General features: G+C 38.2%; 6 protein-coding genes and 1 pseudogene across 12 annotated transcripts; 3 read left to right on the top strand and 4 right to left on the bottom strand.

Annotated features, from left to right (window-relative positions):
• The first annotated feature begins 33,798 nt into the window (after positions 1-33,798).
• On the top strand, positions 33,799-35,486 carry LOC141553704 (S100P-binding protein-like). The gene has a single exon (XM_074285221.1). The coding sequence runs from the start codon at positions 34,052-34,054 to the stop codon at positions 35,288-35,290; it is 1,239 nt and encodes a 412-aa protein (XP_074141322.1). The 5' UTR covers positions 33,799-34,051; the 3' UTR covers positions 35,291-35,486.
• Positions 35,487-54,256: 18,770 nt separating this feature from the next.
• ANKDD1A (ankyrin repeat and death domain containing 1A) lies at positions 54,257-135,301 on the top strand. Of its 4 annotated transcripts, none has more exons than XM_074294828.1 (15): positions 54,257-54,357; positions 82,905-83,008; positions 83,606-83,704; positions 86,394-86,492; positions 91,432-91,536; positions 109,529-109,627; positions 115,963-116,061; positions 118,014-118,112; positions 119,813-119,911; positions 124,399-124,497; positions 125,276-125,374; positions 127,489-127,584; positions 128,900-129,101; positions 133,215-133,346; positions 134,044-135,301. In XM_074294828.1, exons 2-15 carry the CDS (start codon positions 82,961-82,963, stop codon positions 134,103-134,105), a joined length of 1,437 nt encoding a protein of 478 aa, XP_074150929.1. In that variant the 5' UTR covers positions 54,257-54,357; positions 82,905-82,960; the 3' UTR covers positions 134,106-135,301. The 4 variants fall into 4 exon arrangements, with proteins under 4 accessions (XP_074150929.1, XP_074150927.1, XP_074150926.1 ...); XM_074294827.1 differs by lacking the exon at positions 54,257-54,357 and adding an exon at positions 77,988-78,056; XM_074294826.1 differs by lacking the exon at positions 134,044-135,301 and having other exon boundaries at positions 54,273-54,357; positions 133,215-133,940.
• LOC141556863 (V-type proton ATPase subunit B, brain isoform pseudogene) lies at positions 107,064-108,967 on the bottom strand (annotated as a pseudogene).
• Positions 135,302-135,856: 555 nt separating the features above from the next.
• On the bottom strand, positions 135,857-168,841 carry SPG21 (SPG21 abhydrolase domain containing, maspardin). 2 transcript variants are annotated; one of them, XM_074294831.1, is made up of 10 exons: positions 168,727-168,841; positions 164,215-164,364; positions 156,290-156,376; positions 145,257-145,418; positions 143,352-143,432; positions 142,756-142,901; positions 140,235-140,343; positions 138,953-139,060; positions 136,868-137,008; positions 135,857-136,545 (listed from the first exon to the last, which is right to left on the bottom strand). In XM_074294831.1, exons 3-10 carry the CDS (start codon positions 156,350-156,352, stop codon positions 136,426-136,428), a joined length of 930 nt encoding a protein of 309 aa, XP_074150932.1. In that variant the 5' UTR covers positions 156,353-156,376; positions 164,215-164,364; positions 168,727-168,841; the 3' UTR covers positions 135,857-136,425. The 2 variants fall into 2 exon arrangements, with proteins under 2 accessions (XP_074150932.1, XP_074150931.1); XM_074294830.1 differs by lacking the exons at positions 164,215-164,364; positions 168,727-168,841 and adding an exon at positions 161,137-161,291.
• Positions 168,661-187,491, bottom strand: MTFMT (mitochondrial methionyl-tRNA formyltransferase). Its single transcript, XM_074294829.1, has 9 exons — positions 187,216-187,491; positions 185,575-185,784; positions 184,578-184,700; positions 183,134-183,236; positions 174,131-174,206; positions 173,225-173,316; positions 170,765-170,843; positions 169,928-170,010; positions 168,661-169,108 (listed from the first exon to the last, which is right to left on the bottom strand). The coding sequence occupies exons 1-9, from the start codon at positions 187,458-187,460 to the stop codon at positions 168,905-168,907; spliced, it is 1,215 nt and encodes a 404-aa protein (XP_074150930.1). The 5' UTR covers positions 187,461-187,491; the 3' UTR covers positions 168,661-168,904.
• A 31,615-nt stretch (positions 187,492-219,106) lies between these two features.
• RASL12 (RAS like family 12) lies at positions 219,107-241,727 on the bottom strand. 3 transcript variants are annotated; one of them, XM_074294822.1, is made up of 5 exons: positions 240,953-241,727; positions 237,544-237,600; positions 230,118-230,191; positions 227,941-228,158; positions 219,107-221,041 (listed from the first exon to the last, which is right to left on the bottom strand). In XM_074294822.1, the coding sequence occupies exons 1-5, from the start codon at positions 241,068-241,070 to the stop codon at positions 220,618-220,620; spliced, it is 891 nt and encodes a 296-aa protein (XP_074150923.1). In that variant the 5' UTR covers positions 241,071-241,727; the 3' UTR covers positions 219,107-220,617. The 3 variants fall into 3 exon arrangements, with proteins under 3 accessions (XP_074150923.1, XP_074150924.1, XP_074150925.1); XM_074294823.1 differs by having other exon boundaries at positions 219,107-220,993; positions 227,968-228,158; positions 240,953-241,699; XM_074294824.1 differs by lacking the exon at positions 237,544-237,600 and having other exon boundaries at positions 219,107-220,993; positions 227,968-228,158; positions 240,953-241,706.
• A 6,956-nt stretch (positions 241,728-248,683) lies between these two features.
• Positions 248,684-252,433, top strand: KBTBD13 (kelch repeat and BTB domain containing 13). The gene has a single exon (XM_074285220.1). The coding sequence runs from the start codon at positions 249,446-249,448 to the stop codon at positions 250,841-250,843; it is 1,398 nt and encodes a 465-aa protein (XP_074141321.1). The 5' UTR covers positions 248,684-249,445; the 3' UTR covers positions 250,844-252,433.
• Positions 252,434-272,897: the final 20,464 nt, after the last annotated feature.

The raw sequence follows: 272,897 nt of genomic DNA, 5'->3' as shown, positions 1-272,897 counted from the left end.
AGGAGGTGAGGGGGGAAGCAGGGATGCTCTCTTCCTAGCTCCCTGAAACCATCCCTCGGAGCACCTCGCAGTGCTAAAGCTCTCTAAGTCGCCTGGGCTGGGAGGAGCCAGAGGCCGGCCTCTTCATCTCCACCCCGCCCCCTCCTTTCCTCTGAGGACCCGAGAATCTCCCCTCACCCCAGCCAGCTCTGCAGTTTAGGGCAGCTACAGAGCTGCAAGGCACAGGAGGGAATGTTCCCTTATAAGGATAACTACAATGTCATGATGAAACTGTGACCCTGTCCTGCCCCAGCCCCCTCCGGCCCACCCCAGGCCCTCCTGCACTGAGGGGGAAGGGGAAATGAGTGTGTTACAAGGGCTGCAGCTGACAGATAGCAGGAGCCGAGAGCATCAGCTGAGGCCCCACACACCACAGGAACTCGCACACGAGGCCTGGCCGCCCCTTTCCTCTTCCTGCAGAGAACAGAGGCCCCTGGAGCAGCCCTCCGAGCCCTGGGCCGCCTCGCCAGCTGAGGGGATGGGCTTCCTGGCCTTCCAGAGCCAAGAAAAACAGGGAGGGAGGGCTGAAACCACACGGGGGCTTTCCAGAGGTTCTGGGCCTAAGCAGCCTCCCAGCAGGCTGGGACGCTGGCTTGGGAGGCCAGAGCTCGGAACTGAGGGGACCCAGTTTCTGAATCAGGTCTGATTTGTCTGTCTCTCAGGCTTCAAGTTCACACTTACCACCCCAACTGCCCCAGACTCCTCAAGCTTCAATTTCAGGCTTTCCAATGGTCTAACCTCCCATTCCAAATGCATGCCCCATAATGCTCCTGGAATTGATAAAATTGCAAAGACAAACTGGCCTCTAAAGTCTCTTGACACGATGTCTGGTCCTCTCAGGATAGCATCCCATATGCTGCACATTTCCCGGGCCTCTCCTGACTTGGATTTGAATCTCAGCCAGCCCTTTCCTGCTTCCCTTAGCTCCCCAGGCCCTCCTCTCTTAGCCAGTTAATCTGGTCAGAGATTGAGAGAGTGTTGGGGCTGAAGTTGATTCCCCACTGTAATAGTCAATGGCAAACCTAGGGCTTAAATCCCAGGTATTTTAATTCCTAGGTTCATGAGATCATAGGTTAAAGGCCAGAAGGGCCCTTCACTTTATAGCTGAAGAAACGAAGCCCGGGAAATTCTAGTGATTTACCTAAACTCATACATATAGAGCTGGGATTTGGACCCATGTCATCTGACTTCAAATTCGGCTTTCCACAGCATACCTTCCCCGCCCCTTTGCAGAGTTTCCTCCAGCAAACCATCTGCTCCTTTGTGCCACGGAGTTGATTACTGGTGGATGACAGGTTAATGTGTTATCTGTCCTAGGTGATAAATTAATATTTTAACAGTGGCCTTCAGTGCCTTAAATCAAAGAAGTGATTAATGGGGAAATTCCTGGTACTGTCACAGGATGTTGGGGAAGGAAGTTTGGGGGCAGGCAGTACAAACCTAACATGCCTAAAATCATCTTAGTAGAGAACCACCCACTCTTTCAGCATACCCTCTGGTTTGTTGATATCCAATGGAGCTATCAGAGCCCTTAACTCAATGGAAGTAAAGGAAAGACGATCTCCTCTCCATATACTTTACTGGAAATTTCACTATTTTATGTTAAAATCATTTATTTTGAGTGTCATTCTAGGAGACGGTTTGCTTGGGTGGGGGAGAGAAGCAAAATGTGGGGGGATGATGATTCAGCAAAGAAAAGCTGAACAAATGAGTGGAACTAGTAAAGTAACCTGAGCCTTGAGCAGGGCTTCTTAAACTTCTTCCACTTGTGACCCTTTTTAGCCCATTAAATTTTTATATGACCCTGCATATATAGGTGAAATAAATATATAAATCAAACATTTACTGATATACATCATAATTTCATGACCTCCAAATTCAGGTACATAACTCCTTATAAGTTTTGGAGTATTGGAGTCCTTTCCTTGAAATCAGGACCTGTCAGACATCTCTGCAGATCAAATCATGAACCGGGGGCATCTTTCAGAGAGGAAGAAGGATCTTAGCAAATGACCCAAAAAGAGTGGTTGGGAGATGAGAACAGAGAGGGAGTTGGTGTCATGTTCTAAGAACTGAGGTGGTAGAGCTTGGATCCTAGAAAGATGGCACCAGACAGTGAGACCAGGCAGCCCCTGGATAAAGCTAGACCAAGATGCGGGGTGGTACTGAGAGCAGAGCCGAACCTGTGATGGATGGCCAGAAATCAAGGAGAAGACTTTTAGGGCCTTTTCTTATACTGGAACTAGGAGAGGGCCTCAGAATTGCTAGAGTTTCAGTGAATATACAGTGCAACCTAGGACCAACAACAAGATCTGGGTAGGAAACAGATTTTGGGAGGGACCCAAAGTCACAGAGAAGTGTTGGAAGCGTTACCAATTCCAAACATGAATTTGACTAAACATTTGAGAAGCCTTCTTTAGTATCCAACCTTGGTAAGGTTGAAGGGAGCAAAAGAACCTGGGTGGTTGATTTTGAGCCAACCATTCATTGGATGTTGAAATGAGAATTAGGACCGTTGTAACATTTACTTCCTGACTTTCTTTGATTTCGTGTGTGTGTGGTCCCTTCATTTCCTAGTAAAAATTCCTTCCCACCCCCCAAAATACTTTATTTCATGGTGACATAAAGAAAAAGATAGTTTTTCATGAATGAGTTGGGGCGGGGGGAGGAATCTGTGCTTCCAGTGGCCAGGTAAAGTCCTGACAATAGAAATGGACCTACTTCCAAACCTGAGGGAAAGGGACAGATATCAGGGTGAGAATCCAGAAAGATCTAGAAATGGCCCTGCTATGGACATCCTCTCTTTAGTAGTGGGGATGAGGAAGGACACTTAATAGGGATATAAAGAAGCTTGGGCATGGGTTTAGTGGGAGAAACTGAAACAATAGCATTAAATTGTCCTATAGGCATATAATTGAATTGTATCATCGCTGTGCACTGCTTGGCTTTCAGGACCCTCCATATTCTGGTCCCATTTCATCCATATATCACGGCATACTGCCCAGTCAGGGTCCATAGAGATGTGGTTTGGTTATTGCCTCTTCCAACTGTGTGACTTCTAGGGAAATTAATTAGCCTTTCTGAACCACAGTTTCCTCATCCATAAAATGGGGACAATAATGTTACTGTTTTCTTCACAGGGTTATTATGTAGAAAACATTACAAAGAGCTACAGAAATGTGATTTAGCATCCAGGACAGCCTCTTCATTTGTCCCCCAGATATGATTTTGTGCCTTTGCTCCTGACATTCCCCTACTTTACCTATATAAAAGTTGTTTTTCAAGGGCTAATTCTTCAAGGAAGCCTTTACAAACTACCCTAACCCTCATTGCCCACCAACAAAATTTTCAGCTACTTAAAGTTAAGCCATTATCTTTCTTTTTATTGGCCCACAGCTCCTAGCACAAACTTGAACAAATAGCAAATGATCAATGCAGAAATCAATTAGAGGCAGCTAGATAGCAATAAGTCAGAAAGATCTGAGTTCAAAACTAACCTCAGCTACTCGCTATGTGATTATGATTTCCCTCATCTGTAAAAAGAGGAGGTAATAATAGTATCTACCTCTAGGATTGTTGTGAGAATAAAGTGAAATAATATTTATAAAGTACTTTGCAACTCTTACAGCATTATACAAATATTAATTATTATTATTGATCCCAGAGGGAAAGAACTGAGCCTTTTGGACCTCCAGAATCAGTCTTTGATCAAAGAAAGAAAAAGCAGACTTCACAACAAGCTATATCAGAGGCTAAGAAAGTGACCACCCAAGTGGTAGGGATGGAAAGACTTGCCCCTGGCCCTCTGTTAAAATACCAGTTTTATCTGGAAGGCTGAAGCCATTCATTGGATTAAGGCATTGAACACTGCATACAATTTCAAGGGGTCTGTGGTCTCACTCATGTGGGTACTCTCTCAAGCCACAATCCATACACCCATCTTTTTCCTCTAATGCTATATATATATATATATATTTTTTTTTTTTTTCATAAACCTTCCATAGAGGGCCTACTCTACTCCCTGGAGGCCTTCCAATAAGTTTTTTTGCATTTCTAGGTACCAATTACTGATGGATGCATTCATTGCCCTGAAATATCCAGGCAGGGAAGGACTGTTAAATTAGCATCATCTATGTAATAAAGTGGAAAGATGATGGGCTCTGAAGTCAGATGTTATTCAGTCATTTTTCAGTTGTGTCTGACTCTGTGACCCCATTTGGGGTTTTCTTGGCAAAGATACCAGTGTAGTTTGACATTTCTTCTCCAATCCATTTTTACAGATGAGGAACTGAGGCAAATGGGGTTAAGTGCTCTGACTAGGGTCATAGTTAGCAAGTGTCTGAGGTCAGATTTGAACTCAAATTCCAGGCCTGGCACTCTATGCACTGTGATGTCACCTAGCTGTCCGATGGAGTCAGACAACATGGTTTCAAATCTTGCCTTTGACACTTACTATCTGTAAGAATCATTTAAGCTTCCTGGGACTCAATTTCCTTATCTGTAAAATAAGACAGCTTAAACTAGATAGTCTCTGAGTATCCTTTCAGATTTGGAAAGAATATAAATCTATGATGCTGTGACCTGGGAGGCTAAAGAAGCTATTATTAGCCCTTAACACACTGGCACTAAGTTAATTTATAAGATCAGTAGTGTAATAGAAAGAATGTTGGTTTTGGAGTCTTAGTTTGAGTCCTAGTATTGCTTACTACCTGTGTGGCCCTGAGCAAGTCATTTAAATTCTAATAGCCCCTAAAATAAGACCTCTAAGGTCTCCTTCAGATTGGAGATTCTTAAAGCAAATACTTTTAAAATATTAACTCCTTTTATTCTCACAACACCCCTGGGAGGTAAATGCTGCTAATATTCCCATTTTCTAGATGAGAAAACTGAGGCAGGCAGAGGTCAAATGACTTGCCCAGGATTATGCAGGTTGTAAATGTCTGAGGAAAGAATTGATTGAAATCAATAAAGAAGACCTGAAGGTCTTCATGGCTTCACGTCTTGCCTCTCTATATTGCAAGATCTAGCTATTTATGAGTTAACATATGTAAAGTCCTTCACAAATCTTATAGTGTTATATAAAGGCTAGGTATTATAATAATATTATTACTTGATTAATTACATGTTAATAATATATCTTGATTATTATATAATATATCATATTATCACCAATATTATCACTGCTGTAAAACTATTGATTTAGCAATATCTACTGGATTTGTATCCCAAACAGATCATAAAAAAGGGGAAAGGAGCTACATGTGCAAAAATGTTTGTAGCAGTCCTTTTTGTATCATCAAAGAACTGGAAACTAAATGGAGGTCCATCAGTTGGGGAATGGTTGAACAAGTTATGGTATATGAGTGCTATGGAATATTATTGTTCTATAAGAAATTTTTCAGAAAAGTCTAGAGAGACATACATTGATGCTGAGTGAAGTGAGCAGAACCAAGACATCATTGTACATAGCAACAGCAGGGTTGTGTGATGATCTACCATGATAATTTTGGTTCTTCTCCAGCGGTTCAGTGATCCAAAGCATTCCCAATAAAGTTTGGATGGAAAATATATCCATATCCAGAGAGAGAACTATGGAGGCTGAATGTAGATCAGCAAATACTATTTTCATTTTTTTTCTATTTTTTTCTCTCATGGTATTTCTTTTTTGTTCTGATTTTTCTCTTCCAATAGGATTCATAAGGAAATATGTTTTAAAATATTGTTACTGTTGTTATTATTAATGGATGAGCCTTACCCCCAAAAGATGGGACTGCATTGGGGGCAACTCCAACAGAGCAACTAGGGGTGTAGACAGCAATGAATATGGTGAAGAGGACAGCAGTGATGGATTGAAAGTGTTGCCCAAAGTATGAATGGGAGTTGCACTTCACAATACTCGGAGGTCCCTACTGCCTTACTGAGGTCTTCCTCAGCACTTTTCCTTTTCACAGCCTTTCCTCCCTGTGATGGGTTCCATGGGCAGGAGAAGAAAGCCTCCTCTGATCTTGTGCTTTTGGCTCTGATAACTACCTCATCTCAGCTAGGTTGGAAACCACATGAAATATTTAATCAAAATATCTGTCAGACACAGGGGCACCAGGAGGCAGGGAGGCTTGGTGGTTAAAGCTGGCTGGGGAGAAAGAGAGCTCCCAGGGAGAGGATAGAAAATTACCAAGTACAGAAGAGGCTAATGGAAGGGTATCTAATGGAAGTGTATTTGTATGCCTGTGTGTATCGAGGGCTTGTGAGTGTGTGTATTTATAAATCTATCCACACAGTGTGTATAAATGCATTTGCTTCTCTGTGTAGTTATATTGTGGAGGTTGGGAGGTAGAAGGAGGGTATACACATCCTATGTGAAAGTATATGTTTCTGAAAATGGGATGTGTTGTGACTACTGGCCGGAAACCAGGGAGTCATCTGAAGGCCTGATTAACGAGCTAGGAAAATATGAGTAGCACATGACAACCTCTCTCTCCTCTTGTTGGGCCCCATAATTGCCACTGGTTTCTCTTCCCTACAACCTGAGAAGGCACTTTGAAATACCAGTTTAGAGGCTGAATACCCAAGTAAATGCAAGTCACTAGGCTTCCCATGGGATCTGGTCTCAACCTCTCTGAAGAATTCCCCGGGTTGAAGGACTTATTCATTCATAAAATAACTTGGGATTTGTAGGAACAGCTGGAAAGTGTCTCTCCCATGAACTTATCCACCTGTCAGTTCCTTATTCCCATTCAAGAGACAAAGACACACACACACACACACACACACACACACACACACACACACAGAAGGGGAGAGAGAGAGAAAGAGAGACAGACAGAAAGAGATGGAGGGAGAGATGGGGGAGAGAAAGAGGAGAGAGACAGAAGGAGAGAGAGACAGAGACAGAGGGAGAGGAAGAGAGAAAGAGAAGGAGGGAGAGGTGGAGGAAGGGAAGGAGAAGGAGGAATAGAAGAAGAAAGAGGAGAGAGAGAGAGAAGAGGAGAGGAGAGGTGTGTGGAGAGAGAGAGAGAGAGAGAGAGAGAGAGAGAGAGAGAGAGAGAGAGAGACAGAGAGAGAGAGAGACAGAGAGACAGAGAAAGAGAGAGAGACAGAGACAGAGAGACAGAGAAAGAGACAGAGAGAGAGAGAGAGAGAGAGAGAGAGAGAGAGAGAGAGAGAGAGAGAGAGAGAGAGAATCCTCAGGGCTCCAAGGTTAGGGATGATTCACTAGACCCTCCCTTGGGCCTAGTCCAGGGGTTAATGTCCAGATGTCTGAGGTCTTCTAGAAAAGCTTTGGAGAGCAAAAAACCACTCTTCTAGCACTTAGGTGCTACAGGGTTTCACTTACAGACCTGAAAAGATTTAGGTTCTCTTCCCTTGCTTGTTGGTACTCCCCTGCTTTATTCTTATAAGTATCCCATAAATATGCAATAAATATATCAATATGTTATAAAAATGCATATTGTGGACCCTCAAATTTGTTATAGTCACAATACTAATGGTAGAAAATAATCATAATCATAAATTTTAGAGTTGGAAAAGACCATAATCTAACTTTCTTAATTTATTGTTAAGAAAACTGAGAGCCAAAGAAGGTTAATGATTTGCCCAGTCTCAAAGCTAGTATATGCAAACTCAGGTTTTTTGACTCAATAGCTAGCACTCTTTCCATTGCACCATACTATCCTTAACATCCTATGGAATATAGAATCCAGCTTCCTAGAGACCAATTGTGAAGGTTTTAATCGTCAAACAGAGATGTGTGCATTTGACTGTAGACCACACAGAGAACCACCAGGGCTTCTTAAACAATGGTTTGCTCTTTGTTTTGGGATGTCATTTTGACAGCTATGTGAAGGTTGGATTGGGTATGGGAGAGATCAGAAGACGGGATACCAATTAGAAGTCTATGTAAAGAACTAGAGGAGAGGTCCTGAAAGTAAAGTGGCATTTGTATAGAGAGAAGGGGACAGGCTTGAAAAAGGTTGGAGGGAGAAAATCAATAAGACTTGGCAACTGATGATAATAGGGAAAGAAGAGTGAAGAATTAAAAATGATTCCTTGATTGGAAATCTAGTCTCTTGAGAGAAATAAGGTAATTAGGAGGAGGGTTAGAGTTAGAAGGAAAGATAATGAGTTCTGTTTTAGGGTGTTGAGTTTGGAATGTTTATGGAATATCTAGATAGAGATATATTGCAGACCTTGGTGATGTGAGACTGGAACTCAGGAGGGAGGTTAAGGCTAGTATGTAATTTTAGAAGTCATCTACATAAGACCCCATCTGGAGTCCCATCCAACTCCACCTTACCCTAGCAGAGTAGCTAATAACGATTTTCAGGATTCTAGGGATAACCCCATGGATCACTATCTTTCTATCCCTATAACTTATACGTTCTCACTAGTTTGCTTTCTCTTAATAATTAGCCAGTAAATTAAATTAGTTTTTTTTAAGCAAAAGCATCTACTCAATGGAAAATTAAGAACAGTAGTTGCAAGTCATTTTCCTATACATATCCAGAAAGTATATGGATGGAAGATTGGACTCAAGCTCAAACTTTTAAAAAAATATGGCATAGAGGCATATTTGTGTGAAACACACATAGCCAAAGCAATTCACAACTGTAGAATCTTGATATCCTTTCTCCAGAGAATTATTAAGTTCATTGTAAGGAAGGCTGTTGTAAGGTGCTGTTTGATGGACAAGTTATTTAGTCACTAGTTTGTGTGGGCTCCTTCCTCACAGGACATTTGGTCTTCATTTGTGGACTTGTCCCTATGAGAATCCAGTCTCTTTTCTGGATGAGTCAAGCAGGCTACTTGGCTATTATACTGACTCCTCATTAGATTTGGCTGTGGCTATTCTGAGCTAGACAGGTTATGATCATTGCTGAGCTGCTGCTAGCTGGACTGAGCTGAGCAGGCTACTTAGTCACTGGATGGAGATACAACAACTGGTTGTTCATCTGATTATAATCTTCATTTTAGCTATGACCCTTAGCCAAGGATTGCCAGAAATCTTTCCATTTTTGATTTCCTCAGAACCTACGTCCCAGCATAAGATTCAGGAAGTCTAGCTTATCCTGTTCAATAGTCCTGCCTTGTTCAAAGATGGCTTACTATAGTAGTTAAGCATTTCACCTTTACTTACTATTATTATTTGGTCCAATTTTGGTCCTTTTAGGTCTTAGGACAGAGGATCCTGTTGAAGCATTCTGTGCCTTGGGAGGAAATTAATTTCTTTCTGGCTTCTGTATATGTAACTGAATTGTCAAAACTTTAAGCTCTTTTTAAGGTGTGAAATATTTGCATTTTAAAAATCTTCCTGCTTACATGTAAGATTTTGATTATTTTTCATTTTTAAAAAATTATTTTTTTCAATTAATAAAGAGGATTTTCTTTCTTTTTTACCTTCCTCACCAAAGAGAAAAAAAAAGAGAGAGAGAAAAACCTACTCCTTATAACAAATATGCATAATCAATCAAAACAAATTCCCACATTGGTTTTGCCCCACAATTATACATCTCTTTCTGTATCCTGACTGTCATCTCTGTTGGAAAGTAGATAGCATGTTTTATTCTATTGGTTATCTGATTTCTTGTTTCATCATCTGTTGATCAAGTTTGTTTTTGTTTTTGTTTTTTTGTCTTCAGAGTTATTTTTACAATTTGTTTTTATTAATGTATAAATTGTTCTTCTGGTTTTGCTCACTTTACATCAATTCATACAAATCTTCCCAGGTTTCTCTGAATCTATCTCTTTCAATACTTATCATTGTACTATATATTCTGTTATATTTATATTCTACAAATTGTTCAGCCATTCCCCGATTGATGGACATGCTTTTACTTCTAGTCCTTTGCCACAACAAGAAGAAGTATTATAAATATTTTTGTAAGATCCCAGCTTTTGGGATAAGAACTCACTATTTGACAAAAACTTCTTGGAAAATTAGAAATTAGTAAGGTAGAAACTCGGCATTGACTCATATCTGACATCCTAAACCAAGATAAAGTTGAAATGGATTCCTGATTTAGACATAAAGAGTGATATTATAAGCAAATTAGAAGAACGAATGATAGTATACCTCTCATATTTGTGGAGAAGGAAGGAATTTGTGGCCAAAAAAGAACTGGAGTATATTATTGAATACAAAATAAATAATTTTGATTACATTAAGTTAAAAAGTTTTTGTACAAATAAAATCAATGCAGAAAAGCTTAGAAGGAAAGCAATAAACAGGGAAAAAATTTACATTCAAGGATTCTGATAAAGACCTTATTTCTAAAATATATAGAGAATTGATTCAAATTTATAAGAATTCATTCTCCAATGTTAAAGGGTGAATGTTATGATTCTTATAAGGTACTAAGACAGTGGAATTGATAGAGACAATAATTATCTAAGTTAGCATGGTTCAGTATGATTGATTTGATCTTACAAGGAGATGTTATGGGGTAGAACCTGAAACAAGGTACTAAGTGGAATTGAGGAGACAAAGGTTAAATCTAATTTAGCATTGATTTAATCCTACAACAAATAATGGTTTCCTAATGATGTAATGATTGGAGTATCCTCAGTGTGTAGCATTTTGTTTTCTATTGTTTTCCTTTTTGATCTGATTTTTCTTGTGCGGCATGATAATTGTGGAAATATGTATAGAAGAATTGCACATGTTTAACATATATTGGATTACTTGCCATCTTGGCAAGTCTACAGGAGGGAGGGAGACAAAAGGAGGGAAAAAATTTGGAATACAAGATTTTGCAAGGGTGAATATTGCAAAATATCCATGCATATGTTATAAAAATAAAAAGCAAGAAGCTCTCAGGGCCAAAGGGGACTCTGGGAGATTGAGAAGCCAGGATTCAGTTGGGCAGAACTGAGGAAGACAGAGAAGTGGTGGCAGGCTGTCCTGTGGAGAACACTGAAACCAAGATCTGGAAGGCCTCCAGATAAGCTAGCAGAGCCCCAAGTGAAGGAAAGAGAAAATAAAGGATTTGGACTTTAACTCCTGGCTGAATTTGAGGTGATTATTGAACTGAACTGAAACTAAGGCTGCCTCCAGAAGCTCCCCAAGAAACCTGATCCCAGAGAAAATTACATTTTAGAGAAGAACATTATAGGTGAAAAGATATGAACAGACAGTTTTCAGATAAAGAAATTAAAACCATTTCTATTCTAGATTTATGCTCTAAATCACTATTAGTCAGAGAAATGAAAATTAAGACAACTCTGAAATACTATTACACACCTCTCAGATTAAGATGACAGGAAAAGAAAATGACATATGATGGAGGGAATGTAGGAAAACTGAGACAAATACATTGCTGGTGAAACTGTGAATTGATTCAACCATTCTGGATAGTAATTTGGAACTATGCCCAAAGGGCAATTAAACTGTCCATACTCTTTGATCCAGAGGTTTTTCTACTGGGCTTATGTCCCAAAGAGATCATAAAAGAGGGAAAGAGACCCATATGTGCAAAAAATTTGTGGCAGCCCTTTTTGAAGTGGCAAGAAACTGGAAACTGAATGGATGACCATTAATTGGAGAATGGCTAAATTATGATATATGAATGTTGTGGAATATTGTTGTTTTATAAGAAACAATCAGCTGGATGATTTCAGAGAGGACTGGAGAAACTTACATGGACTGATGCTAAGTGAAATGAGTAGAACAGGAGATCATGGTATCCAGCAAGAGCAAGATTATATGATTAATTCTGATGGACCATGGCTCTTTTCAACAATAAGATGATTCAGGCCAATCTTGTGATGAAGAAAGTCATCTGCACTCAGAGAGAGGATTATGGGAACTGAGTGTGGATCACAACATAGTATTTTTACTCTTTTGTTGTTGTTTACTTGCATTTTGTTTTCTATTGTTTTCCTTTTTGATCTGATTTTTCTTGTGCAGCATGATAATTGTGGAAATATGTATGGAAGAATTGCACATGTTTAACATATATGGATTACTTGCCATCTTGGCAAGTCTACAGGAGGGAGGGAGACAAAAGGAGGGAAAAAATTTGGAATACAAGGTTTTGCAAGGGTAAATGTTGCAAAATATCCATGCATATGTTTTTAAAATAAAAAGCTTTAATATATATAAATAAGTAAATATTTTTGTACATACAAGTCTATAAACTCTTTATTCTGAGTGGTGGTTTTGCTGAGTATGCATTGTTTAGTGACGTTGGAAGTGTGTTTCCATAGTGCTTTCCAGAATGTGTGGACCAATTCACAATTTCACCAACAGTTCATTAATATGGTTCTTATCAAAGAAACTTGCTGCAATGATTTCCCCCCTCCCCCCCAGCGACTTGCTTCCAGGAATGTGCTAGAGCCAAGTCCAATTGGCTCTCAGGAGAGCTGATTGTTAAATTTTCAGTATGGCATTTATTATACCTCAGAAATTGACAAATGTGTAAATCAGGGCTTGTCTTGTTTTGTTTTTTTGTCTAAAGTTAAGAAAGTAATAGAATATTGAATTTCTTGCCATCTAGGTGAGGGAGTGGGGGGGAAAGAGGGAGAAAAAAATTTGGAACATAAGGTTTTGTAAGGGTGAATGTTGAAAATTATGCATATGTTTTGAAAATAAAATGTTTTATAAGAAAGTGATGAGAAAATGTTAATAATTCAGATTAAACTTAAGTATGTGGTATGCACTTTTTTTGAGAGTCAGTTGTTAAATATTTACCAGTACACCCTCACCTCTTGTCTTATGTTTGCTGCACTGGTTTTACTTGGGTCATTTAGTCAGTTGACAAGCACCTATTTTGAGGCTGTCCCTGCTCTCATGTCTATGAATTGTGAGGAGGTTTCCTTGTAATGTTCTTGCAAACAACTATTTCGGGACAACATGCAAACAATTACTTTTATGTAATAAAAATTATCCATTTTATTTTCTATGATTTTCTCTCTTTTTTAGTCATGAATTACTTCTCTATCCTTAGATTTGAAAGTTATAATATGTTTCTAATATGTTTATAATGTCACTCTTTATGTTTATCTGGTATGGAATATTGGTCTATGCTCAGTTTCTGCCATTTTCCCAGTTTTTCCCAGCAATTTTGTTAAGTGGTGAGTTTTTTCCCCTAATACCTGAGTTTGGAGGTTTATTAAATATGACACTATTATGTTCATTTGCTTCTATATGTTGCACACAACATATCTGTTGTGTGGTTGTTTTTGTTTTTGCTGAGGCAATTGGAGTTAAGTGACTTGCCCAGGGTCACACAGCCAGGAAGTGTTGAATGTCTGAGATCAGATTTGAACTCAGGTCTTCCTGCCTTCGGGACTGATGCTCTATCCACTACACCATCCTAATCTATTCCATCTAGTTCATAACTAGTACCACATTGTCCTGATGATTACCTCTTTGTAGTATAATCTGAGATTTATATTGAGATTTTTTTCATTTTCTCCTTTGAGATTCTTTACCTTCTGTTCTTCCAATTTCATTTTTTTTTTCTAGCTCTATTAAGTAATCCTTTGGTAGTTTGATCAGAACAGCAATGAATAACAATTTCTAGTTCCTTCACTGATACTTCTATAGCATGATCTCAAATCTCTTCATCATCTTGGTTCCTATTTATCCTATATTTAGCTTGTTTCTTTGCATGTTTACAATATTTGTTTGCATGTTTCCTCCATTAGATTGTAAGTTCCTTGAGGTCAGGTATTGTATTTTGCCTTTTTTATATCCCCAGAGCTTAGCACAATGTCTGGTGTATGAGAGGCACTTATTGATTGGTTGACTGATTCTGATTACTTTCCTCTATACTCCCCAGTTTATCAATATTATTTTAAAAATATGAACTTGAGCACCAACCCTGAAGTCAGGAGGACCTTAATTCAAATCTGGTCTCAGATCAATTGCCTCAGCAAAAAAAAAAAACAAAAAAACAAAAAAAAAAAAAACTCCCAAAACTGAACACAATACTCTAGGATATGATTTTTCTAGTGCAGAATTTGGGGGTGTTATTAATTGATTCTCTTAAGGCACACTAAAATGCATTAAGGTATTTTTAAATAATAGCTTTTTATTTTCAGAATATATGCAAAGATAGTGTTCAACATTTCCCCTTGCAAAACTTTGTATTTCTTTGGAAGAACAAAAGGTCAAGATTTTTTTTTAATTTTAAATTTTTTAATTTTTAATTTTTAATTTTTTTAATTTTAATTTTAATTTTTTTCCTGAGGCTGGGGTTAAGCCCAGGGTCACACAGCTAGGAAGTGTTAAGTGTCTGAGACCAGATTTGAACTCAAGTCCTCCTGAATTCAAATTCAATTCTAAAACTATATTATAAAGCAGAAATCACCAAAACCATTTGGTATTGGCTAAGAAATAGAGTAGTTGATCAGTAGAATAGGTTAGGTTCACAGGACGAAATAATGAATAAGTATAGCAATCTAATGTTTGACAAACCCAAAGACCCCAGCTTTTGGGATAAGAATTCACTATTTGACAAAAACCCCTGGGACAATTGGAAACTAGTATGGCAGAAACTAGGCATTGACCCACACTTAACACTGTATATCAAGATAAGGTCAAAAATGGGTTCATGATCTAGGCATGAAATTATAAATAAATTAGAAGAACATAGAATAGTTTACCTCTCATTCCTGTGGAGGAGGAAGGAATTTGTGACCAAAGAAGAACTAGAGATCATTATTGATCACAAAATAGAAAAATTCGATTACATTACATTGAAAAGCTTTTGTACAAATAAAGTTAATGCAGACAAGATTAGAAGGAAAGCAATAAATTGGGAAAACATATTTACATTCAAAGATTCTGATAAAGGCCTCATTTCCAAAATGTATAGATAATTGACTCAAATTTATAAGAAATGAAACTTTTCTCCAATTGATAAATGGCCAAGGGATATAAACAGACAATTTTCAGATGAAGGAATTGAAACTATTTGTAGTAATGTGAGGGGGGGGGGCTCCAGATCACTATTGATCAGAGAAATGCAAGGTGAGAAAATCTGAAATGCCACTGCATACCTCTCAGATTGGCTGAGATGACAGGAAAAGATAATGATAGGAGGGAATGTGGGAGGGCTGGGATACTGATACATTGTTGGTGGAACTGTGAATGGATCCAACCATTCTGGAGAGCAATTTGAAACTATGCTCAAAAAGTTATCAAACTGTGCACACCCTATGACCCAGTAGTATTTCTACTGGGATTATATCCCAAAGAGACATTAAGGGACTCACATATGCAAAAATGCTTGTGGCAGCCCTTTTCATAGTGGTTAGAAATCGAAAACTGAGTGGATGCCCATCAATTGGAGAATGGCTGAATAAATTATGGTATATGAATGTTATGGAATATTATTGTTCTGTAAGAAATGACCAACAGGATGATTTCAGAGAGGCCTGGAGAGAATTACATGAACTGATGCTGAGTGAAATGAGCAGGACCAGGAGATCATTGTACACGGTAACAAGATGACTATATGGATGTGGTTCTCTTCAACAATGAGATGATTCAGACCAGTTCCAATTGTTCAGTAATGAAGAGAGCCATGTATACTCAGAGAGAGGACTGTGGTAACTAAGTGTAGATTACAACATAGCATTCTCATTCTTTCTATTGTTGTTTGCTTGCATTTTTGTTTTCATTCTCAGGTTTGTTTGTTTTTTTTCTTTCTAGATCCGATTTTTCTTGTGCAGCAAGATAACTGTATGGATATGTATACATATTTAACATATATTTTAACATATTGGAATACCTGCTTATCTAGGGGAGGAGGTGGAGGAAAGGAGGGGAAAATTTGAAACAGAAAGTTTTGCAAGGGTTACTGTTGAAAAATTATCCATGCATATGTTTTGTAAATATAAAGCTATAATATTAAAAACAAAACAAAACAAAAACACCCAAAACCTTGTGTTTCAAATTTTTCCCTCCCTTCCCCTAAATAGCAAATAATCCAAAATATATTAAACAATGCATTAATATTTTTGAATACTCTATCACTATTGTTATGACAATGTAGTGCCATAAATTGTATACTGGGTTTAGAGGCAGAAAATTCTAGGTTCACATCTACCTTCAGTTCTATAATAGCTGGGAGATCTGGAGATAGTTTTTTCCTTTATAATCACATATATTATATTCCAGGCATTTAAAAGCTAATGTCTGAAAAGTAGTTTATAGAATTCATCAGATTGTCAAAGGGGTCGATGATACAAAGAAGTTAAAAACCTCTGTTCTACAAGGACTCTTCCAGCTTTAGCCTTAGAATCCTATGGGCACAGTAGATTAAAACACGTGGTCTTGGAGTCATCTTCCTGAGTTCAGCTGTGGGATCCTGGACAAGTTACTTAACTCTGTTTGACTCAGTTTCCTCATGTATAAAATGGGCTGGAAAAGGAAATGGCAAACCAGTCTAGTATTTTTGTCAAGAAAAACCCAAGTGGGGTCAGGCATGAATTGAAACACAAGGAACTATGTTAACACAGGGCCAGGCATGGCTCCTTAAGATATTCCTTTGGAAACCTTTTTTTTTTTTTTTTTTTTTTTTTTTTTTTTTGATGGTGGAGATATCAAACTCTCAAAGACTATACTTTGTATCCTGAAATTCAACTAGTCCCAAATCCACCTGTTATTCCTCCATCTCTCCATTTCATCTACCAATTTAGCACGAGAGACCTGGATGCTTTCCTGAAACCTAGTATCTCCCACATTGCTCCAACCTTCAGAAAAGGAAGCAAGCTTGGTCAAGCATGACCTAAGTCTTGTCCTAACCGTGGGTCTTCCCACCCACATCCCGGAAACAAAGTCCAGTTGTTCCATTTTTTGCTGACTATTTTTTAAAAGCCCCAAAACACTGAGCAGCTGTTTCTCTTCTGTTCCATTCAGCTAGTGCTGCATCAGTGACCAGGAAATAGGGCGACAGGAATAGTCCTGCTTTAAGTCCAGCAAGTTCTCTCCTTCCAGCATCGGCTGGACTTCCTTAAATAAAGCTGTGGCAGCTGCTTCAGAATTTGGAGAAATCATTAAAAAAAAAAAAAAAAAAAAGACAACTAAACAAACTCAAATCGGATATGGTCATTTCCTTGAATAAAGGCGACTGTTTAGATTGGGGTCATGTGGTTCTGCTTCTATTAATGATAGTAACTATAGTAAGAGGTTAGAGGAGTGGTTTCCTTTCTCCCTTCTGGCCTTCTTGGCACTGTGACAAAGTTCATATATATCCTCAGTACCACTTCCAGTCACCCATTTCAAAAATGGGCCAACTGAGCCCTGACCTCAGGGTCTGCAAATTGACCGAAGTTCCAGAGCTAAAATCCTGAAGCTCCTGCATCATTTCAGCACAGCTACCTTAAGAAATATAATGGAATATGTGTTACATCTATGGTTGAGTAAGGAAAGGACCATCTAGGGGAACTTGAAAAAAAATTAAGCCTGTTTTTTCATCATAGAAAGAGCTTCCAATGAGAAAACTCTGTTTTCCAATATAGATTAGAAATCATTCTGTAACTTCCAGGATCTCCTATTAGAGACTTGCCCGGGATGCTGAGATAGTAAATGATTTTTCCAGGATCACACAGCTAGTATCTCTTAGATGCTGGACTCAAACTGAGATCTTTCTGATTTAGAGATTTAGTTGTGTCCCATTGCCTCTACTTATAAAAATTCTGCCTTCCATTAAAAATAGATTTTAATGCTGTCTTTTCTATAGCACCTAGATTTCTTCATATAGTCTTTTCTCTTTCCCTCCCAGAAGACCAATAACAAAGAATTTATTTTTCATTTTCATTTAAATTGAAAATTAAATTAAATTAAAAATTTTAATTAAAAATAATTTCAATTTCAAACTCTCCCTTCCTTCCACCTCTTCCCCTATCTGTTGTAATGACAAGAAATGTTATTATACAAAAATATATATGTGATTAGACTTATCTACATATTACATTATACATATTAAGTCATGCAAATATATCTCCACATTAGCTATGGTAGTGGAAAAGGAAAGAATCAAGGAAAATAAGGAGGAAGAAAAATTATGCTTGAGTCTGTACCTAGACTATCAGTTAGTTCTCTGTCTGGAAGTGGATAGTATTTTTTATCACAAAGACAACAAAGAATTTTTTTTTTTTTTGAAGAAAAAAGAAGAGAAAAAATTCAGCAAACTGTAATATATCCCTCCTCTTCTATCCTCAATGGCCTAATGTGCAATGTTCCAAACCTGTAGATCCCAAAGTCAGAGACAGCAGTACTCTGGAGTAGGAAAAAGCCAATGTGAATTTTTATGGTGTTTGGTCATCTTCATTAAGTAACTGAGGGGAAGAGATTTATTCAGAGTCACAAGGTTATCCAGTTGGAGAACCCAGATTCTTGACTCTCACTTTGGTTTTTTTTCTGTCACACTAATGCTCTATTGGGGATCAGCTAGGAGTAGTTAAACCCTTGTTAAGTAGCCTGCAACCACTTTCATACCTAACCCCCCCAATTTCACAGGAAGTTCTTGTGGGCATGTCTGACAGCAGATAGAGGGTGGAGCTGTTTGGATTTTACCTCCAGGCCTAATGCTTCTGGGACCAAAAAGAAAGGAGATGGCGAGGTTCATAATGATAGACTTTAGAGATACTCAGCAGGAGGCAGGAAGAGACCAAATTGCTTTGGCTAGATTCCTTGGTTTTCTTCCCTTTCCAGCTCAGGAATCTCTAGATGGGTTCTGCAAAAGATGGAAAACCAAGTCCTTTTCTTCCATCATCTTTCGTGATCTTGGAGAGAGGATAGAGTAGCAGAGAGTGCCCAGGTTCTGGAGCTGGAGAATATAAGTTTAACTCACATTGCAGAACCAGGTACCCCCAAAGCTGCATTTAAGGAGGGAGTTTAGCTCAAAACATCTCATTTTTCACCTAGCCGTGCTATTCTGGGAAGTCTTTGACTTTGCTGTAACCTCATACCTTCCCCAATTCTAACCTTTGATGTGCTGACTTTCTTATTAGACTATATGCTCCTGGAGGGTGGGGATTTCCCCCCCTCATATTTGTATCCCCCACATACTTAACACAGTGCTTAGAACACAGTAGATGCTTAATAAAAGTTTATGGAAGACTAGTGATAGGAGAGAGGACTATGGAAATTGAATGTGGATCACCTGTATTATTGTTTGCTTGCTTGTTTTTTCTTTCTCATTTTTCCCCTTTTGATCTGATTTTTCTAGTGCAGTATGATAAATCTGGAAATATGTTTAGAAGAATTGCATATGTTTAACCTATATTGGATTATTTGCTATCTAGGAAGCGTGAAAGGGAGGTGGAAAAATTTGGAAAACAAGGTTTTACAAGGGGAGGATATTGAAAATCGTCTTTGCATATATTTTGAAAAATAAAAAGCTATTATTAATTTTTAAAGGTTTATTTATGGCCTACCACTTATCTAACTTTAGATCTATCTAAATTTAGATATTTAGATTGATATCAATCAATCAATAAGCCTTTATGAAGTTCCTTTTATGTGCTAAGTGCTGGGTCAAGTTGAGTCTCTTTTTTCTCAATTTTAAAGTGAGGTGGTTGGACTAGATTATCTCTGAGGTCCTTTCCAGATAAAAATCTATGATCTTATGATGACTTATGATGACTTCTGAAAATTTGTACTCTTTCCCTCCACATCATCAAGGAAGGTATCATTTCTGAGGCTAGATTTGAACTTAAGGCTCCTGGATTTCTGGTCCTATTCACTATACCATCTGGTTGTATTAGAGATGCAACATATTATCATTCCCAGATAGCATTTGCCCTGTCATTTTTACCGAGGATGGGAATACTGGAACTAGGACTAGAATGCCTGTATTCATTGTCTTGGCACTACCACTTATTAGCTGAATGACCTTGATGAACATATAACCCTGTGGAGTTTCATTTAATTTAATCTGTAATTGAAGTTAATGTAGCTATACTAACTACTTTATAGGTTCTTTGTGAGGATGAAAACAGATAATATATATAGTAAGTGATTTGGGAACCAGAAATGCCAATACAAAATAAAATATTCTTAATAAAGTCCTTCTGGAAATAATGCTTTTATAAAGAACGGGGAATAATATGGAAGTAAATTAGGTATACTTTCATGAGAAAAGTACTTCCAAAAGAAAACCCCATAAGGTTTTTACCAGTGTCCCTGAAATTACCCCTAAAGTGATTGTTTACTTTGCCTCCCAAGAGCTCAATTTGGCTTACTGTAGATATTAACTAGCTTGGATAGAGGACATTCCTGTAAGTCTTATGTAGGGGGAGCATTGGCATTCTGTTAAAGGAAATGCCCAGGTTATTAATGCTACTGGAAGAGACCCATTCCTGAGGGTCAAGTGCTCTTTTATTCCTTGACAATTGGGGTTGTTAAGGAACTATTATTGGCTACTTGGGGATGTGTGTGGTATATTTATTTAACATCCAGGGCAACCTAAAAACAATAGGACTGCAAGGTTCCCTTCAGAGATGGCAATATTGACTAGCTGGCCAAGTTCTCTTTCTGTCTGCCACATTTTCCTATGAAATATATTTTTTCTTCCTAGGGACAGTGAAACCAACTTGGGGTGAGAGTCAGGAGATCTGGTTCCTGTTGCTAGCCAACTGTTTGATCCAAGTAAGAATCTTTGCCTTATCTAATCTGATGATGATTCTAAGGGACCCAATAGTATAATGGAAAGAACAAGACTTTGGAATGTAGGAAGTAATGTACCAATGTACTTCTTTTTAAAAAAATTGTTGATAACTTTTGTTTTATTTCATATCACTTTTATTTGTGAATATATTCCCCTTTCTTCCACCCAGAGAGCCATCTTTGTAACTAGAAATAAGAAAAAAAAAAATAAAGAGGCAAAAATCAAATGAAGTAATTCAGCAAAATTAATCAAGTCCAACATTATAGGTAACATTCCATATTCAGAGTCTTCCATATCTTCTTCTGGTCAAACTTTGACATTGTAATCAAAAGCATTCAGCTTCTATTTTTGTAATGGTTCTTCCTTCTTATATTATTGTAATTGATCTCCCTCTGCATCCAGGGCCTTCTTCTGTTGGCCTGATCTATGTCTTACAACTAGATCCAGATGGCTCTGGAGGAGAAAAGCCCTATTTATGGGCCTATGACCAGCAGAGAGATTTCTGGGTCAAAGAGTATAAATATCTTAATCACATTCTGAGCAAAATTACTTTCCAGAGTGGTTGGGCCAATTCACAACTCCACCAACAGGGCATTAATGTGCTTGTCTTTGCTCCAACACTGGTTTGTCCAATGTCTTACTGTAAGAGAAGCCCTTAGAAATATCATTTATTGTTGATCAGGGCTGACCAACCATGAAACCTCCATATTTTCTTGTTTTTCAAAATTTAGTCATTGAATTTGCTATCAAACTCCCCCACTAGCTTCAAGCTTTTGAAGCCTAGAAATGGTTACTAAGACAAAGCAAATGAATCACATGTAAAGAGGAAGCAAGCTTACATCTGCTGAAAGGTAGGAGGAGGATTATTTTAGACCCATTTCCTGGGGCTCTTTCAACATAAGTTTCCAAACTCTCATGCTTTTTGTCAGAGCAACCTTCACAATTAGGCAGAATATATGATTGCTTACATGATGTGACTTGAGGATTCCTGCCCAGGACCCCTGGCTTAAAATATCTCTCTTTTTGTCTTGGTCAGAATCCATTGGGTCAGGCAATGGGAGAGATATTTATATCATGGTTCCATGAATGAAGTCCAATGCATTCTTAAGTCACATTATCTGAAACCTATACCACTTATTCAGAACAAACTTATTGTTTGTTTTATTCATAATTGAAAGAAATGCTAAATTTTAATTAGAAGTTAGTGAGGATAAAAATATAAATTTTTTCCCCATCCAAGTTCATGGAAACTTTGATTTATCTCCAAGGACTTCTATGGGTTAAGAACCTCCTAAACTCGAGCAGGGGACAGCTAGGTGACAAAGTAGGTAGCTCTCCAGGATTGAAGTCAAGAAGGCCTGAGTGTAAATGTGACCTCAGACTACTAGCTGTGTGTGACCCAGGACAAGCCACTTTACTTTTTGCTTCAGTTTCCTCACTTGTAAAATGAATTGGAGAAAGATATGGCAAACCACCCCAATATCTTTGCCAAAACACCCCGAAAAGGGATCACAAAAAGTAGGACAGAACTGATAATGAATCAACAATAACAACAACTAGATCAATCTCCTAAGTTTATGGATAAGAAAAAAGAGTGAATTACTTGTCCATCTTATTTTCTTAAATGTCACAGCTTCCTATTGGACTATAGATTCCTATGGGGAAGCAATTGTTTTATTTTTTCCCTTTTCTGTCTTTAATGGGAGGCAGTTTGATAAGGTAGAGAACCCAAAAGACCTGGTTCTGTCTCAATTTTGCTTTTCTTGACCTCTATGGAACTTTTTATTCTTATCTGTAAAATGAAAAGTTTGAACTAGATAAACTCTGAAGTAACTGGTAACTCTAAATCTATGATCTTATCATTCTCAGCTACTCTAGGCATGTGATACATTTTCTTTGAAATGAATTACTCAGCCATATATCCTAATAAGTATCAAAGTAAGTACTCAAATCCATTTTCTTTTTTTTTTCTTTAAAAAAAATTTATATTAGTCATGTTGTGAAAGAAAAATCAGAACAAAAGGGGGTAACCATGAGGGAAACAAACCACACACACACACACATACACACACAAGCAAAGGTGAAAATAGTATGCTTCAATATGTATTCATATTGAATATATGCTGTCTCTCTCAATGCAGATGGAATTTTTAATCCCAAGTCTGTTGGAATTGTTCTGGGTCACTATATTGTAGAGAAGAGCCAAGTCTATCACAGTTGATCTTCACAAAATCTTATTGTTTGCTGCAATTTGGAACTAACCTCAAAGGGCTATCAAACTGTGAGACTGCTAGATCAAAGGGTACTTAAAAGTGTGTCATGGAAGCAAGTTCCCCCCTCTTCTAGAAAGCTGATAGTTAAGCATTTATTAGCATTAGTGGAGGAGTACCAAAGGTAAACTTTGCCTATGGCTGATACTGGTTTTAGGAAGTTATCTCTTGCATTGGAAGCAGAGGAGTGGGAGTCAGGTGGTTGGAATTTTAATTCAGGCTTTGTTACCTGGATTAGCTAAAATGCTAGTTAAAAGACTTCAGAAAGCTACTTCCCCTAGCTATGCCTTAGTTATAAAAGAAGGAAGTTGTACTCAGTCTCTAAGATTTTTCTCTTAGCTCTGATACAACTAGAATCTAAAATTCTTTGGTTTTGATTCTTTCTCCCCAGATTTTTTTTCTCTGCTCTGTTTTGTTCTGGAATAGGGGTTCTTAATGTGGGATCCATGAACTTATCTTTTAAAAAATGTTTTGATAACTATATTTCAATGTAATTGAAATGGAAAAAATAAGGAAACCTCTGAGATCCTATATATTTTATTTTTTACATTTAAAAACATCATTCTTCCTACTAAAAACGCTTGAGAGTATAGGAATAAATGGACTATTCCTTAGAATAATCAGGAGCATATATTTATGACCATCAGTAAGCATAATATGCAATATAAATAAACTGGAACCTTTCCCAGTAAGATTCAGGAGTGAAACAAGGTTGCCCACTATCACCATTACTATTCAATATAGTACTAGAAACGCTAGCCTCGGCAATAAGAGCCGAGAAAGAGATTCAAGGAATTAGAGTAGGAAATGAGGAAATCAAACTATCACTCTTTGCAGATGACATGATGGTATACTTAGAGAACCCCAAAGACTCTGCTAAAAAGCTACTAGAAATAATTCAGAATTTTACCAAAGTTGCAGGATACAAAATAAATCCACATAAATCCTCAGCATTTTTATACATTACCAACACAATCCAAGAGCAAGAGATACAAAGAGAAATTCCATTCCAAACAAATGTTGAGAGTATAAAATATTTGGGAATCCATCTACCAAAGAAGAGTCAGGAATTATATGAGAAAAATTACAAAACACTTGCCACAAAAATAAAGTCAGATTTAAATAATTGGAAAGACATTGAGTGCTCTTGGACAGGCCGAGGGAATATAATAAAAATGACAATACTCCTCAAACTAATCTATTTATTTAGTGCTATACCAATCAGACTCCCAAGAAACTATTTTAATGACCTAGAAAAAATAACAACAAAATTCATATGGAAGAATAAAAGCTCAAGAATTGCAAGGAAACTAATGAAAAAAAAACTCAGAGGAAGGTGGTTTAAGTGTACCTGATCTAAAGCTATATTATATAGCAGCACTCACCAAAACCATTTGGTATTGGCTTAGAAATAGACCGGTCGATCAGTGGAACAGATTAGATACAAAGGACAAAAAAGGGTACATCTATAGCAATCTAGTCTTTGACAAACCCAAAGATATCAATATTAGGGATAAAAATTTATTATTTGGAAAAAACTGTTGAGAAAACTGGAAATTAGTATGGCAGAAATTAGATATGGATCCACACTTAACACCATATACCAAGATAAGATCAAGATGGGTCCATGATTTAGGCATAAAGAATGAGATCATAAATAGATTAGAGAAACAGAGGATAGTCTACCTCTCAGACTTGTGGAGGAGGAAGGAATTTATGACCAGAGGAGAACTAGAGATCATTATTGACCACAAAAGAGAAGATTTTGATTACATCAAACTAAAAAGTTTCTGTACAAATAATACTAATGCAAACAAGATTAGAAGGGAAGTAACAAATTGGGAAAATATTTTTAAAGTTAAAGGTTCTGATAAAGGTCTCATTTCCAAAATATATAGAAAACTGACCCTAATTTATAAGAAATCAAACCATTCTCCAATTAATAAATGGTCAAAGGATATGAACAAACAATTCTCAGATGATGAAATTGAAATTATATCCACTCATATGAAAGAGTGTTCCAAATCACTACTGATCAGAGAAATGCAAATTAAGACCACTCTGAGATACCACTACACACCTGTCAGATTGGCTAAGATGACAGGAACAAATAATGATGAATGTTGGAGAGGATGTGGGAAAACTGGGACACTGATACATTGTTGGTGGAGTTGTGAAAGAATCCAGCTATTCTGGAGAGCAATTTGGAACTATGCCCCAAAAGTTATCAAACTGTGCATACCCTTTGACCCAGCAGTGCTGTTATTGGGCTTATATCCCAAAGAAATAGTGAGGAGGGGAAAGGGACGTGTATGTGCCAAAATGTTTGTAGTGGCTCTTTTCATAGTGGCCAGAAACTGGAAGATGAATGGATGTCCATCAATTGGAGAATGGCTGGGTAAATTATGGTATATGAATGTTATGGAATATTATTGCTCTGTAAGAAATGACCAGCAGGAGGAATACAGAGAGGCTTGGAGAGACTTACATCAACTGATGCTGAGTGAAATGAATAGAACCAGAAGATCGCTGTACACTTCAATGCTGTATGAAGATATATTCTGATGGAAGTGGATATCTTCAACATAAAGAAGATCCATCTCACTTCCAGTTGATCAATGATGGACAGAAATAACTACACCCAGAGAAGGAACACTGGGAAGTGAATGTAAATTGTTAGCACTACTGTCTATCTACCCAGGTTACTTATACCTTCGGAAGCTAATAATGTGCAACAAGAAAATGGTATTTACACACATATATTGTATCTAGGTTATATTGTAACACATGTAAAATGTATGGGATTGCCTGTCATCAAGGGGAGGGAGTAGAAGGAGGGGAAGGATAATTTGGAAAAATGAATACAAGGGATAATGTTATAAAAAAATTACTCATGCATATATATTGTCAAAAAATTATAAATAAAATTAAAAAAATAATAATAAAAACATCATTCTGAGGAGGAATCCACAAGCTTCACCAAAGGGGACTAGGACCCAAAAAAGGTTAAGAACCCTTGTTAGAAATCTGAAGTTCTATTAATCTTATTTTTTGCTGGACAATAGGACTGCAGTACCCGGCCAGGATCTCTGAAGAAGTCACACGAGAGAGGGACTGAAGACCTTCCAGGGAATTTCCCAATGCAAGCCAGCTTTGATCCCAAATGGATTAGCAGATGACAGCTGTTGGAAGACAGACAAAGGCCTGACAACTCTGCAAATGGAGAATTGAGTTGGGAAGGAAGGAACCTAGGAGAATCAATGAAGAGAATGACTTTTCCAAGTGCTAAGCCCAAAACTGGTTTCTGATCTAACACCACCTACCCCTGCTGGCCCATGGGCTGTTAGAATAGCACTCCAATGAAAGAGATTACCTTGAAAGTAATTTTGTTGGTACAGATTTGAAATAGTGAAGCACAAAAATGCACAAAAAAACTACAAAAATGAAAGAGCTAGCCATAAAAAATGCTATCAACCACCAGAGAGCAAATTGATTAATGTGCTCAAGAATTACTATTCTAGAGACTTCAAGGAGTTTCCTTTTGGGTGAGATTCAGGGCTCTTGGTTGAGCTGAGTTAATTCTCAATTTGAGAGTTCCTTTACTTTGTTTTATCTATTATATATTCTTCTATGTGTACCTTCTCTGATTTCTGTTTTGATATGATTTGGAAAAATGAGTTTCTTTGCTAGGGGGGGCAAGGGAGAGTGTATATTAAAAGATGTTTCTCTCTTTTTCTTTCTGGCTAATGTAGACATTTGTTTTGCATGACTATACATATTTGTAATGGGTTTTATTTTTCTTGCCTTCTCAATGTGGAGGAGAGGGCAGAACAAGGAAGACAATCTGGAATGAAAAATAAAATAAAAGTGAATTTTTAAAATAACCTTAAGAAATATTAATTTCAGTATATTTCCTGTGGTCTAAGCTTGCTACCTTCTCATATGAGGCACCAGCTCTGGATTCATGCAATCTGGATTCATTGCTGGGAGAGCCTGAAGCAAGAGAATAACGATTTTTTCTCACATTTTCTGACTCATTCACCTTCATGGGTAGTTATTCCAGGAAAACTTCCCAATATTGCTGAGATATGGCTCATCTCTAGTTTTCCCTGAAAGGGTTTCCTTTAGAAAGGGTCCTCAGTGTGTTGTTATTGTTTGTCCTTTGTTCTTGAAAAAGACCAATGACATCAGGAAGGTGATGTCTTGACATGCAAGTGAACTGGATTTATGTGAAGCACAACTGTGCAAAAGTCACCAGCTTTAATCTCTTCTCCAGAACCATCTGGGTCCAAGGGCAAGATATAGTCCAGGATGACTGGAGGTAGCCCTAGATCCAATGGGAGACCTGGGCCTTTTTAAGCGTGGTACTCAAGTGTATAAAGTAGTAGACATCAAGAATAAGATTGCTATTAATCTTTCTACCACAAAAGAAATAATAACAAATACTTACAATGTAAACTATATTACAATATAAACAATGTGTGTATATATATGTGTATATAAATATATATAAATAAATAAATATGTGTATATATATATATATATATACATATATATATATATATATATATATATATATATATATATATATATATATATATATATATATATATATGTATATATAACCATCCCACTTATTCTACATTTGCTAAAAACTCCCAGAAGTCTTGTGGGATCACTTAACAGGCATTTCACATTCACCTCAGACTTATATTGTGTGATCAGCAGCCCAAGGTGCTTAGCACAATGCTTTTTATATAGTAAACACTCAATACTGTTTATTTCACTCAAATACAAAACAAGAAAGGTGGACAGAAACTTAGATTCTAGTCTCAGGCTTAGTTAGGTAGCACATGTTCCTATTGCCATGTTCATGGATACCATAGCTATTGCTGGAGAGAGGAAAGGAATCTCCCCTCACTAGACATCCAATAGAGAATTGACATTGACTGTATTTCAACAAAGTGGAGAAAGCCTTCACTATTTCTCCTCTGTGGACAAGTGGACAGCTATTCTTGTCTCAATTGTCAATTTCTTTGACACATCCTCTTCTCCAATTTCCTCCCCTCTCTGGGACCAAGGAATCAACCAGGAGCCTCTGCTTGTGTATTTACCAAGGGGTCAGAGCACACATCTTGCTGGAAGGGACCGGGACATAAGTCCATCCCTATACCAGCTCCATGGAATGATTCCTTTTTATGTAGGTCTAGGTAGACTTGGGTAAGATTTGAGCTGGTAGAGAGAGATAATCATAGAATTGGGATCCTCAGAGCTTGTAGAGGACCACAGATAGTGGAAACCCTGGATGAGGTATAAGACCTTTGAGTCCAGTAAAAGGAACCCTGGTGATGTGTCTAGTTTGGCTCCTCATCTCCCTATAAGGGCTCTTGGCCTTCCTAAGAAGTCAGGGGGCATTGACAACCTGCGTTGTAATTAAAGTGGAATGATACCAATGGCAAAGAGTCATCTACACACAATAGCAAGCTGTTTATATGGTCTCGAATGCACAATGTGCTATAGTTATATAAAGGTATTAGGGTATATCAAGCTGAGAAAAATAGGAATAAACAGACTCCATGTTTGACCATCCACATGAGTTCTGCCTCTTTACTCCTCTTCTAAGATCAAGGCTGGTACTGAGATCCTCTGAAGAGCTAGTCTAGACATTACAAGATTTTGCCTTTGGAAAACTTTGCTTTTGATTCCCTAGGATTGCCATTTTTATCTCCCCTTCTTATTGGGCAACACTTTGCCTTAACCCTTTACAGATATGTAGCATCTGCTTATTCTACCCTCCCCCTGTAAAAAATGACTTTCAGAAAAGTATCTGATAAATGAATTGAAGTTTATGTTCCCAGTATTGAATCTTCACTGGCCAGTTCTCCTTCTACCTTTTCTTCACACTTAGGCATTCTTGACTATGAAGACAACATATGGTATTTCTCAAGATTTTCGCATTTTCATCAAATTTTAAGTTAAATGAATGAATATTTATAGTAAAATCCAAGTTGGGAGAGATCAGTAGGGAGGAAAATATTGTTGGCTTCTACCATGCTAATGATGTAATATTGCTTCTAGGGAAGACAGCAATGATTTTGAGGTCCCCTGACCTTAGAGAGCTTCTGTTCTAATAATAAGTCAGTAATTCTAAATCTTCTGGCTTTGGAATCTGCCTCAGGGAACTCCCACACCCAATCTAAGAATACTATTGTTCTAACAATCTGTCTATTAGCAAACATTACTGTCTATTGGTCAGTGATAACCAAATTCTAGAGACCACTCCTGGGTCCTATCTCTAGACCATAAAATTAGTATATCTATAACATGAAGAACTAGATAAAAGTATTTCTTTGCTTCTGTTTTTTTGCTAAATTCCCTTGGAATTTAGATCACTTGTAATGGCACTACAATTACAATAACCTTTGCTCCTTGACCAGGAAATGGGCTCAAACTTGAAAATTCTTTTGAGACACCTCTCTACACTGGTCTATGATCCCAACCTTTTGGGGTTCTTTCTCAACCTCAACACTATGTTCAATGACAATGACCATCTTTCAAGGTCTACCTTTCAAGCTCTATTTCCTTCTTAGATCACCCAATCTACAGAATCATCTATCTTTTTTGCTTTTCTAATATTTTTCAAACCCATTGGTTAGTTAAGAGAGTTTCTACTTTAAAAATATTCTTATCCCTCAGTAGACATATGAGAATGTTTTGTTCCAAAGGCTATGAAGGAGGCTCTGTGGAACACTTTAAGCTTAGTTAATCACAGAAGATGCCAAAGTCATCGATTGCATCCTGGACCATGACTTTTGCCTTGCCATTGGACTTTGATGAGTCTAGAGGAGAAAGTGAGGCTGACCAGGGTCTTGATAAAACTGGTAAAAGTGATTGCTGGGACACTTCCAAGGATCTTTCAGAGTCTGGGAAAGGACAAAGGTCCTCATTTTCAAAAAAGAGAAGAGAATGAAATCTGGAAACTATAGACAGTGAGATAGACTTCAAGTTTTGGCTAGATTTTAGTAAGAGTTATTAATGGAATGGTTAAGGAATATTTAGAAAGGAAGAATTGATCATAGGAAACTGGGATGGATTCCTCAAGAGCAGGTCATGCCAGACTATACCGATTTACTTTTTTTTAATAGCATCACAAGCTGTGATGGGAGAGGGAGAGGGGGGATTGAGGAAGGAGACAATTTAGTCAGATTTTAGTAAAACTGAATTTAACAAACACCAAAAACCAAGCATTTCATATACAAAGTAGAACAATAACAACAAAAAGATGGAATAAAAAGCATGAATATCTATTCATATTGCTTGTTTAAAAAAAAGTTTATAATAAATTCAACCTGTTACTTTCAAAGCTGTCTTCCTTATCTGTGATTCCTTCTGAACTTCCTTCTGTACTCCTCTGGGGAATATTTAAAATTTTTCAATGGCCTTCTCTTCATTTATACCTACTATACTATGTATCTCACTATATTATACATCATTATGCAATTGTTCTCTCTTTCATTTATACTATATGGTATGTATCCATATATACTATATATAGATATGTATATATATCTACATTGTATACAATTATGTATATGAACAATACACATATATATACACACTATATAAATCTCTTTTATTTATACCCTATGCTGAGTCCATATATAATGTGTATGTGTATATATCTTTTCATTTATATTATATGCTATATGCCCATATATAGACACACACATACATACATACACACACATATCTTTCATTTATATATAGGCCATGTATCCACATAGAATATATACATATATAATCTATATCTATTTCTATATTTCATTTACATTATTTTATGTTATTCTATTCTAATATTGCATATTCTATGGATCCATATATACTCCACACGCATATATATAATCTCATTTGTACTATATATAATATATATTGTATATGTGTATGTGCATGTGTATATAATTTCATTTATAATATATATCTAATATGTGCCTATTTACCTGTTGTCTCTCCCATTAGAATGTAAGCTCCTTCAAAGCTAGAAATGGGCTTTTTGTTTTTGTTTTTTGGCATTTTTTTAACTTAGCATAGTGCCAGGCTCATAGTATAAAGGCTTCATAAATAATTATTGACAGACTGACAATTATTTCTCTGTTGTTTTTGCCTCACTTTAGAGTTCTGCTTGCACATTACACCCATACCCAGACAAGTTTGATCAAAATACTGTTAATAAGTTGGTAGAATTGGGGACACCCTAAATGTTGGCAATTTGTTGACTAGTTTATGAAGAAGCTGGCTTCCAGCCCAGAGGAAGTGGGTAGCTGTGCCATGGTTCATGAAGCTCTATGAAATATTGTTACTGTTTTAAAAATTTTGTTAGGTAAAATCAGCATAGCCATTTAAAAATGTTCCTTTTCCTAGATAAGCTTATAAAGATGTGGAAGGATCATCTATTAGAAGTCATCTACTCCAACTTCTTCACTGAAGAGATGAAGGAACTAATAACTTGGTGAAGATAACTCAGCTAAGTGAAAAATAGAGTCAGATCATGAAGGCTTCAGAAGGTGGGATGCACAGTTAATCTTGAAAATATGGAAGTCCAACTTGAGGCTTACACTAAGAAAGAGAATGTTGCTGTCCCTGCAGCATTTAGGGAGAGGGTCCAGCTGAGCCATATTTTCATTTTTCACCTGGTTTAAAATCCTCTGACCTTTACTATCATGCTTCAGGATACCTTTATCCTGTAAGATTGAACATCAGTACCTTATGCCCTCTGGGAACTCTTCCTCTCATTAGAGGATGGAGAAAGCCTCCAAGAATCTCCATTTAAGGAAAAAGTCCAGGACAGTCACATCTTCATCTCTTACCCAGTTGCATTCCATTCTTGGTCTTTATACTCTGTGGTCAGGTACTTTTTCTTCCCCCATCTCTTTATAGTTTTCTTTATGTTTTTTTCTTCCCTTCTTAGATTGTAAGCTCCTCCTGGGCAGGGACAAATCTTTCTTTTTTTATTTGTATCTCCAGTACTTAGCATAGTGCCTGGCACATAGTAGGTACTTAACTGAGTGGTTGGGTGTCCTTTGTGCTCAAAGAGCATCAAAATGGCATCACTTTGTTGGGGTCAAAATACAGTGTGTCTGGCTGTGGCTAATCAAACCAATATGAGCTCTTGAAGGCTGGTTGGGCACAAATCTCCATATGAGCATTTGGAATGGAGAAGTCTCTAAATTCACACATCTTATATTTCTTTTGGGCTAATTCAATTCTGCTTTGTTCACAGAGATAGCACTTTCTCTGATGCAGGCACACCATGCTGGGCAGTCCTATACCAGTGTCTCCCATAACTCTCAATTGGGTCCAAAGTTCTTCAGAGACCTTGAGAGTGTCTTTGTACTTATTCTTCTGACTTCCATGTAAATGCCTTCCTTGCATGAGTTTTCTATAAAACAGTCTTTTAGGCAAATGCATTGGGGCATTGGAACAACATGGCTAGCTCACTGGAGTTACTCTCTGCAGTAGAGTTTGAATGCTTGGCAATTCAACTTGAGAAATGACCTCAGTGTCTGGTACCTAATTCTGCCAGGTGATCTTTAGAATCTTCCTAAAACAATTCAAATGAGAGCAATTCAGTTTCCTGGCATGGCATTGGCATACTGTCCAGTTTCACAGGCATACAACAATGAAATCAGCACAACAGTTCTGTATTACTTCAGTTGGGTAGATAGTCTAATACTTCTTCTCTCCACATTTTTCTTTGTAGCCTCCTAAACACTGTACTACTCTGACAATGCATGTGTCAATCTTGTTATCTATGTGTAATCCCTGGAAAATCCCTTCAAGATAAGTGAATTTATCTACAGCATTCAAAATTTCTTGATTTGCTGTAACTGATGGTTCCATATATGGATGTTGTGGTACTGACTGGTGGAGAACCTCTGTTCTCTTGGTGAAAATTAGTAGGCCAAAATTAGGCCAGGCAGCAAAGAATCAATTCCTACTGTGTTGCATCTTAGCCTCAGAGGCTGTATTAAATGTTCAATCGTTTATGAACAAAAACTCATGCACCAGTTCTTCCCCATTTTAATCTTGGCTTGCAGCCTTTTCAAGTTAAATAATTTGCTGACAGTGAAGTGCTGATCTTAATATCATTTTTATCCTCATTGAAGGCATCTGACAACATCAAAAAATAACAAAACAAAACATCACGCTAAAAAGTATGGGAGTATGCACTAACCCTACTTCACTTGTGACTGGGAAAATGTGAGAGCATTATCCCGTATCCATTATGCCTTGCAAGCATGTTCATCAAGAAATTGGTGTACCATACTGATGAACCTCTCCAGAAAACCAAATATTACCAGGATCTTTGACAAACCCTCATAACTGAAAATGTCAAAGGCTGTGATCAGATCAACTTGTGTTTAATAAAAGTTTATTGATGACTTTGTCATATTTGGAATCCTTTAAAATCCTTAAAAAATCCTTTAAAAAATAATCCCCTGGCTTATTTTTCAATCTGACCATCCTCACTTTCCTGTATTTTGTCTCACTGATTATGATACCCTACTTGTCTGTATGGAATAAACTTATTTACTCTTTGGCCAAAAAAATTTTCTCCCAAATAGGTCAGTGCTTTTGTACATTGTAATTATATTTCAGTGTATGTCTATATATTTATTTTCTTTTCAAAGAGATCTCATTTTAGGTGTATAACCTCTATATGAACCAAGGTACTTACAAAGATTTCTCCAGAAGCTTAAAATTCTTGTTAATCTTAGGGGGTGGGGATAGGGGGAGGGTCAGGAGGGAAGGTGGGGCAGTCAGCATTGTGACATCATCCATCTGAAAGCTCTCTCCTCTGGCCACTTCAGACCATAAAGCACTCAGCTCAATAGGGGGAGCATTGCTGAGAAGGAGTACAACAAAATGGCACCAGGGGCCAAAGGAGGCCTGTTTCTGTGGCCTTCCTGAGGTCTCTTGGAAGTCACAAACAGGGAAACCTCTTAGGAAAGCTGTCTCTGGGCTCCTGAATTCTATTTCCTGAAATGCTATTTCTTAATAGCCTCAGCTAAAGCAAGAGGACGATTTTACACTTGAATCTGTATCGGAAAGAGGAATTAACTCATCATGTCAAAGGATTTGAGCGGCTGCTTAGAATCCTCTACTGGTTGTGATAGTTCAGGGTCTGGCCAACATCTTCTGCCTGTTCCAGGCACCTCTTGGGCTACATCAGGACAGGATGAAGATGAGTTAGATGACTCCTTACTGGAACTTTCAGATGGAGAAGAGGATGACAGTCCCTTCAGTTACACTGAAGAAGAGATTCAGGAGCTTTTGAAGGATGATGATGTTCTGAACGATCAGTCCTCTTTGGGTGGAGGGCTAAAAAGTGCAGGTGGTCAAATGGAGAAACTGGGGAGGGATAGTTGTGTGTCAATTGACTCTCCCCAAGATATAAATTCACCTTGTAGCTTGGAGCTTGGAGCTGGGCCAGCCAGCAGCATCCTCCAGCTACCACAGGTAAGTACACCAGCTAGTCACAGCCTCATTCCCACCAAACTGTCTAGCAGACCCTCAGCACCAGAAAAGAATCTTTTGAAAGTAACCACTGTCCCACTACTTAAGCCAATCGTTTGGAATGGTATCCTTGGAAAGGATAAGATGGAATCTTCCAAAGGCGCCTGCAGGAATGCAGACCGCTTCGGAAGACCTTCCCACCTGGGGGAAGATGGGAGCAAGGATAGCACTAGTCGTAATAATAGCAAACCTTTGACTGGGCATGAAGAAACCACCTCTACTAGCTCTGTTTGGGAAGGACCTTTGTCTCCTTCCAAAGGTAATCCTCAACACATGGTCTATGGAACCAAAATGCCTTGGCGAGATGTGCCTACCCCCTTAATCTCTCTGACCTTGGAACAGACAGGTAGCCCCTCTGATGGGAAATTATCTCTGGGGAATAGGAGACATAAAATCAGTGGTGTAAGCCGGTCCCCAGCTGTTCCCTCATCATCGGGCAAACGCATCATCCTAGACAAAGATTCTGGGAAAATGATGACACAGGAGACAAGAGTAAGCAAAATCACCCCACTCCTACCAACCAGAGCAAGGAGTAAGTATCCGAGATTTTCACAAGTGGAACTAGAACCGAAGATGTCTGCATCTTCATTCAAGAATGGCGTCACTCGTGTGCCAAAACCTAGGGCTCTGCACCAGGGGCCCTTAGGTGAATTGTATGCCTTGATGGACCAAGTCGCTAGTGTGGAATATCAGATCCAGAATCGCAGGTGGCAGCACCTTTCAGCCCTCACCATGATAAACTACCCCCGATTCAGACAGAAGCCTCTACAGAGGTACAGCCTTATTTAGTGGATGGACAGACCTCACAGAGCCATTGTGGGTCTCAGGGCTTTGGGTCAGTTCTAATCATCTCATCCCCTCAGCTATGAGGGGACTGCCCCTTCTCCCCCTTCAGTGCTCAGAGGAATTTTTATTCCTTTCTGTCTCTGGTGCTTTATAGATTTTGAATTCTTTTATTTTAATAAGATGTTTTTTCAAGATCTTATCACCTTGTATTTTTTTCCTTGACTCCTTTTTTTTTTTTCTCTTGACTCCATTTTGGAAGTGCCCATTGTAAATTCAATCTGCTTTGTAAGAGGTTCTTAAGTTTCTTTAGCAAGATGGTGTGTATTTTTTAATGTAAAGCTCACTTAAAATGGAAGGTAGGTGTCTCCCGGGGGCCAATACCTGGCTTTAAGCAGAGTAATCCTTTTCCACATAGAGAAGTCTACTAGATAAGACATTCAAAACCTTTTCTCTGAGGGACGATACCAGCTAGGAGATGAAAGGGATTTCAGAGCCCATCTTGTCCAAACTTCTCATTTTATAAGTGAGAAAACTGAAGCCCAGGAACATTAAATGAGGGATTAGCATCCTGAGTTTTTAACTCAAAAATTCCTTTTTAAAAACAAAAGAAAACAAAAAATACCTAAAAAACCCCAAAAAACCCCAACAACTGCAACAACAGCCTTCTTGGGCTACATCATTGGTATTGAATGAAAGCAGACAAAATGAAAAAACATAGCAAAACATATAAATTTCCTTTTCATATTCTCCTAGCTGCCACTATCTGATGACTTTTCATTTTTATTAGTTTCATTTTGAGGAGAAAAAAAGAGGCAAAATAAAAAATAAAAAATCTAGCTCTAAAGGCCAAATTTACCACCTTGCTCTAATATTTACTAGCTGTGTGACCATGGATAGATTACTCCATTTTTCTGAACTTCATCTATAATGATAAAACCATTATTATAAATATTAAGTTTTGAAAAACACTTTAGATGCTTATTTAATCAAAATCTCACATCAATCATTTGAGGTAGGTAGTTCAGGGATTTTTTTTTAAAACAGATTTTTGTTACTTTATAGAACTTGGATCTCCCTTTGCATCCCCTTTTACCTCCTACTTGTCCCTTTCAAAGAGTCATCCCTTATAAGAATATTTTAAAAAAAGAAGCCAGCAGAAAAACCAATACATTGAAAAATTAGATATAATATGCAATGTTCACACTTGGGATCCCCCTTTTCAAAGAAGGAAGTGAGGTTGACAAATATCTCCTTTGGAGTCCAAATTATTTTTGTAATTTTGCCACATTCCTTTTTAATTATTTTGTGGTAGTAGTTCTTCCTTTTAACCTTTTTACTAAGGTATTATTATCCTTATCTTACACATGGAGAAACCTGAGGTCAAAAGAAGTGAATCAAATGGTTTCTAGACGCACAGCTAGTTAAGTATCAGAGACTGTATTCAAATCCAAGTCTTTCTGAGATTAGTCGTGTTTGAGACTCTGATTCTCTTTGGGGTTTTCTTGGCAAAGATGCTGGAATGGTCTGCCATTTCCTTCTCCAGCTCATTTTACAGATGAGGAACCTGAGGCAAAAGTGAAGGGTGTCACAGCTAGGAAGTCTAACGTCAGATTAGCACTCAAGATGATGTCTTCCTGACTTCAGCCTTGTCTCTGTCTATCGTATCACCTAGCTGCCTTCACTCTGCCGACTGGAAGACAAGAGAAATGGTCCCCTCATCAGTGATTCCCACCATTTTATTGTTGCTCAAGAATCTTTTAACAATAACAAAAGATGTATTGTGATTTAATATGCTATTCATGTTATTCTATAATTTACTGCTTGATGCATCATTGGAGAATGTTTAGCATGCATCCCTTGTACTGTTGAACTATAATGGGAAGCACCAGATTAGAAGCTTTCTGGGTATAGTTCTAAATTCTTGAGTCTTTGGGAAATCAGTGGTAAATTGTTGAATGAGATAATGGCTGTGAAGATATATCAAAACTATTATGAGAATCAAGGGATTAAAATACTTCTTGAAATCTCAAAGAGTAATGATTAAATGGACCAGAAGTGTGTTTCTCATTGTTTCCCAAATCAAGGAAGTCACTGTCCCCAATTTTTCTTTCCTTGCTGCTTCTCTGGTCACAGAAATTTTGGCTGTCCCACAGAGTGCTGACTTTGAAGTCCTTTGGGAGACACAGAATCTTAGAAGCATAGAATATCAGAGCTGGAAGGGACTTCATTGACCAACTAGTCCAGCCTCTTTCAATTTACATGATTTGGCAGCTATGAGGCGATACTAATAATCATCTCTTTATCCTCCAGTGGCCCTGGGCCTGAGAGGAAATTGGCCTGACTGCCCAGGCCTGGGTGGCAGCCCTCTGTCAGCTTGGAGCTGAGCTCTGTTTAACATGCATCTCACCATAAGTTCTGTCTTGTAGTGTTTCCAGTAAGTGTCTCAGGGAGAAGAGCTGCTCTGTGTGAGCTGCTGGCCATGGTGATAGGGATGAGACTTGGCCCTGAAAACATAGGCTGGCCATAAGAGCTAAACCTTGGGGGATTTCCTAAGCTGGGGTGGGCCAGGATGTGTGGCTTCTCACTTTCCAGTCACTGATATTGCACAACTGTAAAATCATCGGGGAAGTTGGATGGTTCAGTGGGAAGAGTATATTGGGCCTGGAGTCAGGGAGACCTGAATTCAAACCTAATCGCAGACACTTGTATGAATCTGGGCAAGTCACATCTGTTTCAGTATCCTCAATTGTAAAGTGGGGATAATATCTCTCACAAGGTGGTTGTGAGAAATAAGGTAATATTGGATAGTGCCTGGAGAATAGTAGGTGCTTGAGAAATGCCTGATTCCTTTCCTTCTACCACAATTGCAGTTAAAGAAACAAGTTCTAAAAAAACAAGTAAATTACCCAGTGTCATTCAGTTTGATAGACACACAGTAAGTACAATAGGAAGAACATTGAATTTGTAATTAAGACATGGGTTCAAACCTCAGCTTTGCCACTTTAACACCTACCTATGTTATGTTAACCAAGTTACTCCATCATTTTGGCCATCAGTAAAATAAGAGGTTAGACTTGATCAGTTCTCAATTTTTTTCTCAGCAACATTCTACTTTTAAAAATTATGGAGGGTCTGTCCAAAGAGTTTTTATGTTATATTTATATAGATGTGTACCATATTAAAAACTTAATTTTGAGTTTATAGATCTTATAGTTTATAAGAGATTATAGATCTTCTGGATTACACTCTGAGACCCACTGGACTATATAATCTTATGAATTCACAATCTACATAGGTCTCAGTTTCTTCATTAGTAAAGTGGAAAAAAAAAGGGGGAAAGACTATTTGATCTGGAAGGTCTTTTTTCCAGGATAAATCTATAATCATATGACATCTCAACCTCTGGATTTCAATTTTCTTCTGTGAAAAATAAGGTGTAACCTCCAAGGTTTCTGCTACTTAAGATACTTATGACCCCAAGTGTCTGGAGTTCCCCTTCAGAGTTCCCTTTAGGACACCACTGCTTCCTCATTCAAGTTTTTCTTTTCATTTGTTTATCAAATAATTTTTTTTTCTAGGCTAGAAGGGGTGGAGGAGATGGAGAAAAGGACAAGCCCCTTTTTTCCCTTTAAGAGTTTAGGATTTAGCTGGGGGAATTTCATGTACAAAAAGCAATAAATTGGCTCTTGCACCCCAAGATAAAAGTGTGTTGCATTTGCAGGCTTCCTCTACAACAGAAATATCAGCTGTCTTTCTCATCAAGTCCTTGTATCTTTTCTTTGAGATGGGGGAAGATAAGGGAAGACTGCTACTTTGGAGAGGGCCTGGCTCTCTGATGATGACAAAGCCATCTTCTCAGGTGGCCAAGCCCTGGGGATAGGTGTTTTTGTTAGGGAGGATGTGCCTGCGTCAGCATCATCAGGGATAGCAATTTCTCAACCCCAAGGGAAGCCGGGGAGTTTGGCAAGACTGGAATTGGGAAAAGAAAGAAGAATTAAGTTCAGATGGGGCAGGCAGAATTTCATGCTTGTCCAAAGAAGGGGTCACAGACATAGCTCTCTTTATTGCATTCAAAGGTCCTAGATTCTACATCTCAGAATTGGGAGGTATCTTATGAGATTAGTCCTGCCTCTCCTGCATGGTAATATATCCTTATAAGTACCACCACTGATAAAGTATCTTCAGTTGTCCAGAGTAAACATCATTCCATGCATGTAAAGATGGTGATACTATTACTCTGAGTGCTTCATATAAACATCATTCCGTGGGAAGTTGGTGATACTATTACCCCCATTTTAGAGATGAGGAAAATGAGGATCAGAGATATTAAGTCACTAGCTGAAGATCACTGGTGGCAAGAATCTGAACAAAGATTTGAATTCGTTTTCCTAATCTAAAGTCTAGTACTTTTATCATTTCCTGATATATAGATGAAGTAAATAAGCCTCACATTAAATAAGCTGTCCAAGGTCATAAGGTTAGTGGAAGGAATGGAAATTAAACCTGAGCTGTCCTGCCTGCTCCTTTTGGGCTTCTACTATATCACATTCCTGAAACTACTTCCCTATCTCTGTTTCAGGTCAGGTATTGCCAACCTTCTAAAGAAAAAAAACAGTAAATCCAGGGTTTGTTTCTTAATCACAGTAAATGCATGTCTGAAAAAAATAACCTTATTCAGGAAGAGGGATTTCTTAAGTAAAAATAATGCTTAAATGATCGGGTAATGGTATCAAAGACCATATGAAAATAGAAATAAATTTATAATTTGGAGTCAGGGAAGAATAACAGGAGATGGAAATTCCTATAGCAGGAAGGACTTTGAATGGGGAATTGTGAGGTGAGATATGGGGCAGCTAATAGGGTGGTTAATAGAGGAGATGGTTTCCTTAGGAAAACAGGTATCTACAAGAGGAGCAACCTACTGTAATGGGAAAATGCATGGGATTGAGAGTCAGGAGCATCATCTAATCCCAGTTTACTACTTTGAGTTAACATTTCCACCTTAGTCAAATGCTAGATGAAGTTGTATTGATGGTCTTTAAAAAAAATTTCTATACTTTGTGTTATAGGCATAAATTTCTAAAAACTAATATTTCTTATTCTAATCTAACACTTCTGCATAGATAGGTCCAAACTTGACCTGCCCTCAGATATCTCTGGAACATAATACATTTAATTTGTAGGAATGAGTAAAGAGTAGTGACATGGAGAATAGTGCTGGGTCTGCTAAATGTATGATCTTAAGTTACTTAATCCTGTTTGCCTCAGTGTCCTCATCTGTCAAGTGAGCTGGAGAAGGAAATGGTAAACTTCTCCAGGATCTTTGCCAAGCAAATCTCAAATGGGGTCATGAAGAGTCAGACGTGACTGAAATAACTGAACAACAAATCATTTGTATCCCTATCCCTTAGCATAGTGATTAGGAATCAATAAACATTAAACTCCTATTATGTGCTATGACTGTACTAAACTCTGGGGGTACAAAAAGAGGCAAAAGACAATGCACAATTTAAGTGAACAATCTAAGGAGGAAGACAACATGCTAACAAATATATACAAAATGAGCTATTTACTGGATAATTAGAATACAAAAAAATAAAATATAAAAGCATTGGAATTAAGAGGGGTTACAGAAGATGAAATTTTAGTTGAGACTTAAAGGAAGCCAGAGGAGTAATTGAAATGAAGGAGTAGAGGGAGAATTTTCTAGGCATGGTGAAAGTTAGAACAATCAGAGCTGAGAGATGGGGGTGTGTTTATGGAACAGCCAGGAAACTAGTGCCACTGAATGGAAGAATATATGTTGGGGAATAAGATAAAAGAAGACAAAAGATGGAAGTGGAACTAGGCTATGAAGATCTGTGAATGCCAAACATTTTGCATTTGCTCTTGGAGGAAGTTTACTGAATAATAGGGTAAAATGACTGGGCCTTGTGCTTTAAGAAAATTTAGTGATTGAATGAAATAGTGATGGAATGGAAAATGGATTGTAGTGAGGTGACTTGAGGCCGGCAGACCCACTAGTAGGCTATTGAAGTATTAAAATATAGAATGTATGACCCTGGGCAAGTCACTTAATCCCAATTGCCTCAAAAAAAAAAAAAAAAAAAGTAGAGTGATAAGAGCCTACAACGTTAGAGAGAAGAGGATCTACTTAAGAGCTGTTACAAAGATGAAATCTGCAGTCCTTAGAAGCAGATTGGACTTGGGGGGGGGGGGGGGCAAGGGATTGTGAAGAATCCAGGATATCTGAACTTAAATGACTGAACAACAAATCATCATTTATATCCTTATCCCTTAGCATGGTGACTAGGAATCAATGAACCTGTCCTCTACAGCAATAGGGAAAGTAGAAGGGAGAAGAGAGAATAGGGGAAAAGATAATGAGTTCTGTTTTGGGCATACTGATTTTAAGATGTCTAGTTGGATATCTGAAAGGCAATTGGAGATGCAAGATTAGAGGTCGGCAGAGAAATTTTATCAAGAAAGGTAGAAAATTCAGCACAGAAATGGTGATTAAATTTAAGAAAGCTGATGAGAAGTGAAGTAATAGAGAAGAGAAGAATCTCCAGAAAAGAACCTTGAAGGAAATCTATAATTAGAGGGTGTGATCTAGAGGAGGATTTAGTAAAAAAGATAGAGAAGGAGCAGTCAGATAGGTAGGAGAAAAATGAAAAGACAACAGTAACCTGAAAACCTAGAAAGAAGAGAGGATTAAGGAAAAGTGATACTTAGCAGTAGCAGTGTCCTGTCTAAGGCTGCAGAGATGTCAAAGAGAAGAATTAGAAAAAATAACCGAATTTGGAAACTAAGAGATCATTAGTAACTCTGAAGAAAGTAGTTTCATAGGAAGTCAGATTGTAAGAGGTTTAGTTAAAAGAGAGAAAGGAGGCATCTCTTGTAGATAGCCTTTGATTTTTTTTCCCTCCAATCTGTTTAATGACAAAGAGCAGAAGGGATATAGGACAATAGTTAACTAGGTGGAAAGATCGTGAGAGATTTTTTTCCTCTTTCAGGATAAACATGGGCATGTTTGTAAACAGCAGGATATGAGCCAATAGAGAGGGAGAGATTGAAAACAAATAAAAAGAGTGGGATGATAGAGGGCAATCTGTTGGTAGAGATGAGATGGAATGGAATTATTTGAAAAAAATAGAGGGGTTAGCTTTGCTAAGGATTAAGGCCACTTTATCACATGAGACATGAGTGAAAGAGAAAGAGGCAGATGAAGAAAGAAGAGGGAGCTCATGGTGACTGTACTCAATTAATTTTTTTTTCTGTAAAATGAATCAAGGATCTTTGCTGAGAGAGTGAGGGAAGGAGGAACCATGAGAAATTTGAGGTGAGATGAAAAGTTTTGGAAGAGTTATTGTGGAATAATTTATCACTCTCAGTCAATGAGCATTTATTAAGCACTTACATGTGTCAGGTATTGTACTGAGCAATGGGATAGAAAGGCAAAAAAAAATAGTTCTTGGTCTCAAGGAACTCCTAGGCTAATGGGAAAGACAATATGTAAACAACTAAACAAGAAGATATAGACAGAATAAATTGAAGTAAACTTAGAGGGGAGGCACTAATATAAAGGAGGACTGGGAAAAATTTCTTGTGGAAGGTGGAACTTTGGGGAGGAAGGAAAAGAAACATTTATTAAGCATCTACTGCATGCCAAATGCTGTGTTAAGCACTTTACATTCTCACAACAACCCTGGGAAATAGATGGTGCTATTATCCCCATTTGTAATGTTCTTGTCTAAAGATGTAATTTTCTCTGGGAGCAGGTTTCTCGGGAAGCTTCTGGGAGCAGCCTTAGTTTCAGTTCAGTTCAATAATCACCTCAAATTCAGCCAGGAGTTAAAATCCAGATCCTTTATCTCCTCCTTCAAAATAGCCCGGTTAGCTTTCTTAGAGGCCTATCTCTCTCCTTGGTTCCAAGAGCTCCTGCCGCTAGTCCTTTGTCTCTGCCAGCTTCAGCCTCCATCCAGCACAAAGGTGGAAGTTGGAATGAATCTGACTCTGACTCTGAGAGTGAGCTTGTGGGTCAGTGGACTTGTGGGAGCTCCTCCTTATATATGCTCTCTTAAAGGCATGAATCTTGCAGAACTCTAGTAAGTAGTAAGTACATAATTATTGTCTCTATCCATTCCAGTGACCTTGTAAGAATTCTAACATCTCCTGCTTTCTTTTGATTTAGAACATAGGTGATCATGACCTCCTTGACTTTTCAAGGAGGTGAGAACTCCAAAAAAGAAGGTGATCACACCTTCCCCAACTGCTCAAAAAAAGAGTGAAAACACCATAAAAAGGAGGTGATCATTCCCTCCCTGACATTTCAGGAAGGGAGATGAAAACACCAAAGGAAATGGGAAATCAAATCAGATTAACGGGTTTCTGAAGGAACTCACTCTTAAAACAGGTATACATAAATCTATCAATATGGGAGATATTACACATAATTACATAAGCACATAGTAACATAACACAAGCTAGTAGTGATGTAACAAATAACATGAATCAACATGAGGAATTATACATGTCCATAAGTCCTAGAAATAGTCCAAAATGAATGCATTGTCCATTAGTTCATGTGTCAGGAATCCAATAATTCCTGTAAGTTTTGAAGTCCTGCAGTAATCTTATCAACAATTTTTCATCTCAAGGAATCCAATGATTCCTGCTGATTTTCAAGTCCTGCAACAGTCTTATCTTGTGTCAGGGAATCCAATGATTCCTGCAGATTTTGTTCCTAGGTCTTCTCCTTTGTTTCCAGATTTTTTCTTATTTTTCTGTCTCTCTCCAGGTGCTCATTGCCATCCATCTGTTTCCTTCTCCACCTGTTTCCTTCTCCATCTGTAGGAATATAAGTAAACCCTTTCTCCCAAGCAGTTAACCTATCTAATTCCTTTCTATTTACCACTTTTTAGATCTCTCCTCATCACCTGGCAATTACATTGGAGCTGTTTGCATTGGACACTGCCCTGTTGGTTTAAAAAGCCTGTCTTCTCCCCAGTTGTAATCCCTTTCTGCCATGTGATTGCTTTTTGGCTGATAGATCACATCAGACTCCTGACCTTCTTTCTAAAGACTCTCTGGGTGTAAATTTAGCTGCCATCATGCCCCACCTGTCTTTTGTATGATATCTTGGGACTGGGCCTCACCTCTCATTTCCCTGGGTCAATCTACATTCTGAGGCCCAGTGGAAGCCCTTATGGCATTTTGGACATAGGGTTTTGGGCTTTATTCTCTCATCCTGTCTTCTCATTGTATCTCTATATCTATACTGAGCTCTAAGATGTCCTATTTTTCCACACTGAAAACATCAATGATTTTCTCTAGAAGTCCTTTGCCAAGAGGAACCTTGTCTTCCCATGTTCATCATAGTCTGGGTACAATAAGCACTTGTGCCCATTGTGGCTTAGTGTCTTATGATCTCCTTTAAAGGAGCTTCTTTGTGTAGTCCCCATATAATTCTTCTGCAAACCTCATTAGCATTTTCCTTGTCTGGTCATTATTTCTGTAGCTGTATTTTCTCCAATAGTTCTTGTGACAGCTGTTTGCAAATGCCCCACAAAATCAGCAAAAGGTTCATTGGGACCTTGCTCTATTTTTGTGAAGGCTTCCCCTTGATCTTTTTGTCCAGGGAGGGAAACCCAAGCTTTTGTTGCAGTAGTGGCAATTTGCTCATAAGCTGTTGTGAGGTAATTAATCTGTTCTGAATTCTCTCCATACTGACCTTCACCTGCTAGTTGGTCATAAGTGATTTGTACATTATCTCCTGTTTGCCTATTGTATCTGGCTTGAATCCTACATAATTCATGATACTCCAAAAGCCACAAGAAGTTTTGTCCAGGCTCTAAACATGTCCTTGCTATGGATTTCCAGTCACTGGGAGGTTAGGATTTCATAAGCCAAATTATCTAGTAACATCTTTTTTTTTTCTTTTTTTTCCTTTTTTATTAATTTTTATAATTATAACATTTTTTGATAGTACATATGCATAGGTAAAATTTTTTTTTACAACATTATCCCTTGTACTCCTTTCTGTTCCGAGTTTTTCCCCTCCTTCCCTCCACCTCCTCCCCTAGATGGCAGGCATTCCCATACATATTAAATATCTTAAGTATATCCTAGGTACAATATATATGTGCAGAACCAAATTTTGTTGTTGTTGCTGTTGCAAAGGAAGGATTGTATTTGGAAGGTAAAAATAATCTGGGAAGAGAAACAAAACAAAACAAAACAAAAAACAATGCTCACAGTTTACACTCATTTCCCAGTGTTCCTTTTCTGGATGTACCTGATTCTGTCCATCATTGATCAATTGGAATTGGATTAGCTCTTCTCTATGTTGAAGATATCCACTTCCATCAGAATACATCCTCATACAGTATCATTGTTGAAGTGTATAATGATCCCCTAGTTCTGCTCGTTTCACTCAGCATCAGTTGATGTAAGTCTCTCCAAGCCTCTCTGTATTTCTCCTGTTGGTCATTTCTTACAGAACAATAATATTCCATAACATTCATATATCATAATTTATCCAACCATTCTCCAATTGATGGACATGCATTCATTTTCCAGTTTCTAGCCACTATGAAAAGGGCTGCCACAAACATTTTGGCACATATAGGTCCCTTTCCCTTTTTTAGTATTTCCTTGGGATATAAGCCCAGTAGTAGTACGGCTGGGTCAAAGGATATGCACATTTTGATAACTTTTTGGGCATAATTCCAGATTGCTCTCCATAATGGTTGAATTCTTTCACAACTCCACCAACAATGCATCAGTGTCCCAGTTTTTCCACAGCCCCTCCAACATTCATCGCTATTTGTCCCTGTCATCTTAGCCAATCTGACAGATGTGTAATGATATCTCAGAGTTGTCTTAATTTGCATTTCTCTGATCAATAGTGATTTGGAACACTCTTTCATATGAATGGAAATAGTTTTAATTTCATCATCTGAAAATTGTCTGTTCATATCCTTTGACCATTTATCAATTGGAGAATGGGTTGATTTCTTGTAAATTAGAATCAGTTCTCTGTATATTTTGAAGATGAGGCCTTTATCAGAACCTTTAACTGTAAAAATGTTTTCCCAATTTGTTGCTTCCCTTCTAATCTTGTTTGCATTAGTTTTGTTTGCACAGAAACTTTTTAATTTGGTGTAATCAAAATTTTCTATTTTGTGATCAATAATGGTCTCTAGTTCTCCCTTGGACACAAACTCCTTCCTCCTCCACAAGTCTGAGAGGTAAACCATCCCATGTTCCTCCAATTTATTTATTATTTCATTCTTTATGCCTAAATCTTGGACCCATTTTGAACTTATCTTAGTATGTGGTGTTAAATGTGGGTCCATGCCTAGTTTCTGCCATACTAATTTCCAGTTTTCCCAGCAGTTTTTGTCAAATAATGAATTCTTATCCCAAAAGTTGGGATCTTTGGGCTTGTCAAACACTATCTAGTAACATCTTAACATAAAATTATGTAGCCTCATAAAGAGTGCAACTCTTTTTTAAATCCTTAATTTTTTCCAGATCAAAAGGAGTGTATCTTCTCCTTTTTTGATCTGAAGAGTCAAGCTCTTCAATCACAGGGTATGCATTTATTTTTAAATCAGATATATTCTTTCCTTCTCTTTTAGCCTTGACCAATGTCTTTTGTAATCTTTTCATAGGCTGCTTAATAGGTGGTTCTGTTTGTGTCTCTGCCTCTCCCCCTCCTCCTTCTCCCTCCATCCATGAAGGGTTAACCGAAGAAAGTAGGTTAGGGAATGGGGAATGCCCTGATAGCTACTGTTGTAAAGTGCCACACTCAGAATTGTACTTAATTCCATTCTTAACGGATTCTTCATCTTTTTCACTTAGTTTATTTGGCACCTCCCCCTCCTGTTCTTTCTTCTTTTTCCTTATTCTGTAACTCATATAATTTCCAAAAGCCAGTTGTAATAAATCATATGTATTAAGTGTATCTTTGGAAATTGAGTCAGGTTCATTTTTATGGTAGAATTGACATAATTGCTCTCCTACTCATTTCCACTCCTCTAGATTCAATTCTTATTCCTTAGAAAACCAAGGAGATGTGTACTGTACAGTTTCTAAAAGTTCAGTAATCTGCTCCCAAATTATAATCAAACCTTGGCTTTTCATAACCCTGACAATGCTCTCTACACATTTTCCTTGAAGAGGAAAAGAAAGCTGTTTTCTAAACATCTGTTCCATTTCAACTGAAATTCTATTTTTAGTCCTTTAACAAAGTTTCCTTCTTGTACTCACCCTAATTTCTGGATCGAGGAGATTTTCCCACTGAAATCAGGATTGTGTCTGTCCCACGTTCGGGTGCCAAAATGTAATCTTTTCTCTAAAGATGTAATTTTCTCTGGGAGCAGGTTTCTCGGGAGCTTCTGGAAGCAGCCTTAGTTTCAGTTCAGTTCAATAATCACCTCAAATTCAGCCAGGAGTTAAAATCCAGATCCTTTATCTCCTCCTTCAAAATAGCCCGGTTAGCTTTCTTAGAGGCCTATCTCTCTCCTTGGTTCCAAGAGCTCCTGCTGCTGGTTCTTTGTCTCTGCCAGCTTCAGCCTCCATCCAGCACAAAGGTGGAAGTTGGAATGAATCTGACTCTGACTCTGAGAGTGAGCTTGTGGGTCAGTGAGCTTGTGGGAGCTCCTCCTTATATATGCTCTCTTAAAGGCATGAATCTTGCAGAACTCTAGTAAGTATTAAGTACATAATTATTGTCTCTATCAATTCCACTGTCTTAGCATCTTGTAAGAATTCTAACATCCATTTTACATTTTGTGGAAACTGAGGCAGACAGAGCTGAAATTATTTTCCAAGGGGCCACACAACTAGAAAGTATTTGTGGGCCTGATTTGAATCCAGGCTTTTCTAATTCCAAGCTCATAATTATATTTATTGAGCCACTTGGCTATCTATAGCTGAGGCAGAGATGGAGAATTACAAGTTTGGGAGGTAGTCATTGAAAATGCTTAAAGCTGAAATGAATCTTGTTTGAGGAATTTAGAATATGTGGAAGAGATAAAGGATAAAGTGTAAGAAATCTGGAAATATAATGAATCAGGTTACATAGTTGTTCTTCAATTGCTTTCTGTCATGCTCAAGACTGCATGACCCTGTTTGGGGTTTTCTTGGCAAAGATTCTGGAGTAGTTACTTCAAAGATACTGAAGATGTTACTCTAAAGTTACTCCAGTATCCAAAGATACTGTAGCTTCTTCAGCTCATTTTCTAGATGCAGAAACTGAGGCAAACAGGGCTAAGTGACTTGCCCAGAGTCACACAGCTAGTCATTGTCATAGCTGTCCCACTGAAGAGGTGAAATAGGCATCAGGAGTGGTTTTGGGAGAGCAATAGATATGGGAGAGCATAATTGAAAAAGAATATTATATAAAAGTTTGAGACATGGAGCAACCATGATAAGACATCCATCACAGGTTACTAAGATTTTGCTATTTTATTATGTAAATATAACACACAGGACTTAACAAGGAAAGGGGCATTAACAATTAACAAGGGGGAAAGACAAGTTCCCTAGTGGAACTCACAATTAATCAGGAGGAAGAAGCCATTAAAGAGAAGATGGCAGGAAATGGAAGTATGCCATTGATTGGTGGGCTAATCCAAAAGATATTTAGTACTCTAAAAGAGTTAACTATTTTAACTAAATAGCTAAAAAGCCCCAAACTATTTGGGCTTTAGTTTCCATAGTTCTGTGGTTAGGCTATAGAGGGAAGCCATAAATTAGAATAAGAACCATAAAATAAGTGTACACAAAACCCAAATAAGGTGAACTCTGAAGGAAGATGTAATTAGGGGTCAAGCTCTTCAATCACAGGGTATGCATTTATTTTTAAATCAGATATATTAGGGGTATATTAGGGGTAGAGGCTCAAGTGGAGTAATTAGGCTCCCCGGATCAATGGGGAATGAGGAGAAAGACTTGCTCTTTGGGGACAGTGTATAAAAAGGCACCCTCAGATGATTCAGTTTTTGGACACCCAGTTTTGCAAGGTCATGAATAAAAATCCTTCCCTGACTTCTTTGGGTTTGTAGAGTTCTTGGTAAGATGCTTGTCTCTTACAACTATAACAAGGAAAAAGAGACCATGAGTTACCTATAGCTAGCTCACAATTAACAAGAAGGAAGAAGCCATTAAAGGGAAGTTGCTATGAGGTGGGAGAGAGTACCTCATAGTCCTGAGTAGTTAACAGAGATCTACACCATAAGCAGATCCTCTTTTATATTATCCTATAATTTCTGGGATTTCTGATTAGTTAAGTAAAGGTGGGGTTTCTAGAGAAGAGGTTTCCCCTTCTCCCCCAACTTATCTCAGGGAGTATTATAATCCTATCATGCTTCAGGCTTTCTCTGCTAACACCCAGCTTGATATTCGGTATCTCATCATCACATGAGGAAGAATTTGGAGGTAATAGGGAGCCACTGAAACTTATTGAATGGGGGTATGAGTGAGTGATATGGTCAGATTTACATTTTAGGAAGATTCATTAGGGGGAAAAACAAATAAAACTTCATGGCAATCTTGAATAAAGCAATTTTAATAATAATAATATATAATATAATAATAATATCATTACATAGTTTAGAGTTAACATTCTTCTTTAATAAAACAAGAATCAATTCATCTTGCAGATAAATTATCCACCACCCAATTCCTTTTCAATCTCTTTCTTCTAGGCATTTCCTCAAACTGGTGGAAAGTGACCTGAAGTAATCCAAGTTTCCCAATTCTCTTCCAGGCCTGGGGGAAGAGGGGAGAGGGTATGCTTGCCTTAAGGTGTTTGAGAACAATACTGTAATCCCTTCTGGAGCTGTGAGAAAGTGATAACTTTCTAAATTTGTTTAATCAATGTCCTGGGGTTATAGCTTTTGTTCTTGACCACTTTCCTAAGAGAAAGGGGTAGGAGAATTTTAGTGGGGGTCTTTGTTTCCTGAGAGGTTTGATTAAATACTGAGGAAATTACCTTCCTTCTGGTAAATCTGAAAAGAACTTCAGATTGGAGAATTAGTTCTTAATTTCAGTTAAACTGAAAGATTTTAAAATATGCTTCCACATATCTACAATACTTTCCAGTGCTAAATTCAATAGTCAAAGAGACATAGAAATTAGGACCTGGATCAATTCTCTCCAAGATCTCTTTCTTCCCTATTTTATCTAAGATAGGGCTGAGATAAGGATGAGCATCTCATTCAGTTCAATTCAGTGACTATTTAAATTACTGATATTTCCCCGGTACTGGGCTCGGCTTTGGGGACACAGAATATAAAGACTGAATTCCCAATCTCCTAAGAGTTTGCATTCAGTTTGAGGCAGGTTGGGGGGTGGGATGGGGGAGGAGAGAGAAAGGGAAAGAATAACAAGATCTTTTTGGTCCATTTGGCAACCACCAGGGAAAACTCTAGAGGATGTGGAATTGTGTGTGTGTAGATCTAAGTAGGACAGGAAAGGGTACCAGATTAGGGCATGAGACACTGCCCAGGTGGGCCATCCTGGTGGTAGGATATCATGGGATATCCTAGACAGATCAAGAATAGCACAGAGGCACTGGCACTCACTGGGGAAAGTGCTTCACAGGAAGATAAGATTTATAAAGACCACTCCTCCAATTTTCATAGAATTATAGATTATTTCAATCAATCAACATTTATTAAACACCTACTATATTCCAGAAAATTACATTAGGTGTTAAGGATTAAAAAAAAAAAAAAAGAAACTTTCAGCATTCTCAGATATTCTATTGGGGAAGATAATGCATATATATAAAAGTGTAAAGTGTATGCCATACGTTTTGGTAATATAGATCTAGAGGCCTGAGGCCTATATTGTTGCATGGAGAATAGAGGACTTGACATGGAGTCAAAGCAGACTTGGATACACGATAGTTACTAGCTGTATAGTACCAGGGCAAGTCACTTAATTGCTATCTGCCTCAGTTTCCTTAACTGTAAAATGGGGATAATAATAACATCCCTTGGAGGGGTGTGAGGATCAAAGCACTTGTAAAAAACACAGCACAGTGCCTGGTATGTGGTGGGCAGGATACAAAGGCTTATTTCCTTGCCTTTACCTCCCAATTCCCTCGTTTCTGTCTATGTCATCCAGCCTGGCCATCTTGCCATTTTCCTTGCTTTTCCCTTATTTCCAGAGGCCAGACCACTCCCCATCGCACTTAATTTTTGCTTTGGGAACGGTCATATTACCGCTAACATTTATACAATTGTAATATAAATATGTCCAATATAGATTGTCTAAAATAATACAGATGGGGCTTGCCAGTGGTGTGGTTAGATATGATCTTTTTCAATCTTGTCCTGCTCTTTGTGACCCTATTTGGGGTTTTCTTGGCAAAAATACTGGGTGGGCTTGCCATTTCCTTCTCCAGTTCATTCTATGCCCTGAGGCAGACAGAGTTAAGTGGCTTGCCTGGGAACACACAGCTAGGAAAAGTCTGAGGTTGTGCTTTATCCACTGTACTATCTAGCTAACCACATATATATGACCTGCTCATATCTGTGAAGATGAGAAGGAGGAAGAGAGCAAGGAGCAGGTCCCTTACTTACAAATGAGATTATGTATGTAAAGTGCCTTGAAAACTTGGCTTTCAAATAAACCTGGGGAGTTTTTCTTGTTGGTGTAATAACTGGAGGTGAGATAGGGGGGACCCAGGAGTGCTGAGAAGAGGCTGGGTGCTTTTTGATCTGGTTCTCCAATTTCTGAGAAGGGTCCTGAGCTGGGATTTTATCAATCTCTGCCTTTCCTCAGATAGATCTGATCTGGAGATGTTTAGTCTCCAAAGAAAAGTTGCTAGTATTGCTTTTAAGGGGGAAGGGAAAGTCTTCGATTTCACTTAACTTTTTTATCTCCTTCCCACCAAATACTAGTGATACAAATGTCCATCACAGATAGGGAATAGCTAGCAAACCTATTGTTTTTGTTTTTCGAAGGGCAATTGGGTTTGAGTGACTTGCCTGAGATCACACAGCTAGCAAACTCTAAGTGTCTGAGGCTGTATTTGAACTCAGGTCCTCCTGACTCTGGGGTTGGTGCTGTGTCCACTGTGCTATCTAGCTGTCCCTGGTAAACTTTTTTATACAAATAAAGAGGAAATAGACATTTGAGCAGTTATGCAGATTGCAATATACCAGAAGGAATAAGCTATTTGACTGAGGGAGATAAGATAACCCAAACTAGGAGAATAACATTTTCACCTGGAAGAGGAGAATTCTATCAATCTCTGGAATTTCAAGCAGATCCAGAGATGTGATGGAGCCAGATTCCCAAATATGGCTGTCATTTTCAGTCTGTCTCTCCTATGTCCCTGAAGTGGACACATATCCTGTTCAACAGCATTTTCTTTTTTGTTATTATTGTTCATTTATTTTTCCTCTGTGGAATGTTCTTTCTTTTTTTAATTAAAGCCTTTTATTTTCAAAACATATGCACAGATAACTTTCAACATTCCCCCTTGCAAAACCTTATGTTCCAAATTTTTTCTCCTTCCCTTTCCCCAATCCCCTTACTAGATGGAAAGTAATCCAATATAGATAAAACATGTGCAATTCTTCTATACAATTATCATGCTGCACAAGAAAAATCAGATCAAAAAGAAGCAAAATTCAAGCAAATAACAACCAAAAAGTGAAAATACCATGGTGTGCTCCCCACTCAGTCTCCATAGTCCTCTCTCTGGGTGCATATGGCTCTCTTCATCACAAGATCGTTAGAACTGACCTGAATCACCTCGCTATTGAAAAGAGCCATAGCCATTAGAATTGATCATCACATAATCTTGCTCAATAGCATTTTCTCCATCAGTCCAGAGTCATATTTCCTTTTCCATACACAGCGATAAGAAAAACTCCTCAGGCTTGCTTAGAAGCCAGTTATATCTCATTCTAAGGTTTGCAAAGCACTTTACATATATGTATGTGTATAGACATATGCATGTATATATGTACCTACATACACACAAACATATATATGTGTGTGTATATATATATGTGCATATTCATACATATATGTATATATATACACACACATCCTACTCTCACACACACAATTTTTATTTGATTTACCAAACTAAAACACATTTTCCTGGCTTCTTACTTACTTGAACAAGCCAAGTGTGAGATCTGCAATCCTTTTTTTCTGCTACCTCAAACACAGAGCAAGCTAGAAGTTGGGCTTTTCATTCCCTGGCTCCCTCCTGCATCAAACACTGACAAGCAGCCCTATGTGGTCAGGATGCCCTTTGCCAGCTTTCTACTTGTGTGGAGGGCTGTTTTACTTTGGGGGCACAGCAGCTCACTGTCTCAGGGGGACAGGCCAACAGCTCTGAGTGGGAATATAGCATAAATAGGAAAAGTACTGGAACTGAAATCAGAGATCTCAAGATTCAAATCCAATGTGGACCAATTAATACCTATGGACTAGATGAGATGTAGTCTCAACTCTAAATCTCTTCTACTTTGTGGGGAGAGGGAAAAGAAGGGACAGAGATGGTGTTATGATGCTTGGGGAAAGGAAAACTATACCTATTAGTGGTAGAAAGTGGTTTTGAGTGGCCAAGTAGGGCTTTGGTAAGACAATAGGTCCCATTTTACACAAGTCTTAAAGCTTACAAAGTATTTTACATGCATAATGAATGAATGAAAAAAGAAGAAAAGCATCTATTAAGTGTTTATTACCAAATACTGTCCTACATGCTGGATATACAAATACAAAGACCTTCCAGATTTCATTGTAAAATGGTGGGGAGGCAATACCTATAGAGGAGAAGGGACCAGGGAAGGACACTTTGGTCCAAGAAGTTACAGAAGGGCTGAGAGGATCATCATACCTTATGCAGGAGCAATGACAGAGTTATCTGTTTGATTGTGGTTCCAGAACTGGAAAGCATGTGTTTGTTGGGGGAGGGGGAGGAAGTGAGGTTGGAGTCTGGACTGTGCCCTCCACAACAACACAGCCAGTGACTGGGGACTAGAGAGCTAAGTGAAGAATGACTGAGGCTGCCTGAAATCATGGGTCAGGTAAGGCAAACACATATTGGGACAGCAGGGGCCCAAGGTGGGAGTTGGCAAAGGAGAGGGTTAAAACTTTCAGGTCATGATCTTAAGTCTGGCCATCAAGGCAGATGGTTTGAAATAAAGTTATTTCATTGGTTCTCATAACCATCACCCTATGATGTTTCTCTTCTTTCTCTTCCTCCATTTTCTTTTCCTCTTCAATCTTCTCTTTTTCTTTCTTCTCCTCCTCCTCTTCCTCTTCCTTTTCTTGTTTTCCTCCTCTTTTTCTCTCCTTTTTTTTCCTCCCTCTTCTTCCTCTTCTCTTCTCTCCTCCTCCTTTCCTCTTCCTCCTTCCTCCTCTCCTCTCCTCTTCCTCTTCTTCTTTCTTATCTTCTTCCTCTTCTTTTTCCTCATCTTCCCCCTTCTCTTTCTCCTTTTCCTTTTTATCTCATTCCCCCTCCTTTTTTTTTTTTTTAAATCCAGATTTGTGATTTTATCCATGTGGAGAACTCTCCACCTTAGAAAAGTTCTGTCATGCAAATAGACACATTTTATGGTTGGGCTCCTAGGGTCAGAAAAGTTAAATAAGTGACCCAGAGTCATATAATGAATAAGTGTCAAAGGTAGGATCAAATTCGGGTCTTCCTGACTTCAAGTCAGTCACTCTATCCACCGCCAGGCCCATGTTGTCTCTCAGGCCTTGGCTTTGGGCAGCTGCTAGAATGGTGCCCAGAAGCAGACCACTCCCCTCATTCGATTGGCAGAAACCCCAAGTTGGTTCTCCTTGAGTATTTGGCTTCAAAGCAACCCTTCCCCTTTGTTTCCTCATCCTCATTCTTCCCTGTCCTCCCAGCCAAGTTCCACTTGTCCTTTAACTATAGCTCCTTTCTCCTGCTATAGACTACTTCAACTCAATCAATCTTCAATCCATCAGCATTTACTCAGTCATCAAGCTGGGATTTGAGGCTCTAAAGACAAATATGAAACAACTATTGTTTTTAAGGACTTAACATTTTATATAGAGGAGACAGTATGTGGATCTCACATACTCCTTGATTGTTGGAATCTGGGTCTTCAAGCTTCAAACAGTGGTTCTGGCTTGCTCAGTGGAAAGATCATGAACTGGCTAAGGAATTCTCCATGACTGTGGTCTTACCACCACTCCTTGGCTGGATTAAAGGTCTAACTTGGTCATAAGTCTTTCTCTTGTAGTTGGCAATACTAGGGTCTTTACTTGAGTTCCTGATCTCTATTACCTTCCTACAAATTGTGAACCTCCCAATTCCTGACTTTGGCTTCTGAATTAGACAGCCTGCCAGATTCCTTAGACATAGCTGTCCTCTGACCCACACCTTTTCCTGATCTCATTGTTTGCCAACTTCCAAGGTCCCACTTTGTCTTGTGTTCAGTGTCAAAATGTTGCCCATGATTTGAGTAGCAAGCCCTAGATTGAGTACCTGGAAGATGCTATGTCTTTTGCTATAACGGAGCTTCTTTGGGTGAAAAGTGAGGACTTAGGACAACATCTGCCAGGAAAGGCCTTCTGGAAATTTAGGGTGTGTGTGTGTGTGTGTGTGTGTGTGTGTGTGTGTGTGTGTATGAATTTATCTATCTCCTACCCCTTCTTGGATCCCCATTCCCCTATACCTTAATGTTATTGCTTAGTGATTCCTGACATTGCAGCCACATTTCACCCAGAGATCATAATGGACCTAAAGATCTAAAAGCAAATGTTAGTTCTTAAGGAAAAAAACCATTTTTTTGGGGGGGGAGAGAAAGTGCAGGGAGAAAAATGATTAATGGTTTAGGTTAATATTGAGTAGTGCTATCAAACTCAACTAAGAGGCAGGGTACTAAACCGTTCATAAATATCCCTGTGGGTACATAGTGAGTTAGAAAACCACATATTAGCATCATCTATGTTTTATTGTATTTTTTTTGTTAGATATTTCCAATTACATTTTTATTCTGATTCCTATTGCATTACCTGAAGCCAATCCATTTTTGTTTACCTTAATTTACTCAAATGTAAAATATAAAATAGGAATTACCTCTCAGGGTTGTTGTGAGGATAAAATATTTGCAAGGCATACTTAGCATAGTACCTAACACATATTAGCTGCTATTTAAATGCTAGCTATTATTATGTATATTTTTTATGGCTACTTTTAGTAGTCTGGTAAAGCTTATAGCTTCTTCAGAAGCATGTTTCTATTCCCTACCCCAACTTAGTATTTTATTTTTTTCTATTACATGTAAAGATAGTTTTCAACATTCATTTTTGTAAGATTTTAAGTTCCAAATTTTTTCTCTCCCTGCCATGGGGCAATCTGATTTAGATTATATCTGTATAATTATGTTAAACATATTTCCATATTAGTTATGTTGTAAAAGAAGAATCAGAACAAAAGGGGAAAACTGTGAGAAAGCAAAAACAAATGACAAAAAAAAAAAAAAAAAAAAAAAAGAAAATAGTAAACTTTGATCTGTATTTAGTCTCCATAGTTCTCTATCTGGATGTGGATGGCATTTTCCATTCTGAGCCTATTGGAATTGTCTTGGAGCAATGTATTGTTAAGAAGAGCTAAATCTATTGTAGTTGATCATTATACAATGAAGAACTATGTGTTATGCTGAAATAAAAGTTATTAAAACATTTGAATGGGACGGATTGGATGAAGTTTTCTCAAGTTTGAGACTAGTTTATGAGACTGGGCCTAAGTCATATGATCCCTATTCCCAGGCCTTGAACCCTGAGATACAGGAAGTTAGTGAAGTTACAGGAAGAACTGTGACCCATAGGAAGCAGACAACACCAGTGACCATTGATCAAGGATGGTTATATCCTTTTGGTCTATCCAATGAAAAGGCTTGGGTCTTTTTCTATTTAACCCGCTCTTCTACTTTGGGCTAATCAGGGTTCCAGGAGCACATGGCAGGAGTTGGAATGGCTCCCAGGTATATGTCTGGGTCTTTCTTTGCAGGGACTAAATAAATGTTTTCTCTTTGTACCTGAAGATGTCTCGGATTAGTTAATTTGGGTAAGGGGGTCTAGCACCTGTCCCACACACATTTAAAAAAACTCCTATAAATTAAGAACCTCTGACCAAGAGCTAGCTAGTGAAATAAATAAACATACTTTCTACCTCACACCTCCACCTGATTAGGCTCAGTTGGGAGCTGCCATAGTCTTTACGAAGCCCTAGATGTCTGTGAGCCTCGAGTTTACAGGTGGCAGAGTTTACCTGGTCTTTCACTTTCAGAACATGTGGGCAACTTGGGAACCAGCCTTCTACTTAGAAAAAAAAAAACCACCCCAAAAGTCCCACTCAGCCCACAGGGAGGGTCACCGGGCCAATCATCCATTTCTGCTTCATCCCACAGGAAGTTGACAAAGGCGTTTTGGGGAAGCTCTGTGGGGACAGGAAGGGGACTGTAAGAGGGCTTGGGAGGAAGAAGAACGATAGTGGCTTACCCAAAGAGTAGCCAAGGACAGTCCCATGGATAAGGTTTGGAGGAATTTTCAGTAATCCAGTGTTGATTAGTACCTGGGGAAAGAAGGGAAGGCCCAACTCTTACTTCAATTCATCTGTATTTATTAAGTTCCTACTATATGCACTGTGCAAGGAGTTTAGAAATATTATCTCATTTTATCCTCACAACAACTGGGGGAGGTAAGTGCTAATAATATTCCCATTTTACAGATGAGGACATTGAGATAAACAGGCAGCTATTAACAGAATGAGACTAGAGATAGGCTGGGATGCTATCTATCTATCCTTGATCTACAGTGAGCCTCCATGGAGGAGGCTGTATCTATGTGTGTGTGTGTATGCTCTTAGCCCCTGTGGTTTAGACAGCTCACAGCTGACTTCCTGTGTGGAATCAATTAGGGCCCTTCGGATATTGCACAATTATCTTCTCACTTAGTGTTTCCTCAGAGGTGGGGTGGAGCCTTGGCAGAGGGACAGTGATCTGGCCAGTCCCCAAATCTGAGTCAAGGTTGGGAGGGTTTTTTCTGTTCTGGCCAGGGTATGGGCAAAGGTGATGAATTTCTCCAACTTTAGCCAGATAGATATTACATACAGAGCATTGGATTTCAAAGACTGGAGTTCAAGTTCTGGCTTTGCCACGTGTGATCTTGGGCTTATCATATAAGCTCTGTAGGGCTCAGTTTTCTCATCTGTGTAATGGGAGTTGGATTAGATGACCCCAAGGTTCTTTCCAGTTCTAAATCTAGGGTACTAGCATCCTGCCTAGAGTTATCCCATTGATGGGAGCTGGAGACCATACCAGATGTATGCTTGAAGCCTTCAAAGTCTGTAAGACTTGCCTGATGTATGTAGCCTTAGAGACCCCACCCCACAGCTAGGAGCCACATCAGGATACAGTTTAACAAAGGTCATATAATGTAAATAACATTTCTCTTTTGAAGACTGGAAATAATACTATTATCCAATCAACAATACTCTCACCACATGCCTCTCAGGTAACACTCTGGATCCCAATGTTGGTTCATGATGATGTTATTTTCCCTTGTTCATTTAAGACTGTAAAGTTAACTGTTTTTGGAGTTGGAGGTCTTGGGCTCAAATCCTGGCTTTTAATTCTTGTGTGACCTGGAGAAAATCATTTAAGCTCCCTTGGTTTCTATTTCTTCCTACACAAATTGAGTAGGATTGTCCTAGATGGCCTCCAAGGTCTCTTTTATGGTACCAAGTCCAAGAAGCGTAAGAACCATAGTAACATTTTGTTGTTTATGGTTCAGTCATATCTGATTCTTCATGACCCCATTTGGGGTTTTCTTGGCAAAGATAATTGGAGTGGTTTGCCATTTCCTGTTATAGCTCATCTGACATATAAGGAAACCGAGGCAAACAGAGTGCCCAGAATCATATAACTAGTAAGTATCTGAGATCAGATTGGAATTCTTGTGTTCCTGACTTCAAACCCAGTGCTCTATCCACTGCACCATTCAAATCTGAACTCAGGAAGATGAGTCTTCCTGACTGGGCCAGGGGCCTTCCTCACCGTGCAACCTAGCTGCCCTTTGCATGTGCACTATGCTAAAAGGTCATCTACTTGAAAGACCTAATTCAGGATCAAACTTGATCTCTTCCAAAGGATGCATTGGGTGCTCCTGATCCTGAAAGCCTATAGTCACCCTGGAATATCATTGTTTACTTGTTTACTGGCAATTATATTTACTTTTTTTCACATTAAATTTTTTAAGGCTTTTTATTTTCAAAACATATGCATAGATAATTTTTCAACACTGACCCCTACAAAACCTTGTGTTTCAAATTTTCCCCATCTTCCCCCCAACCCCTTCCCCTGGATGGCAAGCAATCCAATACATATTAAATATGTTAAAATACATGTTAAATCCAATATATGTAAACATATTTATACAATTATCTTGCTGCACAAGAAAAATCAGATCAAAAAGGAAAGAAAGAAAACAAAATGCAAGCAAACAACAAGAAAAAGAGAATGTTATATTGTGGTCCACACTCATTTCCCACAGTCCTCTCTCTGGGTGTGGATGGCTCTCGTCATCACAAAATCATTGGAACTGGCATCAATCATCTCATTGTTGGAAAGAGTTACGTTCATCAGAATTGATCATCATATAATCTTGTTGCTGTTTCACATTAAATTTAAAGATTTTATTATTCATTTCTATTTTTTTTAATTTAATTTAATTTTTATATTCTGTATTCATTTCTATTAATGAGCATTTATTTTCATTCTTTCTCACTTCCTTCTCCCTTGATGTTTGCATGTTTACAATTTATGGCCTACTGAATATATTCCTTGTTAGACTTTCCTTTGAACAAGGACAATTAAAGAAAAACTAATTTATATGGCATTCATAGAGAATGATTCTGTTTGTGCCTGAGGGAGAGATGGAGATGTCAGAGTTTTTTATTTGTTTGTTCCTTTGTTTTGAGGGGCAAAAGATCCTTCATTCATTGAGAGATATACAGGGGATTCCAGATACCTTTTGGGGAAGAGATATTTGGAGAAAGAAGAAGAAAAAAAAAACTTTGGGAAATGGCAGGTAAATAGCGGAGTGGTTATTTCTATATGTCTTTGATTTCAGTTTGTCTCCCTAAAGACTGGGGAATTTCCCTTTGGATAAGATGAGGAACTCTCTCTTGGTTGAAATAAAGATATTTTCCCCCAGTATCAGAACTTAATTATTATGCATATTTTCTGCTATATTCGAATTTATACAATGTCTCCAATTCTGTTTGTCATCTGTTTTGATAAAGGGTTTTACTCAATAGTTATTATTTGTGATTTTTTGTTGTAACTAGCTTTTGGTGGGAAGGAGTCAAGAGTCTTCAGGAGGAAGCTTTTAAGAAATAGTAATCAGGAAAGTTACTTGAAGATAAAAAAATCATGAAGTGATATTAGGGGAGCAGATATAATACTAGCCTGGTGGTCCCCCTTTTCTGGTTTCCTTCTTTGTAGGAATCAAAGCCTCTCATAAAGAAGGGAGGAAAAGATCCCACATTGGCAATCAGCAATAGTTTTCTTGGTGGATTCTCTTCCCTAATAATTGGTGATGATGGTGATAATGATGTTGATGATGGAAGGGAAGGGAATAAGCATTCATATACTATCTACTACATGCCAAGCATGGTGCTAAGCACTATTTTTTTAAAAAAATCTCATTTGATCCTCAAAACAACCTCTGCAAAGTAGGTGCTATTATTATCCTCATTTTACAATTGAGGAAACTGAGGCAAATAGAAGTTGAGTGATTTGCTCAGAGTCATATGAACCTAATTCACCATGCCACTTATCTGATATTATTATTATGATTCAGACAGACAACTCATAGTGGATAAAGAGCTGATCTTGTAATTGGAAAGATCTGGATTCAAATGCTGTGACATATACTGGTTATATGATCTTGGGCAAGTCACCATTTCATATTCCAAGCATCTCTAAAACTAAAATAGAGAGGAGGTGCCAATTTTATTGGTAAAGGGAATTCATCAAAAGAAGTTCCCTAAGTTAATAAAATCACAGTTCAGGCTAAAAAAAAAAGAAAAAGAAAAAGATGAAAATGATGATCATTATAAGCTTGTGGGATTGAAGATCTTTAAATGCTGAGTGTTGAGCCCTGTCCTCCTAACTCTGTGAGCAGGGGACAGGATTTCTGGAGCAGCTTCCAGGGTGTGAGTGGGGAGGGCCTCAGATCTCAAAGTAACTGGGGCCACAGAGGTGGCCAAGACCGCCTGCAGTTACCCTTGCTTTATCCTATTAGGAGAAAACACAGAAACCTCTGTTCTCTTTGAAACCGAGTTCCCCACCCTTGGCCATTTTCTGTGTGGGACTTTTTTTCTCTTTTGGTTTCAGCTGCTGGGTTCAGGTTTAATTTTCTACTCTCTGCCCAGTTTTGGGGACTTAGTCTTCCTCTCAAGCCAGCTTTTGCAGCATTGCCTTTATACTATTCAGAACAGTTTATCAGAAGCATCAGGATCCATCAGCTCCAGCTGTCCCCAGGAAGCCAGGTCATCATAATGAGGCAGAGTGTCCAGAGACCCAGGGAAAGGCCTACCAGGACAGGATTCCCTTGTAAGTCCCAAGCTAGTCTGGGCTAACTTCTGAAACTTTCACTGACCCCTTACTCCTGAAGCCCTCTCTTTCTCTCTCTGAGAGCACATTGTCCTACTGGGCCTCTACAAAACATGGTAGCTAATGTAAAAGTGCTGATCCTCATGTCAAGAAGCTCTGAGTTCAAATCCACTGTCAGATACTCACTAGCTCTATGATCCTGACTTTACCTTTCTTTACCCTTTACCCTTCTTTTTGTCTTAATCTCCTAGATTGTAAAGTGGGGATCTACCTCCCAGGATTGTTGTAAGAAATGAGATATTTGCAAAATGTCTGGTATATAATAAGAGCTTAATAAATGTATGTTTCCATCTTTTTTACATTCCTTTCTCTCACTCCATTAAAATCTACTTTCTTTCCAATTCTAAATTCTGCCTCTTTCCTTCCCATTTCCTACCATTCCAAAAAGGATCCTTTGTCTTCTTCCATTAGAACTCATTCTCTGGGTGCTCTTCTAAAGAAAGATAGGCACAAATTCACATTAAGGTATGGATGATTTAAGAGAACTTCACTCTGGTTATCCCCTCAGGACTCTTTCCCTTTTAAAAGGGAGAGCCAACATAAGCACCTTTTATTTTCCTTTTCTTTCTTTCTTTCTTTTTTTTTTTTTTAATTAAATCTTTTCCCTAGAGGGCAAATAATCCAATATATGTTAAACATGGTAAAATATATATATATTAAATCCAATATATGCATACATACTTATGCAATTATCTTGCTGTACAAGAAAATAAAATCAAAAAGAAAAAAATGAGAAAGAAAATAAAAATGCAAGCAAACAACAACAAAAAGAGTGAAAATGCTATGTTGTGATCCACACTCAACTCCCATAATCCTTTCTCTGAGTGTAGATGGCTTTCTTCATCACACTGATAACACCTTATTTTGTAGCTTTCTATTGCCCTTACCATGTATATTCTATTTATAGGTATTAATGTCTTATCCACCAACTAGAATGGAAGCTGTTGGGGACAGAGAGCTTGTATTATTTACATTTTTTCTTCTCTCTCCTCCCATCTTCCCAAGTATCTAAACACTATTAGGTGCTTAATAAATGTTTGGGATATAATAACCTAAAGAAATGTGTCTGTAATGGTGGAATTTCAGGTGTCGTTATTAATACAGAAGATATTTTAGGCAGGATGACTCTACCCACAGAATTATACCATAAATAAATGATCTTTAACTGAGTATAGTCTCCATTGATCTCTGAGAGGAGATAATTGAGACCTAGTATAAAGGAGATTCATTTTACCAAAAAGACAAAAAGGTAAGCAGTTAAATTAATGGGCTCAGTGAGGGTTTGGAGTGGGTGTCAGTGGCAATGTCCAGGTTCAGAGTACCAGTTTGGTAGATTCCCCTAATTATCAAAGGGTGGCCTCATGATGTAGGGTCCCAAAGTGAAGGGAGGGGATGACTGTTTAATATGGATATTCACCTTGATACCCTAAAAAGGGAGCATTTGTCAGTCACCAGAGAGTACCTGGGTTTCTTTGCAATAGGGCTGAAGAAGGCTTGAGTTTTTCCTAACATCACGCTTCCAGCCTCCCATCTCCTTCTGAGTCAGAATCCTATTCTCAGAGCTGAATGGTTCCCGGATGATTACTCAACCTCTGAGTTTTCCTGACTTCTTCCTATTGTTCTTTATATCACAACTCTCTGCTGGGACAGAAAAATACATTTCCTAAGCACCCTTATAGTGGTAGAAGTGGAGTACAGTGAGCAATTTGGAACAACTAAGCCCTTTTGTCCCTCAAGTCTAATACTCCTGTGGAAGAGAGGCAAGCTTCCTCCCTTCCACAGAAGAAGCTGTGATTACTTCGTAAGAGACAATCTCACTCTGGGCTTCTGGGTGAGGAGGAAAAGGAGGGCAAAGGGAAAGGGGAAGGAGAAATGGGAAGTGGGAAAAGACAGGGAAAGAAAGGAGAGAATATAGAATGGTAGAAAGGTAATGGCTATACCAGATGATCCCTGAGGTCCCTTCTACCTCTGAGATTCTGTGATTCTGAGGAGGAAAGGGGGGAGGGGGAGGAGTGGAAAAAAAAGGAATCAATAAAGAGGGAAAGAGAAGGGAAAAGGAAGGAATTGGTGGAAGAAGATGGGGAAGATGAAAGGCAAAGGGGGAAGGAAAAATGGGAGAAAATATGGGGAGGAGGAAGGGAAGAGATAGAGATAAAGAATGATGAGAGAGGGAGGAGGTTTGGGAATAAAAGAAAAGAAGAATGGAGAGGAGGGAGGGGAAGAAAGAAGAGAATGGAGGGAAAAGATAGGGAGGATTTATCTAAGGGAGGAAGGAAAAGAAAAGGAAAGAGGTTAAAGGGTGGAGGGAAAATGGGGCCGAAATAATTTAGCTTTTCATAAAAATGAAACCAAAAGTACTCTAGGTAATAATCTGAAAGAAAGATCTATTGCTGAGCTCCTACACCAGCAAATTGAAAACAAGGTCAATAGTGATCACTAAAGGGCGAATCTATCCCTAGAAATACCCCAAAGTTCCCTGTGTTCTTCATAGAACAATAACAGACATTTATTGAGGGCTTCAAAGTTTGCAAATCTCCTTATAGATATTACCACACCTAATCCTCACAACAACTCTGTGAATAAGTACTACAGAGAAATGTGGAAAACAAATTTCCCTTCCAGATCTTGCAGCCTAGGGTCATCACTTCCAGCATCAGTAGAGAGGAAATAACAGTGATGGGAGATTTCCAGTTGTCAGTGATTTTCGAACAGACTGGAATTAAATCTCTGTAAAGCTGATAGAAGGTGCAGTGGATAGAGTGCTGGAACTAGAGTCAAGAAGATTGATCTTCCTGAGGTCAAATCTTGCCTCACATTCTTATTAGCTATACGACTTTGAACAAGTCACTTAACCCCATTTGCCTTAGTTTCCTCACCTGTAAAATAAGCTGGAGAAGGAAATGACAAATTCCTCCTGTATTTCTGCCAAGAAAACCTCAGATGGGGTCACAAAGAGTTAGACATGATTGAAAAATGGTTGAATAACAGGAAAATTATCCTAGCAATTAGAGCAGCTCCAAAGTAGAGGGGTACTTGGAAGGAGATGGTGGGGGGTACCCCTCCATGAAGGTCTTTAAAGATTGGATAACCTTAAATATATGGTATCTTATAATGGGGATTCCTTCCATGTACGGGTTGCTATAGAGGTAGCTACAGAGCTCCCTTCCAACTCCTAAGTTCTGTGATTCTATGTAAAAGCTGGATTGGAGGGGAGAGAGAGAATGGAAAAAGAGATGCCAGTTAAGAGGCTATTGTCATGGTCTAGGCAAAAGGTGATATGAGGTAGAGGTTATTGAAGTGGACAGAAGGGAACAGGATATGAGAAAGGATATGAAGGTAGAATCGACGAGAATGTCAGAATGCTGCATGTGAGGGAGAGGTTATGAATTGGGGTGACTGGAAGAATGGTGGTTTTCTTAACAGAAACGGGGAAGTTTGGAAGAGAGATGAATTTTGAGAAATATAAAACAAGAGAGCCAGTAGCCAGGAGAAATTGATTGACAATATCAACATTTGCAGAGAGGTTAAGGAATCTAGAAATCTATCCTCTTTCAGAGAAGAGGCCCCTCCTTTCTCTGAAGCACTTTGTGCTTTTTGCAACAGATAGCACATTCTACTTTGTTCTGTAATGGTTTGCTTACATGTGTCAGTCCCTCTTGAGTGGGAGCTGCAGGATAGAAGAGGCTGGGCCTCTAACCTCTTTGCTTCTCCCACAAGGCTCTGTAAACAGGAGGTACTCTATAAACATTGAACATTCACACAGAGTAAACCAACTCTATCTCACTAATATTTGACTTCAGAAATGCTTTGGGGTTTTTGTTGGCAAAAACAGCACCTCGCCCAGGTCTCCTGAACAAGGCGTTCCTCTGTGAAATCTGCATTGGTGAGTCTGGGACCAAAATTCCTGGGCCTCTGCTTTGGGCTTCAAAGGAAGGTTTTATCCATGGTGATCTCTGTGCATTGATGAACCAGGGGGAGATTCTGGCCTCTTAGACTATGTTGGGGATCTGTCTTTAGAGTTCCTGTAAAATAGGGAGAGCTCGTCTTTAGTAACTTCCTATTTTCCTCCTTGAGTTAGAGCTAAATTCGTGTTTCATTACAACTCTGACTTTTGGGAAAGTTCCTCTTTCTTGACAAATATTAGAAATCCAGGGAGTTTATGAAGGCTTCCAAATCAATGCAGAAGATTGTTTATGATTTCTCTGCCAACTGCATTGGTTCCCCCATGTGGAGGGAATAAGTACTGCAGACTGATAATTAGCTGTATCTCCAAGCAAACGGGGGATCCTAAAGGAATGAATCATTCAACAAGTTCTTACTGTGTGCCAAGCACTGTGCTAGACAATGAAAGAAAGTGACCTCCTTCTGATAGTTTTCTTTTCTTTTTTATTACATTTAATCAAAAATTTTAATCATACCCTTTTGCTTATCATGGTTTTCTACATAGCAGGAGGTTTTTTTTTTTTGTTTGTTTGTTTTTTTAATAAATATATTGTTCATTTATTTCTAACATTCATTTAAAAAATTGAGTTCCAAATTTCCTCCTTCTCTCTAGTCCTAACACTAACTCATTGAGAAGGCAAACAATATGATATCAATTATACATATGAAATCATCCAAATTATTTCCACATTAGCCATGTTACCAGAAAACAAAAACAAAACAAGAAGGAAAATTAACAAAATTCTACTTTAATATGTAGACTTTGTCAGTTCTTTTTTCGGAGGATGGGGAGTATTTTTTCATCATGAGTTCTTCAGAACTGTTTTGGATCATTGTATTGTTAAGAGTAGCCAAGTCTTTCACACAATTATCCTTATAATACTGCTGTAACTATATACAATGTTCTTTTGGTTCTGCTCACTTCACTCTGCATCCATTCATGTAAGTCTTCCCAGGTTTTTCTGAAACCATCCTGCTCATCATTCTTATAGCACAATAGTATTTTGTCATAATCATAAACTTGTTCAATTTTCTTTCAACCATTGGTCCAATTGTTTTCGATAGTTTTCTAAAGACACTATCTAATTTCTCATCTTGTAATATTTTTCTGAGACTGTTCACAGAGAGGCAGCAAGCTGAAGGGGATTCTGGGTGGAAAGTCTGGTATTCAAATCCTGGCTCTTACTATTTATGTGATTTGGAGAAATTGTTTCACTCATTTCCTCAGAGAAATGACTAGATATTAGTTAATGTTGGGTTAAGATATGCAGAGATTAGATGGTTAACCCGTTAAGTCAACCCAACATAGAAGCAGATCTAAATCTATAGATTTAGAGGTTAAAAAGGCCCCCAAAGGTCATCTTGTCCAATTGCTTAATTGTAGATGAAGAAGCTGAGGCTCACAGATGTCAAGAAACTTACTTAAGATCATATATAAGTAAATGGCAATTGAGATTTGAACTCAGATACCAAGATTTCAAGTTTAGTCCTCTTTCCTATGTACATGTATTGCTATTTTTGAGTCATTTTCAGTCATGCCCAACTCTGTGATTCCACTTAGGGTTTTCTTGGCAAAGATACTGGGTTGATTTGCCATTTCTTTTTCTGGCTCATTTTATAGAAGAGGAAACTGAGGCAAACAGGGTTAAGTGAGTTGCCCAGAGTCACCCAACCAGTAAGTATCTGAGGCCAGATTTTAACTCAACCAGATGAATCTTTCTGACTCCAAGTTCAGCGCTCTCTCCAGGAATACCTATGTTTAAGTCCTCTTTTAACTTCTCAGTGTCCTCAGACAATTTTCTAAATAACTATGTATTACAGATGAGCTATCCATAGTTGTATCCACAGAGGGAGTTGTTTCTACTAATGAAATGACAAGTCCAGACCAAAATAAAAAAATGGAATTGTTCATCTAAATTGTTTCATTAAATAAGTATAAATTATTTATAGCATCTGCTGATTTCCAAGGCAGAAATACCATATCTAAAATGTAAGAATTCAGCTCTAGCATAACATTGCTTCTAACTGAAGAAATCCATGAATCCCATGAATCAAATCATTTATGTTTGAGTAGTCGCTGTGCGTCCATTGCTTTCCTGGGTACTCCTGTAGAAATCCTGTACTCTGCAATTGTGGGACTTGTGGTCTGTTTCAGGATAGAAGATGACTTTGTATCAAACAATGAGTCAATGATACAAGTTGCTTTGAAATAAAGTGCCAGCTTTTGTAATATATTATGGTATATTCACAGACACAAGCAAATGCCTTATAATCTCCTTTGAACCTTGCCACAACCTCTGGAAACCTGTAGCAGTATGGCCTGTGTTAGCTTCATTTTGCAGATAAGAAAACAGATACTTAATCAATAAACAAGAGCAGTAAAGGGCACAATGTATAGAGCATCAGATTCATCTTGGCTGTGTGACTTTGGGCAAGTCACTTGACCCTGTTTGCATTGTCTCCTCATCTGTAAAATGAATTAGAGAAGAAACTGCAAGCCATTCATGTATCCTTGCCAAGAAAACTCCAAATATGGCCATGAAAAGTTGTATGTGACTGAAATGCCTCAATCAACAACAGTCAGTAAATAAGCATTTATTAATCACCTATTATGAGCCATGAAATGTGTTGAACACTGGGAGTACACAGTCCTTGCTTTTAAGGACCTCACAGTATAATGACAGAGACATATATGTAGGTACAGGGCAGCTACCTGGCACAGTGCACTAGGCCTGGAGTCAAGAAGAATCATCCCGAGTTAAAATATGGCCTTAGACAAAGAAAACATCAAATATGGTCACAAAGAGTCAAATAGATTCAACTGAAATAAATCAACAACAACAACAAAACGTAAACAAGAGATATACAGGATATACAGGAAAGAGAATCAAGCAATGGAAGGCACTAAGATTATGGAGGATTGGGAAGAGCTTTGTGCAGAAAGTCAGATTTTAGCTGAGACTTGAAGGAAGCTGGAAGGCAGAGATGAAAAGAAAAAAATACTCAAAGGCATGAGGGATAGCTAGTGAAATATTTGGAGTTGGATGATGGAGTGTCTTATTCAAGAAAGAGCAAAGAGGCCAGTACCACTGGATCTCAGAATTACCTGGGGGTGGAAAGAGGTAGAAAGTGTAAGAAGCTTGAAAAGATAGAATGGGCCATGTTAAGAAGAGTTCAAAAAATCAAAAGAGAACTTTATATTTGATCCCAGAATTAACAGGGAAACAATGGAGTTGATTAAATTTGGGATGAGGAGGGTGAAATGGCCAGACTTTTGTTTAAGAATAATCAATTTGATAGATGAAGGAAGGCTAGAGTGGAATGGGAAGACTAACTTGAAAGCTATCTCAGTGATCCAGGGGGGCCTGCACTAAGATGGTTGCAGTGTCAGAGGAGAGAAGGCGTCATATTTAAGAAATGTTATTAATGTAGAATCATTAGCAACAGAGTAGACATAGGAGGTGAGAAGATGAAGAAGACCTAGGTTACAAGCCTGGATGACTGGGAAGATAAGTGGTTCCCTTGACAGATTTGGGACAGTTGAGACCTGTTGAGCTTAATTTATCTATGTGGTACTAAGTTCAATATGTCCAAGAGGCAGCTGGAGATTCAATATGGAGAACAGGAGAGAAGCTAGGGCTAGACACATAGATCCTAGAATTAAGTGCATAGAAATGATAGTAGAATACAGAGTTTATATGACTTATTTATGTTTGTATAGCTGGGACTTAAACAGTGTCTTTCATTTAAAGTCTCACGATCATTTTTAGGTTGAACTAGTCAGGGATATCATGGTAGGGGTAGAGTTGAATTGAGTTTTAAAAATTTTTTTTAATTAATTTTTTCAACAAACAAGAATCAATGTTTTCTTCTTCCAATAATAAAACATAATTATAACTCTAATCCCCATTGGAAAAAAAGAAGAACAAAACCCTGGTGATGTAGTCAAGTAAAAGAAATTCCAACCTTGCTATGTTAACGACCTAAGCTCTGAAAGGTGGCAAGAGGATCAGGACAATCCAAATGGAATTTTGATTGCAATCAGTTTGGAGGGAAAGGAAGAAAAAGAATAAACATTAGCAAGTATTTCAAATTTTATTTCATTTGATCCTAACAACCCTAATATGTAGATGCTATTCTTCCCATTTCACAGCTGAGGAGAATAAGACAGAGTCAACCTCAGAATTGGCCAGGGTCACATAGCTAATAATTGTCTGAAGTCAAATTTGAACTCAGGCTTTCCAAAATGCAGGCTCAGTGCCACTTACCTGATAGAGATCCATTGATAGAGAGAGCCAGTCAATGACTTGAGTTAATAAAGCAATTGAATAAAATATTGGACTTGGAATCAGACTTGGATTTGTATCAGAAAGATCTGGATTTGAATTCCACTGTAGAGAAATTTATGGAGGGCAGGTAGGTGACGCAGTGGATAGAGCACCAGCCTTGAATTCAAGAGGATCAGCGTTCAAATGTGATCTCAGACACTTAACACTTCCTAGCTGTATGACCCTAGGCAAGTCACTTAACCCAGCCTGGGGGGGAGGGGGGAAGACAAATTTATGGTGTAATTCTGGAGAAGTCATTTAACTTGCCTCCGTCTCCTTTTCTTCAAGAGTAAAATGAAAAAAGAAATCTGTAATACTTATCTTACTAGGGTTGTTATGAGGATTAAATTAAAAAGTTAGGGATCTAGACCTGGATAGGGTCTTAGAGACCTATTAGTCCAAAGCTTTCAATTTACAGATGAGGAAACATGTAGTAAGCATCAAGTTGTATATAAAATACCATCACCATTACCATCACCACCAATGTCTACTGCTAACCTTAAAGCTCTAACTTAACAAGATATCCCTCCCAAATATAAGGTTTTAAGCTACTAATATTAGTTGTTGTTTTTGTTGTTGTTGCCACTGATGCCTCTCCAGTATAAACCATATTTTCCCTGATCTGTGATGTTTGGAGGCTGACTTGAGGTCCTGCACTGTCTCCCTGATGAAGATAAATTACCGGAAGGGCAACAGCCATCAGCACCACTTGGTTGCTGGCTGTGTGTCTTGAGCTCTGAGCTCTAGGTCATTGCTAGTCCTTTGAGACTTAAATGTTTCCTTGTAGCTCAGACAACAGGCTCTTTTGGGACTGCCCCACAGCAGAAAAGACCAAAGGGCAGGACCCTAACTAATCACTGCTAGTAGTTGGAAGAGATTTCTTGCCAAAAGTCACCCTGATTTAATTTCCTCTCTCTCTCTCTCTCTCTCTCTGTCTCTCTCTCTCTCTCTCTCTCTCTCTCTCTCTCTCTCTCTCTCTCTCTCTCTCTCTCTCTCTCTCTCTCTTTCTCTCTCTCTCTCTCTCCCCTCCACTTTCTCACACACACACACACACACACACACACACACACACACACACACACGATGGGGAGAGAGAGAGGGTAAGAGAGAGAAGGGGAAAGAGAAAGAGAGGGGAGGGGAAGAGAGAGAAGGAGGGAGAGAGAAAGAGGGGAGGGGGAAGAGAGAGAAGGAGGGAGAGAAGAGAATGGAGAGGGGAAGAGAGAGGGGGAGAAAAAGGGGGGAAGAAAGAGGGGAGAAAAGGGGGGACAGAGGGGAGAAGAGAGAGGGGTAGAAAGAGGGGAGAAGAAAGGAGGAGAGAGAAGAAGGAGGAGGAGGAAGAGAAAGAAAAAAGAAAGAAGGAGGAGGAGAAAGAAAGAAGAAAGGAGAAGGAGAAAAAGGAAGAAGAGAAAGAAAGAAGAAAAATGAGAAGAAGGAAAGGAAAAGAAGGAGAAGAAGAAAGGAGGGGAAGAAAAAAGAAGGTCAGGGGAAGGAGATGTTTTCTATTATTGTTCACTCACTCACACTCATCTCATTTCCAAGGTCAATCTGGACTGATGCTGAGAAGTTAGAAAATGAGAGGGGGGAGGAAATATCTTTCTTCAATTGGCACCTTCTATTCCAAAAAACCCAAGGGAAATTGAACAGAAAAAAAGTGAAAATCAAAGATTAAGGTTTGGACTCAAAGTAAATTAAGAGGGAGATTTAAAAATCACACTTGTGGGAAGATGTAAATAGTCTACACTTTTGTCCAATGTGGGCTAAACAGTATGTAGTTGGCTCAGAGGGATCTTTATTCAGACTCTTGCTGGACTCCTCCCCAAATATGCCAGTATCTGGTGAAATAGGGAATTCCAGAATCCTAGGATCTTTGAGTTGGAAGAGCCTCAGCACCTGCTTAGTCCTGAATAAGAATTCTCTCAGTAATATAATCAACAAAAGTGCTTGTAGGCTTTCAGTGAGAAGGAGTCTCTTGTCTCCCAACATAATCCATGCTTCCTTTTTGATATTTTGAAATTTTTCTTGACAATGAGATTAAATTTTACTTTTTCCATACTATTACCCATTGCTCCTTCTTCTGTATTTTGGGGCCAAACAGAACAAGTGTAATTGTTTTTCTATCTGACATTTAAAAACATTTTTTAAATCAACAAGAATTTATTTTCTCCTCTTCCCTCATCAAATTGGGAAAATAAAATAAAAGCCCTTGCAATAAATTTACTTTGTCAAAACACATTGCCTGAATGGTCTGTGTCCAAAAATATATTTTTTATTTTTGATCTTGAGCCCAATACTTTATTAGAAGTTGGGAGGCATGCTTTATCATTTGTCCTCTGGAATCATCTGACAGTTTTTAAAATAGAGATCTGGTTTAAAATCCGCCCTCTCCTCCTTCTTCCTCTCCTTCCTCTCCCTTTTCCTCTCTTTCATTCTCTCCCTCTTCCTCTTTTTCTCCCTCTTTCTCTGTCTCTTTTACACAAACACACACCTCAGGCAAGTCTCTTAACTACTCTGTGCTCTAGTTTTTTAGCAGTTGAATTTGATGGCAGCTAAAGTCTATTCTAGTCCTGAATCTATTATACTAAAAGTAGTCCTAAATTTTATTATTTTAAAAGTAGTAAAAGACAGGTATCATATCCCTTCTGAATCTTCTTCCTTTTTTCCCCTAGGAGAACCATTCTTGGTTCCTTCTCTTGATCCCCGTGTGGCTTGTACTCTATTCATGACTCTGCTTACCTTTGATTAGATCTTTTCCAGCATTACATTTATCTATCTCTCTATCTCTCTATCTCTCTATCTCTCTATCTATCTATCTATCTATCTATCTATCTATCTATCTATCTATCTATCTACTTATTTATTTACTTATTTATTTGTTTGTCTGTCTGTCTGTCTATCTATCTATCTATCTATCTATCTATCTATCTATCTATCTATTGCTGAGGCGATTGGGGTTAAGTGACTTGCCCAGGGTCACACAGCTAGGAAGTGTTAAGTGTCTGAGGGCAGATTTAAACTCAGGTACTCCTGACTTCAGGGCTGGTGCTCTATCCATTGAGCCACCTAGCTGTCCCTTCCAGCATTGATTTTTTTTTATTATAGCTTTTTATTTACAAGATATATGCATGGGTAATTTTCTCAACACTGACAACTACAAAACCGTTTGTTCCAACTTTTCCCCTCCTTCCCCCCACCCAATCCCCCAGATGGCAGGTAGACCAATACATGTTAAATATGTTAAAGTATATGTTAAATGCAATATATGTATATGTATCCATAGACTTATCTTACTGCACAAGAAGAATTGGACTTGGAAATAGTGTACAATTAGCCTGTGAAGGAAATAAAAAATACAGGCAGACAAAAATAGAGGGATTGGGAATGTATGTAGTAGTTCACACTCATTTTCCAGAATTCTTTTGCTGGGCATAGGTATATTTGTGTCAAATCACAGCCCACAATTGGGGGGGGGGGTAGAGAGGGAGAGAGATAGTTCAGAACTTAAAATGTAACAAAATTTAAATTTAATAGAAAAGTAATGATATTCTCTTTTGTTTTTTGGCAAGGCAATTGGGGTTAAATTATTTGCTCAAAGTTACATAGCTATTAAGTATTAAGTTTCTGAGGCTGTATTTGAACTCCAGTCCTCTTGACTTCAGAGCTAGTCCATCTACTCCATCTAGTTGCCCCCAAAGTAATCATATTTTAAAGAAGAGACAATATCCATCATCCTATAAAATTTTGTTTCTAGGTTTGTGTCATCTGCAAATTCAATAAAGATGCCTCTATGCCTTTATCTTTCTATTGTCAGTCTCCCTTCTCTATTCCATTCCTTACACAGATGTCATATAATCTCTCCCCTGCCCAGCCTTGAGCTCATCATTCCCCTGCTAAAACAACAACAATAGCCACCATCACCACCACCACAACAAAATAACCTTCAGCCCTTTCTAAAGCCACCCTGGCTCTAAGGAAGACTCTGGCAAGAATCTTCCCAGTAATGACTAAGAGAAAGGACCTCTCCCCACATCACCTAATATTGTGATTGTCACAGGACAGATTATTTCCCTTTCCTTTATAGAGATAAACAATGGAGGCATCCTTGAACTCCTAGGAAATAACCCCTTTTTTGCCATTTAACCCAGAAAATTTCTGTCACCTTCTGTATGAAAAGTGAACCTATTGCCTTGTAAATTTCTGCTGCACTAGAACCAGCACCAAGCACTTTGCCACACAAAAGGATTCTAATAACATTCAAAACTTCTTCAGTTGGAAATTTGGCTAGAGAAGGATTGACTTCAACTTGAGGTATTTAGTCAATGGCTTCCACATTGGTTGATGATAGTCTTCTGAAAACACTGTGGAGTGTTCAGCCCATCTCTGCAGGATCATGCCTTTATCATTAATTAATGTGGCTCCAACAGCACAGAGAAATTGAGCTACCCTTGATCTTTGGCCCAGTGGCACTTCTGGACATCATAAAAGTGCTTTGGATTGTTAACTACCATGGTAAAATTTAATCTCATCTACCTTTTTATTGAGCCAAGAATCCTGCATCTCTCTAAATTTTGCTTGTACTTTACTTTTGATGGAGTTAAATTCTGCTGCCTTAAAGATGGAGGAACTATCTCACTGGCAAATCCTGTGGCGTTCTCATTTTTCATTTAGCAGTTTCTGAATTTCCCGGTCTTGATTTTTATGAGTGTTTTGGCCCAGATGAGTAAATGCAGCACTGGACACCAAATCTCTGAAAGCTGCCCACTCCTTTTCTCCTCTACTGTTGTCAATTTTGTGTTGACTCTGCTTTGCCTCCAATTAGTAACTACAACCATTCATACCCAGAGAAATACCTTTAATCTGTTGACATTAAGTGTTCTGGTAGTCATCTTGCCTTGGGGCCATTACTTTTGTTGAATGCAAATATTTATATTAAAGAGGATAAGTCTATGGTCAGTCCAGCACTCAGAACTACACATCCCCTTTGTCACTCTCACATCCTGTCTGACTCTTCTTCTTACAGTGACATAGTCTATTAAATGTCAAAATTTCCTGCAAAATTTTATTGCATTTATATAAATGAAAGACAATGTTGGTGATGAGGAGGTCATGAGGCACACAAGTCTTCAATAACAAGTGACCATTTCAGTTGTTTCCAATTCCAATTCTCCCAAGGATTCCTTGTCATATCTGATAATCTCTGCCTTCTCTGGTATTAAATTCACTGGGATTATAAACTTGGGCACATTGATGATGAGGGTCTCCATGAAATTTTTCTTTGACCTCATGAGGGTTCATCATGGTAGAAGCACATACACTAATGATGGTGGCATGGTGCCTCCCTAAAAGTGGCCATCACAGTCTTGAGCCTATATTTTACTCTTTTTGGTAGGCATATAAGCTTGTTGATTAGATTAATTTTGATTGCAAACCTATGCCAGCTTCATGGTGGTACTCTTCATTTTGGCCACTCCAGAAAAACACATATCCAGCTCCAACTTTAGCAAGTTGGTCTTTATTTGTCGTGACTGTTATTTGGATTTGATACCTGTTATTCAATGAGCGAGTGTGTGTGTATGCATGTTGACTACAAGGTAGGACCCTCCCACTGACAAGGCAAACAGGACACCTTTTCTAGCCCCTTCATCACACCAGGAAGTGACCAACATAGTTCTTTAAAAATTGCTCAGACACACAGGGGGTGCTGAATCCCATTGCTTGCTTTAGTCCAGTTAAAGATGAAACTCTGGCCTGAGCTGCCTCGGGACAGAGTTGTGACTTCAGTTTCCAATGTATCTAAATCTGCTGCATTGTCACTTGTCTGTTGCCATAGAACTTTGAAGTAAGAAAGAAAGGTAAAATGGTAGGAGTGATGTCTTTTGACTTATGCATAAATTGTATTTAACTGAGGCAGAGTTGTGCAAAATCATCAGCCTCACTCTCTCTTCCAAAGTCATGTGTTCAGTAAAAAGACAATGGTACTGACTTGAGACAAAGAACATACATCTTCAGTGTCTAACCAAATTCTAGAAGCTCCACAGCACCTGCTTGAGCTGCCAAATTGTTCTCATTTGCCCATTTGCTGGGAAAGATTGCATTTGTATATTAAGAGCTAGAAGAGCATTCAATATCTCTGTGGTTTTTGCTTTTTTTAAAATAGAAAGCCAGCATAACCACTTTGAAAATGACTTGGGTTCAAGTCTGTCCCCAGCAGAGACAGTGTGACCTTTAGCACATTACTTAGCCTTCCAATGTTCTAGGTAATACTCCAAGACCAGAAGTTGCAGAGAAGGTGCAGATCTTCATCAGAGGAAAGAGATTCTTTACCAGGGAGTTTACTATACCAGTAAAATCACAGATCCAACTTTTTATTCCTATTCTTTGGTGTTCTCTTTCTGAGATATCTTGTCAAATATGATTCAATACTTTCAAAATTGTGTGGCCTTCAGAAGGAATTTCCTCTATGTGTGGTCTGTTTTGGTACAGTAGCTCTTCCCCACATCTAAAGTGCTATTTTGCTTTTCTGTGGGATTAGAAGTATTACTATATTCAGCACACTATACTAGGTTTGGGGGAAGATGATGATAATATTGTAACTGACATTTCTACACTGTAGCAATTTAACATTTGCCAAGAGTTTTCAATAGATTATCTCTTTTGAGTCCCATAAAAAAGAGCTAATTTGTTGTTCAGTTATGTTAAACTTGTGGTTTTCTTGGCAAAGATACTGGAGTAGTTTGCAATTTCCTTTTCCAGCTCATCTTACAGATGAGGAAACTGAGGCAAGCGTGCTTAAGTGACTTGCAAGCATCACATAGCTAGTAAGTGTCCAAGACCACATTTGAGGTGATGAATCTTCCTAACTCCAGACCTAGGTCTCTGTGTATTATGGTATCATCTACCCCACTAATGAGAGAGATACCATAGGCATAGGTCTTTCACCTATGAATGAGGAAACTGAATCTCAGTTTATGTGACTTATCTATGGCCTCACAGTAAGTAACAAAGGCAGGATTTGAATCCAGATCTTCATGGCTCCAGAAGGATTGCAGTATTTATTTGACAGTCCTTCCCCTCCTTGGGCTTCTAGTCTACGAAGGGGATAAAACACAAACATAGACAATCATAGAAGACAACCTGATATGTCACAAAATAAAATGCAATGAGAGGTCTAAAAGAGAAGGGCTATTTTCTGGCCTAGGAGATCAAAAAAGCCTGCCTAGGTAAAGCAGCATTTGATTTAGGGCTACTGAAGGATGCCTAAGAATTCAACAGGTAAGGAGAGCTTGGAAACCTATCATTTATGAGACAGGAAACAAACGAAATGCCCATCTCGAGGAGAGCAGGAGAGTCTCCTAGGGTCAATTTTATACACCCTTATTGAAGTCCTGTTATATGTAAACTCAATGCCTGGTGACGGACTGACAGACTCTCCTGGGATCCGGAGGTCTGAGCCGTTGCTTAGCCGCCGTTGCCCTATCATCGCTCCCTTTCCCATTCCCACCTCCAATCACCTGCCTTCCCTTCTTCCCAGCCACCCCGAAAGCTGGAGAGGCGCCCCCGCCCCTCTCCCTACGCAGCACTGGCGAAGCTTCACCTCCTGCGTTCCCGACAGGAGTGCGCCGTTGTCCGTGGCCCGGGGCTCGGTCCGGCTGCTTCTGGGCGCCTTCGGCCCATGGGCTTCTCTCCCACCGCTGGCGAGGCCAGGGAACTGAGCACTGGGGGGCTGCAGCGGGGGCGGTGGAGGCAGGCGTGGCAGCGTCATCAGGGGCATGGAGAAGCAGCTAGCCTTGGAGAATGACTGCCGTGAGTCCGTGCGTCTGGGGCGCGTGGTCCTCCGGGGGTGCTGCCTTCTTCCTGACCTCAGGGGAGGAAGCGTCTGGGGAGGCTGGGGGCTCTGCGCTAGGGGGAGGCTCCTTCTCGTTGCCGCGCTACGCAGAGCGCGTGTGGGGCTTCTTTCGGCCGGCTCCAAGCCGGACTGCAAGCATCCCCAGCGGTGCTGGGCCACTGCGCGCTTTGGGGCGCGGGCTTCAGAGGTTCCGCTGCTCCTAGATTGGCAGATAGGTGGACTGAAAGTGGTTGGCGAGCTTCCTTAAGTATATGCTCCCTGTGGGTTTGTGGATTTGGGGGCAGTGGCGGGAAGGGGGGAGGGAGGCTTCCGTTGCCTTTTGATTTATAATTCCGATTTAGGCATTCGCAGCCATCCCAAAATGCTAGACGACAGTTCCCTGCTCATTCCAAGTCATTTATGCAAACTGACGGTGTTAGATGCATGGTGGCATAGGGTGCCAAGTCCCGCAGCCCTGAGCTGATCTGGGAACGATTCCCCACACAAGTGAATGGAAAGAGTGAGAAGGGAATCTTATTTGGAAACCTCAAAGGAATCCTATTTGGTCTCTGAGGTCTTTTAGTTTCGAAGTCACAGAATCTCCAAAATTCGAATTGTCAAGATCTGATCGGCAGAAGCTTTTTATTTTACAGATGAAGAAACAGGCCAAGAGAGGGCGAACAACTTGCAAATGCATTTATTGATCAGAAGCACCCTAAGTTGTATGAAGGAAGGTTGATTCCTGAAACCCATCTTCATTGGCTCACATGCAGAGCCCTAGATTATTGCAGAGCAAGATCTTAGTCTGATTTGGCTTGTTTCACATCATTGCAGTTCTGCCAGTTTGTTGTCTAGGGTTCTTTTGAGAGTATTTAATCCTTATTGCACCTGACTGGCTGAGACAGCTGATCCGAAAGAAAAAAAAAAAATGGCTAGTTGTAATGTTCTTCTTTAGATTATAATGTTCTCCAGGAGCAGATTTCTTGGGGAACTTCTGGAGGCAGACAGTTTCAGTTCAGAATAACCAATCACTCCAAATGCAGCCAGGGATTAAAGTCCAAATGCTTTATTTTTTTCCTTCAAAGTCTTGAATCTTTTCCTGGGGCCCAGTTAGCCTTTTTAGAGGCCTATCTCTCTCCTTGGTTCCCAAGAGCTCTTGCAGACAGTCCTTTGTCTCTGCCAGCTTCAGCCTCTCATCCTTCCAATGTCTCCAGCCAGCACAAAGGTGGAAGTTGGAATGAATCTGATTCCGCCTCCAAGAGTGGGCTTCTGAGTTCCTGACTTGTGACTCTACCAGAAGTCCAAGGGTGGGCTTGTCCTTTAGTGGGTTTGTTAACTCCTCCTTATATATGCTCTCTAAAGGTGTGAATGTATGAACTAATATGTGAACTCCTTTAAAGGTATGAACTAAGTACATAAGCATTAGCACCTTGTTTCAAGTTCTGGCCCATAGCAGCAAGTTCTAGTATGCCTCATTTGAGGTGTACAGTACTGCTGGGCAAAAAAATAAATAAATAAATAAATAAATAAATGAATGAATGAATGAATGAATGAATGAATGAATAAATAAATAAATAAATAAATAAATAAATAAATAAATAGATAGATAGATAGATAGATAGATAGATAGATAGATAGATAAATAAATAGATAAATGGATGGATGCATGAATAAATAAATAAATAAATGAATAAATAAATAAATAAATGGATAAATAAATAAATAAATAAATGGATGAATAAATGAATGAATAAATAAATAAATAAAGAAGCAAACAAATAAATAAATAGATAGATAGATAAATAGATAAATAGATAAATAAATAAATAAATGAATAAATAAATAAATGAATAAAGCATTGGCTGAAATGAACCATAACTCTTTGGTAATATAAAGAGTATGGTTGAGCTAGGAAATGAAAGGGGAGAATTAGATGGCCTCAAAGATACCTGGCACTTCTGGATCCATGATCTATGATTCATGGGTAGGTTGACTAGGAATACTCACAACATCATGGCAAGATTTTCCCTGACCATATATCTATCATTCTCCTATCATTGTAAATCTTCTCTCTTGGTTTGGGGACAGGGTTCACTCAGGCAGAATGATGAAGAAGGAAAAATTTGCTATGTGGGCTAGTCCCTTCCCCCTTTTTGTGCCTCTTTCCTTCCTGGTACCTTCAGAAGCCAGTGTCTTTATGTTGTCTGCTAGCTATACAAAGCTTTCCCTAGTAATGCTGTATCTCGATCTCTCCCAGGTGCTTTAGGTTCAAAAATGACCTATGTAGACTGAGAGAGCAGCCCTTTCTCTTCACCACCTTATCCCTCAGATAAGCTTAAATTCTGGAGAGCAGTTGAGGCACGATGGCATAGTAGGAGATAGGTAATTGGACTTGGAAGCAGAAAGATATGGGTTCAAATTCCACATCAAATACAAGCCATATGACGCTGGGCAAGTCAGGGTACCTCAGTTTACTCACTTGTAAAATTATAGGGTTGGACTTTATGGCTTCTAAGTTTTCTTCTAGCTCTAAATCTATGATCTCCTATTCTAAATTAATTCTTATTTTGGGTAGGCCATTCCAGATGACTTCTCAAGGTCCATTTCTCACCTGAGATTTCTGAAAATTCATACTGATGTGGATAAATTTTCAAGTCAACAAGCCTTTACAGAACATATGAAAGGCAAAGTACACATTCTAGGGAAAAATGGTTTAGTAGGTAGGTCTGTTGCCTAGCACATTTTCCATCTATATCTGAGGTGTATCAGCTACCTGTCCATGAATACATAGTGGAGTCCAGGACCTTGCACCACAGACAAGGGTCACAATTTGGCAGATGGCTTGGTAATAATAAAACGTTAACATTATAGAGACCCAGTCACTATACACCTCTCAGGTGACTAAGATAACAGGAAAAGATAATGATAAATGTTGGAAGGGATGTAGGAAAACTGGGACACTAATGCATCATTGGTGGATTCAACCATTCTGGAGAGCAATTTGGAACTATACCCAAAAGGCTATCAAACTGCATATCCTTTGACACAGCAGTGATTTTATTGGGCATGTATCCCAAAGAAATCATAAAGGAGAGAAAGGGACCCACATGTGCAAAAATGTTTGTGGTAGTTCTTTTTTAATGGCAAGAAACTGGAAACTGAGTAGATACCTATCAGTTAGAGAATAGTATTCTTTTTTCACACCATCAGAATTTCTCTCATTATTTCTCTTCTATCTCAGAGAACCACCCCATATAAACCTCCCAAAAAACCTAAGGAAAAAAGAAATGAGGCAAAAACAATACATCAAAAAAGTCTGAAAATGTCTGCTTTGTATATTATATCCAGGCACCTCCCATCTCTGTGAAGAGTGGGGATAGAGGTATCTTCTTATAGCTCTTTCTTGGGCCCATGCTTATAAGTTTGCAACATTAGCTTTTGATGTGTGTGTGTGTGTGTGTGTGTGTAAGTGTGATTATTTTTTACATTTATATTATTGAAGTCATTGTGTATAACTCTATTCTTTTTAGTAGTTTTAGATTCATTTCAGCATAGTTGCCTGTCAAAATCTTTTTTCTGGATCCCAGCTCTGGCATCCTCTGTATTAACTCTCATGATAACTAGTCAGTTTTACTGCTTTCATTCCTTCCCCTCTCTCCTTCCCCTCCCCCTCTCTCCCACGACCCTTCCCCTTTTCCCTCTCTCACAATCTTCCCCACCCTCATTAATAATCTTCTTTAATAGCCTAGGGGGAAAAGCTGGAGGGGAGAGGGAGTGTAGTTTCAGAACTGTATCAGCTGTTAGCTCTCCTCCCCCAATACCCATCTGTCCACTCTTTGAAATCTATCAATGTGATGGGTTTCAGATTTTATCCTAAAAGCAATTTGATGGAATGGTGGGGAGGAGAGGAGAGAGAAAGGGGTATTATTGAGAGTAATGGGGGTCAGGGAAGACCAGAGAGGTCTGCATTGCTGAAGACAAATTATGTTGCTTGTATAATTTGCTGAGGGTCAACCCGGCATTCATAATGGATCATTAAAGAAGAAAAAAAAATTTTGGAATGTAAATACCAATTGTTTCTGTTTTGGTCAGAAATCCTGAGAGTTTTCTCCTCTCGGGTCGAGGTTTTTTTCTTTTTTTCTTTTCTTTTTTTTTTTTTAAATTAGATAAAAGAGGCCATTTTCTGCCTCATTTGTTACCTACCTTAATTACTGATTGGGCATTATTTCAGTCAAAATTATTCCTTTTAAAGATCTCAGCTTCAAAAGGTCCAGATCTCCCACTGCATGCAGGACCATCTCCTCGTCTATATCTGGCCACTGGATCTGGATGGCTCTGGAGGAGAAAGTAAGGCTGGTGACTTTACACAAGCCTCATTCATTTAAATCATTCATTAAATCCCTAAAAAATTTGATCCCTGATGTCATGGTCCTCTTCAAAAACAAAAACCAAACAAGAAGAAGAAAAACTAGGGTTTTTGATACATTAATCTTTTGAAATTGATGTTACAAAGTAATGGTCATGAACTCCCAGAAGACTTTCATCCATCTTCTCTCCTGGTCAAGTGGAGATTGGATTCCAGACTCAGTAGATCATGGGTATAAACCAGAGTGGATTTACTTAGGCTCTCAGATTCAAAGTTTGCTTTTTGGTGACTTGACCTGAATTGATCACTTGAGGGATAAAAAATCACAGCTCCTTTGGTCCTTTGGCCCTTCATTATGATGCCTACCAGTTACATACTCAGTTTCTTTTCTTTCTTTCCCTTTTTTTTTTTTAAATCCATTGCTGCCCTCTATTCCACCTTTCTTTCCTTTTCTCTTTAGTGCTTCCTTTGGAAAGACAATTCCACGAGGCAGCCAGACAGAACAATGTTGGGAAGATGAAAGAACTGATTGGAATGGGGGTCAATATCAGAGCTAAAAACAATGTAAGTCATTTTTCTCTCTAGAACCCCTTAACTTTTATGGGATCTGGGGGGGAGAGGTGCATGGATAGATTTCAGGAGACCTGTGGAACTTAAATGGGGGGAGATGATATCTTTATTTTCATTAACTGCTAATTAAAACTTAACATTTCCTTCAATCATGAATGTTGGCAGCAAAACATTCTTCTGATAAGGTGGGTTCCAAGACTAATTATACATCATTTTGATCCTTGGAGAGAGTTCCATCATACCAATGGCTCTCATTTATTCTTCCTTCCTCTCCTTTCTGACCTTTGGGTCACTTTTTTCCCCTCTTGCCTACTCCTTTTTTCTGTTTTGTTCACGGATAAATCCTCTGCATTTTATATTTTTGAAATACTATTATATCAATTCGAATGTGAAATTCAATTTAAAAAAATTTTAAAAATCAAAAGCAAGAAGAGAAGGGAATTAGGAAGCTAGAATATAGCAGGAATCTACTGAGAGAAGAATAAAGGAGAGAAAATAGGGTGTGATTTCTTGTGGGTAGTTTGTGGATAACAGCAAAGAAAAGAGCAACCCAAGTTTGAGGTTGATGGATTCTCTGTTCTTCTGGAACAGGCGGGCAGGTTGGCACTACACTGGGCTTCTGGAGCTGGGCATGAGCAAGCTGTGAGACTACTCCTGGAGTATGAAGTGTCTGTGGATGACAAGGACATGGTAAGCAGATGATGTTGGGCCATTGTCTCTTACTTTGTATTTCTGGGCAAAAAAAAGATCTCTTTGTGTCTTAATTTGTAAATTTGGGATTTTCACTCTGAATGTGATCCACCAACCTTCATGATTTAATTTACACCTTCCAAATGAAAAAGAATACAATAGTGCCTTAATAATGTTATATAGACACATGGATTGACACCAAAATAAAGAAACCCAGACAGGTCCATGGATAAACAGAGCATGTTTCACTTGGAAAAGGCAATATTTACTGACCTCAGACACTCAACACTTATTAGCTGTGTGACCCTGGGCAAGTCACGTAACCCCAATTGCCTCATCAAAAACAAAAATAAAAACAAACAAACAAACAAAAAAAAAAAAACAGAAACAAAACAACAACAAAAAAAGGGCAACATTTAGTGGGCATTTGATGTCTGGCATTTGAAGACCCGCTACTGGGTAGAAGAAGAAAGAGACTTGTTCCATTTGGTTCTAGAGGATAGAACTAGGAAAAATGAGCATAGTCATGGCTAGGTTTCGGGGAAGGAAAAACTTCCTAACAATCATAGCTATCCACAGATGGTATGGGCTACCTCTTGAGGTAGATTCCCTTCATTACAAGTCTTTGGGTAAAAAACTGGATGACCATTTGTCAGATATATTATAGAAAGATTTATTATTCAGGCTTGAGTTAGACTAGATGGCCTTGTGGTATTTTGTGCAAGTTAAGAATGTGAATGGGGCTGGCTGATAAGAATTACTGAATGTTAAAGCTACAAAGTATCTCAGGGCCAGGGCTTACATACACACACACACACACACACACACACACACACACACACACACACACAAACACACACACCACACTTTAAATTAGTGGTCTCAAAATTCAGTGAGTTTCCTATAAATGGAAGCATTCATAGAACATGGAAAGACTGTGTATAAAATTTGCAGGTTACACAAAGCTGGAAGGACAGGAAAGAACCAAGGGCAGATCTTCACTATTTTGTATTAATAACATAAGAAGAAATAGGATTTAGGTTTTTACCAAAAATTTCCAGGTCTCATAAAATTGGAAGAAATTCCTTATATGATAATAGAGTACTTTGTAAATTTCAAGTATTATATTCCTTTGAATAGTTAAAAATTAGAATAATCTTTACAGGCTGAAATAATGGATTGGAGCCATTTAGATGAAATGTAAGAGACATATAAAGGTCAGATTTTTTAAAGGATGCAAATATGGGATGGGGTATATGTGGAATTTGCTTGATAGTTCTATGATTTGAAATTTTAAGATGACCACAGTGTCATATAGCTATTAAAAAACATTAAAAGCTAATGCAATCTTGGATTTCTTTAATAGAAATGTTATAACGTATGAGGAGAAATAATGATTCTATGATCAGTCTTATCAATCATTACTATAGCAATCTACTCTAGCCATCCAGAGTATTGTCTTCAATTCTAGGCATCATACTTTTGACCAACTAAGCACAAACAAATATGTGTGCATATTTATATTATATACATATATTACTCTACTAAATATACACACTATAAAACTTATAAAAATTAATATTTTTAAAAGGATGAAGAAAAGAAAAAATAATATTTGATCCTAGAATCAACAGGACATCTTTGGAGGTTTTAACTAGGTTATGATAAGATTGACCAGGGAATATCAAGGTTATACTCTTAAATTTGAGGAAAATCAATTTGGCAGCTTGGTAAAGGATGGACTGGAGAATAATTCACTAGGAAGTAAAGAAAAGATGGACACTCATGAATATAATTTCTTCTTCTTATATATATACATATATATATACACACTTTCTTGAATTGATACTTTGTTTATATTTTGAATCTTTCTTATCTTCTGCTGAACACATGACAATGTTCTCTTGTCTTTTATTTTGTTTTGTATTCCTTTTGCTTTCCTTTTTTCTTATTTTGCTTTTTAAATAAAATATATGTTTAAGAAAGAAAATATGCAAAGTTACCAAAAAAAAAAAAAAAAAGGATGAATTGGAGCAGAGAGAGGCATAAAACAAGAAGATCAAGTAGGAGACGTATTACAAGTCCAGAAAAGAAGTGATAAAGATCTGAGCTAGAGTGCTGGTTGAAAGGAAGTGAATATGAGAAATCCAGAGTTTGGAGACCCCTGATCTAGAGTTTAAGCAATAAGACCATTGTGTTAGTTATATGGAATAAAATTTTGCCTTAACTTAAAGGGTTTTTCAGTGGAATAGGTTGTCCTGAGAAATGAGGGTTAGACAACCATCCCTGAGATAGGTTGTCTTTAGGCAGTGAGTTAATGGAAATTTATTTTGTGCCTGTTATGTGCCAGGCACTGCCAAGCAGCTTCCTTGGGAGAGGAAATGCTTACATTAGATGGAAGATTGAACCATATGACTTCAAAATTCTCTCCTGATCCTAAAATTCTGAGACTACAAGTCACAATTAGAAAATTCTCTGAAATTTAGGTTCATAGATTTGCAGCTAGAAGATCATGCAAACACATAGGTATGAATGGATGCAGATGCCTCAGCACATGGACATGCAGGGATGTTTGGGGATGTGATATTACTACATAAAGAAATAAACACACTCTATGAAGCAGGAAGAAACAGCTACAGGAAGAATGAAGACAAAAACAGCCTGCATTTTTCTTCCTCTCTCCCTCTAGTTTGGGATGAATGCACTGCTTCTCTCTGCCTGGTTTGGTCACCTAAGGATCCTACAGCTGCTAGTCAATTCAGGAGCCAAGATCAACTGTGAGGACAAGGTGAGATCACTGCTTAAATCTGGGGGCAGATGAGTAGGGACTACAGAGCCCACCTGCCCCTAGCTGGGAGTGGGTTTGATGAGTGAACTACTGAGAAGCCTAGGAATGTGAGCAAGCAAGGTAATAAAGCAGGATCTCCGCCCTTTACTCCCAATGCTATTTCTCCAACTAGCTTCTGGTTTATAGCCTATAAGGCATAAGCAGGACTATCCTGGGGTTCTGAGATTCAAACAGGGCTACAACCTTGGGAAAAAGTGTGGCAAGTACATTCTTTATGTGTATGGGGCAGGTGGGGAGGGGAGAGGAGATGGGAATCCAAGTAAAATGGTTCTGTTACCCTTCCCTCTCCTACCTTCTGCTGTTCCTTCTCCCTGCCTCCCCCTTCTCCCTGTCTCCCCCTTCTCCCTGTCTCCCCCTCTCCCTGTTCCCCCTCTTCTCTCCCTGTCTCCCCTCTCCTTTCCCTGTCTCTCCTTCCTCTTTCCTTCTCCCCCTTCTTGTTTCCCCTCTCCTCCCTCTGTCTCCTCTCCCAACCCCTTTTTTCCTCCCCCCTTCCCTTTCTCCTCTTTTCTTCCCCTTTATAGCCAAGGATTTACAGACCAAACCATTGAAACTTTTGTTCCCTCCCTGATAGCAATAGGGATGACCAGGATATTTATTCCTTCTCTCCCCTATATATAGGCCTCCTTACCTATGATCCATTCTATTTATCTGTCAAAAACTCCCTTAGTCCTTTTCCCACTCCTTTCTGTTGCCTGAATTTTGGGCATTCCATTCCTCATTGATAGCTGGTATAGAAATAAAGGGGAGAGGCATGTATATTTTTTAAGCTTTTTATTTTCAAAATACATGCATAGTTTTCAACATTCACCCTTCCAAATTTTGTGTTCAAAATTTTCTCCCTCCCTTCCCCCACCCTCTCCCCTGGACAGCAAGTAATCCAATATATGTTAAACATGCAATTCTTCTATACATATTTCCACAATTATCTTGCTGTACAGGAAAAATCAGATCAAAAAGGAAAAAAATGAGAAAGAAAACACAAAGCAAGCAAACAACAACTAAAGAGGTGAAAGAACTATGTTGTGACACACATTCAGCAGTGAGGCCTTTATCAGAGCCCTTGGATGTAAATTTTTCCCCCAGTTTTCTGCGTCTCTTCTGATCTTGGTTTTGTTTGTACAAAAACTTTTTAACTTAATAAAATCAAAATTATTCATTTTGCATTACATAATGTATTCTAGTTCTTCTTTGACCACAAATTTCTTCCTCCTCCATAGCTCTGAAAGGTAGATTATTCTTTGTTCTTCTAATTTGCTTATAATATCATTCTTTGTCTAAATCATGAACCCATTTTGACCCTATCTTGGTATGCGGTGTTAGGTGTGGGTCTATGTCTAGTTTCTGCCATACTAGTTTCCAATTTTCCCAGCAATTTTTGTCAAATAATGAGTTCTTATCTCAGAATTTGGCATCTTTGGGTTTATCAAACATTAGATTACTATAGTTATTGACTATTGTGTCTTGTGAACCTAACCTATTTCATTGATTGACAACTCTATTTCTTATCCAGTATCAAATGGTTTGAGGATTGCTGCTTTATAATATAGTTCTAAGTGTGGTATAGCTAGGCTACCTTTGTATTTTTTTCATCAATTCCCTTGAAATTCTTGACCTTTTGTTCTTTCAGATGAATTTTGTTATTATTTTTTCTAGTTCTCTGAAGAAAGATGTTTTTAAGGAATAGTTTGAGTCTATTCAGCATTACTGGCAGAATAGCTATGGATATTCAGTGGATCTTTTGTGAGCTAACCTAGAATTATAGAAGTAGACTAAGGCCCCTCTCAGCTCTCCCTCTTTCAGAAATTTTTTAAGAAGTACTGAAAAAGAAGGGAATTAATTTTAAAAAAATGAAGATCTCAAATTATAAAACAGTTACAACTGCTTTATAATTAAATACTATGAAATATAAATATATATTATATAATTATAATAACATTTAATATATATATATAATACTACAAAAGTTAAAAAGGTAAAACTATTTGTATTGAAATAGTCATGCATCGATGGAATAGATTAGGTAATAGATTAGCAATCTAGTGTCTGATAAACCCAAAGACCTCAGATTTTGGGACAAGAATTTGCTATTTGACAAAAACTGCTGAGAAAACTGAAAACATTATGGCAGAAACTAGGTATGGACTCACATCTTACACCATATACCAATATAAGATCAAAATGACTTAGACAAAAAGCAAATTAAGAGAGGGAAGAATAGTTTACCTATCAGAACTATGGAAAAGAGAAAAATTTATGACCAAGGAAAAGAGAGAAAGCAACAAATACAACTGTTAGGATTCTTGCAGGTGTTATGGGCCAGAATTTGAGACAAGATAATGTGCTTAGTTCACACCTTTAAAGGAGTTAACACCTTTAAAGGAACTGGCTCATTGGCTCTGTAAGGAGTTCCCACAAGCCCATTCTTTGGGAGGATATAAGGAGTAGGGGAGTCAGTCTGGAGTGTGTCAAGAAGAAGACTTCCTTGGAAAACTTTGGGGAAGCTCAAGGAGATTCAGAGCTAGGATTCAGAGAATTTGCAAGTCCAATAGATTCACAAGTCTAAAGGAAAAGCCTGCTCATGGACTTCCAGGAGATTCACATCTAGGATTGAATTCTGGGAAACCCACAATCCCACACTCTTGGAGACAGTCTCATTCATTCCCACATCTACTTTCATGCTGAATGGAGGCTTTGGATTCAGAAGGAGCTAGAGACTGAAGCTGGCTGGAGACATTCTGACAGGAAAAGATTCAAGACTTTGAAGGACACAATATAGGATCTGGACTTTAACTCCTGGCTGCATTTTGGGATTATTGAACTGAAACTAAAACTAAGGCTGCCTCCAGAAGCTCCCCAAGAGATCTGCCCCCAGAGAACGATCGCAATCAAGAGAAACAGAACATCTACATTTTGGCGCCCAACATGGGGCAAAGACTTTTGCTTATCCTGACTCTGGCTGATTCTGAGCCCTTCAGGGAGCTAGCCCCGACTTTACATACAACCAATATTAAAAGGAAAGCAAAAAGCTGGGAAACAATTTTTATAGCAGGTATCCTTGATAAGACCTTATTTTTCAGTTTTTGTACAAACAAAACTAATGCAGACAAGATTAGAAGGAAAGCAATAAACTGGGAAAACATTTTTATATTCAAAGGTTCTGATAAAGACTTCATTTCTAAAATATATAGAGAATTGACTCAAATTTATAAGAATTCAAACCATTCTCCAATTGATAAATGGTCAAAGGATATGAATAGACAACTTTCAGATGAAGAAATTGAAACTATTTCTAGTCATATGAAAAGGTGTTCCAAATCACTATTGATCAGAGAAATGTAAATTAATACAACTCTGAGATACTACTCCACACTTCTCAGATTGGCTAAGATGACAGGAAAAGATAATAACCAGTGTTGGAAGGGATGTGGGAAAACTGGGACACTGATACATTGTTGGTGGAACTGTGAACTAATCTAACCATTCTGGAGAACATTTCAGAACTATGCCCAAAGACCAAATTGCGTATACCCTTTTATTCATTACTAGGCTTGTATCTTAAAGACTTTTTTTAAGAGAGGGAAAAGAACTACATATACAAAAATATTTATAGCAACTCCTTCTGTAGTGGCAAAGGAAATTTTGGAAATTGAGGGGATGTCTATCACGTAGGGAGGGGCTGAAAAAGTTATGGTTTATGAATGTAAGGAGATACTATTGTGCTATAAGAACTGGTGAGCAGATGTATTTCAGAAAAACCTGGAAAGACATATGAACTGATACTGAATAAAGTGAGTAGAACCAGGAGAACATTGTATACAGCAGTAGAAATATTGTACAATGACACAGCAACAAGAAGATTATATAATGATCAATTCTGATGGACATGGCTCTTTCTAACAATGAGATGATTCATACCACTTCGAATAATCTTGTGATGAAGAGAGCCATATACATCCAGAGAGAGGACTGTCAGAATTGACTGTGGATCACAACATAGCATTTTCACTCTTTCTGTTGTTGTTTGTTTGCATTTTGTTTTCTTTCTCAGTTTTTTCCTTCTTGATCCAATTTTTCTTGTGTAGCAAGATAATTATATAAATATGTATGCATATATTGAATTTAACATATATTTTAACATATTTAACATGTATTAGATTACCAGCAATTTAAGGGAGAGGGTGGGGGGAAAGGATGGGAAAATTTGGAATACAAGGTTTTGCAAGGGTCAATGTTGGAAAAACTACCTATGCATATGTTTTGTAAATAAAAAGCTTTAATAAAAAAGAAAAAAAAAGAAATATTGTACAATGATCAACTATGAATGACTTAGCTATTCTCAGCAATACAATGATCCAAGATTATTCCAAAGGACTCGTGATGGAAAATGCTGTTCATATCTAGAAAAAGGACTGATGGAGTATGACTGCAGATGGAAGCACACTATTTTCACTTTATTTTTTGTGTGTACTTTTTCTTTTGTCTAGTTTTGTCTTTTACAATATGACTAATATGGAAATGTATTTTACATGATTGCACATATAGAACCTACATTATTTCTTGCAGGCTCATGCCTAAAATAAAGGAAACAAAATTTTCTTCTGTGGAACTTAGCCATGTTTTATAACATTACTTCGTGGAGAAATGTACTTTGATCTCCCAATAGCCATATTATTTCTGAGACCCAAACCATTTCAGACATTAAATAACACAGGGAATTTAGAAGGGGAAATGAGGGGCTTAGAAAAGGCATCGCTAATACATTTGCCTTAGAAGAGAATGTGAATGACCAAGACAGTGAATGGTGACATGGGTATGGGGGCAGTGTTGGCAGGGGATGAAGGCAAAGGATATTAAAGAACATCCCTTTTTTCTTTTGCAGAACGGTCTGAACATACTGCACTGCGCAGCCCAAAGAGGCCATGTCCATGTGCTGGAGTTTATAATGGAAGATTTAGAGGATGTGCCCCTTGATCGAATTGATAAGGTAAAAGCTATTATGAACCTAGTGACAACATTTTTCACTTTAGGATAATAATGATGAAGTTTGAATCTGGAAGGCTGGGTAGGGGCAGAGTCTTCTTGGAGTAGAGTTCCAACGTCCTTTCATCCTTTTTCAAATGTCAGGTAAAACATTTATTGAGAAGAAGGGAGGGAACATAATTAAATATCTACTCTATGCCAAGCACTGTTGAGCCTCACAGCAAATCTGGGAGATAGGTGTTATTATCATACTTATTATCATAAGGGTCTTAAATGTTAACTATTATTATTATGGGGCAACTAGGTGGTACAGTGGATAGAACACCTGACCTGGAATCAGGAAGATGTGAGTTTGAGTCTGGTCTCAGACACTTAATAATTGTGTGATTCGGAGCAAGTCATTTAATCTCTGCCACAGTTTCTTCATCTGTAAAATAAGCTAGAGAAGGAAATGGCAAACCACTGTAATATTCTTTCCAAGAAAGTCCCAGATGGGGTCATGAAGAATCAGACACACTTAATAACTAAAAAATAACCAACAAGTGATTGACTGGAGCATAGAGTATGTGAAGGGGAACAAAGTAAAGAGGAGAAGAGTTGTTTTTGATGAGGTGCAAATGATGAAATGCAAGAATAGAGAAAGAGATTCCCTAATAGCAATGGGATCCTCTGGGTCTGTGGCAGGCTTTGCGAAAGAATTTGCAAACCTTAATAAATGCAGGCACGAGGTTTGTGGCAGAGAATGGGATTTAATTACACTAAGAAGCCAGCTTACTGGAAAGGCAGCCTTCTTAGTGGGCAAGAAATATAACAAAGGTGGGTTACACTGAAAAGAAAATATCTTCAGCAGTGGGCAAGGTCCTATTAGGATGTCTGCAAAGATAGGTTTGACCAACCATCCTAATAGGACTTTGCCCACTGCTGAACCTTGGTTATATCGGGTACACCTTGGGCTTGGGGCCGGGGAGCAGTTTGAGCCACTCAATAGAGGACTGTTGACTATGAGATCTACAATTGAATAAGATCACATAACTGAGTGTTTGAACCACTGGCTCAATTCAATAGAGGGTGGTGATTATGTCCCTGGCCAAGATCTCCAATTGAATGAGATTACTCTGGGTGTTTCCCTTATAGAGAGAATTTGCAACCCCAAATCACCCTTCTTTCATAGGTTAAAGGGGACACAGTTTCAGGGTCCCCCTCCAAAGGTTAAAGGGGATACAATTTACATCATTTTGGACTGGGCTTAAACTGAAATACAAGTTATTCAACAATTAAGCAAAGATGTATCTAGCTATAGCAGAAGGTGAATATTTGACAACAATTTGTCAGAAGAACTTCCAGAATTGCTTCTAAAACAAAAAGTATTCTTGCCTGGATAGTTTTTTGTGGTTTGCTAGCCAAGTACCTGACTATACAGGAAGTTCCTCATGGCTGATTTATGTCAAGAAAGTGAACTTAACAAACTCAGCCTTTATTTTCCTGAGTCAATCATGTTTCAAGGATAATTTTGATACCATTTAAAGACAAATTAATCTAACTCACAGAGGGGGAAGGGTTAGGATGCTGCTTCCATTTCAAAATGAATTAGGATCAGAGCAACTCATACATTGTCAGTCAATAAACATTTATTAAGTGCCAATTATGGTCCACATTTAAGGCAGGTAGGTACAAACCTAGGGTACAAACTCCAAGATATCTTGTGAGGTCTCAGCAGTCAAAATTTATATTTACTTTGAGCAAACCACCTGCAGGTAAGGGCATGATATCCTATGTGGACAGAGGGAAAGGAAAAGAAAGAAGAAAGAAAAGAAATCACTTTGGCTCTCATTGATTGACTCACTTGGGTCATTGTTTGGGTCCTGATTGCCCCAGAGTGAATATAAGCAATAATTGTTTCTGTTTTGGCCATGATTCCTAGGCATCTTCCCCTTCCAGATTGAGATACTTTTAATATGTATATGCATATATATGGCACATGTATGTATATATGCACATGTATGTATATATGTATATGTATGTATATATATATATGTGTGTGTGTGTGTATTTTTGACTAGATGAAAAATCATTTTCTGCCTCATTTCTTACAGCCTTAATCACTGTTTGGGTATTGCCTCAATCAAACTGAGACCTGTTAAAGAACTTACCTTAAAAAGGCCACAGTCTCCCATTGCCTCCAGATTGATCTCCTGTTATCCTGACCTATATCTAGCCACCAGACCAGACTCTGGGGAAGAAAGTGAGGCTGGTGATTTTGCTCAGTCTTGCTTCACTTAACTCCAACTCACTTGCATATATTAATTTGCTTTTCTGGATATTTCTCATGTCATGCTAAGTCACATAGATTATATTTTCCATTCCCTAATATTATAGTCCTTTTTGAGAATGAAGGACAAACAACAATATGAAAGAGCCTCTATGCTTAGTGCTAAAGGTACAAACAAAGGTAAAAGAAAGTTTCTTACTTCAGGGAACATTCAGTCTAAATAGAGAAGACAATACATAAAGATCTGAAAAGAGGGCAGTGCAGAAAAGTGTGGTCAAATGAGAAATGAGTCAATTGCCCTGGGTGTCGTCCATCAGTGGAAGATGTAAGAGGAACTCTCTAAAGTCCAGTCCCCCATTGTCCAATCAGAGGGAAGGAGGGAACCCAGGAGTATGGAATCCTGATGAGGGATGAATCTTAGGATGGTTGTGATCTTGCTGGATGATGAGTTTCTGAAGACCATGATGAAATCCAGATACAACTTTGAGGGATCATAGAGAGTCTTGAATGCCAATCTGGGAATTTTTATTTCTTTTGGACAATAGGGGAACCAAGAGTTCTCTCATCTGCAGAATGAAGGGGCTGGACTACTTGATTTCTGAGGGCTTTTCCAGCTCTGAGATTCCATGATTCCAAGACATCAGATTAAGTTGGTGCTCAAGAAAGATTAACTCAGAAAGTGGTCTTTGGAGCTGGGAAAGACTAAAAATAGATTAGTGAAAAAACTGTTCTAATTGTCCTCTTTTGTGAGAAAAGGCTCATTTTCTCCAAAGCCATGAGAAAAGAATGGTGATAATGATAATGGTTCCTATTCAGATAGGTTTGCAAAGCACTTTACATGTATTATTGTATTTGATCATTGGGGAGGAGGAGAAATACAGATGGTAGATTTCCCCCTTTGTGAGAAGGCTGGAGAGGGAGGATATCTACCAGCTGCTCCTTCCTTTCCATTGGAAAACTATGGGAGGAAGCCATGGCAGAAACAGGGCATGGCAATTAGCTTGTAGATCCAGCAGCTCCTAAAATCTCTTCACACTACCAATGTCTTCTCATAGGGAATCTATACATAAAAGCCTGGAAATTTATCAGCACGTGCTTAATCATTGAAATGAACTCTGCTAGAACAAATTGCTGCTGGTGATGGCAAGAGCTCTTTGTGGAGTTGAAACAGTAGCTGCCCATTGGAATGTGTGCTCACTTGAGAAACTGTGGTCAAGCTGACTCTAGAATTCTAGGAAAGGAGTCTTTGTAATGACTCAGACTAAATGGAGCTTTGGCTCTCTTATCTTCCTTTGCATCTCATGTCCCTCCCTTTAATTTGCTTTTTGGGCATTTCTCATGTCATATTAAATCATAAAGATTATGGCTCATTCCCTCGGCCGTGGGACTCTGGATTATTTAAACCTCTTATTTCCAAAACAGTCCAATTGTCTTTATTTAATAACAGGATTGGGGAATATGACCCTAATAACTTATTGTATAATAAGATGCAGCTGAGAAGTAAGCAAAAGGCCACCAAAAAAACTGACCTAGAGGCCTTGGAATAGCAGCCCTAGAGTTTATACATTTCATTCACAAGAAAGTCTTTTCACTCAGATTTTAGATGTAGTTTAGCCATCTTGTTTATCTGGCTGCTAAGCTTCCAGTGCATCAAAAAGAAGAGAAAAACTATTGGAGTAAATGCCCCAACCATGAGAGAGTCCTGAATGTGGAGTTTAAGGACCTGGGGGGGGGGGGTGATAAGGGCATAGATTTGGATCTGGGCAGTGAGGTGGTGCAGTGGATAGAGTGTCAGGACTGGAGTCAGGAAGAGTCATCTTCCTGCCTTAGACACTAGCTGTGTGACCCTGTGCAAGACACTTAATCCTCTTTAACTACTTCATTTTACAAATAAAAGAACTCGGGACCGCAAAGGGATATTCAAGTTACTTGTTCAAAGTCACATAGGAAATAAATAATCCACAGTTGTGAAGACTGAGTTAGCAACCTGTATACCTTAGAATCAGCCGGAGTCAGGATAAGCAAAAGTCCTTGGGTAGAAGTGAGGGGAATGGATGCGCAGGATCTCCGAGACCTCTCCTCTTCATCTCCCACCCAAAAGTGACTCTGGCTAGTCTTACTCCACCCCCTAGTCCCTCCTACAATTCTCTGTATACACCAAACAATTGGGCCAGCACAGAATAGGGAGAAGGGCCATTTTCCAAGTTTATTCTCATAGAGTATTGTCCAATTGGTAATTAGCCTTAATGGCTTGGTTGTCCAACGTCAGTGCATTGACTCAAGAGTTTCAGCCCTTTACATCTCTTGCTTTCTTTTGTTTTAGAACACAGATGGTCATACCATCCCATTTCAGGGAGGTGAGAACCCCAAAAAGGAGGTGATCACCCCCTCCCTGACTTCTCAGGAAAGGAGATGAAAACACCAAAAAGGAGGTGATCATGCCCCCCTGACTTCTCAGGAAAGGAGATGAGAAGCACCAAAGGGAAGTGGGGATTGCTAGTATGTTTCTGGGCTGAAAGGTCTTATTAGAAACAGGTATGCACAAACCCATCAGCATGGGAGGTATTACACAAGCACATAGCAATAACGCACAGACTATTAGTGATGACTCTCCCCACAGCCAGTGCTGGATCAATGTGGTGTAACAAACATGAATTGTACATGCAAGTAGTGATATAACAAACAATATAAATCAACATGGTCTTGTAAAAGATTTCCAGAAATCCTAGAAGGATGGTATATAAACAACACTCATACATACACCTCCTTCAGCAGCCAAGAGATAGTCCAAAACCAATCTATTGTCCATTGCTTCATGTGTCAGGGAATCCAATGATCCCTGCAAGTTTTTGAAGTCCTGCCAGTCTTATCATTTCTCAGAAAATCCAATGATTCCTGAGGGTTTTCAAGTCCTATCACAGTCTTATCATGTCTCAGAGAATCCAATGATTCCTGAGGGTTTTCAAGTCCTACAACAATCTTTTCATGTCTCAAAGATTCTAATGATTCCTGAGGCTTTTGAAGTCCTACAACAATCTTATCATATCTCAGAGAATCCAATGATTCCTGAGGGTTTTCAAGTCTTACAACAGTCTTATCACATCTCAGAGAATCTAATGATTCCTGAAGGTTTTCAAGTCCTATAACAGTCTTATCACGTCTCAAAGAATCCAATGATTCCTGAGGGTTTTCAAGTCCAACAATTTTTGATGTCCATGAGTCAAATGCCATAACTGCCAGGTTCTTTCAGTGGTGGGCACAGTCAGCAATGGAACCACCCAATGTTTCTTGGGTCTTCTCCTTTGTTTCAAGGGTCTGCTCCATCTCTCTCCAATGGATGAGGCAAATACAGCTCGTTGGCACCCATCTGATTCTTTCTACATCTGTGGAGATACAAGCAAACCTTCTCCCCCAAGCAGTTAACCTATCTGGTCCCTTCCATTCACCACTTTCTGGGTCTCTCCCCAACACCTGGAGATTATCTAAAGATAACAGACCTGCTCACACTGGACACTGCCCTTCCAGTGGGTTATAAAACCTGTCTGCTGGAGCCAGTGCATCTTTGTCAAAAATCAAGAAGTTAATAGTATAAAGGGCTAGATTTAGAAGTTCTCTATGGTTACCTGTGGCTCCCCCTTTCTTTTGTTTTTGGAGGAGTATCTTAATGTCTCTGTTTCTCCTCTCTACTATTGCCTGTCCTTGAGGATTAAAGGGTATGCTAGTGGTGTGTAAAATCTTATACTGTGCACAAAAGTGTGCAAAATGTTTAGAAGTATATGCAGGTCCATTGTCTGTTTTTATTGCTTGTGGCATACCCATAATTGCAAATGCTTGTATAAGGAATTCAGTGACCACTCGGGCTGTTCTTTTGCTGCTGGTATTTTTCAGGAAAAAACGTCTACCACAATATGGATATGACAGATGACCAAAAGATTTATAATGGGTTACATCCATTTGCCAAATTTCATTGGGTCTCAAACCACAAGGGTTCTTCCCTGGAGGGAGTGTTAGGAGTGTGGAAAGGAATACAAACTGTGCAGGCTTTTACTATTCTCCTAGCTTCCTCTCTTGTTGTCTCAAATTGTAAATGTAAAGCTCAAGCAGCCTGATTATATTTAAAATGAGATTCTTGAGCTTCCTGAAATAAAGGAGTATTAGCCAAAATAATCAGAAGGCTATCTATCTTTGAATTACCATAAAAATAGGACCTGGAAGTCCACTATGAGAGTGGACATGCAAAATATAAATCTTACCTGGGTGTTTTCTCATTTGCTCTTGAAGTTCCTTAAAGAGCTGATATATATTAGAGACTACAACTTTTATTTGGGCTGTAGCAATTCTTTGTACCACATCTACTGAATAGGCCAAATCATACACATATATATATATTTAATTTTACTTTTTTTATTTTATAATTATAACTTTTTTTTGACAGTACATATGCATAGGTAATTTTTTGCAACATTATCCCTGCCACTCACTTCTGTTCCGATTTTTCCCTTCCTTCCATCCACCCCTTCTCATAGATGGCAGGCAGTCTTATACATGTTAAATATGTTATAGTATATCCTAGATACAATATATGTGTGCAGAACCGAATTTCTTGTTGCACAGGAAGAATTGGATTTAGAAGGCAAAAATAACCTGGGGAAAAAAACAAAAATGCAAACAGTTTATACTCATTTCCCAGTGTTTCTTCTCTGGGTGTAGCTGATTCTGTCCATCATTGATCAATTGGAACTGAATTAGATCTTCTCTTTGTTGAAGATATCCACTTCCATCAGAATACATCCTCATACAATATTGTTGTTGAAGTGTATAATGATCTCCTGGTTCTGCTCATTTCACTCAGCATCAGTTCTTGTAAGTCTCTCCAAGCCTCTTTGTATTCATCCTGCTGGTCATTTCTTAGAGAACAATAATATTCCATAACATTCATATACCACAATCTAACCAACCATTCTCCAGTTGATAGGCATCCATTCATTTTCCAGTTTCTAGCCACTACAAAGAGGGCTGCCATAAACATTTTGGCACATACAGGTCCCTTTCCCTTCTTTAGTATTTCTTTGGGATATAAGCCCAGTAATATCACTGCTGGATCAAAGGGTATGCACAGTTTGATAATTTTTTGGGCATAATTCCAGATTGCTCTCCAGAATGTTTGGATTTGTTCACAACTCCACCAACAACGCATCAATGTCCCAGTTTTCCCATATCCCCTCCAACATTCATCGTTATTTATCCCTGTCATCTTAGCCAATCTGACAGGTGTGTAATGATATCTCAGAGTTGTCTTAATTTGCATTTCTCTAATCAATAGTGATTTGGAACACTCTTTCATATGAGTGGAAATAGTTTCAATTTCATCATCTGAAAATTGTTCACATCCTTTGACTATTTATCAATTGGAGAATGGGTTGATTTCTTATAAATTAGAATCAGTTCTCTATATATTTTGGAAATGAGGCCTTTATCAGAACCTTTAATTGTAAAAATGTTTTCCCAGTTTGTTGCTTCCCTTCTAATCTTGTTTGCATTAGTTTTGTTTGTATAATGGCTTTTTAATTTGATGTAATCAAAATTTTATATTTTGTGATCAATAATGATCACTAGTTCTTCTTTGGTCACAAATTCCTTCCTCCTCCACAAGTCTGAGAAGGAAACTATCCTATGTTCCTCTAATTTATTTATGATCTAGTTATTTATGCCTAAATCATGGACCCATTTTGATCTTATCTTGGTATATGGTGTTAAGTGTGGGTCCATGCCTAATTTCTGCCATACTAATTTCCAGTTTTCCCAGCAGTTTTTGTCAAATAATGAATTCTTATCCCAAAAGTTGGACAGGTATTGTATTTATATCTCCTGGATAATAAGTAAGAGCCAGAATGAGTGCATACAATTCATTCTGCTGAGTGGACTGAAAAGAAGTTCTGACTATTTTCTTTATACTTAAGTCATGAGAGTATACAGGGCAAATATCATGTTTGGATGAATCTGAAAAGATAGTTGATCCTTTAAAAAGAACTTTAGAAACTTTTTCTTCAAGAATCCATCGCCAATTATATAATAGTCTGGTTATCTTTAATGGAGACCTGTGTGTAAAATTTGGAGGCATGGCTAATAAAATTTGCCACTCTGGGATGGTTTCATAGCATACATTAATTTGTGCATTAGTATAAAAGGTGTATATCTTGTCAGGTCTTATCCCAGATAATTGTACTGCTTGCTTAATGGCCTTTAATAAAATTTTAGTCACAAACACTGGGTAAGGAGTAAGGCTTTGTTTTGGTTGTTGTGGGAGGTTCACCCACTCTATCACACTGTCTCTTTGATGAAGGACTGCTGAAGGTGCCTCTTTTGTAGCAAAAACTGATATTTCCAAGGGTTTTTGAGTGACTCTTTCAACAGCATTGGATAAAGCTAGTTCAACTTCTCTCAAAGCCTCTTGAGCTTCTTTTATAAGCTGGCTTGGTAAGTTTAAAGCACTGTCTCCCATTAAAATGTCATATAATGGTTACAATTGATAGGTAGTCAAGCCTAACACTGGACATAACCATTGGAGATCTGCTATCAATTTCTGAAAGTCATTTAAGGTGTTTAGCTTCTCTGTTCTTAAGGAAAGTTTTTTGTCCTGTAAGCACCTTAGGGTATACTTCATATCCTAAATATTGAAAAGGAGCACGCCTTTGAATTTTTTTCTGGAGCTATGTGCAATTTGTAGTTCCTTAGTGTTTCCATGGTCTTTTGTAGACATGCTTCTAACATTTGCTCCTCAGGTGCACATCCCAATATATCACCCAGGTAATGTAATAACATTACTTTTGGAAATGCTTTTCTTACTGGAATGAGAGAAGCAGCAACATACATTTGACACATAGTAGGGCTATTTTTCATTTCCTGTGGCAAAACTGTCCATTCATATTTTTTATAAGACTCAGCTAAGTTAACGCTAGGCACTGAAAAGGCAAATCTTTTCATATCCTCCTTATCTAGAGGGATAGAATAGAAACAATCCTTAATGTCTATAACCGAAAGAGACCATTCTCTAGGAAATTGAGTAGGAGATGGAAGTCCATGTTGAAGAGTTCCCATAGTTTCCATCTATTCATTTACCTTTCTTAAATCAGTGAACATCCTCCATTTTCCAGATTTCTTTCTTACAAGAAATACCGGGCAATTCCAAGGACTTAGAGAAGGTTGTAAGTGTCCTTGGTCAAGTTGCTCCTGTACTATATCTAATAAGGCCTGAATTTTATCACTACCTAAGGGACACTGTTCTATCCACACTGGTGTATCAGTTTTCCATTGGCTAGGAACAGGTGAAAGTGTTGGCAGGCCTTCAACAGCAGCCCTGCCTTAAAAACCAAAGTACTCATTTTAAATCCTAATTGTTGTAAAATGTCTCTTCCCCACAGATTGATGGGAATTTTTTCAACTATAAAAGGAGTAAAACTCCTGTTTCACCTTCAAATATCCATCTCAAAGGGGTAGCACTAACTTCAGCTGCTACTGATCCTCCTACACCAAACATGTATGTATCTGCCTTAATCTTTGGCCAGTGACTGGGCCATTTGGCACCTCTAATGACTGTACGATCTATACTCGTGTCTACCAATCCTTCTAATGGTGTGCCATTTATATAGATAGTGAGCATAGGTTGGTCAACTGTCACAGCTGCTGTCAAGTATATTCCTGGATTTTGTTGCTTGGAGTTGGAATCTGGGCAACTATCACCAGATTGCTTATTAGGAGTCTGTATCAGTAAACCTGATGCTACTACTTCTCCTGGTTGATAAGTCACACATTGTCTACCTGTATTAGTGACTGGGATATTATCTACACATTCCTCAGTTTCCCACATAAGTGTATGGATGGACACTGTTTTGTGAGTACTCTCAGGAGATAAAATGGTCAAGCCTACTGTGTCTGGAGGCAAGGGATCATGCTGGAGAGGAACAGATTTCACCTCTCCTTTCACTTGTCCCAGCTGCATAGAACTCTATTCTTCCCAATTGTAATCCCTTTCTCCCATCAGGTTGCTTCCTGGCTGATTGGTCATGTCTGGGTACTGAACTTGTAGGCACTCTCTGGGTGTAGCATCGGCTGCCATCATGCCCCAAGTATTTTTTGCCTTTGGCCCTGGGGCTTAGCCCCTCATCCTGTTTCCCTGAATCAGTCTACATTCTGATGCCCAATGGAAGCCTCTGTTGCATTTTGGACATGGGGTATTGGGTCTTGTTCTCCCACCCTGTTTTCTCACTTTATCTCTATGCCAACACTGAGCTTTCAGATACCCTACTTTAGCATGTAGAAAGCATTGATGAGTCTCTCTGGAAGTCCCTTGCCAAAAGGGACCCTGTCTTCCCATCTTTGGATCTTGGGAAGTCTTCATCATAGCCTGGCTGTAAAAGGTATTTGTGCCCACTGTGGCACAGCGTTTTATGATCTCCTCTAAAGGAGCATCCTTGTGTAGTCCTAATATAATCCTTCTGCAAACATCATTATTTTCTTTAGCAAGTTGCCTTATCATAATGTCTGTTAACTGCATTTTCACCATTAGTTCATATGATAGCTGTCTGCAAATGTTCCACAAAATCAGCAAAAGGTTCATTTGGCCCTTGTGCAATATTTGTGAAGGCCTCACCCTTGTCCTGTTTACCAGGGAGAAAAGCCCATGCTTTGATAGCAGCAGCAGCAATTTGCTCATATGCTTCTATGGGGTAATTAATCTGTACTGAAATTTCTGCATAAGAATCTACACCTGTTTGAACAAACAAAACTAATGCAGATAAGATTAAAAGGGAAACAATAAACTGGGAAAACATTTTTACAGTCAAAGGTTCTGATAAAGGCCTCATTTCCAAAATATATAGAGAATTGACTCTAATTTACAAGAAATCAAGCCATTCTCCAATTGATAAATGGTCAAAGGATATAAACAGACAATTCTCAGATGAAGAAATTGAAACTATTTCTAGCCATATGAAAAGATGCTCTGAGTTATTATTAATCAGAGAAATGCAAATTAAGACAAATCTGAGATACCACTACACACCTGTCAGATTAGCTAGAATGACAGGGAAAGATAAGGTGCAATGTTGGAGGGGATGTGGAAAAACAGGGACACTGATACATTGTTGGTGGAATTGTGAATACATCCAGCCATTTTGGAGAGCAATTTGGAATTATGCTCAAAAAGTTATCAAACTGTGCATACCCTTTGACCTAGCAGTGTTTCTACTGGGTTATATCCCAAAGCGATCTTAAAGAAGGGAAAGGGACCTGTATGTGCAAGAATGTTTGTGGCAGCCCTCTTTGTAGTGGTCAGAAACTAGAAACTAAATGAATGCCCATCAATTGGAAAATGGCTGAATAAATTGTGGTATATGAATATTATGGAATATTGTTGTAATTTCTGTAAGAAATGACCAGCAGGATGATTTTAGAAAGGCCTGGAGAGACTTACATGAACTAATGCTGAGTGAAATGAGCAGGACCAAGAGATCATTATACACTTCGGCAACAATACTATATGAAGATCAGTTCTGATGACATGGCCCTCTTCACAATGACATGAACCAAGTCAGTTCCAATAGAGAAGTAATGAACTGAACCAGCTACACCCAGTGAAAGAACTCTGGGAGATGACTATGAACTACTACATAGAATTCCCAATCCCTCTATTTTTGTCCACCTGCATTTTTTATTTCCTTCAAAGGCTAATTATACACTATTTAAAAGTCTGATTCTTTTTGTACAGCAAAACAACTGTTTGGACATGTATACATATATTGTATTTAATTTATTCTTTAACATATTTAACATGTATTGGTCAACCTGCCACCTGGAGAGGGGGGAAGGAGGGGAAAAATTAGAACAAAAGGTTTGGCAATTGTCAATGCTGTAAAATTATCCATACATATATCTGGTAAATAAAAACTATTAAAAAAAACCCTATACCTGTTAGTTGGTCATAGGTGATTTTTTGGGGCTTGTATCCTACAGAGCTCACTGTATTCAGAAAGCCACAAGAAGTTTTGTCCAGGTTCTAAGCATGTCCTTGCTATAGATTTCCAGTCCCTAGGGGTTAAGACTTCATAAGCCAAATTCTGTAATAACATCTTTACATAAGCTGATGTAGCCCCATAAAGAGAGTAAGCCTTTTCCAGGTCTTTGAGAATTTCTATATCAAAAGGAGTGTATCTTCTACTTTCTTGACCTGAAGAATTTAACTGTTGAATCACAGGATACATTCTTATTTTCAAATCAGGTAAATCCTGCCCCTCTTCTGTGGCTTTGGGAATGTGTCAAGATCCAATTCTGGTTTAGATGGGGTTAAAGCTGCCTGGTGAGAGGAATGCCCTCCCATGCCCTTCATCCTCATTTAACTCCACATGCCCTCTGGTGTATTACTATTAATCTGTTCTTTGTCTTCCTCTTTTTCCTCACAGTTCCTCATCTGGCTGTTCTTAAAACTTTTCTTTTTTCTATAACTTGCAGGATTCTTTAAGGCCAATTGTATTATGTTGTATATCTAGAATATTTCCTTAGAAATTGAATCAGAACCTTTATCATTATAGTATTCACATAATTGGTCTCCTACTAGTTTCCAATTACCTGCCCCTATATCTTCTTCCTTTAAGAACAAGGGGAAGTGTGTTCTAATGTACCCAAGAGTTTTACACACATATATTGTCATCTAGGGGAGGGAGTAGAGGGAGGGAGGGGAAAATTTGGAAAAATGAATACAAGGGATAATGTTATTTAAAAAAATTACTCACACATATATACTGTCAAAAAAATTTATAATTATAAAAGAAAAAAAAAAAAGAAAAGTGGCAGCTTACCACCTGACTTTGAAGTCATAGACAGAAAACCAAGAAATAGCTGACAGGGATTTGGATATTTGAGCAGTCTGGAGGACAGTTTCATAAACCTCAGTGCAACTCTGAAGGGCTCACTGTTACAGCACACAAGACCCCATCTTGCTATTGTGACCTTTTTCTAGGAACACTAATACTATTTTGTGAAATTAATTTTTTTTCAGTGAACAGAAATCTATTTTCTCTCCCTTCTCCCCATTGGGAAAAAACTCCCCTCTGAACCTTTATAATATGCAGAATCAAGCAAAATAATTTATGTTACCCATGTTCAGATAAAAAGCATAAAATTTTGTTTTGTACCACTCTAATATGCTTGATCTAGCTATAAATATTGTGTTATAGTTATATCTTATTCACTGTATAAAATATATTTCAAAAAGATTTTAAAAAGGGAAAAGAAGCTATTTTTACAAAAATATTTATAGCAGTTCTTTTTGTGGTGGCTAAGAATCAGAAATTGAGAGGATGTCCATTAACTGGAGAATGGTTAACTAAATTATGATATATGATTATGTTAGAATATTATTGTGCTTATCCCCTTTCTCGATATAAAATTGCTAGGACAAGGATCATGCCTTTTCCAAACTTTCTGTCTCCCATATTCTGAAAACAGGCTCGTACTTAATAAATGTTTTTTGGGTTAAACTGAATTATGATAATTGAGAAGGAAATGGCAAACCACTCCAGGATTTTTGCCAAGAAAATACCATGGACAGTATTGGTGTGCCATGGACCAAGAGATCACAAAGATCAGAGGAATTTGGATACTGTACAACAAATTATGATAGCCAATATTTTTTTAATAGATCCTGAGTCATTAAAAGAAGGTTTAAATCACACTTGAAAATTCTATCTAAGAAGGCAGGGAAGTATATCTTATGGTATACTTTTGGGAGAATTCTGTTCCCAGATTGCTCTTTTAGAATATTTTGTTATTAATCCCCTATTATGGTCTTATTCTGATGCCTTATTGTGTAGCAGAGATAGTCCTGAATTCTTTTTTCCTCCCATTTACTTAACATTTATTTTTCATATTATATTCATATTTCATTTCATATTCAGATGTCACACTTTCTACATTGGTATTTTCATGTTTCCAACCCCCTCTGATCCCAAGAAAAATAAAGGATTTTATACAACTTTAGGATGGAATGTCCCAGAAATGAAACTGCAATTACACTCAAGTTACAAAGAACATAAAGAGACAAAGAAGGGGAAAGCTGCAAAGAATACAGCTGCAGGGAGAATATCAGAAAGAAGAATCTTAGTGTTAGTATTTGTGTCATAGGGTAAGCCCTAGAGAGGTCAGCATGGTCAGAAAGCAGGACCCAATAAAGAATTTCAACAGGACGTTCTATATATGAGTTCAAAATATCCATTTATAAGTATGTTGTTCTTTCCCCTGTCTGTTAAGATAGTAAATATTTTTGAGATTTAAACAGTAACAATATGTCAGAATACTAATATGCTTTAATTTATCAAGCTGAAATGATGTGTTCTTCCAAAGCTAATAGATTTTTGTAGCACAGACAAGAATAACTGGACCTCCCAAGTTCTCTGCATTGGAGGCTTAATAAAAACCACCATGATAAAGCAGGAAACTCACTGCCACCAGATAAATACCAGTTGTTCAAAAGTTATACATTTTGATATCTGTCTTAGAAGGAGTAGCAGCAAAACCCAAAAATGCATCCTCCTTCCAGAGTCAGAATTGAAGCCAATGGTTGCCTCTGCTCTGGGATTAATATAGTTCACCATCAGACAGTAAAAGTAAGAGAAAAGGCTTTCTTTGCTAGTCTGCCCGTGAACAAGCAAGAGCAAGTACAATCTGTTCTGGGCAGGAGCATGGGAGCAGTGGTATTTAGGACAAAAGGAGATGTTCTTAATTAAGAGGAATTAAATATATGCCTCTTGGCTCTCCTAAAGGATTTGTACAAATTTAGGTTTGCTCTTTATTTGGAGGCTAAAAAAGATAGTAGAGCTTCATATAGCCACACTCCTGAAGAGGTTTAAAGGAATAAGGTCCAGGAGATCCAAATGATTAGGGTGTAATTAGATGATTAACAACACCATTAAATACAAACACATACATCAATAAAAGACAACTTCAATTTAGTAGACACTTTAACAAAGCATGGAAAATACTGGCTTTTTGAATAGAGGATATTTTTAAGTCTGTTATCAATATAAAATATAAGGAACACTGGTATTATATGACACCTATTCTTTGTTTTAATTACGGGGTAACATGTAAACTTCAACTCAGGGGGAGTGGGAAGGAGAAGGGAAGAATAAAACCAATATTTCACAGAGATGAAATTGAAACTAGTTCTTTAATGAAGAGTCTCAAGGGTAAAATTTGCTCCGAGTGTTTTAAGGAATTCTCTTCAACATTTCTTTGGGCAAGATTTGGAGGAGCTGCCAACCCAGTGTCCAAAGTTTCAAAGACAGTACATTTTTCTAAGTGCCCTGAGCAATAAAGTTCCTTTCAAACTTTTACAAAAATTCCAGATAAAGGAGAGCATTTGAAATGAGGGCTTCTTCTCAACAATTACTTTCATGGCTTGTACATCCTTACCAAGAGCATAAAATGCATCCAGCTGGTTAGATACAGCTGTATGATCTTTTCCAGTCATAACCTATCCAACAGCAGACTTCATTAACTGGAACATGGAGAGCAACACATTAATAGATGGATAAATGTGTCTTATGCAGCTGCCTGTCCATTTAGAGTTGTCTTTTAGTACTGTTTCCAGTCAAATCACGGATGGAATGAATGATATCATCATTGGGCATGGTGAGAATAGAGATTGAGTAATTTTGCCAGTTATGCCTTTCACGAGCTGCTCATTCATACATTATGACTAAGTCTGTATACATTTAACCAGTAATGGTTATACAATGACCAGACGACTTCTTGGGCTGCTGAAACCTCTTGAAGAGCTTCAGCATAGAACTCTTTTATCTGTTAGAATGATCAATTTCTGCTATTAGAGCTAGATGAGGGGTAATAGCATCTCAATGGTTGGGTCAATGACTGAGTTAGAAGAGACAGACATTATCCATTGAACCATTTTTATCTGAATTCTGATTTGAAGAATTGAGCAGTTTCCATGTTTACACCCATAGCAGCAAATGCAATCACAAAATTGTCTTCACTGAGTCCACAGCATCTTTGGATTTCTCCACCAAGCCAGTCTGACATCAGATCTGAGCAGTGACCTCATTATGGGGTAAGGCAGCAGCAGAGAAAATAGGAATTTTCTGCCCCCTAGCCATGATGTGCAGCCATCTATTGCTGAAATGCCTGTTTGAATCATTTCCTCAGGGTATGATTGACATTGAGGGCTGAGTGGACATTCCATAATGTCAGGAAAGTGGGACGACTGGACTTCTGTCAATAGGTTTCCCAGAGCCATTAAAAAACCTGACCAAACATATCTTCAAACACAGTTATTTAAAGACTATCTCCTGTAAACTCACAGGCTGACTTCTCAGGCTCTATGCTGGAGGTTCCTTCAAAAACTTGAATTATCACTGCTTCTCTGTCACTAACCTGACCCTCCGTGTCATCAGGGAAGGTCAAGAGGATGATCTCAGTATACTTGGGAAACTTAACTTGATGTAAGATTACCAAAGGACTGTGACTCCTAATACTGTTTTGGAGTGAGATGCAGTTGAGAGAACTGGCATCTGCTCCCAGATCCTTGGTGATCCATGCTGAATCTGGGTGACTGGGACAGGTTGGGCACAGACCCCAAGCCACTCACACTACCTTCTTGTCTCCTCTGTCCCCTCAGGCCCTCCCTGCTTCTGGATTCTTGAAGCCTATTTCAGCAAAGAGCAAACTCCAGGCAGTCCTACCAAGCTGGATAGGACTTAAAGATTGTTCATTCATTTTTTCAGTTGTGTCCAATTCTTTATGACTCTTGGATTTTTCTTGGCAAAAATACTGGAGAGGCTTGCCATTTCCTTCTCCAAATAATTTTTTTCCCCTTAGCTGAGGCAATTGGGGTTAAGTGACTTGCCCAGAGTCACACAGCCAAGAAGTGTTAAGTGTCTGAGATCAAATTTGAACTCAGGTTCTCCTGACTTCAGGGCTGGGACTCTATCCACTTCACCACCTAGCTGCCCCCTCCAAATCATTTTTACAGATGAGGAAACGAGGCAAACAGGGTCAAGTGTCTTGTCCAGGGTCACACAGCTATAAATGTCTGAGGCTGAATTTGAAATCCGATTTTTCTGTCTACAGACCTGGTACCTATTTACTGAGCCATCTAACTGCCTTAGGATTAAAATGTGGATTGGCAAATGTACAAGCCATGTATTGTCTATTGTCTGGGGATCAGTCTAACTAAGTTTGTCATCAGAAGAGTATTAATTTTTTTGGCCACAGCAATACAGAAGTACTAATTTACTTAGACACATGGCACATGAGGATTCACAATATGTTTGTTACTAGAGATTGGGGGGGGGAAGCTCCTACATTGATTAAAATCATGGATTCCTGATGTAATAAAGCATTAATACTTAAAGGGATGAATTTCAGTCAACTGAACACTAGTGTGTAGTTAGATGCTGGATGACTGAGGCACTTTTGTATTAAGGAGTTGTCAATATCAGTCCTTCAGTACATCAGAGGATTTATCTGTCCCTGTTTTGTGGATCTCTGGGGGTGACTCAAGACCTCTAGGATTGCTTCTGGGGTCCTTCTGTAGGGTCTATCCCCAAGGAAATGTGAGACAGAACTGACAGGGTGATGGAAGCTGGGGAGGAAGGTGACAACTACTTCGTTGGGTTGCACTGAAAATAACTATATTTTTCCTCTGAAATCAAAGTTGGATCGAACAGCTTTCCATTTGGCGGCTGAGAATGGACAGCTTGATGCTCTGGATTTCTTGATTGGTTCCGGCTGCAACCACAGCATCAAAGACAAGGTACTGAGAGCTAAGTCTAGGATGGGACAGGGGAGGCTGGAGAATTTCTAGTTTTTAAAGGGAGAGCCCTTAAAGTGGGGGCTGGGGTCCCCAAGACTCTTTCAGCAAATCTTCAAAGTCAAAATTATCATCATAAAATATTTTAATTTCTAATACAATATCAACAGGTATAGCCCACTCAAACAAAAACTCTTTGAGGGGTCCTCAATGATTCTTAAGCATAAAAACAGAAAAATGGAAAAATTTGAGAATGGATGCTCTAGAATCAATCAATCAATTTAAGGGTCTAGTCAAGCATGTGCTAGTGTTACAACACTGCCTTGGAGGAGCCTCCATTCTCTGGGATATATTAAAAACACTCACCTCCCTCTCTCTTCCTCCTCTTCCTCCTCCTCCTCCTCCTCCTGCTCCTCTTCCTTTTCCTCCTCTTTCTTCTTCTTCTTCTTCTTCTTCTTCTTCTTCTTCTTCTTCTTCTTCTTCTTCTTCTTCTTCTTCTTCTTCTTCTTCTTCTTCTTCTTCTTCTTCTTCTTCTTCTTCTTCTTCTTCTTCTTCTTCTTCTTCTCTCTCTTTCTCTCACTCTCTCTCTCTCTCTCTCTCTCTCTGTATATATATATATATATGTGTGTGTGTGTGTGTGTGTATCCACACACACATATATATCCACACATACATACATACACATATGTAGATACAAATTTATTTTTGCAGAGAATGTGCGCAAGTAGAGAGGAAGATAAGGAAAAATTTCAGAAGGAAACACAAAAGCAGGACAGCTTTGACAGTTTCATGCTGACTTTATTATCTACTTCAAGGAGAAGGAAACTATACATAACAGAAATTTATGATTTCATGTACAATCCTTCTCTACCCCATCCCCATTTTACTTTGTGTATAGAAATAGTTATTTTATTTGGTATTTAAATTCAGAAAAATAAATTTTAGGGAAAAGTCCCATATGAAAGATTGATTTTGTGTTGTGCTCTGAAGGAAACTGAGGATTCCAAGGGACAGTGGTGAGAGAGGAGGATAAACATTCCAGAAGCCAGGGACAGCTAGTTCCTGCTGGAAGATGGAGCATCAAATACAAGTAACAGTACCAAGACCAGTTTGACTGATGAGGATACCACCTGCACCACCTACAAGCCCTTTGAAAATTAATTAATTGCAGTGAATAGAGCAGTGGGCTTGGAATCAACAAGACTCATCTTAAGGAGTTCAAGTCCATCCTCAGGGGACAACTAAGTGGCACAGTGGATATAGCACCAGCCCTGAAATCAGGAAGACCTGGGTTTCAAATTTTTACCTCAGACATTTAACACCTCCTAGCTGTTAACTCCAATTGCCTCAGCAAACAAATAAATAAATGAAAAAGAAAAAAAGAAAACAAATCCATCCTCAGACCTTTACTACTGGTGTGTGTCCCCTGGACAAGTTATTTAATCCTGTTTGCTTCAGTTTCCTCCTCAGTTAAAAAGAGCTGAAGAAGAAAATGGCAAACCACTACAATATATTTGCCAAGAAACCCCACCTGGGGTTATAAAGGGTCAGACATAATTGAAAACAATTGAGCTGCAATAACAATAGTTTTAGGTGCTTATTCAACAAGGGGATACATTTGAGTAGAATGTGATGGAGATAAAATTCTGCACATGAACTTCACTGTACTTCAGTTTCTTTAGCTTTTTTTTAAAATTTTCTGCAAGGCAACTGGGGTTAGGTGACTTGCCCATGGCCACCTTGTGTTAACCGTCTGAGGCTAGATTTGAACTCAGGGTCTCCTGATTTTAGGGTTGGTGCTCTATCCACTGTGCTGTCTTCAGTTTCCTTATCTTTAAAATGAGAATGATAACTTGAAATGTATTTACCTCAGTGGTTGATAGACTCAAATGAAAGAATATATGCAAAGTGCTTTGCAAACATCAGAATATGCTATAAATGCTAATGATTACTATTATTGTTCTTAGAGTAACAGCAGCAGTAGTATGAAATAATCAATGGGGGATAAAGATTCAATATTGTGTTCAAACTGATCACTTGACTTGATTATAGACATCCATATATTATATATATATATAATATATATTATAGGAATCAACTTGAATTTTCATCATTAGATGTAGAATCTAACTGTAGAACAGTCACAATTTTGAAAGCTGGCAAGGACATTAAGTTCATTAAATCTAATCAGCTTATTTTTTAGAGGTGAAGAAATCCATTCAAGCACTCACAGCTCGTTCATGGATGAAATGAAACTAAAATCTCACTTCCTAAAGTTGTTCAATCATTAATTTTTAATCATGTCCGATTCTTCATGACCCCATTTGAGTTTTTCTTTTCTTTTTTTTTTCTCCCATTTGAGGTTTTCTTGGCAAAGATACTGGAGTGGTTTGTTATTTCCTTCTTTAGCTCATTTTTCAGATAAGGAAACTGAGGCAAACAGGGGTAGGTGACAGCCTGTCCAAGCTCATACACCTCAGAAGTGTCGAGGCTGGATTTGAACTCAGAAAGATGAATCTTCCTGATTCTAGGCTTGGTACACTCCCAGGCCTGTCTTCCATAGTACGCCTCCTAAAAATTTTTATGGCAATCACCTCCTCTACCCAGAGAGCCATCACTAATATCAAATAAAAGAAAGGAATAAAAAGGTGGTTCAGCAAAACTGATGAGCATATCAACCAAAGCTGACATTATACATAATATTTCAAATCTATGATCTACCACCTCTGTAAAGAAGTGGGAAAAGTACATTCTCCTATTTCTTTTTTGGGGGCCAAGCTAGTTCATTATAATTAATGAATTGTACTCAATAATGAAGTACAGTATTCAGGCTCATTTTGCTTTTGTTCTTATTGTTCTTTCCATTTACTTTGTTGTTGTCATTGGGTATATTGCTTGTATAGTGTTCTCCTGGTTCTGCTCACTTTTCTTTGTATCAGTTCATAAGTCTTCCCAGGTTTTTCTGAAACTATCCTATTAATCATTGCTTATAGCATAATAGTATTTCATCACAATCATACACAACTTATCCATTCATTTCCTAATGGATGGATATCCTTTCAATTTTCAGTTCTTTGACACTACACAAAGATATCCTATAAATACATTTTTAATATATGTCCTTTTCCTTTTAAAAAATTTCTTTGGGATTATGATATAGAAGCACTATAGCTAAGTCAAAGGGTATGCAGTTTTATAGCCCTTTGGGTTTAGTTCCAAATTGTTCTCCAGGATAGTCAGACCAGTTCACAACACAACCAACAATGTGTTAGTGTCCCTACTTTTTCTCTTCAACGTTTGTAATTTTTCTTTCTTGTCATGTTAGCCAATCTGAAAGTGAGGTAGTATCTCAAAGTTGTTTTAATTTGCATTTCTATAATTATTGTTTTAGAGTATTTTTATATAACTATTAATAGTTATGATGGCCTGGTTATATCCTTTGTTCACTTATCAATTGAGGTTTGGCTTTTATTTTGATAAATTTGGTTCAGTTCCTATATTTTAAAAAAAAAAATGAAACAAATATGAAAGTTATGGAATATTATTGCTCAGTAAGAAATGACCAGCAGGAGGAATACAGAGGGTTGGAGAGACTTAAATCAACTGATGCTGAGTGAAATGAGCAGAACCAGAAGATCACTGTATACTTCAACAACGATGCTGTATGAGGATGTATTCTGATGGAAGTGGAAATCTTCAACATAAAGAAGATCCAACTCACTTCCAGTTGATCAATGATGGACAGAGGTAGATACACCCAGAGAAGAAACACTGGGAGGGGAATGTAAATTGTTAGCACTAATATCTGTCTGCCCAGGTTGCATGTACCTTCGGATTCTAATGTTTATTGTGCAACAAGAAAATGATATTCACACACATGTATTGTACTTAGACTATATTGTAACACATGTAAAATGTATGGTATTGCCTGTCGTCGGGGGGAGGGAATAAGGGAGGGGGGGTAATTTGGAAAAATGAATACAAGGGATAATATTATAAAATATATATATATATATAATAAAAAAAATTAAAAAAAAAAAAAAAAAAAAAAGAAATTTACTACCAATCTCCCTCCTCCTCAGTTTATTGTTTTCCTTCTAATTTTGGCTGCATTGCTTTTGTTTGTGCAAAACCCTTTTAATTTAATGTAACCCAAATTATCCATTCTCTCCTCTCTCCCTGCATCAGGGAGCTGATGAAGTACTTGCTGTGTGACAGGCATTGCGCTAGGAATAAAAAGACAAAAATGAAGCATTCTTTGTTTTCCTAGGTAGCTATATAGCATGGTGGATAGAGCACTGGGCCTGCAGGCAGGGAAGTTATGAGTTCAAATTTGACCTCAGATGCTTATTAGCTTTTGTGACTCTGGTCAACGGGTTTGCCTCAGTTCCTCAACTGTAAAATAAAGATAATAATAGTGCTTATCTCCTAGAATTTTTATGAATTCCAAATATGATCATATTTAATTTTTTATTAAAGCTTTTTATTTTCAAAACATATGCACAGATAATTTTTCAACACTGACCCTTGCAAAACCTTGTGTTCCAAATTTTCCCCTCTTTCCTCCCACTCACTCCTAGATGGCAAGTAATCCAATATATGTTGATGTTAAAATATGTTAAATCCAATATGTGTAAACATATTTATACAATTCTCTTGCTGCACAAGAAAAATCAGATCAAAAAGAAAAATGAGAAAAAATAAAATGCAAGCAAAAAACAACAAAAAGAGGAGAGCGCTGTGTTGTGATCCCCGCTCCGGCCCCCCAGTCCTCTCTCTGGGTGCAGCCGGCTCTCTTCATCACGAGACCATTGGAAGGGCCTCCACCATGAGATCATATTGGCGAGGCGGTTTTTTTGCGCTGTTGTTTATACCGGATCACAGCCGAGGCAGCTGAGCACTTCGGGCTTGGAGTCCCCCTGCTCCGAGGATGAGGAGGATAGGAGTTTATATTAAGAAATCCAAACGGCCTCTACCTTCAGAGCACAAAGCACCGATATTTATAAACGGCAGCAAAGGAACAAACCAAGCCGGTCTCTGAGCCCCTCTCTGGGAGCGGGTGCGGGACAGCCCGGGCCCGGTCCGCTTCCTCTGAGTCTGACATGAAAAGGCCGTGGCTTGGAGCCGCCCCCCGTGGTGTGTGTGTGAGAGCTTGCAGGAGGCGGCTCCGGAGCCGGTGAATAAAGCCGCCTCTTCTGTTCCCGAGTATTTTTAGCCTCCGCGATTCTCACGCACGGTTTCAGACAGGATTATTTACATCAGCTTGTCTAAAAGCGGGACTCGGGCCCTTCCGCCTCGGAGGAGGGACGGCATCCTCCGGCTCGGCCGGAGCTTAATTTAGAAAAGGCGGCGGCGTTGGCCCAGATGGGACGGCCGGGCTGCACCTTTCCCAGGGAGCGGAGCTCTCCAAAGCCCGGTTTATTTATGGGCCGGGAAGCCCCGCTCGCCGTCTCCCCGGCACCACCTGCTGGCCGAGGCTCTAACCGGCCGGTGCACGGACAAGCGTCAGGCCGCGAGCTCGGCCTGGGCAATGCGGAGAGAAACTTGTCTGGGATCCTTGTTTTCCGGGCTTTCGTCCGTGGGGGGAGCGACAGAGAAGCCCCGGGTTCGACCCCTCGAGCGCCGAGGCACAGGACGAGCTTCGGGAGAAGGACGCCTGGGTGGGTCAGCGTCCGAGCCTCCGTTGCCTGGCGGGAGCGGGCTGTGTTTGGCGTGGACCGTCTCTTTGGGCTTTCGCCTCAAACACCCTGAAAAGGAAGCAACAGCGCCTATGCCTCGAACGCATTTTTGTGGGTCCCATGCACCCCTTTGGCAGCTATATAGGCTTATAGTATATGGATTTTTTAGAATAATATTTTTAAAACATGTTGTTCTTTCCCTTTTATTCTTATTTCCCCAATATGATTCATAAAGAAACGTGTATTTAAAAAACTTAATATAAATGTATAAACAGAAAAATTAAAACAATCTTTTAAAATGTGGAATTTGTGGCCCCATTTAGGATTTGTGTGGCAGAGATACTGGAGTAGCTTGCCATTTCCTTCTCTAGCTTATTTTACAGATGAGGAAACTGAGGCAGATTGGGTTACATGACTTACCCAGAAGCCCAGAGATATTAAGTGTCTGAGGCCAGACTTGAACTGGGCCTGTCTTATTCCAAGCCCAGCACTCCATCCTCACACCGCCCAGCTGCTCTCATGTCTCTTGTGTTACCGCCTTGTGAGATGGGTGGGTGGGTGGACCCAGGTCTAAGTAAGTCCCCGTGCCTGAAGTGGCTTTGGTTAGTATGCACAATCACTCACCTGCCCATTTCCCACCTGACCAGTATCTCTTTGCAGGAGGGAAACACGGCCCTTCATTTGGCAGCCAAGAACGGCCACTCTTCGGTGCTCCAGAGGATCGTTGAGATTGGACTGGACCTAGAGGAGAAGAATGCAGTAAGTCCCACTTGCCATGAGCCCCGCAGGCTCCCCTGGCTCTGGGGTCGGTCTGAAGCCTCGTTTCTCAGCTTCCCCTTTCAGCTTTCAACAGCTCTCCCAAGCATCCCTCTCTGTCTTAGTCCTGCTCTCCATGCTCATTGACTGAGGTTTATTTATTCCTTTTGTTGAATACTTCACCTTTTAATGTTACTTATAGAATATTAATGTTTTCTCTAATGCAGGGGCAGATTTGCTTCAATAATTATAATTACAAAATAATTAATTTTGCATATATACATATACAATGATCATATTAACATCAGAAACAACATTTATGTAACACTATGTGCCTTATAATTATTATCTCATTTGATCTTCACAACAACCCTGAGACGTAGATGCTATTATTATCTCCACTTTACAGATGACAAACAGGTTACATGACTTACGTAGGGTCACACAGCTAGTAAGTATCTGAGGTTTGATTTGAACTCATCTTTCTTCCTGACTCCAGGTCCAGCATTCTATCCACTGAACCAACCTAACTGCTTCCTTCCCCCCCTGACAATCCCTTCTTTTTCCCCCATTTCCAACACTTAATTGAGGTATTTGAAGTGTCTAGCAGAGTACCTGGAACTTTGTAAACATCTAAAAAACGTTTGGTTAATTTGATGTTCAGTTGTTTTCAGTCATGTCCAGTTCTTTGAGGCTCTTTTTAGGGTTTTCTTGGTATTTCTTTTCCAGCTCATTTGACAGGTGAAGAAATTGAGCTTGGCCCAGGGTCTCTCAGCTAGGAAGTATCTGAGATCAGATTTGAACTCCTGGCTCCAGGCCTGTTACTCTATTCACTGGTGCCATATTTCTGTATTTGTGTTTGATTAGCGTTTAATTAATACTTCTGTTCAAAGGGTAATCCTTGAGATTTGGGGAATACTCTCCATGTAAGGGAGAATGGGACATGTTTTCTAGTTCCGTCTTACTCCTCTCCAAGTGGCTGGAATCTTGTTATTGTTTACATATGCATTAATACAATAAAAAAATTGTTGAGCACCTATTGATATATAGATATTGGCTATATATGTAATTCATAGCATATGTGTATATATGTAATAAAGCTAATAGGTTTAGAGCTGCAAAGGTCCTTATTGGGCAACAAGTCTTCATTTTCCAGATAAAGAAAATAAAGTACAAAGAAATTATATTGACCCAGAATCACAAAAGCAGCAATTACCTGAAGTGGGAGGACAGTGAAATCGTGTAATAAGTTCCTTACCCTCAAGGAGCTTATACTCCAGTTAGGAAAATCATGCATGTGCATATGAAAAGTTAAATTGCAGTATTAATGCTAGGGATGTCAGAAGGCACGACTTGTGGCTAGAAGAGTGGAACAACCAATCAACAAGTGTTAATTAAGCACCTACTTGTGTCTTACCCAGTGGAAACAGACAGAATTAGTCCCTGCCTTCAAAGAGCTTACATTCTAATAGGAAAATAAATGTCAGAGGACCCTGAGATCCCTGTGGCTGAAGGGGTCAGGAAATGCATTTTAGATAAAGTGGGACTTTAGCTGTTCCATAAAAGCAAAGTTTTGGAAGAAAAAAGAAGAGAAGGGAAGACATCCCAGGTACTGGGAATGTCATGAACAAAAGTACAGAGGCAAAACTGACCATAGCATGTGTATAGGACAGTGAGTAATTCAGCCTAATCAAAGTAAATTGTGTGAAATGATGACTATTCTAATTAAGGATAAGGACTGAGATTTATGTTTTCATTAATAAAGGAAACTCCATCTATAAATAAAGATCATCACTTTCTCTGAAATTTAAAGAGCATTCAAGAGTTAGGTTTCTGGTCCAGAGTCACACAATCAGGGTGTATCAGAGTCTGGAAATAAAACTAGGTCTTTCTGATTTTGAGGTTGGATATCTATTCTCGGTGACATGCTGCCACCATCTCTAATTTTGTTTCAGGAAGGCTTGACTGCACTGCATGTGGCAACTGAGGAAGGCCACTTGGACTGTGTCCAGCTCCTGATTCAGGCTGGCAGCAAGGTCAACGCCCAGACCCAGGTGAGCCAGCCCAGCCTGTTTGGCTGCTGAGGAATGTGCCTTGTTGAATTTGCCTGATCCTGCTTCATTCTCTGTCACTTGGACAAATAATACATAGTTAAGGGTCTTCAAAACAAATGGCCAGATAAAGAAGTGGATGCCTGATGTGAAAAACTGCATAACACAAGATTTTAGATTTGTATCTTGAATGGATCTCAGAGAACATCTTACCTAGCCCCTTCATTTTTACAGATGAGGAAACTGAGACCCAAAAAGGATTGGGATTTGCCCAATGTCACAGAGGTACTGACAGTGTTTAGCACAGTGCCTGGCACTTAATAAATGTTCATTAATTGACAAATGCAAGTTGGGAACCAAGGTCCTGTCACTCCAAAGGTGTTATTCTTTTTTTACTACTTTATTAATGCACATTAATTCACATGAGAAGTAACAAGAAAACTGCAGCAAATAAAAGCAGATGGTGTAGGTCCAGACCCAGGCACCTGAACTGCTTTTGGAGCTTTGAGGTTTGGAGATGAGTGGGTCCATAGGCAAGGATTAGGGCTGCTGTTCATGGCTGTCCCAGGCTGTGGTGTGGAACACTGCCAGGATTACCACCTGGAGTCTCTAGGCTGAGGCTTCTGGGGCTAATTATCCTTGGACAAGGATGGTAACTCACTCAAGGTAGGGAAAGTGACTTTGGGAGTAATAGATCCTGGAGCTAAATGAATGATATGTAAGCTAAACCTCTAGTATGTATAATGGCTGAGAGGACTAGAATTCAAATCCTGGAAGCTGTTGTTAATAGCTTAGCTTCCTAATGTGTAAAATTAAGGGATTGAACTAGATGGACCCATTGGTACAGTGGAAAGAACACCAGAGAACTTTGTTTCAAATCATAGAACCAGAGATTTAGGGCTAGAAGAGACGTTAGAGATTGTCAAGTTCAACCCTCTTCATTTTACAGATATGGAAGCTGAGACATGTTTGGTGACTTGCCCAGAGTCACAGATCTAAAAAGTGTCTGAGGTAGGATTTGAATTCAGATCTTTGCACCCACAAGGTCCCTCACTCTATCCTCCCTGAACAAATCCCTTAAAACACCCTTGTCACATCTACAAATAAGGAGACTGAATTAGATAATTATATCCATGATTTGATACCCCTAAGATCTCTGTTTGAAGGAGATGCACAGACTACAGAAGACACAAGATAGGAGGGGGAATGAGGACTCAGAGATGGAGACTAGAAGGTGTAGTTTTGCCTGAGCTCAACAGGCCAGGAGACTTAAGGACAAAACAGTTGATTCACAAGCATCCTGATGCTCCTCTGGCAGGCAGAGATTTCTAGTAAAAGGTGACATCTGGCCCCTGGAAACTGGGCACTTACAGGCTTCCCTAATATAAAACCAAAGCAGAGGGCATTCTAAGGCACTGATTTAGAGACAGGTAAACATGCGATGCTCCTGAGGCAGGCAGAAAGGGTACAGTGACTTTAGCACCATAAATAATACTAATGAGAGCTAACACCATTTTTATAGTGCCTACTATGTGCCAGGCATCGTGCTAAGCTCTCTACAAATAGCAGATGGGCCCCTGATCTCAGAGGGAACACATAGCAACTGCATGGATGGGGAAAGGCTTCCTGCAGTAGCAAATGCATCAATGGTGGCTGCAAATGTGAGGGCAGGAATCATGCTGCATTTCTGATATTTCCATTAGAAACAAATGAATTGCCTTCATTATGCTGCTCTTCACGGCTTTGATGATATTGCTCATGCTCTCATTGATGCTGGAATTAGCAAAGATGCTGCAAATCAGGTAAGTTGGATTTTTTAGAGTTAAAAATCTTATATATCTTGGTATTGAATATGTCAATAGTGGAAAGATGGCTCAAGTTGCTATAATGCATGAAATCATATGTGAAACGTGCTTTCCACAGGGGTTTTAGACCTTAGGAAACCTATCTAGCTTAATTCCATTTTATAAAAAGAGGAAATACTTATTTATAAAGTGTTTTAAAATTAGCAAAGCTTTCATATACATTTAAACCTCACAATAACCCTGTTGGTTGGGAACTAAAGGTATTAGCTTCATTTTATACTTGAAGAGATTGAAAAGATAAATGGATGGCCTAAGGAACACACTACTAATAAGCATCAGGGTTGAAATTTGAACCAGGTCTTTGTATATATGAGTGTGTGTGTGTGTGTATGTATGTAAAGGTATAGTGTACATATAAATGAATGTGCTTATAAATATAAAACGTGTGCATATCTAAATGAATGTGTACCTAACTATGTATATATCAAATGTGTATATCTGTGTCTGCATATATAAACATCTATGAGTGTATTTAGGTATATGTGAATATCTATCTATATATAGTGTGTGTGGTAAATAAATGTGTATATATAATTATGTATGTATAAAATGTATGTGTAAGTCTATACATGTATGTATGTTTGTATATAAATATATCTGTATGTGAATATATATAATGTGTATATGTCTATACACACATATAAAACGTGTATATCTGTATATTTGCTACATAAACATGCATGTATATATATGTATATGTGTATATATAAGCATGTATATGTGTATAAAAGAGAGGGGGAGAGAGAGAGAGAGAGAGAGACACACACACACACAGAAAGAGAGAGAGAGTTTCCAAGTCCAAGTCTTATTTCATTTTTGCATCTTCAGTAGGACAGCTATATAGCTCATGGATACAGTGCCTAGCCTGGAGTCAGGAGGACCTGAGTGTAAATTTGGTCTCAGGCACTAGCTATATGACCCAGCAAGTTACTTAATAGAGTTTGTCTCAACTTCCTCATCTGTAAAATGAGCTGGAGAAGGAAATGGCAAACCACTTCAGGATTCTAGTCAAGAAAATCCCAAATGGGGTCACAAAGAGTCAGACACAAGACTGAACAACAATCTTCAATACTTGCACACGTAGTAGGCACTTAGGAACCACTTATAGAATTAAAATGACCTAAAGGAAAACCAAATGAAATGAAAAAGGTGCTGTATTAGGAGTCTGATGATCCGGTTTTCATTTTCGTGGGCAAATCCTTTAATAGTTTGTCAAATGCCTCATTAATAAACAAGAGGGTCAATCGAAACCTTTCAGCTTTGCGGTTCTGATTGTTTGACAGGATCACTAATTTAAAGTTTGTTTTTAAAGAGGAAATCTTGCCTTATGGAGTACTATACTGTACTATACTAAGAATGAGTTAGAGCAGGGAAGATAAGTTAGACTCCCCCCCCCCCCAAAATAGGAATAAGCATTAATGCTACTTATTAATTTATTTATAACATCAGAATAAACATTTATTTAGTAAAAACCTACTATGCACTAGGCACTGGGGATACAAAGGCAGACATGAAACTGCTTCTGCTTTCAAGGAGCTTACATTCTTTTGGGAGAATCAACATATACAAGAATATAAAAAATAGATTATATAAATCCAAGATAATTGGAGAGAGGGAAGGTGCTAGTACTAGTATCTGGCGACTTTAGCTTTTGAAGAGGACCATGACATCAGAGAGGTAATGCTGTGACATGAGAGTGAATTGGATTTAAGTGAGGGAGGCTAGGCAAGGTCACCTGCCTCACTTTCCCCTCCAAAGGCCTTGGATGCAGTGGGAGACCTTGGCCTTTTTAAATTAAGGTCTTAAATAGGTTTCAGTTTGACTGAGGCAACAGTCTTTGTGATTAAGGCTACATAAGAAGAGAATGGTCTCTTTTACCTATTCAAAATATGTCTATGTCTATACCTGTATATCTACTTAAATAAACATATTGTGGCAGCCCTCTTTGTAGTGGAAAGAAACTGGAAAATGAGTGGATGCCCATCAATTGGAGAATGGCTGAATAAATTGTGGTATATGAAGGTTATGGAATATTATTGTTCTGTAAAAAATGACCAGCAGGAAGAATACAGAGAGGCTTGGAGATACTTACATCAACTGATGCTGAGTGAAATGAGCAGATCCAGGAAGTCATTCTACACTTCAACAGCAAGATTATTCGATGATTAATTCTGATGGACGTGGCTCTCTTCAACAATGAGGTGATGATTCATGACAGTTCCAGTGGTCTTGTGATGGAGAGAGCCATTTACACCCAGAGAGATGACTGTGGGAACTGAGTGTGGACCACAACATAGCATTTTTACCATTTTTATTGTTTGCTTGCATTTTTGTTAATTTATTTTTTTTCTTTTTGATCTGATTTTTCTTGTGCAGCATAATTGTGGAAATATATATAGAAGAATTGCAATGTTTAACATATTTGGATTACTTGAGGTCTGGGAGAAGGGGGTGGAGGGAGGGAAAAAACTTGGAACACAAGGTTTTGCAAGGGTGAAAATTGAAAATTATCTATGCATATGATTTAAAAATAAGTTTTGAAAAAAATAAAGATCAAAACAAAACAAATATACATATATACATGTATGTGTGTATATGTATGTATGTATGTATGTATGCATGTGTGTACAGAATCTAAGTCAGACATCTATACAATGATGCTGCTAAAGCCCAATCCACTAGCACCATTGTAAAGGGTTATTTATAGAAAGGACACATATAGAGGGTGGCAGATAAGCTGAGTTTTGAGGAGCTTTAAAGATTGAAAAACTTTTTAATATCTGAGTGACCAAACACAGAAAAGGTAAAATGGAGTCCACCTTCCCCCTAGAAATTTTCCAAAAGAGACCCTATGCAGATAGTTTAGGAATCAAAGAAACAAAATGCAACTAAGTTAGATGAAGTCCCTGCCTAGCTTAAGTATTTTATGGACTTTTGGGGAGATCAGAAAAGGGTGAATGAATCTCAGTAATAGTAGCAGGCAGCAGCAGTGGTAGTAGTAGTAGAGGTAGTACTGGTATACTAGGTCTTACCTAGTTACCATCATTACCATCATCTTAACCGACAAATGTGGAATCTGCCATGGTGCTAAAAGTGTAAGGGACTAATTGGTCACATAGGGCATACATATAAAAAGAAAGTATATGTACTTTATATTGTAAAAGGTCTTAAATAATCACTTTTGCCTTAAATATTAATCTCAATGACTATGATCTCTCCAAGACATGATTCCTTTCTTATCTGTATAATGAGGTAGTTGGACTACATGCCTTTTAAGGTTTTTGTCCTTTCCAGTTTTAGATGCTATAAACCTATGATTTTAATTCTCCAAGTCTTGGAACTTAGGTGAGCAGCTGGGCATAGTGGCACACAACTGTAACCCTGATTAGGGTAGGTTGAGGCCAGGGAATGGCTTGAGAACTGGGGGTTCTTAACATCAGTGGTGCTAATGCAATTAATTAGAAGTTCAGTATGTGCTGCACTAAGCCCCTGAGAGGAAGGGGCCATCAGGCTGTCTAAGGAGGGGCAACAGACAGATCAAAGCTAAAGATTCTGTGTTGACCAGCAGTGGAATTGGGCCCATGAATCCAAAAACCAAACAATCCAAACTCAAAATTATAGTTAGGAAAATGGGAGGAGAAGAGGACACAAGCATTTATGAAGTGCATTTGAAGGCTAGTCACTCTGCTTAGAATCTTATAATTATCTCATTTGATCCTCAAAATTTTAGGAAATAGGTGCTATTTTTATTCCCATCTTATTTATTTTCCCCTGAGCCTGGGGTTAAGTGACTTGCCCAGGGTCACACAGCTAAGAAATGTTAATGTCTGAGTCAAATTTGAACTTGGGGCCTCCTGAATTCAAGGCTGGTGCTCTATCCACTGCGCCACCTAGCTGCCCCATTCCCATTTTATAGGGGGAAAAACTCAAGCAGAGGGTGGTGAGTCTAGCATCACACAGTTATGATGTATCTGAGGCTGGATTTGAACTTGGGATTCCCTGATTCCAAGCCCTGTATTATATTCACTGTGCAATCTAGTGGCTTATTACATGGTAATTTCTTTCCTTATGTCTCTGAAATCAGTTTGTACTTCTTTATCTGTATTCACATTAGTTTTCCTCCAGTACAATATTAAGCTACTTGAAGCCTCCTATCTGCAGTGCCTAACACAGCACCTGGCAAGTAGTAGGAGCTTAACAAATGCAAACAGAATTGAATTTTGTCTGCATTAGATAAGATTTTCTTGTGATGAAGCAGTCTGAAGTGAGGAAGGCAAGCCCCAGACTTGGGCTCGGGGCTTTACATTTCAATGTTGTTAATGCTTTAGTCATCTAGGTCAGTATTGTCACAAGCCCTACACAAAAGCCAGTTCTGAGCTTCTCTGGGGAGTGTTCTTGGGCTCACTGATGCAATTTCTTCACAGCAAAATGCATCTCCCATCCACATCGCGGTGCTGCACAATTTTCCTTCCATAGTCAGACTCCTCATTGAGGCAGAAATCAACTTGGATGTCACTGACAACGTAAGCTTTTCTAAGGGCCATCCTTGGCAGATGTTAAGTGACCAATGATCATTTTGCTGTTTTTGGACTTTGGCAGGTTTGTTGCTTGATGGTGTAGTTTTGTCTTGGGAGTAAATTCTTTCATTTGGGGGGAGGGAGATAAATTTTATTTCCATTAATTAAAAATATTTCCCCCTCTGATATCATTCTTCCCCATTCCCATTTGAGAAATCTCACCCAAAATATTATTTGTAGTAGTTTTAGGAGGAAAATCAACCAACTTATTATTAACATGGTTGCTCAGTTGTAAATATGGTTGATTTATCTTTTACTGTTATAGGTCATTAAGCATGCTGTGTCTGTAATTTGAAAGTGGAACTGTTGTTCCATTTGGTTGTGGATTATTTGCTTTATTTCAGGGCAGATGCTTGAGGTCCTTTTTCTGTCAGTGGGAAGCCAAAGACCACATTCCAATCCAGGGAATTAAATCTTGCAATGAGAGAATATATTGTGGCCAAAGGCTCTCTTTGTATGAGGGCTTCTGATAAAAATTTTCTCATTTTGTCCAGTTATCTTTTTTTGTTCAATTTGCAAATTTCTTTATACTAACCTACAGCAAAGGGTTTTGTTTTTTGCTTTTTAAAAACCTCAAGGCATAATTAGTGTCAATGGCCATTTCAAAGCTCGACTTCCTTACTTCAGAGCCCCACTGCTACGTGGGCCATATCACTTGTTACCTCCCAAGTTTAAAGGCTTTTGCTCTGAAATTCATTTCCTTTTTATCATGTTATTTTCTCAGAGGCAACAGACACCCCTCCACATTGCTGCTGAGAACTCGAGACAAGACATAGCAGAAATGATCCTCCTCGAAGGAGTGAACTTAAATTTGACAGATAAGGTAGATTCCCTATTCACCCTCCAATTGTTAAGGCATTGCCTCTTTGCCTAGTATCAGGAGCTAGGTCTCATGGAGGTATACCATAAACTATACCCCCTAGCAAGGGATTATTTAGGCTCAACTCTCCCACACAGGGAGCTATGAAAGCCTTATCCATGACCTCTTGTGATACTGCTGAAATATATGTACCATCAAGTACAGCCCTGCAGAGGGATAAAGGGGTGGGGGCGATGGGTGAAATGACAGGCAACAATCTATGTGGAAACAGGGAGGGTCAAGATAGGCCAGGTCTTTTTCATCTTTTGTGTATCCTGGATTCCCTCCTAAAAGATGTTTTAAACAAATAAAGCAAAGCACAGCTGCGTGATACAGTGAATACAGTGCTATCTTAGTCAGAAAGACTCATCTTTGTGATTTGAAACCTGGCTGCAGATGTGTGTGCTGAGCATCACTTAGCCCCATTTGTCTTAGTTTCCTCATCTGTAATGGCAAAAACTCCAGTGTCTCTGCCAAGGAAATCCCCCAAAGGAGTACCAAAGTCAGACATGAGAGTGAAAAACAACAAAATACACAGGATGACAGAAGAAGCCAATTATATTGAAATAGTTATCAAATTGTTTAAGAAAGCAAGTTCACCGATGAGAATCCCTTTAAGAGCTAAAACTTAAAGTCATTTTTTTCCCTTAATATTAACTATTCATCCACCCCAATGAGTTATTTCCAGGAGCCTCTAGAATCACAACCCAAATTTTCTGTACCCAGGGGGTGACTGTCTTTCAACATGAATACAGGTCATTCTTCACAACAGCAGAAAAGCGTTTACTATGGGTGTTTTGTATACACTATTACACAGAAGTTCTTTTCCTGGCTTGGAGGAATTTGTTATTTAGCTGAGAAATATGTCAGGATCATAGACTTAGAGCTGGAAAGTACTTAGTAGGCTGTTGACTCTAGCCTAAGAAAATCAAGGCTAAGTTAAGTGGCTTGCCCAGGGTCATTCATACATTAAAAAACAATATATGGCAGTATACAATGAAATAAGCCCTAAATTGGGTAATAAAGGTCATACAAGGATTTAAGGGACAGGGTTTTATTTCCCCCTTTTGGCCTGATTTTTCTTGTACATGACAAATGTGGAAATGTTTAAAAGAATTGCACATTTTAAAAAAAGAATTTAATGGAGGGATGGATCATTATTACTTGTGGTAGTTAAAGTCATGGAAAATTACATACTAGGAGGACTTAAAAGGATAGTGGAACAGATAGGAGAGAACAGTAAAAAGATGACTAGCAAAACATCATGCACCTTCTTAAGAGTGGTGCAAGCCAGTTTATCATGGCTGTCCCCAGGAAGCTGGAAGCAAAGTCCCGGATGTCGTGTTTGCAGGGGAGAGATGAGGAGCAATACAAAGGACTGAAGTGTTCCAGCACTCATGACTTGTTCAATTTACTCAAGGGCAACCTTTTGACAGCTAGGTGGTGCAATGGGCTGAAGTTAATAAAACCTAAATATGGTGGATCAGAGATACTGGCTGTGATCTTGAGCAAGTCACTTCACCTATTTCTGCCCTACCTTCCTCAACTGTAAAATGGGGATACCATCTACCTTTTAGGGATTGTTGAGAGGGTCAACTAGTTAGCACCTAACACCATGTCTAGTATATTGTAGGCCCTACATAAATGCTATTATTATTATTTCAAAATAGCAAAATAATCTGGATTTTTGTAGAGACACTATTTACATCACACTAATTAGTTGTGTGACTTTAGGGAAGTTATTTTAGATGCCTCATCCTTTTTTTCTTCGATTAAAAAAGTGATAACTCATATTGTGATATTTATAGCAAAGAAGGTTGTAAGGAAAATACTTTATAAATCTAAATGGTATAACTATATATAAATGATTCTTATGAATGTGAATATTCTCATTATGGAAAAAATTTTAATATTAAACATTTAATATCATACCTAAAGAAACCTCTCATTTTCCCCTCTCTAATATATAGGAAATGTTATCCTTTCAGTATATAGGGCACACTAGAAAAAAAAATCTCATTTTCATTTTATATAAATAAATGTAGTAATGCTATTTGTTCTTTCTTCTTTAATTCTAGCAAGGAAAAACATCATTGGATGTCGCTGCTCGTGGCAATCACATCTGCTTGGTAGATATGATCATAAAAGCAGATCGCTTTTACAAATGGGAGCAGGTAGGAAGGTACCCCGCTGTTGGTGGGTAGAGAATGATATGAATCAGTTTTCAGGGTAATTTGGCCACAGTCAGCTCCAAGTAGCAAGTATTGCCTCCAGGTGATGGTGAAAGATGTCTGTGGAGACCAGGGAGAGGAAAAAGAGAAAATAGCAGGTTACCCACTGCATTCATGCCTTCCATTTTGACAAACTATCTCAAATGAATGAAATGTGCTTATGGGATGGATGTCACTGAGGCTGGACAGGGATGTCTTTTCTCCCCATCCTGTCTTCAGGGCAAATTACATCCATTAAAGTGCTAGTTTGAAAATCAAGGCAGCTGAGGTAGAAGAGTAGGAACTGGCATTGTGGTCAATTAGCCAACAAGATATAGGTAGAGTTTAGAAAGCACGGATCAGAAATAAGGACTGCAGGTATTATCCCCATTTATAGATAAGGTTCCAGGACTTCAAAGATAAGATTTGCCTAAGTTGCCCACATCACAGGATAGTAAAAACACAGATTCAGTGACAAGCATCTTGAAAATAAGCCAATTCCTAGTTCACAAAGCCTTTTTTTGGGGGGGGGGAGGGGGATTGAAGCCAGCCCCAGGATTTGGTTAACCCAAGACTTTCATGAAGGAGTGGATGAAATCCAGGTTAGAGAAATGGTAAAAGTGTGGGAGTGAGGAGCTGGGAACTTCTGACTACTATTACAGGAAATCTCAACTTCTGTATCCTTATCTGAAAACACCTGTAGATCTTTATTTCACAAAGACTTTGTAAACATCAAAACCCCATACAAATATCAGGATGTTTATTCATTTTGGCAAAAAAAAAAAAAAAAAAAAAAGTCATAAGACTAAATTTACACCTCATTTCTTTCAATGTTTTATTGAGGCATTTTTACATTATTTCATTTCCCAATGGCTCCCCTCTCCCCAAGAACTTTCAATTTGTTTCCCTTAAAGCCTCTTTCATTTAAAAGGTCAGAGAATATATATGATCAGATGAGATGTAGAAAATTCTGTATTACTGGGGTATTCAAGCACAAACTAAATGGCCACTTGCAGAGAGCACAGAAGGATGTCTTCCAGGGCCTCTACAAGGCATCCCCTGGAGGCAGGGAGGTGGAAGATGCTGTAGTAGATGAAGCGGGGAGCCAATAGTGACTGGTCCCATGACCAGCATCACCCTCCCCAAAGCAGAAAGCTGGGGCACTCAGCAGACTGTTTCTAAACAGTTCTTTTTTGGCCAGGCTGACTGTGTCCCATGATTTCCTCCTGACAGGCTATTTGCACTTTTCACACTATCAGCTTCTATTTTGCCGCTGCAGGACAACCTCAGAACTGGGTCTGACTCTTGGGCTGTGAAACCCTTAACCTTTAAACAGGACCATGGGGTGGAAACCCAGCATATTCGCTCAGTACTGTGGCACTTGGCCACCAAATACCTCAAGCACAACGACTGGAAGAAACTGGCGCATCACTGGAAGTTTACTGATGCACACATTCGTGCTATTGAACAGCAATGGGCAGGTACTTATTACACACAAACTCCTATTTCTGGGGGAAATCTTTTTTATCCTATGATGCACTAGAAAGAACAGTGAAAGTCACGTTCTAGCTTCCTCTCTGTACCTGTTTTGGCTGGCTGACCTTGAGCATGGAAATCATTTCTCATAGCACCTTGTAATTAACTGACATAATGTACTTGCCACATGTTATGCTCTATTACAGGGATGTGTGGATAGGTCTTATTTTCTCTCAGTAACCCCATGTTGGATGAATACAGCTGTGACCTGACAGCAGAGTCTAAAACATCTGTTCAGTGATATGATTTGCCTTAGAACCAAGATTCTTCTGGGCAGTAAGACTGAAAGAGCCTAGCCCATGACTCCAGTATATTTCTAACCTTTGGAACATGTAGTTATGAAGAAATTATCTTGGTAAAAGTATTTCCTTTCTCCCACTAGCAGTTAAAGATTCTTAAAAAGCCACAAGCAGAAGAAATTTGACCCAAAATCCACATTTCTGTTTCATGTAGCTTAGCAAAAAGAGAATATATAATAGCTGCTTTATATGTAAGTGAATTGTTACAAAAATCTATATTGATCCTACAGTTAAAATAAAGGCTGAACAGATACACACACACACACAAACCAGTATGGAGATCATGATCATCAATATCTGTATATATAAATTATATATATAATGTATATATATATATATATATATATATATATATATATATATATATATATATGTATTTAAAAATATGAAAATAATATATTTGTATGTGTATGTTTTCAATACATATACATAAACCCCATATTGCCAATCTCTCACTGGCTATAGGCTAAATGAATGAGAGTTGAAAAGTGCCTGTATAGGCAATGATATTATTAAAGACTAAATAAATACAGTAGTTCTCTTCAAAATGCTTTCCTAGACATTGTTTGATATGAGCTTTTATAACAACCCTGTGCTTCAGGAAAGGCTGTTCTTAACTTTAACCCATGATATAAATGAAGAAACCAATGCTGAGAAAGCATAATCTATGGCAAGTATATGTCAGGTGCAAGGTACTTGTTTCCAGTCAGAAAGCTCAGGAGCAGCATAGCAGGGAGCAACCCCAGATCTCCAAGGGTCGTCTTCCCTCCACTCTATTTCTCTATTACAGACTGAGAACATGACAATAACTAGCCTTTGAAACAAAATGTTTGTACATCTACCAATAAGATGGTTGTGAACCCAATATAAACTAATGAACAATTGCCTCTCAGTAACAGTACTCTCTATTTTACTTCCTCTTCCAAGCTTCCTTACTTCTGCTAGAGCAACTACCCTGTTCCAGTCACCATCTGGAGCCATCTCTGATGCTTACCACTCCTTGTCCCACACACAATTATTATTATTTAAATTAAATCTATTTTTTTCTACAATAAAATTCTATTCCCCCCCTAGTCTTTATCCCAATAAACAATATCCCAATAATCCTTGCAATAAATATGCATAGTCTAGCAAAACAAATTCTTGCTCTGGCCATGCTCCCACACCTGATGCTCTCACTTATCAGAAATCGGGTATCAAAATCATCAATCCTGCTGATTCTACCTCCACAACATTAGATCTGCTACCACTCATTCAAGCTTTTACCATTCCTTGACTGAATTATTGTAATCACTTCCTAATTGATTCCCTCATCTTGGCTTTGTCCCCACCCTTCACAGAGCTACCAAAATGATCTTTCTAAAGCACAAGTTCTGACCAGCGACTCCCCTACTCAAAAAGTGTCAGTGTATCCCAGGTGCCTCTAGAATAAAATACAAATTCCTTAAACAGGAAATAAAGGCCCTCTTCTCCAGGGTTACAAGAGAACAAGACAAGTCATCCCCAAATCTGATATGCCATGTCCCACCTCTGCCTATGCACACAAGCCATCCTGCAGGGCTGGACTATGCTCCCTCTTCGTTTCTACCTTTTAGATTTCTTCTCTAGGATTAGTTCAGGTAACATCATGATGTCTTCCTTAATCTCCACAAATTGTTGCTGCTTTCTCCCTCAAATAGCCCCCCAACATTTTTGTCTCTCCTTTGTCCCCTTTACTACCATTCAGCTTCTGTATGTGTAGTATATCTTCTCAGTAGAATGTAAATTTGAAAGCACAAGTTATTTCATTTTTGAATTCTCAGTACTGACTGTCGTTTCTTCAACATATGTAGGCCTTCAAATCAAAGTGAACTTTGTCTATGGGGTTCCTGTATATAATTTGAAGGACAAGTAGGATAGAGAACATGTACAAAGCATATCAAATGAAGAGAAATCCTGGGAAGCCATGCTGCTGTGATGGCTCTGTGGGTTTAGCCAAAAAATTCAATGACCAGTGTGGTTTGTCTGTAATGTCCTGTGAAACAGATCCTTCTATTTAGGAAACATGACTCCTAGACAGCCAAAGCACCAAACTTAATGAATGTGCACCCTGTTGTCCTTTTTCCAACAAGTGCTGCTGTTTTTTAAGTACCTGCCATTTGTTCCCCATGGCTGGGTCCTACAGGGTTTATAGAGGTCTAAGTCAGGGATCCTTGTCCTAGAGGCACTTAATTGTGTATACAGGAAGACAAGCCCCCTGAAAAGTTGAACTAGAATTAAATAATTTTAAGATTCTGTGTACAAAATACTAAATAAATGGTACCAATTATAAAGCCTATAAAAGCTCAGAAATCAAAAGATATGAACAAATGATAAACATGGAAAAAACCCTCTGACCTCACCTATAATCAACTAAAATGAAAACAAATGAAGCGTATCCAGAACTTACTGAACTGGTAACAATAAATGAAGAGGACAACATGAGGGTGGAACTGTAGGGAAACATAACCGAGGCATGCCTGGTAATACCAATAGTTTAGACAATACCCAACATAAATAATAATATCGACATGAAATTATCTCCATTATCCCAGTTTTGGAAATGTGCACCAAAAATTTACTGAAAAAGGAAAAAAATAGAGTGATACACAAATGATCCTGATAGTGGCATTTTAAGCCAGAAACAGAAAAAAATCCTGTCAAAGACTTACGTCTCATCATTGAATAAAGGCTAAGTATCTGCTAGTAAGAATGACAAATAATAGGGATTATTTTTTAAAAATATGATAAAACTGAACAGTACAGTGACTACAATAACTTTCTTATTTCTAAAAGTAAATCCTAACACAGGTGCCAAACACATAGCCCTCATGGCCCAATTTATTTCCAAGGTGAGCCAAAATGGATTAAAATGTAATTAGGAAATATTTAACAAAATAAATTAAAATTCAAAACAACATAATGTCAATGTGTGGTTTTTCCAAGTCCAGGTGTGGCCTTATTTCTATAACCCTATACAGATTAATGGTCCCCATTTACAGTTAAGGGCGTTTAGGTGGTACAGTGAATGGCACAGAGGCCAAACTGCCAGGAAGACTCATCTTCCTGAATTCAAATCTGACCTCAGACACCCTTACTAGCTGTGTGATCCTGGGCAAGTCACTTAACCCTGTTTGTCTCAGTTTCCTCATCTGTAAAATGAGCTGGAGAAGGAAATGGCAAAGCATTCTAGTATATTTCCCAAGAAAACCCCAAATAGGGTGAGGAAGTAATTCACAATTGAAATGATCAAACAATATCAAAATTTATATTTGAGTTTGATACTCCTGCTCTAACACAGATATTATCAGATGGGAAAGGGATTTAGCTAGAGCTGCCAAGAAGTTGATATTGCTACTGTGTTTAAGTATGCTTTTGTTATAGTTAGGGAGTTAATGCTTAAGTTTTAATGGAAAGTGAAGTAAACTCAATAAAAATTATTGTAAAAAAAAAAAAAGTTCAGGGGAAGAGATTACTGGGATAAAGTAATTTTAGAGATACTTGGAATTAAGGTTCATGGAGGATCTTGACCTTCACGGAGGAACTCACTTTCCTTGAGTGAATCATCACCCTCATCTCTGTATAAACCACCTAGGGAAAGGAGCTTCATAAGGGCCATTTTACTGTTTTCCTTTAAGGAACTGTTGAGCATTAGCTAAAACAGACAGACTCTGAGATAGCTGCTGGTGGCTCTGAGTTATTGCTGAGTTGTTTTTCCCTCCTATTCTCCATTGTCATCAGGCACTAAGAGCTATCGGGAACATGGCCACAGAATGTTGCTTATTTGGCTCCATGGTGTAATCATGGCAGCTGAAAACCCAAACAAAGGACTATATGAAGGGCTCGTGGGAATCGGCAGAAGAGATCTCGCTGGTAAAATACGTCCTCAGCACATTCAGCTAAGTAGAGCAGTGGTATCCCTTGGGGAAGCTGATCATTCAATTGTTTTTCTACACAGCTCCATGGGTAGTATGGTTTTGGCAAGAGCCACTTTCATCTGGAACACCACATTTGGTGCATTTACAAAGGGAGTCTGATAGACACCACCTGGGCAGCCAGCAGGGAGAGGGTTAGATGTGAGGTTTAAGTCTTGACTATGATTCATCCTAGAGTGACCTTGGGCACATTCTCCAAGCTGTTTACAGAGAAAACTCACTGGATTCTGGGCAAGATGTATAAATGAGGTTATTTTTCTTGAGGTGGGTCAGGGCATACATTTTTTACAACATGGTTTTGTAGAAGGTAAATGCTATGCTGTGGGCATGCTGAGCTATTTTTCACCTCTGTTGCTTTTCTTGTGGGCTTTCCCACTTGCTCTCCACCCCTCACATTCCTGACAGCAATATTTTCCTCTTATTCAGAAACACAACTATAATATTCCTTCTCAGACAAGTCAGATTATATACACAAGAGTTTAATCTGCTCTTGGGTGTAGAAAGCATAATAAAGAAAGGATAATAGGTTGCATGCAGGTCATGAATAGTTTCTCATTAAAATAAAATCAGTTCTGCAACGTAGATCAGAGTTTTCCATCAACAGAAAGAAATAAATTCCTTGTTTTCTTTTACAGAAAGCATCAGAAAGAAAGCGAATGCAGATTCCAGTTCTTCCAAGAAGTGTACAACAATGTGACTTGAGCTAGAGGAGCCAGGTGGAGCAGCCCTCCAGAAAGTGATTCCCCTTTTATGGCTCTGACACATTTCTCATTGACCCCAGAACCTCAAGATCAGCACCACAGAAGTCCCATGCTAGTTACCCTTTCCCTAAAGGGCTGTGCAGGGATTTGTTCTGCATCTCCTCTAGAATAGGAAATTAGTCACTGTAAATGGCTGCATGAACAACTTATGGGACACTCTGGGCTTTGGAATCACACAAAATTGATCCCTTTGGTTTTATTACTGCAGCCTGCTTACCCCTACAACTGTTAATATTTACAAGCTGGTTTGTCTACTTTATAAAATTTGAAAGAACACACTCCTTGCTAATTGCAACTCAAGAATACTGTTTTCCTGAGTTTTGCTAAGAGGATTGGCCAGGACAGGTTGTTATGAGTTCTCAAAGTGTTACTGATAAGTAGAAAAAATTACAATGGCCATTTTGAATCTCCTAGGTCCAACATTTTGTGAAAATCACAGCTGCAGAGATGAGTAAGAATTTTAAAATGTGGTCTGAAAATTACACATGACCAAATTTTGCTTTATTGCATAACAACTCCAGAGACAGATTAAGGGGATTACTTCTTAGAAAAATAAATACATTGGCAACTAATTAAACCTTTTTCATTTGGCAAAAGCTGCCCATTAGAGGAAAGGTCCAGAGAAGGGAAAGAGACTCAAGAGTTTAGGGCTTTAAAGAATTGTCAAGGTTCTTCAAAGTTGTCAAATCCTCCATCTTTTTAATAAACATGTGAAGAAACTGATCCCATGGCTAATTAGCAAAACTGGGACTAAGATTTAGGTCTGCTGAATCCTCCAAGTCACGTGTAGTTCTGAGGAATGTGTATTCCCTTAAATGCAGTTTTTCTGCCTTACCTTGCAAATTGTAAAAAAATCCCTGGGACAAAAAGAGGAGGGCTAACGCCAAGCTGTGATTTTTCCTTGAGTGCTGGCTACTTAATCACATGTAGACATTGAGTTCTCTGGGCAATATATGTCATCAGACAGAACCTAGATCATGGGGTAAGATTTAGATGGTCTAGTAAGATGAGTTTTACAAATGAAGTTTTCTAATTTTTTTTAAGAGGAAAAAGTTATTACATTGATTGTGGATTCTATAATAAAACTTTTGAGTTGGACCAAGTGAGTATTAAACACAATGGCATCTCTAAACTTTTTCTTAATTCTATTGACAAGTATTTATTAGTAGTATTTATCTGGGGAGAAAAGATGACTCTCATGTAAACAATGCTGACAGTACAATGTTCTAATAAGGGGGAGAAGAAACCCAACCTAAACTTTTCTTTCTTTATGAGTAGCCTAGTTCCTAGAGTATGTCCATTAAAGTAGAAGTAAGTTGAAAGTCAAGTGTACTCATCATGGCTATAATCAACTTCTTGGGCTTAGATGCCTTCAGTAGTACCTGGCAGATCTGACTCTTTAGGTTTGAATCAACCTAGCTCTACCATTAAGAATTGGCAGGCAGGAACACTTTTTCTCTTTCACAAAGAAAATAAGTGACAGAAAAAGCAAATTAAGTCATTTGAAAGTTTTCTCAACACTAACACCACACATTTCCCCCCCTTTTAAAGACAATATCAATGATCATACTGGACTTCCTACATATTACAAAGATCATCTGATAAACAAACAGCAAGAAATCAACTTTAAGGAAAGCCCTGTATCTAAAATGGCAGCAGCAACAATTATGATAAAGAAAGCCACTTCTTGAAACTGAAGTTTTATTCAAAATGACTATAGCAGCTGGCAAGATGACAGCTAAAAAAGCCCAAACAATTTGTTTTGATTAGAAATAAAGCAAAGAGGTGGATGGTAGCCTTGGCACCTTAACAAGTTTTAACCAAAAATAGATAAAAAATAATCAATAAGCTTCTAGTACACAATCTGGATTTGCAGTATTTACAGCTAAAGCATTAAAAAACACTCCCAAACTCCACAAACTAATGTTCTCTTAAATCTAGAGATGAAGACTTTTGGTAGCAAAAATTTTCACAATTCTTAAAATAGGAGGTTTCAAAGATATTCCTTTAAATTCAAAAGCTAAAAGTCAAACCAAAAAAAAAAAAAAAAATGCAGTTACAATGGCTTGGGGAGCTCATTGTCACCAGTAATGAATTTTATAGAATGGGTTCTATTTCAGAAACCCAGTGATGACTGGCTGATTTAAAAAAAAAAAAAAAATCATCCACACTCCAAAACAACGAGGCAGATTGAAAGTCCTGATTGTACCGGAAGGCTGGTCGATTGATTCATAGTCAAGCTGCAAACAGCCCAACTTATGGCTCTTCTTGACCACTGATATTAAGGTTTCCTTTTTGTACTTCAAGTTCTTCAGCACTGACCATAGAGGGATCAATGGCTGCATATTTTGTTCCATGAAACTGCAATAAATGGATCTATGAAAATAGAGAAAAGCTATTTAAATGGCTATTTTTAGGAATTATTTTTCATTCTTTTTTTAAAAGACACTATTTACTCATCATTACATTTGATTCTACAAAAAAAGTTATCCCAGAATCCTTGATTTATTCTTTACAATTAAAGTCTTCAATTCATAGCAATCTCGGGGTAAAAGGTGGTTTTCCAAATATCAGAAAATATAATAATTTCCTCAATATAATCCAATGTTTCCAATTGCTGACTTCCACTTTTATATTAGGGAAGCATTAAAATGAGAAAAATAATCTAATGTTTCAGAAGTCCCAAGTTGGGACTTACCTGTACATAAAGGTTCACCTCAGCACTTCTGCAAAGGTAAGGAAAATTGCCTCCAGTTTTAAGATGTGCTCTCCTAGCATTAGGGTATAATTTGTACATTTCTTCTTTAGCTTCAGTTGAAAGAGCACTCTGGTCAAATACCTTTGAGGAAAAAAATGAGAAAAACTAAAAATACAGTTGTATTTAATGAAGCCTCTTCAAATGATGAAAATTATCACAAAATACAACAACAGTTTTCTTTCTGAAGTGTTCTATATTTCCATTAAAGTGGCCTACAAACTACATGTACATTTCCCATACAAGACATTCCATTTCCTATCTTTGTGTAGGATCTCTTCTATGTCTGAAATTCTCTCCCTCATTACCTTATTTGGAATCATAACTTTCTTCAAGGCACAACAACCTACTCTAAGAATTCTTTCCTGATTTCCCCAGTTATTAGTTATTACATCTATGTACATGCTATTTTCTACCACTAGAATGAAAGCTCTGTCTGTCCCCAAACAGGAACTAGTTTACATCTTTATGTCTCCAGTGCCTAGCATGGTTTTTAAAAAAATTTGAGGCTTGTTGTTTTATAGACACTTGCTGAATGCTTTATTGAACTGTAAAGAGATCAGGTTGAATCACTTCTTTACTGCTTTAGCTTTCCCCCAACTAGTATCAACTTTCAAGTGTGCTCATAAAAATAAGCATAGACTACAAATTTGGTGATTATTGTGTGGGCAGTAAGGCCAGAACTAGAGAATCTACCATAAGAAGTCATCAACTCGAATTTTTTGATGATTAATCCCTTTTACATTATCCTTGATAAGAAGCTATCTATCTGTTCTTTAAAGACTTCCACTGACAGGGAATTCATGGGTAAATCTCTCCTTTTCAGACAGTTCTAAATGGTACCAAGTTTTTTTCTTATACAGATTCTGCCTCCCTCCACTAATCTCATTTCTCAGTAGAGGAATTAAAAAGAACTAAATTCACCTCAAATATTTATTAAGAAGTGTATCCCCGACTCAGAAATTTCACTGCTATCCATATACCACAAGGAAGTCAATGAGAAAAACAGTCCCAAATGCACAATCTAGATATAGTGGCACTTTAGGGGGAATAGCAAAGAAGCAAAAACATAGTAGATAATGGCTGTCAAATTGTGATACATGAATGCAATGGAATATTATTATGCTATAAGAAATTCAGAAAGAATATATATGTAGTTTTGAGGTAGAGAGAGAACAGCAGGTGCCTTTCAGATGGCTTCCATTTTATCAGAGGGGAATGGGATGGTCCAGGGTATTGAGTTAGGAAGGAAAATGTTTTGAACAGCCACTGAGGGACTGTGACAGAAAGTTAATCAGGGAAGAATAAAAGGCCTGCTGTGCAGCAGAGAAGGATCAGTAAGATTAGACAGCCTAAATATGTAGTGCAGCCAGTCAGAAGAGTTGTATGACTTCCTCAAGTCCTGTTCAGTAGCACTTGAGTAAGAGCAAAGAATATGGGCAGAGGATGTAATCCACAGTTGGAGTTTGGCATGAGTATTAATAGGATAAGGGCAAAAAGACTGCAAGGGTGGAAGACAACACAGCCTGGGAGAAAAGTGAGGGTGCCGGTAATGGAAGTCATAATGAGGAAAAAGAATGGGTGCAAAAAGACTGAAGGGTATGATGGAAGCAAGAAGGTTAGAAATCAGAGAAGGGAAGTATAAGGTTTAGAATCATGTAAAGTACATAGATTGGGGCTGTGATAAGATGCCTGAGGTTGGCTATGTAAAGTGAAGATATAGGTAAAGACAGTTGAGGATATGTTGAAAAAATGAACAGTTTGATCCCTTTCTAATATGATAGCAGAGATTCGGTAGAGAAATCAAATTGATAATAGGGCTATTTCCAGAATAAACCTAGGATAAATAACCAACAAATAAGCTACTTCTGATTTTAAGGTTCACAAAAAAAACAACAACAACAACAACAACAACAACAACAAAGTTAGGATTCTGGAAGGCAAGGAAAATTTTGAATTAAAAAGATACAAAGGTTCTACCTTTATGTAAATGAAGGTTCTACTTTAATATGAAAAAAGAAAACTTACGTCCATAATAGTTACAGGAATGTCCCGAATTTTATGAGGTTCCACATAAGAATTCTGACAGTTCAAAGTAAGTCTAGAAGCCAACTCACTTTGACCCAAACTTTCTAGCTGTAGGAGAAAACAAAGGTAAAGATTTATTTTTTTTTTTAGTTAAAATTAAAATCAACAGATACAGTGCTTCCACTGGTATATTACCCAAAGGGTGTTCCAACAAATATCACTGATGATGAAACATACTCAACATGATAGAAAATAGACTTGGCCTCTCTTAGTCACCTACACTAAGTCACCAAGCCTTATTTTTCTCTATACAATTGTAACATCTCATTCCCCATTCCAATGATGGTTTTAAAAATAGATAAACTGCAATAGGCATTTGAATTTTCAACTTCAATTTATCCCTCAAATGCGAGGTTGTAAATGACAACCCTAATTCATGATATATGCATAATGTCAGCAGATAATTCTTCAAGGTTTCAGTTTCCATAAGACTATCTATTTGGTAAGTGTTTAATAAAGCAGATGAACACAAAATGGTAGGAGTATGAACTCCTGTTGGAGTTCATATGTAGGAGTATACAAAAAAAAAAAAAGAATTGAGAACTAAGCAAAATATTACATAGTAGTTATAAAAGTAAACTACTTAGTACCTACAAGTACTTGAGTGCAAGACCAGACATCATTCAGGATGAAAGCCCATGACAGTAATGATACCTACAATGGCTTACAATGGGGCACAATTAGAAATCCCCCATAGAGACTATTCTGAATATCTGACTCATGGCTGCCTTCCTCACACTCTACTAAATAGAACCCTTTCTTTCTACTAAGCACAAAACTATAATTATGAATAAAAACCAAAAACATTCAGTGGACTTAACTGCATCCAAAGGAAGCAATACACAGAGAACATTAATGAACCCTTAAGAGTTATTCAAGGACCTAAAATTCTTTAATTTAAATGCAAAATAATGATATTTCTTGAAATTCACCACTGGCCAGATAAGTTGATAATGACAAAAAGTGATAGTTAACCCTTAAATAATAAGAAACTACAAAGTATACAATGAAAGACAGATTCCATAAATAAGAAATCTTGGGTAATTATGTAATATCTATTCAGATGTATGAAAAAGTTAATACTCAGAAATCACCTCATGTATATTAAAACAAACAAACAAAAAAACCCCAACCTGTGACATGTAGCTTTAAGAATGCAGGGTCATAGGTAGAGAGGAATAGTCTACATATGAAAGAACATATATAATGAGACATCCCTTACCCTGTCAACCATGAAATCAATGGCATCTGCCATGACAGGATCCACAGGACCAGATGAAAAGTTTCCAAGTACTATTTTCTTGAGCATAAATGCTGGCATTAACCAAAAGCTGCAAAGCACAGAACTAAGCTAAGAATTTTGAATATCCAAGTATATACAACAATCCTATATATTCAATCAATCAACAAGCATGTATTAGTTATATACAATGTGCTAAGTACCATACTAATCATTGGGGATGGAAAGATAAAAATGAAACAGTTCCTGCCCTCCACAAATTTACAATCCATTAGGAAGCCAACCTTCACTTCAATATCTCTATGCAAGATAAATACAAAGTGATTTGTTAAAGGGAGGTTCCGAAAGCCGGAACAATCAGGAGAAGCCTTATGGAGAAGAAAGTGGAGTTTGCCTCCAGTATTCTGCTGCCTATCCCTACTAGGCCCCTCTCACTATTTCCCATTTACACTAGGATTTTACTATGTCAGGAGGGATTCTCAATTGTTTTCTAAGCTCTCTTTTGTCTTTTCAAAACTTCTAAACTCTGGTTCTCAACATAAGTTCTAGGAAGTTATTGTTTCTATGGCTCCTTTTCCTCTGCAGTTATAATTAAGTTCAACTTTGCAGAATACATTATCTTGTTTGTTATTAAACTATTATGTAAATATTTCAAAGAATTATGGGTAATAATTCAAAACACTTTAAAGAGATAGGAAAGTTGATGATTTTATTTGGATACTACTTTATAAACTACTAGTTTACAAGTTCAGCCTAACTCTGTTAAACAATCTGTAAGTGAATCAGTTGTTCCCTTTGAAAATACAGGTTGCTCTGCTTTCAGGTTGCCAGATCCCTGTTTGTGAAACTGCTGCTTTAAAGAAAAGGTATCTTCTGGCAATATGAAAAAATATATTTCCCAAACTAAGTAATCTGTAAATATGAACATTTAAGATCATCAAGCATTCATTTTATAGTTTTAAAATAATTCTTTTTCACTTTAGCTGAGAATCATTTACAATAGGTATAAAATAGGTTTTGGTTCATGCTGAAATTGAGAAAGCCTAGGGAGAGAGTAATGACCACTTATATTTAAATACTGTTTTTAGACTAAATGGTTTCTTTTCTACAATCCTATGTGACAGGACTTTCAAAATGGTCATTCCCATTTTATAGTTGAGCACTGAGGCCCAAGGAAGTGAACTGACTTGCTCTTGGGTTATGCAACTAGTAAGTAGCAATGCCCAGTCTCAAAACCAGGTCCCTCTGGCTCCAAGACTCTTTCTGTTGCATCACTCTGCGCCAGAGCCAATGTTATCCCCTCCAATAACCACCAGGTTCTTTCTTTCTTCTTTAGTATTTTAAAGATGATATTGATCAGGTACTGAAAATAAAGAGTGATAATTCTGGGATAGCATAGAAGGATATTTCAAAACATAACAGTGTAATTCTATCTAGAGTGTGAAAACCATGCCAGAAATGTTTTCCTTATGAGGACACCCAAAACTAGACCAATCCCCAACATATATTTAAGTCCTTGATATTTTAAAAAACGTATTAGCATTGCTTCACCAGCAAAAATGCCACAGACCTGTTAAAATTGAAGAAATAGATGCAAATAACAAAATCTCATACTACTCCGGATGTGGTTGCCCACATCTACAGTAGGTAGCGTTTAAACTAGTTCACACCTCAAAAAGAGCAGTAAGACAATGCGTGCCAGGAAAAGCAAAACTACATTTTCTAACCTTATTTACTCTTCCATTATGAGAAATATGCCCCAAGGAAGTAACACAAAAGAAATATCAACAACATAAAACAAAATATGTATAAGGATTCTCACAGAGGCATAATTTATAACTTTGAAAACCTGACAATAATCTTTGGACCCCCAAAATGGATATTATCTATTAGAAATGACATGGTGAATTACACATGGAAATGTATATATAAAAATGGTCTAACATGAGGGGAAAAAAGTAGAATCCACGAGTCTATAAAAGCTGGTTTTAAGTTATGTGTTATCAAAGTTTGGAAGAGAATCTAAATGTTCATCAGGCTCTTTTTTCCCCTAAAAAGTTAGGTTTTCTTAAGTTTTTCTTTCTTTCTTTCTTTCTTTCTTTCTTTTTTTTTTTAAAGAGGGCAATGACATGACCATAGGCAGCTAGGTGGCACAATGGATAGAGTATTGGGACCCAGAGTCAGGAAGACTCATCTTCTTGAGTTCAAATCCAGCCTCAGACACTTACTAGCTGTGTGACTTTGAATAAGTCACTTAATCCTTTTTGCCTCAGTTTCCTCATCTGTAAAATGAGTTGGAGAAGGAAATGGCAAACCACTTCGGTATCTTTGCCAAGAAAACCCCAAATGGGGTCACGAAGAGTTGGACACGACTGAAACGACTGAACAACAAAAAAGCAACATGACTGTGAGATACAATTATTTTTCTTTCTCCCTCACTCCCCAAAAACTGTCTAGCATTTTAATATTAAGCAAAATATCAGTTTAAGTTTAATTTTCTTACCTGTTTGCAGTCCAGGTCTGGTTAAAGATGGAGGTATCACTGAAGGAATTACAGAGGATAAGGGAATGAACTCTGGGAGATTTGTGAGTGTATTCAGCAAACTTCTGCGCCAAAAAGCCTCCCAAAGAAGCCCCAAAAAGATGAACCTTAATTTGAATCAAATATAAATTACCAAAAATTGCAGTAAAATGCCTGGAAATTCCATCCGAAATTTAATTTTAAAATAAAACTAAATACAATTTATCAGCTTTGGCTATTCTCTGCCATTTGACATATCTAAACAGATAGAAAATATAAAGATGTTTTTTGTTTACATTTAAGTGTAACTTTAAAAACAAATATCTCAGCAAGAAATATAATGTAACTAAATTATAATCAAGTTTAAAAAAAACTACATGAAACCCACACGTCTAGGCTTGTAATTTCACTGATGTGGGAAGTTGCATGTTAAGAAACACTCTCAACCAATTTATATTATCAACTGTTAGGCAACCTATAATAGTTACCTGAGATACTAGGAGGTAAGTGATTTGCCCATACTCTCTTAATATAAGATAAATTTAAATTATGTAATTTAAAAATTTGGGTGTACTAACTTTATCAAGTTGTAGATGGTCTAATAGTTTTCTGAATCCATCACAAAACTCAAGATGGTCCCAATAAACAGGATACTGCAGCTGTAATAAGAATTTTTAATAATAATGTATTAAAACAATGAAACCTAATCCATATACATCTGAAAAGTATCTCAATATACAATAGCATTTATATAACAAAATTTCAGTTTTTAGTTGAATGTCATATTTCATTTAAAAAATTCATTCTGTTGTTTAATAAAAATTAGAGCTAACATTATCCTAGATATAAAAACAAAAGACAGCAATAATTTTTTTTAAATTAGAGGTGACAATGTAGTTGGAACAAAAAAAAAGGATTAAGTTGGTGTTAAAGAATAGATAAATATGAATTTCCTAATACTATAAGAATGCCGATTTTAATGCAGATTAATTTTGATCCCAAACACTCAAAAAATTTCAGGGATGATGAGAAAACATAATCTTTCTTTGAAAAATCTTGATTTTGTTTAGATCAAACTTCCTTCTAAGTTGAGTCAACAGAATTGAAAATAAAATCTACAATTAAGCAAAAGTTTGAAAATAAATGGGGGTTGTAGTTACTTTATATAGCTTCCACTGTTTTTTCTTGCCACAATGTATCTTTATCAAGCTTTTAAACAAAATCTTCTCTCTTTTCTTTTTGGTATTGAGTCATACTGTATAATTTTATACTAGTCTTTTTATCTGTGAACATGACCATGGCATCATGAACCTAGAAAATTCTCAATTAGATAATGAAGAAAAGAAAGTTATTAACCACAGATTATTGGGAGTGAGTAGGTCATCTCCAAATCCTACTATATTTAAACCCCCTGTCTGTATTGCTTGGATGTTCTAAATTAATAATATTCATCTTGTCTTTTAATTGACATCAGGTTAGGCTAAATCAATGACAATGTATGGCTTTTATGTAATAAACAATACTTTTATTAAATTTCACAAAGCATTCATGAAGAGGAGAAAAAGATTTGAATAGCAGAGGAATTAAAGAAATTTTTATTAGTGATGAATGTTGTTTTGAAGTAAAACAAAAATAAAAACAAAAAACTTTTGCCAACTTCCTCTCTGAGCAATGAAAAAGAAAAGATCTGAGCAGTATAGAGAATTCTGACCAAATAAATAGTGAAACTCCATCTAGCTAATAGGATTGAAGAAGTTAATAGCTAAAACCCAAAGAAACTAAAATATTTCTACATAGCTAACATATACCTAATATTATCTATAGCTAATAAGAGTTACTTTTCACTTAGGCAAAAGAAAAGAAGAAAAATCCAACACAAGTGGACATTTCGTAAAGATGAGAAAAGTAACTGATTTGAGAGACATAAACTTATGGTCAATTTTCAATTATCAGAAGAGGAAGCTGGCTTTGATTTCAATTCTCTACTTGACATTGAAATTTTCTATACTTAATTTCACTGGTTAGCATATAAGACAGCTTTCCAGAAGGAACTGGAAGAAGAAAGGAGGCCCCAAATGCACAGCTGGACTATACCTTCAAAAAAGATCATTTAATACCCAACACTGAATTTTTTTTTTTTTCTCTTTCCATTACCAAAAAAAGTTTGAACCAAAGAGTCACAAAATTTAGAGAGACAAATAAGTTTGTGGTGGTGCTATCACATTCCTATATGTAACCATGTCTTTTGGGTTATGATAATATGACCTACAGTCATATATATATATATATATATATATATATATATATATATATATATATATATAATACATCTGAGTATATATGCTACTTCTCTTCAAATATCTTGATAATTTTTTAAAGCATCTCAAAACAATCTTTCTTACTGAAAAAATAAGGCTTTCATAACTGGCCTTAAAAATTAGCAGAAAAAGAAAAACCCAATCCCTTGATCCCTCAATACTCACTGCTATAACTCTGTAACCCCATCCAGTCAATGCCAAAATCTGCCGGAAAAACACATCTGCAGTTCCACTTACAGGGGGAAGAAATATGAGGGGGCATCTGATACTTCTGGGGCCTGCATCATAGAGTGACCACACTTTACTATCATCATCATCTACTATAATCTGAAAGAAAAAGTTAAGAAAAAATATGAAGATTCCTGTAATGAATTTAGTTTTTAGATAGTTCTTATTTTATATAAGTAGAATATCAATGATAATATTAATATTACTGACCTATTAAAAGATAAAACTAGGGCATCCAAACCTTAATGTCAAATTCCCATTTGTAAGAGCTAAATTGATATCTTTTATTTTCTTCAGTGTTAATGTCGATAACCAAACTACAGAAGATAGCTTTGTATTCTTCCAAAGAATAATATTATCCTTTATTAGTGTTAATATTATACAAATTCCATTTCCATAAAGATAATGTGAAGAAATATAATTAGTAAAAGTGACTATGATAGCCAACTCACTCCCAGTTGATCAATGATGGACAGAGATAGCTACACCCAGAGAAGAAACACTGGGAAGTGAATGTAAATTGTTAGCACTAATAATCTGTCTGCCCAGGTTACATGTACCTTCGGAATCTAATACTTATTGTGCAACAAGAAAATGGTATTTGCACACGTGTATTGTATCTAGGTTATATTGTAACACGTGTAAAATGTATGGGATTGCCTGTCATCGGGGGGAGGGAGTAGAGGGAGGGAGGGGATAATTTGGAAAAATGAATACAAGGGATAATATTATTAAAAAAAAAAAAAAAGTGACTATGATATTTACTCTGTAGCAAGTTAAATCTGAGTGACCTTTTGTATATATGTGTTTGCTGGGAATGGGGGAAGTGATGGAGTAGAGAGGAGGGAAGGCAGGAATTGCAGAATTGTTCAATGATTTCAGCTCCTGGGAAATCTCAAGGAGAAGCCAGCTAATAGCAATGAACCACAGAAGATGGATATTTCACATGGGAGGGAGAAGGAATCAACTTTTGTGACCCTGGGGCTTTTTCTCACAGAGGACCAATAGAAAACATTAGCTTGGAATTACAAACAGTCATTTACAAATGTATAATCAGTTGGGAGTAGGTTGTTGAAGGAGGTACAATTCTGCTTGCTTGATTCCCTTTTTGTCAATTTTATATTTTGATCTTGTTATCTTAGAAAAAGGACTCAAATGGTTTTCATGGGGCTCAGGCTATGTCTGACCAGGAATTCCCTCAACAATATCCCTGACAAATGGTCCTTCAATTTATTTGAAAAACTCCTTTGTTTTTGGAAATAAAATTTTACTTCATTTTATAATTCTAATTCAGCTTGTGCCTCCCAATCACAGAAAAAGCCCATGGCAAGAAGTCACAGCAGCTTTCCTGGGCTTTGACACTGGCCAGAAAGGATGACCACTGTGCTGACAAGAGTTATAGCTACCACACTAGTGCTTCCACTCACTTGGGTCACATAATTCCCCAGCCTCAAGCACATTTTCCAAAGTAAACTCCTGCAAAAATGAAGGCTATTCAACATATCTCACAGAATATACTAATATGATCTTGGAAGCATATGTTCTAAATCTAAATCTAAATTGTCAAGGACACAAATTTAGGGGAAACAAAATAAGGTGGTATGTATTAATGATGGGGGTGAACCCTGAAACGGTTTCAAGCTTTCCCCTGGGAAAAACATACCTTTCCCAGACAATACCCTCTCCAAGTTAAGTGGTCTCATTCAGTTGGAGATCTTGGCCTGATAGTCCTATTGAGTGGCTCAGAAACTCCAAGATAAATAATCTCTTTTCAATTGGAAATCTAGGCCTAAGGCATTGATAACATTGAGTGAAATCTCATTCAATTTTGAATGGAAGCCCAAGCTTCAGACAGCTAATAAAAGACAACTCTGAGCCCTGAATCTTTGCAGAAGTCCTAAACAGGATTATGGTTGCCAAGGAAGCTACCTTGGCAAAGCTGCCTGCCAGGACTTTTGTCCATGGGATATTCTCTTCTCAATGTTAACCTTTGTTTTCTTCCTGACAGGACCTTGCCACTGAGAAGTCTGGCTTCCTAGCAAAACTCCTAATTACCAAACTCCTAATGAGGAGTTTTGTCCACTAAGAAAGCTTCCTTCTTAGTGAACAATAAAATTCCTTTTTTTGCCAAACAGATTTCAGATTTTCAAATTATTTCGCATTGGATCTGCAGGGGCCAAAGGGGCCTCCAATTCTTGCTACCTTGCAATTCTTCACTACCACTAACCTCATCATCTGCATCTCATCATTTTGGTTCCCTGATCAGGAATCTGGATGAAGTAAAGCCTTTTCTTGTTGTCAACAACAGGATAGCCAGGACAATCCAAATTTTCCCGGGAATTCCCGGGAAAATTTGGATTGTGGGAGCTCAACGCTTCCTGTGCCTTGACAAAACGTCCCCTTAATCAGGGAAAGTTTTTGTCATATGCATCTCTCTCTAAGGATGCCTAAAGAGAATGAGGAGCTATAGAATTGAAAAATCTGGGGTTTGTGGCAAAATGGGACAAAACACCTCTGTTTCTAAGGATCCTTCCTTAGGAAGAAACAAATTCAGCTTGAAAACTAAAAAGCTTAAATTAAAACAGCAATGCAGGATGCTGCTTAAACTTAATGGAAGGAAAAGACATTTACTTCTTCCAGCTCCTCTAGGGACAAGGGAACCCTCCCCTCTGCACCCCTAAGCAGTCCCTATCAGGAGGATTCTGAATCCTTTCCAGAATAGGACCTTATGTCCGGCAACATCTCTTTAACTCTATCTCTCTCACCTGAACCAGACCCTGAGACTCCCAGCCTTTTTTCTCCTTCTCAGGATATTGATTTTACCCTCTGCCCCTGGAAGCAGCAGACTCTCAGGGAGAGACACTCAGAGCAAAGATGCCTTTTTCAATGTCAAACCTCTCCCAGACTAAGGAAAAACCTGAGGACTCCATCCAGCCTTTGAAGGGGTCCAAGGCCAATGTCCTTCTTGATTTTTCCTGGGAAAGAAGCCAGATTTGGTCCCTCAAATTTCTCCCTTAGAAACAGCTGTGGGAGTTGTTAATGATAGGGATCACACTGCAGCCAAGGAGAGAGGCCCCAGAATTAAAGCACAATTTGGAGAACAGTCCCTATTCTTGGCTGTTGACATTTCCAGGAACCACAAAGGTTCATCTTTAGGTGTTATGGAATCTGTCCAAGTAGACTCCCCAGTCCTTGCCCTGACTTCGAGCAGGAGGGGCACTGCAAAAGGGACTATTCTTCCTTCCAGCAGGAGTTTGGGGCTTGGTCAAGCCCCCCCTCATTCCACCATGACAACTCAACACCTGGTGGACTGTTTCTTTTTACTATGACAATTGAAATTTTTTTACCATGGGAGGGGCTTCTCCTTCACTCTCACTCTAGCACTCTGGTCTCTTACTCCTCCCCCCATTGAATGGGGATTGCAGGGGAACTCAAGAGCTGCCTTGAGATCTCTCCTCTGCCTTGCCAACTTGGTGACCTGCCATTTAAACGCTCCTTTGTTATTATTCCCTCCTACCCTGCTCCCTTATTAGGGCATGATTTAATGGTGAAATTGGGGACTCAATTTTCTCTTCTCACACCTCCAGATAGTCTTTTTGTACTGCACCCAAAGCTCTCCAAGATAGAGAGATTTCTTAAGCACAAACTTTTGGCTACAGGGTTAAGAGATATGGAGCTGCTTAATTGAAGGCTTATCTTGATCTGCAGTCTTGAAAGGCAGGGTCACACCGTTGGCAACCCCAGAACCCAGTTCTCAAAGAAACTGGACTCCACTTCCCTAGGATGGCCCTCCTGCCTTATATTGGTGGCCTTTTAATTGAAGAGGCCTCAAAACTAACCTTGGGATAGCCATTAGAGGTTTTGACCCTGCACCGAGTTCAGAGCATTTTAGAAGCCAAAGGACTTCCAGGGAAGAAGATGGACATTTAACGAAATAAATGAATTCCATCTATTTTTGATGAAAAAACCAGACCTACATAAGAGGTTTGATCTTCAAATACAGAACTCAAGAGACTTCTAAAAAAGGTAAAAAGAAATCTTGAGAACTATACTTCTGTCAAAAAAATATGTAAAGAACATATGTACAATTTGTCTTAGAAAATAGAGGTGGAAAGGAGATTATATCATAAAAAAAGTACAAAGTGGTGGTACTACATCTCATGAAGAGGCAAAGGTAACCTATTATATCTGAGAGAAAGAAAGGAGGGAGATGAACATAGCGTGTATCAATAGACATATTCGATTTATGGTGAAACTTCTTCCACTTCATTGAAAAGTGAAAGGGAAGGAGTAAGCTAAGGGGAAGGGAATACAGTAATTTCGAGGAAAAGGGGTAAAATAAGGGGAGGATCTTTAAGGTGGGGGAGGGATCCTAAAAAGGGAGGGCTGTGAAAAGCAAGTGGTGTTTACCAGTTTAATACTGGATAGGAGGGTAAAAGGGAAGGAAAGGGGAAAAGCATAAGCAGGGGTTAATAGGATGGCAAGCAATATAGAATTAGTCCTTCTAACCATAAATGTGAATGGGGCAAACTGCCTCATAAAGAGGAAGCAGTTAGCAGACTGGATTAAAAGTCAGAATCCTACTATATGTTGTTTACAGGAAACACACCTGAAACAGGATGAGACATTCAAACTAAAAGTAAAAGGGTGGAGCAGAATCTATTATGCTTCAGGCAAAACCAAAAAAGCAGGAGTAGCCATCCTCATCTCAGATCAAGTAAAAACAAAAATTGATCTAATTAAAAGAGATAAGGAAGGGCATTATATCCTGCTAAAGGGAAGCATCAATAGTGAAGCAGTATCAATATTAAACATGTATGCACCAAGTGGTGCAGCATCTAAATTCTTAAAAGAGAAATTAAGAGAGCTGCAAGAGGAAATAGATAGCAAAACTATAATAGCGGGAGATCTCAACCTTGCACTCTCAGAATTAGATAAATCAAACCACAAAATAAATAAGAAAGAAGTCAAAGAGGTAAATAGAATACTAGAAAAGTTTGATATGATAGATCTTTGGCGAAAGCTAAATGGAGACAGAAAGGAATATACTTTCTTCTCAGCAGTTCATGGAACCTATACAAAAATTGATCATATACTAGGGCATAAAAACCTCAAAATCAAATGCAGTAAGGCAGAAATAGTAAATGCATCCTTTTCAGACCATAATGCAATCAAAATAACATTTAATAAAAAGCCAGGGGAAAATAGACCAAAAAATAATTGGAAACTAAATAATCTTATACTAAAGAATGATTGGGTAAAACAGCAAATCATAGACATAATTAATAACTTCACCCAAGAAAATGACAATAATGAGACATCATACCAAAATGTGTGGGATACAGCCAAAGCAGTAATTAGGGGAAGTTTTATATCTCTACAGGCCTACCTGCATAAAATAGAGAAAGAGAGGGCCAACGAATTGGGTTTACAACTAAAATTGCTAGAAAAGGAACAAATTAAAAACCCCCAGACAAACACAAAACTTGAAATTCAAAAAATAAAAGGTGAGATTAATAAAATTGAAAGTAAAAAAACTATTGAATTAATTAATAAAACTAAGAGTTGGTTTTATGAAAAAACCAACAAAATAGACAAACCCTTAGTAAACCTGATTAAAAAAAGGAAAGAGAAAAAGCAAATTGATAGTCTTGAAAATGAAAAGGGTGAACTCACCACTAATGAAGAGGAAATTAGAACAATAGTTAGGAGCTACTTTGCTCAACTTTATGCCGATAAATTCGATAACTTAAATGAAATGGAAGAATACCTTCAAAAATATAGCTTGCCCAGATTAACAGAGGAAGAAGTAAGTAGTTTAAATAGTCCCATCTCAGAAAGAGAAATAGACCAAGCTATTAACCAACTTCCTAAGAAAAAGTCCCCAGGACCAGATGGATTTACAGGTGAATTCTACCAAACATTTAAAGAACAACTAACTCCAATGCTATGTAAACTATTTGAAAAAATAGGGATTGAAGGAGTCCTACCAAATTCCTTCTATGACACAGACATGGTACTGATACCTAAACCAGGTAGATCGAAAACTGAGAAAGAAAACTATAGACCAATTTCCTTAATGAATATTGATGCTAAAATCTTAAATAAGATATTAGCAAATAGACTTCAGAAAATCATCCCCAGGATAATACACTATGACCAAGTGGGATTTATACCAGGAATGCAGGGCTGGTTTAATATTAGGAAAACTATTAGTATAATTGACCATATTAATAATCAAATTAATAAAAACCATATGATCATCTCAATAGATGCAGAAAAGGCATTTGATAAAATCCAACATCCATTCCTACTAAAAACGCTTGAGAGTATAGGAATAAATGGACTATTCCTTAAAATAATAAGGAGCATATATTTAAAACCTTCAGTAAACATCATATGTAATGGTGATAAACTAGAACCTTTCCCTGTAAGATCAGGAGTGAAACAAGGTTGCCCACTATCACCATTACTATTCAATATAGTACTAGAAACTCTAGCCTTGGCAATAAGAGCCGAGAAAGAGATCCAAGGAATTAGAGTAGGAAATGAAGAAATCAAATTGTCACTTTTCGCAGATGACATGATGGTATACTTAGAGAACCCCAAAGACTCTGCTAAAAAGCTATTAGAAATAATTCAGAATTTTAGCAAAGTCGCAGGATACAAAATAAATCCACATAAATCCTCAGGATTTTTATACATTACCAACACAATCCAACAGCAAGAGATACAAAGAGAAATTCCATTCAAAATAACAGTCGATAGTATCAAATATTTGGGAATATATCTACCAAAGGAGAGTCAGGAATTATATGAGCAAAATTACAAAACACTTGCCACAAAAATAAAGTCAGATTTAAATAATTGGAAAGACATTCAGTGTTCTTGGATAGGCCGAGCGAATATAATAAAGATGACAATACTCCCCAAACTAATCTATTTATTTAGTGCTATACCAATCAGACTCCCAAGAAACTATTTTAATGACCTAGAAAAAATAACAACAAAATTCATATGGAAGAATAAAAGGTCGAGAATTGCAAGGGAACTAATGAAAAAAAAGTCAGAGGAAGGTGGTCTAAGTGTACCTGATTTAAAGCTATATTATAAAGCAACAGTCACCAAAACCATTTGGTATTGGCTAAGAAATAGACTAGTTGATCAGTGGCATAGGTTAGGTTCACAGGACAAGATAGTGAATAAAAATAGCAATCTAATCTTTGACAAACCCAAAGATCCCAAATTTTGGGATAAGAATTCATTATTTAACAAAAACTGCTGGGAAAACTGGAAATTAGTATGGCAGAAACTAGGCATGGACCCACATTTAACACCACATACTAAGATTAGATCAAAATGGGTCCAAGATTTAGGCATAAAGAACGAAATCATAAATAAATTGGAGGAACATGGGATGGTTTACCTCTCAGACTTGTGGAGGAGGAAGGAGTTTGTGTCCAAGGGAGAACTAGAGACCATTATTGATCACAAAATAGAACATTTTGATTACACCAAATTAAAAAGTTTCTGCACAAACAAAACTAATGCAAACAAGATTAGAAGGGAAGTAACAAATTGGGAAAAAATTTTTACAGTTAAAGGTTCTGATAAAGGCCTCATCTCCAAAATATACAGAGAATTGACTTTAATTTATAAGAAATCAAGCCATTCTCCAATTGATAAATGGTCAAAGGATATGAACAGACAATTTTCAGATGATGAAATTAAAACTATTTCCACTCATATGAAAGAGTGTTCCAAATCACTATTGATCAGAGAAATGCAAATTAAGACAACTCTGAGATATCATTACACACCTGTCAGATTGGCTAAGATGACAGGAACAAATAACGATGAATGTTGGAGGGGCTGTGGGAAAACTGGGACACTGATGCATTGTTGGTGGAGTTGTGAAAGAATCCAACCATTCTGGAGAGCAATCTGGAATTATGCCCAAAAAGTTATCAAAATGTGCATACCCTTTGACCCAGCCATACTACTACTGGGCTTATACCCCAAGGAACTACTAGAGAAGGGAAAGGGTCCTGTATGTGCCAAAATGTTTGTGGCAGCCCTTTTCATAGTGGCTAGAAGCTGGAAGATGAATGGATGTCCATCAATTGGAGAATGGTTGGGTAAACTATGGTATATGAATGTTATGGAATATTACTGTTCTATAAGAAATGACCAACAGGAGAAATACAGAGAGGCTTGGAGAGACTTACATCAACTGATGCTGAGTGAAACGAGCAGAACCAGAAGATCATTATACACTTCAACAATGATACTGTACGAGGATGTATGCTGATGGAAGTGGATTTCTTCAACATAGAGAAGAGCTAATCCAATTCCAATTGATTAATGATGGACAGAACCAGCTACATCCAGAAAAGGACTGGGAAATGAATGTAAACTGTTATTTTTACCTTCTGAATCCAATTCTTCCTGTGCAACAAAAAATTCGGTTCTACACACATATATTGTATCTAAATTATACTGTAATATATTTAACATATATAAGACTGCTTGCCATCAGAGGGAGGGGGTTGGGGGAGGAAGGGAAAAAATCTGAATAGAAGTAAATGCAAGGGATAATGTTGTAAAAAATTACCCATGCATATGTACTGTCAAAAAAAATGTTATAATTATAAAATAAAATAAAAAATTTAAAAAAAAAAAAAAAAAAAAGAAGCCAAAGGACATCAGTGGCTGAATAGGGAGGCTTAATAGGTATCAGGCTCTCCTACCTGACTTGACTCTCCAGGTGTGCCATACCCTAAATCCTGCCACCCTAGTCCCTGACAGCACCCAGTTGGGAGACATCATTCATAGCTTTCTTCAAAATGGGGAAAGAAAGGCGGGTTATTCTGTGGTGACTTTCAATGACACCCTACAAGCTAAGCCACTGCCTCCTGCAACTTCTGCCTAGAAGGCTGAACTCAGTGCCCTAACCAGAGCTTTGAAACTGGGAAAGGGAATGAGAGTGAACATCTATACTGACTCCAAATATTCTTTTCATACTTTGCATGGTCTTTCAAATAACCCATACTGATCTATAACTATTTAAACATTTACTTTCACTTCACCTTTTTAGGAGATCCTTTCTAAGGAAACAACAGAAAAAAAAAGTTAGAGAAAAAGAGAACTGGAAGTGTTTATCTACTGACTTAAAAGTCTATCCAAATGCTTAAGCAAACTTGTCATGAACTATATTATACTAAGTGTTCTGGTAATTAGAGATAATTATACAATTAGATGTAATGTGCTGCACAGTGATTATTTAACAAATATTTATTGAATTGATGAATTGTATGGAATTCCTAAAATTCAATTCAACAGACTAGTGTTTAAGTACCTACTATGTGCAAGGTCCTAAGTGAAGTGAATATAAAAATGAAAAATCTCTTTTTCAGAGGGAAAGCTCACTTTGAATTGAGAAGATGAAAGAAATGGTCTCTGAGCTAAGCCAAGAAAAAAGAAAAGCATGTTAAAAGGCAGAGATGGGGAATAGGTGGAGATGTTTCAAGCAAAGGGAATGGTTTGCATAAATATACTGAAACAAGAGAGTCAAGGACCAGATGAAGAAACAGTTTATAGTCCAGGATGGTTAGCAAAATACAATACACGAAAAGGTATAGGCACTAAAATAAACCTGAAAAGGTATACTGGAGCCAGATTATCAAAAGTCTTAAATATTAGGCTGAAGAGGTTGTTCCTTATGAGCAACAGGAAGTCGATAAAGGAAGCACTAGTTGTTTCAAATTATATCCTCTACTTTTACATATACTTAGAGAAAGGACTACTGACTTTTGAAAAGTTGTTCTATAGTCCTATGTAGGTATGGTCTTTTAGGGAGCCTGAGTGAGGTTGGGTGGGAAAGAAATGATGCACATATTGCTCTCCAAAGAGGGAAGGGTTGGAAACCAGAAACTTAAATACAATAAGGGACAGAGTGCTTTCTAAAGTGATTTGCCCTAAACCAAAGAAACTTGTAGGATGATGAATTAGAGAAATATGCCTCTGCTTTCCAATATGAAAAATTATTTTGTAATTACTCTGTATCATCTTCATTGCTTCTTGATGTGTCAAAAACCATAATTTTGTGAATATTTTTGCTAAATAAAGGCATATGTTACATATGCACAATAAAAAATCTTAAGTACATAGCATATTGATACCTCTGTGAAAGTATCAATTTTGATGATATTTGTAACTAAAGAGTCCCTTTTCTCCAATATTATTGCTGAACTATTTTTTAAAATTATTTTGGGAACCCCAAATCAACACAACAATTTTTTTAAAGAGTTTGAGTTTTTTAAATCATCACAGCCAAAAGTCTTCTAAAAGATGAATACATTGATCTGGGAGCACCAAATATTACACCCATTTTGCTGGCATACTTTTTATTGAGAAAATGCACCATTTATCAATATATAAAAAAATAGGAGGCAATTTTGATCCAAAATACTATGAACCAATCTGGGAAATAGACAGTACTTTATAATAGATTTTTACCATACTTTATGGAATTCTGATGATGATCCACTTCTTTCAAATTAAAACAGTGAGCAATGCATAAGCAACTATATAAAGTTACCAAATTCTATTTGCAGGGACATATAATCTGATTAGAGAAGTATAGAGGGGTTTACTACCAAAAAACATGTTTAGGAAATAAAGAGTGTAGTCATCTGCACCTTCAATCTTGAATTAACCTAAAAATATAATCGTACTTCACAGATTATGTAACCTTTCTGTTGAACAATAAAACCACAGTGCTTGGCAAGAGTGGAAATGAGTTAGGTTACACTAGCATTGGTCTCAACCACAAAAAAAACCAAACCAGGACTTTGTAAAAAGTTCAATTCCGTAGATAATTATTAAATACCTACAATATGGAGAGCATCAGTCTAGAAAGTAGGAAGAAAGGAAAAAATACAAAAGAGATATAGCAAAATCACACATACCTTTTTAAGGGGAACTGTACTCCTGAACCAGTTATAATCAGGAGAGACTTTAATCTCTCCCATGATTTGCTGAAACAGCTGTTAACCCTGAAATAAAAACATGTGATGTTTTATACCAAGAATTCATGTTTATACAAAAACTAAACACAAAAGCTGTTCCTATGAACAAATAATGCTTAAGGCAAGAGAATGAGAGCTATTTTATGCTATCAATAAACTTTTTTTCTTTTTTGCTCTAAAGAACATGCTAGCTAAATCTAGTGTATCAAAACAATGTTAGAAGTAAAAAATATCTTAGAAATCATCTGGTCAAAAGATTTCCAACTAGATGGAATCTTAAAAGAATAATTCTTCTAATTTTTCATTTTTTGAGATAAAGAAACCAAGGCTCCAAGAGGCTCAGTGATTTTTGTTCAAAGTCATACAATTCATTAATAGCACTACCAGGGCTAGAAGCCACTCTCCTTTTCCTTCTAATTTTAATGTTACAGTATAAGTAACCGTTTGACAAGAGTATTTTAAAACTAACTTTAATAAACATGTAACTGTGGAATTGTCTTTATCAGCTGCCATAAAACTTTTTAACAGAGTACCCAGATCAGAGGTGCCCAAATAGTGGCCTACATAGTCACATATGATCTTCCAGAATTTCATGTTACTTGAAACACATTATAGAGTCACAATCAGAGATTGAAGAGGATACACCACAGTGGTTACCTAGATGAACCCCTGTATTTTAAAAATGAGGAAATTGTGGCCCACACAAGGTAAGTGACTTAAAAAGGTCATACATACAGTAAAAACGTCAAAGGCAGGATTTAAACTTCGCACCTAACTGAATCTATTGTATTTTCTTATATTAACTCCTACATACATGGGAAGAGAGCTATTATATAAACCATGGTCCCATCTTCTTCAAGAAGTCTTTTTTAATCCTTCACCTTAGTGCCAGCCCTCTGAGATTATCCCCAATTTATTTCATATGTAACTTGTTTGTATACAGTTGTTGCATACTGTCTCCCCCCTTAGACTGTCAGCTACTGGGGGCAAGGCCTGTTTTCTGCCTTACTTTGTATCTGACAAGACTTAACAAAATATCAGACACATGGTAAGCAATAAATGCTAGTCAACTAAATGTCTAATGTTAGGATTAAAAGTTGAACAATGCCTTCTAAGAGGCCAAATATAGCATCATAACAGATTTATGAGTCTACTACCAAACTAGCAAAAGAGAAACATTATTTAAAATGTCCTTTTTTTCCCCCCAACCAAAAATGTCCTACTGTGGTACTAACCATTTAATGATGAACATTTTTGGCCACAAAAATTCACCAAAACCATCTTTACTAAAACATGAAATGGCTGTAATCTGTGGTAATAAAGGGAATAATCATACCTAATAAACTGCAGACCCTATGAAGTACTGAAATAAGCCTGTACCAATGAGATTGGTGAATACAGTTATGTAAGGGAATGTTAACTTCATCCCTCTGGGGGCTAGTTTTCTCATTTGTAATGTAAGATTAGATCACATGATTTCTAAGGTCCCTTAGATATTTACTCAGCCTTGATATCAGCCTTGATATAAGACAATATTTTTTTTCACTGATTCACAATGAAACCTGAAAATAGCTACTGGTTTTATATTCTAATAATTTAGTTAGCAAAAACATTCATCATGTTCATACAGCAACATCAGTGTTGTATCTGAAGTTTCAGATACAATCAAAGGAAGCATTCTAATTAACTTCACTATTAACACCTGCACAACTATGTAACCCAATACTCAAGAGAGTTTGCAAATAATTATTTTCCGCAACTAAGTTCTTCAAACTCATAAATCAACTAAAAACCTGGGAAGATGAATCTTATAACCTGTGGGAACTTTGGACTGTGGCGATTCTAGGTCTGGGCAATGTTGCTACATTTCAAACATAAGTGGAAATTAATCTTCCCAAATCAAAATCTGTAACCAAAGCATGGCCTGGAACTGAACTACCTTCAAGAAAAACAGCTGGGGGCAGCTAGGTGGTGCAGTGCATACAGCACCAGCCCTGAATTCAGGAGGACCTGAGTTCAAATCGGATCTCAGACACTTAACACTTCCTAGCTGTGTGACCCTGGGCAAGTCACTTAACCCCAGCCTCAGGGAAAAAAAAAGAAAAACAGCTGTTTGTTTCCACAAATTATGTGCTGTCAGATAACCCTTAAGTATTACTTCAGAGTTCTATCAACAAACTGCCTGCTACTCAAAAGTTATTTAAAGCTTGACATTCCTACATTAACATTTCAATCTCAATCCATATATTTTATAACTATCTCAATTTGATCCCAAGGGGTACTTTTAAAACAAATCAATTTAGGTCAGGAATGATTTTGCAAAAACAAAAAACCAAAGGTTATCTCAAACATAAATATGGCCAATAAAAAAAAATGTACTAAGCAAAAGGGGAGGGATTTATTTTCTGAGGAATGAATGTTTAGGGACAGTAAGATGACGGTTTGATAGAGCATTGGCCCTGAAGTCAGGAGGACCTGAGTTCAAATTTGCCCTCAGACACTTAACACTTCCTAGCTGTATGATCCACCCCCATGCTTAATTCCCAAGTACAATCTTTGGGCTAGTTATTTCATCAAATTTAAGGCATCTGGCATACTAATTAGGAATATATTTATTTGGATGATCTTAAACAACTGTCATTTTTAAAAAAATCTACTTAGGTAATGATGAATTTAACATTCAATTGCTAAATTGGATTACAAGAAATAAATTGTCTTCTGAGAAACCAACATCCTAATCTTGCTTAGTAAGGGAAAATGACTTATTATACTTATAAAACCAATATTAGATAATAAGGCCAAAAATAAGTGAGCTTTACAAATCACCAAACTGAAAGCAAAAAGAACTTTTAATTTTGGAACTTCAAAGTACAATCAAGAGACAAAAGGCAGAAATGCACTTCCCCTCCCTCCCCCACATTTATTATACTCATTCTTAACTTCCTATATAATAAACAAAAGAGATTTCTTACCAATATTTCTTTGCAATACAGAAGAAAATCACTTCACTTTCTAACTTTAGATTCTCTAAATTTAAGAATTCATTGGACTGGAACTAAACTGCCGCTCAAGACAAGAGATGTTTAACACTTGTGCTGGTCTGAAAGTATATGAAAAGTAAGAGAGATACCAAGTGTTGACTGAGCAACTGATTGTTTAGTCAGCTGGGAGAGAAACAGCTGGGCACCGAGAGTGTGGAAAAAGGAAAGTTTGTCCATGTAGATCCTTTTCATCCCTTTAGAGTGGGCTTAAAATGTCCAAGTCACATGAGGGATAAACTGTGGGGCAAAGAAACCTAACAGTCTGACCAAGCTGGTTGGATTTAATCAGAAAGAGCACAAGTCATAACATGGTTAAATTTAAGATAAGTGGGATGAGAAGGAAGCTCTTTTACATTCTGAACTGTAATTTTGGCCCTGACCCTACTTAGAATATCTTCTATGTAAATGTAAACATCAAAGTGTAGGCTGAACCCTAGATTCCTCCTACCAGCCCCTTAACAATGCTTGGTGCTGATGAGAGAGTTCAGGGTGATAAATAACAGTCATCTTATGCAGTAAAATGCCACTTTCTTCATTGGCAGAAAACCCCTTATCCTTATTATAATCTAAGACTACATATGATGAATGAAAACTACACGAGGAATTAACAATAACAGCAATAATCAGAAGAGTCTCCTAGCTTTAGAGGCTGCTGGCAAGACTGCACCTCTAACAGGACCAATGCAAACGGTTCAGCTACTCTGTCCTGAGTCACGGCTGGGAACATGTCTACCCGCTTTTCAGTAAACTCATGTTAACAGCTGCCAAAACTGCCAGAAACGGACTACCTTAGATCTTCCCTGCAGCGATTTAAGGCCATTTCCTCTGGATCAGTTGGAGGCAGAACAGATGGTGTAATAACCTCAGAGACTTTGGAAACGGCTATTAAGTTACCTCTCAGTCCATTAGGATTACTAGAATTATGTGTCTATAGGAGTGAGAAGTATCCAAATAGCGATAAACTAGCAACGTAAAGTGCATCCTATGGATGCTAAACAAACAAATAAACAAACAAAAAAAAAAAACCCCAAAAACTTTCTGGAAAAAAAATGCATGAAAAACTAGAGGTGATTTTTAATTATTTCTGCAGCATCTGTCAGACCCATTAGGCACAAGCCCAGTCCTACCAAACTGGGGAGGCATTGCTACCAGAATGAGGGACTGCTGATGGAGGCGGGCGCTTGCCGTGCACGCGGGGCTGGAAGCGAGCACCAGAATGAGGTGAGATTCCCCGGACTCAAGCACCCCCGGGGAGACAGCCGCAGACTCCCCCGGGAGGTCGCGTCTGCACGCAGCGGACCTCCCCATACCATCATCCCGGGAGCAAGTTTTTGTTTGTGTCGGGTCAGGACGTGGGCCGTCCCTTCTACGGATGCAATCCAACCACTCGGGATCTTAGAGATGCATGGACGCAAAGGTGAAGGACTCGTTCGGACTATCAGTGGGTGTCAAGAGGCGGGACTCGAACCCAGCTCCCCTAGACTCCAAGGCCGGTTCTCTCGCACTAAAGACGTGGGCCCGACTGCCCGCCCCAGGATCCCCCCAGCCAGAGGATCCGAAGGCACCTGCTGGGCTCAGGATCTGGATGCGCCCAGCACAGACACTCCCGTGCCGGCTACCCTAGCCACACAGCCCCGGAGCACGAGGCCCCTCACTTGCCGCGGGCCGGCCCCCACTTCCCTGCCCAGCCCTAGCTTCTCGTAGCAAGCCCCGGGCCCAAGGCCGCGGATCTGTCGGCGTTCGTACCTGAGGCCGAGCGGCCGGGCGGAGCGGGAGGAGCAGGGGGCTGCCTCCGGGGGCGGAGCGCGCAGCCGTGCAGGCCCGGGCCGCACTCCGCTGGGTCCCCAACAGTCCCGGGCCGCCGGGCCGCGCCGCTTCCGGGGGTGGTGGTAAAGGGGCGGGGCCACTCTGGACGGTGACATCACGTGAGGCGGAAGTCGGGCCAGGCACCCGCCGTTTCCATAACTACGGAGACAGCGGCTGCATACTCCAATTTCTCTAGGCAGTTCTGGCCTTGTCTTGAGCGCGGGGCAAGAGACGGGCGAGTTCGAGAATCCCCGGCCACGTGGGGGCATCAGGGTGCTCCCGACCCCTCAGCCGGACTCTGGTCTCAGGCTGGGGCTGGCCACAGCTCTCAATCAATCTAATTTAGGGCCAGGCCCGGGAAGGCCAGCGTCCGGGGCCTCCCCGAAGTCGGCGCCGTGCATGTCTGCCAGTGTGCCCCCAAACACCCATGCGCCCTATGCTTGACCGTGTTTGAAAGATGCCGTGTAGAAGGATAAAAGGCACCGAGGGGCTCGGACCGTCCACGGCCTCATTATGCTGACGACAAAACCGGATTCTACCAGGCCAAGGACCAATCCGAGATCAAGCGCGAACAGCAGAAGCCAGATGTGAAGCCCTCAGCGCCTCATGCTGTCTCGACTCTGTCCTTTTCGCTGTATCCCCTTTCTAACATAGTAGCCAAGAAGTGGTCAGGGCCTGAAATCAGGCTTCCCAACTACCCGTGCAAAAGTCCGGAAGAATTGAAGTGATGAGCCAATAAAGAGGCAACAATACTTTGTAAAACCAGACACCGTTACCTGAAGAACTGCTGAACCAGCTCTGGAAGTGGGACTTCAGACAACACATCCAACTAAAACTGCTCTCCCCAAACTACTAACCCCTCCCCTGACGGTCTGTCTCACAGCTCCAACTCCCTATTAAGATTTCTAACGTGAGATCTCCTAAACATTTAAATTCCAGATCCAAACTTTTCTCCCAAACTCCTCTTCACCTTCCATACCTCCCCATTACTCACTGTGAGGGGTACCACCCTTCTCCCAGTCTCCCAACTTCAGTGTTACTCCTGTCTCTCACATCCAATCAGCTGCCCAGTTTGGCCATTTTGACATTGGTAACACTTCTTATATAATTCTCCCTCTCCTCCTGATACTGCCACCACCTCGGTATAAGGCTCTTATCTCCTGCCTGCACTGCTGCAGGAGCCTATTGTTCTGCCTGACTAAATCTTCTCCCTCTACTCCCATCCATCCCCCTAGTCTCTCAAATTGCTAAAGCATATATCTGACTATATCACCCCCCCCTTTCAATAAATACCATATAACTTCCATATGATTCCCTAAAGCTTCCAGTATCAAATGTAAACGCCTTTGCATTCAAAGCCCTTCATAATCTTACTCTTGCTTTTTCAGTTTTCTTATGCCTTATTCTCTATCACATACGTTTCCATCAAGTGATACTAGCCTCTCTGCTGCTCTGCTTGCATTCTTGCTTCTGACTGCATTTTTACTAGCTGAATCCCCATATCTGGTACTCTTTTATCTCCACTTTCTGGTTTCCATGACTTCTTTCTAGTAGTTTTAGTTTAAGTTTCATCTTCTGCAAGAAGTCCTCCACATTCTTAGTATCTCGTGACTATCCCCAATATAGCTTGTATGTAACTTGTTTGTATGCAATTATTTGCACATTGTCTTCCCTATTAAGACTGTGGGCTCCCTGAGAACAGTCATGGTCTGTAGAACCTAAGTCTCCAGTGCTACCCACCCCTTCTGCCAGCAACAACTATGTCATCATGACACAAACTACTGATATATTCATACCTGCTAGATCTTATCTATACAAATTTTTCTTTGTGTTTTATCTTTGTAATACAAAAGCTATCATTTGGATCAAATACATAATGAATAGTTGTATCTTCTTGAAATGTATAACAAATATATGCTGACATTTGTATTTTCAAATTATGCAACCACAAATGGTAGACATATTCTCTAATTCTTTACAAGAATAAGAGCATTATCTGTATGTTCCAGCTGCCTCTAATTCACAACTGTTTCTAACATACTTTTCAATTCAGAAACCCACTTAAGCACAAGGAGACTGCATGGCTGGGATACAAAAAAAAAAAAAAAATCACTCACTGTTGATTTAAGAGTTAGCAAGAGGGGCTGGCAGCTGTTGTGGGTACAGGCCACCAGATGGCTCTCACAATACTGTCATCTGTTAGATACTCAGTTGAAAACCAGAATATCCATGAGATATGCTTTTAACAAATAACCAAAGCAATAAATCTTACTGCCCATCTCACATACAATAAAAACTTCATGAATAGACATGTGAAAGACAAACAGGAACAGAAAAACCTTTTTTTTTAAAGGAGTAATCTTAATTTAAAGCTATCACTATTTCAAAGATTCCCTGAAAGACAAACAACTGCAGTACAGTGAAACTATATTATGTTAAGAGACCCAGGGCAGAATACTAATGCCCATTCCTCATTGCCAAAATCAAATCTTCCCTGCACATTTTTTTTAGGGGGAAAAAGTGTTATTGCTGTCTTATTCTTAAAGGATTAATTTTTTTAATATAACTTCTCACATCTTCCTCTCTCCCATCCCCATTATACTGATATCTTGTAACAAAGGGTTAAACAAATTAATAAATCAGTGATTGCATCTGAGAACATATGTATATGTATATACATATATATAAAAGTTCTGTTCTTAGTTCCGTGTCTATCAAAAGGAGGGGAAAATATGTTACTTTATCAGTAACATTTTCAGTTACTCAGTTTTCATTTTCATTGGAGTAGTTTTATATATATAATAAGCCGAAACAAAAATGTGTGTGTGTGTATATATATATATATATATAAATTAAAAAAAAATATATATATATATATATATATATATATATATATATATATACACATACACATTTCTGTTTCTGCTTATTTTACTCTGCATCAGTTCACAAAATCTCCCCTTGTTTCTCTGGATTCCTTATATTACTACAAAGAAACATTCCATTATTTTCACATACCAGTTCCTCCGGCGGCGCTTCCTCAGTTGATGGGCACCCACTTTGTTTCCCATTCCTTGCTACTAGAATGATTATTGTGAATATTTTGGTATAGGAGTCTTCTTTCTGGGTTCTTATCTCTTTGGGGATATGTGCCCAATAGTAGGATTGCTGAGTCAAGGAAATAGGAAATGTTTAGTCACTTTTCTCACATAATTCCAAAATGTCTTCCAGACCAATTCACAACTTCAAACATTGCCTTTATTAGTGTGCCTGTCTTTTCATAATCCCTGCAATGCTCGTGACTTCCCCCTTTATCCACTTTGCCAACTTGTATCACATGAGGTAAAATTGCAAAGCTGTTTTCAACTGCACACACCAATGCTGCATTGTGCTATCGATCAGGGACAAAGTTCAGAAGTTGTAAAGCTAAAAAAAAAGGAATTGGAAAGCAATTCTAGTCTGCCACTAGTGCTATGTAACAGGAATTTCTACAAACATACAACAAAGCATCATCTAAGGTACAATATACAGTTAATTACCATGTTTTACAAGCTAATTATAATTAAAAAACAGATGTTCCGAAACTGGGGTGTGAGCTTATCAAAAGGAGCACAGGAAATATTTAATTAAAAATGATATTTTCCAATTGAAATAAATCTTTTGTTTCTTACATGCACAATCTTGAGAATTTAATCTCACACTGAATAGAGGGTATAGAGAAAACTCCTGAAAGCCAAGGGGCAGACTAGAAAACCCTGGTGCAATGTTTAGAGAATTGGCTGTATTCAAGTAGAATCTCTAACATACTGGCTGTGTAACCCTGGATAAGTCATTTTTCAGTGCACTAGGCAACTCTCTAATACTTTGTTATGGAAGAGGTGTTGATGTGCATAAATAGAGGAAACTCCTCACCAGAAACTATGTATTTGAAATAGTAGGTCCTATAGTCATTCCTAATTATATATATATATATATATATATATATATATATATATATATATATATATATATATATATATATATATATATATATATATATATATATGATATATACACATACATACACACAGAGGAAAGGATGATTTTTGTGCTATAAAAATTGTAATAAATTCATTGTTTAATTGAATAAAATACAAATCAGGTAAATTATATTCATATGTTTTATGAAAATTGTATGGGGACATAATTTTGTTTTTAAAATAGATAATTATTACACAAAATTCAAAGTCTCTTCTATAATGTGTTACCATGACAACCAAGACAGCTGTAGTTTCAGATAAGGAGGCAATCAGCTTAGAACTTAAAAGAGTTGATGGCTCACTGCATAGAGCACTGGGCTTGGAATCAGGGAGATCTGAGTTCAAATACAGCTTCAAACACTTCTGCCTTGGCATGTTAGCACAATGGTCCAAATAGAGAAAGATAAAATTTAACAGGGATAAATGTCAACCCTTACCCTTGGGTTAAAAAAATCCACTTGACAGGTACAAGATGGAAAGTACAGTAAGACAGCAGTTTGTTTGAAAAAAAAAAAAAAAAAACTACTGATGTAAGTGAACTTCAAGCTGACATGGTAGCTGATAGGAGAATCTGAAGCCTGCTTTGACAGGTGCCCTGGTCATAGCACATCTAGTATATCACTAAGTTTGGGCGTAGGGGAAATACATTTTAGAAAAGCACAGGGAACAAGGAGCCCAGGCTGATCTGGAACGCAAAGATCACCTTGTTCCCTGTCTTTGGACTCCAGATCATGTGTTCCCTGTCTTTGGACTCTAGATCACCCCTCCTATGTTCTAGATCACTTGAGTTCTAGATCACCCAACTCTGTACCACCTGTCTTCACTCTCTAGACTACCCATTTCCCCTGCCTTTGTGTTCTAGAGCACTTGTTAAGTTCTAGATCCCCAGGCTCTCCACCCTTTTTTTCCTAGATCACCTGTTTCCCCTGTCTTTGTGTTCTAGATCAAATTCTAGACCACTCAGTGGTCCTGACAGCTTGCTTTCCATCTTCATATTCTGTTTTCCCTATCTTCACATTCTAGATCATTCAACAGCCTAGACCACTATTTTTCCCTGTCTTTGCATTCTAGATCACTTAAAAGGACCAGATGACCTGCTTTCCAGAACACCTGTTTTCCCTGTCTTCACATTCTAGACCACACCTTTCCCCATCTTCAGTTCTAGATCTTTCCCATCCTTGTGTTCTAGATCACCAGTCCCCATTTTGTCTAGATCACTCAAGTTCTAGATTTCCCAGCACTGTGCCTCCTATCATCATGTTTTCTGTCTTGCATTCTAGATCACCTGTTTTCATGGCTTTATGGTCTAGACTATGTTCCCCTGCCTTTGCACTCTACATTACCTGTTTCCATCTTTGACTTCTAGATACCCAGCTGAGCCACCTGTCTTTTCTATCTGGATCACCCATTTCCCAGATTTGCATTCTAGATCACTATGGCTCTGTGTTCCATTTTTGTTCTAGATTGCCTATTTGTCTTTGCATTCTAAATCACATTTTAGAAGTCACGCAAAAATTGGAGAATGGATAGAGGGCCAACCATAATGGTGAAGGCCCTTAAAATGATGCTATATGTGAATAGGCTGATGGAATTAAGGATGTTTAGCCTAGAGAAATAAAATTGAAAATTGATTTTAACTCTATCTTGTTAAGACATAAGCTACATAATATTCTCCTTCACTGTATGTGCCCAAATCCCAAATTTACCCAGGTCACCTGGGTAAAAATTCTACTCTTGTGACTTGTAACCCCACCCTTATAATTTCACCACACTTTCCATAGTTTAAAAACTATTGTACCAACTCTCATTGTCTGCAGCCTATTCCTATCACTCAAGAATTGATCTCAAGTCTCTATTATTTAATAGGGAGCTAAGACAGCATTCATCTTATTTCTTCATTAAAATATCTAGTTAACCAGACACACGTGTTGTTTGAGATTTTGCTCAGTCATCTTGTTAATCACTAAAAAAGATTGTATCATCCCTAAATTGTGCCTTTGGTCATTGAAAGGCCACTGGTTAATTGTCCCAGTTTATTGGCAAATGCTAGCCATACTAATAAATGGGTGATTGGAACTTTATCTTTCAGAATAACTCTCAGGACAGAGCTATTAAAGCTTCCTTCAGTTATTAAAGGACTTTTATGAAAGATGCTGAACTTGTTAAGCATCAGAAAAACTACATTTAGTAGAATGCACTGATCTCTCCCATAACATCTCAATTTTGCTTGATACCAGTGATCTCAAGTGATACTTAGACTGCATAAAGTCAATATGTAGAGTGAAACTCCTCCCCTATTCCTTCTCTGCCAATCTGTTTTTAGAATTCAAACCTGAGTTTTGAGTCTAGTAATTTGATATTTAACTTAATCATTTACCTTTTTGTTCTTCCTTTTCTCCCATCCACAATATGGTTCAGTACATGCTACAATCTTTTAATATTTTTTGAAAAGCATTCGCTTGTATAGCCCTAAATAGCATTTATTCAATTTCTTTTTAGATTTAAGGTCACTCACTTATGGGCAGAGAATTTACTTACTACTTTTTGAAAGTGATGTCTCACTTCAGAAAAAACAGAAATTGTGATTATAATTTGTTTTATTATAACATTATATTTTGTTATAATTTACAAATTATAATTTGTTTTATTTTATGGGAAAAATCAATTGCTGACAGAAAGAATACTGAGTTGGAGTCAGAATATCTGGGTTAAAATTCCAGTTCAGCTACCAGCTGTGTGGCCTTGGATAAAGGACTTCACCTCAACATCTCTTACAATGGAAACATTTTGCAAAGATTTCCCAAGAAATTGCCAGCCTGGAAATTTAACCCTCAAAGGCACCTAATCTGCCATTCCCTCTTCATTTGGGAATATAAGAAAATAGATACAAAGTGAGAATTCTGTATCAGGAGAACTTCATATTGAGAGATCAAACATATATGATGGGAATTCAGCAGGGGAAATTGTCACCAAACAGAAATTCAAAAATTGACCAAAGCTCCTTCCACTCTATTCTTGGAGGCAAAAAGATAAGGAATAGATACTCAAAATTTTAATTCATCAAAGTAATTATCAGGAGTTATTCATATCACAGAAGGATTTTTCTGCTTTGTAAGAGGATTCACAAAGAAACAAAATCTCTTAGTGAATGAGCTTTCCTCATGTTTACTTATATGTTAATTACCTGAAAGGAAGCTGAAGATGAAGAAGAGAGAAACTTAAAGTTCACTGCTAACTAAATTTACTGAGAAAAGGAATTAAAACACTGCCTCTGAAAAAGTACAAAAAAAAAAAAAAACTGAAAGGGGAAATAATTCAATTTTCAAAAAATTCAATATACAAAAACCATTTAAACAACACATCATGTGGATAAGGTATGGCACACTTATGTCCATAAACATATCTACAGACCATGATATGCTCTTAAGACAGATAATTTTATCCATTTTGCAATCATATAAAGTTTTATTTACTTCCAAATAAAACAAATATGTGTTTATTAATAATTTACCTTAGCCATTAAAGCAGACAAGATTATTTTGTAAAAAGGAAGCTGTTGACCGGTTTAAAATCTGATGTAGCAAATAATCTCTTCCCAAAATAGTGCTGCTTTTAGCAAATGAAGTAGTAATTCCTAATAAAGGAGATTTCTTAAATTAAAAGATAGTAGATTTTTGTCCAACTTTTCCCTAAATACTCAATGCACTGTTGCATAGCAACAATTTAGATTGTTTCCCATGCTTCTTTTTGGTAAAGTTAAGAGTTCGAAATCTGCACTCCTTTAGCTGGGCTTGGGAATTCTGTTGGAACCAAAGATGCAAATAACCATTGTAGAAATCAGTAGCTGTAAGTTTTTTCTTGAATATAACTGACTGTACACCAATCCAGCCATTCTGTAGAGAGGATAAAATACATGGCAGTAAGACCAGGCAGTTATAACAGAAAAGCAAAGCTTAGTTTGATAGATACTTCTTAAAACAATTATTTCCTTAATGCCTAATCATAGAAAGTATGGTTGTAAATCCTGCTAGACAATTATATAAATACAATCCCATCCTATGTGAGCTCATTATTTAAGACAGGAAAGACAAATACAAAACCAGAATGCATACACATAATATATAGATAATAGAATAAACATTAAATCAAAACATGAATTAACAATATAATCATATATATATCAATATAATCAAGAAAAAGTCTATTTTAATTGAGGGGAATGGAGAGCCTGAAGTAGAGTAGTAGCTATATCTTCCCCTGAAGCCAGCATAGTCATTACATAAAAGGCATTTAGTGAATGTTTATTAAATTTGTTATTGTTGTATATCCTTTCAGATTTTCAATTAGCAATGAGTGCTCAACTAAACCTCATAGGTTAATATCATTTAACAAATAATGCTTTAGATTAAATGGCTCAGAAGAGAATTGAAGATAATTTGTTTATTGTTTAAAACTATTTGATATAGGAGCAGGTAGTTGGTATATCCATAGTTGGATAGAGCACCAGCCCTGAAATTAGGAGAACCTGAGTTCAAATCTGGCCTCAGACACTTTACACTTCCTGGCTGTGTGACCCTGGGCAAGTCACTTAACCCCAATTGCCTCAGCAAAACAAACAAAAACTATTCGATATAAACAAAGTAGATATGCATACAGGCTCAAGATGATTCAGACAAGCGAATGAAATATTACAACAACAAAGAAAACTATACCTTGCAACAAACCAAGAGTGTTTGTGACTGTTTGTGGTATATTATTGTTCCTGGAAGAACAGACTGTCCAGTTAATTTTTGATCTAAAAAAGGAAAGGAGAAAAAGAGCAACTTTTGGACTAATAGATAAATAATATCTATTATTATTGGAAAAGGTTTTTTTTTTTTTTTAAGTAATTTTAGAATAGCCCCCAAACTGGGTAGAATTGATAAATTTTTGAAAAGCTCTCAGTGTTGCACACTGCGTTGCACCATTTTATATGCTAATATCTGAAAATCTGGACCCAGTGTGATTCATTAACATAACTAGAAATTTTCTAATACAGAGGACAAAATGAGTCTCTTGTTAAAAATATTATTAATGATAGGTTAAGAAGTTAAGCTCAAGATGTTAAATGATCATTTTTTGATATGACTACTAACTTGTGAAAGGGAGATTAAAGGGTTTGGAACCTAGATGAAATCCTAAATTTCAAATGAGACACACATACTAGACTTAAATACTGGAAAGATCCTGATAGGTCTGGAACTAGCCTAAGGTTTAGTTTGAGGAGTGTAGGATTTTATAATCTGTGGCTGAAGAATCTTCCACCATTAAAAATATTCAACAAATTGCCCATGGATATTTATTTATGGATTACCCTTGGATGAAATTTATTAGACTATTTGTACACTTCAAGGAAAATGTTAACTGCCAACTCTGCTAATTATTGAACTTGAGTTTCCTATAAGAATTACATTTCAGGCAAGCTGACCTGACATAAATTACATTTTCAGTTATGAAGTAAAAGCATTAAAAAAAAAATATATATATATATATATATATTTAAAGGTTACCAGCAAGGACTGAACTACTAGCTTCCACCAAATCCAGAAGCTTAATGATGCTACCCATCCAGAGTGTCTGCAGTGGAATCTGAAAATGAATGCAAAATAGGGATGAAGAAGGAATACATTGTTCCAAAATTTCTTCTCAAGAATCATTAGATGTTTTTCCAGTTCTACTTAGTGAAGGAGCAATCTAAATGTTGCCTAGGCCTTTCTGGATAGGTTATATTGCTAATCCTTCTTTAATACAAGGATTTGGGTTATAGGATATATAAGACACCATTCAGTAAAAATTAATTATCTATAAGCATTTGTTCAACACCTATTATGGACAGTATACATCGATGAGTGTTATGGGCACCATACTAATTGTTTTGATTTACTTCTAGGATTTAAAAGAACAAATGAGAAAGACTATCTCTCAAATATACTGAATCAGAACAGGTGGCTGAAGAATCTAAATCTGTTTTATGCCATGGAGCAGGTGGTAATAAGTGCATGAGGAGAAACACATGCCACGAAACTGCTTTAAGTCATTCAGCCACCTGTTCTGATTTAGTGTGTTGGAAAGACAAATTCTTTGTTCTATTTTTAAAAAATTCTTAAAATAAAAAATACACAGATTTTTTCTAAGGCAATAAACATTTTTTTTTTAAGAATACAATGAATTCATTTCCACACACTGTGGAGCTAAGAGTTTTTAAAAATTAAAAAAACAGTTCTTTTGGTTTCTTGTATGTAAGAGAAGAAAGAGTTCATTAAGGTTTTAGAAAACTTATGTTTCTGAAAACATTGAAATAAACCAAAGATATCTGAAAAGCCAAATACTGATTTCTTTTCCCTCTGATCTTCTCCCCTTGTCACTATGAGTATAACACTGATTTCTATAACATACTTTCACACACTAAGAATTGTTCATCTTTGACCTATAATAATAATAACCAAGCTAGGTGGTGTGGACAAGATCAGTAAAGCAGCTCAACCCAGATTAAAATGTAACTAAGAAATACTTAACAAAAATACAATAAAATATAGATAATGCTAGTATGTGGTTCATAGTAACAGACACATAAGTCAGAAAAATCCAAGTCCCAATACTGTTTCAGATCTTACTGTGTGAATCTGGATAAATTATTTAGCCTCTCAGTCTTAGTTTCCTCATTTATAAAAGAGGGGTAAAAATAACATTCACCTCACAAGGTTATTGTGAAAGTCAAATGATGACATATGGATAGTATTCTGAAATCCTTAAAATGTTACTTAAATATTAACTATTGTTATTAGTTTTTCTCCATCCAATCATTGAAAAAAACTAGTGTGTCCCAGAAGTCTTACATATTTATTATTGCATTAAGAATTATGGGACACGCTGTATAATTTATTCTCTATTTCATATCTTCATCTAGAAAACTCATATCTTTTTGGAGCTTCCAAAATGTTTCTGAAACATTATTACTGATTAAAATTTAAATTTACTAAGAACCCTAAATGCCTTAGGCACTGTTGAGTATATTTAGAATATACAGAAACTACTTTATAGAAATTAACATTTTAGGCTATCATTAATCATTCATTCATTGACCTCCCTGCGCCTTCTAACATCTCTGCCTGATGAAACTTTGGATTTTTACTTGGCATCTGTTTAATTATCCAAATCTTAACAGGGTTATTCCTAGCTATACACTACACTTCCAATACCCTAACCACCTTCTCTTCAGTCACTCACATCTGCCGCGACATCAATTATGGTTGACTCATTTGTAATCTTCATGCCAATGGCGCCTCTATATTCTTTATATGCCTATTCTTACATGTCGGTCGAGGAATTTATTATGGATCATACCTTTACAAAGAAACTTGAAACATTGGAGTAATCCTCCTACTGACTGTTATAGCCACTGCATTCGTAGGCTACGTACTACCCTGAGGCCAGATATCATTCTGAGGTGCTACCTTCTATCAGCCATCCCCTACATTGGAACTACACTTGCAGAATGAATTTGAGGGGGCTTTTCAGTTGATAAAGCCACTCACCCAATTTTTTGCATTCCACTTTTCTTACCCTTCATTATCATAGCACTAGTTATTGTTCACCTCTTATTCCTTCACGAAACAGGCTCTAACAATCCCTCAGGAATCAACCCCGACTCAGATAAAATCCCATTCCACCCCTACTATACTATCAAAGATGCCCTTGGTGTCTTTAGAACATCTCTGATAGGAAGTCCAGTATAGAACCAGCAAAAAATGGGTAACTGAATCCAAGTATCTGAATATACTAAAATATATTACAACTTCAGTACACTTACAGTAACATGTGAGATTTAAGAATTTGACATCATGAAAACAAGTCAATCTTTTGTTTATATTTAATATATTCCTGAATTTAGTCATGTACAATCAATCCTGATGCAAATATCCAAAAAGTGATTTCCAGATAAAACTATTAGATTGAAAAAGATGCCTTACCATGCTGCCAATGGCACGTTGAAGTCGTAATATTTCCTCTGGAGTCTGTTCCTCCCATTTTATACAACTCATAGCAATAGAGATCTTAGGAGCTATAAAATATATTATATTATACTATATATTATTATTTATTATTTTATTATATTACAAATAAATATTATATATTATAAAATAATGTCAATAATTAAAATTAACATTTTCATACTTGCTAGACTATAACATCTATAAAAGCATAGACTACGTCTAATCTAAACTTTGGATCCTGCCCTGATCCAGTTTAGTTCTCTGCCACTATAGGCACTTAAAACAATTTATTGAACTGTTGAATTTCATGTTTATAGTGAAATGAGTACAACTGTATCAATTTATATTCCAGTTCTCTCAAAACTCTCTAGTTCTCAAGGATAACAATCAGCATGACATACACATCAAATAATAAATAAAAATGGAGAGAAAATAAATAGGGATACAAATTCTGTGGATAATGTGCCAGTTTGATTCAATTTTCAATAGTGCAGTTTGGGACATGGGATTCTTAATTAAATTTTAGTTGTAATTTCATTGGATAAATCATTTAAAAGTTAACTTTTCTATCTACAAAACAAAAATATACCTTCAAACCTCTGTATTTCAAAGAAGTGTGAATTTTTAAAAGGACAGCTGGACAAGAATAAAATATTTTAAGCCGTAGTTCATCCCACAATACCATGTTTTGTCTCTTGACTGAGTCTGTTTATGGTAGGGTTTGATAGAAGGAGGGTTTGATAGGGGGCCTCAGTTTGTTAGCAGCCCAGGTAAAATGTTACTGTAGGTAAGCAAATTTTTTCTTTTGATACGAGAGAGACAAGCAAGAGAGCCAATGGACCTGTTTAGTCCAAGGTGGAGTTTTCTGCAATTAGCACTTACCATATGTTACTCCTTCAGCTGGTTGCTGCCTTTCATTTTTTAAGTTTTCAGGTAAGTTTCTCAAAACTGAAATAAGCTACAAAAAAGAATATTTAGAAAACTAATATTATATAATAAGTACACCAAATTCTGATATGGCATAATTTCTTTTTACTTCAAAAGAATGGAAAGGGAGAGAGCCAAGTCAGCTACTATACTGGCTTTTTACTGAGATACTATGTCAATAATTTCTAATAACTACTCTTTTTTTCTAGTGGAGCTGTACTGTGTCAATCAGCCCAGGCTCCTGGATTGGGGAACTAACAGCATTCTCAAAGTCAATGGTCCTGATGAGGAGTGTAGTCTGTAGTTAAGACATTTTCTTTTATAAGCTAATTGGTCCACATGGGAAATATTCATTCAATTACTTGAAATGAATTAATATGTATTTATCATATGAAATATAAAGTCATAAACCTGTTGACCATATAGCAGTATATCCTCAATTTGGTTAAGTGGGCTTTAAAGAATCCTAAATGCTAAAGCCTAAATGCATATTTACTAACTTATTCAATAATACAAATTTCAAGAAGACCTTACACGGGTTAAGAACAAAGTTTCTTTAGCTCTCTCAGTATGACTTTATATAAATAAATATTAATAAATGTTAATTAATTCAGATGATTCCCAAATCCATCCTCTTTCTTCACTATATCAAGATGCTTTCTCACACTTAACATATACACAACAGAACTTCTCTGCCCTTCAAAGCCCACTCTTATTATGAACTTTGTTATTTCTGTGTGTGGTCCTATCACATTCACAAGTCTTCCTCTGCTCACAACTTTAGAGAAGTGGTTAGCTCTCCTGTACTGTCAATCCCCAGGCTGTGCTGGCTATAACTGCCATGTTTCTAAATTTTGCACATTTTTTCCTCTTTAATCTCAATAAGACCACCTTAGGACATTCCTTGACTACTGTCCACCTGAACCACTGCAAAAGTCTTTCTGCCTCCACTTTCTTCTCCTAAGAGACTAAGAATTGTCTCAAAAGTGAAGACGCTTGAGCTGAGCTTGGGTGAAGGGGAGGGAGATGCAACTTCACACCTGGAGGACAGTCTATGCGAAAGTACAGAGTAGGAAAAAGGAAAGCATGTAAAGAAAAGTGAGACGACCAGTTTGGGAAGCATAGGGATTATGTCAAGGGAATTAATGGCTGATAAAACTGAAAGATAGGCGAGAGCCAGCTTATAAAGGCCCTCACATAGAGGGACAGGGAATGCTTTAGCAATCACTTTAACAGTTATGTAGAAAATGGATTGAAATGGGGAGAGAATGAGGCAAGGAAACCAATTCAATGGCTATTTTGAATTCCAGATGAGAAGTAAGGAGGGCCTAAACCAGAATATAGCCAAGTAATCAGAGAGAAGGGACTGGGTAAGAGATGCTGTGGTAACAAGATAAGTGAGATGAGAGAAAAAGTGATGATTTGAGGATGATTCCAAGGTTGTGTACATGATTGACTGGAAAAGCTGTGGGGTCCTCATAAAAAGGGAATTTCAAAGATGGGATGGGGTAAGGTCTGAGTAAGAAACATTGAGTTCTGTTTTGGAAATATTAAATGATGAGATGTCTATGATAAGTTCAGTTCAAAAAGTCTTTTCAGTGATTCAGGAAAGAGACTAAGGTAGGACATATAGACCTGAGAATCACCTGTACAGAGATAATTAAACAATAACAGGAACTGATGAAGTTACCAAGAGATAGCTCTGTTAAAGTAGTATCTATTCTTTAAGGAACGGTTCAAATGCCAATTCTCTTCTATTTCCCCCTCAGGTCAGGAATAATTTTCCCCTCTCTGAAGCAATGAATTTATCATTGATTATTTTATGTGACAGATATCTGTGTATATGTTTTATTCTCCACTAGACTGCAAAACTTATGAGGAAAAAGACAATGTCTTATTTAAGCCTAAAGTTTTAGGCTTGAACCTTAGACTTTATTGTTACCAAAAAAAAAAAAAAAAAAAAGTTAACCAAAAGAATATTATTAACTTTAGATTCATGACTATTTTCCAATTCTCCCAAATCTTTACAGGAAAAATCTACACATATACAGAAGGCATCACTAATAAGGATTTACAGTTAGCTTTTTACAAACAATTTCTTTAGTGGTTTAGATATAAAGAAAATGACTGTATTTGCTTCTACTGAATTTGCTCTACTGATTCAGTCTATCAAAATACTCCCAATGAGAAGTATTGCATGCATATGTCAATATTACATAGGATTCCTTGAAAATGAAAAGTCTTTTTCAGTGGTCTTGTGATTAAAAATATTAAGCAAGAATCAAATGGGAAGACATGAATTTGTCAAGGTTTTTTTTTTTTTTTTTTTTTTGCCACTATCAGTGGCATCATCAGAGACTGTTCAGCACAGACCAAATAGAAGATGTATTTCCTACAAATGGTGAGGTCCTCCAGCTTGTGGATGACGTTAAGCTGATTTCATCAAGCCCAACAATACTGTAGAACTTTCTACATGAAATTTATAATCATTCCAAAGAGTCTGGTCTACCCCATATACAAAAATGTTCATAGCAGCTCTTTTTGTGATGGCAAAGAATTAGAAATTGAATGGATACTCATCAGTTGAGCAATTGCTGAATAAATTACGGTACATGAATATAATGGAATATTATTGTTCATAAAAAATGATGAGTAGGCCGATTTCAGAAAATCCTGCAAAGACCTTCATGAACTGATGGTAAGTGAAATGAGCAGTACACAGTGACAGCAAGACTGTGTAATGATTAATGACAGACTTTGCTCTTTTCAGCAATACAGTGATTGAAGACAATTCTAATAGATTTTGCATGGAAAATGCCATATGTGTCCAGAGAAAGAACTATGGAGATTGAATGTGGATTGAAGCATACATTTTCACTTTTTTTTTCTTTTTTGTGGTTTTTCCCTTTTGTTCTAATTCTTCTTTCGCAACATGGAAATATGTACATGTATAATCTATCAGATTGTCTGATGTCTTGCAGGAAGGTGGAGGTAAGAGAGGGAGGGAGAAAAAATATGTTAGAATTCAAAACCTTAACAAAAATCAATGTTAAAAATCCTTTTTACATGGGATTGAAAAAATAATATATTGTTAAAAATAAAATTCAAAAAACACAAACAGATAATGGAGGGGGGAAAGTCTGGTCTAATTATTGGTACCGAAAGAAATAAAGAATGCCTATGGTCTAGAGTCTGCTATATGGTTCACTGAAAAGCCCACAAAGCTGGTCCTTCAGTGTATATAACTTGGATATACTAGGAAAATGGACATAATCTAGAGTAAAAACGCAACAGCAGGAGAATGGACTGAGTTGATTTTAGGAAAATGGATAGTGTTTTTATTATCCCAAGCTTTTCTCAGAAACAAAGAATTATTTTTTAAAACAACAATATTCTATTGTTGTTCTATAAGAAATGATGAGCAGCCTGATTTCAGAAAGGCCTGGAAAGATCTACATAAACTGATGCTGAATGAAGTGAGTAGAACCAAAAGAACATTATACATAATAACAAGAAAATGATATGATAATCAACTATGATGGACATGGCTCTTTTCAACAATAAGGTGATTCAAGGCAATTCTAATAGACTTGTAATGCAAAGTGCAATTCACATCCAAAGAGAGAATTATGGAGACTGAATGTGGATCAAATCATAGTATTTTCACTTTTTTGTTGCTGTTGTTTGCTTGTTTTTTCCCCTTTCTTGTATTTTTCCCCCCTTTGATCTGATTTTTTTTTTTTTGGTACAATATGAAAAATAGAAAGTAGGTTTAAAAGAATTGCACATGTTTAATCTATACTGGATTGCTTGCTGTCTCAAGGAGAGGGGAAAGAGGAAGAGAGGGAGAAAAATTTGGGATACAAGGTTTTGCAAAGGTGAATGTTGAAATCTATCTTTGCATGTATTTGGAAAAATAAAAACTATTAAAAACAACAATAACGATACTTTTGGATGCTATCTGATCCTGAGTCATGGAAGAGCATATTTCAAAAACTAAAACTGAGGGGACATTAATTAAGACATTAAATTAACAGTTCCTCATGCTCATCAAGAGATTTGGGGGAAGGTTTCAGTACAATGGGTAAATGTGCTACAGATTCAGTATAGGAAGAGAAGTATAAGTTATACAAGATCAGAAGGTGAAGATGGCTAAAACTACATCCCTGGAGGGACTATTACATAATTGAGATCATAGATCTATCTTTCTCAGAGTCTAACCCAGAGCTCTGGATAAAGTAAGAATTTAAAAATTTGTTGAAAGTAAATGTTCAGAGTTGTACTCTTGGTGATTCATTTGTATAAAGAACTTAAACCAGGCATTTTTCATTGTCAGCTTTAGTAATACAAGGAAAAGTGGCTCTCAATCCTGAAAATGGGACGCTTCAGTAATATGTGTATGAATGAATGAATGAATGAATGAATATATTTCATTTGGCATGCAGAACATCACAAACTTGTTCATAATAAGGTAAACTTCAAAATATTATGTTTTAAACATATGTATTATAATAGAAAAAATACTTTAAATTTATATAGCACTAACAGGAATTCCTAATCACTCGTTTTCTATTATGTTATATGGTTCAGATTCTTAAATATTTTCTGTAAAATCATTCCTTTTGGTATGTGTTTAAACTTTACTGGCATTATTTTTTTTCCTCAATATTGTACAATAAGTAGTTGTTTGTTATGATATTGTTTTTCCTGGCTCCTACTCTTATTCTTTCCCTTGCAAAAATCTGTGAATCTATTCCTTTTTTCTATTTTTTTTTTTTTAATTAAGGCCTTTTATTTTCAAAGCATATGTATGAATAATTTTTTGACATTGACCCTTACAAAACCCTAAGTTCCAAACTTTCCCCCCTTTTCCCCCACCTCCTCCCCTAGATGTCAAGTAATCCAATATATCTTAAACATGCTCAATTCTTCTATATGTATTATTATGCTGCACACACACAAAAAAATCAGATCAAAAAGAAAAAAAATGAGTAAGAAAACAAAATGCAAGCAAACAACAAAAAAAGTAAAAAATCTATATTGTGAGTCACAACTCAGTTCCCACAGTCCTCTCTGGGTGTAGATGGCTCTCTTCATCACAAGATAATTTGAACTGGCCTCAGTCATCTCATGGTTGAACAGAGCTATGTCCATGTGATTCTATTCTTTAAAAATATTTCTATCCATTTTCTTTTCCAATAAAAAGTGGGTTTCATTCCACAAAAAGCAAAATCAGATTTTCAATTCAACAGACATTTACTAAGTGTATGCAGAACACTCAAGTAGTAGAGAAATACAAAATTTAGGTAAGAGGTGGTTCTTGCCCTTTGAAACTTCAAATTTTATAAGTATATTGTCAACTAAAAGGGGTGATGAATGAGTACATGGCTGAGGATCAAAATGAAGAACTTTAGAAGGATTAAGGGGGAAAGGTGGTTATAGCTGAAAAAAAAAGTAAAAAAGACTTATGGGAGAGTTGATATTTTCTGTGAGCTCTAAAGGAGGGATAAAACTTTAATACATAAAAAAGGGGAGGAAGATCATTCAGGCACAGACACATTATCAGAGATATCAATGTGGAAAAGTGGAAAGCAATAATATTTAAATAATGACCATTTCTTTTATTATGGGTAAATAACTGAGAGGTAGAATGTCAGATGCAATCATTAACAACCACTTCTTTTGCTGTTTTGTGAATTGTTTCTGGAGCCTTAGGGCATCCCCTGGCCCCACTTCTGTTCTATAAATGCTATGATTAATTTTCTGGGTAGTTTAGGGGGGTTTGTCTATTATAGGGGGTTTTGTCTATTATTTTTGCTTATTATCATGTTTGTACTGTCTCTCTGGTTCTGATTCCTATATATGAACATCTATATATGGTAACGGGGTGGTAAGGAAGGAGAAGCTAAGTGATACAGTAGAGTGCCCGGTCAGAAATCAGGAAGATGCATCTTCCTGAGGTAAAATCTGGTTTCAGGATTGTTGTTGGGTTTTTTTCCCCTATAATAATAGCTTTTTATTTTTCAAAATACATACAAAGATAGCTTTCAACTAAGCAAAACCCTGTGCTCCAAATTTCTTTCCCTCCCTCACTTCCTCCCCTCCCCTAGACAGCAAGCAATTCAATTAATATAGGTTAAGATGTGTACAATTCTTCTAAACATATTTCCTTATTTATCATGCTTCACAAGAAAAATCAGATCAAAAGGGAAAAAAATTAGACAGAAAAAAAAAAACAAGTAAGCAAACAACAACAAAGGTGAAAATACTATGTTATGATCCACATTCTGTCCCCATAGTCCTCTCTCTGGATGTGGATTGTTTTAAAAAATATTTTGATAATGATATTGATATAATTAGTCTCCTTTGCAGTCTTATTTTACCTTATGCATTTAAAATATTCTGAATATTAAAAACTATGTATGTGTTTTGATCTCCTTTTGTGATAGGAATTCTAGAACAATAGATCAGGGTAAAACTGGCTATAATTTGCTTAGATTTTACAACTCCTTTGACAAAGTAACTTGTGCTACTCTTATGCACAAGACGTAGATATGTGAGCTAGACAAATAAAACAGTTAAGTAATTTTGAAGTTGCTAAATTTCCGCACACAAAGTGCAGTTAACTATGGTTCCATATCAACTTTAGCTCTTTAGTGAATTAACTCAGAGATCATTGTCATTGAACACATGATGAATAAATGTAGCTAAGCAAAACAAACCAATAAAACATGCTCCTTCCTATCTTTCTAGTCTTCTTGTACATCATTCTTCTCCAAACATTCTACAATCTAACCCAGAGATGCAATTTTTATTCACTATTCTTAAATAAGCCCTTTTCCTAATCTTTTTTCTTTAACAAACAAACAAAAAACTCCAATTTTTTTGATGCTTCATTATATTGTTGTCACTTCCCAATAACTCCCTTTGATTTCATCAATAATTTTTTTTTTTTTTTACAAAAAGAAAAGGGTTAAGCAACACACAATAACACATGTCTCACCTATAATCCACTATTTCTAGGCTGAAATGGAAGCATGATTTTCTATCACTCCTATGAAGTTATGAATAGTGACCTATTAATTAGCAGATCACTGCATAATCAGTTCCTTCAATTTTTAAGTCTCATCACCATCCTAATCATTAGTGCTCTTCCCTTCAGATTATCAATTTATTTCTAACATAGTTAAAATGAACATAATGCTCTAGACATGATCTAAGAGAATACAAAGGAATTAGAAACTCCCTTTGTTTCTATTAATGCAGTTGAAGATTACATTTTCTTTCTTGACTGCTTTGACATGTTATTGATTCACAATGAATTCAGAGTCAATTAAACCCCTATGTTTTTCAAATGAACTGTTGTCTTCCCTAATCAGTTCATGTGTAGTTGGTTTTTTAAGCCTAATCGTAAGATTCTAAAATTAAATCTATCAAATTTTGTTAGATTTATCCCAATGAGATTTTTGTATCCTCATTCTGTCACCGAGCACGTTGGCTTTCCTTTGTAGATTTGTCATTGTCACATGTGCCCACATCACTAATAGAAATCACTAGACAGAAGACCAAAAAGAACCAAAATCAATCCTATTGCACTCTGCTAGAGATCTACTCTCAAACCAAAATCAATCCAATAATTATAATGATTTTTTTAACCACTCATTTAACTAGATATAAAGTCACTTAACTGTTCTATCATCCAGACGACATCACTACATCTTATCCAAATAATGGAATACCTGTCAAGTGCCATACCAAAACCCAGGTAAATCCCTAACAAATCCTCTATGTTAACTACTCTAGTATGTGAGACATTTCTAATTTCATTAGCATGGGACACTCCCAGCCAAGCAAACTGGAACCCATTTATAATTTAGTACATTAGTCCAAGGGGGTTCAGTGAGGTACACAAAAGTTAAAAGATCTGACCAGAGTCATGCAAATAATAAGTATCGGAGGCAAGATTATAATCAATATCTTCCTCACTTCAAGCAGAGCACTCCACTCACCACACCGGACTGCTTCTATGACTCAAATAACATCACCTAAAAAGGAAATTAACTTAGCCTCACTTAACTTATTCTTGCCTTACCTGCTTTTAGCAAATTTCCCATTCTAAGGACTTACAAGATATTCCTTTAATGACATAAGTCTCACTTATAAAGTGCTTTTTCCTATAGGAGCCTTGTGAGGTAGATAATGCAAGTGTTACCTACTTTTTAAAGAGGAGGTAACTGAATCTTGAAGAGGTTTAAGTGGCTTGCTTTTTATAGCTAATAAGTAGTGGAGTTGGAATTTGAACCCAGGTCTTCAAAATCCAAGTACAGGATTCTTTACATGTCATTTCATACCTTTCCAACAAAAGGATACAAATGAGTAAGTACAAGGCACATAGGAAGCCCTGATTACCCTGTCTAAATGAATAAGCTAAATATTGAATGAATGATGCTAAAGAAGTTTTAGGAAGAAGAGATCACAGAAGGCTGGGATGGTCAGGGAGTACTTCAGAGTGGGGCTGCAGCTGTAAGTCTTGGAGAAGAAATGAGAAAGTAGGGATTTAAGGGAATGCAAATAGCATATGCCTTAAAGGGGGTGAGGCAGCAGAGCTCTGGATATGTTTGAAGAATGGTAAATATGCTCAAATAGGCCAAAATATGGGTGTGGGGGGGAGAGGGAATGAGAGAGATAAAGTGAGAAAGGTAGAGGACTATGAATGCCAGCCTAATATTTAAATAATAAAAAATTCAATCACCTTTTACCTTCCTCAAAGAATTAGTTTAAATACCTCAACATTCAATTCAGGAAGTATATTCAGGAAGTATTTATTAAAAGCCAACATGAAAATAGTCTTTGCCTTCAAAGAGCTAATCTTCTACACAATAAACTGTTCCTTATATTGGGACCTTAAAGGAAACCTTTATTTGGTGTACTGAAAAAAACTGAAGTGGGAAAACTTACCATGTTGGCACCCAGTCTTGATAATACTGTTTCCAATTCCTTTGCTGTACACTGAGGTGGTACAGGAATTGTTTCTTGTTTAATAATCGGACCTACATCGAACCTAACAGAAAAATTAAAAGGAAAGCTACTCTTACTGACAATATTTACAAAGAACAATATATCACACTCACATTTCTGCTCTCTTGGACTTTTGGTAAAAACACAGAACATTAGCTACACAGGTAGGGGTCTTGCATAGACCCCTGTTTACAAATTTAATTTGCTTTAAAATTTAAAATTTTCTTTTCTAAAAAAGGAAAAAAGCATGATGTGTATACACACATCAAAAAAATATACAAAAGTAAAATTATTTTTAGCCAGATGTCAAGGGGAAGATTTTTTTTTACTACAAACATATTTATCTTTCTTTACTAAAAATACAGATTAAGAGGTCTACCATCCTTGGAAATAAGATTAGAATAAGCATTGATTCTTTTTATATTTCTTTCTCCAAAGATTACACTTTGTTTACTTAAAAGTTCTGTTTATTAAGTCATCAGGACTACCAATAAGTAACTCGTAAATTTTCACATGTGTTTCATTTTATATCAGGGAGCAAGGTTCTCATCTCTCTCTATATATGCATGTGTACATACACACACATACGTCTGTAGCTGTGGGTATATGTATGTGTATATGTTTGTATATATGTTACACACATATATGGCTTCATATCCCTTCACATATGCTGATATCAAGCACAGGTTTTATGACCTAGCTACAAGAATAAAAATTTAAACAGAATGACAATTTGCAAATTTTTAAGTCGTTCTTTTCGGCTATCAACGTTAACTGACAGAACATATATAAGATTGCTATACTTAGCTTTTACTTTTGTAGTATGTATTATGGAAAATCTGTAACTAGCATTTAAAAGCATATTCATCAAAATTTATAGCAATATTACACAATCATGCATTATTCGTTTTTCTTCCTGTGGTAAATAACAAATGGCTATTACAAACAAGAATATAAATCCTGAAAAAAATTACTCATGCATATGTACTGTCAAGAAGGATTGTAATTATAAAATTAATAAAAAAGAAAAAAAAAATGAATATAAATCCTGGTCTTTGATGGGCAGAGTTAAATCCATATCATCTGATAGAATTACCCAAAAAAGAGCACTTGATTGGAATTTAATTTCTAACAATCTAAATTCAAAAGTTTACAAACCACACAAGGACTTTATGAAGGATATGTATACTCCAAAAAAATAAAGAATTTATAACTTAAGGTTTGGAGTTTATGATAAAAAAAAAACTCAGCGTACACTAACTTCCATTTTTATGGAGTTAAAATATAAACTCAGAAATTGGAGAGAATGGTTAATAATTAGTACCATTAGAAAAGCATACTAAGGATACTGACATTTTTTTAAAAAAAAGGAAATTTGCTGTACCTTTTAGGTTTGATTTGCATAATTGTTACCCCAGTAACTGTGTCTCCATGAAGCACTGTATGGACTACAGGGGCAGGACCTCGCCATCTTGGGAGATAACTGGGATGGACATTCAATATTCCACTGGATTAGAAAATTGGGGAATTAATATATATGTGGGTTTATAACTTACTCTTAGGTAAACTGTTATATGATTTTAAACAATGCTTACTTTTTCTAATTTACAGAAAATTGCTTTTTACATAAAACCATATCAGTTTATTATTCCAAAAGTGTTCCATAATAATTCATTAGGAACTTAATAAATAATAATTTTTTTTTAAAAAAAATATTTACCACAAAATGAAGGAAAAAATCCTAAGACCCAGTATGCATTTTATTCCCACTAAAATCTTGTAAAATATATTAATACTCTATTCAGACACTGGCTGCCCTCACTTCATCCAAACAACCCAAATCAACGTTTCTCTAGCTCTACTGTCAGTACTTGTATCTCGGTATCTCTACCACGTTATCTATTCACTTCCATATACCTATCCTTCACATAAATGTTTGATTGCTCTTTGTTTATACAGCATATGCCTAGGACAGTCTGTATATTTGTCTCTGTAAACTCCTAAAGTGCCTAGGCACTATTGGGTAGTACAGTGCCACCCAAAATCAAACAAACATCTCCAGCTTTTTGGTGGTAATTAAGTCCTTTTATCTTGTTATTTTTAGCAGATTCTGAGATTAAAGGAAACAAAACTAAAGTTCAAATAGAAACTATTACACCTTAACACCAAGTTCAGCTATGACTACTGATATCTAAATTCCTTTTCTTTTTTCCTGAGGCTGGGGTTAAGTGACTTGCCCGGGGTCACATGGCCAGGAAGTGGAATTCAGGAATTCAGGAATTCCTCCTGAATTCAGGGCTGGTGCTCTATCCACTGCGCCACCTAGCTGCCCCTAAATTTCTTTATTTAAAAAAAAAAAAAAAAAAAAAAAGAGAACTTACTATGGAAATTTAAGAATGAGTTCTTCACTCAAAAGACGACCAAATGAAGCCACTACTCCAACATCGAACTCCCCGGGCCCCACGTCAGGCCATTCGTATAACGGCAGCTGGGACTGGAGGGCAAAGCTCTTCACTGGCAGCACTTTTGGGGAAGGGGTCGGCACTGTGACCACTTCTAAGTGTTCCACTAGCTGGTCCTCTTTATTTGCCCTTAAGATGGTAAGACAGGAAGGAAAACGCCACGCTTAGTGAGTGATTTTCTAAGATATCTACTACAGCTGAATGAGAATACCGAACTTTGTTACATACAGGGAGGACGTCTTTTTGATTGAACTGGTAAAAGATTCAATGTTCGATACCTAAACCAAAAGATTTAAGTGAAAAATTTGTAAAAATGTTGGAATAGTTTAATAATTTTATTTACTTTCAACCATAACACACAATAGGTCAATCTATAAGTTGTTATTGCAATAATAAGTAAGATGGCATAGATTCATGAAAAATTTAGGGTCACAAAATCAGTCGGGATATTTTATAAAACATTAAATAATCACAAATGATCTATTAGGTTCTGAATATTTTATTCAATAACTATGGCAGTCATGTCAAACTCCCAACCTTCGCAGAGGAGTTACCAGATTAAAGCGTAACTGGGAAATGTTTAACAAAATAAATAATATGTAAAGGGACATAAATAATGCTAATCTGTCACGTGCTTACTATGCTCAGGCCCCTGAACCGCGGTTACATGAGAGGACTGGGGGGGCAGAACGATGCAGTAGGAAATATGCTTATTTTGGAGTCTCCAAGGCCTGTTTACTTGCTATTTAAGGAATTTTAAACTCTTCAGGCCTAGATTTTTTCCTTTTCTAAAAATGAGGCTAAAACATGGTAACTTTCTCTCAGAGAGACTGAAATAAGCATGCAGCAATACTTCCCAAATGGAAGGTATGACGCCAGTGATTGTGTGCAGAGGTATCTTAGAAGGAATATAAAACAAGTGGGGAAGGTTTGTACTGGGGTTTAAAGCATGACTCCAGTCAGCAACTTTTCGTGCATCACGGAGTCAGCCCCTTGGCGGGTTAGTGAAGTGCAAGGACCCTCTCAGAACACTTTCAAACGCAGATTATTAACAACAAACTAATATGTATATAGCGCTTATAAACACCTCATCTGATCCTCCCCACACCCCTGGGAGCCGAGGCTTCCGGTATTCCCATTTTACAGGCAGAGAAACAGAGGGGAGACGTTATGAGCAGGCTCACAGAGCTAGTGTCTGGGCACCCTGACTCCAAGTCCGGCTCTATCTGTGCCAAAGGTTACCAACGTATCAGCAGTCTTTTTTTTTTTTTTTTTTTTTTTTTTTTTTTTTGCTGAGGCAGTTGGGGGTAAGTGACTTGCCCAGGGTCCCACTGCCAGGAAGTGTTCCGGTAGGCTGGATTAGAACTCAGGTCCTCCTGACTCCGGGGCGGGCTCTGTAACCAGGCGGATGCCCTCCCTCGTGTCTGTCACTGTCTCTCTCTCTCTCTCTCTCTCTCTCTCTCTCTCTCACGCACACACACACACACACACACACACACACACACACACACACACGGACTGACGCGACCTCCACACGGAGCTGGCTGCGGCCCCAGGTACCTGGCTGCGCTCAGCGCCCGCAGGGCCTCCCGGGCAAAGTCGTCCGTGCCGAAGAAGAGCACCCGCCAGGGGGGCCGTTCCCGGGCTCTAGGCCGGGCCGCCGGGCCGCCCTCTAGGCCGGGGCTGGAGGCCCGTCCCCGCCACGGCTGCGCCGGCCTCCTCCGGGAGGCGCAGCACAAACTGCAGGGTAGCGTCGGAGCCCGAGCGGGAACCGGCAAACGCCAAGTCGGAAGGAACAACCGCATCGCGCCCACGCCGGCCCGTGGCCCCTACTCCGCATGCGCAATAGCGTAGGGGCGGGACCTCGCGGAGGGGACGGGGCCTCCGGGGCGGGGCGGAGGTAGGGGAGCCTTGGAGAATGGACGGGGAGCGCCCTCTCGTGGCATCCCTAATCCTCCAGCAAAAAATATTTTAGGCGCGGAGCATGGCAAAAAGCCCCCGCCACTGAGCAGCTAGCCTTTACCGTGTGAACGCCTAGGTCCGCCCATTTCGGTAAGTGGGCACGAGTAACCTGCCCTCGTAGGAGATGGAAGCGCGTTTGAGAGGCCTCAGCGCTTGGTCCGAGGGCCGGGACCTCTCCAAGGCGGGACAACGTTCAGAGACCAAATGGGACTCAAAGGAAAAGACCGGGACGCTGTCCCCCCCTTCACTGAGGTGGTCCGCCGTGGCCCGGGGCCGCGGTTTTGGATTTTTTCCCCTCTCTCTTTCTTTAACAAAAAATACTATTTGTTATAGGGATGGGGGGAAAACTATGAGGTACAAAAACAAACAAAAAACCCGTCTCCAAAAGATATCAACAAAGAATTGTTGTAAAAAGCAGTCTAAGCCTGGTGTTGGTGAGTCTTTGCGGTGAGACATCAGGCCTGGGGAGATGTCCAGTTTCTGGATGCGCTGTCCCAGGCCCCCAGTCGGGAGAAAGGGGACTCCAAGGTCCTAGGCGGACACATGTTCCCGCTGCAGCTATTTGTTTTTTTAAAGATCACTAAACCTCCTCTGACATATGTAACATGAATTGGTCAACCTGCCATGGGGTGGGGGGAAGGAGGGGGAAAATTAGAACAAAAGCTTTGGCAATTGTCAAAGTTGCAAAATTACCCATGCATATATCTAGTAAATAAAAACTATAAAAAAAATGTTAAATTGAAAAAAATATATATCAATAAACCATAAGTGTGCTTGCTCTGTGAACTGAGATTCTTTCCATAAAATGACTCATTACATCTTTTATTTGCTTCAACCCTCAATCTTTATCTTAGTTTATAGCTCTAGGCCTGACCTCTCAAATGCTCTCCAGGCCTTTATCTTTTGCCTCCTCAAGATGCTCAGAACTATATCATCGCCTCTGAAAAACTGGTGGAGGAGGAGGACCAGGCTCGCTTTGAAACCTATTAGTTGTGTCATCTTGGACCAGTCACTCTCTCAATGGGCTTGTTTCCTCATTTATATGTGTCGTCATTTTGCATCATGTCTGACGCCATTTCCTTTTTCAGCTCATTTTATAGAGGAAATGGAGGCCAAAAGGGTTAAGTGACTTACCCAGGATCGTACTAGCTATAATTTCTGAGGTCAGATTTGAAAGGTGACCCTTCCGGACTCCTTGCCAGGCACGTGTCCACTGTATCATGCAGCCTCCTCTTCCTCATTCATAAAATGGAGGAAATAGCCTAAATGATGTTTAAGGTACCTTCTTTTCAGCTCTGTCTATGGGTTACCATTTTGTCACCTAGATTTAGAATCTTATCTTTCTTCATCCGAGTTTCCAATTGTCAAATCTTGTGGACTCTTTCTTCAAAATGTCTCTTAATTTTCTCCTTTTTCCACTATTCTTGTCACCTCCTAGTTCTAATAAAGGCTTTCATTATCTCACATATGAGTTACTGTAATGGATGGACTTTCTGCTTTCTGTCTTTTTCTTTCTCTTCACCCCCAACAAAAAAAAACAAAAACAAAAAAAAAAAACAAAAAAAAAAAACAAAAAACTTAAATTCTACCATTAAATCAAGCTTCCTAACATGGCAATTTCATCATTTGACCCCCTTGATATTTCATAATAGAATAGAATAAATAATAAATAGAATTTTATAATAAAATGTTTAGCCAGGCTACTGAAATGAAAAGTGCTATGCTTTCTGTCAGAAGACCTGACCCCCAAAACTTACTTCCTATAGTAAATGATGGATTAAGTCCAGGCCTCTGCCTCCAGGAGTAGTTGCATGCCTCCTAAATTTTTTTCCATACTAGAATCCTGTGATATTAAACAGTTTTTGAAAGAAGAAATATAAACATGAAAAGTTGCTCAAATTCCCTAGTAATTGGAGAAATTCAGACCAAGCCCATAGGAAGATATAACTCCACTAGAATGGCAAAAGTAGCAACAACAAAAAGATGAAACTGTATGATGGACTTGGCAGTTAGGTGGTGCAGTAGCTATTGCTTTGGAATAGAATGAGGAAGACCTAAATTCAAATCCAGCTTCAGACATTTACTGACTGGATGTCCTTAGCCAAATACTTTAATCTTTGTTTTTCTCGAATTGTCTCAACTGTGAAGTGAGGATAATATGGTCTACCTTGAAGAAATTGTTGTAAGGATTAAATGAGACAGTATTTGTAAAACTTTAGCATAGTTCCTGGCACACCTTAAGTGCTTAATAAGTCCTTCTCTCTTTTCTTCCTTTCCTCCCTCCCTCCTTCTCTCCTTACCTTTCTCCCTCCTTTCTTTCTTTTCTTCCCTCCTTTTTTTCTTTCTTTCTTTCTTTCTTCTTTCTTTCTTTCTTTCTTTTTTCTTTCTTTCTTTCTTCCCTCCTTTCTTTCTTTCTTTCTTCTTTTCTCCCTCCTTTCTTTCTTTCTTCCCTCCTTTCTTTCTTTCTCCTTCCTTTCTTCTTTCTTTCTTTCTTTCTTTCTTTCTTTCTTTCTTTCTTTCTTTCTTTCTTTCTTTTCTTTCTTTCTTTCTTTTCTTTCTTTCTTTCTTTCTTTCTTTCTTCCTTCCTTCCTTTCTTTCTTCCCTCCTTTCTTCCTTCCTTCCTTCCTTCCTTTCTTTCTTTCTTCCTTCCTTCCTTCCTTTCTTTCTTCCCTCCTTTCTTCCTTCCTTCCTTCCTTTCTTTCTTTCTTCCTTCCTTCCTTTCTTTCTTCCTTTCTTTCTTTCTTCCTTCCTTCCTCCTTCTTCCTTCCTTCTTTCTTCTTTCTTTCTTCTTTCTTTCTTTCTTTCTTTCTTTCTTTCTTTCTTTCTTTCTTTCTTTCTTTCTTTCTTTCTTTCTTTCTTTCTTTCTTTCTTTCTTTTTCTTTCTTTCTTTCTTTCCTTCTTCTTCCTTTCTTTCTTCCTTTCTTTCTTCCTTCTTTTTTCTTTCTTTCTTTCCTTCCTTCTTTCTTTCTTTCCTTCTTTCCTTCCTTTCCTTCCTTCCTTTCTCCTTTCTTCCTTCCTTCCTTCCTTCCTTCCTTCCTTCCTTCCTTCCTTCCTTCCTTCCTTCCTTCCTTCCTTCCTTCCTTCCTTCCTTCCTTCCTTCCTTCCTTCCTTCCTTCCTTCCTTCCTTCCTTCCTTCCTTCCTTCCTTCCTTCCTTCCTTCCTTCCTTCCTTCCTTCCTTTCTTTTCTTTCTTTCTTTCTTTCTTTCTTTCTTTCTTTCTTTCTTTCTTTCTTTCTTTCTTTCTTTCTTTCTTTCTTTCTTTCTTTCTTTCTTTCTTTCTTTCTTTCTTTCTTTCTTTCTTTCTTTCCCTTAGCTTGATGGATCTGCAGACGGGTTCAAAATTTTGAGAACATTATATTAATATACTATGAGTCACAAAACTGATCATACCCTTTAACCCAACAATTTCATTGTTAGGACTTTATCCTAAAAAGATCATAAAGAAGAAAAAAAAGGACCAAGTCTTTATACTAAGAACCTATTCATAGTTGCTTTATTTGTAATGGCCACAAACTGGCAGAATAGCAGAATAAATGATGGTATATTCATGTAATAAAAATGTTATGGTGTCATAAAAAAATGATAAATACAAAGCCTGATAAACCTCTACAGAGTCATGAAGAGCAAGATCAGCAGAAACAGAACCGATTGTCAATTAACATTTGACTACAACTAATTTTTTTTTTTAAAGCTGAAGTTATTCCAAAAAGCTTTAAAAAAAGATATAAAGCAAATGAAATTTTGTTTGCTATACATTTGGTTCTGCTTTGTTAAATATTAATGGATTTATGTGAGATTTATTCTTTTTATATATTTATTTGATAGGTTGTCTGATAGTTATTAAATTTGTAATTTAAAAATAAAATAAACTTGTGTGCTTATTTCTTTTGCATATGATTCCTCCTCCCTGGAATTTTCTTCCCATTCATTTGTTTAGCTCATATTCGCCTTGTTACAAGAAATCTTCCCTGTTTAATTTTTTAATCAATTTTACTTTTTAATACTGAATTATGTGCAGTCTTTCACTCTCACTTAACTATTTCATGTATTTATCTGACCTCAACTAACTCCTGGAAACCAGATACAATATTTAAAGTGACTTTTGTATTTATCTTAGCTCCCAGCTCAGTAAAAAAAATTACTGAATAAATTAATGATCACTTGCTTGGAGAGCAAAGATTGAGTCTTCAGATTTTAAATTTTATTTGAAGTAAATTGATTTTAATTTGTCCTGCTTATTTAAAAGAAGGAATTTTATGAAGGGTTATTTGTTTTTTGAACTGTTTATGAGTTGATGTTGCATGAAATGAGCAAAACTATAATTTATATAAGAACAATAATAAAAAAAAAGATAATGAAGTTTTCAAAAACCTTAAAAGAATTCAGATCAATTTAATAAACAAACATGCTTCTACAGAACTCATAAAGAAGCATGTTCCCTACCTCCTCACAGAGAGATGTGACAAGATATAGAAAGATACATACATTTTTGAACATGGCCATTATGTGAATTAATTTCATTTCTTTCAAGGGTTTTTTTTTGGTTGTTATTTTAAACTGTTGTTTGTCCAGTTTTTGGAAGGAGATAGGGAGGATTGGCTATACTCATGACCAAAAAAAAAAAAAAAAGGTTGGCCATTGAAACATTTTTTTAAATGCACAGAAGGAAACAGAAGCAAACACAGACAAACAGGACAGTTCTGAAAATAATGTATGAAATTCTTATATACTTAAAGATAAATTAAAATACATATTTAAATTATTTCAAATTATTTAATTATTTGCATTATTTATTTAGTAAAATATTTAAAATTAAATTTAAATTTAAAAACTAAAAATAATAATTTTTAAAAATACTTAAAAATAGAACTTGAAATGAAGATTCATGTTTTCACATACAATTCTCTTTTTGATGTGTATAAAGAAATGCTCTTTTTTGATGCTTAAATGGAAAAAAACCCATACAATTAAAAATGACTATGAAAAATGAACAATAAGGATTTATTTGTAACACCATGTCAATGACCATGGTATTTTTAACAACATTTTTACTGATTTTAAGCAATGAAATATTAATAGATTTTATTTCATTTTGCATCAGTTCAAGTAAATAAAATGCTGCCTAACAACAAGGTGTCTCCCATTCATAAATCAAGGTAACTCAACATTTCTAGGAAGGTGTAAAAACAGATATAATTTTTTTTCAGTGACCTCTGATAAGTAATATCCGGTGAGGCATAAAATGGGAGATAAATGCTTGCCAGAAATAATTGCCCTTATGATAGAGATCTAGTAGAAAGTCAGGTTTAATAGAGATCTCCAGTGGATGGCAGGAAATTCCAAGTGTTCTATGTGGAAGATATTTGCTAACTGCATCAAGCCCTGGGATATTGATGAGTCTCTTGGGGAAAAATAATCTGAAAATCATACAAAGGAGTTTGACCTGTGCAACCATAAAATGAAGAAAAAATGAATGAAGAATGTCTATTGCTTAGATTTTAATGTGTATCTGAATGCATGCCCTATAGAACTTGTCCAACAATGTGTATGTGGGACAGAAGATACAGATGGACAATGAACTGTTCCTGTAGTTGAATAGGAGGAAGAAATCAGATTTGATTGGTTTTAGGAAAATACAAAATCCTTTTATTAATGATCCAAGCTTCTTATGAAAACAAAGGCCCATCTTTTCAAGACATTTTCCTGTTGCTGGGCAGCTGATAACTTGTCATGGAACATGGTAGACAGGAGTTTTTATTGTTGCTGTTCCGATTTTAATTGGATTAGGCTGCCTCTGAGGTCCTTTCATCTTAGATTTCTTGTACTAGGTCTGGGTTTCACAGATGGAGGCCTTAGAGTTGTACTTTGATGAAAGAGAGACATAAATGGAAACAGTAACAACTAGAAGAAACTTCTTTATAATAAAAGTTTTTTTAAATCAGTGATAATAGCAGTTAGATAGAATTTTAAATTTACAACATGCTTTATATATCTGTAATAATTAATGCCTTTACAATGTTCCTGCTACTATATGAAGGCCAGGTGTGTTACACTTCACCCCTCACCCAGGGTTCTCCAATATCCTTACATGGTCTCTTGCTTTTCCCACTGACTCCTACTCACAAACTGTGTTTTCCAAATTTCAGGGACCAAGAACTCCAGTTCCTTTTAACCACTTAAAGATCACATCAGTTATTTTACTAAGAAATATTAACTTCAGGTGAATAGTAAGAATATTAAGTGTGCAAATATTTTCCTTCAACATCTGAGTGACATAATTCCTTTATTCCACCTCCAACTCTAGAGATATCCCCAGTTTAACTCAGTTCCTGAATAACATTAGTCTCATCAAATATAAAATCCAAAGCTCTCCTGGGAAGTTTGCTTCTCAGTGCTTCCCTGTAGGGCTGATGGAAATATCTGACTTGGAATCCTGGGCTCTAAGGCACCCCATCCCCCAACCTCCTGCCCTATGGCTTGATCTCCTCCACTGACCATATATAGAACAGATTCTTGGTATTTCTCATGTGTGTGCCTCCATTTTAGGTGATAAGGACATAGGCTATTATCATCCCTGTTTTTCAGATGAGGCTGAGATAAATCAACTGACTTGCTCAATATCACACAGCTAGTGAGTATATGAGGAAGAATTTGAACTCATATTCCTGACTCCACATCCAACACGCTATCTGCTGAGCCACCTAGCTGCCTAATAGACTAAGATATGAACAGAGAGCAAATTCACTGTTGTAAGAGCTCCTTTAAAAAGTCCCCATATAGGGGTAACAAGGTAGCACAGTGGATAGAGCACCAGCCCTGGAGTTGGGAATACCTGAGTTCAAAATCAGCCTCAGATATTTACCATGTGGCCCTGGGTAAAACATTTAATCCTGATTGCCCAAAAAAGGCCCTACTTGTACTCATTTAATGTAGAAGGATTAATTAATGGAAAAATTAAAACACATTTTTTTATGTTTGCAATTTCTTTCCCCTAAATATTTTCAGTACTAAGTTGTTACTGACAGAATCTGTTGTACAATTCATTTTCAAAAATTGTTTGAAGAGGTTTGAAGAAGTGTCCCATTTTATTATGATGAAGTGAAAGTTTTGTAGACTTTGGATTTTTACTGCTCTTGGACTCTGATTTATTCAAGACTGAAGATGTTTTGTTATTATATGACTAGGAACAGGGAAGGCTGAAGACAAGGAAGGAATTAAGAAACATAGGTAGGGGCCAATGACACTGATCTGATATTGTAGATAAGATAAGATAGATTAAGATGACAGGCTTAGATGATCCATTCTTCACAGAAATTATTAAAGATCTATATTTTGTAATTGTCAATAGAAAAGCTCCATATTTGTACAAAAATTCCTAAAAGGACTTCAGCAGAAATAGCATTTTAGATGATTAGCTAGTTCAAAGGATTATGAACCAAAGGAGACCTTAGAAATCATTTAGTCCAATCCCCTCATTTAATATATGTGGGCTCTGAAGTCTAGAGCTGCTAAACAATTTGGCCAATAGTTAAAGCCAAAAATGGCAGTACTGGAATCTGAATCCCAGAGTCTCCACTTCATGTTCTTTCTAATGACTTGAAACCTTAAAAACTATTAACTATCTTATTTTATGGATGAAGAAACTGAGGCACACAGATAGCTTTGGTGATGACTTTGACCCAATAGACCAGCACATATGCTAATTTTTTTTTTTTTTAAACTTCTATAATCACAAATTTGACTTCCTGAAAGCATTTCCATTTTCCAGGATGTAGATGTGAATCTGACTGAAAAAAAAAATTAAAGAATTAATAGATATTTTATTGAGTATCTTTCATGTGTCCTGCACTATGCAGAAATAGAACAATTTATAAGAAGTTGCTTCTATTCTTCCCCCTTCCCACTTAATAGTATTTTATTTTTTCCAATTACATGTAAAGATAATTTTCAACATTCATTTTTGTAAGATTTTGAGTTACAAATTTTTCTTTCTCCCTCTCCTCTTCTCAAAATAGCAAGCAATCTAATATAGGCTATCCATGTATAATCATGTTAAACATTTTTCCATATTAATCAAATTATGAAAGAAAAATCAGAATAAAAGAGAAAACCATGTTAGACCAAAAAAAAAAAAAAAAACAGATTTAAAAAGTAGAAATAGCATGATTTGTGCCTTCCGACTCCATAGTGCTTTCTTTGTAAATGAATGACATTTTTCATCATAAGTCTTTGGGAATTGTCTTGGATCACTGTGTTGCTAAGAGCTAAGTCTATCACTATTGTTTTGTTGTTGTTGTTTGTCCTTCATTCTTGAAGAGAAGAACAAGAGAAGAATAAACTTGCTTGGTTTGGTAACAGAAAGGATAATTTTAGAGGGAGAGAGAAAGAAGAGATTCAAACTCAGATCTTCCTGATGGCAAGTGCAGCTCTCTTTCTCCAGGGCTGTTGTGTAGATTAAATGAGATAATACAAGTAAAGTGCTTTCAAAACCTCAAAGTGCTATATAAATACTATCTCATTATTACTATTATTATTATTAAATTTGCCTCTTTTCAACTTCTACCCATTGTTCCTTAAAAATATCATCTACAATATTCTCCATACCTGGAGTGGATTTTCCTCAGCCTGTCTCTTACTTGCTTCTCTTCAGAGTCCAACTCAGGAAGAGAAAAATATAGATGAACTGTCCCCTCCAGTACTTAAAGCAGGAGTCCTTTTTGCATTTTGTAGTCAGAGAAATCCCTAGCTGTGCTGATTCATTCCTACTCCATCCTTGACTGAGTGTTTGATTTGTTTCTCCTTTAAAGTTCTAATTAATCCTCCTTAATACATAAAAACAATTTTAGCTGGCCAACTTTGATTGTGTGATCATTTGAGAAATGTTGAAAGTGTGTGTGTGTGTGTGTGTGTGTGTGTGTGTGTGTGTGTGTGTGTGTGTGTGTGTGTAATAAATCTGGTCTGGAATAAACATAATAGTTTACTCAGTATTTGGTTTGAGAGACAGACCTGGGGTTAATTTAGCTGGGAAAGTATTGATCTGTCTCCAAGAAATAGATTCTCCTGCAGCACCTGTAACCACTTCATTTTAAGATGGCCTAAAATAATAAATGGGAGATGTAAATAAGGACCAGGGAGAATTAACCTGAATTCACCTGTAAACAGAACATGAGCCTAATATTGTAAGTCCAGTAATGAGAACAGAATACAGAAGAGAGATTGAATGAGATTTCCTAGGTTTCTTCTTTCCCCTGGCAACTGACTTTTAAAGTGATCCATTAAAGCCTCATATCACGTGCTTCATTACATAAATAGATGTTTTTCAGTGGCTTCAGGTCTGTCTAACTCTTCATGATCCCCTGTAGAGTTTTTTTTTGGCAAAGGTACTGGAGTGCTTTGCCATTTCCTTCTCCAGCTCATTTTATAGAAGAAACTGAAGCAGAGTTAAATGACTTGCTCAGGGTCACAAAGTTAATAAGTATCTGAGTCTAAATTTGAACTCAGGTACTCCTGACTCCAGGTCTGGTGCTCTATCCAATAAATCTCCTAGCTATCCAAATCATTCATTCTTTTATCCAACTGTTATCTTATATAGAGATATTTATTCTAGAAAAAACTTAGTTGCCTTATCTTCAAAATAGAATTGGACTTGAATAACAGTTTTATAAAATATGTCCTTGATCGATTCAATTTTTTTGTTGGAAATAGCATGTTGATAGTTTTACATAATGTGGAAATCACCAGATAGGTATGTGTCAATATGCTATCATACATGTTCAAAAAGTCTTGGTTAGTTAAACAGATCTGGGTAATGGTGATTATTCCTTCAAAGATACAAATCACAACCTATCTCTCCACCTTCCTACCCCAATCCATAGATATTTGACCTATACAACATTTCTTGTAGCTAGGAAGTAATGCACTGAATGCTGGAAAATAGTTTCACCTCAGAAGGATTTCTGTAGGTAGAAATATAGAAAAAGTTGATTCCAGGCATGAAGGATGCCCACATAAATCCAGGGAGGTCTGAGAAGGCAGAACAAGATTAGGAAATGAAATCTTTACATTCATCAAATAGTTTTCTAATTTAAATACAAACTATTGAATAGGCTTCCCTACTGGGAAATGAATTTGCTGATCATCTTAGCAGCAATGGTTCTTAGCACAAATTATAAAACCCCTAAATTGACTTTTTAATATAAATCAATTTTCACTAAGAGTAGATAGCCTCAGCTAGTTTTCCAAAGGCCTTGGCTCATCTTTATTTAATTATATTAGCTTTGGATTTGATTCATCTACAAATGAAGGGGTTGAAAAGATAGTAGAGAAAGCGAGTATCCTCCCAAGCTTGTTTCTGTATTTTTTTCCTGCTCATTCATTTGTTATTTTTTTTATGTTAAAGTATATGTTAAATACAATATATGTATACATGTCCATACAGTTATTTTGCTCCACAAGAAGAATCAGATTTTGGAATGATATACAATTAACCTGTGAAGGAAATAAAAAATGCAAGAGGACAAAAACAGAGGGAATGGAAATGCTATGTAGTGGTTTACACTCATTTCCCAGAGTTGTTTCACTGGGTGTAGCTGGTTCTATTCATTACTGCTCTATTGGAACTGATTTGGTTCATCTCATTGTTGAAGAGAGCCATGTCCATCAGAACTGATCATCATATAGTATTGTTGTGGAAGTATATAATGATATCCTGGTTCTGCTCATTTCACTCAACGTCAGTTCATGTAAATCTCTCCAGGCCTTTCTGAAATTCTCCTGCTGGTCATTTCTTACAGAACAATAATATTCCATAACACTTCATATACCACAATTTATTCAGCCATTCTCCAATTGATGGGCATCCACTCAGTTTCCAGTTTCTGGCCACTACAAAAAGGGCTGCCAGAAACATTCTTGCACATATAGGTCCCTTTCCCTTCTTTAAGATCTCTTTGGGATACAAATCCAGTAGCAATACTGCTGGGTCAAAGGGTATGCATAGTTTGATAACTTTTTGAGCATAGTTCCAAATCATTCTTCAGAATGGCTGGATGTATTCACAATTCCACCAACTATATATCAGTGTTCCAGTTTTCCCACATCCCCTCCAACATTCACCATTATCTTTTCCTGTCATCTTAGCCACTCTGAGAGAGATGTATAGTAGTATCTCAGAGTTGTCTTACTTTGCGTTTCTCTGATCAATAATGATTTAGAGCATCTTTTTATATGATTAGAAATAGTTTCAATTTCTTCATCTGAAAATTGTCTGTTCACATCCTTTGACCATTTAAAAATTGGAGAATAGCTTGATTTCTTATAAATTAGTCAGTTCTCTATATATTTATAAATGAGGCCTTTGTCAGAACCTTTGACTGTAAAAATGTTTTCCCAGTTTATTGTTTCCCTTCTAATCTTGTCTTCATTAATTTTGTTTGTACAAAAGCTTTGCAATTTGTAATCGAAATTTTCTATTTTGTGATGAATAATGATTTCTAGTTCTCCTTTGGTCACAAATTCCTTCATCCTTCACAGATCTGAGAGGTAAACTATCTAATTTATTTATAATCTCATTCTTTATGCCTAGATCATGAACCCATTTTGACCTTATCTTGGTGGATGGTGTTAAGGGTGAGTCAATGCCTAGTTTCTACCATACTAATTTCCAATTTTCCCAGCAGTTTTTGTCAAACAGTGAATTCTTATCCCAAACTGCTCATTCATTTGTAAAGGATGAATAAGGAGAGACTGAGGAACCCCAATATCACATCCCCAACTATTTAATAATAATTAGACAAATAATCATTACGTGTTTTATAGCCTAGATTGAAGAGAGGAAAAATTGGAAAATATATGCTAAACAGTTGCCATAAATTAGAGTGAAGTCTCTGACCTGGGACACCAAGCCCCAAATTAGGATGACTCATGGAAAGAAAAAATCAAGCCTAAAGGCATTATTTAGTTTGGACAATCCCTCTATTTATTCTAAAAATCTTGGCATCTGGAACAGAGAATTTTTTGCCAGGAGATGGGAGACCTTAAATCCCAGATTCTGAGGACAAAACAAACAAACAAACAAACAAACAAAAAACCCAAAACAAAACAAAATGAGAATCAAGCATCTGCTTTTTTAAAAAAAAAGATATAGGTAAAATAATACAACAATTCCTTAATTGGGGATTTTAGTCAAAACATGCTGCATGTGGCTGACTCCAGAGGAACGATGCCAGGCAACAATTAATAAAGCAGTACTCCACAACAACCTACAATAAGATCAATGGGGAACAGGTTATTCAGCATAGACTACAAAGGCCCAACAAGATCCCAAATGATGTTTTTAAATATTATCTTATTTTTCCAAATACATGCAAAGATAGTTTTCAACATTCATCTTTGCACAAGCTTGTGTTTCAAATTTTTCCCCTCTCCTCCTCCCTCCTTCCCAAGACAGCAAGCAATCTGATATAGATTAAACACATGCAATTCTTCTAAATATATTTCCATATTTGTCATGCTATGTGAGAAAAATCTGATTAAAAGGGGAAAAAAACATGAGAAAGGAAAAAGAAAACAAACCAACCAACAAACAACAAAAAGATGAAGATTATATGCTTCGATCCACATTCAGACTCCATAGTTCTCTGGATACAGATGGCATTTTCCATCCAAGTCTATTGGAATTGCTTTGAATTGCTGTATTCAACAAACTTTTATTAAGCACCTACTATATTCTAGGGACTGTGCTAAAAACTGAGTATACATAGAAAAACAAAAGATAGTCCCTGATCTCTAGGAGTTCCCAAGCAAGGGGAGACAATAAGCAAACAACCGTTCAAAGAAACTATATGTGGGATAAAGAAAGGAAATATCAACAGAGGTTCAGTACTGGAATTATTTATTTGTTTGTTTGTTTGGCAATGGGGTTAAGTGATTTGCCCAGAATCACAGATAATAAGTTTCTGAGGCTGGAGTGGAACTCAGGTCTTTCTGCCTCCAGGGCCAGACTTTGGTACCACCTGAGCATTAAAGTTAAAGAAAGTTTGGGAAAGGCTTCCTATAGAAGATGAGATTTAAGCTAGGTTTTGAAGGAAGCCAAAGAAGCCAGGAGGAGAGGTAAGTAGGAAAAAGTATTATAAACATGGGGAAAGATAGAATGTCTTGATATATAAAAAAAAAAAAAAAAAAAAAAAAAAAAAAAACAGCAAGGAACCTTGTGAACTTGGTATACATGAATACATGGGAAAGTGTAAAATATAAGAAGACTGTAAAGATGGAGAAGAAAGGGGATATGTGTGATTATTGTTAATGTCATAAGGACTTTTAAAAGCCTGAGGATTTCACATTTGATTCTGAAGTTAATAGGGAGTCATTGAAATTTATTGAGTTGTGGGTGGGGTGGAGGTGGCTCAGTGAGATGTGATCAGAATTTTTTAAAATAGTATTTCCCTTCCCAATACATGCAAATATGGTTCAATATTCATTTTTATAAGATTTTGAGTTCCAAATTTTTCTCTGTCCTTTTCCTCCCTACTCCCAAGACAGCAAGCAATCTGTTACAGGTCATAAATGGGCAATCATGTTAAACATATTTCTGTATTAGTCAGCATGGTCACAACTTCATGTTAGGAAAATTTCTTTGGCAGCTGAGTGGAGGCTGGACTGGAATGGGAGAGACTTGTGGCAAGAAGACCAACCTGTAGGCTATTGCAATAGTTCAGAGTAAGGAGAAAAAAAAGCCTATAAGTAAGTTAATCTCCACAAACCTCAGTTTCCTTAAATGTAAGATGAGATGACTGGCCTGGATGGCTTCCAGTTCTAAATCTGTGGTCCTATTATAGATGGGCAATGGTATCTAAGATGACTTTAGAAGGTAGCTAAGGGTTCCAAGAGGAGGAAATGACGAGGGGCTACATGAATACAACCTGAAATGGGACACAGAATGCTTAATTCAGGAAATAGCAAAAAAAAGGTCAGTTTTCCTGAACTGTGGTCAATGTAAAATGAGGAGATGAATGTAAAATAATTATGGAAAAATAGACTGGTTCCAGATCAGGAAAAGCTTTAAAATGCCAAGAGTTTGCACTGTCTTTCTCCCACAATTCATAACCATTGCATTCCCTCCTTTTCCCAGATTCCTTTGCATAAGAACTACTACTTATACTTTATTGCTCTAGTTAGAGGCACTTAGAGAGTGTAATGAATAGAGTACCAGACAGAGTCAGGAAGGACTGAGTTCAAATCCAGCCTCTGACACTTATAAAGCTAAGGCTTTGTGACACTAGGAAAGTTATTCAACCCTATTTGCCTCAGTTTCCTCACTTATAAAGTAAGCTGAAAAAAGAAAAACCCAAATGGAATCACAAAATATTGGACTTGACTGAAAAACAACAATATTCTTCTTGTAGAAGACAAGTTACTTGACGGCAGATACATATGTTTTTGTCTCATAATCTGTAGTACCTAATCTGGTGTCTGGGAACACAGCAAACCCTTAGTAAATGCTTGCTGAATTAAAATATATTCCTCTCCAACAGATTTCAGTCATTTTCCTGCTTTGAAGGAGAAACATAGATGAGGGAATAAAGTATTTGTGATCTTAACCCTAATGACAAATCAGAAGTTTTAATAAAGCAATCTCCTTGATTAAATATTGTTAATATTAAATATTTTTAAACGGTCAAACATTGTTAAATATTGATAATGTGAAAGTAATTATGATTTTCATGTAAATTGATGTATGTGTAATGAATATATTACTTTAAAATTTTCAGAACTACAATTTCCCTGACAGATTCTGACTTGGAATTCTGAGTCTCACAACAGCTTGAAATGTTCAATTAATTCTTTTTTTTTTTTTTTTTTTTTTTGAGGCTGGGGTTAAGTGACTTGCCCAGGGTCACACAGCTAGGAAGTGTTAAGTGTCTGAGATCACATTTGAACTCAGGTCTTCCTGAATTCAGGGCTGGTGCTCTATCCACTGCGCCACCTAGCTGCCCCTATGTTCAATTAGTTCTTGACAATATTCTCCTGTGTATGTTAAATGAAGTGAATAAAAAATTGCAGAACCTATTCCCATTACAGAACTCTGGTCCTGTCCCTCACCAAATAATGACCCCCCCCCCAGGATTTGAAATAATCATTTAAGAACTGTTTGAATAAAACTGAGAATACCCATATTGTCTTGCACTCCTGAGTTTGTCTTGGGAAAGCCACTCAGGCCCTGAAAATGATTGTATTGTAATATGCCTTCCCCCTGTCTTCCCACTTAGGATTTGTGTATAAAATCTCTGTTTTTCCTGCAACAAGGAAAGTCTCCTTTCCAGGAAACCTTCTGATTTGCAAATCACATTCCTCACTCTGAAATCAATTGATTAAACTGCTATTTGATTTCTAAAAACCTATCTGTAGGCCTGCTTCATGTGGCTCCCGTTATTCACAGTTTAGACACAAATACAGTAAAATTTTGTTAATAATAGTACTTGGAGAGAGTAGATCTTAGGTTGCAAGGCTAAATGAAGTCAAACTGGGTTCATTCACTACTAGAATGTCTCACCTCTCTCTATATATGTCTCTCTATGTCTCTGTCTCTCTTTCTCTGTCTCTGTCTCTCTTTTTCTCTATCTCTCCCTCTCTCCCTTTCCCTCTTCTTCTTCTTTCCTCCTTCTCCTATGCCTCTATTTCTCCCTCCCTCTCTTCTTCTTCTTCTAATTCTTCTTCTTCTTCTTCTACTAATTCTTCTTCTTCTTCTAATTCTTCTTCTTCTTCTTCTTCTTCTTCTTCTTCTTCTTCTTCTTCTTCTTCTTCTTCTTCTTCTTCTTCTTCTTCTTCTTCTTCTTCTTCTTCTTCTTCTTCTTCTTCTTCTTCTCTCTCCCTTCTTTCCCTCTCTTTCTCCCTTCCTCCTTCCCTCCTCTCCTTCTTCCTTCCTCCCTCTCTCTCTCCTTCCTTCTCTCCCTCCTTCCTTCCTCTCCTTCTCCTTCCTTCCCTCTTTCTCCTTCCTTCCCTCCCTCTCTCTCCTTCACTCCCTCCCTTTCATTCCCTCCTTTTCTCTCTCCCTCCCTCTCTCTCTCCCTCTCTTCTTTTCTCTCTCTTCCTTCTTAACTTCCTCCTTCTTTCCTTCTCTTCTGTTTGTCTGTCTCTGGGTCTCTGTCTTTATCTCTCTGCTTTTGACTGTCTCTTTTTGTGTATCTCTCTTTCTGTATTCCTCTGTTTCTCTTTCTCCATCTCTCTGTTTAAAAAAAAAAAAAAAAAAAAAAAAAACTTACCAGGTTATGGGGTCAAACTTTTTTTCATTTATTCTTAGTTGGAAATAAATGAAACAGGTGCCCTTTGGGATTGCGTAACTATATCTGGTGACAGGAATTTACCTTAAAGAGATTTCAGAGGTCAGCTTATTACAGAGTTCAATCACCTCTAAGTTATACAAGGGAAACTTTAGAAGTGGGTGTGTTACTGTTAAGAGAGCTACCCTTGTGGCCTGGGGCTTTAAAAGACTCTGTAGTCATCACTCTCAGTTAAAAGGTACACCTCCCTCCCTTAGGGACTGCTCAGCATAAGTGGTTGGAGGGTGATTAGTAGAAAGTGAAGAAAGAGAAGAATTATGCTGTTTCAAAAAATCAGTAGTTTGTCCTAGGATCAGGGCATTCCAGGTGAGTTCCTTGTTAATTTTATACTTCCTGGGAGTTCAGGGATGTCAAGAGAGACAGTGGGAATAGTAACTAGAAGTTTGAACTTGGAGTCAGAAGCCCTGGATTCAAACCATAACTTCTGCCAGTTATTTGTATTATCTTAGACAAGTTCCTTCAACTTAGGCCTTGTTTTTTTTCCATTTTTATAATAACCTCGAAAATAGTTTAGCAGTGTTCTCAGTTCTCTGAATTTATCATTCTGTGAGCGCATGACATCTTTCTGTGGGTATCATAGTTATTAAATATATATATATATATATATACATAGAGAGAGAGAATATATCATTATTATATATATATATAGTATGCATAGCTATATATATTGTTATTTATTGTATTTATATAATTATAAATATATATGTTTATTCTTAAAATACTTTTAAAATCCAGGTATAGTAATATTATCTTCTGCTCTAAAAACTCTTCTCTAGTATCACACTCTGAAAGTGGATCTGCTTTCCTTATAGTCCTTACATTGCTAAAAACAACAACAACAGCAACAACAACAACAACAACAACAACAACAACAACAACAACAACAAACCTAGCTTTGACTATACAGACTTTCTGCTAGGTGGTGCAATGAATAGAATATCAGGCTTAGAGTCAGGAAGATTCATCTTTCTGAGCTCAAATGTTGTCTCAAGCTGTGGGATCCTGGACAAATCCCTTAATCCCCTATTTGCCTCAGTTTCCTCATTTGTAAGATGAGCTGGAGAAGGAAATGGCGATATCTTTGCCAAGAGAACCCCAATGGGGTCATGAAGAGTCAGACAAGACTGAACAACAGCAACTACTACTCAGAAGGAGCATTTAAATGGATTGTGTGACACATTTTACTTTTCAGGGACCTCCAGCCATGTGAGAGTCAGCAGGGGTAGCAAACTCAACTAGAAATAGGGCCACTAAACAATATATAAAGATTCCTGAGGGCCATATATTGACTGATAAAATCACAAGTGAACATTACTTAGGTTTTATTGCATTTTTGTTTATTGCTCACTATTTCCCAATTACATTTTAATCTGGCTTGGCCAGATTCCTGGAGGTAAAGAGTTTCCGGACTCCTGTTTGACACTTTTGGTAGAATATAGTGCTGAATTTGTCATTACAAAGACTGAAATTAAAATCCTGACTCTGATACTGACTAACTGTGGGACTCTGAAGAAGTTTCATAATTCCTCTCAGACTCAGACTTCTCTATTACCCAGAAAATCACAAATCCTTAATGTCTAGTGAGGTAGCACTGCTCAGCTAGAAGGGAGGAGAAATTTTGCATACTGGTCTGCTTCACTAAGAAAGCAGTGACGGAAGTAAAGAAGATAGAAGGGCCTGTCTAAGATGTGGGCAACTGGACAAATTGCAGTTACTCCTTCCTTTCTCCCACTTCATTGGACGTGCAGCAAGCTGCTTCTCATCTTTTATTGTATAGGTCCCTGTAGGGCTAAGTTGAAAAGGAGTAGGTATTCTTTGGACCATTGATGTTTTCTTCCTGAGTCCATACTCTAAAATTTTAGGAATGCTTAACCATATTATCAATCTAGTGTATGTTTTATTTTGTTGTTATTCAGTCATGTCCAACTCTTTGTGACCCTGTGGACCAAAGCCCAGCAAGTCCCTCTGTCCTCCACTCTCTTCTGAAGTCTATCCAAACTTGTGTTCATTGCTTCCATGAATAGTCTCTTTTCTTCCCATCATCTACCATCTTCATCTTTATTCACCTTCAATCTTTCTCAACATCAATATCTTTTCCAGTAAATCCTGTCTTCTCATTATGTATCCAAAGAATTTGTTTCAATTTTAGCATTTAATCTTCTAGTGAATAACTTGAATTAATTTCTTTAAGTATGAATTGATTAGATCTCCTTGCTATCCGTGGGATTCTAAAATGTTTTCTCCAGCATCACCGTTTGAAAGTGGCTGGCCTTTTCTTATAGTCCACCTTTCATAGCCTTACATTACTACTGGAAAAAACACAGTTTTGACTATATATAAAGACCTTGATCAACAAGATTATGTCTCTGTTTTTAAATAGGTTGTTTAGATCTGCTATTTCTAACCATAAATATGACAAATATCACACAGATTGAAGTGAGATAGATATGCTGGTATTTTTTTGAGATAAATATTTTAAAATGTCATACTTTATCATGCTCTTCTTTATCTTTAATATACTACATTTTCCATCATGACATGAAAGGATTTGACTTCTACTTTTCTTACTTGTGCTAAAGCAGAGGGCTAAATGATTGAAAGAGGAGCAGACCATTGATTCCAATCAAATCACAATTGCAGCCATGTTCAATAGATGCAATTTTCTTAGGATTTCTTTTTTTTTCCTTCCCTAAATTTCCTTAACTTTACAAATAGTATGATATTTTTGCTTTATGGATAAAACTTATTTTTTAAAAAATTTGTAAAAAAAAGTTATGGTCCTCTATATAAACTTCAAGATGTTGCATACTCACAAGGAGAGTGTTCATAATTAGAGATTATAAGTAAGAATGAAGCATTATGAATGAAATGGCCTGACACAAGAAAGACAGCTCGGACCAGATTATTCAATTTAAAGCATCATTTATTAGCTGGCCAGAGACTAACCCCACTAGACATTTACACATTGATAGCACATGCACAATTTTCAGGCAGAAAAAAACTGACCAATAGCATCTTCTTAGCAAAAATAATTAAAATGGGTAGCCACCAGATTCGCCCCCATCTGTGAGTTACTATAGTTACTGATTTTTCTTCCCACCCAATTGTATTCATCTTAATTATTTCTTGTACTATTTCCATATTATGAATTACAAATCAGATCTGAGAGAGTGTTTTGTTTTGTCTCTTTCCCCAGGTACCAAAATTGTTAGATATGGCTTTTGTTGATTGGTTGCTTCAGAAAAAGACATGGTCAGTTTAGTCAATCAGTAGATTTGACTTCTGTTTCCTCTCACTAGTGTGTTTGATGGATAGATTTGGATTTTTGTGTTTGATGGGTTGGATTTTTTAGTGTGTGTGTGTGTGTGTGTGTGTGTGTGTGTGTGTGAAATGGGAATAAAATTGGCAAAATTAGATTTAGAGTATACTGTGGACCTCAGAGTCAGAGTGACTATCTCAATCCAGCTTAGTTAGATGGATTGTTTGCCTATTATGGCCAAGAGAAGAAACTGCTCTGCTTGGTGGGAAGAAAAAAGAAATCCCAGTTCTCTAATCCCCACTCTTTTTCCCTTTCCCTTTCCCCAAAGAGAGAATGAATCACTAGTTTCATTCAGGTCATTCATCCTTACAGCTGAATTGTTCTAGTTCAGGCTTTGGTAATCGATCAATATTACTAAATTTGGCTGTCTGTCAGCTGTGTTTGTAAGTGGAAATGTATAAGAAGTGAGATGAAATACTATCAGGCTTTAAATAGATTGTTTATGTCACAAGGGTTCAAACTGTCTATCCTGTGACTGAGTCCAGAGTCCAAGTCCTAGCTAAGGATTTGGAAAATGTAGACCAATATCTCAAACAGAAAGCATAGACTATCCAGAAAGCATTAAATCATTTGATTTGAACTAGACTGGTTTGGGGTTCTGCTGGCTAGAGAAATTGGAGTGTCTGTGACAAATGGGGGAATGGCTGTGACAGTTGAGTTGCTGGAGATAAAGGACATTTTGAATAGAGACTATGATAAATTTTGGCTCAAAATTTCACTTAGTGAATGGGAACCCCACCAAGGAATGATGGGACTGGTTTTCCCTTGGAAACCCAAGCAACTGGTAAATCATCTCCTTTTTCTCCCTCCTTCTCTAAGAAATGGAGGCAGTTTTAAATACTAAATCTCTATTTCTCTTGGTAACCTGTTTCTCCCTGATTCATTTGTACTTTAAAGTTGGCTTTCCTTTAAAATATACAATCATTTTTTATTATCTTTATTTAAATACAGAGAGAGGGCAGCTAGGAGGCACAGTGGATAGTGTGCCAGATCTGGAGTCAGGAAGTCTCATCTTCCTAAATTCAAATCTAGCTTCAGACACTTCTTAGCTGTGTGACTCTGAGCAAATCACTTAACCCTGTTTGCTTTAGTTTCCTCATCTGTAAAATGAGCTGGAGAAGGAAATGGCAAACCATTCCAATATCTCTACCAAGAAATCTACAAATGGGATCACAAAGAGTTGTACACAACTAAAAAAGACTGAACAACAAATGCACAAGGGAGAATGTAAATGGGGGGGGGGGGAGAGAGAAGGTGGCAATAAATATTTGAAGCCACAAGTTAAGTAGAACAATGGAAAAGTCCTCAGTTCAATCAGGGGGACATTTCATTTGGCTTAGGGGTTCAGGAACTATAATTACACATATTTAGAAATTGTATAAACTTCTCTAAAGGCAGAGTTTAAACTTAGATAGTAGCAGAGTTCTTGGGCTAAGGTGATGAAATGTGTCTAAGAATGTGGGTATCTGAGACAAGAATTTCCATTCAACAGCACTGGAGGAGAGAAAGGAAGTAGGAGAAGGGGTTATTAGAAAAGCTGAAGGCTTGAGTGGAGATAAGCAAGGTCAGGGAGATTCAGTCCCACTACTTTAGATTGGGAAAAGGGAAAGTCTTCTTTAGCCAAACTCTGCCCTTCATAGAAACATTTGTTGGTTACACTTTGACTCTGCAGATATGTTTTAAAATATCTCTGGGCAATGAGTTCATCTCTTCTGCTTCTGGGCTCTATGGGAAAGGGCAACTTGAAAAAGGCCTATGAAGATAAGCTAAACATAAATTCCAATAATGGGATCATAGAATCCTAAATTTTTTAAGTTGAAAAGGACCTTAAACATTTAGTTGTTTTTCCATTTTACAGATGAGGTTGCTGAGACTCAGAGAGATAAAGGATTTAAAACCTTAGATGCCCTGATTCACAGACTATCAATCATTCTATTTAGAGGATTACTAGAAATGGCTTTTAAAGATTGCACAATTTAAAAAATGTGTTAATTTGTATGTTGACAGCATGAGTAAGCTTTTAGGTGTTATTTTCACTCATGTGTAAACTCTTCAAGACTCCAATTGGCATTTTCTTGGCAAAGATACTGGAGTGGATTTGCCATTTCCTTCTCCAGCTCATTTTATAATCAAGACAACTGAGGCAAACAGGGTTAAGTGACTTGCCCAGGGTCACACAGCTATGAAGTCAAATTTCATCTCAAGTCTTTCTGACTCCAAGCCCAGAACTCTATCCACAGAGCCACCTTCCACTATGGAGAAACAATTTAACCTACTAGCATTCATTTAGCAAAAATAAATTGTTAAAAAGAGGAGACTATCAGATAGTTATCCGGAAAACATCTTTCTCTAAGCTACTATATTAACTCTCTTCCCACTAACCTCAGTGTCTTAGTTACTTTTTGTATTATTTGTATTTTTTTCTGACCCAAGAAGACTCACATTAGGCCCCACCTTTGACACTTACTGAGTATGTGGTACGTGGTGTCTTTCTCTTTCAATGCCCCAAGACAGCTCTGAGATTAGAAGGTACAAGGAACTGGTTATCAGTATAAGAAAAGGGACTTTCTTCTCAGAAAGTTCCAGTAAAAAGTCAGGTCCAACCAGTCATAGCCACCATGAATTATTTTGCCTTCAGGGTTCAGATCTGGAATCACCTCCATGAAATTTTCCCATACCTTTTATTTTCCTTGCTGTTAGAGCATTTTCATTCTTTTATGTAACTTATTTTATATTTATACTCATACATATTTAAAAAAACTCTATCATTATCTCATTTGACACTTAACACAAACCTGTAACACATTAATATCTCCATTTTATAGATAGAGAAACTGAGATTAATAGGTTAGATGACTTGCCCATGGTCATATAGTTAGTAAGTATCTGTGGCAGGATTTGAATTCAGATCTTTCCGACTCCATATTCACCATTTACTCCATTTAACTAAATGAATTGAATAGTTTCCTTTGTATAGGAAACAGATATCAGTTAAGCTTATCCCCAAATTGAATGTTTACTTTTTCTGATCACATAGTCCATTCCAGGGCCAGGCTTGCTTTAGAATTAAGAGCAGTTTAGATTAAAACTGGTTTCTGTAGAGCTCTGCAAAGAAGCAAGAACTAGAAAAGGAAGCAGGATCAAAGCAAGTAAGAGTTTTAATTGTCAGGATAAGACCTACCTCTTTGTTATCCTTGTTGCTTCCTCTCCAGTTTCTAGATCCAGAAAACCAGATGCCTCATCCTCTGACATTTAGATGAAGAGTAAAAAATTTCAGGAACCAACTTGCAAAGCAATCTTCTCTCTTTAGCAGCCTCCAAGTCTTCCAGGCAAACCTTCCAGGCTTTAGTCTCAGCCCTGAATGATTCACTGGGCAACAGGAAGGCCAGAGGGATTGTAAAGGAATCCACATCAGAAACATAGCAACATGGATGGTAGTGATGTGCACGTTGAGGCCCTGCCCGGGCCAGGCTGGTCGGAAGAAGAGCTGGAGGAACTTTTGTGGCTTTACCGGACTGATGACTGTAAGTTCTTGGCTTGTTATTTGTCCTTCATTCTTGAAGAAGACCATGACATAGGAGGTGATGCTACAACTTGCAAGTGGATTCAATTTAAATAAGGGAGGGTCATGATGCAAGGTCACCTGCCTCACTTTCCCCTCCAGAGCCATCAGGGTCCAGTGGCCAGTTATAGATCAGGATGACTGAAGATGGCCCTGGATACAATGGGAGAACTTGGCTTTTTAAAGTTAAAGTCTTCAAAAAGTCTGACTGAGGATACACTCATTCAATGATTAAAGCTTATGCTCAGAAAGGAAGAAGATTTCTGGGGCTAATTAGGTCAAATTTCCACAATAATCAGGGGGAAAAGGCAGAGGAAAAGCCTAACTTTATTTTTCTTTGGGCCCAGCTGGTAATTAATGAAGGAACATTTAGTTAACTGACATTGTCTCTCTTTAAGAGTTCCCATTTTATGGATTACTTTTGACTCGATTCTTTTAGATCCAAGATGGCTACTCCTGATGAGGTCCTGGGTCATTCAGTGGGGTTAGTAGACAAACCCTGAAACACTAATAAGATTACTCCCTGATGCAAGCAAGGAAGGATACTTTACTGTGTTCAATCAAAAAGTCAAGTTATGTCAACCCTCCAAGGTTAAATTTGCCCCATAAATCTGTCTTTGGCCCCCATCATCTTTGCTGAATCCCTTTTGGGTTATAGCCTGCCATGGCACTCTGCCTTATGGTGATTTTTCTCCTTCCCCATGCCTTGTGGTGTCTGTCATCTCATCCCCCCCCCCCCACCATGCCTCATGGTGTCTTTCTCCTTCTTATAGCTAAATCTTTTAGGGTGCTAAACTCTATGGATTTAGTCTGTGGGCTAAGAGCACACTCCCACCTCATGGAGTATTTTGTTTCTCCTGGTTAATTGTGAGTTCCACCAGGAAAGTTGTCTTTTCCATTATTATTTGTTAAAATCCCTTTCCTTACCTAGTATATGCTTTCCCAAATCTATTTCATATTTACCATTTCTGGTTTCTATTGTACCTCTTCATTTTGTGTGTACCCTCTTCTCATAAATAATTCTCTTTTGCCAAAGAGAATGCCCATTGTGAATTCTTCACAAGACTGAATCCCAACATTTGGTGCCAGTTGCTTTCCTAAATCTTATCATTTGGTGCTTGAGCATCAATCTCAACATTTGGTGCCTGAAATTTGCTGGCATTCTTATCAAAAGGCAAGAAGTCCCCATGTTTTAGTTCTATTCTTCCATGTATCAAGAGCATTTGATGAAAATCCAGTTGTTGTTTTTTTTTCTTTCTCCTAGGCGCATTTATCACTTAGCATAACTGGGTGCTATCTTATTGAATTAGTCAGGGGAAATCTTGAATCAAGTTGCTTTGCCATTCTGATGTAGACCCCTCTTTTCTGGAATGTTCGAATGGTGGGAGTCAATTATGAGGATGGGACAGGGACCTTTTGTCCACTACTATGTGGCAGATTGAGGTAGCTAGGTGATGTTAGCCAGGTAGATAGAGCACTAGGTTTGAAGTCAGGAAGATCTCGGCCCTAGGCATGAACTAGCTATGTGGCTCTGGGAAAATCACTTAATCCCTATTTGCCTCAGTTCCTCATCTGTAAAATGGGGACACACTAAAAAAAAAAAAAAAAAAAAAAAAAAAAAAAAAAAATAGCAAATCACTCTATAATCTTTGCCAAGAAAACTCCAAAGAGGGTCCCAAAAAGTTGACATGACAGAATGACTCATCAGCAAACCCAAAATGTGCTAGCTGGATTAAAAAAAAATTACCAAACACAGTTCCTTCCCTCAAAGAGCTTACAATGGAATAGGGAGAAAATACATGCAAACAAATATATTCAAAGCTAGCTATATGTAGGATAAATAAGAAATAACTATCAGAGGGAAGAGATAATAGAATTATGAGGGCTTGAAGGAGGCTTCCTATAGAAGGTAGGATTTTAGTTGGGATTTAAAGGAAGTCAGAAAGGTCTATAGTCAGAGCCTAGGAGAGCATTCCAGGGCTGGAAGATAACAGAGAAAATGCCCAGAACAATTCTTGGTCTCTCTATTCTGCCCCTCTTCCTAACTTCTGCACAGTAAATACCCACCTCTCACTCATTATCTTTATGTTCTTTCCCCTAAACCAATAAGAAATTGACATATATACTATGGATTTTAAAAAAATGGTTCTCAAGCAAACATTGTGCATATGCAATATTGTACAATGACCAACTGTGAATAAATTAGCTATTCTCAGCAATTCAAGGATCAAAGAAAATTCCAAAGGACTCAAAATGAAAAAATGCTATACATCTCCAGAGAAAGAAAAGGAAAGGAAATAAGACTCATTATTACTAATGAATTAATTAATGTTGTTAACTAAAGTATCATACCTACTTGGGCAATTGGCATTTTACTAGAAATCAAAGCTTTAAGATAAGGTAGTCAATATTTATCATAGATAAAGGAAAAAAGAGTTCCCTAGATCAGTAGTTCCTAACCTGATATCTAGTGAACTTGTTTTTTTAAAAAATATTTTGATGACTATATCTCAAAATAATTGGTTGTCTTTGTAATTCTATTTATCTTATACAATTAGAGCCAGTATTCTGAGGAGGCCAACCATAAGCTTCAGCAGGCTGTGAATATCCATGGCAGAAAAGGTTAAGAATCACTACTAGAGATATACTTTCAGTGAATCATCCTGTAAGGATTTATTGAGGCAATGGAAGAATTAAAGTATGCCTTCTCACTTCCCTCTTAGTATCAGAATTATTTTTTTAAATAGTCTTTTATTTTCTCCCCAATTATATTTAAAGACTATTTTTTAACATTTAAAATTTTTTTTGATATTTTTTCCTTCCCTCTCTTACCTCCTTCCTCTTTAAGGCAGTAAACAATTTAATATAGGTTTTATATAGCAATCATGTAAAATGTGTTTTTCATATTAGTCATGTTGTAAAAGAAACAGACAAAAAGAAAAAAATACAAAGTGAAAAATAGTATTCTTCAGTTTGCACTCAGATTCTTTAGTTGTTTCTCTGGAAGTACATAACATATTTCACCTTGAGTTCTTTGGAATTTTCTTTGATCATTGTATTGCTAAGAATAGCTAATTTATTCACAGTTGGTCATTGTATAATATTTGCCTGAGAATCATTTTTTTAAAAATTCATAGTAAATATGTCAATTTCTTAAATGCCCAATGGTATTGGTAGGGACTTCCCACACCCATTGATGAAAATTAATAGATAGGTCCATGTCAAAACAAAGTAAAGCAGGAAGCCTGTCTTATTGGGGATATACATATGAGGAATTGCAAACTACCTAGGGTCAAATAGATTCTAATGTAGAAGATGGAAAAAAAAATAGGGAGAAAATGTTCATGAGAAGAGAAAAAAGGTTCCAAGGTGAAGGCAGTCTGGTGCCAGACAGAGAGGAACCCCACTAGGATAAGCTCAGCTTTTTAAACTTTACCAGTGAGATCTTCCTGATATTGTGAAAGATCTTGCCCCATATAACTGGAAAACCACAAGCTATCATGCTCAGAGAATAATACTTAAAAGCTGTTACCTTCAACTTATGATGAAACAGAGAAATTGTAGATTCAGATACAAATTGAAGTATGTGAGTAAAAGCAACCAGTGTGTGGGGGAAATGCCAAGAAATTTGTTTCCAGGTGAAAACTAGATTTTAATGAGCACTTGGATATGGAAGGAATATCAAGGAAAAGGAGGAGGAAGTATAGCTTCCTTCCCTTACTCCATCCCATCAATGTCATCACATAGACAAAGCCCTAGCTGCTTATGCTAGTTTAAATTCTGGACAGGGTTTTGTGTCTCCCATCTGACTAGGAGCTCCCTGAGATTGAAGATAAATAGTTCTTTTCTTCCTCAGTATCCCTGCCCAGTGCCCTGTAGTGAGGATAAGAGTGAGGCTACCTGACTGACAAACATGAAGCACTATTGTGTTGGATCACAACCACCAGATCCTACTAAAAGATTGAGTAGCAATTGTTTGTATCTTTTCTTTCTACAGCAACACCATGGAATATTGCTGTCCTCGTCCTCTCATGTGCAGTACTAGTCCTGAATGTCTTCCTTCTAGGGAGAAGTATCATGGCAAACAGGTTAGAAAGTTATTTATTTAAGCTCTCTGGTCATCTTTGAATAAAGTGGTTCTAATTTTGTTCTAAGAGAAATAAGATATTTTTCTCTCCCAACATGATTCATAAAGCAATATGTATTAAAATAAATACATGTTAAAAAAAAAAAAAAAAAAAAAAAAGAGGAATAAGGTGACTTTTCCTGGGAAAATTTTATTCTGGACCCTGGTTGACTTCTCTTGGCTTTTACCCATAATTTAGAACTGGGAATATGTTACCCTCAAGGACCTCTCAAAGTTCAGCCTAAGATAAATGAAATGCTGCCACCCAAATTCCCCTTGTTACAATCCCTGTAAGATAAGGAAGGGAGAGAGGAAAAGACTAAAGAGAAAAACTAGAATGTTTCCGAGATTATACTATTACTTATTCAAAATAGAATTTAATGACAACTCGTGGAAAATTTTAAAAATCGTAGCACTCCATAGCTTCATTAATAACTACTAGAATCCAGTGACAAGTGATGTCATGGTAAGCTTATATAGTATCCAACTCATTCATTCAAAAGATATTTTTTGAGAACTGATTATGTGAAAAGAACTTTGCTCCGTGTTGAAGGTAGAGGGGGCAAAATGAAAAGATGGGATGAATCAATCTGTCCTTTTCCCTAATTAAAATGATCATATGTTATAAGTTCTTCAGTAGATAGTGTTTAGAACTAATGTGATATGTTAAAAAGAATCCTAGATAAAAAATAACCAAAACAAACACCCCACAAGAAAGCTGGATTCCAAATCTCACTTTGGGAATTCAATAGCTATAAAACTGTAGGCAAATTCTAGATGTATAAAATGAGGCTAAAACCAGAGGTATTTACCAAACAGGGTTGACATGAGGATGGCATATTAATATAATCAGATGCTTTGGGAAACATCAAGGACTACTTAAATGTCAATTATTATTAATTAATATTATTAATAATCATTAATATTATTTGCCACAAAGTCATCAATCAATGATCATCCAAACCCACAAGCATTTAGTAAACATTTACTTAGGAATGAGACATGGTTTACTAACATCTGCTATCTTTGATGGTTAATCATTATAATCCTGCTACATTATTATTACACCAATATTGCTTTTGAACCTCTATAAAACTTTGAGTTTCTCTTACTATTTTTTCACTTTTTACTTTGTTTCATTGTTATTTGTATAGTGTCTAACTTTTTATTCTACATTTCTATATTTAATATAAAATGTATTCCTTACAACACCTTACATGCAATAGAAATATTTGTTGAATAAATGTTAGGCTCCACCTACCAGGGTGAGGCTATCTATCAAATGCTCGCCCCATTTTACACCACCTAACAACCCCAATGGACATTCTAGGATATTAGCAACATTTCCAAGGTCCTGTCTCAGGCTCTGTGGCTGCTGCTGGAACTTGAACCTTTGGCTCTGTGCCTTGGGGTTGTAGCCCAGATTCTTGGTGAATGATCCATTAATTGGTTTCTAGGGTTCTTATAGATTGCTCAATCAGATCAAGACTTGAACAGTGTTCTTTTCCAGTAAAATTAACAACAATAACAATAGCTGGTATTTATATAGCATTATGAAGTTTGCAAAGTGCTTTACAAATACTATCTTGTTTTATCCTCATCCACAACCTTGAGAGATTATCATCCCCATTTTATAGTTGAAGAAACATGCAGTCAGAGGTTAAGACCAGTGGCTCCAATCATATGATGAATGTATTCTCAGCTGGGCAATGCTACATGATCCTGTGATAGTTTCTAGGCACAATTAGAAACTGCTGGACATTACTTCCTGCTTCAAGGCTTCTTCTCTTCAAGGTCATTCATTTGCCATCTTAATTCTAATCCATCAGGATATGATGCCAAGAACTTCTCCCTGATAAGGACTGATTGAAGATTTTTTTACTTATAGCCACACCCAACTAATAAAATCTAATTGTAGTCCTTTTTTCTTCTTTCTCTTTCTTCCTTTCCTTCCTCCCTCCTTTTCTCTGTTCCTTTTTCTTCTCTTCTCTCTCCTCTTTCTTCCTTCCTTCCCTCTTTCCTTTCTCCTTTCTTCTCTTCTTCCTTCCCTCTTTCCTTTTCTCCTTCCCTCTCTTCTCTTCCTCCCTCTCTTCCTTCCCTTCTTTCCTCTCTTCATTTTTTTTCCCTCCCTCCCTTTTCCCCTCCCTTCTTTGCTTCCTCCATTCTTCCTTTCTTCTCTCTCTCCTTCCCTCCCTTCTTTTTTCCTACTTTTCTTCCCTCCATCCTTCCCTTCCTCCTTTCCCTCCCTCCTTCCCTGTTTCCTTCCTTCCTTCTTTCGCTCTTTTCTTCCTTCTCTTTCTTTGTGTTAGTTATTTTATTTTATTTTAGTTCCAAATTTTCTTCTGTCATTTCCTTCCCTACTCACTGTCATTCATGTGAAGTCATAAATACCATTTCCATATTGATCATGTTGCAAAAGAAAGAAAATTAGGTTAAGTAGTTAAGTCTTAATATAAACTCTTTTCTTTTCAAACTCCATGTCTGGGAGAAGATTATAGACTTCTGATCCAGACATCTAATTTGGAGCCAGACATTCTCCAAATCCTCTTTGGTCTAGTAGGAAAACGAAATTAAGTCAAAGCAAAAGATAAGCTAAGGAGGCAAGATTATTATTTTCTAATCACCTGGACTACATTACTACCTATATTATACAGATCTATCCTCAGCAAACTCAATAAGGGAATAAGCAAGGCCATAAGCATTTATAAGCACTTACTATGTGCTAAAGTAACAGTTAAGTGGCTCTGAAGAAGCAAAGCCCAGAAGCAGGAAGCAATGCCCAGCAGCTTCTAGCTGAGTCTAGAACTGTGCTAAGTTTTTAATAACTAACTATTATCTCATTTGGTCTTTACAACAGGTCTGGGAAGTAAGAGCTATTTTTTTCATTTTACAGTTGAAGAAACTGAGGCAGATAAAGGATAAGTGGCCCAAGGTCAAACAGCTCAGAGTCTGAGATAGGATTTCAATTCAAGTCTTCTTCCCTCCAGGCCCAGAGCTATATCCATTGTGCCAATCAGATGTATCTTCTAACTAACAGAAACATCTTGCTATCTTCCTAAGCTATATTGAGGAATACTTAGTAAGCTAGTCTATAGTATACTATTTTTATTGAAACTAATAACAGATGACTAGAGAAGAGGGCTAGCTCCAGATTGTGACAAGAAGAACGCCATTCTATGGACACGAGGAGTAGAGGTTAAGTCTCTAAGGGAGGATTTGAATTCTGGTCTTTTTGAACAGTCCAGTATCCAACTACCACACTGCCTCATTGCCCCTGTGAACAATGGAGAACCACTGAAGGTTTTTGAATTGGGAACCAATGTGGATAAAATGAGATTAGAAAGTTTAACTTGGCTATATATAGGAGGGAGGACAGACTCCAGTAATTGTAACAATTTGGACAAGTAATGAGGTTCTGGTCTACAGTATTTGTATTAGTAATTTAAGCGAAGTAGTTGGTATGAGAAACCCTTCAAAGGAAGAATCTCTTGTTCTATCACTGATGGTTCCCTACACACCATCTGTCATTTTCTTTGCTGGAATACAAAACATTTAGTTTATACTTAAGGCCATTTATTTGACACAGCCAATCTGGAACCTCTGCACATATCAGACACCTAGCCTTATGAACTGAAAACTTGAACATTGCCTACCCTCAGGGTCTGAAATCAGGGGATGAGTATTCAATCTCAGCTACTTGTTTCTTTTTTTCCCCTCTTCTTAGAAAACGGAAGATGAATTCCCAGGTTAAACAAGAAATGAAAACCAAATCCTCTTTTGAGACTGTAAACAATAAGGAGGACCCTTTGTCACCGAAGGATGGAAGCAGCTTGAATGTTTTAAAGGAAACATTGCTCTCTCAAAACCAAAACCCAGAACAGACAACAGTTGAATTGAAAGAAAAAGCTCATCTAGTCATTGTTCCAGAGTCATCAGAGTCTGGAGTCTAGTGAGATTATGGGGAGCTGAAAAATGAAAACCAGGGAAGTATTTTCAACACCAGGTGCCTGCGTGGTGGGTTAAATTAAAACCACCAAAGTTCTGCCAAATACATCATAGTGGCCAAAGACATAAACAGTATCTGTGGGCCAAATGTTTTGTACTTCAGGAAAACTAAAGGATAAATCACAATTTAAAATACTGTTATTTTTCTCTAAGAAGTCTTTATTAAAATGTTTCCAGAAGTGTTCAACAAAACTTGCATATGTATTCAAATGGTTAAATGTACACAGATGTGACCAAAACTGTAAAGAACTGTATATACAGAGAGGCCTGACCCTGAGGATGTGCATTCCTGATGAGTCTCTTTCATATTATCCTTAAGCTATAGAGGTGGGGTCAAATAACTTATGGAAAAATAATAGTTTCATTGACCAAAAGAAGTGTTTTAGGGATCAGAGTTCTGCCTAAGCACAGCCATGATTGGGCTTAATGCATTTCTAAATCCAAACCACTTTAGGGAATGGTACTTTGTATGTTGTTTGCTCTCTGGATCATCCACACATTGTTTTTAGCTCTGTTTACTCCCTTAAGATTTTTGGTTTTCTTTTGCTAGCATGACTTCAGTAGAAGACCCTATCCTGAGTAAGGCTATTGGAAGATCCCCTTTGGGGGCTATAGAGTTACTCAAACTGGAAAAGAATGAGGTGACTAATGGATGTTGAGGGAAAAAAGACCAGAGTTTCCTGCATCCCCATACAATCAGCAGGCAAGCCTTCCCACTTCCATCTAAGCAAAAGTGAAGGCATTTACTCTTCAGATTTTTTCTTTTTGATTTCTTTATGAGCTTGTTTTTTCTTCAAGTCATCCTTTGCAGGTCTATTTTAACCCAAATGGAAGGGTACATGCTGTCTTTCAATCAAGCACCCACTGGTGTGATGCCAGGCACCATAATGGTTGAGCTGTGGACCTTCGTGGGAATGGGATGTGCTGGGAAGTCACTGTCCCACAGACCCAGGCTTTCCTTATGGCTGGTCATACCCAATAGCTACTATTCCCTTTGCTGCCACTAGGGGTCTCTGTGCTCTCAGGGACAGTCTGCAAAATTCCGTTTCCCCCATAATCCCAATCTTTTACTTTGTAGCAAGCAATTTAGCTCCTGGTTGTATTTGAGGAACCACATCTGGCCACTGTAACTCCTGAAGTTAGGGAGGGAGGCAGGAGGAAGAGGTACAGAGCCTTTGGACTCGGCTTCAAAGGCAAGATTTCTTAAGTTTCGCTTGGTGGAGTATTTGTGAGACCCAGTGCCTTTGCCTTCCACCCACCCACAGCTGTTATCCTCCAAGGTCACAGCTGTTTACGTCGCCTTGGAAACTGGAACTTCACGGTTTGCAGGAACAAAATCTCACATACATGTGCACAGTCTGCCCTCCTGACAAGGGGCTCTGAACTGCTTTGTGGGGAGCTGCCCGGGGCAAGCTCAACTAACTCAGTGCCAATAACCCTGGAACTCTGATTCCAGAAGTAAGCTGGGGGGATGGGCTGGGCTGAGAGCAGGACCAGTCAGTCGGGGGGAGCCTGCCCCAAAAGACTCAGTACTTTTTCCTGACAGTCCGGATTGATGGACCCAATTCTATTCGATGCCCCTAGGACTGCTCCTGCCCCGTTCTTCCTCTCACACAGTCGTCCCCTGGAGTGGGGGATAAATGGCAAGGGCCTCAGAAGATCTTGAAGCCTTTTAGTAGTGTCAAGGTGGGGGCCTTGCGTTTGCTCTGGGCCCGGGAGGATTTGACTGTGACTAGCTTGGCCTGGGCCACAGTGGGCATCTCCTTGTAGTTGACAGTTGAGAGGGTGTTGAAGGTGCAGCTTGGCAAGCCGTGCTTGGCAGTGAGGGGGGCCTGATGAAAAATGGACCTTTCTTCAGAAATGAAGAGGGGCCGTGTGGGTGCATGTCTCTCCTGCTCCCTCCGGACCTCCCGGATGGCTTCGTGGAACACATGCTGGACAGCTTCGAAATCTAGGCAGGCAGAGACCTCATAGAACAGACACCCAAACTTGCCCGCCAGAGTCATGCCCTCTGACTTGGTGACCTGCCTGGGGAGCAGAACAGAAGGGAGTGAGAATGAGCAGGAGCAAATAACTCTTCCTCAATGGAGAAAAACCTGGACCCACCCAGGGAACCTACAGCCAGGGGATCCATCCAGGCACTACTTCAAGTGAGAGCTCTAAAGCTGAACTTTACCTGTGGCCTGGAAAAGGCCTTCTTTAGCTATAAGCCCCTGGGGTGAGGGCACACTGGAATCCTGGAGGCAGTAATGCTGAAGGGAAAAGTGCTGGAATTGGAGGCAGAGGACTTGGTTCTACTGCTCGGTACCTGTGTGACCTCAAGCAAATCATTTAATCTACCTGGGCCACAGTTCTCCTCTGTAAAAAGATGACCTAAGGTCCTTCTGGTTCTAAATCTATGATCCTATAGTCTATTGAAGAAGTGGGATAAAAGAGATAACTTGTGATCATAGATGGAGGTTACCTTGTGTTCTACCTGGGGTAGCTGGTATTTTTACATAGGATATCTGACCATCAATCTAATGCCTTCTCCATTATACACACTATCCACATAGTTCTTAGAATTTAAAGAAGATGAACCACTAATATATATAGGTGATGAAGGATGGGAATGAAATGGAGGGTGTTGGGAGAGGAAAGAATTCATAGATCCATGGAAAGCCTCAATGAACTGATTCAGAGTGAAGTAAGCTGAATCAGGAAGACAATACACACAATGACTATAATAATTTTAATGAAAAAGAACAATAAAGATACAGTCCTCACAACCCTGAGTCTGGAAAAGATCTCTAGGAATAATATAGGAATGATACAGATCACAAATATGTGGAATCATGACCGAGCTAGTCCCCAAAGAAGAGATGAGAAAATGCATCTTCCTCCCTTTAATGAAGAAATGTGGGGCTATGAGATGTAGAATACTGCAAAGACTGTTAAGACCCAGCTGATGGATTGGTTAGTTTTGCTAAATTCCCTCTTTTTATTTCTTCTATATCTTCTTTTTTAATTGTTGTTATAAGAGATGGTTCTTTGGCTAGGGAAAAGAGGATAATATATTCAGAAATAAAGATATTAAAAAATAAGAGATATCCATAATATAAAATAAAAATAGAATAGGGAGGCAGAGAGAACAACAGTCTCTATGAATTGTTTTGTTTAGTTATTTTTAAGGTGTGTCAGCTTTGTGACTATATTTAGGGTTTTCTTGGCAAAGATACTGAAATGGTTTGCCATTTCCTTCTCCAGCTCATTTTACCAATGAGGAAACTGAGGCAAACAGGGTGAAGTGATTTGTTGGGGTGACACCGTTAGTGTCTGAAGTGAAATTTGAACTCAGGAAGGTGAATCTTCTCAAGTCTAGGTTCGGCACTCTATCCATTGCACCATTCTGTCTCTCCCAACGTTTCCCTCATTTATCCCTCTACTGTATCTGATTCCTGGGGATAGAGCAAAAGGGAAAGGGGAGAATGGGAATGATTGATTACAGATAATGAAGTAATGACAAAAATAAATAAATTCAGACTGAACAATGAATCTGACCTGAATCCTCACAATCAGCAAGTAGGGAGGATGAAAGAACAGGAGGAGATTATGAAGAAACAGTACATGGCTCTCATTTACTCCTAATAAGCAGGATAAAACATCTCCAGGGGTCTGGTCTCCTTCCAAAGAACAGGAAATGGTTCTGCTCCTTCTAAAATATATTGTCCTGATCTCAAACTTTCCTGTTTTTTCCATGGAAGCAAAGCCATGAGAGGCATGGGAATAGGGTGGGAAGATGGAATGAGAAATGAGAGAGAAGTGAGCATAGAGAAAACATTAAGAGACTGGTCCCAAAGTTCTTTTGGCCAAGTTTCCAAGGTTAAAATTCCTCTGCATGAGGATTTCCTTATGCTCATCCTACACAGCCCCTAAATCCTGGCCTGGGAAATGGGCCTAAACACAACATTAGGAACAACAGTAGAATAATATAAACCTGATTGTGGAGAAGAGAAGGGATAAGAAAGAACAACTCAAACCTCTTATGTCATCTATCACCCGACATCAAATTTAGCCAGTTCTGGGTGCAGAAGGGATTGTAAGCTGGTTGTCAAGCTGGTTGACCCACTAGACCTTGTTCAGCAACAAGGTCTACGGTTGGAAGGGGGGAGAGAGATCAACTGAATGAGGTCCTGCTGTTAGACTGTAGAAATCTCTGCCAAGAATGTGCCCTTATACTAGAAATTCCCTCCTTCATTCAATGAGCATTTGACATGTCTGGAGCAAAAGAAATCAGACAGAGAGGAAGAGATCAATAGAATGACCAGCTCTGAGTGAAATGATCTCTGTGTATCCATTACTGAGAGAGGGGCCAATAAACTGAATGTAGATATCTATGTGTCTCACATAGGCAAAGCAAAGTTGACTCTTGTTATATGTGAGAGCACAATGGCCCTTGAGCTCAGCTGGCCAAATAGTGAGGTTCCCTCTCTACAAGAGCACACTCCCACACTGCCAACTCCCACCCCACACATATATGGATAATAAAACAGTTACAACTTAGAGTCAGGAACTGGTTAAAAGAGATTCAGACAATCCTAGAACTCTAGATTAGGAAGGAACTTTAGAAATCAAGCCCAAGATTCTCACCCAGTATAGGAATTAATCCTCTTTATAATGTCCCAGAACAGCAGCTATGTAACCTAACCTTTTCAAAAATATCTCCAGAGATGGGAAGTTTACATTATGAGGCAGACCATCCTCTTTTAGGAAAATTCTAGTTGCTATAAAATTCTATCATTTTTCCTTCCTTCCTTCCTTTCCCCTCCTTCCCTCCTTTCCTTCCTTCCTTCCTTCCTTTCCCCTCCTCCCCTTCTTCCTTTTTTCCATCTTTCCTTATCTCCTTTCTTATACCTTGTTTCTCTTTTTCTCCATTTTCTTAACTTTCTTGTTTTCTTTTCCTTAATTTTCTTCCCTATTTTCTACCCCCCTCCTTCACTACTTCTTTAAAAAAAAATCTTTGTTTTATTTTGTTTTTAAAAGGTTTTAAAAACCTTTGTTTTATTGAAGGAAAATACACATACAAACACACACACACACACACACACACACACACACACACACACCGAATTCCTACCCGTCAGTTCTAATTCTGGCTTCCCCAAACAATAAAAGTTTATTTTGGATTAATAACTGTCATTTACATGGTGCTTTTAAGCTTTTCAAAATAGTTAACAATGTCTCCTTTTCAGATCTTCACAACACTATAAAGCATGTGCTGGAATGAGGAAACAAAGACTTATCCTGGGTCATTAGTTTTAAAAATGTTTGAGACAGGATTTGAATCCACCAACATTCTATTTGTTTCTGTTACCCCATTCTGCCTTTCCTAAAGCTGTTTTCTATATGAGATAGTCCTCCTTTCCTTAGCCTTCATTTGTCCAGACTAAACATCCCTAGTTCCAACAACCATTTTTCACGGAACATAATTTTTAGATCTTTTCCCACTCTTCTCTGGTTGCTGGCTTACTTTTTAATGTCCTTGCTAAAAAGATGGAATCCAGCCCTAAACACAATACTTAAGATGTAATTTGATCAAAGAATAGTGCCAAAGGACTAATATATCATATTCTGTGAGGTGGCAAAAAGGATAAAGCACAGGGTCTATAGTAAGGAAGTTTTAAACTCAGTTCTGGCCTCAGATACTTACTCAGATGCTGAGTGAGCCTGGGCATAAAACAGGAATAATAACAGCACTTATTTTGTAAGATTGTTGTGAGAATCAAACAAGATAATTTGTAAAGTACTTAGCATAGTGCTTGGCACATAGTATGTGCTTATATAAATGCTATTATCATCTTTATTGCTGTTATTATCATCTATGATCAGAACACACTGCCTCTGGCAATGGAGGCTACAACTTAGGTTTTTGGTGTTTGTTTTTTTCTTTTTGATGACTGCATCCTAATGTTGGTTATGTTAAGTTTGAAATTAACTAAAACCTCTAAACCTTTTTCATATTCAACCAATTCTAGGAAGATCAGGTTGGCTGACCCACTAATCCTTGCTTAGTAACAAGGCTTGGAATGGGAGGCAGGATATGGAATAAATGAATAGCAGCAAGCCAGTCTCCCTTTCTCAAATTTGGGTGATTGACTTTTTGGCTCTAAATTCAACATTTTACATTTCCTCCAATGGACTTTGTATTATTGGTTTTGTTCAAAAACATCAGTCTATCAATCATGATTCCAACATTCATTCTATTAGCAGTCCTTCACAGCTCCGTGCTTTCTGAAAGAAAATTTGTTTTCATCTGAAGATTTGATGGGCATGCTTTCCCTTCTTGGCAGAAATAGGGAAACATTGTACATATTGGCACACTTGATTGATATTTTAATTTTGCTGAACTGCTTTAAAAAATGTCTTTGTGTCCGATTCTTTTTGTACAGAAATGGACATGTATACATATATTGAACTTAACTTATATTTTAACATATTTAACATGTATTGGTCAACCTGCCATCTGGGGGAAGGGGTGGGGGGAAAGAGGGGAACAATTGGAACAAGAGGTTTTGAAATTGTTAATGCTGAAAAATTACCCATGCATATATCTTGTAAATAAAACGCTGTAATAAAAAAATAAAATAAAATTTCTTTGTTACAAGATTCACTGATAGGAAGAAGGAAGGATATATTTAGAAATAAAGTCAATGTAAAATAAAAATCAATAAAATGCTTAATTTGATGGGTATGCCTTCTATATTCTCATTTAAGTCAGTGATAAAATTGTTGAACAGGAAAAGATCAAGATAGGAGAAGTTTTGCCACTTGCTACTTGTGTGACCATGGGCAAATTACATACTCTATCTGGATTCAGTTTCTTAATCTGTAAAGTAAGTGGCTTAGATTAGATAACTTCTATATTTTCAGCTCTAAATTTAAATATATTCAGAAAAGAGTTTCGTGGCATTCTGCTGTTGACCTTTTTTCAGGTTAGGGAGCAATATGCTCTGTTTCTGGAAGAGTTTTTAAAGATTGTCTAATTCAAAGATTGGGACACTATGTAGGGCCTAGGCCAAATCCTGCTTGCCATCTGATTTGGTACAGCTAAGTATGTAAGCTAAGAATGGTTTTGACATCTAAAAATGCAATTGTTGTTCATTGTGGGGCAGTTAGGTGACTCAATGGATAGAGCACCAGCCCTGAAATCAGGAGGACCTGAGTTCAAACACTTAACACTTCCTAACTGTGTGACCCTGGGCAAGTCACTTAACCCCAACTGCCTCAGCAAAAATACAAAACAAAACAAAATTGTGGTTCATTGTTCAGTTCAATTCTTTATAACTCCGCTGGGGATTTCCTTGGTAAAGATACTGCAGTGGTTTGCCATTTCCTTCTCTAGATCTTTCTCTAGATGAAGAAGCTGGGGCAAACAGGGTCTCACAGCTTGATACTGGATTTAAACTTAGAAAGATGAGTTTTCCTGACTCCAGCTCTGGTACTCTATTCACTTTGCCACTTAACTGCTCTTAAAATACAATAAAAAATTTAATAAAAACTATCCTTAGTTCACCAGCTGTACAAAATCAGAGGGCAAGATAGATTTGGCCTTAAGACCAGAATTTGCCAATCTTTGGTACAACTCAACCTCCTTTGGTTACATATGTGAAATAGGCCCAGAAAAAACTGGCTTGCCCAAGTAGCAGGCCTGGAATTTAAAACTCCAATTACTGACTCCAAATTCAGTATTTGTGCCAATACATTGGAGCTGTCTTTCCACAGAAAGAGAAATGGCAAATCTAATAGTACTATCTAGGTAACATCCAGGAGAATAACATGACAGACTTTGTGCTGTGCTTGATTAAAGTCAAATTACATGGTATCTGTGGCATTCTCCATTTACTAGGATCTTTACCTAAAAGGAAAAGAAATTAATCAATGAATTGAATCAATGAATCAATCAATTGACATCTAGTGTATATTACATTATATTCTAAATATCTGAAAGGTTTATAAATATAAATATAATTTTTAAATTGTTGGACAGAATTTTCAAGCTTCCCAGTTTCTAGTGTCCCTTTTTGCAGAATGGAACAGTATTTACCCTTCCAGCATATTCCCCCATTTGCCACGATTTCTTTTTCCTTTACTTTAGTCTGATTACACTAAGCAATATAATGAAAAAATTTCAGGCTAAGATAGATATGGAGGTAGGAGATGAGAGCCCCACCTTAAATGAGCTCAATTTCTCTGGGCCAAGATGAATTATGTCCCAAGTTGCTTCAAGAGTTTGAAAATATGTTCCCAGAGCCACTGTGGGTAATCTTTAAGAAATCATTCCATAAATTATATTGCTTAGTGTATCTTCTTTAAGTCCAAAGGGCTCCTTCTTATCTGACAGTTGAGTTTCAGAGGCTCAAATACCTCTAGTAACTAGCAGGCAATGAGGAGGTAGGAGGAAGTGTAAAATGAATGAATGAATGACTATTAACTCTCTGAAGGCATAAACATCCCCTTTCCCCTCCCTCCTTCTGTCCCTCTCCCTCATCAGCAAATTGGACACCAGGATAGGATTTTGCCTACCAGTTTCTTGACAAAGAAAGGTGTTATGGTGCATGAGCACTCACACACATACTAGATTTTATGCCCTGGGATTTTTTTGGCTGTCCACTAGGCATGGTGAAGACAGGATACCTCAACTGTAATCTTGGATCTCCCTGTCCCCTTCCCCCACACCATCCCTATCTCATATGGACTCCATATTAAATGCTGAGTTTTATGTCCTGCATTAAATGTCTGTTCCTCAGATGGTAGATAGACACTGCTACATAGCTACCCCACTGATCTCCCACATTCAATGGCTCTGCTGACCTGGTATGGACTCTTTCTGACTCAGAGCACCACAACCAAAGTGTCCTGCTCTTTGCCCATCTCCCAGGTGGTAAAACTCTGTCTGCAGCCCCTCAGATCTGCCACCCAGTCCTCCCGCTGGCTGCTGAAGAGAGACAAGTATGGCTTGGTACCGGTACTGGGCCATGTCCAGCTTGTTCCCCAGGAGCAGCACAGGGTAGTCATGTTGGGTATCTTTTGCGTGGTGGGCAATGATCTCCAGGTATTGGCTGCAACCCTCAAAGTTTCGCCTGTCATCGATGCTGTAGACAACCAGGAAGGCTTGGGCCCAGTTTAGGTAGCGCTTGCAGTTTCTGGGAACATCCTGGTGATAAGAAATAAGCAGGTGAGACATAGAGGGGTCTCAGGCCTCAGTCTGAGACTGGAACAGGCCAAGTCCCCGGCCCTCACCTGAGTTGCCCTGTTCTATCTTTCCTTTCTCTGGGCCTTTGTACATTGTTTCTCAACTGAGCCCATTCAAAGGGACATCTGAATCTGGATTTGGCTTGGTATGAAAGGGACCATTGTCCCTTCTCCTGCCTGAGAAGAGCAGACACCAGATCCTGAGGGCCAGCAGCCAAAGGCTCCAATGTTACCAATCCTGAGACCTGACCATCCATGGGCGGCCCTGGGTGGCCCATTTGTATGTAACTTTGCTTTCTTGGAAATTTTCTTTGGGACAGACAATTTGCAACTTTGGCTTTGTTTTTAAGGGGTGATTTTAAGATTCCTAATTGTTCACAAGTTCCCTTTGAAAGGCACAGAAAGAAGTATGTCTGTAGAATCACAGAAACTTGGAGCAGGGAGGGATCTCAGAGAACAATTAGTCCAACCCATATGTGACCAAGAATTCTCTGCTACTTCCAAAGCACTCCATTCTACTTTTGCATAGCTCTAATGGTCAGGAATTTTTCCTTTAAGTTAAACTTTAATTTGTCTCTTGACAGTTTCTATCCATTCCTTCTAGTTCTGCCTTCTGAGGTCAAACAGAATATGTCTATTTTATTATAAGATAACTAGCATTTATAAAGTGCTTTAAGATTTACAACACACTTATAAATATTTTTATTTTATCTTTAAAACAACCCTGGGAGGTGGGTGATATTATTATCCTCATTTTACAGATGAGGAAACTGAGGTACAGAGAGGGTGACTTAATCCACATCACCCAACTCATTAAGTGTCTTAGGAAAGACTTGCATTCAGATCTTCATGACTCCAAGTCCCCTATTCTATTTATTGAACAACCTAGCCACTACATGGCCGCTCTTCAAATACTTTAAGAAAGCTAGTATTTTCCCTTTGAGTCTTCTCCTCTTCAGGTTAATTTTCCCCTTCAGGGAGACCCAATAACCTTTGCTAGCAGGAGTAATTGTTGAACATGTATACATCTATCAGTGTATATATGTTTATCCTTGTGTGGCCATTATCACAAGTATGTGGGTGCAGGAATGTGTGTGAGATTTAAGAAAAACTGAAATATCCATGTATACCTAACTCATCACCTAGTGAAGTCACCATCACTGTCCCGGTAATTACTACCATTGGGATCTCTAATTATTAAGCCGATATTCCATTTAAAATGGCATAAAATTTTAGAAAAGAAAGGACCTTTGAATATTGCCTAGTAGAGATGGGAAGGCACTGAGACTATAGAATGTTAGCACTCAGAACATTAGATCTCAGAGGGCCAGAATATTCAAACACAGAATGTCAGAGCTGAAATAGGTTCTTAGCGAGCATGTAGTCTAGCCTGTCTCATTTTACAAAGGTGAAAACTGAAGCCCATAAATGATGTCAACCCAGCATCCCCAAGAGACAAAGAAGGAGAGGGAAATGATCTGTTCCCATTTTATGGAAGGCAACTGAGGTTCAGGGAGGGTCAATATTTTGTTCAGGATCACCCGTGTGGAGGCTAAAAAGGACTAGTGCTCTGATCACCACTATCATTAATTCAAGAAATCCTTATGTTGGGTGTGAATTTAGTAATCCTCCTCTCTCCCATTCCTCATCCAGGGCCAAGTGGGATCACATCCTGGTTCTGTCATTTATTACTTGTGTGAGTTGGGGAAAGTCACCCCACCGCCTTGAGAGATAGGGAGGGTCCCTTTCACTAATGATAGTCCAGAAAGGCTTAATGATTGCCCTGGGCTTAGATTCTTCACCTGTAAGATGATAGGTAGGGCTCAGTTAAATCAACTCCAAGGTTCTTTCCAGAACTGAATTATGTCCTAGGCTTTTAGTCACACTCAGGACAAGCTTACAGGAGGGTCCTCAGCATTACCTGATCTGCTGTGTCCATCACCCTCAGCAGGATTGGTTGTTGGTCCACAGTCTCCTCTGAGGTATAGGTATCTTCTGAAATAAGAAGGATCAGGGCATATCAGTGTGGGTGGGAGTGGGAAGGATTGTAAAAGGTAGAAAATGACTTTTTTTGCTTTCTATCAAAATATATATATATATTGCTGAGGCAATTGGGGTTAAGTGACTTGCCCAGGGTCACATAGCCAGAAAGTGTTAAGTGTCTGAGGCAAGATTTGAACTCAGGCCCTCCTGACTTCAGGGCTGGGGCTCTAACTAGCTGCCCCTTCTATTATATGTTGAGCTGATATTTATGGGTTGGTTTGGGGTGCCATCCAGGACACTGACCCTAAGTCATCAGGCCTATGTAGCTGGGGCCTGGATGCTGTCTGCTGTTGTGATGATCACTGCTTTGCAGTCATAAACAGGTGTTTTGCCTTACTTACAGCTCTTCAGAAAGGCCCTTACAGCTGCACCAGTTAGAAAGGGAATTTCCGGACCAAGCATTCCCTTCAACAATAAAATGATAGGCCCCTGTCCAGGAGAGCAGCCCTGAAAGAATCTCTCTAAGGTTCATGTTGCATCCAGCCTCCATTGTCTGATGTGACATTGGACTCATCATCACCGAGCAAAGTCCTTCCTGGGAGCGATTCCATCCATGTGAGTGAAGGGCAGGATGTTCATGATTCCACCCCCTCTGTCTGCCCCCGAGACTCCAAGCAAAGTGTCCTTCAGCCCACTGTTTGGACTCGCATGACGAGGCCCTGAGTCAGGCCCTGGAAAACATACAAGCTTTGCTAGTATCCAGCATAAATCATTAACAATCCTCATCTGTGGCCTGCTTTGGGGGCTTATATAAATAGCTGTGATTATTTGACAAGAAATTCAATGGAAAAAATGCCCCCAAATACTTCACTATATTTGGTCCAAGAACAGCTGTCCCTAGATTTTCACATCTCATTCAGTTTGTTTCATTTCCCTGCCAAAATGGTCCAACGAGCTCTTCTGGGACCTCCCCAGCAGGCAAGGTGCCCCAGCAGTCTCAGCAAAGATACTAAGCCAAACGTGCTCAGATACTTACTCCTCCATCCCTCCTACCATGCTCCGAGACACAGAGAAAGACAAAGACAAAGATAGAGAAGGAAAGACAATCAGAGAGACAGAAAAAGAGAGAGAAAGGGAGAGACAGAGACATAGATAGATACACAGAGACAGCCAAAGAAAGAGGCAGAGACAGAGATAGAGACAGAAAGACAAAGTCAGAGAAAGAGACATAGATACAGACATAAAGACAGAAACAGAGACAAAAAGACAGACAGAAAGACAGATAGACAGATAGACATGCACACAAAGAGATAAAGAAACAAAGACTGAGACAGAGACATACACACAGAGAGAAAGAGACAGAAAGAGAGAAATAGAGACAGAAACAGAGAGAGACAGAAAGACAAAGATAGAGACAGACATTCACACAGAGAGAAAGAGACAGAGAAACAGAAAGACAAAGACAGAAAGAGACAGAGCCACAAATCCATGGATGAACTTAGACCTGGCATCCAGCATCTGACCATAGATCTAAAAATGGAAGATATCTTATAGATCATCTAGTCCATCCCCAATTCCTTTTACAAATCAGGAAACTTGAGCACAGAGAGGCTAATGGAGTAGCCTAACATCACACAGTTAAGATGCATCTAAATTGGTATATATGAACCCAGATCACCCAGTCCAGCATGCTTCCTATCTCATTACTTCTTTTCAGAAGATTCCAATCCCACTTATCCAGTGTGATCTGAGTGACAATATTCTCCCTCAAATATTTCTGTTTTTCAGTTACTATGTCATATTTTTGTTATTATTGTTCAGTTGTGTCTGACTCTTCATGACTCCAGTTAGGGTTTTCTTGGCAAAGATATTGGAGTGGTTTGCCATTTTACAGAAGGGGAAACTGAGGCAAATGGGGTTAAGTAATTTGTCCAGAGTCCCAAAGTTAGTAAGTGTCTGAGGCCAGCTTTGAACTCAGGTCCTTATGCTCTTGATGACTACATCACTTAGCTGACCCAAAATGTGATTGATAACACTTACTAGCTGTGTGACTCTGGGCAGGTTATTTAACCCTAATTACCTCCAAAAAGAAAAAAAGATCATATACTAGCAAAATTTCTTAAAATAACATAAACACTGCTTCTCAAACTTTCATGATCTTTTTCCTGCAGAGAACTCCCTCAAGTTTTTGAAAACAGAAGGCAGATAGTTATCCAAAAGAATTTTCAGAGATGACTCAGTTAAAAAAGACCAGACTTTTATTCTGACTAAGATTTGAGGCAAGTCACTTTGTCTTTCTCATATCATCAGTTTCCTTAGCTGGAAAATGGGCAGAAAAATATCTCTCTTCCTTCCCTTACAGGGGACCCAATGAAATAGTTGTAAATTCTCTTCAAGTATATAGAATCAGAGGTGTCATGCAACTATGTATCCAAAGCACAATACCAGAATAGGCCTGAACCAGATTAAAATATAACTGAGAAACACTTGACAAAATAATAAAAAAATACAATAAAACAAATAATTCCACATTTTAAAATTAAACCAATCTTTGGCCCAGAGGGATTCTTATGTAGGCAAGTCTTTAAGTCTATAAAATTTACAAAATTATTCATTTATGAGTTTATAAAATTAAAAAAAAAGATTATAAAACAGGAGTGATCTCCACAGAAAGAGTTTTCACATGGGAAATCCCTTTACAGATGACTTTATAGGTCCAAACCAAAAAGAAAAAAAAAGTTATTAATCACTTAGGCCAGATGCTCGTATTGTTCCTCTTAAGGCCAAAGACTCTCCTGCCCAGGAGTAAGAAGCAGAGACCCTGGAGCAGCTCCCTGCCTCCTTCTGCTCTGGTGGGCAGCAAAGGAAGGCGAGACTGTCCAAGGCCCTTCTGGGTGCTGGCATGCCAGACAGAAGCACCGTGGTATGGTGCTGAGCTCATGGGGGTCACAGGAGCACATGGCCAGGCTGAGCAAGTCCCAGAGTCAGGGGGCCAAAGATCAAGGTCAATGCTCCCTCCCACATTGGAATGACTCACTCCCTCCATTCAGAATTCCAGACTTAATTGTGAAGCTCAAACCCCCAAGTACAAGCAAGACCAATTGGAACTCAGAGCTGTAATTAGTCTGGGACAGGGAGACTTTTGCTTGAGGAGGATAATGGAGACACTCTTCCAAGGGTATAGTGTCCTGGCACCCTTCCTCCCTTGCCTGGCTCTGTCCCTTCCCACTCCCCCTCTGGTCTCATTTACCAGCACCTTTGGGTCCACTCCTGGCAACAATAGCAATAGAAAATTCAGTGTCCCAGGGCGCACTTCTTCCTGCCCTACTCCGCATCAAAGTCACACTCTCCTTGTCTTACTTAACCCTGTTGAAAAGTAACTCTGAGACTGAGCTCCTTCTGGCATCCTAGATATGATGAGCAGAAAGGAAAATATTCTCTGTGACTGGCCCTCTGAGGTATTCCTGACATAGTGAGTTTGGGGTAAAACTATAAAGAAGGCAGAGTGTGCTTTCTGGAGTCCTTCCTTCCTTTTCAGCATCCTCCCCACTCCTCACATTTCTCTCTGTTCTCTCTTTCACTTCCCAGAAGTCCACTCTAGTCTGCCCTCTCCAAGCAACAACCCACATTTGGATCTTTTCCTTCTCCCCCATTGAGCTGACACTGGCTTCTCCCATGCCCCATTCCTCTAGGACCCACTCTCTTGATTAATCTTGAGCAATCACTTAGCATCTTTGGGCCTCAGTTTCCCTCCCTCATCAAATAAGAGAGTTAGGAGATGATCGCTAAATTATCTCTCATTGCTAAATATTTTATTATTTTCTAGGTTACCATTAATAATGATTAATAATTAAACACAAATTTTCTGGTAGGATCACTTGAACATCACAATGAGATTAGCACTACAGCTAAAATCCCACTGATAAGCTCCTTCTCAGGTAATTGAGTCACATGTTAAATACATCAAGAAGTGGATAGAGTGAGTGCTTGGATTTGGAGGCAGGAAGCCCCGTGTTCATATCCTATCTCTAATACCAACTAGCTGATGGGCAAGCCACTTCATCTCTACAAGCCTCTCAGCATCCCTTAGGTCTTATCTACTAAGTTATAATCCTCAAAGATTGGTTTATATTGCCACTGCTGGATGGGATCTTCACTCAAACAGGACTAATATTTCCTGTGTTGTATTAATTTATAAACAATTTCTTAGTAAATTGAAGGGAGAACTGGTGGACAGAATCTTCATCCAAACAGGACTGACCAAACCATTTTTCCTTTGCTATATTCATTTGTCAACAATGTCTTAACTCTAAAGAGGGACTTTATGATGGGAATTTCAGGGCCAATTAAAATAGTCATACATGGTATGACTATTAAGTCAAGTGACTGATTTCCTTGTGTGGCTTGTAAACTAGTTTGGAAGGAAATTTCACAGGAGGAGCAAAAAATGTTAATAATGATGATAGCACAATTAAGATAATAAATGGAAAGAGCATGGGAGTAGTCAGAGATCCTGGATTTAAATCTTTGTTCTACCATTTATTACCAGAAATTTCCATCAAGTTTCTGGGTCTCAATTTTTTCATCTCTAAAACAGCATCTACTAATCCACACACAAGAATCTCAGAAGGGCACATGAGAGAAGATGAACTCTAAGTCTTTGTTCTTATAACTTATAAATTATGACTACAAAGAGCTTTAATCGCCACCATTTCCTTAGATCTTAATAATATCTAAGATATATTGATATATTTCTATATTTATGGGATATTACGAGTTGCAAAAGAACTTTGGGAAGAGCCAGTCTAACATTCTCACTTTACAGTTGAGGAAATTGAGATTCAGATGTTGAATAACTGGCTTAAGCTAGTAAATAGTTGGGCACATGCACTTCAACAAACCCATTATTTGTGAGGCTCTGTGGTAGTCTTGAGTCCAAAATGACAAAAAGTCCCTATCTTCAAGAGTTTACATTCTAGGGGGATGGTAACCCATACAACAAATAAATAAATAAATTAAAATAAGTAATAAAAAGGAAGGAAAGAACTAACAATTAGGAGGGTCAAAAAAAATTTGGAGAAGGAAATGGCAAGCCATTCCAGTTTCTTTGACAAGAAAACCCCAAAGTGAGTCGTGAACAGTTGGACAAGGAGGAGGAAGAGGAAAAAGAGGAGAAGGAGAAACAGAAGGGGTAGGAGGAGGAAGAGGAAGAGGAGAGGGAGAAGAGAATTCAGTAGGAAGTATCATCTGACCCTTGAAGGAAACTAAGGATTCTAAGAATGAGTGTTATGAAGGGGATACCTGAAGGAAGCTAATGCAAAGACATTTAGTGAGGAGTTTATAAGTCAGTCACTTTGTCTATAAGACAGAGCAGATGACTGTGAAATAAATCTGGAAAAGTAGACTGGAATCAGATTATAAAGGGTTTTAAAAGCCAAGCTGAATTTGCATTTTATCCTCAAGGCAATGGAAAGCCACAGAAGATTCCTGGGCAGGGCAGTGATGCTATCAAATCAGATAAATGCTTTAGGAAGATTATTTTAGCAGCTGTGTGAAGAATGGATCCAAGAGAGGAAAGCTGGTGGAAGCAGAGAAAGAAGCTAGGCTGTTGAAATAGTCCAAGTGAGAAGTGATGAGAGCTTGAAGTAGAGTCGACCTTCTGAGTAGTGGGGATAAGCTAAGAAAAAACTAGTTGAGATTGAATTGACTAGATTTGGAGACTGATTAGATATGATAGGAAAGCTAAGGCTGATTTAGAGATTGTAAATCTGGATGACAGGAAGTGTTCTCAGCAGAAAAGGAGCATTTGAAGGAGAGGTAGATTTAGGGAAGAGGAAGGAAATAATAAGTTCTGCTTTGACCCTGTTGAATTTGAGATGCTATCTAGTAAAGATATCCAGCAGGGAGTTGGCACTGTAGAACTGGAATTGAAGAGAAAGATTAGGGCTGGACATGTAGGTTTGGTGGCCATCTGTTATCTTTAGATAATTAAATCCATGAGAGCTGGGAAGGTGACCAAAAAAGGGAGAAGTAGAGAGAGAAAAGGTTCCAGGAAACACCAGAGAGGAGGATGCCCATAGTTGAGACAAAACATGGAAGATGATCCAGCAGAAGGAGACTGAGAAGGAGCAGAGAAGTGTCATAGGAATTAAGGGAGGAGATCATATGCTAGAGAAAGAGTTAGTCAACATCATCACAAGCTCAAGGAAGGTGAAGAAGAATGAAGATGGAGGTGGGAGAAGGTCAACAGATTTAATAATTAAAATAATGTAAATAGTTTCTTTGGAGTTTTGGCAGGAAGTCAGATTGTGAAGAGTTTAGAAGCAAATGGCAGGTGAGGACATAGAAGGTAGGGATCTCCAGATACACCTTTCTCTAGGAGTTTGTGAAAGCAAACCGGGAAATAACGGGATAGCTGGAATTTCTGACATCAATTTTTTATCTGCAAAACGAAAGGATCTTGACAAGATAACCTCTAAAGGTCCTTCCAACCCTTAACCTATGGTTTTGAATCAAATTTAGTGGTCTTTAAACCACCTCATTCAGCCTCTCCAAAACTACACTCATTTAGTTGTATAGCTCTGATATAGTAGTTAAAAAAAAAAAACAAAAAAAAACCCCAGCAACTTCTTACTGTATAAATTGTCTTGATTTTGAAGCAGTTTTTCAATCTTTAAAGCAGGTCAGACCCAGCCAAGGAAGAAGCAACATAGGTAGGTGTCAACACTGTCAGTGAGGAAGTGTATTCTTTCCTCTAAAAATTTAATTTTAGTGAATTAATCTGTTGATAGATTTTATATCAGGAAATAACATCTCTTCAATTCCTTCATATTACAGATGAGAAAATTGTAATTCACTTGAGTAGTGAAATGACTTGCTCCAAATCAAATAAATTGTTAGTATCAGAGCCAGAGCCTGAGCCTATATCACAGGGTCTTAGATTTTGACCTAGAAGGGAATTTTAAAATTATATAGTCCAGTTCTCTCAAGGCAAAGGCAAGACAACTGAGGATGACAGTGGACATGTGGCTTCCTTGCTTGTAAAATCCTTAAGCACAAGCATTGCTTCATGTTTTGTTTTTGTGTCTACCACACCTAGCCCAGTGCCTGGCACATAGCAGTCCATTAAATACTGTTGATAGATTGATCTCCCAAGGCCTTATAAGCAGGAGAGCCAAGTTTGAATGGATGTTCTTTGATCCCTGAACTGGTATTCTTTCCACTACACCCACTTTATCTTGACAATTTTCCCTTTCACACTCCCTCCCCCATCATAGCTTTAGGGATAGTCCTGTATGGACTCAAGGATGGAGCCACAGTCAAGAGTAACAAAGGGAGAGAGAGGTGATTAATGAGCATCTTACCCAAATTGGGATCATATTCACTGATAAACCTCTTGGTCAGAAACTTCACGGTCAAAGCTGCAAGAGGCAAAAAAATTTATAAACAAATAAATAACAATTTCCCCCCCAAGTTCCTGCTGCCATTTTAGGCTCTTTTCACTGAAAACTGGCACATGAATGTTTTAGAGAAACCATGGACCATTTTGATTTTTGAGTCACTCTTCACCCCCTTGCCCCATTGATGAAGAGTCCAGTTCTCCAGGAAGAAAAAAAGAGAAACCACTAAAGAGAATTTGGTACCATTAAGGTACTCAATACACACCAGAAGAATCTGCCAACAAGGAAACCCCATGTCCTTCTAGTAATATTTGGGGATTAAAAAAAAAAAAAACAGGGATTAAAACACCAAGGGCAAATGATGGATATAGAGGGAGTTATGTAAAAATTAGACAAGCCAAAAATCTTTGCTTAGAAAAACATAATAACAAAGAAAGAGCTTAATATCCATAGAGGAACTCACACAAATGGGGATTTGGCTCAAATTTGCAAAGGGACTAACAAGAAAAGATATAAAGGTAGAGATACATAAAGTCCCTCAGGAGAGTTATAAAACCTCTATTTTCCTGAGATAAAACCCAGCCAGAGATCTAGATAGACAGGTTTTAAAATTCCAGTCCATGCTCCTTCCCAGGTCCAAGTCTACTGGGATAGAAATACCAGACTATCAAAAATCCCAGTAGGAGTGTTTTCATTGAATATAAAATTTTTGGAACATAAAATTTTGGAATGAATTTTTCAACATGTGAAGTGTATTTATCAGTTAGCAAAGTCAACAGAGGTTCGTTCTGGGTACTGAAATTAATCATGCAAGGTCAGATGTTAAGCTGGTCTCTAAAAAGAAGCAGTACATTTTTTTTAACTAAAAGTGCTTTTCTAAGTGCTTCTTAAAACTCTTTCCCAAGATTCCAAGGCTCCATGATTTTTGTAAATTACTGTCTAGGGAATTCACATTTGAAAATTTGAATTCTTTAATTTATATAACTGTTGGCAAAATAAATGAAATCATCAAGTTTAGTTAACTTTAGTTAATAATTTGACTTTCAATGCTAAGATAATCTCTTCCTATTTTTTTTTTTAATGTATATGTTCTGCCTTGACATAATAGACAGTTCTACAAAAATACAGAAAGGACATTCTCTTAGTTAGGGGAAGCTTTCAGTGAGAGGGAGAAAAATTCTTTGCTACAGGAAAAAGATAATGATTTGACCCATAATTTCATTCTAGTAGGAAACATTCAGATAGAAATTCCCATAATCAACTTAGGTAGCACTTTTTCTACTACTTAGTTTTAGAGAGTTGTCTAGAGACCTGGGAAATTAAATAACTTGTCCAGAGTCACATAGTCAGAAGGTAACAGAAGAAAGATTTGATCCAGTTGATCCAGTGGATAGAGTGCCATGCCTGAAGTCATAAAGTCCTGAATGTAAATGTGACCTCAAGTACTTACTAGTTGAATGATTTGGGGCAAGTCATTTAATCTTGGTCTGCTATGCTTTTGTTATCTGTAAAATGGGTATAAAAGAGCACTTACATCCTTTGCTGTGATGATAAAATGAGATCATAATTGTAAAGCAGGGTTTGGAACATAGTGAGTGCTCTATAAATGTTAGTTATTATCATTATTATCTGTACCAAGGCCAACTTTCCATACACTATATCTCACTACTTTTCTATCTACTTTTCAAGTTTCAGGAAAACCAGATGCCAATTTTATTCTATACCTGGGCACTGGGGAATAAATGGAATCAATTGGGCCTGAATAAAAATCATCAACTAATCATTTGGAACATTAAAAATGGTGGGTGACTATACAGAAACCTCAAAGAAAGACCCCAGCCAAGAGGTAAGAGAAAAACAGAATGAAGTCCTAAAGCCAAGTCTTTATTTTCAATTGTCATAGCTGCTTAATTTCATTTCCCATTTCAAGGTACATTTATTAAATGTCAATATCTCGAGGGCAAAGACTGTGATTTTGCTTTTCTTTGTATTCCCAGAAATTAGCACATAGTGCCTGGCACATATTCATCACTTAATAAATGCTTGTTGATTGATTGACAACTTGGGTAGATAAAAAGTTTAAATAAGATAGGATGCTTGCCTTCCAAAGATTTATAATCCTGTAAGGAAATAAGATAAATCTAGATAACTAAGATACTCAGTAAAAATATATGATAAATACGAATTTTAAAAAATTTGTTTGCTAAGGCAATTGAGGTTAAGTGACTTTTGTTTGCTGAGGCAATTGAGGTTAAGTGACTTGCCCAGGGTCAAACGGTGTTAAATGATGTCTGAGACCGGATTTGAACTGAGGTCCTCCTAACTTCAGGGCATCAGTTCTATCTACTGCACCACCTAGCTGCTGGGCTAAATACATTTTAAAGAAAGCAAAACAAAGTGTTAGTTCAGAAAGTCCTTTGGAAGAAAGAGAGTACTTCTGCAAGTTTGAGGGATTTGGATTTCTCAAAATCCAGGCATTTTACTCTCATGACTTCCCTTCCTCTCTCAACATCCCTCCCTATCCCCTCAAATCATCAATTAACCAACTTTATTAAGTTATCATATTTCAGACACTGTGCTAGGTCATAATGATACAAAGACAAAAATAAAACTGTCCATACCATCTTTGTCAGTCCTGCCATAGAAGTCAGGCTGTATCTCCCAAAGAGTTGGGGGAGTTACTGGACCTATGATTTCCTTGTTGTAGGAAACTCCCAGATAAGGTCAATCCTGGGCAGCAGTTTGTCTGTAATTCTGAGATTTGCCCAGTGCAAAGCTTTTAAAACTGTGGGTTGCATCTGATGTGGGGATTGTGAAATTATGTTTGATTTGTACACCTATGCCAGGGGTGGATTAAAATTTTCTCAGTGAAAAGGGGTTGTGAGGAGGAAAAGTTGAAGAAGTCCTGGCTTAGAACCCTGAAAGGCTAAGTAATGTGTTCAGAGTCACATGGTCTGATGAATCAGAGATAAGACTTGAACCCAGTTCTTTCTAACTTAGAGGGCAGCTCTATATATGGGCTGACTCCAAAACGCCTCTCCAGATGACTCGCCTTTTCCCGTTGTCCAAACACCCTCCACCAAAAGTCTCACCCAACCCTATTCCCATCCTGTCACTGAATCTGTGCCTCTTGGAGGTCTAGCCTTGGCTCCCCCTCCCTAGGTGTCACCACCAGGTATCATTCTTCAAACCTTAGGGGGAGGGAAGAAGAGAAGGAAAGAGAAAAGCCATCATTTTCCCCCTGGGATAAAGGTGTGAAAGCAGGGCGCCAGCGGGCTGCCTAAGAAGGACACACTTGAATCTACAGCTGCTTGAGGGAGCCCTGGAGAGGTCAGCGTTCCCTAGTCTTGCTCTCTTCCCCCGGCCCACTCACCAGACTTCCCGGCTCCTCTGCAGCCCAGGATGGCCACGTTAACCTCTGGGATCGAACTGTGTGCCAGGCGCTCAGGAACAAGGTTCCCAGACCGGGGTTTGCCAAACACGGACGACATGACAAGTCCAGCTGGGCCAGGACCCCTAAGGGGTGGAGTGTCGCCTCGAGAAGAATAATAGAGGTTCCCTAGGAATGGATGGACGGCGGGCGGCAAGCTCACCTGGAGGAGGTGGGGAGGGAGGGAGGCGGACAACCAGGGGATGCCCTTAACCACGAGTTCCTTGGGGCAACAAACCTTAGTCTGCCGACAGTCCCTGGAGCAGGCAGGTAAAGGCAACCTCCCTAGGCGCTCTTTCCCCCTCTGCGGCTCTTGCTCAAGTCCCCAGTTTGTTTAACCGGGCAGCTATCGGGACAAGAAACAGAACCCCGAGCGCCTGGGGCACGTCCGCTGTGGGTGGCCGCCCGTCCCGAGAAGGAGAGTTGGAGAAGGGGGTCCGCGCTAGGACCTCGGGTGCTGAGATTCACTCTCGCATTCCGGCAGGAGAAGACCTCCTCATCTTCTTCACCGCCACCCCCCACCTTGCTTCCACCGTGGCACCGGGCTTAGCCGCCCGGGCTTGGGGCTCCGGGCTCCGAGTCCAGCTCCTGCTTAATGCTGCCTGCCCCGTCTCTCTCCAGCCTTGCTGGGGCCCTCGGGGGAAAGAGGAGGAGGACTGGGCAGGCGGAGCCATCCTCTGAGCTGTGGCCAAACTCCTTGTAAGGACTGCAGACTCCCCCCACCGAGGGGGACGCATCTCCCGGAGAAAGCGTGTAGGGTGTTAGGGAGGGAGGAGATCACGGTGGGTTGCCTGGTTTGGTAAACCTTAAAGAAAGTTATTGTTCCCATTTCACAGATGAGGAAACTGAGGCCCAGAGATAGGACATGACTTGTCCAAAATTAGATTAGAATTTCTCCTGACGCCCCATCCCAGGGTTCGTTCCATCACATTAGCCTGACTGCGTTGTTCCAAGTTGGGGTGGTTGGAGTGAGAGACTGATGGAATAGGAATGGGAAGGTGTGAGAGGAAAGCTAGAAAAAAAGAGATAAAAATCAGAGTTGCCTCACTGCAGACACCCTTTCCCATCAAATGGAAAATAGAATAACTAATGGCTCCTTCTCATGTTAGAACTGGAAGAGATCTTAGAGAATCGTCCAGTCTAAGTCTCCCATTTCACTCGGGAGGAAACTAACCTTGGGAACACAGGGAAAGGAATTAGAAGGGGTGGATAGTTGGGGTCTGTGTCTGAGTTTCCTGTAAAGATTTTTTTTTTATCCAAAAAAACAAAAAAAAAAAACAAAAAAACATTTTCGACAGAGCTACATGAATATTTATAGAACCTGTGTCTCTGGGAGATCATTGCAAATTATCTCTGTTATTAAGACTATAAGGTGCTGGGAGGAATGTGTTTATATTTCACTGTCTAGCCGGGTTTGCTTAAAAAGCTAATAGCCAGGGTTTTTCCCTTTGAGTTGAAGGAGGAGGGGCCTTTCAACCAATTCTCCATGGGCAGGGATGCCAGTCCAGAGGCAACATGGTGCATTGATTTGAAATATTGGTGATCTGGCCTGGAGTCCTGCTTCTGTTATTCATTACCTGCCTGATTCCAGTACTTAAGCAACTAGTGGCCTAATAGATTGTGTGCTGGACGAAGACCTCCGATTAAATTCAACTTCATATACTTATTAGTTGAGTGGCCTTGGGCAAGTAATTTAAACTCTCAGTCTGTTTCTTCTTTTGTAAAATGAAGAAGGTTTGAAAGCAGGTCCCCAGAGGGCTGCCTATGTAAAATGAAGCTAATAATAGCACCTTCGGGGGCAGCTAGGTGGTGCAGTGGATGGAGCACCAGCCCTGAAGTCAGGAGGACCTGAGTTCAAATCTGAACTGAAACACTTAACACTTCCTAGCTGTGTGTCCCTGGACAAGTCACTTAATCCCAGCTCCAGAAAAAAAAAAATTATTAATAATAGCACCTTTCTCCCAGGGTTGTTGGGAGCCTCAAATAAGATAGCATATGTAAAGCACTCAAAGGGTATATAAATGTGTATTACCTGCGTATTCTTTGAATCAGTTGTTGAGAACTGGACTAGGAGATCTTTAAAAGTTGATCCAGTTCTAAAAGCTAGCTACATGGGAAGGAAGCTAACCTTTGGATACAGCAAATTGGGAAAATTACCAGGGGCTCTCTCTGTCTCTGTCTCTGTCTCTGTCTCTTTTCTCTTTGTGTGTGTGTGTGTGTGTGTGTGTGTGTGTGTGTGTGTGTGTGTGTGTGTGTGTGTAAGGGAGGAGACAGTGCTGAGAAGTAGACCCAGGATGCTTAAGCTGCCCAGTGATTTTATCCTTAGGGTTCTCTGACTCATTGAGAATAGCTGCTAAAATTCTATTTCCCAATCAAAAACCTCTTCAAAAGCCAGGAATGTGAACTAGTAGTCACCAAGCATACCCAATTTTCTCCATTCCCAAGGTCCAGTGCTTGCTCATTCCCAAATCTGGAGAGTGGAGAGTCTGGGGCAAATCACATTGTACTTCCTTGACCCACTTCTTTTTTGTTAAATAATAGGAAGAGAGTTAGTTGCCTTAGAAAGGCATAGGACATGAAGAAGAGGAGGAAGAAGAGCTGGGAAAGAAGAGAAGAAGAAAGAAGAAGGGGGAGCAGGAAGAGGAAGACAAGTAGGAGAAAAAAAGAACAATGAAGCAGGAGGAAAAAAGGGGAGGAAGAAAGGAAGAGGGAAGAAGGAAGAGGAGGAAGAATTACAGGTGGAGGGAGAAGAAGAGGAGGAGGAAAAAAGGAAGAAAAGGAGGAGACTAAAGAGGAGAAGGAGAAGAAAGAGGAGAAAAGAAGAAAGGAGAAGCAGGAAAAAGGGGAATAGGAGGTGATTATCAGATGATGCTCAAAGAGACTAGAAGACCTAGTTACAATTAGCTGGACCTTTCTTCATATTCCTTTCCACCACACATATTGATTCCTATCATTTACCAATTCACACTGTTCTCTGACTCAAATCCAAACGTCCCCAGTACTACTACCCTGACTTTTAGGGCAAGAGATTCATTATTAATGCATCATTTGACCTAAGTAGGAAGGAGATATCCAGATAAATATGACAAAGTCCCAATTACTAAAAAACAACATCATCTTCCTACTCCTCCATGCTCATAACCTAGGAGTCATCCAGGATTCCTCATTATTTCTCATCCCTGATGTTCAATCTGCTGACATCTGTTGATTTCCCCTTTGCAGTACCTCTCCTATACCTCTTTGACATTACCAGCTTTGTAAATCACCTTAAGCCTGGATCATTGCAATGGCTGCTGGTGGGTCTGCTCCCCTCAAGTCTTTCCCCACTCCAATCCATTCTCCATTCAGCTTCTAGAGGTTGCTTGTTTGTTTGTTTGTTTTGAAAGCATCTGTTTTACCTTGTCTCTCTCCAATTCAAACTTCAGGGACTTCCTGTTGCTTCCAGGATCAAAACCAAAATGCTCTATTTGACAAAGTCCTTCATAACCCAGTTCCCTTTTACCTTTCCAGTCTTCTTAAACCTTGTCCCTCAATTTGATGTGCTGTTTGATTCAACAACACTGACTGTTTCATGCACCAAAAACTCCATTTCTCCACTGCAGACACATTCTCTGGCTGTCTCCCATTCCTAGAATGCCCACCTTCCTTACCTCTGCTGTCTTCCCTGGCTTCCTTTACGTCTCATCTAAAGTCTCACCTTTCCCAACTCTTCTTAATTCTAGTGCCTTCTCTTTATGGATTATTTCATAATTATCTTACATATGATTTGTTTATTTGTTATCTCCTTCATTAGATTGTAAGTTCCTAAAGGGCAAGGACTGTATTTTGATTCTTTTTGTTTGTCCTAGAATTTAGCAAAGTACCTGGCACATTGTAGATGCTTAATAAATGTTAGTTGATTGCTAAAATCTCATTTTACAGAAGACAAAACTGAGGTTCAGAGAAGGGAAGACATTGTCCAACATCATAAAGATAGAAAGTAGCTGTATCACTCTAATTCAGGGCCTCTGACTCCAAATCCAGTGCTCTCCATTATTCCACATACAGCCCACATCCTCGCCAGCAAAGGTCAGTGCACCAGAGACTCAAGGTCACTGGAAAAGAACACGTGGGTTAGAGTCTCTGGGTCTGGAACATGAACTGCAGGAATTGGAACGATCAGTCTGAAACACACACCAGGGAAGAATGTGTGGGAACCAGCCCAGGCAAAAACCAGCTGCCTCCTGGCTCTGAGACCGTCCTGGGGCTCCATGCTATTCTGCCAACCCCAGAAGTTGAACTGACACATGGAAGCAGAGACCTTGTCTCCCTTATCAGCCTGGGGCCTTGGGCTGGAAATCCTCCTTTGTTCCTCCCCTAGTGGCTAAGGAAGGGAGGAGAGGAGGAGGGGATGTAGGAGCTGGAAACTTAGCTGCTCCCAGAGGGATTTCTAGTATCGATAACATGGAGAAAATTCAAACCAGCTGCTTGGGGCCCCTGTGGCCTGCAAATGCTCTTTTCCCCTTTCCCCATTCAAATCTTTGGCAAAATGCCAGGTGAGGGAAAGGAGGGGCTCCCCAAGAGGAGTGGGTGGTAGACTACAGGGAAGAGGAAGCACACTCTGGGCTTAAACTTCAATCTCTAGGCTTTTGGGGTTCCCCAACATGGCCCAGATGTTATCCACTACCAGAGAGGTCTCCATAACAACACTACTTACTTCAGTTACTAGAAAGAGATCGTCTGCTTAGAAATCTTATGGATGGTGGGACCTTCACAGAATCATCATAGATCAAGGTCTGACTCTTATGGAGGTGTAGAAATTTGATATTTATCAATTCACCCAGAGGTGCTCAGATATTGTGCCTTAATTTACACTTTCTATCTTTACCAGAGATTAATTTATAATTTAATAATTTAATGGGGATGAAACTAATAGGATATATGAATCTGATTATATACCATTGCTACTTTTTCCTAAAGGAGAGGTCCCCTCAGGAAACCACATTTAGGCTCATAGACCTAGAGCTGGAAGGGACTTCAGAAAGCATCTAATCCAGCTCCCTTATTTAGAAAAATGAAATGACCACAATAGAGATCAAATACTTGTCTGAGGTCACACACTAGTAAGAATCAGAGATTTGAATTCAGGTCTTCTGACTTGAAAACCACTATTCCCAAAAGCATTGTTAAAGCTAAAAGAACTAGTTTTCCAAAAGGATCTTTGTTAACCTGTGATAGATAACCTGATGATTTCCTCTTTTCCCTCTAGACATATTTCTAGATAATAATGATAATAAATACTGGTATTTCTATAGTATACTTTACATGATATACATCTCCTTTGAACTTCATAACACTGAGACTCATACTCTAGGAATTATCTCTATAGGTGAGAAATTGAGCCTTGCCCATAGTCACATGGTTAATGAATATTGGGAGCAGGATTCAAACCTTATTCTCTCTGATTCTAGAGTACATTTCATTGCCTTTATCAATGTGGGCCATTAAAATCAGAGCACTTCCTTCTTGAGTCATTCTGGAAACATAAGATTTTATGGCTGCCATTTTTTCCCCTAGATTCTAGGCAGGCTCCCCATTCCTCCACTATGTTTAAGGTAATGTAATACAACTGAACACATCTTAGTTGTTTTAAATATTAGCACATAAATATGTACAAGTACAATATGCATATGCTTATATTAATGAATCTTGAAACAAAGAGGTTTTCTTTATGGGATTTCAGCCCATTCCTTAATAAGGTTTTAGCATTAAACATTCATCATTCACATCATATAAATGGCTACCTATTCTTTCTATGGACATAGGATAGTTCTATCCGAGTGCATCTCCTTATTCAGTGCTCAGGATGCAGAAGGCTAGTGGGTGCTCTTCATGAGGAAGGAAAGAAATGCACATTTATTAAGTGCTTACTACTCTATAGGCACTTAATAGCATAGTCAGGAAACACTGTGCTAAATGCTTTACAGATATTATTTCATTTGATCCTTGAACTAATCCTGGGAGATGGATGCTATTATTGTCTTCATTTTATAATTAAGGAAACTGAGGCAGACAGGTTAAGTGACTTGTCCGGGATCACATAGCTAATAAGTATATGAGGCACAATTTGAATTGAGGTCTTCTTGATTCTAAGCTCCATTCACTCCTATCTGCCTTTATACAAAAAAATTCCTGTCAGAGGGTGTTTCTAGACATCAGGGACTAACTTTTGCCTTTCTTTGTGGCCCTAGGGCTTAACACAGTACCTAACATACAGTAGATGCTTAATAAAGGCTTATTGCCTGACTGAGGATATAAGGAGGGGTTTGAGTTTGACTCTTCCCTAACTTATAGATCCCAGATTATTGTCATCTCCCTACCACACATTTATAAATCCCTGGGGCCTATAATAGGGGCATTAAATTCTGCCTTCAGTCCAGAAAATGCTCAGCAGTGTGCTCTTCCCTAATTGTTAGAGACTGAGAATCTTGACTTGGAGATTAATGCCGAATAGAGAAAATATATTGGAGCTTCCAGTATGACTGGTCTATGGTCCTGAACTGGAGTCCTTACAGCATAAGGAAGCTGTATCCCAAACTGCAACAGTTACTAAAATATAGACATGCTGGAGGAATGGTTAAAGGCTGACAAATCTGGCCTCTAGCCATTCTTTAAATTCTCCTCCTCTCTCTGTCCCCAGGGTCTCTCCATTATCCCTTCTATTCCTGGCTCACTTCCTCTGGGAATCCATCTTCCCAGGCTCATGCATCTGATCTTTGCCCTCCTCTTCATCCCCACTCCCAGCCCTAGCTGCCCTTCCTTGCTGCTATGCTTGCAGAGGGGGTGAGTAATCAGGAAGCTCTGTGGCTGCCCCCATTCATATACTGGAACCACTAGTACAGTGAAGAGTTGTAGCTGACTTGGGGTTCCCAGGCAGAACTTGGGATTCTGTTCCTCCTCTGAAACTCTCCCTAGTTAGCATCTGTCTTGGTCACTGGGTCAGACAGTGAGTGAGCAGGGATGAATGGAGCTGGCTCCTGTGCCTCCTGCAGCAGTAATAACTAATGTAATAGATTTAACTTGGGAAGTTCAAATGCTGCCTCGTAGGGAGCCTAGTTGAATTCTAGGATCATGAATCTAGAGTTGGAAAGGAGAATAGAGGCAATCTGGTCCAACTCTTTTTCCTCCTCTCCCCCACCCTCACCCCCCCTCCCCGGCCCATTTTACGGATGAGAAAACTAAGGCCCTAGGGAGAAATTACTTCCCTGGATTCATTTCACTGAACCTCAAGCTTTTCATCTATGCAATGGGGATAATCAAGGTACCCACAAAACAAAGTTGTTTTAATAATCAAATGAGCTAATGAATATAAAACACTTTGCAAGGACTGAAATAATGTGCATAATGATAGTAATGATTTGCTGCTTTGGTTTCACCTTTTTTTTTGGAAACTCCACCTCTAAATTTAATCATTTAATCTTAAGAGTTGGGTTTTTTGTCCTTTTTTTTTTTGTATAGAAACTGAAATCCAAAGAGGTGGTGAGTTGTCCAAGATCATATAAATCTACAATTTATATTGTAACACTGCTACACAGTGTCAGCTCTTGAACCTGTCTTTGCTAACAAATAACAATCTCTTTTTTGGATGTTTTTTGTTTTACATCATATTCAGTTTTCCTCCCCTCGTGGGTCTCTCCTCCAGCTTTCCTTGTAACAAAAAGGCAAAATAAGGGCAGCAAAATCAAGACCCAAATCTGCCAGTCTAGGTACCATTCCACGCTCCTAGTCTCCAGCCTTTCCTAAGTCTTCATTCCCAGTTCAGTGGTCTTTTCATGACAAAGGATCTGACTTAGATTTAGATTTAGAGTCTTCTAATTCAATGCTGTCAAACATGCTACAGGTCACCTATAACACTCCTGAGAGGCTTTTATCAGATTAAAATATCATTGGGAAATATTTAATAAAATAAAGATAAATCAATATGGGCCCTGCAGAGGTCCTTATATTGGGTTAGTGGCTCCCTGTTTTTATGACTTTGACAATCACTGTTCACCCTCTCACACTGACAGAGGAGGAAATTGTAGGGCTTTTTATTTGGCTGAGTCCTCTTCTCCCAGAAACGGCTTGGGCCTTGTGATCAGCCTTCCTCTGCTGTCTGGGGAGGGACAGCTTGCTTCCATCTTCCCCCTTTGTGAGTGACCCGCGGGAAAGAGCTGTCTCATGTTCTCCAGGTTCCCCTGTTCTGCCCCCGTTGTGGGGTCACATGGGCAGGGGCTATCTTTAGTCAAGAAGCTATTTATATTCCCTCAGGGAAGTTACTTCACAGCCTGGAGATCCTGGGAGAGGGGTGAGGAGTGACTACATCAGACTGAGACCCTGCCTTTGGGGGAGAAAGCAGTCCTTGGCCCTCATCCCGGGGCCCTGACTGCATCCAGCCTCTTCTTGGCGGCTCCCACGATGCAGTCCGTCCTGCAAGGCAGAGTCCAGGTTTGGGTAGGGGGCCGGCCCTTCGCGGCCGACAAGGCCTTGTTGGTGGAGAACAGCGGCTTCTTCAGGGGCCTGTTCCGGTCAGGGATGCAGGAGGCCCGCCGAGGGGAGATCCACCTCGGGGCGCTGAGTGCCGGCGGCTTCCAGACCACGCTGCAGGTGTTGGGCGGTCAGCGGCCCGCCCTGGGGGGCGAGGAGGAGCTGTTCCAGGCCGTGGAGTGCGCTGCCTTCCTGCAAGCCCCGCCGCTGGCCCGCTACCTCATCCACAGCCTCACCTCGGATAACTGCGTGGCTCTGTGCGAGGCCGCCTTCGTCTTCGGCCTGTGGGACGTGTTTCACCGGGCTGCCCTCTGCGTCCGGGACGGCCCCCCGGAGGGGGCGGAGGAGCTGTCCCCGGAGGTGCGGGCCTATGTGGAGGCCCTGAGGCCCAGCAGCTTCGTGGCCGTGGGTACCCACACGCCCACGCCCCAGTACCTGGAGGATGCCACTCGGACGCTGTGCTACTTGGACGAGGAGGAGGACGCGTGGAGGACGCTGTCGTCCCTGCCCGTGGAGGCCAGCACCCTGCTGGCGGGCGTCGCCACGCTGGAGAACAAGCTCTACATTGTGGGCGGGGTCCGGGGGGCCACGAAGGAAGTCGTGGAGCCCGGCTTCTGCTACGACGCGGACCGGGGGACGTGGCAGGAGTTCCCCAGCCCCCACCAGGCTCGCTATGACGTGGCCCTGGTGGGCTACGAGGGCAGCCTCTATGCCATCGGGGGGGAGTTCCAGAGGGTGCCGCTGAGCTCCGTGGAGCGATATGACTTCGCCTCCGGCCGCTGGCACTTCACAGCGGACCTCCCGCAGCCCGCCGCGGCCGTCCCGCACGCCCAGACCTCCGGCCGCCTCTTCGTCTGCCTGTGGCAGCCGGCGGACACCACGGCCGTCTACGAGTATGAGAGCCGGGCCGACGCGTGGCTGCCGGTGGCCTCCCTGACCAGGCCCCAGAGCTACGGACACTGCATGGTGGCGCATCGGGACAACCTCTACGTGGTCCGCAACGGGCCGTCCGATGACTTCCTTCACTGCGCCATCGACTGCCTGAGCCTGACCACGGGGCAGTGGACCGCCCTACCCGGCCAGTTCGTCAACAGCAAGGGCGCGCTCTTCACCGCCGTGGTCAGAGGGGACACGATCTACACCGTCAATCGGATGGCCACCCTGCTCTACGGCGTCGGCCACGGCTCCTGGAGCCTGCTGAGGGAGAAGGCCGGTTTCCCCAGACCCGGCTCGCTGCAAACCTTTCTTCTCCGGCTGCCCGAGGGCCCCGGGCCCCGGCAGTCTCCTCCCCGTGACAGGGGGCCGGTGCAGAGAAATCCGTGGGACTGAACCCAGGGCCAGCAGGCTCCTGGACTGGCCCTAGTCACTTGTCCTTGTCCGCTTGGCCTGGGCCTGCCTGCGGCCACGGCTCCGCGTAGTTAAGGTGCTGAGTCCTGGGTATGCAAAAAGCAGAGCGGCCTGGAAGCCGAGGACCTGAATTTGAATCTCACTCTGTGTGAGTCATGGGGGGGAGGGGGGAATGTCACTTATTGTCTGTCTGAGAGCATCAGTTTCCTCTTTTATGAAGAGGAGGAGGTTGGACTAGGGGGCCTCTGAGGATGCTGTCAGCTCTAACTCTAGGAGAGTGCTTTGGGCCACTGGGGGAGCTGCTTAACATCACCGAGTAACGAGTAACGACGGTCTTGACTGAAACTAAGACATTGTGTGTGAGACAGGGTCAGGGACTCCGATGTGTTGGAAAGCAACGTTGTGACTGGTGCTCAGTCATTCAGTGAGCACCTTTTACTGAAATAGTGAGCATACTTGTTGAAGCATAGTCTGAATTAAATACTCTGTGAAGATGCGGCTGTTGGAGAAGACTGCTCCTGACCATCAAGAGTTTGCATTCTAAGAGAGAAGGAGCTAACATCAGTGAACAAAACCACAGCACAATACCCGGCAGTGTCCAGTGAAGTACCGAATTGTGCGGTGTGGAGTTCAGAGGGAAAAGGAGATGGCTGGTGTGACTGGAGGAGATGTCTTGGGTGTGGTGGGACATAGGATGAGGTATGTCAGGTTGGCCATTCGGGGAATGACCTGAAGGTCAACAAGGAGTTGACAACATAAACTTCCAGTCATATAAACCTAGTATGCATCTATTTCTTAATTTAAAAAAACGCTCTAAATCACTATTAATTAGAAAAATGCGAGTTAAAGCAACTCTGAGGTACTGCTTCACACCTATCAGATTGGCTAATGATAGAAAAGGAAATGATCAGTGTTAGAGAGGATGTGGGAAAATTGGAATACTGATGCTTTGTTGGTGCAGTTGTGAACTGCACTCTGGAAAGCAATGTGGAAGTATGCCCAACGGGCTATAAAACTATTCATACCCTTTGATCCAGCAAATACCACTACTACGTCTGTATCCCAAAGAGATCATAAAACATGGAAAAGGACCCACATGCACAAAAATGTTTATAGCAGCTCTCTTTGTGGTGGCAAAGAATTGGAAATTGAGGGGATGCCCATTATTTGGGGAATAGCTGAACAAGTTGTGGTATATAAATGTAATGGAATACTGTTGTGCTGCAGTGATGAGCAGGCTGATTTCAGAAAAACCTGGAAAGACTTAAATAAACTGATTCTGAGTGAAGTGAGCAGAACCAGGAGAATATTGTGAACAATAATAGTAACATTGTGTGATGATCAGCTATGACAGACTTAGCTCTTCTCAGCAATACAGTGAGTGATCCAAGACAATTCCAAAAGACTCATGATGGAGAATGCCATTCATATCCTAACTATGTAGTCAGATCAAAGCATACTATTTTCACTTTTTAAATTTTTTGGTTTTTTGTGTGGCGTTTCTCTTTTGCTCTGTTTCTTCTTTAATAACATTACTAATATGGAAATATGTCTCATATGACTGTACATGTATAACCTATGTCATATTGTTTATTTCTTGGGAAGGTGGGAGGGAAGAGAGTGAGAAAAATGGAAATCAAAATCTTACAAAAGTAAATGTTGAAAATTAATCAAAATTGAAATTGAAATTGAAAATTAAAAAAAAACAACAACATATTTTTACTGCCTCTAGTAGACTCTAGCAGGAACCTTTAGTCAAATAAAAGATGCATTGACCAGAAATTTGGAGGCTCTTGCAAGTGGTAAGAACCCTAGACTGAATGATCAAGGCCAGGATTCCCGCCTATTCTAACCTGACAGTTATTCTTGTGTCTGATAGAAAGAGGAATGAGAGGATACCAAAACACCTCATGAAACTTATTAACATTTTTAACTGTTGATAGAACTTTTGATCTTTACTTTACTAAATGGTTGCTATTGCAACCATTGGAGTAAGAAGTGATAGGGGCCTGAAGCAAAGTGGTTGGCTGTGTCCTGACCCTGGGGTCTGCTATTAATTAGTTATATGACCTTAAGGGAAGAGTCATTTCACATCTCTTGACTCCTGGTTTCTTCATCTGTTAAATAAGGTCCTGTTTTCTTTCTTTTTAAAATTATTATTAAAGCTTTTTATTTTTAAAACATATGCATGGATAATTTTTTAACATTGATCTTTGCATAACCTTGTGTTCCAAATTTTCCCATCCTTTCCCCCACCCTTCTCCTAGATGGTAAGTAATCCAATATATGTTATACAAGTTAAAATATATGTTAAAGAATAGCTAGGTGGTGTAATGGGTAGAATATCGGCCCTGAAGTCAGGAGGATCCGAGTTCAAATGTGGTCTCAGACACTTAATACTTCCTAGCCGAGTGATTCTGAGCAAATCACTTAACCCCAATTACCTCAGCAAAAAAAGAAGAAAAAAAAAAAAAGAAAAAAGAAAATATATGTTAAATCCAATGTATGTAAACATCTTTGTACAATTATCTTGCTGCACAAGAGAGATCAGATCAAAAAGGAAAGAAAACAAAATTCAAATGAACAACAACCAAAAGAATGAGAATATTATGTTGTGATCCATACTCAGTTTCCACAGTCCTCTCTCTGGGTGTGGATGGCTCTCTTCTTCATAAGATCATTGGAACTGGCCTCAATCATCTCATTGTTGAAGAGAATCACGTCCATCAGAATTGTTGCTGTGTATATAATATAACAATATTGTTGTTGCTGTGTATAATGATCTCCTGGTCCTGCTCACTTCACTTAGCATCAGTACATGTAAGTCTCTCCAGGCCTCTTTGAAATCATTCTGCTGGTCATTTCTTATAGAGCAATAATATTCCATAACATTCATATAGATAAGGTCCTATTTTAAAAGGACTTTTTAGCTATATACGATATGGTTCTATCAATGACTTAGCCAACCTGCCTGGTGGGGGCTTCCCCAAGGCAGATCTGTACTCATAGCATTTCTATCTATCAAAAATAGGGGCAACGTGTCTTAACATTCAACTCAAATGACCACTCAGAACACATATGAAGGATATTCTCATGGCATCTTCACAGCTTTGGGAAGTCCCTGGAAGATCCTTAATAGGGGGGCTTCCACACTTTCATCACCAACAAATACTGGCAAGACAGGGAACCAGGAAATTCAGAACTGAATGGACTCTCTCTTCTGATGGATGGGAGACAGGAAGCTCTAGAAACTAAAAAGCTTTCCTCCTATTATATATTCATTATTCCCTGAAGTATAGACCCAGGACAGCTCTGCTTCTTTTCTTTCCTGTTCTGAGAGGCTGGTGTTTTTTTCTTCTTACATATTAACCATTTTGTTATAAATTGCTGTCACTTCTTAGAAGCCGAGGGAAATTAACTGCAGTAGGAAATTCAACTACAAGCCTGCCAAGCCTCTATTTGTCAGCTTTACTGGCTGAATCATCTTGCAGCCCTGAGACTATGAGACACACAAACCTGCAAATGCACACTTGTGCCCAGCTCACGTGTCAGACGTACCAACTGGAGATGTCAATCAGGCAGTGTCTATTGTGCCCATCTGAACCCCCCCCAATACTGACATTGATGAGGTAAGGGAGAGGGCATGAAAAAAGGGAGTACCTTTTCAAGGAAATGCTGCATGTTTTATAATTTGCAAAGGGTAGAAAAGGGTCCCTTTTACATTATGCCAATTTGGAAGGGTCCTTAGAGACATTTTGATCCAAAGGTTCTCAACCTAGTCCAAGAGCACATTAAAAAAGCATTTTAAAAATAACTGTATTTCATTATAATTGGGTTTTTTTTTTGGTAATTCTATGTATTTTATTTTATGCATTTGAAAACATGATTCTGATCCCATCAGAGGGCCAAAATGGTCCATGCTGAAAAAAAAAAAAAAAAAAGGTTAAAAACCCTTCTTCTAGATCAACTTAGTCATTTTATAGAAGTGGAAACTGAGACTTATAAGGACTTGGTTAAGATCTCACAAGCTAGCCTGTGGCAGATATGGAGCTGAACTTCCGATGGTTGTTATAACGGTCTTTTTTCCTTACATCATATGGTAGTTATTTTGGAGAGGAGCCCCAGCTTTTGCACTCATGCTCCTTTTCTGAAACGCCATTATTTGAGATGCTATATGTGAAATCCCTCCGTCCTCCCAAGACCCTGCTCTTGGATAGAACTCAGACAGGCTACATAGCAGACAGGCTTCTGTTGTGCCAGGGAGACTGGGCAGCAAAGCAGAGGGCTTGAAGGCTCTGGTGATTTAATGAAAAACACTGAAGTCTGGATCTTTGTCAAGACCAGGAGCTCATTCACTCTGTAACCTTGAACCTTGCTGGGTTCAAATTGTTCAAATGCATAATAAGGCAGTCAGTCAGCTTAATGGTCAGTAATTTCCCTTCTGATGCTTTTTTAATTGTTGCTGTTCACTGTTCCCTGTGACCCCATCTGGGATTTTCTTGGTAAAGATACTTAAGTAGTTTGCCAATTTCCTTCTTTAGCTGTTCTTACACATAAGGAAACTGAGGCAAACAGGGTGAAGTGACTTGTCCAGGCTTACCCAACTAGTGAGCATCTGAATGCAACTTCTCCCTTACTCCAGGTCCACTGGAGTGGACTCTATCTGTTGTGTCATCTAGTTGCCAGTGTTTTCACAGTCTATAATTTACTGAACCACTGTTTCTATAAGGACCCTTTCCTTTCTTCCCCCTGGCCCATGAAAAGAAGGCAGATGTTCTTAGATCCTTACATAATAAAGGTCCCATGATATAATACCCTTAACACAGTATATCTCCAAAAGGTCAGATTGGTTCCTTTCAGACTCTGTCAACACATCTAAAGTGACCAAGTCTTGCAGGGAATCAGCAATGATATTAGTCAAGAGCAAAGACGGCAATTTTTTCCATTTGGATAGGGCAATCCTCATTACAAAGCACTCTCATATTCATTTATCTCATTTAATCCTCACAACATTGCTGAGGCAAGCTAGGCAAATTAGCTTTCCTATCATTAATAATGACTGTAATGAGTCAGCCTGACAGAATGGGGGAAGGAGAAGGAACGGCAAATGAAAGACATAGGAACACAACAGGAATTAATTGCCAGGGTCTCCAAGCCTCTGGTACACAATACAGTGGAAAAACAATGACCAAGAGAGTGTTAGCCTGGGAAACAAGAAGGCCAGTGTGTAAGGCTTATGTATGTCCCTGCCCCAGACACCAGTCAAATCACCAACATCTCTAAGCTCTCTAAGACTATAAATCAGCAGCAGATGGGTGTAGGGAGAAAGCCTTTCTTTCCTGAAGTTCCTTATATTATGAAAATCATAGATGTGGGCTAAAAAAAAAAATTCAGATTCTTGAGTAAGAGAATTTGAATTCAAATCTGTCCCATATACTTTTTAACCTGTGCAATCCTGGACAAATTACTTCAAACTTCAGTTTCCATTAAAAAAAAAGAAGTTGGAACAAATATACCTTCCCAAATCTAGTTCCATGATCTTAGCTTTTCTGAGGAAATAGGAAAGATTTTATTCAGGATATGGACATTGCTGAGCAAGCATCATGATCATTCTCAGCAGCCTATTGTCTAGAGCTCTCTCCTGGATCACCACACACACATACATACACACACCATAGAGCAACACAACAGAAGGAAGAGATGACTTGTTTTGCCTCAGAAAAATTTCACCTGGTTCTCTCCAACTCTGCAATAGGAGGGCTCAATTAGCAACCCCTGCCAAGGAGCCTGGTTTTTGTTTGTTTCTTTGTATTTATTTTTTTTAATTTATAAATTTCAAACTTAAAAATGAAATTAAAAAAAGTAGAAAAAGAAAAAAGATCAGAAAAAGAAAAAAAGTCATCATGTATACAGCAGAACATAAAGGAAGATTCAAAAGATGTAACAATGAATTTCCATTTCAAGAAAGCTAGCTATAGGAACCCTCAGAAAGGGAAAGTTAATGTCTTCTTAGTTATTATCGACAACATCACTTGGCCTTCTCTAACCTCCACATCCTCACAGTCCCCAGTGTAGTAACACCACAATCAAGTGGTTACTGTATAGCTGGGTTGTGGGGATAGCTCATGGCCCTGGGAAAAGTGTCAGTTTGGGCCTAGCTTCATAGTCTGATTGCACAATGATGGGAATGGAGAGGAATGTCTTATCGAATATCAGGGAGCTCAAGGGGAGAGAGAAGCAGAGGTCCATGTCTTAGAAACCATTTGAATTTAAAAAAAAAATCTGGCATTTATAAAACTTAAGATGAGTAATTGGAAATAGAAACAGAAACAGAGCCAAATGTTCCTATTGGGACATGCATGTACACTCCAGGGAATAAGACTTCAGTTTTGTTTTTTGTTTTTTTCTCAAAGTATATATTCAAGAATCAGACTCCTCCACTGGAAAAGTCCAGCTGGTGTCCCAGGTTTCCAAAGACTGTTTGACTTTTACTCCATGGGGCTGAGATTACTGCACAGTTCTGAAGTCTATTCTCAACTCCGTGGGAGGGTCCATGGGCAGGGAGAAAGGAGAAAGCTCCTAAGCTTATTGACTAGATATAGTAATTTACTCATCCTCCCTTTAATCAATAGCAACAGCAGGGATAAAACTATAGGTATAAGAGTACTCCATAGCATGGAGGCTGGAAGATCTGAGTTCAACTATAGTCTCAGACATTTTAACTGTGTGACCCTGGAAAAATTGTGTAAATTCTGTCTGCTTTGGTTTCCTCAACTATAATGGTTGTTGTAAGGATCAAATGAGATAATATTTGTAAAGTGCCTGGCATGTAATAGGCACTTAATAATCCCTCCTTCCCTCCCTTCCTTCCCTCCTTCCTTCCTTCCCCCCTCCCTTCTTGGAACCATGGAGAGCAGGGGGAGGAGGAGAGTTGATAAATGCCTCTGTTGAGGCTGAGATTTGATCTTCCCTGATGACATCTCAAGGGTGAAGGTAATTATGGAAGCAGCAGAGAAGGGTATTGCTGTTGACCTTGTTGATAGCAATGAGTAAAATGATGAGTGATAATCATAGCGACATCAAGAAGAGGAAGGCCAGTGGAGGAAGTGATGCTAAAAGCTACTGGCATCCGTATCAGTATACCTCCTTTGGGCAAAGGAGGTATACAAGGACAGAGATGGTCCAATTCCAGAGAGGAATGGGGCCGTGACAATTGCATTGCTTCTCTCCTCAATCCCCATCATTTTTTGTTACCTTTGTTCTCCCAAGATAGAGGATTTCACTTTACATCCTAAAAGTTATAAAGAGAGGAGAGAAAGAGGGAAAAGTAAAGGAAGATTATTCCTGGAAAGGAGAAAAAAGGGAGAGATGGGAGATGTAGGGAAGAGGAAAGAAACTGAAGAAAAGGAAGGAGAGGGTAAAGGAAGGGGAAGGGGAGGATGGAGAGAGAGTCTTGGGGGGAAAAAAGGTAGGAATGGAGAAGAGGAAGAGAGAGGGGAAGAAGCGGGGGAAATGGGAAGAGGAAGGAGAAAATGTGTGGAGAGACAGCCGAAGAAGAAAGAAAAGAAGGGAGGTGCTTTGAAGCTGGGGTGCTTTGAAGAAGAGAAAGGAAATCCCTTTCATCTAAAGTTCCTATAATGATAATTTTGATACCCAGCCACACTTATCCCAAAGCTGTTTCCACCCCTAAATATGAAGGATCCAAATCCATACTTCCTCTATTTTTTTTTATGTTTTATTCCTCCATCATTTCATTTCAGGTCCCCTTCTGATGTTTTGCCTTCCTTGGAAATTGTTGCCTTTTCTTTCTTTCTTTTTAAGAAAATAGACAAATTTATAAAAAGAGGAAGATGTTTAATTCAGATGAATTAAAGAAAATATGGAAGTGGTAGCTATATGTTTACTAAAAGCAGCACTGGCAAAACTTCTGCCTTTTCAATAGCACTCCTCCCACCCTGTGTTCTAAGTACTTTTTAGGCAGGCTTCCTAAGCATCTCTTCATGACCCTTATCTCTCTGTCCCAGTTAACATTGTTTTTCCTATCAGAAGTTTTAATATTCATATCCATACCTCATTGTTTAAATGTACCCCAGAGCTTTGTTCTTGGACCTCCCCTTTTTTTTCTCTCTTTACTCATTAGTACTCTCATTACTCATTACATTACTTATAGACTCTCAGAGTGTTGATTTCTGGATTCATTTCTGGTTGAATATATATTCAATATAATCTCTATACAGTGGATTCTCAAACTTACATATATAGCTTTCATATCTCTTCTGAGTTCCACTTCTCTATCTCTAACTTTGCCTACTGGATGTCTCACCAGATGTCACATGGCCATTTCATATTCAACATATCCCAAACAACTAATTATCTTTCCCCCTAAATCTATGGCTTCCCTTAGATTCCTTATCTTCATGGACACTAGAATTCTTCCCATCATCCAAGTTCACAAAATAAGAGTCAACATGGACCCTTCACTCTTACTCAGCTTTATTCAATCAGCTGTGAAATGTTATCAATTCTACTGTTATATCTCTTGCATCCATTCCCTTCTCTCTATTCATACCATAAGTACCCCAATCTAAGCCCCCACTATCTTTCATCTGAATTATTTAATAGCAGCCTCTATTGCATCTAATCTTTCTTTTTCACACTCTATCCTACACAAAGCTGACAAAATGAAATTCTTAATACACAGATCTGACCATCTCAACCCTCAGCACAAAAACCTTCCATGGTTCTCCATTATATTTAGGTTAGAATACAAATTCCTTTGGGGAGGCATTAAAAATCCTTTACAACCTGGCTCTAATCAGTCAGGGTGGCCACCACTTTAAATTTGATCCCAGTTTCTCCATGGACCATATATTTTCCAGTTGGGGTGTGGGGTCAGGAAAAAATACAGTTTTTGTACTTTAGTTCTTACTATACATCCTCAGGAAATATACTTTTGTAAAAAAAACAATACTTTCTCAGCTTCCACTGGTCAAAATGATATTGGAGAAATATTGGAAAGGTAATGGGCTGATTGATATTGGGGGTAATACACAAGGGGCTTAAAGTAATAATGTTAGAAGTGTCCCATTGTTCCTCAGGAGTACTCCTAAAAATCTTAGAGGAGATGGAGCAAATACTGCCTTGCTCTGGGGACCTGATCTGCCAATTGAAGGATACAGTGGGAAAATAATTAGCTTGTATGGGTTATATATATATATATACATACATACATACATACAAAACAATATGTAAACTTTAAAATGCTAGATCAATGTCAGATGTTATTATGTGGAAACTTGGGACAAATTGGTTAGGAATCACTGAAAGAGGAGCTGAGCTACCCCATGAAAAGACTCCCATTCACTCCATTTGCATGGGAAATCAATCTGTTTCCCTGTGCTATGAGTCTGGGTTTGACCATCTGGGAACAATGGCGGTTAGTGTTTCCAACAATGACCTGAACTGAGTCACCATGCAGTTCTTCTTCTTTTACTTCCTACCAGCCTTTCCAAGTTTCTTCCCAGACCAGTGACTGTTCTTGAGGGGTCCCTAAGAATGGCACCTGGAAGTGTTAATGTCCTTTATTCCAAGACAATTTCAAGTCAGCCAGCATCCCTGACCCCAGGTTTTTCCCACCATCCTTCACACCCAGCAGCAAGTACCAAAGCTTTTGATTATTTCTACCCATCCTACAATAACTGCTACTTGTCTCTTGCTTCAAATCCAAGCATCTTAGCAAGACTTTTCTGCAGTGAATTTCCTGTTTTTCCCTCCTCCCCCCAATTTTTTCCATTATCCTTGGGTCTTTCCATGCCTCATTTGGGATGAGCCTAGCAAATCTTATATAAGCTTATTTATTCATATTGACTACTATCCCCTTCTGAACTGTCTTCCATCCTTTCTGCTAAAACATGAGCTAATACTATATATTTGATATACAGTAGGCACTTAATGTTTGTTGATCTGAAAGAGTACTAGTTTGGTATTGGGAGGCCTGGAAATTTCTTTGTCCCATATTCTCTTTCCCAGGCTCTACTGCCTACTATCTATTTTATTCTAGGTAATAACAAAATTTCTTTACAATGTCAACCATGAGTGTCCCCTGAGGGTCTGCCCTTTCCTCACTTCTCTTCTCTTTCTATACCATTATTCTTGGTGATCTTGTCATCTATTTTGGATTTAATTATCACCTCTAAGGAGAAGATTCACAAATCTATTTATCTAGCCTTAACCTTTCCTCTAGTTTTATGTATTCATCTACCTATTGGTTGGTATTGGAAGTCTCCAACTGGATGTCTTATAGACATTTTAAATTCAACAAGTCCAAGATAAGATTTGTTGCCTTTGACCCCCAAAGCCTTCCCTCTTTCTAATTTCCCTATTATCATTGAGGGCACCATCACTGGCCTTCCACTTACCAAGGCTTGCAAACTCTCAAGTTCAACTCATGCTCTCTTGCCTACTTTATTTAATCTTTGGACAAGTCTGCTTATTTCTACCTATGCAATATCTCTTTAGTATATATCTTTCTCTTCTTTGGCAATGATGTAAGTCAGCATTTTACACTTGGATTATTGTAACTCTCTCCTAGTTGGTCCCTTGCTTTAAGTATTTTCTCAATCCAGTCCATCTTCTTCTTAAATATAGGTTTGACCATTTCACTCACCTAATCAACAAACCAGTTACTCTTTAGTTCTAAGATCCTTTGTTCGGCATTTAAAGTCCTTCACAACCTTTTCTATTTACTATTTACAACCTTTTCATTTTTCTTACACTTTCCTTTCCTCCATGTATTCTTTGGTTGTTTTTCAGTTGTGTTCAACTGTTCTTAATACCATTTGGTATTTCCTTGGCAAAGATACTAGAGTGATTCGCCATTTCCATTTCCTGTTCATTTTAAAAATGAAGAAACTGGGGTACACAGGATCAAGTGACTTGTCCAGAGTCTCCCAGCCAGTAAATTTCTGAGATAGTATTTATGCTCAGGAAGATAAGTCTTCCTGACTCCTGTGCCCTGTGGTGTCACCTAGCTGTCCATCCATGTACTCTACTATCCCCCAATAGTGGTCTTGATGCTTTTCCTAACAGTATTCTCTAGTTCCTGACCAGATTCTGCTCTTCCACTAGCTGTTCCCATGCTTGGAACTCTTCACCACCACTTCTTCTCCCCCAAATGCCTAGCTTCTTTCACAACTCAAATTTCACCTTCTTCAAAGAAGCATTTCCTCCATATTCTTAGAACCCTCTCTCTGAGTGTACCTCCAATTTATCCCATCTTATTCACACATAGTTGCTTGCATGTTGTGTCCCCCATTAATCTGTGAACTTCTTGAGGGCAGGGATCTTATTTGCCTTTCTTTATTTAGCACAGTACCTGGCACATAGTAGGCACTTAAAAATGCTTTGCTTTAAAGTTTTGCAAAATGCTTTCCTCACAATGATCCTGCGACATAGGTGAAAGTTTTTTGTGGGCTTTGAAGAAAAGTAAAACATCACTTTGGCACTTTTTTGATTCTGCTTCCATGTGTTTCTATTTTTTGTAGTCCATAGCTTCTATCATGGTTTAAATCATAGACTTATAGGAAGTATTCCTGATGCCTAATGCAAAAAAGTGTTTGCTCTGTCTTCTTATTTGTATTGTATTTATTTATATGCCAAAATACTATATCTCCCTTTCAGGATGTAAGTTTTATGAATACAGAAATTGATTGTGTGTTAAAAAAAAGTTTTTTTTTAATATTCATTTTATAAATAAACTGAGTCTCAAAGAACTGAAAGGTCTGATCTAGAATCAACTGTAAACTGGTGTCAAAACCAGACTCAAACCCAGATGTTCAAAGATCAGGTATCTTTGGATACTGGGTACCTACCCAGTTCCTTGACAGAAACATGAACAATCTTCTGTTTCTTCAAAACTATCACTTAATATTCAGCTTCTGCAGTAGCCTTGGCTGGATCTGAATATGCTTTATCTGTGCTTATTTATACAATCCAGTCATGTTGTAACTAAAGTGCCACTTGACTACAGGAAAGAACGGGAGCCAGAGGCAGGTAACCTGGGCTCTCACTCTGACTCAGCAATTGACTTATTTTGTAACTAATCTTAGATAAATCACTATTTCCTTCTCTGTGCCTCACTTTCCTTATTTGTCATGTATCCCAACCTTTGCACATTCACCATGTATTTCTTCATTGCCCTCTGATGATAGCTATCTTCCATTCTTTATATAATGATCAGTCATGTGTCTTACTGTGATACCATAATTGATATGAAAAAGATGAGCTTTTGTTTCTGGGGAAGTCTGGGATAATTAAAAGAGTTTTGTAATTTTCTGAAAACAATCTCTTCTGATTAATTCCAGATGCAATTTGTTCCTTTACATTATCTGTCCCAGATGTATATTTTGATGACTAAGCTCTACAGATCATGAATGATAATATGGATGATGGATACTCTTCATCCACTTGGTTTTTCCTGTGTAGATGGTTAGATCTGACTCTGAGGATAGTTATAGATATCTTTTAGGAGGTTCTGCAGTGTCCTGAGAAAGTATGCTCTTTTTGCTGACTTTTTCTTAGCTTTTTGATTATAAATTCCTTGAGGGCAAGAGCTACATCTTTTTCTCCCTCCTTTGTTCTGTTCTCTCTGACATGGCTGAGTCATTCAGCATGCTGGGCCTACCAAGAAAATTGGAATCCTGGTTATGCTGCCATCGTATTCACTGTATGGTTTAAGCCAAGCCATTTCCCTTTCTCTGAGCTTTAGTTCCTTTCTCTGTTAAAAAACAGGAATCAGAGTAGAGGGCCTCTTAAAGAGGGTCTCTAAGGTCCCTAGCAATTCTAATGTCTTAAGACTCTGTGGTTCCAGATGCCTTTGTTTGGAAACAGAATTCCTTAATTCTCCCCCAAATTGGAAGACCAGAGCATTAGCCATACTGATACACACATATACCAGCCCAGGTGAGCTTTGTGGTCCCTTCTATCCTATACACAAGTGTTAGGATTACTAGGTGAATTCTCACCTTGTCACTGTCCAGACAACCTGAGTTCTCACCTAGTAATCCTAACACACAAGGGCACACAGTGAATAAGCAACAGGAGCATAATTTGAACCCAGAACTGCTGACAATAAATCCAGTGCTCTGTGTACTGGGTCCTTCTGTCCCCAGAGGGCAATTCCTCCTTCCTCACATGAGTTGCCCATCTCCTGCTTTGACCTTTGTTTCTAGAAAGGCAGCACCTAGATAAACCCGTACACAATGCAGTCATATATCAGCTGGTCAAGAGCATCATTTTACTGGACTTGATCCAGTATCCTTCAGAGTTACTCTTCAGAGCTCCTCATTAGACCCAGCCCTTATCTCCCACTCTTACCTCTTGTTCTCCAATCTCTCCCACTCCATCTATGACTCAACTTGGACTGGAAACCTTTATTTTTATTTTAATCAAAGGTTAAAATTTTCAAGCTTTAAAAAATGAGATGACATCACTTTGGCCACAGCCAAGAAGATGCAAAACGTTGGTCTTCCAAGTGGGGTCTTCCTTATAAGGATGTGTTCAGAAATCAGAGCCCGAGGGAACAAATCAAAACCACACACTGAGGAGGGAAAAGTGAGCTGACTGGGGATTTATGTGACAAAAGCTGTTGAGGAAGAGTGTTTTGATGGGTGTGGGGGAGGGAGAAGGGAAGGCTTGGGAGGATGGAAATGGAGACAGTATAAAGACATGGCACCTGAGGGGGGATGGGAGAATATTTTGAGATGGAGCAGGAGAATCATTAGCCCTGGAAACATGTTATAGTTGTTCAGTCATTTTCAATCATGTCTGAGTCTTCATGACCCACTTGGGGTTTTCTTAGCAAAGATACTGGAGTGGTTTGTCATTCCTTCTCCAACTCATTTTGCATATGGGGAAACTGAGGCAAACAGGGTGAAGTGACTTGCCCAGGATCACACAACTAGGAAATGTCTGAGGCAGGATTCGAAATCAGGAAGATGAACCTTCTAGACTTAAGGCATGGTACTCTATCCACTGCACCAGTTATCTGAATGAATCCAACCCAAGTAACACTGATCCCCTTTGACTATTTTACAAGTGACTTCCTCTAGCATTTAGCATCTGAACCATCCATCAAAAGAATATCAAAATCATCGGGAGATCAAGCCTTGAGGGACTTAGAGATCATCAAAACCAATCTCCTCGTTTGACAAATGAGGAAACTGAGGCCCTTGGAAATTAGGTGATTATTTTCTTGGTCATAGCATCACTGATTAAGGATTTAAGGACTTTGGTCTTCTGAAATCCAAATCCAGCACTTTGACCCATAAAATAAGAGAGCTGAGCTAGGTGACTTCCGAGCTACTCTCTAGATCTATTTTTGGGAGTTGGCTAATTGCTTCATGGGTAGTGACTTCCTCTCCCCAGCTAGAAAATCAATACCTTTAGCAAAGGAACTGTGTCTCCTATTCCATCCAGCTCCACAAACATTTTTAGCCAAAGTATTTAGTAGAAATATAACTATATTTTCTCAGATGAGGCAAAAAAAGTTAGACATGAAGGAATGGGAGCTGTAAGAATGGTGGGGGGGGGGAAGGGAAGGAAGGAAGTGGCACCCTCTGGGAGTAGTTGTGATATAACAATCCTAAACAAATTAGTTCGGGTTGAGGGCCAGGAGAGATGTTCCAGGATGGATGTTATTTCAGAGAGAAAATGTCTCTCACTGAATTTTAGCACTCTAGGCGAAATCTCCATTCATCCTGTGCTAGTTCAAATCTAGCCTCAGACACTTCATATCTGCACAATCCTGGGCAAGTAGCTTACCCTCATTTGCCTCAGTTTCTTCATCTGTTAATTGAGTTGAAGAAGGAAATGTCAATCTTTGCCAAGAAAATCCCAAATGGGATCCTCAAGAGTTGGTCATGATTAACAACAATAACTCTGGCTCTTCTGCTATTAACTTCCTGGATTATTAAAATACCTAGCAGAGCTGTCCCTTGCATGCAGACAAAGTAGGTGGTTGTTTGCCTACATTATATATTTGAGGAATGTTGGAAGGGCTCTGTAGCCCAAAATATCTGTCTCCCACTGGATTGCCACTGATTCCTGAAATTCTACTTCTGGTATATCATTCTTCTGGAATAAGAGTTTCCATATCCCTGAGGGCCCTCTTAAAAATGTTTAATTAATAGCTTTTGTTTTCATATCACTCTCACTTCTTTTTTCACCAGCATATTCTTCTTCCTCCCCCATGTAGAAAGCCATCTCTTGTAACAAAGGAAAATAAATTATTACAGTAAAATTAACCAACACATCAACAGTAGCTCTCATATTCCACACTCATGCAGAGAATGGAGGAACCTATATTTTCTTAAACTCAAAGGAGATTTTTTAAAAAACACTCTTGACGGAATTACACCTCTGTAGTGGAAAGATTTAAAGTTGGAGGTGGAGATTTTAAATCTTGTTCCTGATACTTATTAGTACTTTGATCTTAATAAGACACTTCATTTTTCTAAGCCTCAATTTTCTCATCTATATAATGGGAAGGGGGAAAAGATTGGACTAAATGATGTCTAAAATCTCTGCCATCTCGAAATCCTACATTCTATGCTTCCTTAGTGTGAGTAGAAGTATGGAGAAGAAAAAAGCTCTGGAGGGTGGGAAGTAGAAGCTGCAATGGGAGTGAGAAGCAAAGGGCACACTTTGCCAACTCCCCAGCATTGCCAAGGCCTGGCTCTGCTCCCCATAAACCAGGCCTCAGGCTTGGAACACTCTGTCCCAGCCTAGGTGCCCCAGGATGTGGGAGGCCAGAACAAAGAGGAGGGTTTGGCTCGACAGTCAGCATTGGGCACACAGCAAAGGCCTTCCGAAGTAAACCCAGAGATCCACCAGACAAGGCCCAGAAGGATATTTATTTAAGTGAAGCATTCCAGGGAGCGTCATTGGATTATGCGTCAGAGAGCAAGTTCAGATTGCTTTGAAAGGATCCCTTGGTCAAAGATCCCCTTCTTTGACAAGTTTGATCAGATCCATCCCCTTGGATGGTGGCTACTCCCATGTTCTCACCTGGCTGGCCCTGCATACAAGCAGAATAGGTGACCTCTTAGAGGACATGATGCAAAAGTTACAGAAAGGCTTTTTCCCATCCTTCTGATCCAATTATTCTCCTGGCTGGTAGTTGAAATTTCATCATTATTGATTCATTCCTTTGGATTAAGCATTGTCTTTTCCCCATGATCCTCTTTTTAAATTAGAAATCCCTTTGTGCGAGGGATGGAAATCATAATATTTATCACAGGCATCAGTGGCAAACTACTGGGGATAGATATTTTTGGACAGCAGAGTCTTTCCAGAATTCTTCAAGAATGTAATATAGATCTCAGGAAAGGTTTCTCAAGTATCTGTGACCAAAAACATTTGTCACCCTATAGTCAAACTTCTAATAATCAGCCTTTCTGAGCTAAGCTCAATAGATTGTCAGAAGATGGTTCTAAGATTTTAGGATCAGATCTGGAGATGGAAAGGACCTTCTAGGCTATGTGAGCCAATCCTCTTACTGTACAGATAAGATGCCACAGTCTAGGAGCCCTCAAACTGTCTGTAGAGCTATATCTTTCATATTTCCATGGCAACTCAGGAAGGCCATACTTATCTCTCCAATTAGATTGCAAAATCCTTTAGGTAGAGTCTATATTTGATATTTCTTTGTGTCCCTCTCAGTAAACTTTTACACAGTGTTCAATGTGCAGGATACAGAAAGAATCCCTTATGGCTAAAATATGGGATTTAGAATTGGGAAGACTGACATTCAAATCTGGCCTCAGCTGTGAGACTCTGAGTTTTAGCCTCAATTTTGTCATCTGTAAAGTGGGAATAGTTCCTAGTACTTACATCTCACAACTATGTTGTGGTCAAATGAGATAACAATGCAAAGCACTTTGCAAAGCTTAAAAGTCCTATGGAAATTCTGGCTACTCCTCTAATGGTTATGACTATTCTAAAATCCTGCTGGCTATCTCACTGTGGGAAGGAAGTGATGCTGGGGTCTTAGAAATTGGTGACTGAGCTTAAACTCTGGCAGGTAGTACTAAGCTGGAAAGGTTCTTAGCGTGGTCTGGCTAGTGAGTAAGATGGTACTAGAAAGAATGAAAGTGGAGAGTTATGGACTCTGATGATCTGGGTTCAAATCCTTCTCTGAAAGGATACTTTTCCTTCTTTGCAGGTGCAGGGCCTATGAGCATCCACCACTGTTGGAAATGTCAGGTTTTTTTTTTTTTTTTTTTTTTTTTTAATATGTTGAGAAGTTTTGGCTAAGTGTTTATTTTCATTTTTTTTAATTTCAAAAATTAATTCTGAATCCAATGACCAACCACAGTTCTAAAAGATGAAACATGTTATCCACTTCCAGTTGATGGACTCAGAATACAACTGAAGCATGTTTTCTTCTCCTTCCTTCCTTCCTTCCTTCCTTCCTTCCTTCCTTCCTTCCTTCCTTCCTTCCTTCCTTCTTTCCTTCCTTCCTTCCTTCTTCTTTTTGGACATGGTTGATGAAGGAATTTGTTTTACATAACTATACATAGTTGTAATGGATGTTTTTTTGCCTTCTCCACAAATGAAAAGGGAGGAAGGAGAGAATTCAGAACTAAAAATAAAATAAAATTTAATTTAAAAAATAAAATAAAAGATAGATTTCTGGGAGAGGGAGCAACACATTGGGAAATATAGATGATGAAATGACAAAAGCTACCACCAAAAAAAATGAAAAGCAATACCACCAAATCCCTTCTCTAATACTTCCTTATTTATACAATTTAGGCTAAATTGCCTAATCTCCCACTGCCCAATTCCCTCATCTATAAAATAAGGGAAGTGGTTGTTACAGCCTCTATGTCCCAACTCCAGATCTCTGATCCTATCATCTTATTCCCCCTTAATGAAGCTCACAAAGGCTTCTTGTCAGAGGGCTGGCTACTGGGGTAATGAATTTTTTTTTCAATTTTTTTTTCAAAAATTATTTTGGGTCATCTAGGTGATAGAGTGAATAAAGCATTAGTCTTGGAGTCAGGAGTGGCCGAGTTCAAATTCAGCCTAGACACCTGACCCTGGACAAGCCACTTAATCTCATTTGCCTCAGTTTCCTCATCTGTAAAATAAGCTGGAGAAGGAAATGGGAACTCCCTCCAGGATCTTTGTTAAGAAAAGCCCAAATAGGGTCACAAAATGTTGATATAACTGAAAATGACTGAATGATAACAATGAATTATTTTGGCCACAAAAACTTAAATGAAGCTATCCATGAAGGCATGATGAATAGAGCAGAGAGGGTTCATATGTATGAAACTACAGACTTTTTAAAGCATTGAGGCATTATTATGATTACAAAAAGTTAATATCCACACATTTGCAAACTACAACCATGATCTTCATGAATTCACAATAACAACTAACACTTCTACAAAATGAAATATTTTTAAAGTGCTTTTCATACGAGCATACATCTGGAGATAGAAGGGATGTCAGAAACCATCTATTTTTTTTTTTTGCTTTCATTTTACAGATGAAGAAACTGAGACCTGGAGATCACATGGTTAGGAAGTCTAAGTGGGGGGCTTTGAAGTCAATAAACCTTCCAATAATGGATCTCTCTCCTTCCTCCAACAATTCACTGAAATTGGTCTCATACTATTATTATTTATCTCCATTTTGTTATTATTAGAAACAGCTAACATTTACATGTCACTTCAAAGTTTGCAAAGCGTGTTACATTTGACCCTCACAAGCAACCGTGTAAGGAAGGGCTAATAATAGCACTATTAGCCCCATTTTGTAAGTGAGGAAGCTAAAACTCAAAAAGATTAAAGCACTGTACAAGGTCACATAGCTAGTTTGAACAGCAATCCCTGAGTCTACTTTTCCTTTTAGAGGAGAATTAGAGACAGAGCTGGGCAGCTAAGTGATACAGTAGAGAGAATGCTGGCCTGGAATCAAGAAGACTTATTTTACTGAGTTCACATCCAGCCTCAGATATTTACTGGCTGTGTCACCCTGGGCAAGTCAATTAACCTTGTTTGTTTGAGTTACTCATCTATTAAAAAAAGAAAAATGAGTAAGCTGGGGAAAGAAATGGAAAACCACTTCAGTTATCTTTGTCAAGAAAATCTCAAAAGGGGTCACAAAGGTTCAGACACGACTAAAAATAAAACAAAACAAAAAAAGAGAGATGAAGCTACCAAAATGAAAAAAAAGAGGAAAAGTAAGAAAATAAGGTCATTGATGCATTTTTTTTAAAAAATGCAAAGAAGAGAAGGAAGATCAGTAGGAAACCTGGAAAATTAGGATACCTTTTAAAATTACATATTCAACTTGTATACTGTATACCTTTTGAATCAGAGACTCCTTTACTGGGCTTGGACCTGAAAAAAAACATCAAGAAAAAAGTCTCCAAATATCCCAAAACAGTCATAGTAGCACTTTTTGTGATGGCTAAGAATAAGAGGGGGAAAAAAAGTAGGTGCCTGTTTTTTGGAGAATGGTGAAACATTTTGGTTCATAAATGTAATGAATTCTAACTGAGCTATAAGAAATGATATATATGATAAATACAAAATAGCACAAAAAGATCTATATGTACTGATTCAGAGTGAAGTAAGCAGAACCAAGAAAACAATGTACACAGTAACAATAACAAGAGAAATGGAAAGAACAATGACACACTGAAAAATGAAAAGTAAATGTAGCGAAATCATAAAGCTCAAGCTGGATTCAAATGAAGAGAGATAGAGAAGGTTATCTCCAAACCTACCACTTTGTGGAGGTGGGAGATCCACAGATGTAATATTACACATATTTTTGGACTTTTCCCAACATATTAATCAATTGTATTGATTTTATTTTCTTTCTAAAAAGATACTTTTTGGGGCAGTTAAGTGGCACAGTGGATAGAGCACCAACCTTGAAGTCAGGAGGACCTGAGTTCAAATGTGATCTCAGACACTTGACACTTCCTAGCTGTGGAACCTTGGGCAAATCACTTAACCCCAATTGCCTTGGCCAAAAAAAAAGATACTATTTGTTATATGAAATGGCTCTCTTGGGGAAAAAAAAAAGGAGGAAACTTGGAATGATTATGATAATATATGAAACAAAAGATATCAATAAAAAAACATTAAAAATGAAATAAAAATTTAAACTAAATTTTTTTTCCTATTAAAGTTTTCTTTTTATAAAATTTGGTTCAGTGGAAGTGTTTGTTAGCTTGTCCTGAACCAAAAGGTCACAAGAAAAGATTTTTGTTGAGTAAAATGTTTGTTCAATTGAAAAGTGTCTTTCTGTTTAATTTTATTTCAGCTTCTCCTTTTTATTTTTAGGTTGGAAGTGGAGCCTGGAGTCTAGATGCATAATTTCATCATTTTAGGACCTACTTTCCTCTGCTATAGATCAGCAACTAGTCTGTAACTTAGAATCTTAGGAAGATGTCTGGGACCCAGAAAAGTCACATTTACTTGAAGTCACACAGTGTATATCAAAGGCAAAATCGGTGGGCTCCAAGGCTGACATCCTACCCACCTAACAATAAATCAGTAATTATTTATTAAGTGCCTGCTATTTGGTAGAAATATTTCTTTTTATTCTGCTCAAAGCTCTGTAGTGTAACTAGAGATATCTGGGTTTCTTCTCCCAATGTGAAACTCTCATTTTATTCATTTTTGGCTTTAGATCTCAAAAGGTGGGAGGGAAAGTAAATGCCCCTTCCCCTGGCCCCACCACAATCATTCACTCATGTTAGGATAGTTGAATCTTTTTGATTTTGAATAATCCCAAAGACCATTTTCTATGGCCTCTGTGCTTCTTGGCTACTTCTATGAAGTAAGAGTGGGGTGAAAGCCAAGGTCGTCCTTCCAATCATCCAAACTCCAAGCCTAGATGTCATCCTTATCTCTTCACTCTCACCACCATATGCAATCTGTTGTCAAACCCTATAATTTCCACATTTATAACATCTCTCTTACATGCCTTCTTTCTCCCCTCTGACACTGCCATTATTTTGGAGCTGATTCTCATCCTAGACTATTTCAATAGCCTGCTGGTGGGTTTCCCTGCTTCATCTCTTCTCACTCCAGTTCACCTTCCACTCAGCTATCAAACGTGACTATGTCAGCCTTCTCCCACCCAATAAACTCCACTCACCTCCCTAGGATCAAATACAAAATGCTTTGTTTTTTAAAGCTTTTCATAATTTGACCCTTTCCAGTCTCCTTACACATACTCTATAATTCAGTGACCCTGGACCTTTTGCTTTTCTACTCAAGACATTCTATCTCTGAATCTTGGCATTTTCTTTTCTTTTCTTTTTGGAGGCAATCGGGTTAACTGACTTGCCCAGGGTTACAAAATTAGTAAGTGTTTGAGGTCACATTTGATCTCAAGTCCTTCTAACTCGGGCCAATACTCTATCCACTGAGCTACCTCACTACCTACTCCTGGTATTTTCACTGGCTGTCATTCTTGCATGGAAATTTTTCCCTCCTTGCTTCTGCTTCTGGGCTTCTCTGGATTCTTTCAAGTACTGGCTAAAATTTATCTTCTGCCAAAGAAATACTAAAGAAGGGAAGGGACCTGTATGTGCCAAAATGTTTGTGGCAGCTCTTTTTGTTGTAGCTAGAAACTGGAAAATGAATGGATGTCCATCAATTGGAGAATGATTGGGTAAATTATGGTATATGAATGTTATGGAATATTATTGTTCTGTAAGAAATGACCAACAGGAGAAATACAGAGAGGCTTGGAGAGACTTATATCAACTGATGCTGAGTGAAATGAGCAGAACCAGAAGATCACTGTACACTTCAACAACAATACTGTATGAGGATGTATTCTGATGGAAGTGGATATCTTCAACATAAAGAAGATCCAACTCACTTCCAGTTGATCAATGATGGACAGAAACAACTACACCCAGAGAAGGAACCAGAGAAGGAAGTGAATGTAAATTGTTAGCACTACTGTCTATCTACCCAGGTTACTTATACCTTTGGAA

This window comes from Sminthopsis crassicaudata, chromosome 2 (genome assembly GCF_048593235.1).
Source record: "Sminthopsis crassicaudata isolate SCR6 chromosome 2, ASM4859323v1, whole genome shotgun sequence".
In the NCBI taxonomy this organism is placed as follows: Eukaryota; Metazoa; Chordata; class Mammalia; order Dasyuromorphia; family Dasyuridae; genus Sminthopsis; species Sminthopsis crassicaudata.
The sequence above is the reverse complement of the archived record's forward strand: the minus strand, read 5'-3'. Positions and strand labels throughout refer to the sequence as shown.

Bases quoted from the DNA above. Each gene is read 5' to 3' on its own strand.
- LOC141553704 (XM_074285221.1), top strand. From the start codon at position 34,052: ATGTCAAAGGATTTGAGCGGCTGCTTAGAATCCTCTACTGGTTGTGAT.
- ANKDD1A (XM_074294826.1), top strand. From the start codon at position 82,961: ATGAAAGAACTGATTGGAATGGGGGTCAATATCAGAGCTAAAAACAAT. The intron at 83,009-83,605 runs GTAAGTCATTTT...CTTCTGGAACAG, and splicing joins ATATCAGAGCTAAAAACAAT to GCGGGCAGGTTGGCACTACA. The intron at 86,493-91,431 runs GTGAGATCACTG...TTTCTTTTGCAG, and splicing joins AGATCAACTGTGAGGACAAG to AACGGTCTGAACATACTGCA.
- SPG21 (XM_074294831.1), bottom strand. From the start codon at position 156,352: ATGGGAGAGATTAAAGTCTCTCCTGATTATAACTGGTTCAGGAGTACA. The intron at 143,433-145,256 runs GTGAGTATTGAG...TTCTTATTACAG, and splicing joins GGGGTTACAGAGTTATAGCA to CTGCAGTATCCTGTTTATTG. The intron at 142,902-143,351 runs GTTAGTACACCC...ATTCAAATTAAG, and splicing joins ACCATCTACAACTTGATAAA to GTTCATCTTTTTGGGGCTTC.
- MTFMT (XM_074294829.1), bottom strand. From the start codon at position 187,460: ATGCGGTTGTTCCTTCCGACTTGGCGTTTGCCGGTTCCCGCTCGGGCT. The intron at 183,237-184,577 runs GTACAGCAAATT...TTTTTCTGTTAG, and splicing joins ATGCAAATCAAACCTAAAAG to GTTCGATGTAGGTCCGATTA. The intron at 174,207-183,133 runs GTAAGTTTTCCC...TCTTTTTTGTAG, and splicing joins CAAGACTGGGTGCCAACATG to CTTATTTCAGTTTTGAGAAA.
- RASL12 (XM_074294822.1), bottom strand. From the start codon at position 241,070: ATGTCGTCCGTGTTTGGCAAACCCCGGTCTGGGAACCTTGTTCCTGAG. The intron at 230,192-237,543 runs GTAAGATGCTCA...TTCTTATTTCAG, and splicing joins TGAATATGATCCCAATTTGG to AAGATACCTATACCTCAGAG. The intron at 228,159-230,117 runs GTAATGCTGAGG...TCTTATCACCAG, and splicing joins TGATGGACACAGCAGATCAG to GATGTTCCCAGAAACTGCAA.
- KBTBD13 (XM_074285220.1), top strand. From the start codon at position 249,446: ATGCAGTCCGTCCTGCAAGGCAGAGTCCAGGTTTGGGTAGGGGGCCGG.